Consider the following 288,358-nt stretch of genomic DNA (forward strand, 5'->3'; position numbering starts at 1 on the left):
CACATTGAAATGTAATCTGCTTTGGATATGCATCTCCAATAAACAGCAGAGCCAAAGTGAGTTCATCAGTGCAGGGATAAAGTAGATCTGACCCCATACTGAAAGTGTAGCTACATCACAACGTGCTCCCTTCCTGCTGAGCCTGAACACAGCTGTTGCCAGGGCTGTACTGAGGCCATGGGTCTGCAAAAGAGTCAAAGCAAGAACTCCAGCCATGTAGAAGATCTCTGTGGCATTGCTCATGTAGGATTTTTAATGAAATGAGCTTTCTGTGTGAGACGAGTATGATTCCATAAAGGCATTACCGTATCAGGAGCTTTGTGTGAACTTGCACAAATCGATGGCAAGATGCTGTAATTCCCTTTTGCAAAACGTTTGAGATAGCTTGAAAAGCCCCACATACAGGGAAAGAGGCACAGAATTCAGCTGCAGCATCCCACCTGCCCAAGGCAGAGCGTCAGAGGATGCCTTGCTGTCCATCAAACAGATAGAACAGCAGAAGCTGACTTCTGGGCTGGCCACCCTGAAGCGCAGAGCATGGTCATGATGAATTTTTGAAACACATTTTTCATCATATCTATTATTCATGAGACACTACAAAATGGGGACTTGTAGCTCCCTGTGAAGCCAAGATTGGCCAACACCATCTCCAAACACATTACACAAGCACCATCCCTGCCAGGCACACCACTGTCTGCCTGCTCCCCAGCATTAGAAGCGGAAAGAAGCATTATGGCTACAAAAAGATGACATGCTGGGAGGTTTCATTATGCCACATTTGACCTTCCCAGCTTTCCTAACAGATTATTCTTGTAATCAGGACCCAACAAAATGCATTTCCTTGCTGGCATTTGCTGCTCAGCAGCAAGCACACATCTTAGCTCCACTAGTTTCATTTGGAGGTCCAGCATTCTAATGTTGAAAGTGATTTCAGAGGCTAAAAAGCTTGATTTTTTTTTTCCCCTCCAAAAATATTACATTTTAAATGTCTTTGTAAGAAGACATTTGCAGCTGAGCAGTCCTTTTTAAACTACATTTCTTTCTTGATAGGAAAGGAATTGAAACACATTAGAAAATGTTCAACCAAATCAGTGTTCTTAAATACCAGTGTGCAGGAAAGGGGAAAAGTGCCTTTTCTACTCTCTGTAGTCCAAGAATGGCCCTCCAAGGACTTCTGAAACCTTTGTTCGGCACCTATTGTGCACTTGAGCATTCCAAATGTCCTCTTCATTGTTCCTTGAAGACTCTCAGTTTTATGTTGTAATTTTCAATTCCATACCTTGAGTACTGTGTCCAGTTCTGGGCCCCTCAGTTTAAAAAGGACATTGAGACACTTGAACGTGTCCAGAGAAGGGCAACAAGGCTGGGGAGAGGCCTTGAGCACAAGCCCTGTGAGGAGAGGCTGAGGGAGCTGGGGTTGTTTAGCCTGGAGAAGAGGAGGCTCAGGGGTGACCTCATTGCTCTCTACAACTACCTGGAAGGTGGCTGTAGCCAGGAAGGGGTTGGTCTCTTCTCCCAGGCAAGCAGCACCAGAACAAGGGGACACAGTCTCAAGCTGCACCAGGGGAAGTTTAGGCTTGAGGTGAGGAGAAAGTTCTTCACTGAGAGAGTCATTCATCATTGGAACATGCTGCCCAGGGAGGTGGTGGGTCACTGTCCCTGGAGGTGTTCAAGAGGAGATTGGACGTGGCACTTGGTGCCATGGTCTAGTCATGAGGTCTGTGATGACAGGTTGGACTCAATGATCTTTGAGGTCTCTTCCAACCTTAGTGATACTGTGGTACTGTGATACCATAGGTAGCTCCTAGCTGGTGTTTGTGCCCTGCCTCTCCAAAGTTCAGCACTCAGCAAGAGAGGCAAATTTTCCAATGATGTGCTTTAAGTATTATATCACTTTTCGATGTCCCTTTTGATCACAGTTTAATTGCACTGAAGATAGCTGTGAATAAGGTTACTAATCTTGAACTAATTCTGTTCCTGAAGGTCACACAACCCCTGTCCTTATCTCAGCTTCTCCTAGACTCTCTTAGACATATGACCTAAGACCATTCTCATTGTATCAGTCTGTGGTGGTTACATGTCAGAAAAGAGAGTATGAATCATAGAATAATGGAATTGCTTCAGCTGGAAAGACCTCCAAGATCACTGAGTCCAGTCATCAACTTAAAACCATCATGACAATGAAAACATGACCCAAAGTGGCATGGCCATGTCCATGCGTGGCGCCACTACCACTGACGCTGCTGCAAACTTATCTTCAGCCCAATAATACAGCCATTTAATCCACTGGCTTCACCACATGTAAGCATTGCCCCAGCAATGCCTCTAAAGGCTTTGCAAATCTTCACCTTCCTCTCCTTCATAGGTAAATATATGCACACACTTCCACTCTCAGCTCCTCTTTCAAAACCTGGCATGAAACTGCATACAAGTGCTGCATTTCCTTTACTGGGAAAATCATGTGGAAGAAATATTTTATCAACTGGAGTTCACTAATGAGCAGCCAAAAGGTGTCATTAAGTGATACATCATGCATTAAAGATAAAGTTATGGGCTCTAAAACAGATTTGGTAAAGGAAAATTTAACTTACACTAAATTACCTATGAAAATAACTCACCTAAACACTGACTTAACTCATTATGATTGGTGTCATTATAATAAATATCAGATATGTTCATAACTGCATGGCATTTATCTTCAGTTAATGACCTGTAGGAAGGTTATTATATAGGTTTCATCCTTTGGTTACTGTAAATGGAAGTATTCACTGAGCTGGCTTGCAATCCACGCCTCATCCTGAAGAACAGGTATTGCTGAGCCCTCCTGCAGCGTGACTAAGGTGTGGTCCAGCTGGTAGCTTGGCATTCACCCAGTGCTGACATACCCTGCCAGAGGGAAGAAGCAGCTCGGTTTTGGTTGCTTTATCCAGGAGCTACAAGTAGAGGCTACGACTCTGCTACGCCCACCTGGTATCGCTGATGTTGATCCCTTCAGCATGGTTAACTTGTGAAGAGCAGACCAGCAACAAGCTTTATCTCAGATTCATTTGTACACCCCAAAACTTCAGTGCTAGCTGTGGAAAATGCAGGACAAACATGTCCCACCACATGCAGGGTCAGAGCAGAGAACAGTCAGCTCTTCCCCCTGTTCCCAGGCTGGGCAAAATAATAATCAACAGAGGATCACAGCAGCCTACCCATTTCCTTTGTGAGTGCTAAGTTTGACACACAAGACAACAATCTGGTGCTCCATACCCTTGTTGCTTGTAGTGGAAGCAGCTGCATTGCCAAATCCTAAAAGGGAAACAAGAGCTTATCTCATGGCCAGCTTTTGGGAAACATAGTCCAAGAAGGTACTTGGCTGAGGGCTGTGCAAAAGAGCTCAATCTTCTGTGGCTGTGTCTTTACTCTTAATTGTAAGTGTTTTTGGTTTTCCTAAGACTCATCAAAGCAATAGGTGGCTCAGCAGGCTGAAAGACCTTTGGCTGCTATTAATGTACCTGCAGGTCTTCTGGTTCTCATGGGATCTGAGTTCAAGGATGGTGGTTCACACCATCTCTGGTACCCTTAATCCAGCTCTTCCTGCCTCTAACCACAGTTAATGCTTGCAGTGCAGAGAAAGCAGCTGCCTGTCCTGGTAATTAATGGCTTTTCCTTGGCTGGTGTTTTATCTCTCAGTCTTTCCTCTCTGGACTAATTTTGGAAGCTGGACTCAGTGCCAGCTTCACAGATGATCATTTCATTTTGTAAAGGTGTTTGGCTTTGCTCACCAATAGCTTAATTAGAGGTGCTCTCCAAGTTCCCTCTCTGCTTTCACAGCCCTTGCACTTTTTCTTTTCCTTGTCATCTTTTTCCATGGGGTAGGTACATCAGAGCTGAGAGCAGCTGGGGTAATGAAATGTGGGAATACTGACAAGTTTGTGGAGGAACAAGGGCTGAAGCACCTGTGAAATGGTTTGCTGAAAACCTCTTCCAATTGCAGTCACATTAAGAATGTCCTCCCCTTGATGAAAAATGTGGGTGCTTGGCATGATGGGAGCTTAAGGGGAGAGGTGAGACAAACATTACACAGGCAGTACAAAACTAGAAGGAGTATACCAGATTGTTGCCCTTCAGCGGGACCCTTCAGAGGCTGGAAAAATGGGCCAACAAATGCAAAGTCCCATGTCTGAGGAGGAATAACTGCATGCACTGGGAAAGGCTGGGTGCTAACCAGCTGGAAAGCAGCTCTGCAGAGAGGGCCCTGATGGACACCAAGTTGATCATGGTATTCCCCTCAGGGAAAATAAGGGCACTGATCTTCTAGTGTGATTTAGGCAAAGCATTTCCAGTAGGTTCAGGAAGGTGTTCATAGCCCTCTCACATTAGTGAGACACATATGGAGGGCTGGGTCCAGCAATGGGCTCCCCAGTACAAGAAGGATATGGACAAGTAAGTACAGTGAAGGGCCACAAAGATGATAAAGGGACTGGAGCATCTGATATATGGAGAGAGACTGAAAGAGCTGGGACCACTCTGAAGAGAAGGCTCAGGGGGATCCTATCAATGTGTCTATAGACCTGATGGAGGAAGCAAAAAAGAGACAACCAGACTCTCCTCAGTGGTGCCCAGTGAAAGAACAAGAGGCAAAGGGCAAAACTGAAATTTCACTTAAACATAAGAGGCAACTTTCTTACTGTCAGGGTGGCTGAATACTGAAACACTTTGCCCACAGATATTCTGGTGTCTCTATACTTGCAGTTGTTCAAAGCCCAATAGCACACAGTCCTTAGCAACCTGCCCTAGGTGACCATGTTTTGAGCAAGGACTAGGTGATCTCCAGAGCTGCCTCCCACTCTCAGATTTGGTGATTTTGGCCACCTCCAAGGCAAACCTACTATTATTTTCATCAGAGTAAATTTTGTCCACAGATGTCTCTGACATTGTCTGAATTTCTCCCAGAACCTGATGCTCCTTCTTTCTTTTTAAGAGCAATAACCATCTGGCCCAATTCCCTGAACGACAGCTTTTACCTCCTATCATCAGGCATGGTAGGAAAGAAACAGCAAAGGCTGAAAGCAGCTTATTGTTTATTAATGTTTGACTGAGTTTATATCCTTTCTGGAAGCCTGCAGTCCTGTGTATGCTGACTATTCTCCTGGATATCCTTCCTTGGGGTATAAATGCCTCTTTTTTAAAACTCCTTAATAAATTCTTGGCCTCAACAAGAATTCCTGGGGGTGGGGGGCGGTAAGAAGCCCCTGAAAATGCGTTCTAGTAATGCAAAATATATTCCTTACCAAAAAAAGTCTGAGTCCAGGTGTGATGGATTGTGCAAAGATTTGCTTGGATTTTCCCCAAAATGTGACCTGAGGCTTTGGGATGGAGGAGGGCTGTGATTTGACCAGCATGGTTACCTGACCCTTGACTGAAGAGTGTGATCCAGGGAGACTGACAGAAGCAGCCTTTCGTTCCAGCATGGCTGTTGTTTTTTGGGTTTATTTAAATTGGAAAGGCAAGAGGGCTTGAGAAGCTGCCAATGTTAATGCTACAGTCACTGACAAGGTAAAATGTGCCTAGAAAAGATATACAGCTCTCCTCTCACAGCCACATTTTCTTTCAAGTTGGAGCTAAACCTCTGCAGAGCAGATATGAGGAGCATGGATCACACTGATTGGCCCTACAAGGTTGGGAAGAGATTCAGCATATAACAGCAGAGCTAACCCTGCTGAGGAGGAGGTGGTGAAGGGATAGGCAAGGAGGTGGTGAAGGGATAGGCAAGGAGGTGGTGAAGGGATAGGCTGCTTTGCATGGCTTAATTGCCCTCAGCACCGCAGTCTGCAGCACTTTGCTAAATGATGGCTAATGTTCAGCTTTATTTCTTTGTGAGAAATGGCAGCCAGTAACGAAGCAGAGCATTTAGTCAATGGCAATAAATAATTTCTTTCTTAACTGGAAAAAATAGGAAATAAAATAAAAATGTGGAAAAAAAAAAAAGAGAAAAAAAAAAAAAAAGGATCTGTAGCTGGGTGATCAGCCTCTTCTTTTCTTCATAGATAACATCACCAACAAAAAAACCTGGAGCTTGAAGGAGAAAAATATCCTCCCAGTTTACTGGTGTGCCAGAGCAGGTTCTTCCCTGACTTGGCTCTGTGGTCTGATGTTTACACCTTCAGCCTATTCTCTATCAGGCATGCATTGTAAAAGAGATTTTAGTTCTCTGCCCACATAACACTTTCTTCCCTCTTGCTTGAGCCTCCTGCTCTTGGCAAGAGCAGAGTCTCCTACAGAAACAGATGTTTCCCTCTTGCCTACCAAGGACACACTGCTCTTGGGCTGAGGCTTTCTGCTTGCTGGTGCTTTCAAGCCCCACAAGCCCTGCTCCTGTTGTTCCCTTGGGAAACACTTGCCCCTCCAGAGCAGTCCTGGGAGAAGGGACTGAAATGAGCAGAAGTTTCCCAGAGTATTTCAAGGCTTTTGCTGTATGTCTGCTCTCAAAAGCAAGTGAGCTCTCCTCAGATATGTTAATCCCCTGGTATCAGTAACTGAATTACCTCCCTATAAATGCTCTGGCCATTTGCACTGTCCTTAATATTTCCAGAAACAAAGAGACATGCTGGCATCCCTTGGCAGAGACAAGGGAAGATTGGGAAGAAGAAGAAGGAGGTTGACAGTAGAAATCTGCTCATGGCCCCACCAGCAGCTGTCTCTGGGATTGAGGACCCTCAAGGTTACAGGTTCAGAAAACCTTATTTTTTATGCACAAATTAAACCAGGTGACTGGGATACAAGCTCTCTATAACAGCAATTTGTAGAGTCCTGGGCTGTTAAGAATAGATCAAATGCCTAGGGATGCTGCTGGCTCTGCCTGGTTCCTGTGTATTTACTCATTAGTTCTTTGTGTGTTCTTCCCTGCAAGATACTGCTATCAGTGTTTGGAAAGATGGTACATAGCAGTTACTACACTTGGCTTCCTCTGTTCTGTGCCTCATTAGTTGTAGCTCTTGGCACATTGATAAAACAATATCTCCCAGATAAGCTGAGCTCACTGTGCAGGTGTCTTGACTTGCGCTGTAACACTTGGCCTCTGTTTCTGTGGGAAATAATGGAGTGGAGAGGGTACCTTCCAAGACACGATTAAATTATCTCCTTGGAGGCAGTGCCTGTGTATTACCACCACAAGTGATGGTGTCTGAGAGGGGATCTGAAGATGAACATCTGCTGGTGTCCCCTTTCCCTGCCTGACACCGTTGGCACGCGGCCAGCCAAGGCAGAAGCACACATGCCACGTCCTGGACCGACAGCTGAGCAATGGCAGGGACAGCATGGGACCTGATTTAATTACCAGATGTGCAAGGCAAGGACCAGCTAGGGAGGGTGATGCTGCAATGGGTTGTAACAGACTGGCATGAAACAAAGCCTCTTCTCATGCCAGAAATACACTTTTATATTCTTGTGTCTGGGGGGAATTTGCCTCTCCCTGGGGCCACTCAACAATTCTGCCTTTCTGCAACACTTAGATGCTGCTCATTTGGCATTTGAGAGGACACCCAGGGCTGTATTTCAGCTTGCCCAGTACCTGAGCAGTGTGAGCATCTAGTATTTTGGTGAGCTCCAGAGCACATCATGGGGTAAGCTGAGGCTCACCATTGAGCTTTGAAACTGTGTTCTTGGTATCTGTATGTAGATGTGTGCCAGTGAAACAGCACAGACCACTGCCTACAAGCCCTTTGTGTGTTTTCTCTGCTGTTCTTGCACTGGTTCCCCAGTGCAAACACCCAAGATGTGCAAGCCTCTCAGTGATACATGACTGTCAGTATTAATGTAGCAAGAGAAGCAACATAACCATCTGCAGCACTGACAGGAACCAGGCATGAGCCATGAGAGCACTGTGTATTTTCAGCAAGAATCAGAAAAACACCGTTCCAAGGAGTAAAATGAAAAGGCTCATAACCTATTCATAGAATTATAGAATGGTAGGATTTGGAAGGGACCTCTGGAGATAATCTAGTCAAATATCCTTGAAAACAGGGTGCACAGGTACATGTCCAGGTGGGTTTTGAAAGTCTCTAGGCTCTACAGCCTCTCTGGGAAGCCTGTTGCTGTGCTCTGGCACCCTCAAAGTACAGAAATTTCTCCTTAAATTTAAGTGAAATCTCCTGTATTCTAGTTTTTACTCATTACAGTATCACAGTACCACAGTATAACTAAGGTTGGAAGAGACCTCGAGGATCATCAAGTCCAACCTGTCACCACAGACCTCATGACTAGACCATGGCACCAAGTGCCACGTCCAATCTCCTCTTGAACACCTCCAGGGACGGTGACTCCATCACCTCCCTGGGCAGCACATTCCAATGATGAACGACTCGCTCGGTGAAGAGCTTTCTCCTCACCTCGAGTCTAAACCTCCCCTGGTGCAGCTTGAGACTGTGTCCCCTTGTTCTGGTGCATTGTCCTTATCCTATCACTAGCCTCCACTGAGAAGAGCCCAGCTCCATTCTCATGACTTCTACCCTTCAGATATTAATGAGCATTTATAAGACCCCCTCTGAGTCTTCTGTTTTCCAGGCTAAAAAGCCCCAGGCTTCTGAGCCCCTCCTCATAAGAGAGATGCCCTAATCATCCTTGTGGCCTTTCACTGGACTCTCTCCAGTAGTTCCATGTGCCTCTTGAACTGGGGAGCCCAGAACTGAACACAGTGTGGCCTCACCAGGGCAGAACACAGTGGGAGGAGAAACTCCATAGGTCTGCTGGCTGCACTCTTCTGAATGCACCCTAGTCTTAGGGTGCATTAATACTCTTGTAGTTACACCTCCTCCCCAGGATCAGAATCTGGACCTTGTGATATTCTAGCTTTTGTTTTATTCATCTCTCTAGAGGATGAAATGACTGAGATCCCTGCTGCAATGAGATAAACATGGCTAGTACACAGGGAGTGCCACCACCAGCAAAGGGTCTAACCTGCTCTAAGACCTCCAAGCAATCGGTGTTCAGTGATCCCTGCAGACGGTTGAAATGGCTCATCTCTTCTCTAGCAGAAGTGGTTTATGTTCCCCACAGGGGGAAAAAAGGGAGAATAACTGCATAAATTACCAGTGGAAGCAATCTCTTCCTTGACAGTCTTCCTTGTCTGCTCTGCTCCTAAAGGACCAGTATATACTGACTCTAATCAGGCTTGTCTGCTCGTGTCGGGAATTTCAACAAGAGGAGGGAGAGGAGATGTTCTGTTTTCCAGCCAGCAGAAAATCTCCTGCAGCAGAGATTACTCCCCAGGGGCTCAGGCCCTTTACCCTCATTGATCAGAGGAAAAAGTTGCTTCTAGGCATTACCTGATTGCCTTGGCCTCTGTTTGCAGGAGTTACAAGACCACAACTGCCTCCTGCAGAGCGTCCAGCTTACATTTTAACATGGCTGATTTTCAGCTGGGAGGTGCTGGGAGCTGCCTGGGTATTGTCCTGCCTTTCCCACTGCAGGGCTGTGCACAACCGTCTTCGTATTACATGAGCCAGTGCAACCACAGCAAACTTCACTCTCTGTTTTCAGTGCAAACAGGATCATGAAAGTGCCCTTTACAGGTTTCCTGTCCTAATCCAGAGAGAAATTGCTGTCATTGTTCACTGAAGTTAAAGACTTGCAGGGGTTTGTACATTCCTTTAAAGAGCTCACAAACCCTGCAGAGGCAGTGCCTGTGCTCTGTGCTTTAGCACCTGCAAAAACTACTCAGATCAGCAACTTGCCAGAGCTACAGAATACATAAACCTGGGATTTTTGCATCTGCTTAGTATGTGCCGTTAGTGGGAACCAGCTGAGCAGGTTCATGTGTTATTTTGCAGGAGAAAGTGGATGACACAAATCCTTCTCCTTCTGTTTTTTTAAAAGGAGGCTAAGAGAAGCCACTTTTCTCTCCTGCATGAAACATTCATCAAGGCCCAAGCTCCTTATTTGCCTGATTTTTGGTATAAATCCCTAGAAGTGATGATCGCAGCTGGAAAAAACCGCAGCCTGCCAACCATGAGGCACTCATTTGGACTGATCTGTCCCCTCCTGCCGTTTCAACTGAGGTGGGACCAATCAACACCTTTGCACTGGATGCGCATGTGAAACAGTTCTCCTTGGTATCCACGGGTATTTTGCATCCCTCTCACAAGCGGTGAGGATTTGAGGGCTACCTGGGGAGGTGGGATGAAGCAGGAAAGAAGACAAGGCCAACAGTTAAATGTTGTCTGAAGGGCTGGAGCTTGGGAACGAAGCACCATGCACAACGGCACACCGAGTGAGGAGCTCGGATCGAATCGGTTCCTTTTTTCTCCTTGAGCACCACCTGCTGGCACATAATTAAATTACCATCAGCAGCCCGATTTTCAGCTCTGCAGACCCTAAGAGCATGGCAGTTGTTTCCCCCCTCCAGATTATTACAGAATCACAGAACCATTCAGGTTGGAAAAGACCCTCGGGATCATCAAGTCCAACCGATAACCCTACTCTACACATTTCACCCCTAAACCATATTCCCAAGCACCACATCTAAAATGACCTTTAAACACATTCATTCACACTCACTCACCTCCCTGGGCAGCCCATTCCAACACTAGACCACTCTTTCAGTGAAAAACAGCCTAATGTCCAGTCTAAACCTACCCTGCTGCAGCTTGTTCTATCAACTAGACCAGCACCAGCCTCTCCACAATGTCCTTCCAGGTAGTTGTAACAGCAGTGATGTCTCCCCTCAGCCTCCTCTTTTTCAAACTAAGCAGCCCCAGCTCCTTCAGTTGTTCTTCATATTCCCCAGGCCCTTCCCCAGCTTCATTGGCCTCCTCTGCACTGGCTCCAGCACCTCCACATCTCTCTTGTATTGAGGTGCCCCAAACTGAACACAATACTCACGGCGTGGCCTCACCAAGTACAAGGCAAAGTAGAGAGGGGAATTTTTAAAGATCACCTAGTGCACTCCCTGTGCCAGTGCTTAGTCACCCTAAATACATCTCCTTGTGCACCCCTCGTGTTTTTAAGGTTACAGTGCAGAACCAGAGAGAGAAGAGAAAGAGGAGAACATCTCTCTGGGCATCCCTTGCTTCTGGTGGCTGGCAAAGCCAGGTGTGTGTGTGGCCCAAGCATCCAACTGTGGTGCTCAGTCCAGCTGCTCAGAGCTTCTCGTCCTGCCTGCTGAGTGACTCTGAACCTGACAAAACAAAGCCAGGACAAACATAGGACTGCAAGGACAATGCTGGGAGCCAAGGCTTGCTCTACCCACCAAATACAAAATTGTGTGGCTGATAAATACTGACTCAACTCACTCATGCATCTCAGAAGGAGCTGCAGCATGAGTACAGCCTCAGTGTCAGTGAGCTGATCCCAGCAGAATTGATCTTCAAGAGGGGTGCCAGGAGAGGACTGTCATCACATCCTAAGAGCTGCTAGTAATTTGTGGTGGGTTTGGAAGGATAAGGCTGAGAAGCCTCCTCCCTTCCCCCTTTGTAAAGTAAAAGGGAAAAAAAAAATTGAAGGGAAAGGAAAAAAAAACTCGCAAGCTGAATTAGCAAAGCAGTGGAGCTATATTTACAAAGCGATGTAGGGTTTGCAGGGGATTATTTACAAATTTACAATATCTACAATATATACAAAGATATACAACAGAGTAACACAGAAATGAGAGTGCCCCCCTCGGCAGAGAGGGGTCCCCCACCTCCGCTCTCCCCTCTCTTCCCCCCCTTTCCCCAGAATGGGATAGAAAGAGAAAGAGAAGAGAGGAAAAAAAAGTTAGAAGCAGTTCGTGTTAATTGGAAGGGAGTTAGTATACAGGCCTGTTATCTGGTTTTCAAGGCCGAGGCCTTGGCAGAAAGCCCAGCACAGAAAGCTGCTGCACGAAGAAGAGGCGGAAGCAAGACTGACTGAGAAGTGCTGGAAATGTCCAGTATAGTCCCAGCTCAGAAGTGCTTCCTCCCACTCGTCCAATGAAATTAGTTTAGACTATTCCTTCCATTTACCAACTTCCGTCCACCATATTCCCTTTCTTAAGGGGGCAACGTCAACCGGCCACAGTCCACCCCTTCTAAACAATTTCATTGGCTGTTCATACTGTCCATCTAATCCAAAACGATATTTACAGTTCGTGAGCAAAGTTCATAGTCCATTCCGGCTATGCTCAGATGTAGATGATTCAAAAGTTCAAGAAAATCAGAAAATGAAAAAAAAAATGGAAAACAGTTCATTTCTTCGCCGACGAAGCGAAGAAAAGGGAAACAGGGATTCTCAGGGTCTCTTAGTTGACTCAGGGCTCTCAGGGATCTCAGGGTTCGTGCACCGTAGATTCCTCATTGATTCTTCCTTTGGACGCGATGTAGCTGTACAGCAGTTCAAAATTAACCTCTTTCAGCTAAAGTTAAATTTCTTTGTGGAATACATTGAATTTCACCATTCTCTTGCATTACCCAATAAGTGTGACCGGGACCTTCAGCTGAAACCACCCCTCGGACAGGTTTAGCCTCTCCTGAGGGTGAAAATACCCAAACAGTTTTACCTAACAGGTTCTTTTCTCTAACAACAGGAACTCTATCACCTTCTACTTTCCGTAGCAAATCTGAATGTGCAGGTCCAGCTCGGTTCACTGAACCTCTACTATTTACCAGCCAGGTTGCTTGTGCTAAATGTTTTTCCCAGTTTTTCAAAGATCCACCTCCCATGGCTTTGAGAGTGGTCTTCAACAAACCATTGTAGCGTTCAATCTTCCCTGAAGCTGGTGCATAGTAGGGAATGTGGAATATCCACTCAATACCGTGCTCTTTTGCCCAACTCTTTACAAGGTTGTTCTTGAAATGAGTTCCGTTGTCTGACTCGATCCTCTCTGGAGTTCCGTGTCTCCACAGGATCTGTCTCTCCAGACCGAGAATGGTGTTGCGTGCAGTTGCATGTGGAACTGGATAAGTTTCCAACCATCCAGTGTTTGCCTCTACCATAGTAAGCACGTATTGCTTACCAGAACGAGAACGTGGTAGAGTGATGTAGTCAATCTGCCAAGCTTCACCATACTTGTACTTGGACCATCTGTCACCATACCACAAGGGCTTAAGTCGTTTTGCCTGCTTAATAGCAGCACAAATGTCACAGTCATGGATGACTTGCGTGATAGCATCCATGGAAATGTCTATGGATCTGTCACGAGCCCATTGGTATGTTGCATCTCTGCCTTGATGTCCTGACGAATCGTGAGCCCACCGAGCTAAGAATATCTCACCTCGGTGTTTCCAGTCGAGATCAAGATTAGAGTCCATGTCTACTTGAGAAACTCTTGCAGCTAGATCTGCCTGATGGTTGTGTTGCTGTTCCTCAGTAGCTTTGCTCTTAGGAATGTGAGCATCGATGTGTCTCACTTTCACTGGAATTCTCTCGATTCGATCAGCAATGTCCTGCCACAGGTTGGCTGCCCAAATGGGTTTTCCTTTTCTCTGCCAACCACTCTTCTTCCAGTTCTTTAACCAACCCCATAGAGCATTGGCTACCATCCATGAGTCGGTGTAGAGATAAAGCTTTGGCCATCTCTCACGTTCAGCTACGTCGAGAGCTAGCTGGACAGCTTTTACCTCTGCGAATTGACTGGATTCTCCTTCTCCATCTTTCGCCTCTGCAACTCGGCGTGTTGGACTCCACACAGCAGACTTCCACCTTCGCTTGTTCCCAACAAGACGACAAGAACCGTCTGTGAACAAAGCATATTTCTTTTCATCATCAGAAAGGTCATTGTAAGGAGGAGCTTCCTCAGCACGAGTTACTTTCTCCTCTGGAGGTTTAGCACAGTTGATGCCTTCAGGCCAACTTGAGATCACCTCCACTAGACCAGGTCTTTCAAGATTTCCCATTCGAGCTCTCTGTGTTATCAGAGCCATCCACTTAGACCATGTTGAGTCTGTGGCATGATGTGGTGTGGATCCTTTGCCTTTGAACATCCAATTCAAAACTGGTAATCTGGGAGCTAAGAGAAGTTGTGATTCAGTTCCAATCACTTCAGAAGATGCTTTCACTCCTTCATAGGCAGCTAAAATTTCTTTCTCTGTTGGAGTGTAATTAGCCTCTGAACCTCTGTAACCTCGACTCCAGAAACCAAGAGGTCGTCCACGTGTCTCACCTGGAGCTTTTTGCCACAAGCACCAGGTTGGACCATTGTCACTTGCAGCCGTGTACAAAATGTTCTTAATGTCTGGACCATCTCGGACTGGTCCCAGACCCATTGCTTGAATCACTTCTTGCTTTATCTGGTCAAAGGCTGCTTGTTGTTCAGGTCCCCAGTGGAAATGGTTTCTCTTTCGAGTCACATCATACAGAGGTTTCACAATCTGACTGTATCCAGGAATGTGCAGTCTCCAAAATCCCACTATCCCCAAGAAACGTAGGGTCTCTTGCTTGTTTGTGGGACTTGCCATGGTAGAGACTCTATTTACCACATCCACTGGAATGTGTCGACGTCCATCCTGCCACTTCACTCCCAGAAACTGAATCTCTGTGGTAGGTCCTTTCACCTTGTCTCGCTTGATGGCAAAACCTGCATTCAGAAGAATGTCAATGATTTTGTTACCTTTCTTGAAGACTTCCTCAGCAGTTTTACCCCAGACGATGATATCATCGATGAACTGGATGTGTTCTGGAGCACCTCCTTTCTCCAGAGCATCGTGGATCACTGCATGACAGATGCTTGAGCTGTGGATCCAGCCCATTGGCAATCTGTTGAAAGTGTACTGGATTCCTCTCCAGGTGAAAGCAAACTGAGGCCTGCATTCCTCTGCTATGGGAATAGAGAAAAATGCATTAGCAATGTCTATGGTAGCATACCATTTGGCCTCTTTGGATTCCAGCTCATACTGTAGCTCCATCATGTCTGGTACTGCTGCACTCATAGGTGGTGTCACTTCATTCAGGGCTCGGTAGTCTACCGTCAGACGCCAGTCTCCATTCTGCTTCCGCACAGGCCACACTGGACTGTTGAAAGGTGAATGAGTTTTGCTGACGACTTTCTGACTTTCCAACTGACGAATCAGATTCTGAATGGGCAACAAAGAGTCACGGTTGGTTCTGTATTGTCTGTGATGCACAGTCTGAGAAGCAACCGGCAATTTAATGTCCTGTATCTTATGTTGTCCCACAACTGCAGATTCATCAGAAAGTTCAGGTCTGGCAGACAGCTTCAATTTTTGTCCATCAATTTCTATAGAAGCTACTCCAAAAGCCCATTTGTAACCTCTAGGGTCTTTGAAACGCCCTTCTCTCAGAAAATCAATTCCCAAAATACAAGGTGCATCAGGTCCGGTCACAACTGTATGCTTCCTCCATTGTTTACCAGTTAAACTTATATTAACCTCTACCTTACTTAACTCTTGAGATCCACCAGTGACTCCCAAAATAGTTATAGACTCTGATCCCTGATAATTTGATGGTATTATGGTGCACTGAGCTCCTGTGTCAACCAAGGCCCTGTACTTCTGAAATTGTGAAGTGCCAGGCCACTGGATGTACACATCCCAATAGATTCTGTTATCTCTGTTATCCCTCTCCTCCCCCTGGCGGGAGGCAGGGCACCCCTAGTTATGGGGAACATGCGCACATGTGCATTGCACATATTGTGCAGGGTTATAACTTTGCATGTTATAACTGGAGCCACTGTTGGAGCCATAAGAGTCGTTCTGGGGAACTGTGGAAGTAACAGCTACCCTTCTGGTATTGCTACCTCGGGTTCTGCCACTTTGTAATTCCCTCAGTCTCCTGAAAAGATTAGAAGTTGGTTGGCCGTCCCAGCGGTTCATGTTCTCACCAAACTGATCACGCAGAGTTATCCAAATAGTTCTACGTGATTGTCTTGGTGGTCTGTTTTGGAATGACCTATTTTGGAATGTCCTGTTTTGGAATGACCTCCTTGGAGGACGTGTATTCCTCACAGATGAGACTTGTACCCACCTGGAGGAAGAATTGAAATTATCCCTTTGTGCCAATTGGGATATGGAGTTTCTAAATTCATCTTTTAACTCTCTCATGCAATTCTCAATTTTTCCAGACAGAGTTTCAATGGCTGAAACCAAAGAACCACGTGTCATGCTATCCTCCAATTGTCTCATTTGATCACTGAATTGGCCAACCGTAGGAGAAGCTCCACCATAACTTCTTGACACAATTCTGCTTGCCAGAATGTTTGCATAATTAGAAGGAGCAAGTTTGATGATCTTCTTAGCTAGACCAATACCCACAGGAATGTCATCAGGATTCAGAGTTTCATGTTCACCATAGAGTAGCTCTCTAACAGCAAATTCTCTCAAGCGCTTAATTCCCTCATCTATGGTAGTCCAGGGTTTAGGATTCCAGGGAAGATCATCTCGGGAAGGGTATCTCAGGGCAACTGCTATTAAAAGGCGTATCCACAGATTAACCTTACCGAGAGCTTCGCCTAGATGCCTATCTATTCCATTATCCCTTGAGAGAGTTCCTAACTGAGCTGCTGACTTGTCTCCAACTGTTAGAGCTGAAGCACCTGTATCATAACACCTACTAAGCCAAGCTAGAACTGGCTCCTTATCTGCCCTGGTGAAATCTTTACGGACATTTCGCAATTCCTCCCGTGGTGACGAACAGTCCGTAATATCATCTTCATCTTCATCTCCCTGAATTCTTTGCCCGTAAAATCCTGCTGTCATTCTCCTAAGGATCTCTTTAAGCTGAGAACCACCTTTGCCAGCTGCTTTCCTAACTTCATCTCTATCCTGCTTTGATCTGACTAGGTTAGCTAGATCTTTAAAACAAACCTTCTCTTCCTCCTGAGCAGGATCTTTTAGAGTAGAGGGCCCCTCACCAGGATCAGTCTCCTCCTCTTCTTCTCCATCTTTGCCCTTTCCAGCTCTAGTCTTTAAAGGAGCCACCTTAACTGGAGCTGTGTTTGAATTTACAGCCACCTTAATAGAAGCTGATAAATCCTGAGATAAATCAGCTGCTGGGGCAGTGACTTCCGGTCCCACCGAGGGATTGGGTGGAAGTGACGTTGCTCCATTACTGGCCGACGGAGAAGAAGAAGAAGGAGAAGGAGTGGGAGAAGGAGTAGGTGCCATGTTGATACCAGCCGATGCCCTTGGCTGCTTGCTAGAATCAGCAAAGTCATTTAGAGCTGCCTTACCAATTAACTTTTTAGCCTTCTTTTTGACTGACACAGGTTCTCCACAGTCCTCGTCACTAGATGACTCTGGGACTGATCGAGAGCCACGGCGTTTTCTTTTTGATCTAGTTTTAATAACAAAACACGCCCTGGACACCTTTTTCTCTCGCCGCAAAGAGACCAGCAGATACACATTAATTATCACTAAAAGCAGGATTATACACATCAAATAAATCACTTTTGGATCCCAGGCATCACCTAAAGTTACTGTCTCCTCAGGCGGAATCTTAAAACCCTTTATCTCAATTGGGAGAGTGGTGGAGGTAACATTCCTGTATCTCACTGGCCATAATAAATTAATACATTTTCCATACCATAATTTAACTCTATACATAACCCACATATAAATTGTCCGCACCAAATATTTACCCAGGTAATCCAAAATCAAACCCAAACAATACCTGTAAATCAGAGCCCCAAAAATTGAAAAGAACAATCGCTCCACAAACCACAATACCTTCATGTTTGCTAATTCAGCTGGAAAACACTAAATCAATCAAATAATAAATTAAACTAATTATCTGCCCCACGTTGGGCGCCAATAAAAAAAATGTGGTGGGTTTGGAAGGATAAGGCTGAGAAGCCTCCTCCCTTCCCCCTTTGTAAAGTAAAAGGGAAAAAAAAAATTGAAGGGAAAGGAAAAAAAAACTCGCAAGCTGAATTAGCAAAGCAGTGGAGCTATATTTACAAAGCGATGTAGGGTTTGCAGGGGATTATTTACAAATTTACAATATCTACAATATATACAAAGATATACAACAGAGTAACACAGAAATGAGAGTGCCCCCCTCGGCAGAGAGGGGTCCCCCACCTCCGCTCTCCCCTCTCTTCCCCCCCTTTCCCCAGAATGGGATAGAAAGAGAAAGAGAAGAGAGGAAAAAAAAGTTAGAAGCAGTTCGTGTTAATTGGAAGGGAGTTAGTATACAGGCCTGTTATCTGGTTTTCAAGGCCGAGGCCTTGGCAGAAAGCCCAGCACAGAAAGCTGCTGCACGAAGAAGAGGCGGAAGCAAGACTGACTGAGAAGTGCTGGAAATGTCCAGTATAGTCCCAGCTCAGAAGTGCTTCCTCCCACTCGTCCAATGAAATTAGTTTAGACTATTCCTTCCATTTACCAACTTCCGTCCACCATATTCCCTTTCTTAAGGGGGCAACGTCAACCGGCCACATAATTCTGACTTCATCTTTGACACATATTCAGCTTTCTTTGCCATGTTTCATGCAGCAATCCCCATACCTAGCAGTGTAAGCTATTCAAGCTAAATTGGCTCTGCAAAACTCATCTGCAGTCTTCATTGATGGTTTGCCTCAGGTTCTTCTTTGCCTTTAGCAAAAAAAAAAAACCCCAAACCCTGCAGCCAGGGCTGGTTTTGCACGAGTATAAGTGGCTGCCTACCAGTTTCTTCCCACTGCAAAATATGTCGTGTGCAGGCAACTCACAGGAGGGAGACAGGGTGGAACAAAGGGTGAGGGAGAAGTCACTTGGGCAGAGAAGCACTAAATGGCCATGCCATAGTTTCAGACCAGCCAGGTACAAAGCAGAATAATCCACTGTGCTGAAGGAACAGTGCTAGCCCACAGATGAAGACAGAGACATATCCACAACGTGGGGATCAGCAAGTCTTCCTCTTCAGGAACTCATGTATACTGCTCCCTCTCCCTTGCAGAAGGGGAGGGACAAGTTTGCTGGCAGGTGGCTCTGCCCAAGAGTGCTGCAAACAGGGAAAGAGCAGCTAATACAGTTGACATTTTTTCCCCAGGCCCCCAAATTCATCTGCTGGTGTACACACAGACAAGGGGGTAAGAAACAGCACATAGTACCCAGTGTTCATCCCAGGATATTTCTTACTCAACTTTTGGCTGAGAGCTGCACAGCTGGTCGCAAACATGCTGTGCTGTTTCTCCACACTTGGGGAAAAAGGATAACCAGGACTTGGATCAGGAAGGCTGAGGGGAAATTAGAAGTGACATCCAAATTCCTCATTGCTTGCAAGATGTGTGTAAAGCACAGGAGGAAACAAGCCAAGAAGAAATAAAATTAAGACCCATGCTTGTGAGAAATTGTGCTGAGAGTCAAACCCCTCCAAACTATCATTTTTTTGCTGCTATCTGCTGCTCAAGGACTGTGGTCTCTCTGGATCCCTGGTGCTGTGGGGGATCTGTGTCTGGTGACTCTGTGAAGGGGTAGAGAAAGTCCTGTGAGACATATGGGAGCATTTACACAATAGCTGCCTTTAGCTGGCTGCAGAAATGTGTGACTTTTATAAACAAGAGTGCTTTGGGGAGCCTGAGACTTGCTGCAGGGCAGATCTATGTCCATTACTTTTTGGCTACGAGCTCAGGGAGATAAAGAATGTCTCCCAGAACACTGCATGCCTGTGAAGCACCCCAGCACCTAAGGAACAGGCTCCCATGGGTCAAGTGAAACTCAAGGTAAAAGCCTGACCAGCCAGCTCCCATGTCTTCTGCATGGGATGCCCATACAGAGAACAACCCCCACGATGCTGAGCACAGTAGGGTGCATGACCAAGCACAACACTGCCATGTACCAGCCCTAAGGTGTGCACACCATCTGAAGGACCCCTGGGCCAAATGCAGTCCCTTCCCCAGGGAACAAGAACCGCCTGGGAGAGCCAGAGTACATAGAAAAGCAGCTTGTGGGACCTGGTTTGCTAGTGACACATGCTGCTGAGGTGATCATGAAGAGAAAGGCCATTGTGGACCTGAAGTTTTCAACCCCAGTGCTCTGGCTGGCTTATTAGTGAGGCTGGGCTTTCAGCAGGGCTTACAGTGCTTTCCTCTCTAGCTCATTTACTCATTAACTCATTGATGAAGAGCTTGAACAAAAGCTCTGCTTTCAGATACCAGTCTCATTGCTTACCAGCCTCTCCAGAGGGGAGAAGAAAATGGCAGTCAGCTTCTCAAAAGGAGAAGTGTCACTGTGGGGGCTAGGCTTTCAAGCATGTGTTTCAAGAGGAACATGGCCTGAGCCAAGTAGCTTTTTTCCTTGTCTTACACTGCATACCAGAGCACTGGCTGTCCATTAAGACCCAGCTGCACAGGACCTGCCCAGGGTTGTGATGTGCTCCTCAGGAAAGGCTTCTCCTGGGATCAGAGATGGGAGATTTAAGTGTAGTGAGAAATGAAATGATGGGCAGGAGAGAGTAATTTTAAAAGCCACTTTTGCTTCCCTCTGCTGACATGTCAGTTGGGTAAAACATGTCAGTCTGGGTAAAAAATAGTCATGTTAACATTGTCCCTGGTTTGGGATGGCAAGCAGAGGCACAGTGGTGGCATCCACCATGCCAGGTACTAGTCCAGTTTCACACCTCATCCATGTTACCCATTTCAGCAGCAGCCCTCCCAGCAGCCTTCAGAGAAAGCAGACAGCAGGAGCCAAAGCTTCTAGAAAAGGCTGATAGAATTCAGTTATTAAAGAATAAAATTCAGTCTAAATGTAACTTTGAAACAAACAAATGCCAAAATGAACAAGAAACCATTTCCCAGAGAGTCTTCACAAGAAGTGGAATCTGAAGGCAATCACACTAGAAATGTTTCCACTTCCTGAGACATGGGAAGATAAAACTAGGCATTTAAAAGCAACTGCTGAAAAGGCCCCTGCAATGGGCAGGATGGGTGGAACTGGAGGTGGGATTTGTGTAAAAGGGACAGAGGAGAGAGAAGAAGTTGATGAAAGGATTTCCTGATGGTTATGCAGAGTGGTGGGCAGCCCTAGGCCCACCCTCTGTCAATAAAAGCTGTTTCAGATCCCTAGCCCCTAATCCTAAAACCTAACCCCTAACCCTAAGCCTAACTTTAGCACAACCCCTAACCCTAACCTGAACCCTAACACTAACCTTAACTGCAACCCTAACCCTAAACCCCTAATCATAACCCCAAGCAGTAGTAGAAAATGTCTCAAAATGCTAGGAAAAAGGGACCTTTTCAAACACAAACCCCAAAGATTTCCTACATTTCTTCAACATGCAGAGAAATCCATGTTTTCCTGTCCTCCCTGCAGTGACAACAGCCCTTCAATTCTTGTACCAGCAATTGTATTTAGGATAAAAACTACACCCAGAAGAACACGGACTTCCCCCAGTCACTGCAATTTCCTGTGGGTCTAGAGGAGACGGTTGAAGAAGTGTAGATGAGAGCACTAAGACGCTGTACCTGCTGGAGCTGCAAAGTCTCTGCTGGATTCAGCCAGGGGAAATAAGGCAGCTCCGGCAGGCAGCAGGCAGAGCTCAGCACCGCCGCCCCGTGGCCAGCAGAGGAGAGCAAGCCCTCTGCTAGCTGCCAGCGCTCCGTGCTTTGCCCCTACCCGACTAGAGCAGGCAGGATCTGAAGATGCCTCCAAGGCGGCACAGGATAAAAAAAAATAGAGTAAAAAGGATTTTAAATGCGGTTTGTGAGCACTAAAGCTGAGCCGTGTTGGCTCAGCCCGCCAAGCTCTCCTCAATCAAATTTCAAATAGAACTTTGCCCTGGTGAAACTAGAGTGAAAGGCTCTCTTTTGTAAGTTTTTTAACAGCCTATGCAATCAAAAAGCTCTTTGAAGCTCCAGGAGCCCTAGACATTGTCTAAAAACATCTCCTTCTATTTTCTGCTGTATGTTGCCTCAATGGGAAATGAAACCAATTCAACTCTTGTGAGGGAGGATAGGCAGGATGGCCCTGCGCTGGCAGTCTGCATGCCAGGCTAGGACTCACCTCTGCCAGGAGGCACCAGTAGCACCTGCACAAACCAGCACCACTGCATTTCCTACAGCCAGGCTCCACTTCATCTACTGCAGTGGATGGAGTTTGATCTAGTGTACTTAGGGTGACCAATATGGCTGCTTCCCAGCTCCTCAGAATTCAGCAGCATTTGCTGCTCACCCTCCTTTCCTGCAGGTCTGGATGGGGAAGTCTGTCTGGACAGCTAATGCTGGAGGACACATTTGTCCACATATTTCCAAAACTCAGTCTCAGGAAGCTTTTCCTTTGTTTCAATCCCCTTGGTGATAGCAAGGAGAGCCCAGTGGACAGCGACACTGTCCAGAGAGAGGGCCCAAGGAGCTGCCTGAATCACTCCCACACCTCTGTCAAGGAAGGAGGATGCTACCCAACCCACGGCTATCACATAGATCACTTTGAGTTTACTGTGTTCAAGCAAGCTGGAGAGAACATCTGTGGATTTGTCATTTAAAAGGATTTTAATGGGAGGAAGCCCATTTTTCAGTGCAAAAGCAGAAGCTCAAAGAAATATTGCAAACCGTGAGCATTACTTTCTGCTTCTTTCACAGCAGGTCTGAGCCAGCTCATCTGGTGTATTATGAAGAAATTATTCTAGATCTCCTAAAAAAGAAAGAAAAAACAACCCAGGAGCAATAGCACAGCTACCTTGCTGCTTCTCCCAGGGGCTAATTGCTTAATGGGAACATCTCACTGCTCTCAAAGAAAAATAAAATCACCAGGCCTGTAGGTCTTCCTCCCCAACTGTTCTCTGCAAGTGCCCAGAGCTGCTGCCAGTACTTTCTAGCACCCTGGCTGCTCATATGTCACAGCTACAAAAACATCATTACTGCAAACAAACTCATCATGTAAGACAAAAATATTTACTAAGCTGGAAATGATCCCACAGTGACAGCCAGGGTAGCATGCTCTGCATCCCAGGACACTCAGAGCTGATCCAGCCTCAACAGTTGCCAGGGCTGGCACCCATCTGTCACCTGGGGTGATGGGATTCCTTCTGTGCAGGTTAAAACCCAGCAGGTTAAAAACCCAGCAGGCAAAATGAGCTGGGCTCAAACACACAAAGGGAAACAGCACAGCATGCCTTGGGCTGTTGTTTGTCCTCCTTCACCTTTGGGCTCAATGGAAGGCAATATGGAAGCAATGAGAACCAAGACCGAGAGGACACCAGTAAAAGCAAAGACTATCCTCACAAAGTAAAACACATTGAAGCAGAGGATAATAGTCCTCAGGAGCAGACCTCAAGAGCAGAAGAGGGGAGAAGAGCAGGGTGAGAAGAAGTCTGAGCAGGAGCCTGCCTTCTCCAAACTTCACAGCGTCACAGTATCACCAAGGTTGGAAAAGACCTCAAAGATCATCAAGTCCAACCTGTCACCACAGACCTCATGACTAGACCATGGCACCAAGTGCCACATCCAATCCCCTCTGGAACACCTCCAGGGACAGTGACCCACCACCTCCCTGGGCAGCACATTCCAGTGACGAATGACTCTCTCAGTGAAGAACTTTCTCCTCACCTCGAGCCTAAAGTACCCCTGGTGCAGCTTGAGACTGTGTCCCCTTGTTCTGGGGCTGGTTGCCTGGGAGAAGAGACCAACCCCTTCCTGGCTACAACCACCTTTCAGGGAATATTTTATGCAATTCTGGAAAATCTACTCAGAGGAAGTGCCAGTGCAGGTGAGAAAGGAATGATCCTTCTCCCTCACCACAGCCCCCATGTTCCCACAGAAACTGGTCAAGGCAAAGCTGACATTTTACAGCCTCAGCCAACCTTTCACCAGCACTGCTACCCCTGCAACATGTGTGAATCCTGGGCTTAGAAGCAATTGGGAGGGACCAGACCACCACATCTTTGCTCCTTCAGTTCCTCAGTCCTTTGTCCTGCCTGACATTCAACTGACACCAGCTTTCAGTGATTCTGCTTTTTTGCAATGGCAGCCTGGTTTCTGCTCTCCTCCAGCTTTTCTAAGACAGCTTTGTACAGCTTTTAATTATGCCTCTGACTGCTGCAGCTGCTAGCTGCAGACTCCCTGCTTCCACAAGGATACTCACCCTTATCCTGCTGTGTGAGGCATGGTGCAGCCTGTCACAGTTCATTCAACAGCTGCAATAAGGCAGAGCTGCCTCAACAGTCCCCAAAGCATTATTTTTCTAGTTGAAAATGCTGTTTCAGCACATTGAAGAGGTAAGTGGGGGAATGGGACCATTTTAAGGCAACTTCTCTTAGAAAGGCACAAAATTTCATAGGTCAAAGGGGAACCAGTCACTGTGGGGTTTGGTTTGGAAATTGTTGTGGAAAGCATAATAGGAAGCGAACAGTAATTCAATAGAAGTCAAAAGCTTGAAAAGGCATTTGGTTCTTTGGTTTTGTTGTTTGTTGGGGGGGGTGGGGTTGTTTATTTTGTTCTATTTGTTGCTTTTTGTTGCTTTGTTTGTTTGCTTACTTGCTTGTGTTTTGTTTTGTTTTTCAAATAAGCATTCAGTACTTCAGTGGCTTTCACTGTATTTCCAGTTTTCCCCACAGCATCCTGGCCAGAGCAGTCCTCTTCCTCTTCAGCTAGCCTTAAAGGGCATGTGGATCACTTGATATGTCTCTGCACTTGATTTTGCAGGGTGGGCACAGCAGGCAAAGACTGTGAATGAGGTTAATATTGCTGTAGTCAATTGCTCCTCACTGAAGCAGCCAGAGCCATGGAGTTGGGACTCCAAGGGAGACATTTTGGAGGAAAGCTAACTCTTCCAGCATCCTGGAGAGGTTTTAAATATGGTCATCACTCCAACTCCAGGAGTTGTGAAGTGTCTTGAAGCAAGGCAGGTCCAGCAGAGCTGTGTTCTGGACTTCTTCAAGGAGAACTGAAGATGCTCCCCAGGCAACAAGACATGCCCTGTGAGGCACTGAGGTTTCATGCTTGATCTGTGCCAGTTCTGTTGAATATCCCACGTGTGCTAACAAAAGCATTATTGTGCTATCAATTTGACTGGACCTTTGGAGGGAAAATGTATAAACTGAACATATCACTTAGGCTTCCTGCAAGAACCATTATTAAACCAGCTCAGTTTTTGTTTGTTCCCCCCCCACAAGATCATAAGCCTACTTGACTTTTCTAATTCTAATTCAAGTGGGAAAGAAAGATGGCATTGTGTGGCCTTCAGTCCTTCTTCTATTTGTAAGTGTGTCTCAGGAGGTGAATTATTTATGATCGTGTAATTATAGAAGTGAACAAACAAGTGCATTGTATAGTCACTTTGCTTTTCCCTCCCGAAGAAGCAGCAGTCTGTCAGCAGGACACTAGGTGGTAGTCTTAGTTCAGAAACATTGCAAGGGATGTTTGACATTCCAGTGACAGCTAATTGTGGCTGTTTCAGTGGGGTTTGCTCCTTGGAGCACAAAACTGGAGGGGAATCGGTTGGGATGTAGAAATGCTACTCAAAGCTGCACTCTTCACAGTTAGGTTGGGTAGCTGACAACTAATTCCAGAAAAGAAGATCTTGAGTCTGGTACTTTTGCAGTGAACCATTCCTGAACTACCTGAAAACCCGCAAAATCTCTGTTTCTGATGGATGGTGTAAGCACAAATTTCAATCAAGAGAGGAACTCAGTCCCTAAGAGTCAATGGGATGTGGAAAATTAATTAGCTTCTTATTTTTTGTCTCCTTAATTTGGAGCAGATGTATGAGCAGGTGTTACCTGAGGCAACAAAGCTGGTGAAGGGTCTAGACAGCAAGTCTTATGATGAGTGGGTAAGGTAACTGTGGTGGTTTAGTTTGGAGAAGAGGAGGCTGAGGGCTGGTATTGGTCTCTTCTCCCAAGTGACCAGCAATAGGATAAGAGGAAATGGGCTCAAGTTGCACCAGGAGAGATTTAGATTTGATATAGGGAAAATGCCTTTCCTGAAAGAGTGGTCAGGCATCAAAACAGACTGCTCAGGGAAGTGGTGGAGACACCATCCCTGGAGGTGTTCAAAAACCATTTAGACATGACATTTTGAGACGTGGTTTAATGGACATGGTGGTGTTAGGGTGATAGTTGGACTTGATGATCTTAGAAGTCTTTCCCAACCTTTATGATTCTATGATTCTATACTAAGTGCCCTGGCTTCTAGGCTGTTATATGAAGTTATCCTATTCCGCATTTGGAATGGACAGACTGTGACCCATGAAGCCCTGGTAGTTTTATCACATGTGATTAGGTTGGTATCTTCTACTTTGCACAGACCATGAAGTCCTCAGTGACTTGCATTTTTTCCTTTGGGCTTCAACATGCTTTCAGTTCAAGCCTCTTCTTTGAAGGGTGGCAGCAGAAACTTTAATTTCTATCTTCCACAGCCAAGCTCCACCACCCTGTAAAACTTTCTTTCTCAGCTGCTTCCCTTCCCCTGAATAGTCAGAAATTTTAAGGCTTGTTTTATGGCTACTGCAGGTGTATTTATAAAAAATAAAATCCCCATATGATATTAAACTTTCAAGAACATAAGAACATGGATGAATTCAATAGCAGCACTGAAGCAGAAGAGATTTAGTTGCCCTCATTCCGCATTGACCAATATTCAATCTATTTTGGATGCGTTGGCCTGGAATAGGGCTTCTTCCATCCCTCCCTGAATCAAAGAAAGGATTCCCTTTGACACCAGTGATGTTAAGGAAGACTCACAGCCATCTTCCTGCTTGCTTTATTCAGTTATGTTTCAGTATGAGGTTAATAAAAAGTGAGTGTGAGATGTGGAAATAACTGGTTTTAATTATTAGCTATCACGGCCTGACTAAGAAATGAATCCAATTCTTACTCGGCTGAGGGACTGGGAATAGAATACGAGGAGAAAATCAGGCATATGTTACTCCTAATGTGACCATTTCAGTTTCAACAAATTGCAAACTAGTATTGATTTCTATACATAAGCTATGAACAAAAAAAAACCCAAGAATTGCAAAACTTCTCAGCAGCCTGAAAAGCCAGTATCGACCCAACTAGAATGGCATTTAGGAGAGCGATGCTTAGATGATGAAAATAAATAGCAGTAAAATAGCTTCTCACTTGTAATTTTTATCTAATATAGTATCAGGCCTGTAATCCTTTGCCAGTGTCATCTAATGCATCACTGGTGACTGCAGAAATGTGCAGAATTAATAAAGAGGGTGCCTGGATGTGGAACAGCTACCCACCTCCAATCTCCCTTAAAGGCCTCAGTTTGATGTATGATATTCCTCTGATGAGAGTATAAAATCTATTAGTTCACAAAGTGAGTCTTATTCTTTAGTTCCAGCAGAGGAAGCCCTTTGCTGGAGGCCCCAGTTTCATACCATCGATTTGTCTTTATCCCAACATGCATCTTCAAGCGTGAAACCCTGTGGTCATGCTACAGCACTTCTAAAAGGAGTGGCTATGGGGTTGCAAACATGTGAATTAGAATAAAACCTGGTTTAATATTTTGCTACCCTTGAATACCTGAAGCAGAGGAAGGTAGTAATTAATAGTAGATGGGTGTGAATCGGCAGGCTGCACATGCAGGGAACTCTAGCAGGAAGGGCTATGGGCAACAGGGATTCTGTGAAACAAACAGGCATGTCAAATAGCTAACATATGACAAACGTTCCTCAGAAGATGTAGGACTGGTTACTCTGGAGATCTCTTCCCATTCTGTTGCCTGTCCCAGCACACAAGAAACATCAACAGATTTTAAGGGAAATGGAAGGAGACAGTCTTTCTCACTAACACAGGTCAATCATCATTTTGCATTTAACAATATTCCTTCCCTGTGCTTTGGATTCTCCTGTTTTAGAGCAGAGGATGGGGTGAGTGGATGGGTGAACCCAGAGGGACAGACATGAGTGGAGCATGTGGGAATCAGTCCATTCAAACATGATACTACAAATGCAACTTCCCATTAACACCCCAGTGCCAGGAGAAAAAAGTCTGTGAGGCAGGTATTAAGCTTCTGAATGCATCTGCTCAACTTTTAACACCTTCAGTGTTCTGGTTAAACTGGAGCTCCTGGTCCCTCCTCCCTTTGACAGGTCCCAGGTCTCCCTCAAGTACAGGGAGACCTATCAGGATGTGTCTTACCTCCCTTCAAGATGCTCGACTCTTTTATTCCAAGGAAATTTAGAGCCATCTTTAGTTCCCTCAGTAGCCTGCTCTGCTGAGATGAGACATCCCTACTAGGCAAGTGCCACTGTAAGTTTTAGGCTCAACAGGTATAAACCAATCTGCTGTACTGGCTTTGCAAGGACGTAAGCTCTTGCTAAGTGAGGGAGGTCATTGTTTGCAGCAGGATATGGGTGTTTCAAGTTCAACACACACTTTGCCAGTCTGGAACTTGAGACTTTCTCTACCTGTAGCCAACTGCAAGCAAGAGCAGCTCCATCCCTCAGGTTAGAAATGTTACTGCTTAACCGGTGTCACAGTTCAAAAAGAAATTAAACTGAGAAGCAGATGCTGTGTATGACCAGACAATGAAAAAGTTCAGGAAGCCCTTCTCTGTATCTTCAGATCAAGATAAACTTTGATAAACTTGGTAATTGGAAAAAAAATAAAATAAAATAAAAGGCAAGCCACATTTTTCTTCCTCTTTTGACTTGCAAATTAAGCTAAACTCACATAATCAAATCTGATCAGAGTTCATTTTCAGCTGAAGAGCTCACCACAGACCTTAAAGACTAAAGCCAAGATCGTAATTGCATATTGTGGACTGCCCCTGCTGCAGAAGTTTTCCTGACTTCCATGTAAAAAAAGTATTAGTGAAAGGGTTGGTTTGTTGGGTTTGTTTGTTTGTTTGGGGGTTTTATTTTCGTACTAAATGAACTTTTAGAAGTGCAGAAATTGATGATTCTCATTCAAATGCAGAAAGGATTTTGATTTGGATCCCTCCTCCCTTTCCAATGCTATTTACCCACATCAGAGTTTAATAAGGTTAATGTGCTAGATGTTCCCCCAGTGTAAATTGTATCAGAAGGAAGAATACTGCCTGAATAGAGTCCTCCAGCTCTATTCATTTGCTTTCAATGTGTCAAATTAATTTTGCCACATGGGTAATAAAAGCTGTGCTTCTGTGTATTTCTGTAAACATTGTACGATTTAGAGAGTGTTTATGATTTCTTTCAACAATGAAACTTAAACTGTGCACAGTCCAATATCAGGGAGTAATTTCAGAAGTGACTGAGGCATGTAATTGAGTTTGTCAGTGTAATTGTATTTTGGAATAGATAGCGGTGTGGTTTTTTCAGTCGTTAGTGAATCTCGTCTTTAGTGCGCTGATTAATTCTATTAGAGGAGTTAATTAGACTGAGAAGGTGGGGGTGAGAATGGGGGGTGAGAATGGATACAAATCACTTTAAAGCACTGCATTTAACTCAGAGCTGATTATTCTGTGCACAGAAAAATGCTGTCTCTCCCCATTTTGGACCCACACGTGTGATTAGAGCTCATCAGTGCAGCCCCGCGCCTGTCGACAAGGACAGACGATGAGTTTGGATGCAATTCTCTCTCCTTTCAAGTGTGAACTTCCCAATTGAGGTACTGGAGGGTACAGAGTTGACTTGACTTAAAAATAATAAGCTCCTGTGTATAGTCTGTAATAATAAAAATAATAATTACAGGATCTGTATTCCTGGCACAGCCTTCCCATATTGTTTTCTGTAAGGAATAAAAGGCAGTAAGGAATAAAGAAGCACCACTTAAAGGCACTCTCTGGCTTTGAAGATTTCAGAAGAGCTTGTGCTCAGGTCTTGCCATGGGAGATTCAGATTTTGCTCTGCAAAAAGAAAAGAATCTTGGATGCTGGAGGTGTGGCAGCTGCAATATCTGCCTTGGAGGTGCTTGAGCCGGGAGCTGAATGCAGAGCTCTGTTGGTGTCTCCAAGGTGGAGCTGGCACATCCTGTCCACAGGCAGCTACATAGGGCCTGCCTGCACTGTAAGTGAGGATGCTCTGCAGAGGAGTTGGCTTATCCAGAAGAGGGAGATGAACTGCAGCTGCATAACAAAAGACTCATAGATCTGTCCCACAGCCTGGGTCGATGGTAGACATGAACCATTTCTGGAGATCACCATGAGCCATGGGGTGGCAAATAGAGGAGGATGTATATATACATGTATATATGTATACATGTATGTATGCATGCATGCATATATGTATGTTAATTCTCCATACATGATGACTGGGTGCTGTGCACAAAGATGTGCAGCCTTGGGAGTGGCCATGGAGGAGCTGACATGGATCTTAGCCTTCTGCATCTGACCTAGCACAGACCAAGCCAAGTCATCTCAAAATGTGGGCAGGCTGAGCTTAAGCCCCTCTACAGTTTGTCCCCACAGTGTGCCCCAAAGCAGTTCCAGGTGTGAGATGAGGAGGGATTGAGGAAGACAATGGAGAATTGAAACAACCTCCTCTAAAGCCAAAACATGTGAAATAAATATATACAGAATAGATTTTTAAGCAGCACTGTGCAATTCCTGAATCACAGGAACATTTCCAGGTAGACAAACACAAGACACTGTCAGAAGAGCATTAAAACCTGCTTTCAAACATCATCTGAACTGGACAAAAGTCAGGTCTCTTTGTAACTCAAAGGTACATATTGGAAGCTGTTGTAATTTTCTGGAGAACAGCTCCAGTCCGAATAGACATGAAGGAAGGATACAGTCAGATGAAGCAGTGGTCAGGACTACACAAAAACCAGGTCAACAGCCTGCACATTTTCAAGAAATTGGGACAGTGTGTCAGGGAGTTGCTCCCAGGCTTGCCTGGTCAGGCCATCGGAGCACCGTCAGGAAAAACGCCGCTTATCTTCTAACTCCTTCCATGTACAGATAAACCAGCTGTGGTCACTACAGGGCATATTTTAATAAGATTCAGAGTGGTAACATCTGGCAAATTCACATGTCATATGCTTCTCCTTCCCTGTGCACAAACAGCCTGTGTTCCCATGCCTTGGTGTTTCCCTTAGATAATGGCTTTTCTGCAGCAGAACACCAGCGATAGGTTATCAGCTGGGAATGGCAGCGCCTCTCACCATGGCACCACACGAAGAAATCAGCTGAAGCTTTCACTGTTGGGAAACTTCACTTCGGAAGCCAGCTCTGATAATCCTATTGAGAGGAGAAGAGCTGGCAAGTCTCTCTTGCTGCAAAACAGAAGGAAAAGGAAAAGGGTCCTGGAAAGTCACAGGAGGGTGAACAAGAATTTTTGTCATCGGCCTCCTTCCGCTGTTCCTGGGAAGGACCTCTTGGCTGCCTCTCACCAAAGGGTTGTGCTACACAATGTCAAAGAAAACATGGAAAGGCATCTTGCAGCCAGAACTGAGAACAAGACTTACCTCAGTGCATGGAGAGAAGGCTGTGGGAGCCTCATGCAGAAGAGCAGCAGCATGGCTGTGGGGGTGCTCATGTGCTATTGGGTTAAACCATGTTTTTGTAATCACTCCCTGACTCTTGGGCTTGGCTGCTGGATCCAGCAGCTGCCAAAGGGTCAGGGATTTGGGTGTCTGCATGCAGATGCCTCTAGGGATAGTTAGTATGCCCAAGAAGGTTAGGTCTGTGCAGTCAACAGGATTTATGAACCTGAAAATGTTTAGGCACTACTAAGACTTCCAGGGTGCTATTTAATTTCCAGAACGACTCAAGCAATTCAACAGCTGAAGGAATTGGGTGCCCCAGTTCCAAATGCCCTATGGGAATGACAAGGATCCTTCTCTGGGACCATTTGGAAATGCAAAACTGTCTGGGCAGCTTAGAGCCATCATGTCACAAACTTATTATTAACTCTGCTTCCTGAGTCAACCAAGTCATTGCATCAGCCCACAAAATGAGCTGAGAACAGATGTGACTCCAGTGGCAGCAGTTTGGACCACAACCACAAATGCAGGGGTAATTAAGATTTTCCTTCATTTCTCTTATGTGCTAAATGGAAATATTAAATTAACTGGGCTGTGCTGTAAGGCTAAGTGCAGAGAGCCTCTGGAAGATGTGTTCACATGGAAAAGGTCATTTCACTGCCACTGGATTGTTATTTCACTTACTTTATCCAGGAGTTAAAATGCATGATTCCTGTCTTTCCCAGGCCATCCATCTTCAGTCACCTGGAAGGCAGTGAGTAAATGAGGATCATCAGAAAGTTGTACAGTTTGAGGCTTTCTATCAGTATGCAAAATCTGTATCACTTTCATTAATCACTTTTTTTCTGTTGTTGTTGTTTGTTTTAAATTCATAATGAATTTGGGGACTAGTGTTTCTGCTGTTAAGTACTCAAAGGAGTCATTAAATTTTTGGCTGTCTGGTTGCCCCATCTGTTTTCATACAAATTTACTGCAATTAGTATCTGAGTAAAATTTCTAAAAACTGCCAGATTTCTTAAGAACAGGAAAAACTACTGTAAGTGTGAAGGGGAGCTAATGGTGTCTGAATGGCAAAAAGTGATCGAAAATCCACATTAAACCAGCCTTCCCTGGAGCTTGCAGGGGGGGTAAGGCAGCAAAAGGTAGACTTGCAAAATGAGGAGAGGCTGGAAAAATGTCTGCCTCTCCTGGTCCAGCTGTCCATTGCTGGCTGGATATTAGGATAATTTTAATTCATTTACATTTTTCTGAAGGAGGCAGCTCTATAGGCTCTTAGGCTTAAGGTGAGGAGAAAGTTCTTCACCGAGAGAGTCACTCGTCATTGGGATGTGCTGCCCAGGGAGGTGGTGGAGTCACCGTCCCTGGAGGTGTTCAAGAGGGGAATGGACGTGGCACTCGGTGCCATGGTCTAGTCATGAGGTCTGTGGTGACAGGTTGGACTTGATGATCTTTGAGGTCTCTTCCAACCTTAGTGATACTGTGATATAAACACATGAAACAGCCAAGGAAGTGGGTAGAGGTGTGCAGCATAGCTACAGAGCATGCAAGGGGATATAGGGCTCCAGGCATTGAGGTGGTTTCTGGAGGTCAGTACCAGTTCCAGCATTGTACACTTCTAAGATTCAGATGGACAGGGTGCTGGGGCATCTTGTCTAGGTTGTGCTTTTGCCAAGAAAGGTTGGACCAGATGATCATTGACGTCACTTCCAACCTGTGATTCTGTGATTCAGTCCTGGGGGTAAGTACTTTCCTTGTGTGAAAGCCTCTGGCCACTTGGTGTCAAGGGGGCCTCTTAGATTTTACCATGTTGAAGCTGTGGCCAAATGCATTGTTGCCCTATACCCAGCAGAAAGATGTGAGCCTGTGGTTCTACAAGGGAGTGGCAGGAGCCCTCACCTTACCCTATGCCCATGAGGTGCTTAAGGAGGCTGGTGACAGCACTGTCTCCTGGAGAAGGACCAGTGTCATACCTTTCCAGTGCATGGAGCCACACCACTCTCCTATGCACTGAGGTGATCTTGGTGAAGGCCCTTTGCTCTGCACTAATTTCACAGTTCTGCATCTCTTTATAATAAAATGGGACAAACAAGACTTTAATGGCCGCAGGGTTAAGTTCTCTTCCTAGTTCTTCAATTAACAGACTCCCTTTGCCATGGTGTGCTCCTGTGGTACACCACAACCTCTTCAGTGCTGTATGTGGCCACACCACTGAAATTCCCCCCTCCAGATGGCCTCCCTGGCCTCAATATGTACCTGCTTACTATCAAATTCAAAGGATCTCTAAGTCATTATTTTCACTATATTTATGCCAGGACAAATGTTTGCAGCTGATAAATTTCCATCTGCTTTTAAGAACAGTGGGACAGGCATGGTTTCTTAGGAAGGAAGAGAGTTCCAGGGTGTTGTCCAAACTGAAGTAAAATAGACAATCCAAGAGGGGCTGACTGGAAGGGCTTGGCTCTGATGTTCCTGAATTGCCCAGGAGAAAGATAATAAACAGAATGAGGAAAGCAATTGCTTTAATAAATAAGCTGGAACATGTGTGTGACTGATACCACTAGGGGCTGATATATGCCAAGAAGTCTGTTTTTAACATCTGCTCTTCAGCAGCCTTAATAGGTTATGACCAGATCAATATATCTTCTGCTGCTGTTGTCAGACATCCTACAGCAGCTAGAGCCTGAGGGAGGAAATGCAAGCAAACAAGCATATAGACATCCATACATGGATACACAGATACTGGCATTTTTTGTTACATGTGCATTGTAGTACCAGTGGAAGAATTAATCATGTGAAATTGATTCAAAATGTTGCTGAAGTAGCCACGACAAAGAGGACCCACCAGTGACCAATGTTAGTCCCCTATGATATCTTCTTGTTTTTGGTTTTCCTCAGAGTACAGCTAGAGGATTGTTGGCAGTTCATGTCTCACTCAGTGCATCCATAGAAGCAATATGTTCTTTATCACACTGTAATTAAAAGGCTTTTAATCTCTTGCCAAGGATTTGATGTGCTACAAAAGCTGAAGACAGCAGGTGAGGCGGTGTGGGCACAATGGTCATTTTTAAAAGCACTCTTACCAGCCTGCAGCCATGGGGAGGGGAGAGAGGTGCAGGGAATGGAAAAGGAGATGAAAGGAAGGGCTGAGCAAAAAAAAAAAGTGGGCACTTAGCTGCTCTGGTGCTGGCAGACAGCACTGGCAGCAGCATGGTCACAAATGTCTGTTCTCTCCTCTGTGACACAATATTGCACTCACAGTGTCTGGGAAAAACACCATGTGGCTGTTCCTCAGCTTCAGTGGCTCACTCTTCAGCCCCTGAGCTTCAGCCACAGCTGAAAGCAGGCTTGGGAGAAGGTACAAGACCATGAATAAGATGAAAATAGAGTTGGGTGAAGGTAAAGGACCATGGACACCCATTGTTCAGGTGCAGTCAGACACCTGCTTTACCTATGCTCAATTTTTCTGCTCAGCCCATCTTCTTTCCTTGCAGTGGAGATGCTGGGGAGCACCTGCAGTGTTTTCTCACAAGGAAGAAAGGACATATGAAGATAGATACCTTTCTTCACTCAGCTTACTCTGCAAGCTCTAGGGGAGTCCATTGAAGGACTTAGCATAAAGATTAATGTCTGGCCTGAAGCATTAAGGAGAACTTGTTCATTTAACAGGACAGTGGCTTGAAAGAATAGGAGGTTATGACCTCTCTGATGCAGCAGCAGTTCTTCTGACAGAAGGTGATAAATAAAAGTGTCACTGCCACAGAGTGTATCTGAAATCTTTGCATTGAACAACATGAAAAAAGCTTGCTATGACCCCAAGAACCTTTACATCAGGGCACCTCCTGGGCACATGTAGGGAATACAGTCTCATTTTAAGTGCTGCCATGAGTGGTTTGTGTAGGGACAGCAGTAACTCTAAAAGCATGATTCATTTACTGCAGATACCTAATTTTTCCTTTAATATTGCCTCAAAGTACCTAATTTAATGACAGACAGGGAGTTGGAAATGGAGGAGCTTTCAGCTTCCATGGTTTTTTAGCCACTTACCAGAGTGCCAGCTGGAAATGGTAGATTTTAGATCAATTTTTTATTTCTGCCTTAGTAGCACAGTTCTGTTGGTGAGGGGTTTGGAACACAAGCCCTATGAGGAGAGACTGAGGGAGCTGAGGTTGCTTAGCCTGGAGAGGAGGAGGCTCAGAGGTGCCTTCATTGCTCTCTACAACTACCTGAAGGGAGGTTGTAGCCAGGCAGAGGTTGGTCTCTTCTCCCAGGCAGCCAGTACCAGATCAAGAGGACACAGTCTCAGGCTGCACCAGGGGAGGTTTAGGTTGGATGTTAGGAAGAAGTTCTATACAGAGAGAGTGATTGCCCATTGGAATGGGCTGCCTGGGGAGGTGGTGGAGTCACCATCATTGGAGGTGTTCAGGAGGAGACTTGATGGGGTGCTTGGTGCCATGGGTTAGTTGTTTAGGTGGGTTGGATTGGTTGACAGGTTGGAGACAATGATCTTCAAGGTCTCTTCCAACCTGGTCTGGTCTATTCTATTCTATTCTATTCTATTCTATTCTATTCTATTCTATTCTATTCTATTCTTTCAGAAAGCCAGGTACTCTGTTGAGTGTTTCTAGAATAACTGCTCATAGCCCAGTCTTCTCTGTGTTACAGCTGAACAACGTAACTGTGGCTCCTGCTTCTTCCAGAAATCAGAATCAAAAATTTCAATAATTAATTGCTAGGACAGAAAACTGGCCTGCCTTAGGCTTCACAGACAAAACAGGCTTTGGAGAAAAGGCTGCCACACTGGGGACAGGTGTACTAGCAATGTCTACTTGTTTGTTCACGTTCTGATAGGAAACCAAAAAGTGATCCTCAATAAACACAATAAAATCTAAACTAAAACAAAGTACTGATTACCTACCAGAGTATTGTAAAAACTCTAAGTTAAGACTAGAAAATGCAGGAGCTGCCTTAAAAATCAAAGGAGGCTGAAAAATTTAATGCATTCAGGTTCTTTCTGGTTTTGCCTGCAGAGCTTTCAGCTTTTCACTCAAATGAAAATGAGGATTAAATTAAATGAAGACTACTTTAGCATTGCCTGTCTCTGGAGACTGAAGCAGTCCAGAAAAAATCAGAGTACTGCAGAAGATCTGTAATAAATTTGCTGGAGCTGGCAACTTTGCTGTCAGTCACTATGCTGCTGCAGGCAGATATTACAGGACAGGACACTATGTGTGCTTCCCACCTGCAAACACCTTTAGCAGCTTGATGAAGAGGAGCTGAGCTGACGACTGAAGGCGGCTAGTGATGCTGAGAATGTGAGGCACTGTCAAATCCTCAGCTTCTATGATCAAAAGTCATCCAAAGTCATGTGCTCACAGCCAGGAAAATCTTGAATTGAAGCCGGCTGATTTTTCTGTTTCTGCCTGCACTAAAATGTTCTCCAACAATTACCTCTTCTCCCTCCCTTAGAACAGTATTTCCTGTAATTTCAAGTGTGATTTCCTGATGGGTGAGGATTACGTGAAGGCTGTGCCAAAACCCTCCGTGCAGCATTTGAAACCACTGCTGATTTGACACCACTGCAATTTTGAGGTAATAAGGCCTCAGTAAAAAAAAATAATACAAAATACTAAAATGTTTCAAATGGGATGGGAATGAAAGATGGCATTTTCCCCTCCAGGGAGAGCCAACACATCTCCTAGGAACAGGGAAGAAAGATGACCCTGGCTAGGAGACTTCATTCATTTCCCTATGCATTGTCCCTGCTGTTTGCAGAAACAGCCTGTGGAAAGTGCACAGGATGGTGCCAGCAGAACATGCACTGGGGGCTGGGCTGCAGGCATAGAGTCATAGAGTTGTTAGGGTTGGAAGGGACCGCAAGGATCATCTAGTTCCAACCCCTGCCATGGGCAGGGACACCCCACACTAGATCAGGCTGGACAGAGCCTCATCCAGCCTGGTCTTAAACACCCCCAGGGACGGGGCCTCGACCACCTCCCTGGACAACACATTCCAGGGCTTCACCACTCTCATGGGGAAGAACCTCCTCCTCACATCTAGCCTGAATCTCCCCACCTCCAGCTTCATTCCATTCCCCCTAGTCCTATCACTACCTGAGATCCTGAGAAGTCCTTCCCCAGCCTTCCTGTAGGCCCCCTTCAGATACTGGAAGGCCACAATTAGGTCACCTGGGAGCCTTCTCTTCTCCAGACTGAACAGCCCCAACTCCCTCAGTCTGTCCTCATAGGAGAGGTGCTCCAGCCCTCTGATCATCCTTGTGGCCCTTCTGTGGACACGCTCCAGCACACAGAATCATACAATTGTTAGGGTTGGAAGGGACTTCAAGGATCATCTAAATGAGTTGAGGGAAACCTCCAAGTTACTTCAGAAATGTTTTCCTCTCACAATGCCTTTTTATTTTCTTCCTTCCCCCGCAATGGATTTAGATTGTGCTCTGAACAGATCCCAGCCACAGGTGGAGTGCTACCTTATGAGGAGAGGCTGAGGGAAGGATCCCATTAATGCTTATAAATGTCAGGAGGAGGGAGTCAGACTCTCCTCAGTGGTGTCAGTGAGAGGACAAGGGGTAATGACCATGAACTGGAACACAGGAGATCCATCACTTTGAGGGTGGCAGAGCACTGGAGCAGGCTGCCCAGGGAAGTTGTGGAGTCTCCTTCTCTGGAGAGCTTCCACAACCACCTGGCGGGGTTTCTGTGTGATGTGCTCTAGGGGAACCTGCACTAGCAGGGAGGTTGGACTAGCTGATTTTCAGAAGTCCCTTCTAGCCCTTTCCAGTGAACCACAACGACCCTCCAAGCACCCACCAGAACCTCAGGGGCAGCAAGAAACGTCCCCTCCTCCCATTTTCTGGAGCAGCGTTGCTGCTACTACTGCACAGCAAATCACCACTGAGCAATGATTAATTAACGCTCAGTTTTAATTATTGGGTGCCCTCGTTCTAACAGTAACTTTAGCGCAAGGATCGGCCCCCTCCCTTAGCAACGAAGCGGGAAAGCAGGGCAAAACCCTCGGCGTGGCTGCCCGCAGCGCGCATGCGCAGTGCCCTGGCAGTGGCGCAGCTCTGACGCGCTCCCGCCTGACCGCGTGTCAGGGACACCAACATGGCTGCGCCCATGTGCACGCGCTGGGCACTGCTGCAGCGGGGTGTCTAGTCCCGTCCCGTGGTGGGGGGAGTCGCTCTCTGCCGTGCCGTGTCGCCACCCCGTATCGGCACCTCTGCATGGATTCTCGGGAGTCCTGGGCGGCCTTGGCGGTGAGTGCGCGGGCCCAAGCCTGCTCGTTGCCAAGGCGACGCGGCGACCCCCGTCTGCCGACCCCGCAGGTCCCAGGCCGATGCTGCGCTGAGGGGCGGCGGGAGCATGCCTTGGTTCGTCTCCTCATGGATTCAACAGCCAGGCCGGGCAGCAGGTGTCAGGGCAGTGGAGAGGCCGCGACCTTGAGGGCAGCCCGGTGGCGCTGCTGCGTTAGTGCGCTGTGGATCGTGTGCTGGGCGCTGTATTTTATGTATGATACTATTTCTCTCCTTAAAAGCTCCTTTCCCACGTACACTCTCAGCACTGTGGCATGCAGGGGATTAAAGCCACCCGTTTGTGTATCTAGGGACCTCCTTGAAAATACCCAGCGCTCTTTTTCAGTTCTGTTTGGAAAACCGTGGACATAGAGCCCTGGGCTAGCGTGAGGAGAGCTGCGGGCCAGCGGCTGCTGGGAGGGCCCCGCTCCCTGCCCTGAGTACCCCGGGGACAGTCGGCTGCTAGCTGCAAGGTCACGGTTCAGTACATTCGAATTAGGTCTTGGGTTTCTTAATCATTTCGATGCAGTTAGGTTTAGCAGGTATGTCCAACCTCTGGTAAAGGTTTTTCAGCTGTCTGAATAGTGATAATGCTGCTGTCACTGAAAGGAGAGGGAGAAGGTGCATTTTAGTTGTTATCTAAAGATCATTACGGTTTTCTGCCTATGGCATAAGCACACAGGTATTTTGGCCTTCTGGCAGGTGCTTTAATAGAAGCTTCATGAATTTAAATGACATTTAAGATACAGAACTTTGAAAGCTAGAGAAGCAATCAGTAACTTTTGATTCATGTTGTAACAGATGGGTAGATTAAATCTGATCAATGCTATGCTCAGCAGATAAGGATTTTGATGAAAAAGACTGAAGAAAAATCAATGCACGCAAAATAGCTAACTAGATTAAAAGAGTAATTAACTTATTGATTAAAACTTTAGTAGTAGGTAGTGAACATCTCTCTGAATCCTCTCTTGGCCCTTGAAAAATAAATCAGGGTAACACACGTGTGATTTGTTTTCAGGCAGTTAAAAATCAGTGCAGCTGGTTTTTGTGTCCTGTTCTATGTGAGTTAGACTGCAAACTGTTTTCTGTTGTGAATAACAGTACATTTAATGTGTCATAAAGAATTAATGCTAACTATTATTTTTACCCTGTTTTTGAAGTGAATGATTTATTTATTTCAGTCCCCTCCTCCTGTTTTTGACAACTAATTCTTTCCTACAGATCAACCTTGTCCTGGGGAAAATTAGAAAGATAAAAAAGATCATCTGGAAACATAGACAATGGGAAAAGATTGGGCTGTTGCTGAAACTGTATGTTTAGGATTGGGTTTAGAATTTCTTTGGATAATAACCTTCCCTTTTTCCTTATGACTCTGATGTTTTGTTTTTTTTCCCTAGAGACTTTTGTCAGTAAAAGGAAAGAAAGCAGTTTTACTTTAGTCTTTGTTCAACACTTTAAATGAATAAATTTGCTACAAACATGTGAGTCTGCTTTCTAAAGGTGCCTCCAGGGGAAACAGAATTGCTTCTGCCTTTTCCTGATCTTATCACACTACTTCCTACAGGTGTTGGTCATTCTGTGCCATTTCATCTTGATGAGTGGCATTTGCTTTCTTTCCTTTATGTGTAGTGTGTCAGTGTTGCATTGTTTTGCTCCTGCTATCCAAAACACTAAGATTGTTTTCAAAATACCTTAAAAATGGTTAGGAGTTGTAATGTCTTTTACTTTCTTTTGTTGAAAAATCGTTGTTAGAGCTGTAGAAGCTACTGAGGTCTGTGTAAGTCTATCAGTTTATCATTTGACCACAGAGAGGACACATGCCTTGGTTTAGGCATGCCTCAGTTACTCATGTGAGCACCAGAGCTTCACCCCTATGAATATTAATGCTCTTTATGGTTTTGTCTCAAAGGCTGGTGGAGTTGCTGGTGTCTGTGTTGACTTGATCCTTTTCCCCCTGGATACTGTGAAAACAAGACTGCAGAGTCCTCAAGGATTTAGGAAGGCTGGCGGTTTTCGTGGCATCTATGCTGGTGTTCCTTCCACTGCTATAGGATCCTTTCCAAATGGTAAAGGTTCTTTGGATTGTGCTTTGTCTTAGCTAAGTGGGAACTTCTGTAGTATAAGATGTTCATGTCCATGGCTTTCTCTGCTGCAGGTAATTCTTTGGGTTCTGTGAGTCCACGTCCAGCTGTAAAGAGCAGTATCTAAAATTGTGCAGTACTGTACAGACTCTTTGAGCAGCCTGGAATGAAGGCTGCTGCATGCTTACTCTGATAAGCTACCCTTATTCACAGAATCACCAAGGTTGGAAGAGACCTCAAAGATCATCAAGTCCAACCTGTCACCTTGGAAGATTCCTGGATATTTCTTAAAAGCCTATATTTGCTTCTAAGGGACACCTTGAGGCATTTCCAGGTGCCAAAGAGGGCTTGATTCTTGCTTTCCCTGAACACTTCTGTCATCACCCTCTCTTTCATGGCACTGGAAGTGAATCAAAACTCGAAGTACTTGAGCCCTGGATGTCTTTGAGCTAATTGCCCTGAGGACACGATTTCTGTGTTTTTCTCCCTGGAAACAACTACAGCACTCAAAATGAGAAGACAACAGAACAGGAATACTTCTGAAACTAAAGCTTTAAAAAAGTAAATGCTTGTGGTCCCTGCAGAAAAAAAAAAAAGGCATCTAAAATTCCTAATGCCTTTGTCCATTTTGTCTTTGTAGGAGGGCATAAAAAAGCAGCCAGCTACATTGTCAGTAGAAAACGTTAGGTGCGTTGTGCTGACAAATCCTCTGACACCTTCAGATGTTTGATGTCCTTCATAAAATTATATAACAAAATTCAGTTCTTTATCTTGTCTGCTCTGTTATCTCCTCTTGAGGTGATAAGCATCTTTTGATTAGCAGAAGGCAATTCACATAACCCTTCTTTACAATTAAAATCTGTTCCCCCGCAAGACATGTCAGTTTTTTTCAGGATTTACATCTCCAAAATCTGAACTGTGGTTTTTATCTTTCCAACATATGACTGAGAACTGAAATTATCTTTAGCAGAGTAACCCTTAAGGTGCAAGTGCCTTTGTAGATGGCTGTTGCAGCGAGTAGACGTAGCTCATGTTGCTACGCTCAGCTTAGTTTCGTATGTTTCCTCTTCACTGGAGAGGACTTCTACAACTCCTTTGGAAGCTTGGAAGAACTTTTTTCTGGAGCTGAAGTGCCATAATATTAAAATGATGATAGCTAGGAAGTTGTTAGTAACAGTTTTGCACATTGTGGGGTAGCAGACTTGTATCAGCTACTTGGATGATTGGTGGGTTGTGGGTTTTGTTTTGTTTTGTTTTTCAGCTAATCAACTGATTTAGGGGTTGAGTGGGTTTTATTTGCCCAAAAATAAAGACCCTCCCTGCAATTCAACCAAAGTACCCTCTCTCTACTCTTGCTGTCTTTAAATATGGAATAGACCATTTCTTCCTGACTTTCTGGGCATTCATGGCTAGTTGATGTGTCAACTAGTTCTTACCTCAGTACTAAATATTGGCCCCAAGTCCTGACATCTTTAATATGAATGGGAAGTTTGCCAGTGATAGCCAGGAGCATGAACTTTGAAAGGAATTATACTACAGACTGTGTTGATACTAGTGTACTGTTTGGGGAAAAAAATAACCTGTTTTCAGCTACAGCTGCAGAATAATAGGGGGGCAAAGTGCACCTCTAAATGTTGTTGTGCTAGTTCTGTGATGGAGGGACAGTTAAATGCCTGCATGTATTCTTGAATTTCAGCTGCTGCATTTTTTATCACCTATGAGAATGTGAAAACCATGATGCATCATGGCTCTACATCTTACTTGACTCCAGCAACACACATGGTGGCTGCCTCCATTGGGGAAGTGGTAAGAAAGAATTTCATACACAGTGTGTCTGTGAAAGGAGGGGAACTGCGTAGTTATGAAAGCTTAAGTGTGCTGTCTTATCTCACTCTGAGTGTTGACCATCTTTGTTCATATGACAGGTCATACAAAAGTATTACCTTTGAATGAAGTGGTGGCACTTGTAAGGATTGTTTCAATGTGAGTAAACAGTGAATCTGTTAGTAAGCTTGTTCTTGCTAAGTTAGTAGATAGTGGAAGTGTGGTTTGTTCCAGTAGGTCAGTGCAGCTTCACATTGTAGTGGTTGTGTGTCAGAGTTAACATCCAAGGAAGGTTTTCACAGCCTTTCAGCTTCATGTGGGGTAATCATGGAAAGAGCTTTGTTTTAAAAATAGCCATAAGAGAATGATGTTTTATGTAAAGTAGGTAGGTGCCATTATCTGAAACCTTAACATGTAGGAACCAGTATTAACTAATTAATAATTATCTCACTCTCCTTCCTTCTGTGCATGCACATTCAGCCAACATAATTTACCAAAGTATTTTGTTGGATTTGTTTATAAATGGCTGCACAAAGTGGTGTGACAGAATAGGGCAACTAGCAGCTATGTAACTTACCAAAGGATGAGTAATGCTTCCCTGATGAAGCCTGCCTCAGTGGAAAGTGCCCTGGGTAATGTGATGAAGCTTTTCCCTGTGAGATGGACATCTGTAGATTTTAGTGGCAGCTTTTCACATGATCTCCCTGATAGCTGTAGTTCTTAGTTTAGCCTGTTGGTTGGGTTATTGCACAATAAAGCAACATATGAATAATGAAAAGAATTTCTAAATACAACCTTTATGAAAACTCTCCCTCTCCTCCAGCCTCCCTGTTGAAAAAGTTGCTGTTTTTCTTGTCCATTAAATCCATTAATTTGTTTGTAACACATTTTGGAGCTGCAAGGAATATTCTGGCTTTGCTGAAACTTACACAATACCCAGGATAATTGGGACCAGATTCTCTTGAAAACTTTAGATGATCACTGAGGAAGATCACAAGAGAATTTGGTGCCTAGGTTGTCCTTGCCTTGTTGACTGTGTGGCTTTGCAGGCATTAATTGTGCATGGGGGTGTGTTTTTGTTTGCTTGCTTTAGAAGTGCCACATGCAGCACTGCCTGGCTGCTTCCTATAGGCTCTGTCTGGGTTCAGTTTTGGTTCCCAAGTAATTTTTAACCTGTGGAAATGATACTGATTAGGCTGAATGGGACTTAGCCAGGGAACTTAAATTAACATACCAAGCGCATTAAGATAGGTGAACGCAGCACCCACTAACTGTTCTGGTAGTGGTTATAGGCAGGAGGAGATACAAGGTGATAGATTTAGGGCTGGGTGGGATATGTCTGTGTTGCTGCCTCAGGTAAATTCTTTTTGATTTTGATTAGAGCCTGTGCTGTCAAATTATAACTTCTAACTTAAGGCAACACAGAGAACTTTCATGGAAATTCTATAAAAGCTGTTAAAAATCAGCAAGAGGTTCTTCACTGCTATGGCAATGCACAGGCCTTAAATTCCTTGCTTGCCCAACGAACAGCAGATCCAAAAGGCATTTTAAGCTTCTCATGTGCTTTCAAAATCAAGCAAAATGACAGTTTGGCTCATGGAGACAAAAAAAAAGTATCTTTTTTGTGAGTGGGTTATTTCTGGTTACTTCCCCTGCTTGTGAGAGTCCTGTGAGAAAAGTGTAACTGGGTAATCTAAGCAGCAGCCAAAGAACAGTTGGTCAAGGATGACTCCTTGTGTCATTACAGAATGTGTTGCCTGTTTTTTCTAAGGTGGTCTGTAATCCTGTGACCCTTACAACTCAGACACTTACTGCTTTCATTTTCAGGCTGACAGATGTAGATGCAGCATGGTTAAATGAGTTGCTTAGGGCTGTCTGATGTGCTTGGTTCTTGCTACCCTAAGGCCAGGAAAAAATATATTGATAGCTGTTGAAATGGCAATCTGACTTTATGTGATGTTGTGTCAGCCATTTTCCAGCTAATAAGATTCTCTGTTTTGCTAGCTTTTGTTCTCCTCTTGGTGTGATGGGAGAGCTAAGCTGTAAAATAATTGAGGTGGGGATTTAGAGATTTGCTGCAACCAACTTGTAATAAAAACAGCACAAAGCGAGATCGTCTCACATTTGTTATCTATAAAGCCTTAGCCAATCAATAGAAACATATACACTATTCCAAATAGCATCAGGGTGAAAGTTATAATTATAGTTTTATTGATTAGTCATGAAGTTTTAATCAGAGCATAACCACTGGGACTATTATTTTGTCAGTAGGTTTTGGTGGTTTTTTTTTAATACATACTTTTCCTCCTTTGTACACTTTAATAATTACTGTGGTGTAAATTGCTTTTAAATGTGAAATAATAAGCCAAGCACTCTGCCATCTTAGGATTCCCAAGGCATCTCTTTGCCCTTCCAAACTGTCTTCTTGCAAAACAGAGAAATTAAGATTTAGAGCAGGAAACCGACATTGGATTTCTAGGTTTGCTGCTCCTTCGCTGGTGAGCGTAAATGAGTCAGCTGCCTTCTTGTGGATCAATAAAATGTGAGCATGGCTTAAGCTTTGAGGTATGCTAATGCTGGCTAATCTGTGTTTTGAATGGGACCCAGTGAAAACAATAAAATAGGGAAAAGGATAAAAATGCAGAAGTTGCATCAAGGTATGTTTAACTATAGGGGAGAAATCAGTCAAATGTGAGCTCTTAGTTCTTATGCCGCTCACTCTTCTCTATTGTTTTAAACCTGTGTAAATCCATGGGAAACGCAGTCCCCTGGAACTGATGTGGTCTAGTTTCCCAGTCCCAGGCTAGGAGGCACAAAACTGAGCAGTAAAAAGACTGTGGCTGCAGTGTGTTTGGGTGGGTCTTTTTTTTCCCCTTCTTAGGCAGGATGAATATTGAAGGCTAATCTCATCTCCAGGAGTGGGATAAAGAAAATTACATTCAAAATGTGACCCTCTTACACAATTCATTTTTTCCTATAACTGAATCTTGCTATACAGGGCCTCTGAATAGCCCATAGTACATGAAAAATTACTTACCAAGGCAGAGCCAAAACTCTAGGGGGCAGATACATGGTGTATCATCTCCTCTCATCAAGGAAGAAGAAGGTTGAAGAGTACATAAGTTACCTGGTGGGGAAAACCCTTATTATGCCACTTGTGTAACTGAAATTTAGAGATAGGAAACACACTTACTGCATCCAAAGCTTTGGAATTTTTCATCTTGACTCTATGTTGCCCTGTATGTTTAGTCTGCCTGTATCTTTACAGGCAGCTGCCAAGTGTGCTTGGAAAACATGATATCATAGGGAGTGGAAAGGAGAACCAGATGTTCCAAAATTTTACTTTTAATATTCTAAGGCGGTGTGAGTAACTCGGAGAAGAAGCAGGATTTTTAACCTTCTAGTGCCCATTTTAAATAGTAACCAGGTGCATCTTGCAGATCCAGAGTTCACTGTGCAGCTCCGGATTGACTGTACAGAATATTTTATAGGAGTGGAACGTGGCAGTGTGTACTATAAATGGCAAGAAACTGATAAAGTGAAGGGCCCCTCTGGGCTTCCCCAGCCGGCCTCCTGCAAACTTGGTTTTATGGGGCAAGTTTAAGATTGCCCCAGTTTGAGTTTTTCATTGAGAGTGACAAAGTGGTTGGATTCAGCAGGGTTAACTTTACATCCTGCTGGCTTTTCCATGGAGGTGAGGATAAAGTCGTTTGGGTTACATTCTAGAGAAGTGAGCTGGCAACAGCCTTTTCCATCTACTCTGTATGTTATGGTCAGGATCTGGGCTTTACGAGATATTTAGTGAAACTTCTGAGCTGTTGCTTGTAAATATCAGGTTCACTCTTATCTTTCTGACCTTTTGATTGGCTGCTTTTGGTGACTTTGGGTTGTTTTTTTCCCTATTTTGTTACCTTGGCTTGCAGCTCACTTGTGAGAGAAAGCATGTGGGAGGACTGAGGACCGGAATGGGAGTTAGATGTTCTGTTCTTTTGGCAGCTAGTGGTAATGACCATGCTCTGGAAGTAGATTATCAGCTGCAGTTATTAAGATGCTTATGTCCTTGTGTTAGTTTCCAGAGTACTTGAGGATTACAGTGCTGGAGGTGTGTTGATACTGTGCAGCGTTTCCCCAAGGCTCCCAGGTTATGTGCACTGTGGTGTGTCTACAGAGTACACTGTGGCGTTAGACCAAGTAACTTGGATCCTGAAAGCTACCAAGTCATATTTTGTGATGCTGTGCCTGCATTTTTTTGTCATGCTACATTTTTAAGCTGATGTAGCCATGATACTTTAGGTTCCTTATTTGGCTCATTTTCATTCCACTTTAGTGTCTCTGCACTGTGGTCCCTTTTGGTTGTATAAATGCTGGACAAGTTTGTAGGTCTAGAAAGATGTTGCTTGCCTGTCTGGAAGTGGTAAAACTTGGGCTACCTACACAGCTTTGGTGGAACCTCAAAGGAAAAAGTGGAAGCCTTGGCTATTCTCTGAGACAGTTCTGAATGGTTAAGTAAGGATGGCTCCCTTCAGAGACAATGAGAGCTGTTGAATCAATTTGAATTGCAATGTCCAAAAGTTTGTTGTATCCCTGTGTGGTTTCACAGGGCAAGGTGAGGATAGGTATTTCAGGGTGAAATTCCAAGCTTACTGGTGTATTCCAGAGTCTTGCCACTTAAGAAACTTCTGTGATAAAAGCAAAGTGTGTGGTTCATCAGTGATTAGCATCTGACCCTCAGTATTAATAACTTGGGAATTTATTATCTGTTGTTGGGATGCATCAAATAGGAAAGCTTCTTAATGTAGGAATTATCTTTCTGGGGAATTCAGCAAGCTTTATTTGCTAGCCCTGACTTGTTCCTTAAAAGAAGCAAGACCAAATGCAAGCAAGTTTACAGTTTACAAATCAGGATTCTGTAGAATGACATTCTGAGCATGCTTATAATTCAACTAAAGAAGTGCACATTTTATATTATTTCAGGCATGGGTTGGGTTTTGATGGGTTTTGGTTGGTTTTTTTTAGTAATCTTTTTTGATGTGATAGCCAAGATTGTGTCTTCTCTCTCTGTGTCCATGAATGAGCCTCTTCTTCCCTCTGCCCTGGCCATATCTTTTGAAACCATTAACTAGTTTCAGTTTAGTAGAAAAGGAATTGCCCAAAGCATACAGGTAAGAATTCCATGAGAGAGACTGGCTAGGTCCAAGAAGAAAGGTGCTATTAATGCCATTTCTGAGGCAAAGGCTGAGGCATGAGTCAGACAAGTCCACAGAGTAGTGTCATGACAAACTCTCCAGCAGAATAATGGGTTGGGATTTTAGAGTGTAAGCCCAAGGAGTTCTGCTTGCAGAAGCCCAGTCTAACAACCATGAAGCATCTGTTCAGACATGGAGTTAAGCTATTTAAAAGTCCAAAACTTGTGTGTTGCAAAATGTGGCTTTGCAGTTCAACAGGCAAGTTGGACACGCTAAAGAGAGTTGCACCTCAGCACTGGTTAGGCCACGCCTTGAGTACTGTGTCCAGTTCTGGCTCCTCAGTTTAAGAAGGACATTGAGACTCTTGAACGTGTCCAGAGAAGGGCAACACGGCTGGGGAGAGGCCTTGAGCACAAACCCTATGAGGAGAAGCTGAGGGAGCTGGGGTTGTTTAGCCTGGAGGAGGCTCAGGGGAGACCTCATTGCTGTCTACAACTACCTGAAAGGGGGTTGTAGCCAGGAGGGGGTTGGTCTCTTCTCCCAGGCAACCAGCACCAAAACAAGAGGACACAGTCTCAAGGGGAAGTTTAGGCTCGAGGTGAGGAGAAAGTTCTTCACAGAGAGTAATTCACCATTGGAATGGGCTGCCCAGAGAGGTGGTAGAGTCACCAGCCCTGGAGGTGTTCAAGATTGAATTGGATGTGGCACTTGAAGCCATGGTGTAGTTAGTCACGAGGTGTTGGGTATTTGGTAATAGGTTGGACTTGATGACCCTGAGATCTTTTCCAACCTTGTTGATTCTATGATAAACAATTTTCTGATACAACAAGGTTGTGATTTAGTATTTACTGTGTGTAGGCTTTGGGCTGATGGCTTCAATTTTTTAACTATCCCTTTTCTAAGAACTGAACTCATAAATGGACAGAACTCTTTAAAAACAAAAGCCAGGTTTTCTGCTTTGCACTCTTGTCTCCTCTCAACCAGTGCAGTATGGGCTGGCAGACTTTTGTATTCAAAGTAGTATCAAAAGTCTGACAGCAGTCAAAGTTTGGGGCCTTTTTTCATGGTACTTAGCTTTTTGGCTATTTTCACTGATTAATGCCTGTCATTTTGGGTCTTTTGTGCTGTGCATATCTGGATGCATGTATATGTTGAGAAGGGGAACATGCTGACCCTGGCAAGATGAGTAGGGGTGGAGAGTGCAGCACCATAGGTGGTCTGCTGAAATAATCATGGGGATATTTGGAAATATTAATAAATTAATCTAGGTGAGGTCAGGACTGCAGTACAGATGCTGCAGGATTTTTGCCAAATCCTTATGCAGAAGCATGGCTGAGCAGTTGTTGGAAGATGGTAGTGAGGGTGAGATTGCTGCCATTAAGAGCTAGTGTAGAAGGAACACGGAACAGATAGAGACTCAAATTAGAGCTGCAGCTCTAATTGGTTGCAAACAAAGATGAATGAAGGCATGAATCCACAAATGCTGCCAACAAATGCATCATACAATTAAAGGCTGAAAGAGCTAATTAAGAACTGTCAAACACCTAACCAGCCACCCATGCTGATCTTCTCTTGCATGCTTCATGTTAACTGCATGTGTTGCCTCTTCATCATCTGCCCCTCCTAGATCGCTTTGTGAGACCTGCTCAATCCAGGGTTTAGGGGACATGCTACTCTGCAGTGAAAAGTAGAAACATGGTGATTGTCATCTCTTTTCTTTCAATCCTAGGGCTGATTGATGCTCAGCCCATTTAAAAATATTTGTAGCTCAAAGTGTCTATAGAGGAGAGATACATTGGGTTAAAAGAGTGTAAGTGAGAAATAATTTAAAAGTCTTTCCTGATGGATTTCCTGGCTTGCAAGATATGCTGCCAGAGTCACTTTTGGAAATGTCTGAGATAGTTCAAGGTAAGTTTATTCCAAAGTAAGGTTCTGTACAGGGTTTGTCAGGAATAACCATTTCTGAATAGCTCCATATGTGGAGGAGCCCATAATTCTTTAAGTGAAAAGGCTGTAGAAAAGAGTAAGGGATCAATTAAAGGGGAGGTCTTGATAAAATACAATGTAGTTGAAATTTCCATGTTCTGGGCCAATGCAACCCCCAGAGACTGAGCAAATAGTAAAATACTAGTCATCTTTCAACAGGAGACTTAATGTGTTTTCAGAAAATACTGCCTGTGTTCTCTTGCCTGGAATCTCATTAACATTTGTCCTCCTGTAACACAGCCCGACCCCACTTGGCTCCTTGGAAACAGCTTTATGCTGGATGGGACTCACCATGCTACTTTTGCTGTAAGAACAGTTTGGCTGGTGGCTGTGATTCATTTCTTAAGCCTTCTAAAATAAGTTTAACAGACTCTCAGTGGTGGAAGAGTGGCTGGGATGGGTTGGATCACGCAGATTATTCTGAAAGTCGAAATAAAAATCTACTCTTTTTCAGCTTTAAGGCTTTTTTTTTGTGTTTAAATGTTGTAGTAAGTTATAATTCAAGCATCAACCAGGTTAAGGAAGGTGCTTTTTAATAAAGCTATTCACCTGTTTGATTTTTGCCACTTAAATTTAACCCAACTGCTTGTGATTGTACTGAGCAACTTCACAATCTGAGAGACCCTTGTTGTTTTGCTGGAGTGTAAAAGATGTGCATAATAGCAGGCTGCTTTTGGTTAAGCTTTAGATTTACTTTTAAAAAGGAAGCAAAACTCTGATTAAACTTTGACAAATCAGTTTAATTATGCAAAGCACACACACAACTTTCAAAACATCTGCAGGGAGAAGTATTTCCCTTACATAGTGTTTAGTGGCAGCCTTGTCTGTTTGACAGGCTTTCCCAGTTCTTTGCCCATTAGCTGGTATAATTGGGGTTACAGTTTCTCCTCATGGTGAAGAAAACAAATTTCCACTGCTTGAAGGCAAGAGTTTTCCAATGTGTATCTGACATGGCAGAGGGAGAGGCAGGCAGGGACCCCAAATCAGGAGTTGTAAGGTATACAGCTGGGCAACTGAACAGCCATAGGTGGGGAAGGAAATGTGAGAGACGTGCAGAAGTCCAGGTTGAGAGGGCTACTGAAGTGATGGGCAAGGAGCCAGCTGAGGACTTGAGGCAGCTGGGGTGAAAAGGCTTAGCCAGCATGCCCACTGCAAAGGAAGAAGTGTGTGATGGTGCAGGTGGTGCACTAGAACAGGAATAAGGCAGCTCTGGAAACCAGTAAGAGCTGACTTAGGTTTGACAACGACTGGATGAAAAAACACCTGCAAAACAGCTCTCCAGGCTCCAGGTGAAGTTGTCAGAGGTGGAAACATGGAGGAAGTTGAAAATGTGCATGTAGAAGCTGTGGTTTTCCAAATGTTTGTGACATTTGGTTGCTGTGAATGTTCTCATCTCGACAACAGTATGTTTTTAAGCTCCGGGAAGTGCTGAGATCTGAGGGATCTTGCTGGGTGAGATTACTCTTTGAAGAAATGTTTCCTGCCAGCATACAGGGGAGCTGCAGTTAAATTAATGAAGGCCCTATTGTGTCAGTCAGAGGAAAAGAAGGGACAAAGTGCTTGGCATTGTCTAAACTTTCCCATCCAAAGCCCATTAGTCAAAACTTGTTCTCTCCATGGGGCTTAAATTAGGCGTGGAGTCACCTGTGCATGACCCCAGCAGCTTTGCGCAGAACTGGATTTAGCTATGCTGGAAGGGCACATCCATGCTGTGCTTGAGTGTGAGAGGGGAAAAGAGGACTAGCATGTCCTCAGGTTTTATTTTGAAGATGAACACTTTCTCTTTGGGGCTGGCACTTAAAGCAGAAACTAATAGTGGACAGTGCATACGCTGGACCGTTTCTGTCATCTCTGGAGACAATTTCATCATTAAAATAGGTGTTAATGCTTCAGTTCTCCATTTCAGTGGTGCTATAGCAGGTAGCACAGCCTGCTGACAAGGACATGTGGAAGGACTTGTTCACAACTTGAGTTGTGACCCACAGCAAATTACAGACTGTGGAAACTTAATTTTGCTCTATCTTGGTCAAAAGGGCAGCAGTTATTTAGATGAAGGTTTATTGGTGCTTGAATTGTTATGGGTCAATAATTGCAGCAGTTCAGTCTTCTTTGCTGAAAAAAGATGTGAAACCAAATGACAAGTGTGTATGCCATGTTTCTGTTAATTTTCCTGATTGTGGAAAGAGTGAGGCAGTTCATCTTCCACCTACAAATAAAACTTATGCTCACCACCTCCCCTGCTAGCTAATATTCCCAACTCAAGACTTTTGATCAGAGATTAGAAAATCATTTGGAGGATGAAATACTTTTCTAATCTCATACCATCACATCAAAAAAAGCTCATTTTTTTTCCTCTCTCCTGTTGGAAGGGAGAATCCCAGTGAGATCTGGAAAACCCGAGAAACTTAGTTTGAAGAGGCATAGAAAGCTGCAGTGCTGAAGGTCAAGGTTTGTCGAGCGCCTCTGACCTGAACTGGGGGGAAATTTCCCTTTCTTCTTCAGAATCCAAAGGATATCAGTGCCATTTAAGGGCTCTTATTTTTAGACTTGCCTATTATTTTACTAATTCAGTTATCTAAGGAATGAAAAAAGGACATTTTTAATGTTTCAGATTGAAAATAACAACTTTCTGCTTAGAAGGGCACATCTGACATCTAAATGGAGGTGCTCAGATTGTCATGGGGTTTAACCTGTTTTGGGAATCAATATTTCAAAAAATAAAATCCCACAGACAACAACCAACCAGACTAAAATCAAACAAATGAAAAATGCAAACAAAACCCGGCCAACAAACAGCCCAACCCAACCAACCAACCAAAAACCAACAAAACAAAAAACCCCACAAAAACCAAAACCCAAACCCACAAAACCAACTCCCAACAACCAAGCCAAAATACAACAACACACCAAACCTGAGCTATAAGCCAGCTTTTGTCTCCAGGAGTGTGGCCACAGCTAATGCAGAGTCCACTTGAAAAAAAAACTCAACACCCAAGCACCCCAAAACTTCAAAGCTGCCTTTCTTGTTTCTTCTCTTTGAACAGAGCTTGCTCCATTTTTCTTGCTCTTTATACATTACATTGGAGTAGGACCTTCTGACCTTCAAGAATGGGGTAAGAGGTTAGGATTTTGGTGCCAGATTGACTGCAACCTAAACATATGTCCTTTGATAAATCATAGCCTCTTTATGGTCATCTTTGTGCAGCAGCTTTTCCTCCCAAATGGGTCAGTGATGATCTTGCCCAGGTACTGTGAGGTTTAGTTTAAAGTCTCTCTGCATACAAAGTTGTGTAATGTAATAAATTAGATTCTTAGTTAAGAATAACCTTATGCAAATAGCATTTAAGAGTAACTCTCCCCAGGTATGTTCCTTTAGTTCTGTGTGAAGTATTCAATTATATTTATATGGTGAACGCCAATTAAAGCATCCCAGCCTACACAGACAATTAAAGTCGTTAAGATGAACCTCCTACTTGAGAAATTTACAATTAAAATCCTTTAGAAAGGGTTTAAAGCTGCAACACAGATAGTATTTTTCTGTTAATGTTTCTGTACCCAGTTTTCAAAGTAGGCTTAGCTGTGCAAACCAGAGCTTTGCTTGGAGTCAGTGAGTGCAGTTTCTTAAATTAACCAGCCACTAACATACTCCAGAACAGTTCTCTCTAACTCTTCTCCTGCTTTGTAGCAGAGTGATTGGCTAATTACTAAGTGGAAGAAAAAAATGATCTTGATGCTCACTGAAGCCCAGGTTAGTGCAGAGAATAGGTCTACGTATTAGCCAGGAGCACATCAGGTGCCAGCATCTTAACAAGAATGGCTTCTTTGTCTTTGCTCTTCAGTGGCCTGGTTTAAGAGCATGGGTACTACCCACATCTACCTCAAGGGAGGTTGTAGCCAGGTGGGGGCTGGTCTCTTCTCCCAGGCAACCAGCACCAGAACAAGAGGACACAGTCTCAAGCTGCACCATGGGAGGATTAGGCTGGATGTTAGGAAGAAGTTCTTCATAGAAAGAGTTGTTAGCCATTGGAATGTGCTGCCCAGGGAGGTGGTGGAGTCACCATCACTGGAGGTGTTTAGGATGAGACTGGATGGGGTGCTTGGTGCCATGGTTTAGTTGATTAGATAGTGTTGGATGGTAGGTTGGACTTGATGATCTCAAAGGTTTCTTCCAACCTGGTTAATTCTAGTCTAGTCTGTTGTTAAAGAGAAGCGCTCAAACTCTGTGGCTGTGGAAGCTCTTAAGAGTGTGGGTCACCTCTGCAAGGTGCATGCTGGGCTTCATGAGGAAATGCTTTCTCAGGCTGTAAAATAGAGGTACAAAGCTGCTAATAGTGTTGTTCCAGCTGTGTCCCTGGGTCTGAGAAAAGACTGCCATCTATCAACCCAGTTTAAATACCCAGCACTTAATAGCAGCTGTGACACCTGTTCTGTCCTCTTTCACATGTTTCTGGATACATCACCCACACAGATCATCTCTGCAAGCTGCAGGATAGGTGCCTAAAACAAATGCACATGCTATCTTTGATTCTGTACTAAATCCTGCTAAATCAGTCATGTAGAAAATGGTTAGCCTGGAGCACAAAGTATGGAAGCAAAAAGCTGTTAATCTAAATGGGCTATGTTAATATTTGGATAATAATGTAGCTCTGAAGATCAGGACTTTGGCTCTCTTCTGAAGATGTTGTCATTGTCTTATGCTTGGCTTTGCTTAAAGAAAAGAACATAGTGGGTAGAGGAGGAAGGACCTGCTGGTGAACTGGAACTGGTGTCATGGTGGTTTGAACACAGCCACCAGAAATTGTGGCTTACTCCAGAAATTGTAATGGGTTCCTTGTAGTCCAACCAGCTACTTCAGATTATGTGTCACATTAACCACAAAATCATTAAAAAACTAAAAATATGCTTTTGGTTTTCCTTGGCCAATTTCTTCAGCCATTTTTATGGTAGGCTGTTTGCTTCCCTGAGCAAGCAGTGAGCTGTGCATGTCTTGCAGCTTTCAAGGTTCCCTGGCTGTTGACTCAGGAAGGCCTGGATGACCTACTTGCACCAACCCCCCTGATATGCAGGTCTGTGTCCCTTCTTTGTTCTTTTTATGTCTTGGATTGTATGTGGAGAAAAATGCTCAGCAGCCTTGTGCTGATAGATTAGATGAGTACTGCCTAATTCTAAGCACTTGCTCCATCTTCAAGCAGGACTGGCCCCTGTGCATAAGTTAGTGCTTCAAAGTAAGGTGTCTCCAATTAACTTGGATGAGCCCATGCTAAAGGAACAGGTTTCAGATATATTGAAGCAAACTGTTTACATTGGTATCACCTGGGTTTGCTGCAGCCCATTAGCAATTTGGAATCATCCAGAGCAGCTGTCCTGAGTTGGCCACAGGTGTACCCCAGACCATGAATGTGATGCCCAGTATAAAGGGGGAAGTTTGCTGAGGCTGGGGGTCTCCCGCTCAGCTTCTTGATGACCCTGCTCCTCTTCCATCTCCTGAGGACTGCTTTCCTGTGTAGTGTGACCACTGTACGTGCACTGGGCTTTGTATACTTTATGTTGGCGTTGGTGTTACTCTTGCTGTTCCGTTTAAAGCATTTGAACCTGTGGCTCTCTCCTTTTCCTGATTGCCTTTCTCTGCTGGGGAGGGGTCATTGGGTGATAGAGCAGCTGCTCTGTTTTACTCCCAGATATGGGCTAAACATGGACAAGTGTATATAAAGGGGCTTTGTGCTGACTTAAGTCACTTTTGAGACTTTAGTTGCTCTGGTCATTCTTCACGGTCAGTTGGGAGACGTCGGTCAGACCAACTGGGAACGTCTGGTTCTGACATGAATCCGACCAGGAGATGGCAGCATTGATGCATGCAAGGAGCATCCAAAAGTGAAAATACTTTGAGCTGACAGAGGAAAAAAAATTGCCTTCGTTTAATTGGAAGACATACTCTCTTAGCAATACATGAATAAATGTGAAGAAAATAGCCCTCTTTTTAGCTTATTTTTTCCCCCCTAACTGGCTAACGCAAGTCACTAAATTAAAAATGCACTTAGGTTTGCATCTAAATATTGGACTCATCCTTTGATCTGGTAATGATTTAAGACAAGGAGTTAGAAACTCAGTACTCTTTTGTTCAGAAGTGCTTATAATATTAAAAGGCCAGAAGGGCAGTAGATGCTAGAATTGTCATTTCTGCACACCTGCTCTGGAAACTAACAACAGCTTTGCTTGTGGCTGTGAAATTTGGTTTGTTAAAGTTTAAATCTGAAAATTCTTGAGCCTTTTGTCTCAGTGCTGTAGTCTTTTTGCTCTTCTAGTATGTATACATGTGTACTGACATGGGGGAGGGAGTCTGAAAGCTGGAGAGTTGTATTACCTGGCATGGTAAATAAGGAAGGAGCTTATAGGGCAGCATCCATTTTCCCCTTGAACTTGATTTGTAGGATCTTGATTGTATCTTTCTGCTTCCAGCAAAGATGGGGATAACTCTTGTCTCCAGAGCTTGCTTGGAAAAATTAGCATGGCCCCTGTCAACAGGGTGTTATTGTCTGATGCCCTAATGTCATCTGAGGTAGCTGAGGGCCCAGTTCTCTACCCTCTCCATGGCTGGCTGTGCAGATGTTCAGCAAAGAGCTCATTTGTCACAGGGTCATCCCCAGAATTGGTAGGGTGCACCAGAATGGCCTCAGTCTAGCAGGCTGCATTGTGCTCTTATGTGGCAAGCAACTGGCCATGTCTTATGTGAATAGCCAAGAGATTAAAAAGCAATTTCTTTCTGGAATCTTGGTGGTTAGGGAGGTGAACAGACCCCCACTGAGCAAGGTCAAGTTATTGACTGTCTTCCTTGTCTATTTATCTAGTAGTGAATGCAGGTAAAAAAGCTTCTCGGTGGCCAGTTACTGTGCAGCAGATGTGCAATTATCTTTCACCTTTGCTTGTGCAATTTGCTTAGAGCAAATTTTCAGCTGTCTGAAAATTTAACTCTGAATTCTCTTGGGGCAGCATTTACTGTGCTGCTGCTTGAACATATTTAGTTAAACTAAACTGTGGAGATGGGAGCTGTGTTCTTTTAACTTTGGAAGACGCTGCAGTGATTGAGATCTGAGCGTAACAGATTGGAGGTTTTTCTGCACCCATCTGTCCCAAGTTAGTGTTTGTTTGGTTTTGTGTTTGGTTTTGTTGTTTTTTAAACTCTGGGCTGATAAGGTATGTGTGAAAGTATTCTTCTGTGATTCCCTTCAGAGACCAGTGTCTGACATCAAAAGGCTGCTTGGATTGTTATTGCTAGTAAGGTACACATGTAGGAACGAATAAGGCAACGTGCTGTAAGTTCAGGAGCACAGAGAAAATGTCACTGTTCAGTCTGATGTTGGCAGTTGCAGCCTGTGGCTTTTTGAGTCCCAGAAGTGCCCTATGAAGCCAATCTGACGGCGCAGCCCGGGTGACACGAGCCGTTATTTCCTTTCATAACAGCACAATGTAATCACTGTTTTTGTTCTTGTGCAGCCACAGACTCCCTTGTAAGCACAAATTCAAATGGGAGAAACATCAAAGTTAATTTGAAATGAAATGCACCCCAAGTAGTCTGGGGGAAATGGAGACATTACTTTGTAGGCACCCTTCTCCTGCCAAAACTGCAGCCCCCCAGATGTCAGGAAGCCACGCTGCGCTCTTTGTCTGGTCTTGATTGACTAGATTGTTTTCATCCCAGCCTCTTTAAAGCTTTCCTCCTGCCTCCATATTTTTAAGGAATAAAAAAGCTAATATAAGGACATGGAGTGTTATGAAGCATGAAGTTCTATAAATATTTATGCTGAACTATCAAAAAACTTGACAGTTCTTATTTTCTTGACAGATTGGGGTCACTTGTTATTTTTGACCCTGAGAATTGAAGAGCACATGGAGTTAGATCTGTTTGTAATGACTTTTGGATATTGTTGTCTGGTAAACTTGTAGGAATGTAACAGGATAACAGACTTTCTCTGGGTGTCTTTGTGAAAATAGAACTTAAACCTCGTACTGTGTTACCCACAAATGACCACTCAAGCTACTGTCTCTGTACAATCTGGCAGAGAACTCATGGTCTTTCTTTGGCATGTGTAGGTTTCTGAGTTAGCAGCTTGGTTTAGCACTTCAGATAGACAGTTTTCACCTAGGTTGCTCTAGCTTGAAGTACTCAGTGCTCACCTTTACATGTAGGAACCAGTTTGGTTCTGAGGCCAGTATTAGATTGGGTCAAGGAAGGCTAAAAACCTAGCAAAGGCTCACAGTGTCTCCAGTGTTTTTCCACAAGTCCCAGCACCACTTTAAATAGCCCTGGGGCCAGCTGAAGCAAATTATTCTTAAAAGTTGGGAGTGTTGATATACAGGCATTTAGTTTGGTTTTTTTTTGTAGAGATATGAGAGGTTTGTAACTCTCAGGCTTTCAGAATCTTTGTTCCTCAAAATGATGTGCATACAAGCTTGACTCCTACCTGAAGCTGAAGTGGACAGATCTGGCATTTTCAGAACAGCTGAAGGCGTGTGGCAGCAGCCACACTAGTGTGTTCAGCTGCAAGGGCTTTACTTGCCTAGTAAATTCATTGTGTAGGAAGGGCTCAATCTGATGGCTCACTTTAAATGAAATCCAGCATTCGCTAAACCTTAAATACATTGTGTGCAGCTAAAGCTAGCCAGTATCTCTTGCTGTCAGTCACTAGAGGGCACAAAGGACCTACCTAGGAAAGAAGTTTGTTGTTCTGCAAGTCCTGAATCTCCAGGACTGTGAAAGTGGGGGGAAAGAATTGCTGTGGCTGCCAAAAGATGGGATGGCTTCAGTGTTTTTATTTAATTAGTGATTTTTCATTACCTGAAGCTACTTCTAGTTTGGAAGTTAAAAATGTCAAGGGTACTTGCATTTTTCTTTCAGTCTAATTTTGTGTGCAGAAAGCATGCGGCTCTTGGAGCAAACACATAAGCTGCTCTTAAACAGCTTTTGAGTTCAGCTCACGTAATTACAAACAGTATTTCCTTGTTTCTCAGACTTTTGTACTAGGAACTATCTCCAAGGGTTTTGCTGTTTGACAGGTGAGGTAGCAAGAGGGGTTGCTCTTTGAACATGTGGTTGTCTTGCAGGTTGCATGCCTCATACGGGTTCCATCTGAGGTTGTCAAGCAAAGGGCCCAGGTGTCTCCTTCATCGAGCACGCTCCGGATTCTCTCTCACACCTTGTATCATGAGGTGAGTTCAGAACAAAATTTCAAAGCAGTTGCTTCATTCTTCCCACTCACTGCCATGTGTGTCCAGAAGCATTCCTACAACTTTATGCCAGTTGTGTGCTCTCCCAGCACTTTCTCATCTATTCTTTTGTTAAAAGCAGTTGGCATGTTCTGTCTGGGGGAGCCACACACACACCTCCCTCCCCCATGTGCATGCACTTACATGCACACTCTGGAAAACGTTTTCCTTCTCTCTTTACATCATGTACCTACGATAGTAAACAAAACAAAACCAACAATAACAAAACCCACAAAACCACAACCCCCCTCAACTAAAAAAAACAAAAAAGCCCAAACCAAAACTACCACCACCAAAAAACTCCAAGCCAAACCAATAAAAAAGCCAGCACCACAAAAAACCACCAACAAAAAGGGATTTAGCACTCCTGTGTCCAAAGTTCTGTTTGCATTTGTGCAAGTAGTCCTTGTGTGGAACAAGAGAACATCAAGTTTCTGTAATCTAGGGTTTGCTGAATGGTTTCCAGGTTTTGAAGCAGGCTCTGGAGAGGATATCTCAAAGGTGCCGTTTCAGAGAGGCTCTGTAGGAGCTCTGGAAATTAGTGCTCATCCAGTTTTTGTAACCTTTGATAAACAAGAGCTTTTTTGTCATCTGTTCAGTAGTTCTGCTCTTTATTCCTGCAGAAACCTGGTCACCAGTATTTTTACTGAGTCTCACAAGGTTTTTCAGGTTGCATTCCGTAAGTGGCTCCTAAAAACACTGTGAGGAAAAAATATTATACACATTGCTCTGTCTAGAAGCCAGGAAAAGGAAGACATAAATATGATCTTTAAATGATCCACTTGAGTTTTATTTGCTTGTAAATGAAAACTGTTGTGGTAACCCTGCAGAAGCTTGCTGAAACTTCCTTCTGTGACTTGGACATTCACTTCTAAAAGCTGATGCTCTCAAATGTGTCTGGTTTTCCCTTTCTTTATAGCTGGCCAGAGAGCTGTGAGACTTGCCATATACTGAATAAATTGTCCTATAAGATATTAAACATGGTTTCATAAACACTTTCAAAACAATTCAATTGTTGAATGTTATCAGCTGGTTAAAAATACAAAAGATGTCTTGATAAAAGCTCTGAATCAAGGCTAAGAAGGTGAACATAGGAAGCTGTTATCCTATGAGTTCATTTTGCAGGTTCCAAATATTTATGGCTTAGTGGACACTTGCAGGAAAAAAGTAGAATTTGATGTAATGTGTTTCTGTGCCTTCATACCCTTTTAATTAAAACTGTAAAGTATTCCCTCCCCCCCCCCCCCCTTTTTTTTTTACTGGTTATTCTGAACAATAGTTAAATGATCTTTGAAATGAGCATAAATCCCTCTGGCACTGTAAATCATGGAAATCAGTAGACAACTTTATAATCGATATAGGCAATTTGCAAGAAGTTCAGGTCTGACACTCAGTAAGGCTGTAATGCTTGCCTCCTAATCACCCATAAATTGTGGTCTTGGGCAAACTAATTCCCTACAGCTGATGCTTTCTTTTGTTTGGTTTACAGGGTATTCAAGGACTTTATCGGGGTTATAAAAGCACAGTATTAAGAGAGGTAAAACATTTGTCTCTTCTGTTCTTTATTAAAAAATTGATTCCTTCATTTTGTTTTCAGACAAGAGCTAGTAGTACAACTGAGATCAATTGTTCTAACCATGAGCTCTAAATCCTAGTGTGTTTTGTTCTAGGTAAATTGCTAGCCTGAGGTCTAAGCAGAATACTGGTAAAGTGCACTGAGAAAATCTGTGATACATTCAGAGTCATCTACCATCCTGTTTCTTAATTGTTTTGCTGCTAAATCATAAAAGGATGGAAATGTGTATGTTCAGTAACAATAAAATAAGACTTGAGGAAGTTTCCAGTACTTTGATTGCATCATGTGAAGCATACATGCCAACAGTGGTGAACTGGCTTCAGGCCAAATTTGGCACAGACAGATTTAGACCTCCTTTAAATACATTTGTCATCAGATACCAGGGGATTATCTGTCATCTGTATGCAGGGAGGATTGTGCTCTCTATTTTTTTTTGTATGTGTGCATTTAGTTGTCCAGTCTGTGATGTGGCATTACTTAACTGTAAATCAGAAGTACTTCACTGTTGGGAAGAAAAAAAAAAGGGAGGTTAAAATATTTTGGCCTAAACTAAACTCTTCATAAATGTGCCGTGAATTACAGGATTAGTGTCATGGAAGTGTTTGATGTGCTGTGTGAACTGAAGGCAAATTACACAATGTAGAAAAACACACTGATCAACTCCCAGGCTAAAACTGTTTTGGAATCAGATCCCAGGAGGTCGTCTTTTGACAAAGCAGAAGTTGCACCCTGAGTACCTGTGGTGGGTTAATGCCTATTCTGGAAAACAGAGTGGAGGGCTTCTGAGTACTCAGCCCTCCGTGCAGGGCATTTTCCCCATGGGAAACTGAGTCTGTTCCACTCCCCCCTCCCTGCTCAGCTAGGGTATAAAAGCATTAACCCACCACAGTACCTGATAGAGATGAGGCTTGATTCCTATGAAAATGTAACCGCTATTGTCCAGGAAGGGCTCTTTAGCTGCTCTGTTCAGTGCGATGTGAGTGAATTTGTCCCCTCCTTATTAAACTCAACTGCGTAAATCAGGTTTGGATCTCTGCCTCTTTTGTTTTTCAAACACGAGATCTGTTGGCTGTGTTACCATTGATAATAAAGCCAGTTGCAGAGGCTTTTTTTAAGCCTTTGTTCTGTAGTTCTGCTTTTAAAAGCCTTTCTTCGTTCTGAAACCTGTTTTTAGAACGGTTATGTTAACCGGCTCTTGTTACACTTACTGAGTAAAGATGGGTATTGCCTAAAATAAGAAATGCCAAATTTAGTGTTCCTTAAAGTGCTGACAAGTGATAACACACTGCAGTCTATTTTAGCAGTTCTGAGTGCTGAAAAAAAAAGCAGTTATTTGTGCAGAGCTGCCACCTGCTTTTCTGCAGCGTAACCCCCGCCGCAGCTCCGTCCTGTGCTTATTTTCTGGCTCACTAAATGCACGTTCGTCGCTGGGGTTTCATTTGGAGACGGGCACAAAAAAAAAGGCCAACGAATCATTTTGATTTCTCTGAGGGGTTCTGAATAAATGAATAAATTTAGATGCCGTTGCACACAGATTTTGCATACTAACAGGTAGATAAAACACGCAGTTCCTACCGGCTGCTATTCTCCTTAAAATTTGTTTTGACGTCTGTCAGGGTGGTAATTAATTTGCAGGCCATATTCATGGCAGAGCGTGTGACCCTGCTGAGATAACTTTGTTTACTCAAAATGGCAGTGCTTTGTTGGAAATTTAATGGGGGTTCTCTCCATTATGTATATTCATAAAAGATCCTTCAGAACCGATTTCATTTGAAGCATTGCTTTTTGGGGGGAACTGTCCAATGGAATGAGAAAGAGATGATTTCCAAACGAAACGGGCTTTCTCTTCAAAATGAAACAAATCATAGGTGATGTTTAAGAAAAAAATAAATACAAGAAAATCCTTGAATTTAATATTGTTAAGGCTGTTGCATTTTTCTGACACTAAATATTGTAAAGTGATGTTCAAGAGGGGATCGGATGTGGCGCTCGGTGCCATGGTTTAGTCATGAGGTCTGTGGTGATGGGTTGGACTCAATGATCTTTGAGGTCTCTTCCAACATGGGTGATACTGTGATGTCCACTTGAGTAAGAGCAGCATACTGAACCTTCAGCTGGAACTGTTGTGAGCCTGACATTTCATCTTGCTATTTCCCCTTCCCTTTAAGTCTCTTTCTTCCTTTAGGGAAAGTCTTTATTTTCAGGTAAAAATCTGGCTTAATTCATTATGGGGCACATCCAGGTAGCTGCATAGTTTACACAGGCTGATATTTAATTCCATCTGACTTTTTCATACTTATGGAGTTTGTTTATATGCTTTGGTTCTTCACTTGCACAACCCCCTTTGTTTAGTCACAGTGGAGTGAGAGTTTTGGAAAGAGGGGCCTCAGCACGTGATGATTTCACCAGAAAAAAAACCTGGAAGAGGCTGTCAATATTGATACTTTTCAGATGATGATATTCTTGCACTAGAAACATTGTTCAGCCAGAATTTAGGAAAGTTTAATTGTTGCAATGGGATAAAATTTTGCCTATAATTTTGATATAATTTTGGGGGTTTTTTATCTTTCTTTTAAATTTGCATGTTCTGTGCTATTACATAAAGCATATTTCAGTGCCTGGACAGAGATCTGCTTGCTTGGACTTGAGCGAAACTGATTGTTTTTAAAGGGAGTGCAATGTTAGAACCTCATCTTTTTTAACTGTAGTGTAGTAAATATCTTCAAGACTGCCTTATTCTCCACCATGTGATTTTCATTAACTGCTATGCTGCTGCTTTTTGGTGCAAGTATTTGTTTTGTCCATCACTTTTGATTCTTGCTCTTTCACTGTCCTCTTTATCTTCTCATCAGAACACTTTCTGTACGGATGAATATTAGAAGACAAAGGAGATGGCTAAATATGTAATGCTTTCTAAATAACTTTGAGCGAGCCTCAAGGCTTGCAAGGTTTGTCTGGGACTCACTCACCTCCTTTTTGGTGCCTTTTCTCTCACATCTCCATTACATTTCGGTCTTCACATACTCCTTTGATGTAGTTACGCTGAACTAATCCTAAGATTGGAAAGGAAGTGAGGTACAGTGCATCATTCTGCTGGCAGTAGTAGCCCAAAAGAGTTGCCCATGCTCCAAGAGGAAAGCTTTTGTGATAATGCACAAAGTGGGAGCATGGTTATTAGGTTGCTGAATGAGACTTTGAATGGCAGAAACTGGAGTCTGTGAAACGATGTGGAATTCCCATGATGTCATTTCCAAAGCAAATCTGAGTGAGAATTGTCCTTTCCTATGGTTGTAGTGTACCGGGGTGCATCAATGTGGAAACTGAATAATGCTACCAAGAGCAGTCAATGAACAGGTAAATTTATTCATGTTTTCCACAACAGAGACAGACTAGTTTGTAAAATCTCCAATCATCTTATTACCAAGGCAGGAGCAGACTGTAAAATCTCTAGATTTTCTTAATGGGAATGTGGTTCTGCTGCTGAGATCTTATATAAGCAAATGGAGCCAGGTTTTTAATTCCTGCATAATTCATTTTATTAACTATGACCAAGTAGAACATCTGTTAAAATTCCATAATGTTCAGTTCATGGGAAAAAGAGAGAAACCCCTGAGTTCCCCTTGGAGCTTTTCCATTTCCATTACTGCTACAGGACTCTAGCAGATGTCTTGAAGGACGTTATGAATGAGAGGACAACACAAAAGAAAAGGAAGTGCCTTGTCTAGTGTCTCTGTGTACAACAGCTCACTGTACGGTGAGTTACTTCACCCTCTGCACGTCTGTGCACAGGTTGCAGCTTTGCACAAGCTGTGCCACGGTTAACTGTAGCGTCCCTTCTGTTGTGAGTTAAACCACAGTTTGGAAGAACTGAGCCCTGAGTGGGTGTTCTGTGTGTTTTTAATCTGTCACTTGAAAATTCTACAGATGCACTGGGTCCTGGCCCAGAAGTAGATTCAAAAGGAGCTAAAATTAATAGTAAACTTGTCCTTAAAAACAAAGGGGATGGAGCATGACTGGCTCTTTGTGATTCATAGATGTCTTGACAGGAGACTGAGAATTACTTTCAAATGGCAATCTTTACTGTCCAAGTAGCACTGAGGAAACTTGTCTGTGTTGCCTGGTAGAGGTTTCTGAGGCAATTCAGGCTCTCTGCTGGTGGCCTTCATTCAGGTAGAGATGGCAATGGCGCTTCACAATGCTGTTTCAGAACTCTGAATTTGAAAGAAAACTACTGATGAATCTGAGCCTTGTACAGCTTGCTGTTGATCTTACTCTCAGTGAGAGCCTAGTCATCACTTTTGAGAGTCCTAGTTTAATTTAGTAGTTATGGGTTGTTTGGGGTGGGTGGTGTTTCTTTTTGCTTTTGTTTAGGTTTTCTTTCCCCCTTCAGTGTGTGCAAGTCAGAGCCCTAAGTAGATAAAGGCAGCTACTGCTGCCATGGGAGGGAGAGAGCATTCCATGCTCTATTAATTTTGGGGAGGAGGAGGACAGGTAGTTCAAAGTATGCATTTGCATTAATGAGTGGCAGCAGTTTGACAAACAGGCAACAAATTCAGGCTCCTCCTGATCTCAGAGACAAGAAGTATTACTGTTTTCCGAGGTGGGATACTGTATGCTGCCCAGTTATAATGCATGTATCAAAACAGATACGGAGGATGTGCAGTGCCCGCTCTGCAGACAAGGAATGATCCAGCAAAAACCCCCACAAACAACAACAAAAAGTCCCTCTTAACTGACTGACTAGCTGGGAGAAGGAAACTGAAGCAAGGAACAGCAAAATGGGCCATAAAGGCACACCTGCTGCATTTTCCTTAATTTAAAGGGTCAGTGAACAAGGGATGCTGAGAAGGATTTGTATTAAAATGTGAAACCTAGCTGAGATATGTTGACCCTGTTGACTGAGGGAGGAACAGGGATCACTGAGGGCTGAGCTCAATAGGGAGCAGTCTGCAAACAGGGAGCCCAGTTTGTTTATCCACTAGAGGTAGTTTTGCATGCTTTTCTTTTGTTAGGACATCTTTATATAAATATCCTGTTCTAGCTGTTAGGGTGGTGTGTTTGTTTTGTTTTGGTTTTTTTAAAGTTTATCTCTGTTGCTGTAGGACAGAAAGAATGTTATTAATAAATTCTTTTACTTGCACAATTAAAACTTTTTGATCTTCTATCATCCTCTGTGTAGTACAGAGCAGATGTTGATAGAAACAGGCAAACAGGCTTTATTTTATCTTGCAGTTCTAGGTAGGCTGGGTTTAACCAGGAATATGGCATGCAGGATCTGTAACACTGGGGTTTCAACCTCTACTGAGCAACCAGTGTTTCTTTGGTATGGGTGTTTCCATATAGAACTTCACAGTAGTTTCATTAAAGGGATAGGAACTGTAAAATGGATTAGCTAGCTTGACCCTACCCTTGGAAAATGGTGCATAACTTAAGTGACATGGTTAATGAGAGGAAAGTTGAAAAATAAGTCTACTTCTTATCCTCCCCCCCCCCCCAAACATTACTCTGTCTTGGAGTAATGTCTCACTGGACTTGTGTCCATGTTAGTATCACTTGTATCCTTCCAGATACCCACATTCAAGGGATACTTTCCTTTTAAAAGATGTGTAAGAGTTAAAGGTAATTCCTGTGAAATAAGAGCAGGAGACAAGTTTACATGCTGGGATAAGGGCTCAGGCACATCCTAGCTCGTGAACTGGAACGCTGATAAATAGACAAAAGGAATAACTGTTCTTTGCTGTTGTAGGTTGTGCTCATTACCTTCTCCCTGCAAACACTGGAATAGTACTTGGAAATGAAAATGGAGATCCCAGTAAGCACTTAAAAATGACTTTTACAGACCACAAAATAACACTGCTTTTTCTAATTTACCACTTGTGGGAAATGGGTTTTGTGACATGCCTGAATAGCAAATAAACTGGCCAGGGTGGACAGGGACCTGACGCAAATTCCATTTTGATGTCTGGGGAGGATGTGTGTCTCTCTTTTTTTTTCTTTTTTTTTTTTTTTCTTCCTTCCTTTTTTTTCTTTTTTCTTTTTTTTATTTTTTTTTCATGTGTCAAGCATGTGCAATGATCTCAGATTTTCCAGTTGAATGCACTCTTGCAGGCGAGGTGCTGTATCCATATATACTGGTTAGAAGCAGAGCGCAGCCATCCTAGCTGCGTTGATTCGCAGTTACCAATGGAGCACACAGCTATTGCATCTGTCTGACATCAGTGGGTATCTTCAGATGAGAAGAATTTCATATGTGCAGAGTTTCTGCATTTTGAAAACTACAGACTTGCATCTGGGTTCTTTGAACAGGGGAAAAAACCAAAACCCACTTTGAAATCTATATGTACTGAAAGCGGCGTATGTGATCTGATAGTGCAGATTCCTTCCAAATGCATCTGCATGCAAGCAGAGTCTTGCAAGAAGAGTATTCTACTGTCTGCTTGAAGTAGAGATACTATTTCCATACATTCTCTAAGCAGCTTTTTAAAGCATTTCTACAAGTGGTGTTTTCTGCAGCATTTGTGGTGTAGGATCGATAGTGACACTTGGGCAAGAGCAAATTAGGAAGAAAGAAATACTTGACTTTGTTCTGGTTTTCTTCATGCTGTGATACTTTTGTTCTCTGTTGCTGGTGTGTTTTTTAGCGTGGGTTTGTTTGTTTTGTAATTTTTTTATTTATTTTTATTTTAAATAACCTAAGAACCCTATTCTTTGCATTAGTTGTTTTCACAGAATATTAAGAATTAGAAGGGACTTTGAAAGATCTTTGAGTCCAACCTTGCTGCCAGAGCAGGATCATTTAGAGTAGGTCACAGAGGAACACATCCAGGCAGATTTTGGGTGTCTCCAGAGAAGGAGATTCCACAACCTCTCTGGGCAGCCTTTTCCAGTGCTCTGTCACTCTCACAGTGAAAAAGTTTCTCCTTATGTATATCTGGAACCTCCTGTGCTCCAGCTTGCACCCTTTGCCCCTTGTCCTATCATTGGACATCACTGAGAAGAGCCTGGGTCTGAATTCTCAACACTTGCCCTTCACCTATTTATAAACATTAATGAGGTCACCCCTCAGTCTTCTACATGTTTCACAGTGGTTTGAAGAGCACACTCTACATGCTATCTCTAGTGGAGAACATGGGTTTCCTCACCTAGATAAAATTATCTGTGACAAAGTATTAGGAAGTGGTTGAAAATCTCTTATAAAGGAGGACGCACAAAAGACCAGCCCAGTCCCTTCTGAGAAGGTAGGACTGTAACAAGAGGGAGGACAGGTCCCAAGAGATATTCCCCACTATAAAAGTAGGAGAAAAGGCTTAAAAAAAGCCCACCAAAAGTAGTAAATAGCAAATAGAAATTACAAAATGTATTTTTAAAAGAATAAAATAAAGACAAAATCTCTCTGATAGTGTTACAGGAATAATGTTGACTCTTCAGTCATTGTAGCCTGCTGTCATGACACTGAAGTCAGGGATTAGGCGGTTGTGCCTATTGTGTAGAATTTGATTGGCTTTAACACTTGTGACTGGTCAAAAGAAAAATAAAGGGGGGGAAAAAACCCACAAAAAAAAACCAAAACAAATTAAAATCTCTGGAATTTTTGGCTCAGAGGTGATTTTTAGTTTTAATTTCATAGCTACGTTCCACTATGGACAACTGTATTTTTGTCTATCTGTAATAGAAATAGAATAACCAGGTTGGAAGAGACCTTCAAGATCATCGTGTCCAACCTGTCATCCAACACCACCTAATCAACTAACCCATGCAACCAAGCACCCTATCAAGTCTCCTCCTGAACACCTCCAGTGATGGTGACTCCACCACCTCCTCAGGCAGCTCATTCTTCTTCTCCCAGGCAGCCAGCACCAGAACAAGAGGACACAGTCTCAGGCTGTGCCAGGGGAGGTTCAGGCTGGAGGTCAGGAGGAAGTTTTACACAGAGAGAGTGATTGCCCACTGGAATGGGCTGCCCGGGGAGGTGGTGGAATCGCCATCACTGGAGGTGTTCAGGAGGAGACTTGACAGGGTGCTTGGTTGCATGGGTTAGTTGATTAGGTGGTGTTGGATGATGGGTTGGATGTGATGATCTTGAAGATCTCTTCCAACCTGGCCTATTCTATTCTATTCTGCAATCACTCTCTCTGTGTAGAACTTCCTCCTAACCTCCAGCCTAAACCGCCCCTGGCACAGCCTGAGACTGTGTGCTCTTGTTCTGATGCTGGGTGCCTGGGAGAAGAGACCAACCTCTGCCTGTCTACAACCTCCCTTAAGGTAGTTGTAGAGAGTAGGAGACAAGATTTCCTGTCTTACTGAGTTGTGGAGTAATCCTGCTGATAGCTGAAGGGTTGCTGGGTTTTAGCTGGTAGAGACTGCATCTCATTCGTGGGCGAAGCAATTTCTCTCTGTGCTGAAGCAGGTAGTTATCTAACCCCAAAAAGTTATCTGCAGGTAATGTATCTGATTATATAAAATGTGCACAAGAGACCTGTGGTTGTACACACATCTGCATGGTATTGTTCTTAACACCTTGTCAAGGATCTTAGGCTCTGTGAGGCAGCTTGTCCTGTAAATGTGTGTGATTGCTAAATTGCTTGTTGTTCCAGACCAATATTCTGAAAGTACAGAAGTGTCTGAAGGATGAAATTCTTGCCTCAAGTAGACCAAAACGTGATTTTTACAGTGGAAGTCTTCCACCAGCAGAATCATGCTGCTGTCAGTATTAATAGCAATTATCTGGTTTTCATGCTTGGGCTGCTATTGCCTAGTTTCTTTACATCTGCTAAAAACCAGAAGCACAGTTAAAAGAATCAGCAATCCAAGATCAAAAGCTTTTCCCTGAAATCCTTTGTATGATCTTATTCTGACCAGCAGTTCTCCTTTCACACAAAGACCTGAGTGTCTGCTCTAGTCAAGAGAAGATGCACTTCAGGACCTGAGGGCATGGTTGGGAGCAGGGCTGGCTTGGGATCAGGAGCCTGAGCGGTCTGCTTTCTGCTTGCCCTTGAGCTTGGCAGTGAGAACCTTTAGCAGTTGTGTGTCTCCAGCTACTAATTGAGTGGTGGCTGTCATCTTGCTTTCTCTTTTATCAGAAAGATGATGTTTTTAGAAAAGTGATGTTTTCATATTCTGTAGTTTGTTGAAACAGCTCAGGGCATTGACACACGAGCACTGGTGATGTGAGAGTCCTTTCCATTGTGAGTTTAGTGCTGCTCTAACTTAAAGTAGCAGGAAGCAGTGAGCTTTGAGCTGGGGATCAAAGGAGGGCCAGACATACACTAGTTTGTTCTGGTACAGGATAAGGAACCTCTGGCATTGGGGTGAGGCAGGCAGCTGGGGGAAACTGCCTCTTAAATCACTGTAAAAATCTGTCATCCATACCCTCAATGTGAAAATTCAGGTCTCATTGTATCTATAATAACACTCCTGTCAGTGGTGCTGGTTTTGGTGGGAGCACTTGATTACCATTTGGGCAGGTTTTTGGAGACAGTGGAGATCATGACCTTTAGCTGCAGGTACAAAAGCAGAGTTGGAGGCATCTAGCTAAAGAGTGTACGAAAGAGGAGACTGTTTTTGACTGCTGCTGCTGAAACCATGCCTCATTTGACCATAAATAATTCCACCTGACCCTGACATGTCACTAGATTTATCTGTATATGTATGTAACAGTTTCTGTTACCTGTTTACATTGCACATAATGTTTGTGTTTAACTGTTAAGCATCTCCTGAGAAATATGAAACTGCAAAGTTGAATCTGAAAACCAAAGGACATGATGAAGGGGTGGAAAACAAAGACAGCTCTGTGGCAGAGAGCACATTTAATTTATGCTAATGTTTGGAAGCATGGCTGGAGAGGCACTTGCGAGAATCTGCTATAAGTACAGTTCTTCCAAGTGCAGAGCTACAGGCTGGGGGCGGAGTGGCTGGAGAGCTCCCAAACAGAGAGAAACCTGGGGGTGCTGATCGACAGCTGCCTAAACATGAGCCAGCAGTGTGCCCAGGTGGCCAAGAAGGCCAATGGCATCCTGGCCTGCATTAGGAATAGTGTGCCCAGCAGGAGCAGGGAAGTCATTGTGCCCCTGTACTCTGCATTGGTCAGGCCACACCTTGAGTACTGTGTCAAGTTCTGGGCCCCTCAGTTTAAGAAGGACATTGAGACACTTGAACGTGTCCAGAGAAGGGCAACAAGGCTGGGGAGAGGCCTTGAGCACAAACCCTATGAGGAGAGACTGAGGGAGCTGGGATTGTTTAGCCTGGAGAAGAGGAGGCTCAGAGGAGACCTCATTGCACTCTACAACTACCTGAAGGGTGGTTGTATCCAGGAAGGGGTTGGTCTCTTCTCCCAGGCAAGCAGCACCAGTACAAGGAGACACAGTCTCAAGCTGCGCCAGGGGAGGTTTAGACTCGAGGTGAGGAGAAAGTTCTTCACTGAGAGAGTTGTTAGCCATTGGAATGTGCTGCCCAGGGAGGTGGTGGAGTCACCTTCCCCAGAGGTGTTCAAGAGGGGATTGGACGTGGCACTTGGTGCCATGGTCTAGTCATGAGGTCTGTGGTAACTCGATGATCTTTGAGGTCTCTTCCAACCTTAGTGATACTGTGAAGTGCTCAATACAGGTCATACTTCAATTTATTTATTTTTTGAAAGACTGTCTCATTATTGTATTATAAGAAACAAGAACTGGTGCCACTGTTTGGATTGTAGGAGAAGTGTCTCCCTTAACAAACACACCACTGGAAGTCATACTTAAGTCCAGCCTGATGTTGGCTAGTTTCAGCAGGCAGAACAGATGAAACAAATTTCTTAGCTTGTTTAAAGGGGAATCTTGGGAGTGTGCTAGCAATCTATCCTTACAGTAAATGGTTTGGCTGGTTAAGGGAAAATAAGTTAATTTGGGGTATGGGAACTCTTGCTTCTATTAAAAAAAGAAAATAAAATAACCATTTGGAACATAGTGACCTTTCCTTCTGTTTCTTCCTTGCTGTGGGCATGTGGACTTCAGTGCCACAAGCTGCCATACACTAGAGGGCAGACGATGCCTGTGCTTGCTGCGGTGCCAGCCCAGGGAAGTGCCTATCACGGGGAATCTAATCTTAGGATGACCTGTGGGGATCTTGGAATTGATTTTTGTTTTAATCCTGCCTCTCAGCCCAGCTGCAAAGGAAACATAATATTTGATTTTTAAAAAATTTATGTATTATTTTTCAATTTGACTCCCAGGGCTGGGCCCATTGAATTGCCTGGGACTGACCTGTGTGAGGAAATGCAGTGAGATTTGATTTGGGAGTGATTTCATGGCTTCCTGGTTTTTTAACTTTGATTAGGTTTTCATTTGATGTCAATTGATGATATAAGGTCTATAATGTTTCCCTGTGTATTCTTGCCCAGCAGAGTTACACCTATGTGATGAGAGAGGGAAGAGGTTGTATGACTGTGACACATTACAGTGTCCATGCTGACACTTCACGGTATCACAAAGGTTGGAAGAGACCTCAAAGATCGAGTCCAACCTGTCACCAGACCTCATGACTAGACCATGGCACCATGTGCCATGTCCAATCCCCTCTTGAACACCTCCAGGGATGGTGACTCCACCACCTCCCTGGGCAGTACATTCTAATGCGAACAACTCTCTCAGTGAAGAACTTTCTCCTCACCTCAAGCCTAAACTTCCCCTGGCGCAGCTTGAGACTGTGTCCTCTTGTTCTGGTGCTGATTGCTAGAGAGAAGAGACCAACCCCTTCCTGGCTACAACCACCTTTCAGGTAGCTGTAGAGAGCAATAAGGTCACTCCTGAGCCTCCTCTTCTCCAGGCTAAACAATCCCAGCTCCCTCAGCCTCTCCTCACAGGGCTGTGCTCAAGGCCTCTCCCCAGCCTTGTTGCCCTTCTCTGGACACGTTCAAGTGTCTCAATGTCCTTTTTAAACTGAGGGGCCCAGAACTGGACACAGTACTCAGGGTGACTTCATAGGTTACATAGTAGGCTCTTTTTCAGTTTTACTTTGACATCAGGTTTTGCTAAGATTCTGCATTTCTTTAGCTCATTTATTGTAAAGAGAAAGACAATAAGCATGGTAATCTTTAGGATAGTAGCCATGTGGCATGCACCTTGATTTGAGAGTCCCTTGTCACTTTGTGTGTGGTTAGAAATGCCTGTGGGGAATGGAGCAGGGAAGGCTGGTGATTTTGATTATTTTGGTTAGAAGTGTAGGCAAAGCAAGCCTGGTGTGCATACTGCAGATGGAAATAGCATTATTGAACCAAGCTCCTATCTCTCTTCTATTTTTCAGTTAATTTTATGGAAGCTGTTCAAGTGTAAGCTTTGCAAATTTTCTTTTTATGCTGGTTGAATATGTGAAAATTGTGCTCTTGCTTTTCAAAGCCAGCAGGCCTAGCTGCAATAAAGCAGAGGCTGGCCTGAACACTTTGGCATTGTGCTGCAGAGACAGCAGTGCCTGTGTCAGGTCAGGCTATCCCAGGCTTGAGTCTTTCCCAGTTAAAGGCTGCCCATAATGCCCAATATGTGACATGGATGACTTTCTGTCACAAATAAACTGAGGCATCTCAATGCTCATTCAAACAGAACACACTCCCCAGAAAGAGAGAAATGTAAGCCAGGATACTGTCCTTGCTTTCCCATGGGAGAACAGTCAGTACATTGTATTCTGGGCTTGCCTTTGACGTTGTACAGTCTCTTAATTTAAAAGAGAAGAGTATCTGTGCATATCAGAATAAGTAATATGCTCGTAGCTCAGCGGGATGTTATCTGCTTTCTTCTTGCTTCTGCTGATATGAAATCCTGCAGTGCAATAAAACATTTTGGGAGTCTCATGAAATACAAGACCATAAGGCACTTAGCTGAATCTTTTCTTGCTGACTTTAATATACTGAATGCCAATTAAAGCAAAATTTGGCCTAGTATTAATTTTGCCACTGGCTACATACCTCACAAGTTTTGGGTGGATGTTCTTTCCCCTTTTTCTCCAACCCTCCCAGCATTTTGCCTGCTGGCCTGTACAGCTGTGCTGCTGGTATACTTTCTATTTCTGGAAATGACCCATGGTATTAGGTCAGTTTGTTTTAGCCTTGCTCCTTGTTGCTGAAGTAGAGCAGCACAATTCCCTTAACTGCATGAAAGCCAGGGTAGACAGTCTTGATAAATATGATTAATGGGCCTCCCTGCTTTGCTCTGCAGCTGAAGGCTTCCTGAGATTCTGTGTCAGTTGGGCTACAGCTCCCCAAACCTTTACATAGAAAGTATGCCTTAAGTTCAGTTATGTTGCTGAAGATACTTTATTCACAGCATGTTATAAGAAAGTCTTAGCAATTTGAAACATGGCAATAAGAGTCCAAAGAGGTAGTGTTGACAGGAAAACCAATTCATAAATATGGGTGAGTTTGGATTTTTTTCCCTTGTCTTGTTAGCAAGAAGTTTGTAGGCTGTGTTTCCCATGACTGAAGTTAAGTCTAGGGTTAGTGAAGTGTTTAGTTCCCTGCCCTGATCAGCAGGATGGTAACTATGATAGGAGATGGTAGCAGGTGATGATAGCTTTGAGTAGATTATGACTTGTCAGTACATGAGGTATATTTGTAGGTTACTGTTGCGTTTATCTCCAGTAATATGACTTGAATATATTCATAGATCTTGACAGAAAATATCTCCTGTGTTGTCATTTCTGTGAGAAGGTGAAAAAAAACCTCGAGTATCATATTGTCTTGATGAAAAATGTTATCTACAGACTTCAGCAGCTGTGTCTGTTCCTTCAGAAATGGGATTTAGTATAGGGGGGAGAAAAAATCCCCACATTGATGTAAGTGATGATAAAACAAAATGTGTGATTGGCATCAAGGAACATTAAGTTTGAGAGTTTCTAGGTGCAAGCTTGTGAGGGTTCTCTGTGAGTTGTCCTCAAAATTTAGAGGCCGAACTACTGGACCGTGTGTGGCAATTGCTGCCTGTGGCACAGACTGAATCCAACCAGTTTTCCTGGTGACTGCTGCTGTGCAGTTGTAATTGCAGGAACACATCAGCATTCTCAGTAATTGGATGCAAGTCTTAATAGCAAATAATCCCCTTGAAGTTGTTCCCCCCTCCACTGCAATCAAAGGAGAGCTTTGTTAAGGCATTAGCTAACAAATTAGCTGCTAAATACTAGTAATAACCTATTTCCCTAGATTTGTTTTAAATGGTGGCCTAAGATGTGTGATTCCTGAAATCACTTCTTTGGCAAACCAGTGTTTGTGGTCATTTCCAACCACTGTAAATAAATGGCAAAGGAGAAATGTTTGAAGTCTTTACACATATCAGCATGCACTTTGCTTAGGTATTCCTGTCTGCAGAAATAATCAGTGTTTCTTTTCGCTGTTATGTGTATTTTAATTTAAATGTGCTAGCCTGTGCTGTGAAATTGTTGTTTTAGTTTGACTTCCATGTACAGTGTGTCCTCATTTGATTTTTAGATAGCGTGGGGATTTTTCCACTTAACTGTTACAGGGAACTGTTCCTATGAGGGAGGAGGAATTAAGCACTCTATTTTTATAAGTATTGGTTAATGCAAACTATTTACCTTGCTAATCTGTGTCCCAGCAAGGATGTAGGAAACTAAATTATGTTTGGGTTTTGGAGGGAGGGACTATTTTTTGTACATTCATTGCTTTTGCTCCCCAGATTTCAATAAAGGCTGCCTGTCCTCCAATATATCATTCTACTTCCCTTCAAACCTGACTTTTTTATAAGGGAGCACAGCCATCAAAATTGGCAAGCGTTAAGCTTGATAATTAGTTCAATATAGTGACCAATTCTGTGAATTAGGAGTTCAAAGCAACATATGGACATGGATGAAATCAGATTTTGGCATTTCTCACTTAGATTGTTTCAGGACACTGCTAGAGTGTCTTTGATCTGTAAATAACAACTGCAGGTCAATGCCTTACTTAAAATACATCAAACGCATTCACAACTTCTGCTTTTACATGTAGACCTCGCTTCTAGTTACAGGTTTGAATCACATTCATAAAGCTCTGCGTGTTTTGAGATTTGATGGAGAAAGCTACCAAAGATCTCTCTCTTCATCCTTCATATTTTAAGAGTAGCACCAAACATTTGTCTGTCTTAATGTGCACCCCAGACTGCAGGAAGTCAAAAGTGACCGTCTCCTGTGTTGCAGATCCTCTACAACCTGATGACAATGGATGTCGTCTTTACTCTTTCAGCAGTGTAATATAATTTAACCAGAGGTTTAATTTCACCACACTGTGCAGTGACTTCAGTATCTCATGCTCTATCTTGCACATAGCAGATTTTTTTCCTAGGTCTGAACTTTGTGGTCTTTGTGCCATCCACCAGACAGTAACCGGAGATAACCAGACAAGTTCTTTTTGTTACTCCCTAAAGATACACACAGGTGCTGACCTAGTTCAGTAGGCATCATTGCTTCTCAATAGTTCATTAAATGTGTTACCTCTAGGCTTATCAGTTGGTTATGAAAGGGCTGTATGATTTCTTGGTAACAAAGGAATGTGGGGAATTATGGCTTCTCAATGTTCCACCATCAGCTTTCTGGTTGGGCGGCTCCATTGCTTTTGATTTAACTCCAGTGTTTTGCTTAGAAAGGCTCAGTGTTAGCAGCAGTGCAATGTGTTTGTCGTCGGTGGCTTTTTTGCTGCCCTAACATACAATTTTGTTCACTGGAACCCCCCACCCCCCAAAAAAACCCCTGTAAGACCAAAACTTAACTGTGAAAAACAAGCTGCTTTTCTAAGCAACTCTGTCCCTTTTCTGATTACAGTCACTCAATAAGATGCCAGAAGCCTCACACTTGGAGCCTTTATTGGTGTGGGTGACAGATCTGGAAGCCCAAGCGGGCACATTAGACTTTGTGTGATAGGATCAGCTCCATGTTCTGTCCAGTCTGGTATCCTTTCACTCCTTGGGGCCAGATGTGGAATCCTCAGGGAATTCAGGAGGTAGGGAAGGTGCCCTGCTGTGTTTTTGGGCTCACAGCTGGCAACTGTTAAAAGGCAAGCATTCAACCTCCCTCAGTGAACCCTTGTTCCTAGTGGCACCCCCAACAAAAAGGGCTGTGGTAGTAGGTACTACAGCTCCTAAACTTCTACATTAACCTTTCTAAATGGATACAGCTGGGTCAGATTTCTTACACCAATGACTGATATTTTGAGAGGAGCAGCTTGTATTTGTTATCTGGGAAAACAAATTATCCTTTCTACTTATTTCCTCATTTATCTTTCCCTTCAAGACTCTCCTCCAAAACCCCCTTATTTATTTCTCTATCCCTCCTTGCAAAACAGTATCTTAAATAAACTTTTAATCTTCATGGACCAAATCATGTTCTCATCTGTAGTCTCCTGCAGACTGCCCTCTTGGCAGAACTGTGGGCTGACAAGTTGGGGTACAACCCAAAACCTTGTGTCTCTTGACCTGTGTGGTACAGGCTTCTCCAGAATGACTACATGCAGGGTGACCTGCATTTTCTAGGAGAAATGATTCAGTGAAACTTTATTCTTCAGCATTGCCGAGCTGATTGGTTGAAATGAGGGTTCTAGTTTGACCAGTTGGAAGAGATGGTTTGGAATTGGCTAAGAGAGTATAGAATAGAATAAACCAGGTTGGAAGAGACCTTCAAGATCATTGCATCCAACCCACCAACCAATCCAACCCACCTAAACAGCTAACCCATGGCACCAAGAACCCCATCAAGTCTCCTTCTGAACACCTCCAGTGATGGTGACTCCACCACCTCCCCAGGCAGCCCATTCCAATGGGCAATCTCTCTCTCTAAATAGAACTTCTTCCTAACATCCAGCCTAAACCTCCCCTGGCACAGCCTGAGACTGTGTCCTCTTGTTCTGGTACTGGCTGCCTGGGAGAAGAGACTAACATCCACCTGTCTACAACCTCCCTTCAGGTAGTTGTAGAGAGAAATAAGGTCTCCCCTGAGCCTCCTCCTCTCCAGGATAAGCAACCCCAGCTCCCTCAGTCTTTCCTCATAGGGCTTGTGTTCCAAACCCCTCACTAACTTCATTGCACTTCTCTGGACTTGTTCCAGCAAGTCAACCTCCTTCCTAAACTGAGTGGCCCAGAACTGGACACAGTACTCAAGGTGTGGCCTAACCAGTGCAGTATGATGAGGAACAAGACAATGAGGTCTAATTTAGAAGGTAAAAGCCCTCTGTGATGGTTTTAGGATTGAATCTCAGCAGGATTTGTTCTGTAAATCAGGATCTGAAGCTTCTGGGATTTGGTAAAATTAGATTCTGAGGAAAGTTATTCCTCTTTTGTTTGTCTCTAGTATTTGTATCCAAGCTGTATCCCACAAGATTGTAGTTTATGCCTTTTTTTCCTTCCCCCCCCCCCATTTATTTACCTTTTTTGGTGCTCTGAAATCTGTGTTTTCTGTGAGTGCTAACACTTCATTTTAAAGTAATGAGTAGGAATTGGATTTTGAATTCAAATCTGTCACCAATGCTCCCTACTGTTTTTTTCACTTTGATTATAGGTCTAGCTGTGTGGTTATAAGTCTAGCTGTGTGTTTAATCTGATAATTGTGAATATTAGATAGCTGGGAGATGCTTATTCTGAGCATGCACTGGTACTAACTGTTATTTTCAGAACAAGTAGTTTCTGAAAGAATGCAATTAGAAACTAAGCCCAGGAATTTCCGTGGCAGGTCAGGCACTTCTGGCCTCAACTGTCATTGACTGGAAGGAGAATAAAGCTCACTGTGCCTCTACAAATCACTGAAGCATTCCCTTCCCTGATGTTATGATACATGTCATACGCTCTGTTGAGAGACAATATGAATGTGCCTGGTGGATAAATGTTCTCTGGATAAACTTGGATGTCACTGTGTCCTCTGTCTTTTGTGATCTGCATCTCTCAGACTGATGTGATATATGTGAGCTGCTTTAAATAAAAAAGAAAAAAAAAGCAGTGTGTAAACATCTAACAACCATGGAAAAAAGGTCTGAGAGGTGATCTAGATGCTGTGGTGAAGTTTCAAACACTAGCTAACAAAAGAGGCCTGGTGTTTGTTTTCATTCCTGTACCTTGTGGAGTTTATTTCATGACTGCTGATGTTTGATTCAGAGGTTCAGGAGGGTGCTTGAAGAAGACAGTGTAATGGTGTGATTTAATAGGCTGATGAACCACCATGGCCTCCATGCATGGTGACTGAGAGTAAACACATCCTGCCTACATATTTCAAATGCCTAAGAGGAGATAAATGAGCGGAAACATTGGATGAGGAAGGAAAGCTTAAATATTTGAGGTTGGCAGACCATGGGGAGAGAATTCTGTGCAAGATCTTACAAGGGCATGACTTCCTCAGCATGGTGAAAGGCAAGATGCAAAAGATCTTTAAGTCCTTTGTTTTACTCTAATATCTGAGTCAATATGTTGCACAGATCCATGGGTCAGGTGAACATAAATTGTGCTATTGGAATTTATCCAGCCGGTAACTTAACCTCTGACTCACCCCCGCAATGGTACAGCGTTACAAATGTAGTCTTCAAGGAAGGATGAACAGATTTCTTAAGCCATTGGGCACAAACAAAACCTTCAAAATCAGTCAAGAATACCTCCTTGTTCTACTGCTCTGTCACCCCTCGTGCCCTGGGATGTATTTATTGCAGCTAATGCTAGGAAAATTCAACCTATCCATTTGTGTCATATACTCAGAGTGACTAAAGTAGCTTCCCTTGTTTTGTCCAGCTCATGGTTCATTTTGTGTCCTTTTAAAAATTTCCAGACCACTAGGTGTGGTGACTCACAGCTAAGCATGTGAGTATCCATGGTCTAATAAACTAACCTCTTTTGTGGATTTACTTCAACAGAAGGAAACATCAGGGAATGCAAAGGCATGATTTTCTTTACAGTCCTAGCAGTTTAGGAATGAACTAATTCAGGCCACAGGAATCCTGTATATTACTAAGGGACCTTAAAATAATGTCTCTTCTCACCTGTGGTTTCATTTCACCTCCATGCTCTCCCAAAACCCACCAGTCATGCAGAGGTCCCACTAACACTGGAGAAGGAGCTTAGGACTTCCAGAAACTAATAAGGCTGCTTAAGTGCTTAAATCTGCTTTAGCTCTTTAGCTGTTAAGTATATGAGTGGAAAATGTCTCTTGTGTGTATAAGGGAACTGTTCCCATTGCTAGATTTCCTTTCTATGGAATTTCCCTCCATTTTTAACTAGAATAGGGAACAGAGCTGGGTAATACTGGTAGGAAGAAGCCAACTCAAGGATCCAATGTGATTTTTGTGCTGAGTAGGTACCTGGGAGATCCTACCTGAGTTATGGGGCAAAAACTAAAACAGAGGACCATTTGCTGAGGTTACTGTTTAATTGCTGTCCTCTTGGAAATTATGATCTTGAATTGAGATGGCCTAGAACAACTTAAACTATTTATTTTCCCAAAGCCCGTGAACTGCCAACACAGGGACTGTAACAAAATACTGTATATTTAAAGAGAATTCCTTCTTTCTGAGGAGAAATGTGACCTTGATTAAATTATTTCTATTTTTAATCAACTTTAAGGTCCCTGGAACTTCTAAGTTCTCAGCAGCTGTTCCTCAGATGTCTGCTGGCCTGTTGGCCTTGCAGATTTCCCCATCTCTTCATGAGGACTAAGGGTTCTGACTACATCCTAAACAGCCAGAGATAACATTCTGTAGCCAAGAAAGACTAAGTGCTGCCCTGAGTTTGGGAAAGGGCTCTCTAAATGGTCTTTGGGGGTCCCCACAGAGGCTGTGTGTTGGAGAACCCTGTTAAAGAGCATTTCAGACTTTTCTGTATCTTCTTTCTGCTGCCAATCTTTCTTTCGTGAATTTTGTTTTGTGTGAGAGCAGAATACAGGCATTCATCTCTTGGGCTCTTGCTCTACTCTAAAGCACCACAAACCAGAAATCTTTAGGATTTAAGCAGCTTTACCATTTATTTACACAGGTCTGCAGTGACCTTTTGTTTTCTTTGTTGTTTCATCAGTGATTTTCCTCTCGCGGTGTTTTGGATGGTTCTGTTTTCTGTAGGAAATTATGAAAGGCTTTTTAGGTGCATGTATAATGCCTTCTCTGTACACTCACTCACCTAGTCGTGTCTGCACATGGTGTAATACATGACTAGCATCTTGGTCTCAAGGCCATTAGTACCAGTTCTTCTCTGTGTAGTTCTATAGACAACAGAAATGCATTTCCTCTGCTTCATGGCCTCAAAACTCCCTACTACAACCTTGAACTGTTGGTTGAGCAGATGACAACAGATTCTGGGGCTCTTCCCTGAGCATCTATGTGCTGAGTTCCTGTTTGTACCTATCCACCATTTGCCTGGCCAGCAACCATACCAGTAACTCTTGAGCTGCTTTTGTAGCCTTTCCTGCAAAGTGGGGCTCTCAAAATGAGTCTCTCAGCTGAATTAAGGTGCTTACCAATGTAGCTGAGATATGGTTTTTTATGTTCACAGAATTTTTAGGAGCTTTGTCCCTGCCTCTTATTTGCCTAAATTCTGATGATGAGTTCAAAAGGTAAGAAGGGAAAAAGAGCAATTTCTGCCATGCTTCAACAGCAAGTCAGTTTACAAATGCACCTCTGTGCCATCAGAGGCAAGGTGTCAGTAAATATCCTCTTTAATGGCTTGTCTTCTCTTACTGGTAGAGCAGTGACATTTTTTGGAGCCAGATTATGAGCATGTGGTGGAAATGGAAACGTTAATACAGATTGAGTATTATTGTCTAAGTGTTTAACTAAAATTTTACCATCCTGTTGTGTAGTTGGAGCTGATGGAAGGCGAAACCCAACAATGCCAGTGAAATTTGGATCAGGACCATGCTATGGTGTTAGTAATTGACAAAGGCACTGAGTTTTCCTGTAATAACCAAATGCTGTCATTTATCACATCTCAGGTACCCACTCAAAATACATGGGCTACAGTCCAAATACCTGTGGAGATTAACAAGTTAAAGGTTTCATTTGGGGCACTCCTCAAACCACTCAGGTTTTAAAAATGAGGAATAATCCTTGGTAGAAAATGTCCTCAAGCTTGATCAGTGCAGATGTCCTTTCTGTAGTTGTTGTGGTTACTCTGTGAGTAACCAAATCATGATGCAGCTCTGAGGTACCACTTTCCCTTTCCTGGTAGATATGAGACTGCTTAATTGAAGATTTAGTTATGGAATTTTCTATATGAGCAGAATTCCATCGTTTATTATAGTGGAATTCCTGAAATAGCAAAAAACCAAGAAGCCTATAAAGGAGGATCAGGGAGTTTAGAGCCAAGATATTAGTATTGCACGGCGCTGTATGTGCGCTGGGTTGTAATGGTCTTCGCTGATCGTGAATCAGCCTGGCAAACTCTCCGTGTTTGCAACGGTGGAGTTTTTCTCTTAGTTGATTTTCAATTAATTGTGACCATACCAGATAACCTGAATGAGTTTAGAAGTCTTAGTTTTCCCCTTTAAGGTGTCTGGTACTTTGCTGCTTTTAAGATGTAGCACTTGTAGTCAGGCTTTATGTAAATCTGCCGATGTTATTTTTACCATTGGTGATTTTATTTCTGACTACAAGCACTACTATTTAATTCTGTCAAAGGTGTTTCTGTGATTATAGTGCAGCTTAATAACAATTTAGAGAGCATAAAGCTCCCAGTGTGTTTTAATTCTGTTTGAAAATGGATACCCAGGCTACAGTTTGGCTAAGAGACAGTAAAATTGGATGACGTTTTGTGACCCTAGAGCTTTTGTGTTCAATCACATCTTAATATTCCCCATTACAGGGATGGAAAAGGTTTTTGTACAAGTGTGTTTTGAAGTATTTTAGTATAGTAAAGAGAAATCTCAATAAAAGAGAACTGTTGGCATTTCTGCATATTAAGAGCTGTTCTGCTCTCCAAGCTCCAGCTAACTTAAGTGTAAACTGCTCAAATGAGATGTTTGCAGGCAGCTTCCAGGCATCTAGATGGAAGATATCCTGGTTTCTTTACTTGATGAAGCATGTTGAATTAACAGGAAATTACTAGTACCTTGCCTCTCTCCCTCTTGTATTTTTCCATGAGAATAGTCAGGAGATGAAAGAAGTTTGTTGCCTAACAGAGAAATGATCAAATGGTCCTTTGACAGTGAAAGAAATGACAACATTAGAAAATCCTATTGACCATAAGTATTTGAAAATGGAATTGGTTTTGAATGTGGGCACAGTGCAGATGCCACAGCCTGAATAAACTTTCTGGTTAAGGATACAGGTGTACCCTTGGATGAAAGAATGCAAAGTTGAACATCGCTTCCTTTTGAGCACGAGGCATACCCCAATATATCCTTTAATGCCTCTGCTTACCCTTACAGAAACCCTTTTGATTACCAGTGCCTATAAAGAGCAGATGGTATCTTCTGAATGTGGTTTAATATGGGAAGGTATTGAGTATAGATTGAGACCGTGCATACTTTAAATCAACTGTGTCTGTAAACTCCATTTCAGTGTTACCTGTGCTTTGAAGAACGAACGATATTTAATATGTCTGCAGACATCCCATAAATTCTTATTCACCCCACCTGCCTCCCTGTGCTAAGTTCCTGCTGTTACAAGTAGAGCTTTGATGAATATTTAGATTGCACTATAAAGTTCTTTTCTTCAAAGATATGGATTTTCCTCATGGAAAAAAAGCTCTGTGTCTGTTCAGAAACACATTAGGAAAAAAGGACTGTCTCAGATCCACAGCTCACCAGTGTTGCAGGTGGGGTGAGAATGAACAGTTCTTCCCAGACCAAAACAGAGGAGCAGATATAGTTTCTATTACCCCAAAAACTTTGTCAAAGCCCCCAAGTTTAGTATACACTTAGGATTTATTTTTTTATGTATATACTTAAGGAATGTCTTTCCCTAGTTATGAAATATTTGCAGTAATCATCTTGATGGATTTTGTTATGTGCTTGTTGATCTTGTGACCTTTCCTCTTTCTGTTCTTCTACCTTTCCAGCTGTTTGTCAGAAGTCTCAGTCATAGGAACCTGGCTGGGCTTTCTTTGTTTCCCTCTTCAGGAGTCAGCTATTTACTATGAGATAAGAGTTTTACACCTGCAGCTCCCTTTTCTGAGTGGGGATGTTTACTGCCTCATTAATACTGGTCAGAAGTTCTTTATAGCAGTACACTAATAGGAGAAAGGTGGAAGCATTAGTGGAAGGCTGATGTCTGAGACATTCTTCAGTGCTTTTGAGTGTTATTACTGTCCTTGTAAAGCTACAGGTAAGCCAGTGTTCTTGTGCCCTTTATCTGGGCAGATGGTTTATACAGCTTTAGATTTATCATTTATGATCCTGCTTGACTTTGTTCACAGGTGATCTCTCTGTGAAGCCTTCTAATAGGCAGCTTTTTGAGAGGTCACCCCTAGAACTTCCCAGAAGACCTCATCATTTAGCGATTTAATTTTATCTTGAAGCATTTGGGTTCCATGAAAAATCTGTTGTATGTGTGTACAAACACCCCTGTAAGAGGAAAGTTCAGATCTTTCAGCTACTAAATATGTTTGTGTTACAGTGCCAGGATCTGACCTTGCACAATCCTGAGGGCTCAACAAGGAACCTGTATATACTGCTTTAGGCTTCAAAGCAAAATTGGACATCTGTGGATATAATATGAGTATCCCTTGTGTTGTTGGGGAATAAGATCCATAGATGAGATGTATTCTTACAGCAAATACTTATCCAGAAGGTTTTTCCTTCAGGGAATTTATGCTTCTGTATTCAACAGTAATTATTCATGAAAGAGGTTGTGTTCTTGGGTGGACTTTGTGTGTGTTACCATTGCACGTCTGAACTGGCACACATTGTGTTTGGGTCCTCAAGCTACTCCTATAACAATCCATACAAACCCCATCGAATGCAAAGCCTTACTGTTTTACTTACTGTCCTCTCAGCAAAAGGTCATCTTTGAGCTGATGACCTTCTAGTCCAAAGGACAAGATGAAGGGCTTCCATTTTTTCCAGATGTCAGATCCAGAAAGATTGAGTGCTTTGCCTAAGGTTATGCTTCTAACTTCTTATGCAGTTGGGGAATTCTCCTCGTTGCCAGACCAGTTTCAGAAACGAAAGCTTATCTTCCTGCTGGCTTTTGTTGTGAACTAACAGTTGAGCACACGTGAGGCGTTTTGCAAGGCACTGAGGGTTGGAGCTGTCACACCGGCTGCCTCGGCTAATGATCTCCTCCAAGTCTCTGTACATATATGGTGACTTCTCTCCGCTTTTGAGCCCCACAGTAACATCATCCCATAGCTCAAGCTTCTGTACCGCAGCACGCCTCAGACTTACATGGGCTTGCACAAACTCTTAGGGTTATACTTGTTTCCCACAATTTTCTGCGTGTTTGTCTCTAAACGAACCGTGAAATGATTCAGTGCCCGCATGTGGTTTTAATAACAAGCGTATGTGGGCAAGGGGAACATACAGAACGTTCGACCGCCAGCTCCCCGCGCACGAGACGGCTCACAGTCCGAGTAGGTCTGTAGTGCAGTGTTTGGCAGAGCTACTTAATTGCTTTGGGCTTGTATGATGTTTTAGATGAGGCTTCTCTCCGTAACCTTGTAACAGCTGTTGAGTGGTGGAAGGCTCCATCCTTAATCAAGGGCAGATTTGGAATAATAAGCTCTGGTTTGATCTTCGCTGAGATCTGATTTGTTTTTCTGGGAAGTTTGTGTGGTGGTTTCTTTTGTGTTTTTGTTTTGCTGCTGTCCTTGTTGGTTGCTGGGGTTTTTTGGTTATCTTGTTGGTTTGGGGGTTTGGTTTTGTTTAGAGAGAGAAAGTGCAGCAAGTAGCTCTCTGATCTTGTTTCAGGGCTTATCCTCCTTCAACAGAAAATCACCCTTGGCATCCACATCTTGAAAACTACAACTGTCATAGATGCATTCTGGCTTCAGGTGGTCTTTTCAAAGTCCAGAGCAATCCTTCCCTTCACCATGCGTCCTCAACTTTACAAAATGTTTCTGAAAAGACTTTGTATCTTTCATTGGGTTGGACTAGATGATCTCCAGAGATCCATTCCAACCCCCATCGTTTTGTGTGTATGTAATTATTATTTTGTTAGAGATCAATAAGCTGCCAGGTTTTCACAATCTGTTTTTCTGTTCTCTCCTCCCACCTCAGACATGTTCAGTTCTGATGTTCCATCTTCTTTTTGTACTGAGGGGAGATTGTGACATCCCACTACCCCAAAATCAGAAGAGGAAGTGTATTGCTGTTAGAGGAGAGAATCTCTCCTAGACTGTTTTCTGAGTCTGTATTTTCCTTTCCTCCCAATCTTGAAGGGTTAATGTTGGTTTAGACAGAACCAGTTTTTGCTAACAATTTGGCTGAAACTTGCTGATGATATCCACAGAGTTGCCTTTAGCAGTCTTTGAGACTGATGTCCTTGTGTGTAAAAGGGAGGGCAAGAATTGAGAAAATGATAAATAAAGACAAGTACTTGAAAATTTTCTGCAAAGGAGAAAAGAAAAATCTGTTCCTATGCTTGTGATGAGAAGTTGAAGAAGCAATGACATAAATTGCTCTGGGGAACTATCCAACAAAGCAGCACCTGAGCTGATCATCTCTGCAGTCCATCCATCAGGGGAGGCCATTAAAATTGGTTAGACAAACATGTTGGGGACAGGCCCTGCCCTTAGTCAACAGCCTTTGGATCTTGTTTTCTCCATAATACTGTAATTCCTAGGAAAGACAGATGTAAGAGAAAGCAAACAAGAAATGCAGGGGAGCAGAGCTTTCTTGTGACAGCAGTGCTTTGAGTAATGTGTAAAAGAGAACACTTGAGTAAAACTGGTGGATAAAACCTAGAGTTTAGTTAAAGTGTGTATTTCCCCACTTGTGTTACTGAAAGAGTTGTTTTCTGTGGCGATTATTTCCAGTGTCTAAATAATGTGTCAAAGTGACTGTAGTGCATAGAGGTACTTGGTGCATAGGTGTGAATGTGCGCTGGGCTGGGCTGTGGTGGTGTCTTCTCACTGTGATCTTTGGGCACCAAACTTCATTGAAAAGGGGAGTTGCATAACACAAGATCTTTTGGCTGTGCTGTGAAGAGCGTAGATCTGGTGAGTGCTGTGGTCAATGTAGAGGTCTGAAACAAGAGCAAGGAAACTGCTGTAAAAGTTGCTATAAATCCTAGCACCTCCTGACTTATATAACACTTACAAAAAAGTATTTTCAGTCCATAGACTTGAAGCTACTTGTATGTCATCCAGGCATACAAGCTGGAGAAGACCAAGCAGTGTGTGTTTTGGGAGTGCAGAATATTTCAGGAGTATGCTGAGGATGAAGGAAGAGTAGATCCCCATGCCTGTTCTTGCCTTCTGCTTTGCTGTGGAAGTGGACCCAACCCCATTCAGTCTATGTGGCTTCTCCAGAGCCCAGGCTATAGCATTGAGGCAAATATTTGCATGTTCTAGATGAGAAATGCACTTTTGAAGCACAAACATCCCAAGGTGCTGTAGAAGATAACACCTGTATGCAGTTATTTTATCTCTGGGCTCATCAAGCTTTAAGAGCAGAGCCATATCTTAAAGGAGCTGTCACAGCAATCCTTGTTTGCCTCCAAGGTATCTCCTGGAGTGCTCCTGCAGGTAATTAATCACCCAATAAAATACACTCTTTGACAGTAGGTGGAATTTGGAAATTAATTTGCACCCTTTAAATGAGGCTTCTAAAACTATAATTATCATGAAAGGAAGATAGGTGCTGTGTCAGGTGTAGAAATGATTTATCAAGAACAAACTGTCACCAAAGTGGCACTTAAGCCTGCTGCCCCTGTGCTGCATTTCTATTAAGTGAGTTAAGCAGTGACACTTGCCTGCATTCCCATATCTGCAAGTTCTGGGGAAAACCACTTTTTGTGGGGTACTTGGTGCAAAAATGACCTGAAACAAAATTATAGCTACCTTTTTCACATTCTTTATCTCTGTAGTGTGTGACCATTTCATGCCTCCCCATCATTCCCTGCTCAATGCCTTATCCTCAGAGGGTACCACAGACTTTGTGCAGCCCAGCTGGCCATTCAGGTTTCTCATTGTCTCTTCAAGAGATGGATTTTGTGAACTGGGTGTTCGTAGCATCAGAAAGTAGGGGAGGAAGTTTTAACTAGTTAGCTGGCCTGCACATGCTACAAGTTACCTGCAGTAAGAGAGACTGGGTTGTTTTTTCTTTCTTTAATTTTAGGGGTTTAAAGATTCTATTTGTGAAGTATGTAAGAGCAGCATCACTTAAATAATCATTAACAAAAACAGTTACCTTCAAAGTTGAGCAAAAACCTTGCAACAATATGTTACCAATGGTCTGGCCTGTGCATCACAGCGTCAAGACTTATTTCAGCTGTGTGGGCAAAGGGGGTATAGGTTCTCTTCAGCCTTCCCTGCAGAATTGCCACTAACAACTGTTCTAGTGGCTACATCTGAAATGTATTTGTTGCTGACAGTGTAATTTTCTCCTGTCAAAAGTGTGCTGATACAGTATATGTAGTTTGCAACATGGAAGCAAATGGTCTCATTATTACACATCAATCTTAACATTATTGGGGCATTAATTTCTGAGAAAGCCCAAGAGGTTTTCTATTAATTTGTGTCAGGCTGACTTCGCTCATGCACAGCTTCTGGCAAGGGCCATGCCTGCTTATTTTCTCCCATACTTGTTTGCAGGAAATTAAGTTGACTTGAAAAAGGAATGAAGGTACTTCAGCGCTTCCTGGCTTGGTTCAAAAGGCTTTTGCACACACTGAGAAGATTTCTTGAGTTATAAAGTCCCTTGAGAACCATCAGAGTGAAATAATTTACAGTGGCTTTTGCTTGAAAGCATCACAAACAAACAAAAGAGGCTGCCATTCAAAAACCCCTGTGTGATGCCATTAGATAGGAAGCACCATAGTTTTAGTTATGGGAACTGGCAGCTTGCAAGCAACTTGTGGGAGCAAAAAGATACTTGTGCTTGTTACTTTTCACTTAGGAGTATCAACTGGGATAATGCTATGTGAAATCCTTTCAATAGAAACTCACATTTTCTTTCTCCAGAGCCTTACCACAAAGTACTTTCACTGGTTTTCAGAAGTTTTTGGAAGTGTGCTGTGAATGTTTTTCGTGAAAGGCAAGTGGCAAAAATGAAAGGCTGTGGAATGCAGCTGAAGGGGCAGTCCACAACTACCCTGAGCGTGTCCTGCTTTGCTTGAAATATGGTTGCCCTCTACAGGCACTCCATTCATCTTGAGGCCAATTTTAACAGCACACAGTGCAGAAATGACTAACTGTTATGACATGCCCTGAACCGGCTCCAGTTCAGCTTGTGTAAATTCTACATGTGGGGTGCTTTTGGAGCTGACAGGTGGAATTTTGTGATCCTATTTAACCATTCCACCACAGTAAAGGCTTGTGTCATTTATCTTCCTGAGTTGCTACGTGTTGCAAAGCAAAGGTATGAGTTCTTTACTGTTGTGATTTGTTGGGGTTTGGTTTTGTTTTGTTTTGTTTTTTTCTCCAATCAATACATCTTGTAGATTGTTGTTCAGGATAGGATCTTCCCAGTTTTCAGATATACTTTCTAAATGTGTACTTACCAGCTGCTCTGTGGGCACAGGCCATCACTTCAGGGTCTCTGCTGAGATGACCACTTCTGGGTGCCACATGGTGGTGGAAATACCTTCTCTTTGGTTTGAGCCTAAGAGTGAAGTTAGCCAGTGTTGTCTGTTCTTTAAGCCATACTTGGAGATCCTTTTCTGGTTCACAGACAGCCGAAGAGGTTACATCCCCCTGTTGCTGGTTGCCATCTTTAACTTGGCCATTTGACATAGAGTAGGGATGGAGCATTTATGTGAAGAGCCAGACCAGCACTTGGGAAGGATGGAGATGGTAGTGTGTGGCAGGGCTTGTAATCAGCGCTTTGGGGGCAGGATGAAAGTGGCAAAGAAACCCTCTATTCCCATGGCTGCAGCTGGAAAGGGAAGTACAGTCTGGGGAGGTAGAGCTCATTCTCTCTCAGATTGTCTTTCTTCTGGAAATTTCCCTCCATTATAGCAGGCTCTTTTCACCACATCTATCATCATTTCAGCATGAATTTGAGAATCCCCTTTCCACCCCACATTAGTCCTATGTCTAAAACACTGATAATATTCGGTGTAGGATGTCCAAATGAAGTCAGGTCACTTACTGGCATCATGTCAGCTGAGCTTTTAAAACTGTATGTGTGAATGCAGAATCAGCAGACTGTTCTGAAGGCTTCTTGGCTCATGTCATGATCCAGAAGACTGCTACCAGCATTTGGTGATACTATGTGAAAAAAGGTGTTAATGGTATTATATCTTTTGAATGAAAGCCATAGATAACTTTTGCTCTTGTATGAGTTCTGCAGATTGTGGTTGTTTTGTCTGAAGTGGTCTATTAGTACTTGTGCTGAGATAAAAATTGTGTTGTTAGTGAAGAAAGTGTTCTGGCTCAAATTAGAAAAACCCAGGGAAGGTAAATGAAACATGTAATTAAAATGCCTTGAGGGTAAATCATTATGGAAATTGTAATGGATATCTTGTTACTCTCATTAGAAAAAATCTTGGCTTAAGTCACCTGGATATACTATACATCCAAAAGGTTATGAACATTGCACTAGAAAAGGCATTGGCTTTGAGATGAGCTCAATCCTTGCACTAGGCAATAGCCTTGCTTTCTTTCCTTTTCTCTTTGGTCCTTAACTTGCTTGCTAATTTTACTTCACTGCACTGCCTACTCTCCAGCTCTCTGAGTCCAGCTATGTGCTGTGCAATGTCAGGGACACAATGTCTTTGATCAGGCTCACTGTTTTCTTTCTTCAGATGCTGCCTCTCAATTTTATTATGCTGATTTGGGCAGATACATCCCAGTCAGTCTTGAGGTGAAATGAGCATCATGCACACATTACAAGGTCTGTGACTGGCACTCAAGGCATCCAAATGCTGCAGGAACCGAAACAGTCCCAAGACCTATTTAAAGGCAGGTTTCTGAAGCACATACTAAAATACTTTCCAGAAACTAAAATACTTAAAAGGTAACATTTCTGGAAGTTTCTCATAATTAGGGAATGTTTGTGTATTTTCCCACCAAAATGTTTGTGTTTGGTTTCCTTTCCATTCAAGGTAATGCTTGTTAGCATGAAAATTAATTCATTGATGACTTTCTGTTTCCCAGATGGAAAACAATTGAGCAGACTGGTTCAAATCATATATATGTAAATCCCATCTGCTGCTGTGTATCACAGACCAAAGTCCATACCAGGTGACACAACTTAAGAACTTAAGCCATTGCACAGTGAGTTTTATGAACCTACCTATGACAGCAGGGAATTGGCAAACCTGCCACTTGGCTGTGATGGGCATTTGACATGGCTGCAAAGCCAATGAGGAAAAGAAATCATCTCAGTGGAACCTTCTGGACGCCTTTAAATAAATTAAAGCTGTGAGAGCAGCATTTCCCATCCCTTTCTCTCCAGAGACCATGCTGCAGTGGGCGTGAGATTTGGCTTTCTCCTTTTGGTGTCAATGTTTTCCACAGAAGTACGTTTCTTAAAGGGGCCATCAGTGCAACAGATGCTCTGCTCAGACCTGCTCCTGAGAGAGAAGTGTGCTGGAAATGGTGGGATCTGATCCCGTCGTGGGGCCTCGGCAGCTACATTGGCTGCTTGGATTTTTCTACTGCTAGCCGTGATGCTAAAATCTTGTGGTGGAGCTGCAGTTGTGGTGTTACCTTGACTTATTCTCTATTGGGTGTTTGAGGGCACTCTTGAGTTCTTTATTGTGTATCTAATGTAACCCACAGAAAAGTTTTGACTATTTTCTTTGGCTTTTCTCTTCAGTCACCACATTGGTTGCAGCCCCAAATTAGCAGAAAGCTTTGTTTAGGCATCAGTTCAGCAAAACACTTTGGCCCAACTCCAGCTCTGGAAGAGCTTTTAGATTAATGAGAAGTTGAGAGTGTAAGGAAGAGTATGAAGTCTAAGAACTTGTTTGGATCTGGTCTTTTGTGTTCTTAGAGCATGATCTTGCTGCTATTCAGCAATAGTGAAAGTTAAGCACATGCTTAAGTGCTTTGCCAAGCATGGAGGAGGATGATTTATGCTAGTAAAGAGGCAACTTAATAGTGTCTATTTTGCTGATCACAGCTATAGCCAGGATCTCGTAGAACAAGAGGTAGCTGCTGCTGTGTCCTGTAGCTCAGTTCCCATGAGGCTCTGAAGGTAGCCCAAACCTAGAGCTGGGATATGGGGCAGCCTTGTGGGGTGAGCAAATGATGCAAATGTTTGTGTGTCTGGGACATTCCAGTTGTTTAGTTCTTGCCCACCAAAGCGCTCTTGTTCCTCCGGGTCCTGTTCTCATGCTCTTGTAGTTTGGCACACTTTCCTTAGGTCCAAGCTGGGTAACTGAGTGAGAGAAATTGTTTGGGTTTAGATTTATGGTTGAATGGTGTGGTTACAATAGCTCCTCAAGGCAAACAGAAAGGAGGTGGCTGTATAAAGACATGTAAGGCAATTCAAAAGCTTGTGATGAAAGCATCTTCTCCATACATGAATTGAAACAAATCATTAAGAGTCACACCTCTTATTTCCATAGGTCTTATAATGGTGGTGCAATTCTGCAAGCAGAGTTGGACTCCTTTGATAAAGCCTGCAAGAGAAGCAAACCCTCCCTAATCTCTCCACGCTGCGTTTGCCTATTCAGCCAGTCTCCTCTAAAGCTCTTTCCCAGCTTGCTGACAGGCAGGAAGTTGGGGGATGCAGACAGCGAGATGGCTTTCCCAGGGGCTCAATTGCTGTGGGCAAGCCTGCAAGTCCACACCTGGGAGGGCAGCAAGTCCCAGGTGGCCCCACATTGTCCAGCCCGACATCATACAGCTGCTACCTTTGGGTGGGGGTGGAAGAAATGCTCCATTAGGAGCAGAATAGCTCTCCAGCTGCATAGGCAGGGAGGTCTGCAGGGTCCGGGGGGCTTCCTGTTTAAATAGTTACAGAGTCTGCAGAACTGGTTAAACTGTCAAAAAAAATTACAGAGGGGAAAAAAAAACCAAACCTCAAGCAACCATCTTTCCCATATCTGTACATGCATTGTCTGACTGTTCATTTAGGTTGGATCAAATGCTGCTTGTGATTCTTTTTCAGTTCACTTCAATGAATTTTAGATTAGGTCCCTTAATGTAGAATGGGACTGCAGTTTGTAGAACTGTAGCTGCAGTACAGGAAAGCTCCTGCTTTAATACATAAAAACTAGGAGAGATCCTTGGCATAAGCTCATAGGTCCCCTGATGTAACATAGGGAAGTCTTTTCACTTTGTGACTTCTGTGAAGCCGTGTCTTGTGGTTGGGCTGAAGTACTGCAGCTGCTCATTAAGAAATAAAACAGGTAGATGAGGGAGAGAAAACAGTCTTACTTGAGCACACAGGATAGTCAGACTATTCAGTACAGGACTTAAGGACATATTTAACTGCTTCTCTGTAAAGAGGGAGGAAATTAGACATGTGTTTTAGTGCTTTGTAGAAACAATTCCTATTCAGCTAACACCAGTGGAGATCACACATGGTAAACTCTTTCAAGGAGTCCGTGAAGATCAGGCCCTTAACGCCAGCTGCACAGACTTGCTATTTAAGCTGTTTTAATGGTTGGACTCAGTGATCTTAGAGGTCTTTCCTAACCTAAATGATGGCTCACCTTGACCTGCTGAAGCTTCCCCTGTGTGAGTATGGTTTCTTTGGCACCCATTGGGGCAGTGCCTGTGAGAGTGTGAGTACTTTGCAGGACAAGATGATTTCTTCTTTCACCTGCGGTGTGCGGTGCAGATATGGCTCATCCTAAATAGTTGAACGGAGAAGTCACGGAGGGAGCTTAGCAGTGCCCTGTTTTGTGAGACACCAAATTTTGAGTGTGTGTACATATAAGTGCCTATACGTGTGTGAAGGAAACCAAACATCTTTACATGATGAGCATTTCCTGAATTTGACATTAATCTGCATTTTTTCTCTCTGCCACATGATGGAGATAATGGTGTAAGATCTATAAACAGTGCTGCATGGGTCCTGCACTTCAAAGAATGAAGTTTCACCCTGGTGGTTTATAGTAGTTGATCCATTAATGTTGGCTTTGCACTAGCCTTGATGGACTAATTTTGTCAGTGTCTGGGGGATTTTGCCTGTTTGTTTGCCTTTTTTGTTGTGGTTTTGTTTTTTCCACAACAGGCAAATGTGCAGGAACAGTCTTGCTAAATACTTGGGGCTATCACTACTGGAAAACACCGAAGTTCCTATGTGGTAAAACATTCAAAAGGATTTGCTCAGCTTGCATTACCTTTACTGGGACTTGACTTTAAATGTACATGGTTTGGGTTCAGATACAGCTATCAGTGGGGCTGCTGTGTACACCTCTGTACAAGAAGGCAATCTGCAGCAGTTCCTGCTTAGGAAATTGAGAGCAGCACATCCTAGATCCTGCTCCCAAAAGGAGCCTGAATGTGTGCATCCTGGAAAGGACATGATAGGATCCAAACTAGTTGATCCTCATATTGCATGATAGAACCCTTTCATCTGCTCTGTCCTCTGCTCTCTGTCTTGAGCATGGGTCCTTATCCAGAAGCTATTGAAGCCACATGTACAAATTTCCCAGCAAATTCAATGAACTTTGGATCAGGCCCATATGCAAAGGCAGAGACGGGTTTTTTTTTCCCATGAAATTTTGTTTTAGTGATACTCAGAAATCTCCTGGTGAGAGATGTATGTATTTTTTATGGCCAGAGCTGCTGTATTGTATTTGTAATCATAATGTTGTAACAACTGCTACAGGTTGAGATACATCCAGGAAGGGAGAAGCACGTTTCTTCCCAGTCTCTTTCTTGTGCGGCTGTTACTCAGAGGATGAGAGCTCCTCTGCTGCTGTCAGTGCAGTTACAGCTGCACTGCTGTTGAGTTTCTTTGATTGAATATTTGCTGGATGAAGCAATATTCTCACTCTTTCCCATGCATCCACCTGCCGTGTGAGTCAAACTTGCTGCTTGTTTAGTTCTTTGTGCTTAGGTCCTCTTACCCCCTGCAAAATTCTCATTTGAGGAACTGTTTGTGATACTGCAGCTCTGTCAGTCTGACAGCTTGGCTCTTTGATCAGAGTTTAGAAGTTTGTATTTAGAGACTTTCCCTCCATAGGTGCCTTTCATAAGTAATTTTTGCCATTGTGTTTAAAATGTTACATGTCTGTAAAACATACATTAAGATGCCTTCAAAGTCAGTGACCTGACAGGCTGCCCGGGCAGCAGCACATAACGGTGTGTTGTGCACCCACGTTCTGATGTAACAGCTTCTCCAAATGTTGGAGTTTTTCCTCAGAAGATGTTTTCCAGAAACGCTGAGCTCCACGCTCTAGGCTTCTGCTCCTGTGTTTTTGTTGGTGGTTTGGTTTTTGTTGTTTTGGGTTTTTTTTTTTCCCTTTTTCATGAGAACAAAGATTAGTCCTTCATGGTCCTAAACTCGATGCATGTGCATGACTTAAAGGCATTACCTACCAATAAATAGGAGATTAGCTGCGGCTTGTGTACTTCCTGATCAGTTCAGGTTTTTTCAGATGGCTCGTTGTTATCCCGTTTCCTTTAACGATGGGACACTTTAATGAGTTTGCCATCTGACATACATCTGCTTCCTGTTAAACAATACCTTCATTCTTTTAGAGCTGCTAAACTCATCTTTTTGCCCTACAAGATTTTTATCTGCACCTTGAAAACAGCATGTACAAGTCAGTCAGCATATTCATTTTCTCGTTGAGGGTTTTTATTGTGTGTGTGTGTGTTGGTTTTGAGAAGGAATGGCAAAACAGGCATCTCCTTTAGTGCTTGTTGGGAGAATGTGGATATTATTTGTCTGACTGGGGGCTGGTCAGTCCAGCTGCTGTTTAAAGTACAGTAGGATTGAGTTCTCTAGCTACAATGTACAGTTTCTAGTAGTTATTCTGTCCTCCCAGCAAAGTAAGGGGCTGCTGTAAGAGAGGGAGATTTTTAGAGGCTGTCAGTTAATATCCTTTGTGGAAGGAGCCTTCAGTAGCTGAATGATGGTCTATCTTGTGTGAGCAGAGTTAGGGCTATGTGATCATCAGGCTCTCTTAAATCAATCCAGCCTGCATTGAGTTTGTGCATCTGCGTCAGTGCTGCTTTTTCCTATGTTTTGGGGACACAGAGTCATGCCGGATCTCTGACTGTGTCTTTCCTCTTCACTGGTCAGCACTGCCCCTCCAGAAACTCTTTTTTAAAAATATCCATAAACTGGATGGAATTTTCCTTGCATTTATCCATCTCTGCATGATGTCCCTTATACATCTCTTTTCTAAGAAGTACGTGGTGCCATTTAAAAGAATATCCTGCTGTATGTGAAGTTCTGCCACAGAGGTCCCAAAGCCATCTGTTGGAAAGGCTTATAACCAAATGAAGCAATGCTGTGTTGCACGTAGTGTTTTGTCTCAGAGAGGGATTTACTTCCAAACATTCACATGGGCCAGGTGACAAGTGGAAATACTTTGAGCTTAGGGCTGGAAAAATAGAGGAAGCGAGGTACAAATATCTGCGCTTTAGTGAATGCTGGAATCAGAATAATGAGTATTAATCAGGAATTTTGTATCTCTTCCCACTTGCAATTGTCTCCCAGCTCATACAGTGTTAATGTTATTTGCTTGAAAATCAGAGAACTGCTGATTACCTTATGTAGCTGCTGGTGCATCATCTGAAACTTTTGTTTGAGTGATAATCTTGGCACTGTTGAGACCGGTGTTTCTACCGCCCTAAATGCTGTTCCTTTGCCTCTGGCAGTGCTGTAAAGCCATGCATTCGACTCTACAGAACTGTTTAAAGTTGTTTGTTGTAAATGCAACTTGATAGCTCTACCTGTGATGGTCCAGCTGCCGCTGGGGTTCCAACTCTCAGGCTTTGTGCAGTCTTACAGGATGCTGCTGAATGTGAATTTAGTCTTTCACTGTCTGTTAAGGAATGGAGTTAAGGGATCTTTGGTCATTGCTATACCAATGTTGTTGTACTTCCTTGAAGAGCTTTGTTTTTAATTGCATCAGTATTTATTAACAAAGCTATCCATCATTTATGTAACATATAAATTTGTCCATTCCTTACCCCTGCTCATACCTTTCATCTTGGAGCTGCAGGAGCTTGGCTGATGACTTTGACAGTCTTTCGTTGATGTTAGGATTACAAATTACCTTTGTTAGGTTGCTTGTGGAGTCTGCAGTGTATCAAGGAGGATCTGGGAGGTGGTATTAATTGAACCTTTTCAAGGAAAGAAGCCAACAATGTCAGCTTTGGGATACTGATGATGCTGGCTGTACTGAGGCCCTCTACACCTTCACCTTGTCAGTACTGTGGGAGAACTATGGGTCTATTTAATGATGTCTATTGCTATGACCCCTGACATGATCATGGAGAGGCTTACCTCATTTCATGCTGTCTTTTCAAATCCCATCATGGAGAAAGTATATTTATAGTTGGAACATCAATTTATCATAATCCAGATGTATTGGGCAAGTGTGTGAAGAATTTTAGGAGGACAAGACACCAAACCAGATTTGCTGTGACTATTATTGGAACGTTCTGATGTTAAACCTGGTGGGCAGACAAGCTTGTTTTATTCTGCTACTTGAAAAGAGCAATCTTTTATAAAGAAGCTGATTAAAACAGAAAAAAGGAATGTAACAGAGACTTAAGTAAAGGGGAAATTGTTCTCCTGAAATTTATGCATTATGTATCCTTGAAAAGCAGTGTGGTATTTGATGCTCAGAAATGGGTTATTAGACTTGTCTTTGCAGTTACAATGGAGAAGGCACCATTTGGCACCTGCTGTGGAGACACTGTGGTAGAGTATTCCTTGTAAATACAGACTTAACTGTGATAGCATCTCCATGAGCCCTGTCAAAGTGTGCCAAAGTGACGGGTTAGGTGTGAGTTTGAGAACTACTCTGTGGTGACTGCAGTACGTTCTCCCTGAAGGCAACAGATGCTCTTGCTGTTGGTCTTTGTGATATTTGTACTGTCAAAATCCTCTTCCTAACTATTGCCTTTTCTCCCACTACTCTGTGAGAGTGTCTAGCAATAGGACAAGGGGGAATAGTTTGAAGCTGAGGAAGAGTAGGTTTAGACTGGATCTTAGGAAGAAGTTCTTCAGTGCAAGGTTGGTGAGACTCTGGAATAGGTTGCCTAGGGAGGCTGTGGATGCCTTCTCCCTGGGGATGTTCAATGCCAGGTTGGATGAGGCCTTGAGCAGCTGAGCCTAGTTGAGAGGCATCCCTGCCCATGATGGGGAGGTGGGAGTAGATGATCTCTGAGGTCCCTTCCAACCTGAGCCATTTAATGATTCTGTGATAGTGTTAATGTAGAGAGCAGTGGAGGTATGAGTGAGAGGAGTTTCTGGAACAGAGGTACAGTATCAGGGACATTGAGAGAGGTGAGCCTGTTTTCCTCCTCTGACTGTTTGTGCCAATCTCTCCTTCAGTATTTACTCTAACATTTGTAAAAACAGATCTTCTGGAGAGCAAACCACGCTGAACTGGAGACAGAGAAAACCTGAATAAACAAACATGTGCCACAGATTAGTAAGAACATCTGTAGCTTTTATATTGTTTTGAGAACACATACCACATAGTTTTTCCTTTCTTATGCTTTTCTAATTTCTTTCTTTCTTTCTCTCTCTCTCTCTGTTTTCTTCTTCTTTTAAAATATATTGCTAATAAAGGTTGGAGGTAGAAAGCACAGCTGGACTCTGCATGACATGCCACTGTTTAATTTCTAGCTCGGAGGATGAGAAGAAGAGTAGTTTTATTGTATCCTAGAAGAGAATAAAGCCACATGCAAATTCCAGCCATGGACATCTGTTTCCTCTTTGTGTGAAAGAATTCTCATATTTGGAAGGGAATCCCAGTTCTGAAGGGGCTGATGAGGGTGGTTTTTTTCTTTTAGTGTCCACCCCCTCCCCTCCATCTCTACCAGCATACTCTCAGCATACTCTCCTTGCTCTCTGTCTGCTGTGTTTCTTCCAAGACAATGTCAGCTTGCAATTTAGCAGCAGATATTAAATGAGTGGATTTTGAGTTGCTTTAAAATGTTCTGTTGTAGTTGCAAAGAGTATCATTAAAAGTTCCTCCTTACATTTGTTTTAATCAACCAGTATTTGTTGGGAGGACCTTTGCTCTTGTCATCAAAGGGTTGGTATTTGTTTCAGAAGAAGAGATGTGTGTATTTATTGCTCTGGATGTGACCTGCAACTATTTCTCGAAGTACCTGAATAGAAACAATCCTTTTAAATCCTTCTGTATCAAAGGACTTAAGTTGAGCTGTAGAAATATGATTCTACAACATTCATTACACTGAGTTAGGCATCAGGTGCTAAGGACTCCAGGGAGCAGAGTAAATGATAATTTCACTAACGTCTGAAACATTTCTGAATAATGATTTACAGCTGTTTGGGGTCTTTAAGTTTTTGAGCTTTTTTTGGTATTAGAGTTGACTGAACAAGCAGCAGAGTTATATAACAGTAGGGCAGACATAAGAGCTGGTACTGTCTATTTTATATTAACATTGAATGAGAGGTTGGTGGAGCTTGCCAGGGTTTCATATTTGCTGGCAGAAAGTTACCCACATGTGTGGACCACATTTTTATTGTTGCCTTAGCCTATTTCAGGCATAAATATACTGCTGCCTGGCAGGGTGTGATTCTGTTCATTGCTGAAGAGCTTTTCTTTTTAAAATCAAAATATGAAAAGGAATGAAAAGCTGTGACTGCTCAAATTAAGAATTGACCCCAGTCTGCAAGGTTTTTGTCACGTCTGTGGTGGTAGAGGATTAAAGGGCAGTAAGCCATCTCAAAGCTTTCTCATTGCTGGATGAGTTACCCTTGTAGAACTCTTTCTCTTTGCATGTATCAATCCTATTTAGTCTGTTCTCAGCAAAACAAGGCTTTTGAAAAGAGGGTGTAAACACACATCAATGCTCAGCAGCCTGCATAGCCTTTGGACCTGCTGGATGTGGAAATGTGGAAAGGCAGCAGCTGCAAAGAGAAATAGAAGTTCCTGTGAATTTCTCACAAATGTGTGTGAGAGGGGAGAATAAAGGTGATTAAGGGGTATGAAGGAAGGCTTGCAATAGGAACTGAACTTCAACAGCGGCTGTGGAATAGATGTTGAGAGGAAATGTGATTGAGGTCCCTGTAATGGGAAGCTCACCAAACCTGGCTTGGAAATTGTCTTGAGTGAATCTGATGACAAAAACCAAATCCACAGTAAGCCAGATTCCCTTTCATTCCAATACCCATGAAATTGCTTGTGTGGGGTTTGTTTTTAAGGCTCCTGACTTAAACAGGTGCCAATGGATGACTGTGAGAAATGGAGACTATCTCATTAGGACCTTCTTAGTGCAGGGAAATGAGCTGCTCTCTTTGGTTTTATTGGGTTTACTTCCTAGTTTTTGTTTTGTTTTGGCTTTTACAAGTTTTCAAACTATTGAAGTGTGAGGGGAGGTTTAGGCTGGCTATTAGAAGAAGCTTCTTCACTGAAAGGGTTCTCAGACACTGAAAGAAACTACCCATGTTGAATCCCCATCTCTGCAGGTGTTTAAAAGATGCAGAGATATGGTGCTGAGAGCCCTGGTTTAGTACCAGATGTTGTGGAATTAGATAATGGTTGGACTTGATGATCTTAAAGGCCTTTTCCAACCAAAATGAGTCTGTGATTCTGTTTAGTGCAGGCATCTTAGAGAGGAGGGAGCCCAGTGGCTGTGCAGATCCCACAGCATATATCTGAAACCTTCCCAGGCGTTTTGGCATCCTGCGCTTCACGGCATCTCGTGGGGTACGCAGGAAAAGGGGAAACCAGAAATCCCCACCACTAATGCTGAAAAATCAAACAGCAGTCATGAACAGATTTCCTCTTTGAAATGCTTCTAGCTAGGAGATAAATTGGGGGTTATGTCAAAAGCTTCCCTTGTTGTCTTATTAGCAGCTGCATAATTTTACCACTCATTTGCGAACGTTAAAAAAAAGCCAAACTTGGAGCCTGTGTTTGAGACCTTGTTTTGTTTGGTGTACAGCTGGCTACAGAGTGTTTCCTTTTTTTCTTTCTTAAACAAATTTGAAGCAAATGTAGCTGGTATTGTTTCTTTTTCTGCTTCTTGGCCTAGATATTAGAAGATTATGTTGCTTTTCATTTTACACTGGAAAGAACTCATGCCATTTAACTCCAGTTCAACAGTGATGCAGCAGCACGTGTATATATATATATCTTCTCCTAAATATATTACCAGGCATTACTGTCAAATAGCTGGACTTTTTCACCCAGTATTAAAAATGAAATTTAATTGCTACACTAGAGTTTCAGGGCCCTGATAAATAAGAAGCATGTCTGACCTTTCTTGTGGGGCTCTGAGATGCCACCAGGGATATTGCTCATTGTTCAAGATGACAAACTTCCTCTGAGATTTCAGTTTGTCAGCTCAGTGTACAGCAGTGACATTGATTTCTTCTCACTGCCATTTCCTGCCTGAATAGATAACAAATTTTCTGTGGCAGGTGTCTGTCAAGCTTAGTTTTGCCTGGCAGATTAACCTAATAGGCTCATTTATTAATCATTAGTTGTAACATAGTGAAGCAGACAATACTCTTTAACTCTTGTGATGTTGAATGGATGCAGCATTTCAGGTTCCTTTGTGTACCTTGAACTTGGATTTAATAAGCCATCTGCATTTGTGTTGTGAATGTTTTTCACCTGACATTGCTCACATTACAAAGAGCAAAGATTTATGTATTGGTTAAGTGTCACCCATTTTGAATGTCTACTACTTTCTGTGACAAAAATTGCATAAGGGCTTTCTGAGACTGAGAAAATGCTGTGCCAACTGCAAAATCAGCCTTTTTAGGGGAAAGCTAACCCAAAATGCCTGCTGCCTGGGGAGGGAAGATAAGAGCAGAAGAGGAAAATAAGATACTTGGAAGAAGATTTGAATCTGGGGCTGACCAGATGTTAAAGTGGAGGAGATAACTCTAGAAGCGTTTAGGAAGGGGCAAAGCAGACCTGCAGGTACAGCTGTAGGGCAGTTCTAGCACAGGGTAGTATTTTTGTAGAGACCCCTTCTCCAAGATGACTTGAGTCACATACTGGGACTGGAGCTAACAAAGGCAAGGTCAGTTCCAGAGATCGATGTTGGACAGGGTTTGTCAGAGTGGTGAAGGAGGAGGAAGAGACAGAAGAACTTAGTGAAGAGATTGGAGGAGGAAGAAGCTGTAAGGGAAGGAATTGCCTTGGAAAATTGTCTGTTGTTGCAAAGAAACACACTGTGCATGATGAAAACTGACTTACTGCATGTGTTAGCCCTGCCCAGCTTACAGAGCTAACAGAAGTCTATGTTTGCTTTTTCCCTCGTGTTAAGAGAGTTGATCACAAGGCATTTATCAGGGCAAAATTATGTGAAGGATTTGGAAATGCACATGCACTGCTAGGGGCTCATGACAGCAGTGATGAGCCTAAGTGGAGATACAGGCTGGACAGAAAACTCTCCTTACAGGTGCTGAGAAGAAAACCACCAAGCTTCTCCTTTGGGTTTCAGTTGGGTTGTGGTAGCTCTTCCTAACCTTCTTTTAATTCTCAGTGGAAGTTGTTAATGTGAGATCACTGTGAGGAAAGTTAAGGGAAGTTTCTGCAGCTGATGCCCAACTGCAAAGCCCTGGTTGGACACAACTGTGTTCAGCTCAGCATATGTAAGGCTGTCTATTGCTGAAGATGTGGGGTTTTTTTTTGCCAGGCTGTGTTCCTGGGCCTCAGGAATGCATTTCTTGAACCATCCTTATGGCTTTCTTGGCTGAGTGTCAAACCAAGTATGTCCCTGCACTAGATCATACTGCTTATTGCTCTTCTAGGCCACCCTGGTAACAATACATTAACCTCTCAGCGGGGAATGTGATAAACAAAGTAAAACTGCTTTAGTGAAACCAGTCATTTAATGGCAGCTTATATAAAGTGTCCGTAAAGATTTGTAAATGTAATAAGTTGCAGTTCACTGGGTGAACAATAACTGTTCCTAATTTAGTCACTTGAGGAACATGCCAACCTAATTTGCTTGTGTAACATTATGTTGTGTTGTGTTTTTTTTTTTTCCCTCTTTCCCCACCTCTCCAGATTCCTTTCTCTCTGGTACAGTTTCCCCTCTGGGAGTCCTTAAAGGTAAGTCTTCATTAGTGATAGAAAGGTAAGCTAAAAGATTTTGCAAAGGCTTTCCATGGTAACTTATCTAACTCGAGCATTACCCTTGTGGGCATGTCCAAGAACCAGTATGGATGTAGCAACCTACCTGTGCATGTGGAGATAGTTTGCCTGAATATCTGAAAAATAACAGGGAATATCTAACCACTGAGAAGTGGCATGCAGTCTAAATTTTACTCCTTTGCATGCCAGAAATCTTATCTTCTGCTCTAGCTTTTTCTGCTGTTTTAGGAAGAATGGGAACTGTCCTATGTTGTGTGATATATTTCTATTTTATTGTTTTAGCATTTTACTCTTTGCAGAAATTGTGAATGATAGAGGAAAAAACCTGATTGAGTCTGGTTTGGTGCGCAGCAGGGAGAGATTCTCAGTGCATCACTGACAAGCTGGTTTGGTTGGCTGAGTGTACTTTATTTAAAGGTGTCAATGGATGATGCTTTACTAGAGCAGTCTTTCAGAAGGATGTGGTGGTCTCCCACCAGCTGGACAGATTTTTGAGCATAGGGTTGGATTCAAAGATTCACTGTCCCTCTGTTTTTCCTTTAACTCGACGCAAAAGGTGAAGGAAAGGGTTTTTCAGATGCTTAGAGATCCTTTGTTGGAAACACAGAAAATTATTGCTGGTCCTTAAAAGTATTGTAGGAAATACAATATTTATAAGAGAGGAGGTGGAGAGAGAGTGACTTTTTACTTGTTAAGGGTGTTGGACTTAGGAACGCTGAGACATAAACTGAGCAGAGGTACTGGAAAGGCAGGAACTAGTGATCTTCCTTACCCCTTGCTGATTGTATTTAAGGAGCAAGACTTATGTTCTTCATGGTCCTTGAATGCTGAGTTGGGACAATAGCTTGTCTGCTTGCTGCGTCTGCAGTTTGGATTGTTCTGGAGGGCACAAACCCACAGTGTGAATATTTTCATCTAGAGGCTTCAGGGAGTCAAATATAAAGGGCGTTCCACAGGCAGGAGCAGCATCGGGAGCTTTCACAGAGCAGAGCTGTGCTTTGTAGAAGTTTCTGTAGGTGGTTCATGAACTCAGCCTAGTGCAGTGTCTGGGTATCATCCCATGGCTCAGGGTAGCTTTGGCTGCCTTATTAGGAGTCTGTTTCCCTGCCAGTGTCCAGGAATGGCTTTCTGTAAACTCTTCAGCAGCGATACTGGCCTGCCTGCTCATTGCTAGTGCAGCAGCCGTGTTTGAGAGCAAGAGGTGGCAATGCTTAAAGAGAGAAGCCTGCAGTGTTCTTGCCAAAACCATGGAAACCAGCAACCTTGTGTAGATGTTTTCAGAGTGCAAAGTTTTAACTGATGTCCATGTAGCTGTGACAATAAAATGTAGTGTTTTGATTGCAAGCTTTAAAGAAGACAGTTAGGCAGGAGTGAGTCGTCACATTTAATCTAAAAAGGTCAGTGCAGATCTGAGAAGAAACAAAACTGGGTCAATTTGTTGCATGAACCTGTTGTAATACATTCTTCTGACCGTGGAACCAGGAGTAGAAAACTGCAAAACTCAGTCTGGCATTTTCCACTCACTTTAGCTTAGCACATGGAGAGAGCTCAAGATTTGTCACATCAAAAGCCAGGCAGTGAAAGCAAAATATGTTTTGTTTATCTGAATTAAGCTCTTTAAAAAATTGCCCTGACAGTACAACAAAGGACTAAAGACACCATGATCCCATCAGCAGGCTGGATGTAGCCAGTAGCATCAACAGGAGTATGCTTCAGGCTGGGGCTTCTCACGGGCGCATAAAGGGAGCATGAAGAGACAGTAATTAAGAAGAGGTAGGAGTGCAGAGGACAAGAGACAAATGGCACAAAGCCTGAACAGAGAAGAATCGCTGAGATAACGTCTGAGGGACTACTCTGTGCTGTGTTAATGAGATTACTGGAGAAGGTAAACACAGGAGCAGTTGCATCTGATGTGTATGGTTCCTCTCTCAGGGAACAGAACAAGTGCTGTGGCTGTGTCACTTTTAAAACCATTAGTACAAAGTTACATAAACTGATGGAAGATAGTCTTACAATTCTCTGAAGAAGCTATCACCATAAAAATGAGGAAAAATACCTTTCCACTTGAAAGAGCAGTTAGCAAGGCAAATGGAAGAAGAGGAGAATATCCTATTCCTTCGCATATGTGCTGGCTGCAGCCAGCAGCAGGATGTTAAGCTTAAAGAAGCCTAATAAAGGTTCGTCATAGGTAGAGTCAGGTGGTTTTATATCCCACTTTCTCTGTCTGCTTTCCTCCAAACTGCTCTGGTTATTCTTTATGCTTCCAGTGGGCTTTAGCCACATGGGTTACATGCAGAGTTTTCCTTTGTCTGTGAATGTAGAGCAGGTGTCCTATGTGTGGTAAACTAAGTTAGAAGAAGAGAGTGCATTGTATAGCTTACCAAACTATAACATTGTCTCCACCATGGGTGCTGGCAAAGGTGATATTGCAGTAATTAGCAAGAAACTGATGCTGTTTCATTTTATTCAATTGATGATCAATTAATGATTCAACTAAAAAATGGTCAAAAGACTCCTTTCTTAGTTGCCAGTGACTCAAGAAACAACAGTAAAGAAATTACAGTGTTCTTAGTGGGGAAAAAAAACTGTTCCTCTTCTTTTTTGGATGTAGGTAGCATCCCCTGTTATAATTCATGCTTAATGTCTTTTCCCAGTTCTTCCATACTTTGTTGTAGGCACAGATTATTGATTAAAAAAAAAAAGGGGGAGAAGGAAACTGTGTTGTGGTGTATCAGGTTCCAGGCAGACACTGTAATTCACTCACTAGGGTGAGTTAGCGTAGTGCTTCTCTGTCTTTTTAGGCCAAGCTTTACAGCTAAAACAATTTTGAATTCTTTTCAGAATTCAGGGAAAGAAGAGGCATTGCAAATCTCATTCCCTCTCTGCTACAGCAACCCTCAGAAGGGGCACCATGGCTGATTACCACTGTAGCAGCTTGATCAGGTTTAGGTTCTTTTAGGTGTAGCTAATGCTTCTGATCCCTTCTCAAAGCTAGCTAGCCATGAAGAAAGGCTGCCTAACATAGATGTAGTGTGCTTCCCAAATGCCAGCCAAGCACTCTGCTTTCTGTATCAGTTCAAGTTTTGGAACAATATTGTAAGATGCAGTACCCTAGTATACTGCCCTGGAATTTCCAGGGTGCCTCTGTAGCTTAGATTGCTTTGGATATGCTATATGTATGTTCTTAATTGGGGGAATTTCAAATTACAGGGCTGTGTGTTTGGCATGAAATTGTTGTGGGTTACAGGGAGTCTAGTGCAAGTTTCTTGCTTTCACCCTGCTGCCAGGGGTATGTAGTCTACACTCAGATAACTGTAGCAGTATACAGCTCATCCCTTCAGTATTATCTTTTTATCCTGCTCTGCTAAGGAGTTTTATTCAGCCCATCTAATCATATCCGAGTACCTACCAACAGCACACGGATGAGGTATCATTTGTTTCTTGTGGCATTTTAGTCCATATATTTTAATTTTTAGACCTAATTGAGAAAAAATACCTGTTTAACTTGTGCTGTGGGGATATTGCAGAAATTCAGGGCATCAGGGTTTGGTTTTTTGGTTTGGTTTTTTTCAACAAACTAGAGTGTAAAGGGTAAAAACCACCATCACAAAATCAAGAGTCTTTGGTTAGGTTTTGAGTCCTGCAACATCTTGTCAATAATGCCTGCTTTTTATGTCTGAGTGGAAATGGCCAGGTCCCCTGGAGAACAGTGCTGTGTGTAAGATAAACCTCTCTCAGGTGAAACAAGACTCAGTCCTCTTGGGTTTTATATTTCTGCGTGTTGGCTGCACTTCAGAGCCCCTGAGAGTTGCTCCAGTGCAGCTGTATGTGGAGAATGCTCTCTTTATAGACCAAATGTAAATGTATTGTGTGTCTGGAGAAAAGGCTCTGGTAGCAAGTGAGGAGGGAAAGAATAAGAGAGCATAGGTCTCAAATGAGTAGACTTGAAAAATAAGGGGAGTTTGTGTGGTTGATTGTATTTTTTTAAGGAGGGAAAACAAGCCTACTGTCCTGGGAACCTTTTGTCTTTTTCATTAGACATGTCTGATTCTGAGATGAGGCACTTGGATACTGCTTAAGACTCTTGTAACATCAGGGTCAGGCTGACTTCCCCCTTCAGACTGTGTGTGCCAGCAAGCCCTGCTTTTGCACACACAGCCTCTTTGGAAGAACTAGGGCAGACTATGCTGCTCCACTGGCCCAGGACCTGCAAGGAAAGATAAGAATCTCGGACTGACCACGCTCGGGGTGATGTGCTGTCTCTTCTAGCACACTCAGCAGGGCCAGGACTTCTCTCTGTCTTGTGGCTTGACAAAACCTAGAGTTCTTTGACTTTCTGCAGTTATAGTAAGCTCACATGTTTTGTTACTGGTATTAGCAATTAATTATCTGTTAATTATCTCAAGTCTGTAAGTCTTAACAGGTGCTTAACAAAGAGAGATACCTGGCTGAACATTTAGAGGTAATAGCTGGAGACAGGGAACTGAGATACATGGGCAGGTTTGTATTGTGGGATTTTATAATGACTATGGTGGGCATTGTGATAGTGGTGGAAGAACATAAATAGCAGAGGAGTGGTTTGATGACTTCAGGAGAAGAGAAAGGTTTGAAAAGTATACGCAGACACGTTTACACCCTATTAAATTACCAAAGCACTGTAGTAAAGAGGATGGAGAGAGTTCAGTTGTTCCCCTGTGAAGCTAAATGGTATCTTAAGGTTGGTTGCATTGTAACAGAGGTTCCCCATGTTGTTCCTAAACTGGTTTGTTGTGCACAATGGAGAGCAGGTTTAAGATTTGGTTTATTTGGTTTCCTTAGTCCCCTTGTTTTCTGTCTAGGTTCAGCTGTAAGCCTCGGCACACTGCACTTGTCTTTAGAGGAACAGTACGTGGGAATCTGATGGTGAACTTAACTATAGATCTGCATGAAGGCCTTGGCACATGTACTTGTTTACTCAGCTCTGCTGGTTCCCCTCTTCAGAGAACTCAGCATCTAGGGCCTGGTATAGGCACTATGGGGTATGAACAATCCTGGTTTGAGGGTGGGCTCAGCCTTGCTCGTAGCTGTTAGTGCAGATAGACCTTTGGGATGTACCTTGAAGCACGCTGCGCAAAGATTGCTTGGTGGGTTTCCATGGAGAGTGAGGACTCTAATCTTGGTTTGAGCTCATTGCACCTGATTTTTAAAGTTAATAAGAATGAAAGGTTTACAGAATGCTTCTGCCCAGGCAGCTGGGGTTCTCAGTAGTAATATGTGTTTATAACCCCACCATTGAAACAATAAACCACATGCTATTTCCCTCCTAAAATTTACAGTCAAATCTGTTGCCATTTAATGGGGTAAGGAGAAAATAGAAGAATGTAGCCAAACTGAGCCTAAAATGGCTTTTTCCCCACTCTACAGGTAGGTGACAGCTTTCTTTTTTTCCTGGAGAAGCAGTCTAGTATTTCTTTTCTGCTGCGCTCAGCTGCATTTAAGTCAAGAGTAAATGGAATCCAGGCCTAGCTTTAAACCCATTTCCTCACAGGCAGTGCAGTAAGTGTTCTACCATGCCTCGCTCCCTCTCTGAGTAACGCTGGGGCTGATTTAGGGATTAGGTCCTGATCGTTAAACAGCACTAATGTGTCTGCCATTTGCTTAGGTGCTGTATCAGGAAAAGAGATTTCCACGGCAGCGTTCCGAGGCGTGATGTAACGCGCAGCCGATGCGGCGTGTGCATGCCATTAGCATAATGGCTGCATTTTTCTCACAAAAGAATAATGTACCCAACAGCTGTTCAGCAAACAGCCCTCGCTTTATTAGTGTCACAATAAGTGTCATTCACACAGTCTTGAAGCGCAGTTGAAGGAATGTTACACACCATCTGCACCAAAGAGAGAAACAAATGCAATCTTTACTCGCAGCCCTGCAGACGCGTTTTGAGAAAGTCAGATGGTTTGGGATCATCAATGCAGCATTTAAGAGGGCAGAAGTAAAACAGGACTCATGCAGTCTGTAGATACAGAGCCAGATTGTGATGCTCTTGGCCATGCCTCGACCACAAGCAGTTCTCTAGAAGCCTCTGCGCTTGCCAGTGACATCTGGTAGAATATAGAAGTAATCAATGTGAAGGGTTCACCATTGCAGTCTGACACTGGCTTCTTGATGGAAAACCATAGAAGATTCATGTCGTTCTTCCATGTAACTTATTCACACAAGCCTGTGTGAAGCTTGGAGTTACTAGCAGGTAGCATCAGTGCTGATGCTGAAGGAAAGCCGTTCTGACTTCAAAGTGATTTTTCAGAAGTGCGTTTTCCTCCCCAGACACATACATGGCCCTTCATGTGATGGAAACCGAGCAGAGCCAGCGTATTATGTTCTGCCTTGCCATGGGAACGCTGTTCTGAAGACATTTTCTTTAACCAGGCTTTTAGCACATCCATTTTGATTTACATCCAAACGGGTCACAGGCATCAATGCAGTATTATATGGGGAGGAAAAGAGAATGAAATGCTTTTAACATGAAAAATATGCTGTAGCGTGTAGGCCAACTTTTGTTCTCTTTCAATTTATCTAGGACTTGGGTGGGTTTCATTCTAAGGGCCAAATTCAGTACTGGCATAAGCAAGCACAACTCCATTAGTGTCAATGGACTCTCAGGGTTTATGTCAATGGTAAACTTAGACCATAGAATTTCCCCCATGTTTAGGCTTGCATGTTTCCTGCAAGATAATATATACATGTGCTTGCACATATGCTGCACATATGTACATAAAAATTCACTGGGGAGGACGTTTGGCTCCTTGCTCTGTGTTTGGCTTCGCATATAGAAACTGCAATCACTTCATGATTTTTTTTTTGGTTTCTCCTGTAACTAATGTGCCATGCATCTGTAAGGCTCAGCCATGCAGAATGCCACGTTGCATATAAAATACCTAGTAGCAAAGGCAAATGTGAGAATTGCTTTTCTTTCCTCAGTCTGCAGGGCTGCACAAACACACAAATCCACGTGATTCATTCAGAGAGATTTTTCTCCCCGCTGTTTTCTTGAAGGTGAACACTGCCTTGAACAGAGGGGTATGCAGAAATGCTGCAGATGCTTATCAGTGAATTGTGGTATTTACTCAGCTGCAGACCTCAAGTTTGGTGTATGCCATGTGGTCTGCTTGCCTTTTACTGCCCGAGTAGCAAGGCCAAGGCAGAGATGCGTCATTCCTTGGGATACTTCCTGCAGCATTTAGGGTGTTGGTCATCAGGTTTGAGAGATGCAAATGTTGCCCTCTCCCAGGATCACCATAGCTTAGTTTTCCTGAGCATAGTCAGGGCTCAACTGCATAGGAAGCACAAAGCTGGCAGATGATTTCTGCCCCAAACTTTTACCACAAATGTATGGCAGAAGTGACAGGCATGCACAGGTAAGGAGTTGGGGGAGATAGGCAAAGGTTATTTGCCGTCTGGATGCCAGGTGTCCGTGACATGTGAGGAGCCTTTATTTGTAGGCACGATGTGCTTCCCCCTTGCATTTAAAGACTGTGGTAATCTTTTCCTTTTTTGTTTCTTTATAAGGTTGAAAGGCTTTTGGGAGATCCTAAGAGTGACTTTCTTAGTACACCTTCTGCTCAGCAAAATGGGGTGTCCTTGTGTTCTCAGTATCAAAAGAGCTGAATAACATTTGTGGTGAGAAGTAGAGGACACTGGCCTATAGGGCAGTATGAAATGGGATCGCTAGGAAGAAAAGCAAGGCTCTGCTCCCATCTAAAACTTGACCCTTCTCTGTGAACATTATCCCTGTGAATAATTGGAAATCTGCATTCAGGCTTCCCACTGTGTCCCTTCCCTTGAGGACATGCCTGCTGTATTGCTTTACATGGTGCAGCAATGCACAGCGAGATTTACATATATATCACAGAAAAGTGTTTACAAAAAAAATTAGCATGTGATTGAGCTGGGAAGCTGCAGAGGGCCCCAACTGTACGAGTTTCCATGAGCTTCAGCCAGAAGATTTATTTCCAATTTGTTATTCATAAGGGAAGAGCAAGAGATTGGGATGGGGTCCTTTGAAGTGGAAAACAAAGTCTTCTATTCAGCCTTCAGCTTAATAGAATACACATGACACAGGCTTGGCATGGCGGCCTGCTTTCATGTAATGTGCTCCTTGTCATTTTGCTTTCCTAGGCTGTGAATGCTAGTGGGAATGGGTATTGCCCTGGAAAGGTCCCGTTATCTCCTGCAGCCTTCTGCAGGAGGAGCACAGTGTCAGCAGGTAGGAGCCATTTGATGGCGGCGCTGGAAAAACCAGCCTGATCCAATTATTGCAGTTGTGTTGCTTACAATTCTCAGTTTGTTTCACGTTGCAAGAGCACGTGTGGAAAAGCAGCATGGTTGCATAGCTTCTACAGGTGTTGCACAGGCACTTCTGCCCTCTTTGGAGGCCCTGAGAAGGGAGCCCATGAGCTCTGAGCCTGCCTCTGACACCCATCTTCTGTGTGACCTAAGCTCTTGCTGTTATCCCCATGAGTGGAAGGCTCCTCTGAATTTCTGCAGCATCTAGGATGGCAGAGCATGATGTAGGCACTGTATCACTGCAAAAAACTGGCAGTTGTTCCCAAGAACAGTGTTTTGGGGAGATATGTATGAGTCCTGTATTTCTTTCCAGGACCAGTGCCCTGGTTTAACAGGGGTCTACAAGCCTCTGCTACCTCCTATGTTTTGCCCTGAGTTAGTAGCATTAAAACCATGCTCAGTGCAGCACACAGGCGAATGTTTCTGAAGAACCTAGAGGCCCAACTTACCACAAAGCCCTGTCAATTAGTGGGTCAGTGGGCTATGAGAGAAAACATGTGTGACCTTCAGCTTGGCCTGCAGTGTGAGTGTGGTTAGAAGGAATTTGGACCAGAGTCCTGCCAGTCCTCTGGGCCCCGTGGCACTTGTTCGTCTTGGCTTTCTCTGGGATGGCGTCCTCATGCTCCGCTTCTCTCTTACTCTTCTGAGTGTTCAGGTTTGGAGCTCTGGGTGAATCACCAGCATCAGAGATGGAAAAAAATGCATGAAGTCATCTCATCTTGCCCTTGCCAGCCCAGGATTATTCCCCACAGTGCAGTCTTGAGTGCCTTCTCCAGTTTATTTTTAAATGACTCAAAGGAGAGGGCTTTCCTCTCATCCCTGGGGAGGCTGGCTCTGCTGTTCAGTAGACCTCACTGCTGGGGAATTTTCTTCCTGTTCTCCAGCCTCAATTCTCCTTTTCCCTAATTTAATTGAACTGTTCCTGGCTCCACCCTTCTAAACAATTTTCCATGCTGCCTGAGTGTTGCAAATACCTGTTGTCAATTTGCAGCCGTAATGGATGGGAATTCATCACCACTGGCCTTGCTTGGCAAAGGTTCTTCATCCAGAACTGCAGGGAAGCCAGGCTCTATCAGAAACTAGATTTCAGAGCCACATGCCGAGAATGACCTTTTCCTGCTTCTTCAGGCAGTGGTATTAGCATAAAACCCCACATGTCTGAGAATAGGCTGCACTTCTGGCAAAGCCATGAATGTCTGTATTAACGTGCTGGTTTTCCTCATAGTCCTTCAGCTTCTGTAGTTCTTTTCTGCGTGACAGAAGTAACTGTTCAGAGTTCTTGAGTGTAGTGGTAGAGGTATAGACATTTGGAGAATGTTTCCTAAAAAACCAAGTAAATACAGTAATTCTGGTTTTATCCTGTGGCTCCAGCAGTTACATTTCTAAATCCGAATTTTCAGTTTGAGGTTCCTTAAGCACCTGAGGTGTTTTGAAGGTAAGATTTATGCTTTGCCAATACATCTATGCTTTGGAAAAGTATTGCCTTTTGTCTTGGAGGATGTGTCTCCTTCATCCAACAGGCTTGAGTTGCAAGAAAATGTTTTGTCCAAAGAGTGTAAATTATTCCAGAAAAGCATCTTATGAGTCTGAAGAATTATGAATCCTTAATTACTTACTTATAAGATGAAAATCAGTTGCTGCTCTGGGTGACAGCAGAATAGAAGCCCATACTGAAAACACCAGGAAAGGAATGGCTAGCATTAAAAAGACTGAAATCCCTTTAGTGCTTTCATACAGCAGAGCTGCAGCTATTTAGCTATGGCAGGATACCAAACAACATTGTGGCTGGCCATTGTTGCTTGAACAGTTTGATTCTTAAAACATTCAACTGAAATATAACCACCAGCCAAGTTGGAAGAGGCAAGTCACAAGGACAGCATGTTAAATGAAGTCAGCGAAGGAGGGAAATGAGTTCTCTTCCCCCGGTGGAAAGTGGTTGTATTACAGAGCAGAAGCGTGAGAGCCGTACCTCAGCCTAGCACAGATATCAGGTTTCTTCTAAGAAAAATTTATAGTTTAGAAGTAATATGTCTTGAAAAAGAATGAGATAGTGCCACAGCTATAAAATTAAATTGCTGATTTCTCTGCGGTAGGCCTCAGAAATGCCAGGGATCCCTTCTCCTTTTGCTTAGCACTGATCCTCACATCATAAACCAGAAACCTCTCCTCCAGAGTACTTCCAGTGTTAAGCATTTCAGGAGATGGGAAATGGGTGATGGAGCTGAGTGGAGGAGCAGAGAACAAAGTGACCGTAGCTGGTATGATAAAAATCATTCCAGCACGCATTCCAGTTGGCCTTTGTTGCTGTTACTGATCAGACTCATCAAACTGTTTGACGTCGTTCTGGGTAGGTGGTTTTTAGAAGGTGCTGCTCTCGTTGGTGTTCTTCAGTGTGCATGTTTAAATGATACTGTGAATTAAAGGATTGGAGCATGGTGTGTGGGAGCAGTGGAGAGGAGAAGGGTGTGTGGTCCCTAATGACGCCAAGTGAAAAACAGAGACACACCTGCTTTGGGCTATAATGGGAGTGATAAGAGTAATTTTGTAATGACAGGGGATTTTGGGGAGTGTGAGGGCAAGGACTGCTTTAAGAAATGTTGGGGGCAAACAGGACTTGTCTCTTGTCGTGCTAGGGACTGTTCATTTTAAATGGGAGTCTTTGCTACATCTGGGCTGAGCTGATACTGGTTCTTGCATGCTCAGTGTTTTGCTTTGCGCCGTTTCATCTGCCAAAAAGAAAATAAATTCACAAAATATTTGCGAAGTTGCATGTCCACAGGCTTAAATACATACATATGAAATCCCTGAAAGCAATTTGCTTCAAGCCCTCCTTACTTCCAGACATCTTTCTCACTCCATCTGCTCGTTCATGTACACAAGTTCCTTGGGAAAAATCACTTATTACATCACTGAAAAATGCCACAAAAATAGCTTTTCACTTAAGTTCCCATCCTCGGAGTTAACTCACATGGGGATCAGCTAGATTCAAACATTTAATAACTTTTTATTTTCCTTTCTCTTTAAACACAGGATCTCTGGTCATGGAAGCAGGGTCACGTGGTGGATTCTTGGCAGTCAGCAGTCTGTGGAGCTTTTGCAGGTGCAAAGGATTATATGTTACACTGGGAAAGACTAAAGAAGAAAGAGAAAAATGTGCAAATCTATTAAGTATAGCAGAACAACATTCCTTTGTAATTCAAGTTTGTTTAGAAGAAAATGGATCCAGTTGTTGTTTGGAAATAGGAAAGTCAGCAAAGGAAAGAAGGGGGAAAGAAAAAAAAAACAGAAAAGACTCAACCAGGGTGTCTGTTTGAAAGACAACCAATTTGTTTTTGACAAATTTCTGTTATTTAAAATCCAGGGGCCTGTCAGTCAGGCTTTGCCATTATTTCAAAGTTGATTTGTAAAATCCTCATCCAGGAGAAACTTTGCTTGGGTGGGGGGGGGTTGTGCAGCTGTCTGCTCTGAGCGCTTCCCCAGGGGTTGAAGTGATTGCAGCGAGAGGCCATGATTCACCATTCATGTGACAGCTCTGACAGCCATGTAGATTAACTAGAGTCAGGAGAGCAGAGGCTAGCGCTGCACAGCCTGCAGGCAAAAGCCTTCCGCCAGAAAAAAGAAGGCAACCATGGAGGACGAAACATCTGGGCAATCTCCAGACACTAGAACAAGAATAAAGAGTGGCAGAATACAATGCTGCACTATTTATTACCAAACAAGCCAAAAGTTGATTGAATTCTTCAGTAGGCTTCTTGCTTGATTTTTAGCCTACTGTAGTTGTTTAAGAAAAAAAAGGAAGAAGAAAGAGGGGGAAAAAAAACTAATGACTCATCAGTATAGCTGACAAGTTTGAGGGAGGAGAGGCTCCACTGTCTTAATAGAAAAAACAGATTAGTAGTTGAGATGGGCAGCCAGAGCCTTTCCCCCAAGGAACTAAAGTACATCTTGAGATTCCAAACCAGTAACAGAGTGTGTGGAAAAAAAAATAACTCCTGTTTAAAGAGAAATTATAGCGGTTCTTGAAATAGAGATTATCAAAAGCAAAGCTTGTTCTTTGATGACTTACGACGCAATGGCTCTGACTTCGTATGTAATTCTTACAGAATAAGCTCTGTTAGGGGAATTGAAGTATTAATAGCAGCAGAATTCCAGCAGAGACTGCAGCTTGGGTTTGATGGGCGCTGGTAACTGTGTGACTGGGAGAAGGGAGCGTGGCTCCAGCTGCACACAGCTTAGCAGGCCAGGCGTGTGAGCAGTCAGGGAATGGTTTAGGTAGAACTGATTCCATCTGGGGGCAGAGGGGATATTTGAGATGATCTCTTGTGGTCTTGCCCAGCTGTATTTTCTGTGATTGTGTGATAAGAAGGGAGTTTTACTCTGCTTAAAATGTGGTCTGCTGTTGGGTTTTACACTGACTGTCGACGCGCAAATGAGATCAGAGCGAGTGAAGCAGATTGTTCAATTTCAGTTTAAAACAAGCAAGTTATCATACTGAAAAAGCTTTAAAATGCAATCTGTATGTCTGCAGGTGTGATAGAGGATCATTAATTTAGCCTTGCTGATTTCTTTGCAGTCAGATTAATACCAAAACTGTGTTCAGGCATGTTCAGAGAACTGGAAAGGTTATCTGATTTACCCAAGGCCTTGCAGGGTAATTTCCTCAAGTCCAATTTGATGCCTCAATTGGAAATCTAGCTCAGTGCCTCGGCTTCCTTCTATGTATGTCTTGACTGTGACCACTTGTGCTTGCACTTGCTATTTGGTGGTTGTTCAGTGATGTCTGCTCATGTTCTAGAAGAAATATTGGAGAAGGAACTTCCAGAGGTATGACTGTGCATGGCTGCTTCACTGCCCTGCCCTTTGCAGACACTGGGGAGACCTAATAATGCCCTAGAGGAGACACCGTGTCTCCTGTGGAGCAACACAGAGACTTCCATGGTCCATGGTGCTGGTAGATGAGACAGTTCAGCCTAGCTTTCTTTGTAGGCTCTGTTCCCCAAGCACAAACCTTTACAGACCTGCAGTCCTATTTTGTACATTGTATTGTGATTGATGATAAATATTTTCTGGGTTGTCCTTCCAGCTCCACTTCCTCAACCATGGTTTTCCTTCTTTGTTTCCCTGTGCTTTCTTTTCTGCTAATTTAAACTTCCTTTCTTTTGTGTCCTTTGAGGACCTGCTTCAAAGTTTAGGAGGTTCATCTCTTTTTGGATGAGAATCTTCCCCTTCCATCTCCATTGCCTTCCTCTGCAGACATGGAACAGGCAGGCCTTGTTTGATCTAATCTGGTACCGCATCCATTCTGTTGCACTGAAAATATTTAGCCTCTTCCTGAACAGGGGCAGTGGAAAAATAATTTCCTGCTCTCTGAAGAACAGATTCTACAGTTAAAAATTATTAACTAGCTACATATAGCTTCAAACAAGGGCAGGAAAAAGCTCTTTATCCCTTTCTTCCCACCCCAAAACAAATAAATAAAATCCTTGCCAGCACCCTGTGACTAAAATAAGATGGATGTGTGCATTCAAGTGGTTTAAAATCATCATGTTATAAACCTTATAAGGAGAAGATCATCCAAAGAACAACCTTCAAACACAGAGATGCTGTCAAATGCCACCATGGTAGCAGTGCAATGGCGAAATCACTTTCTCCTGTGTTCTTTGCTTGAATTCAGTGCTTTCTAAAAATATGTTAGAGGTCCTGAGGGGCAGGGTAATGAGCTGAAACAAACTGAAAGAAAGTCCTGTCTGACTTGCCTTTATGGCACACACACATGTAAGTGTGTATCTGTGTGCATCGGTTAGTTCCTAGCTAAATCATAACTGATTATTTGGCGAGGACAGAACAAAGAGCAACAATGTATTGGATTCCATCCCCAGTGCCTGTGAGATGGCAGTGATTCCAGCCAAAGCTCTGAGAGAGGCCCAGCGCTTCCTTGTTGAGCACACATGTGTAAGATGTGTGTGTGTGATCCATGGGCTTTTTATAGAAACATAACAGGCATGAGCGTAAATATCAGAGGTTTGGAATCTTCTCTGTCTCATCTGCTTATAATTTAATCCCTGGAGGCCTTGTCCAGCTTTATCAACATCTCTGATGTCTTAACCAGAGGAGATGTTTGGAGCAGTCTGGGAGTCAGAGAAGGTGATATCTGAGCAGCCAGTGGGGAGGAACCCAAAGGTAGATCCTGTATGATATTTTGAGCCTGAGGTTGCATTTGAACCAAACCTTACCTCATGTCTGAGCTGTTTGGACACCAGCCCAGATTTGGGCATAGGCTTTGGCAGGCTGGAGGTAGAGGAGGGGAAGCATGTCCCTGCCATGCAGTGGGCAGGCCAGGAATGATTGTGGTTGTGCTCCATGCTCAGTTTTTCTCAGGACTTAGGCTGCTTGACTGGAGCATTGAGCCCCAGCCCTGCACATACTAGGGCAAGCTGTCCCAGAAGAGCTTCTGGGTGGGTTTCATAGCTTCTATGGAAGTGGGCCAGTCATAGGGAAATCCAGCCTTTGGGTATTAGCTGTTGGGAAAGGAAAGCACTGCCCTGGAGCAGCTGGGCCATCAAAGCACCTGAGTGTCTATTTAATGTGATTGAAAACTGCCTCTGTTAACGATGCCTTCTTTCTCCCTATGGTAAAAAAAAAAAGTGTGGCTTAACATTAATAATTAATGCTCTGTGGTGACAAAGTCACTGAGAACAGAGGTGCAAGTGTAGTGCATAATAAAGCACTAACGAGAGCTTTTTGCACATTAACAGAGAGGACTTCCCATCACTTTTGTTTTGGTCTAATCAGCTCTGACAAGATTACACACTGTGTCTAAAAGCCTCTTTAACTCTATAGCTCTGAATGAATTTTTGAGTAGTTCTCAAGATTTCCCTGTGGTGTCTGCTTGGACCATGCTTCTAACCCTGAACTGGTTAAATTGCTGGGGGAGCAGTGCTTTGCCTCTTGGTATTTCTGCTTGGGCTCTTGGGTCACTTTGCTCTACCATTGGCAGGTGTTCCCACAGTGATAAAGGACCACAATAATCTTCCTTTTAGAGAAATGTAACATAACAGCAACAAAATAAAAGTTCAAATAAGAACTGGTTAGTTGAAGAGTTATGAAAAAGACCTTTTGTGATCAGTCAGTGTAAGACGATGCTGTAAAGTTTTGTGTTGGACCTGTGCAACTCAGTTTTTCAGCCTGGATTTGGGATCCAGTCCTCAATGTGTCCTGAGTAACCTTCAGATGTCAGTACAGAAAAGAGTAGCAAAGACAAGGAAAAATGCAGCTCTGCTTGGGTTGGTTTGGGTTTTTAATTCATTTCCTGAAGTGGGCTAATTCAAACAAGATCATTAGTCAAGCACAAGTTCCTGTGTCTCGAGATGAGCTTCACCATCTGAACTGAGCTGGTGTTGCAGAGGAGAATGCCAGGGGTCTGGCCAGATGAATGAAATACAGAATCAGAAGGATCTCCTGTGGTGGCCAAAAGGGTTGTCTGGACCTTTTAGAAAGGGTAAAGAGAAGTTAAAATGGTGAAGGGGGGGGGGTGGAAAACCATACGGAAACTGAAGAGCAGCTTCCTTCATAGGATAGTTGAGGACTGCGACAAAGAACCCATGAAACGTTATGCTATAGCAGCACCAAATTCTGCTGACAGCCACCTTACTGCAAGGACCTAGGCTTATGTTTTGTTCTCAGGTGAAGTAATTCACTCTGTTTGAGGCTTCTCAATTTTTATTTGCATGTGACAGCTTTAAAGGGTAGGAAATGCCAGCACAAACCTAAGGGAATATCCCAAGTCTTCATGGCTTTTTATTCTTACTGTGAAATAAGAGTAAATCATCCTGTGCAGATGTCTGTCACTAGCACTTCCATGAACAACTGGTCTCTGGGAAAGTGTGAGCAGCAGAGGGATTTTCTGTTTAACAGCCTGGGCTTGGTAAAGTTTAGCAGCAGAGCTGATGTGAATATACAGTGCCCATTGTAATACTTGGGAGACAGGTGATGAATTTTCCACTACTGCATGAAGCTTTGTTTTTCCAATAGAGGAGTTTGTCACTCTGCTAAAAGTATTAAACCAAGAACCTTTTCCCATGTAAAAAACAATCTTTATGCCTAGTTGCTGAGCCCTAGTCATCACCAGATCCTTCTAGGGCAAGGGAGAAAGGAGCTTTCTTTTGGAGTAAGGTGGTGAGTGTGAGTGCAGATGATCAGCAAAGGTTCCTTTTCCTCTGTCAGCTCTGTAGAAAAGCCAGAGTGGTCAGCAGTGTAAGGCTGGATGTGTCTGGACCTTTCTTGCCCACTGATACTTTGATACCTGCTTTTCCTGGTTGCTGAGTAGTTGAGCAGAGTCCAGTGGCACTTTGTGAAGAATTCAGTGACAGCAGGAATAGCCTGAAGGAGTGATTTAGCCTGGAGAAGAGGAGGCTCAGGGGAGACCTTATTGCTCTCTACCTGAAGGGAAGTTGTAGCCAGGAGGGGGTTGGTCTCTTCTCCTAGGCAGTCAGCACCAGAACAAGAGGACACAGTCTCAAGCTGCAGCAGGGGAAGTTTAGGCGCGAGGTGAGGAGAAAGTTCTCCACAGAGAGAGTTGTTAGCCATTGGAATGTGCTGCCCAGGGAGGTGGTGGAGTCACCATCCCTGGAGGTGTTTAAGAGGGGATTGGACATGGCACTCGAAGCCATGGTTTAGTAGTCATGAGGTGTTGGGTGACAGGTTGGACTTGATCTTTGAGGTCTTTTCCAACCTTATTGATTCTATGATTCAAAGATCTGTTGGGCCTTATTGAGTTTTAGTGCAGTGCACAAGCCTCTGATTTGAATGTGCGTACTCTGGCTGTACCAGTTTGTATCCGTTGTATTGATCTGATCGTCAGAATCAGTCATACTGTAGTAGGTGGGACTGAGTAGTGCCTTGCTGGCACTGTAGCCCCATTCTTGGATACCTGTGTACTGACATTGAAGAGGTCACTCTAAAATTCCATTGGACATTTAGGGTTAAGGCTGGAGTAAATGCATTTTGTCAGACTCCCTGCCTTCAATAAACTGTGGTTCCCCAAAAATGCTAGCTTTAATCTTCTGGTTTTGTCAAGCATATATAAACTTGCACTTAATTTAGCTGCCATCCTGCTGCTTGTTGTGCTTATTGAAGCTTTTTTTTTTTTTTCATTGCTGTTGTCATTTTAAGTTGATTGGTAAATCTGTATCAAATACTTCCCAGGGAGGGAGAAAAAGAAACAGAAATCTTAATAACAGAAAGAATCTGAAAGATCCAGAGGTTAGCTGGGGAAAAAGAATGAAAACCAGTGAGCCTTGATAAACAGCCTTTCTGGGAATAGAATGGAATGGAATAGGAATAGAATGGAATAGGAATAGAATGGAATAGGAATAGAATGGAATAGGAATAGAATGGAATAGGAATAGAATGGAATAGGAATAGAATGGAATAGGAATAGAATGGAATAGGAATAGAATGGAATAGGAATAGAATGGGAATGGCATAGAATAGGAATGGAATAGAATAGGAATAGAATAGACCAGACCAGACCAGGTTGGAAGAGACCTTCAAGATGATCGTGTCCAACCCATCATCCAACACCACCCAACCAATTAAACCATGCAACCAAGCACCCCATCCAGTCTCCTCCTAAACACCTCCAATGATGGTGACTCCACCACATCGTATCAGAAGAGGTTGTGTTTGTTGTAATCACTTTTATCAGCCAAGATTGAAGCTTTTGCCATTGTGAAACTGGGGGAACTGAATGCATTTTAAAAATCACTGGGATCTGAGAAGGGAAATAAGTCTGCTGAAGTGTTACCAACAACTCTGTAGCTTAGTGATGCATTTAGATTTTTGTTTTGCTCAATACAGGCCTGACAGCCATGTGGCTCACTGTTTAACTTTATCTTGGTCTCTGGGCAAAGGAAAGGCTTCTACAGCCAGACTTGTAAAGCCACTATTTTCCGTGGAGATTTTTTTTTTCCTTACTGTTCTAAAAATACATTGCTGACATGAGTACCAAAGATTCTATCCAGACCACTCTCTCAAAGCCTTTGGGTCACTTACTCAAGAACTGACTCACAATACAACGATTTTTTACATTAAAGAAGGTCCAAGAATGGGCTGGACTTCAGTTTAACTTGCTCATAGTTTCTGCTTTGGCTTCTTGAATGCAGACCCTTGTTATGCTTTTTAGTGGAGTATCGCTGCTAGAAAGCTTCCGGCAGTGTGAAGCCAATGGGCCCAACCTTAGGTGAGCAGAAGCTGCTCCTAAACCAGGTGGTTTGAGCTGTTGGCTAACTCAGCTCAGTTACACTAACTGCTGTTCTTGTTTGAGATCCAGGGGACAGCATGTGCGTGTTCTGAATGTCATGGGATGTTCCCTAATGAACTGTAAGAAGTCAATGTAATGTGCCAGCTGGCCCAGCCTCCTTTCTGACATAAAGCAAGGTTTAGTGTGTTCAAGATGAGGTGGTTGAGAGAGAGAGATGCAGGTGAAAAGATGAGTCAGTGGGGAAGATGGATTGTCTCACTACTTACCGTTTTTATAGATGCTTTTCCTCTCTCCCATCCCAAGAAAAGAGAAAATTTTCTACATTCCTTAAAACTTGGAACAGAAAATAGATTATTTTTAGCTTATTCCCTGGGTACTGTGGAGGCTTCAGCCTTTGGAGTCACTTTTTTCTCTGGTGTAGAAGATACAGGATTTACACAAGCTACAGAGAGAAAAAAAAAAATAGGAGGAAGAAGAAAGATCTCAGAACAACTCTTCCTTTCTTTCTTCTCCCTTTCTTTCCCTTTCTTCACTTACTGCTGGGCTGCATCTGCATTTTAACAGTTTCCTTCAATTTGGCTCTTCCTCAACCATGAATTATTTGCTTGAAATATTGAGAACAGAGGAGGGAGAGAGAGATTAGAGTTAATTTTAGGATGGGGAAATAAGGCAAAGGGAATAAGATCCTGGGAGAATAAGCAGCAAAGCTGGTCCCTAGGTAGCACCAGAGGCCAAGCTGTAGTCACAGGGTTAAAATATAGAGACAGACACACACACATTTGTGGCTGAGACATTCAGATGGATAAGCTGAGGATTTCTGGTTTTCAGGAGGAAAGCCACAGGCTGAGCTGGCTGCTCCAAGTGAAAGTAATCAGCTCCAAGGGTTAAGTTTGGGAATGATTAGAGAGAATAAAAGTGCCTGTGAGGGGAAGATGGTACTTGTGGCAGCAGACTTCTGGCAATTTCCAAAGGCCTTTGGGCAGCGTCATGTTGTCATTATCCAAAATGAAGCTGAGTTAATTAGTTGGAGATGAGCTCCATCCTGAACACCAGCTGAGAGTCCCAGGTCTAACAGTTGCAGTCCAGATCCAGTCTGTATGTTTTAGATAGCTTTGCCCCTGAAGCATGTGTGTTTTGGACATGGAATGCCTTTCCTCTTATCCTGTCTTTCTAGCATTTGAATGGTCAGACTTTAAGGGCAGCAGGCAGTGTGATGGGCTTATTTTCCTGTCTCTGCAAATGAGTAAGCAGGATCTTCCTTTCAAATTTCCTGGTAGATGTTGGAAATAGAGCTCTTCTCCTTATGTGTATGGAATCCAAACCGTAGGGATATAGTGATCTCACTGGAGGTATTGGGATTTACAGTTAACTAGTGCAGAGCTGGCTTAAGTCAGCGCGCAGGAATAAAATGTACCTGGGCCCTGACATGAGGGAATGTGCTGTAGGCATTAATAATAGAGCAGTGTTGACCACAGCACTGGGAATTCTAGGCAGTGTGGCATTCCTATTCACCCAACAATGTCTCACTTGTGTTTGGTATTTCATTTTGCTCAGGTGGATTTGCAGCTGCAGTCACCACACCTCTCGACGTAGCGAAGACGAGAATTATGTTGGCAAAGGTAAGAGGGAAGGAGGCAGCAGACAGGCAGGTGAATGGCTCTGTGTGGTCACTACAGAATGCAATCCAGCAGCTGTTAATAACGGTCTGTGCTCTTGTCCTTGAAGGCAGGATTAGATGCAAACAGGTACAGCATGCAGAACTGATGAAATTGTTGTGTTCCTTTCCTTGAATTGCTATTCTGCTGTGTTCCCAAAGGAGCTGCCTGAGAAGGGTTCATGCTTGTGCTAAGACTTCCAGAGCCTTATGCAGTGCCTTCAGGAGAAAATTCTTGCAGAGTCAGACACCCAAAATCAAACTGCCCATCAGGGATTTATTACCCTCTTGTTTTGATAGTTGTCAGGCTGAAGTGTGTGTGTGTTTTCTAGAGAAGGACTTGGATTTAAAGTCCTAAAACTTTAAGCCACAGATTGTGATGGCTTACATCTGCCAACCAGGGCAGAAGGAATATTGCTTATAAGATCACCAAGTTTAATAAGCAGTTAAATTGCTGGTGTGCCTGGTGTTCCCATCAGCATCTTGCTGACCCGCAGCAGAGCAGACACATAGCTAAGAGCCCTCAGCAGATGGATATTCCTAAAGCCTTTTCTTGTCCTGAAAAGAGCTGTTGTGTTGGCAAAGGTCAGGCATCCTGGAATTTCTCTGGGTGGTTTTTACCCTGTTGCTGATGCCCCTCAGTAGGGGGGTGTTTCCTGGTGATGATGTGCACCTCCTCAGCCCAGTCATGCTAGCCTGTGCTCACCATGTTGCTATGTCGTGGATCTCATTGCTGGGTGTTGTACCTGCTGTGGCTCCTTTGCCTTTGGAGTAACCAACTGAGATGGATAAAAAAATCCACACTAATGTGGTTTGGTTGGGGAAGGAATCCACTCCTGTGTTCCTGGTAATTTGATCCTGTTCCATGAATCCTTGTAATTCAACTTCCCTATCCTGTCCACATTGTGATTCAAATCCAATGATCCACCTCCAAGGATTTGGGATCCAGTGAGCCCTCCAATCCAAACCTTTATAACCCTAATAGCTGTGCCTTCTTTTCTGCCCTTTGCCTCATTCCTGGGGACAAGGACAAGGAGACTTGAGGTAGGGAAGCCATTAGGATGTCTGTTATTCCTGTACTGTAGCACTAACCTGGGACAGGAAGGGCAGTAAATACCTAAACCTCTCTGCAGCAGTTTCAGGTCTCTCTCTCTGTGGTGCAGGCTGGTTCCAGCAACGCCAGTGGGAATGTTCTTTCTGCACTGGGTGGCATCTGGAGGACACAAGGCCTGTCGGGGTAAGGACATGCTACATGCTAGCTGGTGTATCTCTGTAAGTGTCAGGGGGTGGGAGAGGATTGGGTGGTCTGCTTGTATTTAAGTAACATCATACAGCAAAGACTTCTAGCTGTCTTATACATGGCCAGGGAACAGCCGTCAGGTAACTAAGAACAAGTCCCTTCAAGGAGATCCAGTGTCCTTGCTTTAGCACAGGCTGGGAGCAATGTCCAGGAGAAAACACAGACATGGGCCATTATTGAGTCTATCTGTGGCACAATCTCTAAGCTGAGCTCCGGGCTGTGGAGGTGAGGGTGGCTTGGTGTTGAATTAGTCCACAGGGGATTTTAATCCATGAGCATCTGCATTTGTGTGTTGTATCCATCTAAACTTCAGGCATGCACATCAGCTGGCAGCAAGTGCCACAGTTCCATCTTGAGGTGTGAGAATCACCCCTCCTGAGATTTCAGGGAAGGCTAGCACAGGAGCTACATGTTGCCTATGGACAGTCCTTTCTTCCTCCTGCCAATTTCCTACTGAGTTATAATACCAGCAAGGTCTCCTCTGTTCCTTTATATTCACTGTACTCATGAAGTGTGGTGAGAGTGGACAGTGTCATTGTGGTGCCAGCAGTAGGGACAAGCTGAAGCAGAAGGAAGGGAGCCAAGTGCTCCCTGACTTGTCCTTTGAGCCTCCTGTCAGGTCCAGGCTTGAGCACTTGCCAGCTTGGATTTCTTCAGTGAGGCAGTTGTTGCAAAAATACGTTTTTGGAGACAGGCTTGAGTGCAAAGAATCTAAGTCTGAGCAGCCACAGAGCTGCTCTTGGCGGCTTTCCTGCTGTGGCTAGAGTGTAGAAATCTCCTGGACTTTCTTCTGACCAGCTGTGGAAGTCTGGGGTGATGTTGATCCAATCTCTTGACTGTCTCAGTTTACCCAGTCCTGAGATGAAGAATTGTTCTCCTGACCTTGGAGGGGTGGTTTGAAGAGAAAGTCCCTTGCTGTCGTTTGTGGAAGGTTTTGAGGTGTTGTGAGCTTCCAGATTAAGATGCATTTTTACTGACAGCTGCTGCTTTTTACCATACCTTGCCCTCTTTGATTGTGTGACTCAAGCCAATTACTGGCCACTTGCAGTGTGTACATGTCTTAAACAACTCCTCCAGTCTATGAGGTTCAGCCTGCCCTTCCTTTGGTAGGGCTTTTGTGTCACCTGCCCTTGTCCTGGAAGAGAAATGGAGGTGGTTTTGGAAGCTTTACTTGGGGCTCTTTGCTGCAATTTATCCTGGGCCTTTGATCCTCTCAACGTGGCCGACGCTTTCAGGGTGCCGGTTTACCTTTTGTAAACTGTTGCTCAAAGCAGCATGCACATCACAGCTTTGGGGGGGACAGTTTTGCCTTAACATCTGATCTCTGCTCACCCAGCTAAGAAAAGTTCAGTCCTCTTTCTGCACATGTGGGAAATAATTCAAAACAAATTGCAGGAAGTTCCTGAACACCGATTGCAGGAAGATGTCCAGCTGTGCCCCCGGGCAGTGCTCAGATTGGGTTGTCTTAGGTTTGTTCTTGGAGGTAACCAAGCGATACAGCAGTGGATGAGTTTTGGGTCCTGCATGGCTTGATGGACTCTAGGGCATGTTTTGAAAGGAACAGGGAGATGAGACCTCATGTGTTGCTGATGGCAGTTGAACTGTGATGGATGTGAAGGGGGCATAGATTTGTCTGTGGCAGCCTCCCCCCCCCCGTCCCCAGCCACCAGCAGAAAAGGGAAATGTATGTTTGTGTTGTTGTCAGGCTGTTTCAGCAGTGCCCTTTCCTAAAGAACCCCACATTAAACCCTGCCTAAAGATAGTACCCGTGGCCTAGGACCAAAGGGAATGCAACTCAAATCAAAACAATAAGTGATCTGGAGGAAAAGTAACATGTGAAGGAGGCCAAGCTGCGTCAGCTGCGAGGAAAAGGAGGAAAGTCTTGGGAAAAATAAACGCAGAGGCTGCCATGCCTGCTGCCAATTATAAATCTATTAATCAAAAACAATAAAAATGTCGGGCTCTTTTGGGCCAGTTGCAACATGAAATGATTTATGGCTCCCCTAATAAATCTCATACTTGAAGAGGAGGAATTCTGAGGGCAAAAAGACGCGTTGCTTATTGCCACCTTATTAAAACCAGAGCGCAGGGCTCAGCTTCCTGAGCCCCACCTAGTAAATCCCTCCGCTTCACCCCACGACACTTCACATCCCTTTCTGGCTGGGGAGAGCCAGGCCTGTGGTGGGAGGTAGGACAGGGATGGGATGAGCCAATCATCATGCCTCTTCTCTCTTACCAGCAGGGTAGATGAGCCATTGACATAAAAGCAGGTTTACATCTTGTCCAATTGCTTTTCTCACAAGGGGGTGGTGGTGGTTGAAAGTCGTGGATGGAGCTTCATAACTTGCTGGTGAGAAAGATGAGGGTTATTTGACTGGAAAAGAGAAGGCTCTGGGGAGACCTAATAGTGGCCTTCCAGTACCTGAAGGGGGCTTACAAGAAGGATGGAGAGAGACTGTTTACAAAGGCCTGAAGTGATAGGACAAGGGGGAATGGCTTCAAACTAGAGAAGGGTAGATATAGATTGGATATTAGGAACAAGTTCTTTACCATGAGGGTAGTGGAACACTGGAACAAGTTGCCCAGGGATGTGGTTGAGGCTCCTGGAGATATTCATGGTGAGGCTCAACAGGGTTCTGGGCAGCCTGTCACAGTATCACTAAGGTTGGAAGAGACCTCAAAGATCACTGAGTCCAACCTGATCTAGTTGAGGATGTCCCTGCTTACTGCAGAGGAGGTTGGACTAGATGAGCTTTGGAGGTCCCTTCCAACCCAGACCATCCTATGATAAATCTGGTGAGCTGGCTTTTCACAGCTTGTATAGCTGGGGATAGAGCTGGTGGTTTGCACCAGGTGTCCTGTTCTTTGGCTGAACTTCCTGGTCAGGGTGGACATGGCACAGCAGGCACTAACCACACTTCAGTGATCTCAGTGATGTGAGTGGCAGAATCAGTCCCTGAGCTCAGGGCTTGCTGCTTGGTCAAACACAAGCTGCCTGCAGGAGCAAGCTCAGTGCAATGCTGCAGTCAGTGATGTTTTTTCCTAGCATGGCCACCTCTTTGGTGGGAGATTGTATGACCAAGCACATGGTGCCTTTTCAGCTCTGGCCCCTCTATGCTTTGTCCAGACCCTGCAGTGCCTTTTCCAAAGCATAACTTCAGGGGTTCTGGTTAGTCCCTAGTGAGAAAGAATTTGCTTTGAGTTGCTGAATTGTCACCTACCTTTGCTGCTGGCAGCTTGGGACTAGGTGTATTGCTGGGCTGGGAACACTGAAATGAAGAGCTGCCCCTCAGAGGGCATGCATGTGGTTAGCAAGGGCACATGGTGGGTTTAACACCTGCAGCCAGACTTCTCCCTGGGATTCAGACATGCTTCCTGGACTGTGAGTCCTAACAAGCCATTCCCCACATGGCTGGGAGAGCACAGGGTCTGTACCTGAAAGCCTGTGCTTGGTCTCTTCCAGTCACTGACACACTCTGCATTCATTGCAGCTCAGTGGTGTGAAGGTGGGGGTGAAGACCTCCTGTTCTTGGTGCTGGACCTGACCAGCATCGGGGAGAATGGCTTATGCAAAAGGGAAAACTTGGACAAGGAGAGTGCAGTGCCAGGTGAAATCTGTGCAAACAGGTAACAAACAACAGCCAGCCAGCAGACCTCTGCCCACCAGAGCAGTTTCTGATGGGGCCTGTAGAGAAAAACCAACAATTTCTCATCTGCTGATGAGCGCAAGTGTGGCTTAGCAGGGGTCAGTTTGGATCAGGCCTGCAACAGAGCTCAGCTCTACAGATTCAGGGCAGCCCCAGAGCTGGTTGGCTCTGCCCTCCTGCAGAAAGGAGCCCATGGGGGAAGTGTGGGCTGGGGAGGCCGAAAGGACAGGTGGGAAAGGGAAACTGGGGAGAGCAGGGCCAGGATTCTTGGAAGCAGTGGTTAGCAATAGAGGTTGCCAGGGATGCAGCTCCTGGGTAAGTGAGTTATCTGCCCCTGTTTGTGTAATAGCTGTGTCTCAAGCGGGCTGTTCCCTAAATGAATGTCTGCCCCTGCTCCATAATGAGGGCTGCCTGATTTGGGAGAAGGATGGTGTGTGTCTTCCAAGAGCCATGCTGCACCGTAGGATTTACCCCATCAGCGCTCTGTCCGTACATGCCTTGTACAAATTACTCTGTTTTAAAGCTGTCATTATGGTAATGACCCAATTGCTGTCTAGTAAAGCCATAAAATGTTTCCATTTGCCCGTGAGCTGCAGGCTCCTTAGCAAAGCTCATTACAACCAAACCCAGTTATTGGAGCCAGAGGTTTCCCCAGCGCAGTGTGAGTGGCCAGGCACAGGCAGGGAGCTCCTGAGCAGCCCTGGAGTGTGTGAATCTTCTGCACAGCCTTGTCTCACCAGGAATCACATCCTGTCCCACCGTGGCCATGCTCCCAGCTAGGACCATGCAGTGTTCAGAAAGAGCTGAGGATGGCAGCGTCCCTGCGGAGCTCAGCCAGACTGCACTGCTAAGGGCTCCCATCAGGCAGACAATAGATCAGCAGTGGGATGCCAAACAGATTCAAGCTTAATGTTTAATCCTTGCTCGCAGTGAAGGAAGCCTGTAATCCTTTGGGAGGATACACTGGCCTATCCTGAAGCTGTTAAACCAACTGTGAGCTTAGATGTGTCGAGCAATTGGCTTTACATGAGTTTCCTGTTAACTTCCAAGAACTATTGGGATCAGGCACCTAAAAATCGTGGCGGCTGAACACTCAGCCACTCTTGCTCCCTCCCTGCTGGTTACTATTGGATGTTACTGGGAATAAGCCACTGTGGTAAGATGGGCTGTGTCTGTAGTGGAGGAGCTCCTGGCCGAGGGGAGGTCCCTCTGCCAAGGATGGATTGGCAGCTGAGGATGGGACACTTCCCATCTGTCTGCAGCCTTTTGTGGGGGTGTGTCTGAGCTCCCCTTTCTCTCATGTGGCCCAGAGCCTCCTGCACCTTTGCTGCTGCACCTGAAGAGTGTGGAGTGGGGTTAAAAATCACAAGGCTTGGGAGTGCTCTTAGGGAAGTCCAGATGGGTTCATTCAGTGAGCAGTGGGGTGAGACTTAAGGAAATGGCAAGAGAGAATTTTTCTTGGCTTTGTGTTCTGAGGCCCCTGCAGCCAGCTGGGCAGCATCCACCCTTCCTCTGAAACCGCCTTTGCTTTGTCTTCAGCTTGTTTGCTGGTGTCGTCCCAAGGATGGCAGCCATCGGCCTGGGAGGCTTCATCTTCCTGGGGACATACGAGAAGACTCGCCAGCTGCTGCTGTGACCCAGGCCCGCCAGTGGTCACCGGAGAGCTGGAGAAGCCACCGAGTATGGGAGGAGCCCGCCCGCGAATGCAGCCTTCCTCCGGCCACCCCTCGGCCGTGCCGCAGCAGCTGTTCCGCAGCCTGAGAGCTGCTTTCGCCCTTAAAGAAAAGTAAATCCTCCAATAATCCAATTTCCCAAACATGAAATTTTCCTGCATGGAAAATGAGTGAGGTCATTGTGAGAATGGTGCCAAAAAAGGAACGTTTTGGGGGTAAACAGCTAATTACAGGGGCTGAGGAAGGCGTTGTTAGAACTCCTGCAGAGGAAATGTTTTGCAAACCTCCAGCTCGTGGGCTGGGCCGAGAGGCTGAAATAAAGCAAGTTTTCATCGTGCCCTGGCACCTGCCTCCTACCCGGGGAGGGCTTCTCTGGTCAGGGAGGAGGCTGATTGACTTACAGCCCCCTGCCCTCCAACAGCACTGAAAGCTCTCCAGGTTGGGAGAGCTCTTTGTGGAAGACAACAATCCACTTGTTTCTGGTTTGAGCTGTGTTGGGGGAAGTTTATATTCCTGCCTATACCTACAGGTGCTCAGCAAGCATTCCTGTGTGGGAGCCAGTGCAGCTTTATTAATTAGACTCACATTTCTCCAGAAAAAGCAGGGGCTTGTATTATTTTACAGCTGTGCTTCTGCAGAGACAGGCAGCTCTGCCTTCTTTTGGTCTTCCTCCCTCTGCAGCTGAAGGAGCAGGAAGGAGGTTGGAAATGCTGAAGCTTGGCAGGCAGGCCAGGAAGGCAGTGCAGGAGAACTCTGCATGTTCTCCTGCTGATGCTCAGATGGATCCTGAGGGCTCTCAGGGGGCTGCTGGCAGGCAGAGCAAACCTCTGCTGTTGTTCTCATGGTAGGAAATGGAAGCCATAGCGGCCAAAATGGTGCAGAGATAAACTCAGGGGGAAGGTGTTACTGAACTCACTCAAAATGATCACCAGACTGTGGGGTCAGGGGCCCCAAGTTTATACCAGTAGTGTAAGTGGTGCTTGGAGATGTTTAGATGTGGAGTGTTTGCATGGGGATGTCTGGGCAGCAAAGCCAGGCTGCTGCAGTGGCACCTTTGGCACACACCAAGATGACCCTCCTGGGGCTGTGCCATCAGGATGGGGAAAGTGGGGCTGGGTCAGGCAGCAGCTGTTCAGATGTTTGCCCTGGTTAAGGAGCTCCTCACCCATGGGAGTGGGGAGGTGGGTGCTGGCTGCCACAGGGGCTGTGTGGGGTGAGCAGGGACTCAGTGCACTGTGAGAGGAGTGGCAGAGCCCAGCTGGTGCAGCCACAGCAGGACCCAGGCCACCAGCTTCAACCTGGTGGTACCACACAGGTGTGCCTGCTGGGCTGTCAATGTACCTTCCAGGCCATTGCAGTGCTTCTGTTATCTGATGTCATGCCTATGATGATGTGCTCTTCTGGAACGCTGTGAATTCACTTGGAGGTTGTGCTCCTCCCTGGGAAGGTGTATAGGTGTAGGCAGAACTGCCAGAGCAGGCTAGTGCATGAACCATAGGCCAGGCTTACTTAGGCTGGATGTTGTATTACTCTGTCATGCCGTGATACAGTAATGAGGCTTTTGTGAGGCCAAGACTTGGAAAATAATTGGCAGGCAAGTAAAACATACAGAACAGAGGACATCATGCTTAAAAATAATCCTCAATTAAGATTGAGAGTTTCAGCCAAGTCCTCTATTGGCTGCTTGGTTCTCCCCATTTCCATGGCACAGTGCAGCGCTTCTGCCACTCTTAAGGTTGTCTCTTTTACGAAGTTCTGTGTGTAAAGTGGAACCAATTTTAGGGGCTTTTGGGGAAGGAGATTTATTACTCTGTCTTAAAAGCTAATTTCTATTTTCTGTTAAAGCTCTTTAAGCATGATGAGAGTGTTAGTACTGCAGTTGGTGCATTTAATTACTTGAGCTGAAAATAATCCTGCCATCAGCCATTTGGCATCATTTTGCCTTTATTTACTCCCATGGAATCATTTGACCCTTAGCACCACTGCACCCCCATTCCCTGCTGACCAGGGTTGGTACAGGAGAACTGTTTTAGCCAAGCTAGTGTTGGGGGGGAAGGTGGACCCCAAGTGCTAATGGACCAGCTCTGCATCCCAGACCTCCATGGAAAGGACAGGGTCACCTGGGAACAGCACCAGGCACGTGGGAGCCCTGGCCAGGGCTTTTCTGCACACACAGATTTGTCTAATGAAAATGAGTTTGGGGACTATGGGATGGGGGAAAAATGTGGTTGGTTTTCCCCTTACTGCCTGTTTGCCTTCAGTTTTAATCAGGTTTCAAGTTTACAAAAAAGAGAAATTAATTGTAGGCCATTACTGGGATAAGATGGGATAACAAAATCTGAACCTCAGCCCTGGCACCAGCCTCTTGAAGGCTCTTTTCCATTCTGAAAAGCATTAACTCCTACGTACGCTGAGGCACTTACCAGAGTAGTCGAAGAAAATCTGCTTTATGTACCCAAAGTTATGAAACTGGAGGAGGAAATACTACTTTTTTTTTTACATGCAAAAACATTTCATAGTTTAACTTAAAAAAGGCAAAACAAAGCAAGAATTCCAGCTTATCTCCAAAGCTGCCTCTGGACTCTCCATCCAGGGTGGGGTTTGGGTTTGAGAAAGCCAGGGGTGTTCAGAACTGCAGCACAGGCTGGTGCCATCCTGGCTCTGTTTTTCTTACCTGCACACCCCTCTCTGTTCTGTTTTCCCTTGCCAGAGAGTTAATGTATTTCTTATGAGTTCTTTATTCCATCTTTCAATACAGCCCCTAGATTCCAGCCCATCCACAAGCCAAGCTGCCAGAGTCTCACGCTGACCGCCACCATGTCCTGGTAGAGCCGTAGGCCTCACTTCCCCAGCAGGTATTGAGGCAGGCAGTTAGTTTGCATTTTAGTTGGAGAAAGACAGAAAAAGAGCAGAGCAATGGATTAGAATTTTATTGACTTTTCAACTGAAACTCCCAAAAGCTCACTCTCACCAAACCAGCTGTAATATTATAAATGAACCTTTATTAAAGACACTTCAATGCCGTTTGTTAGACACTTCAATATCTTACACGTTTGTCAATGTACAACATTGTACCAAATTTTCTAATAAATAAATAACTTTGTACACAAAAGTAATACTTCCTCTTTCACATTGCCTCTTAGAAGCAGCAAATTCACATATTTAGTGGAAGTCATAACATTAGGCAGTTAACTTGATTCAGAAACATTATTAACCAATGTTAACGTGGCAAATGTGCTTTGTGTCCGCAGTGGTGATGACATTTCCGCTAGCAAGTGAGTCCAATCGTTCCCATCCTCCCCCTGTCCCCAGTTCCACTGTGCTCCCCTTGGCCAGTCAGGCTGCAGCATGCCCTTCCCCTCAGTAAAGGGGAAAAAACTCTGCTCAGTTTATAACTTTCTAACCTCCATTTCCTTTGCTTTGCATAAACTTGGCACTCAACATAATTGGCCACCTGTCTCAAAGTGCAAACGTGTCAATAGTCAGGAGCTGATGCAGACAGGTACCTGGCTCAACTATGCCTCGCTTCGGCTGCCCAGTCTGCAGTGATGCTCGCCAGCAGACAGGGGTCTTTCCCTGATGGGATGTGGTGGCTCCTCAAGGTAAGGCTGGACAGGACCAGCTTGTAAGAAAACCAAGTGGGCACCTCACATTAGGGTAGCACCTCTCTGCTGGCTGACACCCCACAGGCAGGGCAGTGCTCCAGCAGAGCCCCAAGTGGTGGGGCTGAATAGATGTCATTTTCTATCTGATCTGCTCTCTGATGCTTGTTTTGAGCCCCTAGCAAAGGTGGATTCCCACCAGCCTCAGCTTCAGTGGAACTGGCATTTGAGTTGCTCCTAAGAGAAAAAAAAACAAAAACCCAAACAAACCCCCCTAATAAACCTTCCCCCAAAGTAGTCATCACCAGAGTTAGCAACCTTACGTTAGCAGAACTCAAATTACAAGTAACTGGAAGGGAGTCCTCCATCCACAGGTACCAACACCAACAGAAAGCAGCCTGTCTATAAATAAAGAGCGTTGTAGTGAAGTTAGACGTGACAAAGATCTGACCAGTGTGGGTATGTATTTTGCTGGGTAAGTGTTTTCCCCTCCATTCATGGATAAACTTAAAAGACCACATAAAAATACTTGGGACACTTCCCCTTAACAGAGAACCTTCAGCCATAACTGAACATTTTCCCTTCTCAGTGAGTATTTCCAAATGTCCTAGGACTGCTCCACAGAGCAGCAGCAGCCAGTGGAGGCAGTTATTTTCTGGCTGCAGATGGGGGCAATGGTGTTCAACAAGATTGCAGTGGAAAAAAGAGTATCAGATGAATTGAGGGTACAGCTGTCAGGAGTGTGATTTTAGTTTTGTTGTCAAAACAGCTCTATGGTTTCTAACCCCCCTCCAGAACAGATGGATTTGTTGGGTGTGAAAGCACATTATATTGGCATGGGTGATGACTCCTCGCCACGGGAGGCTGTGTATCCTTATCTGCGCCTCATCCAGATAAAGCCACATCCACCTGGGAGGGGAGATGTCTGCACTGAGCTCTTTAGGTGATCAGTGCTGTAACAGCAGACACCAGCAGGTAACACCTTCTGCTGCCATGCTCTGGAACGGTGCAATCTGAGCCCACCCCGCAGCTCCCTGCACGCATCAGTTATTTTGGTGACGACCGCTCCCCAGTCACCGCAGCCCTCCTGTCTGGGAGGAGCAGAGCTCCTGTCTGGGGGCTCTGGGGCTCTGCACTGTTGCTGCATTATTCAGTGCCTCTTGGGTGGTCCACTCCAACGTATCACACGGTCACAGCTCAAACACTAACTTTTATGCAATTTTGAAATGGAATTAATTTGAAATAATGGAATTCAGTTCTTCCACCAACAGGAGAAAAACACAATCAGGTTGCTCTGTCCTTTCTCACTGCATGGTGGTTGGTTTTTTTCCCCTACAAACTCCATCTGAAACAGCTGAAAATCTCTGTTGAAATGTTTTAAGTGCAATAAATTTCAAAAGGGGAAGGCAATTTGTGCTAAGTAACCCAATTGGTACTCGATATCCAGGAACTTCCCTTGCAAACAGGACAATCCCTTTGGATCTATCTGGCTTTTTTAACGTTCTGCTTATGCATTTTAAGGCACCAGAATTGTTTCTCTCACCGAGTTTTAACAGCAACCTGATACTGAAAACAATATTGCCAAACCTGTAAAATGTCACTCAGTTTTCCATGCACTAAAGATTAAAATAGCCTCTGTAAAAGATAGAGATATATATATATTTTTTTTTATATATATATATATTTATATATGAAAACTCTTATGTACAGTTGTATCAAATACTTTTCTCTTTACAGGATAATCCCTTGCATTTATGTGCTTCATATGCAAGTCAACTTTTGAACGCTTCAATACTTCTCAGGGAAGTTTTAAACTATGTACAAACAGATGACGCTCGAACAGGAGTTTGTTCCCCATACAAGCTTGTTTCTCATACCTCAGCTGCTTGCCTTTGACAGGTCATCAGTTCAAGATTTGAGGTAGAAGTAAGTAGCCTATATACTGTGTGCAAAAAAAAAAAACCAACCCACCAGACTAAAATCAATCCCACAGAACAGCCTTGCCGGGTGCTGTGCACGCCGCAGCCTGTCCTCAGTCCAGAGCCCTGTGCGGCACCTTCAGCTCCGGAGCGGAGTCGCACGGCGTGGCTGTGTAGCCGTTGGACAGGAGAGCCTGCTTCACTTCTGCTTCGCTCTGCAAATCCAGTAGTGTTGGGGACATTTCAGGAAGCACGTTCAGTTGCTTTAGTGACCCTCCTGCCTGTGACACTCTCACCGAATTAAGGTTGTTAAGCTCTGACAGCTTTGCTGCTGCTGCTGCTGCTGCTTGTGAAAAGCCTGCAAAAACCCAAAGAACCAGCGTGGTTAGTTGATAGCCTGCCAGCAGGTCATTCTGCCCCGTACACTGCACTGGTTAGGCCACACCTCGAGTACTGTGTCCAGTTCTGGGCCCCTCAGTTTAGGAAGGAGGTTGACTTGCTGGAACGTGTCCAGAGAAGGGCAAGAAAGTTGGTGAGGGGCTTGGAAAACAAGCCCTATGAGGAGACACTGAGGGAGCTGGGGTTGCTTAGCCTGGAGAAGAGGAGACCTTATTGCTCTCTACAACTACCTTAAGGGAGGTTGTAGCCAGGCAGAGGTTGGTCTCTTCTCCCAGGCAACCAGCACCAGAACAAGAGGACACAGTCTCAGGCTGCACCAGGGGAGGTTTAGGCTGGAGGTTAGGAGGAAGTTCTACACAGAGAGAGTGACTGCCCATTGTAACGGGCTGCCCGAGGAGGTGGTGGAGTCACCATCACTGGGGTTGTTCAGGAGGAGACTTGATGGGGTGCTTGGTTGCATGGTTTAGTTGATTAGGTGGTGTTGGATGATAGGTTGGACACAATGATCTTGAAGGTCTCTTCCAGCCTGGTCTATTCTATTCTAATTCTATTCTAGTCTAGTCTAGTCTATTCTATTCTATCAAACCAACCCTGCCACTGTCCTTCATGCCCTTAGGCTAATTTGCTAAAGAATCCTAGTGGGAGAAAAGGGGGCTCTGATACAACCCGGATGGTATCAGAGAGAGCCACCCACCCACCCACCAGGAAAGGCGTACCGTGTTCGTCTGCGAGCAGCGGGCTGGTGGTGCTCACAGGTCTTATTCTGTCATGGTTGCTGGGGTAGAGGGTCCCATCTGTTTCCATCCTCTTGCCACTGGCAATCCCGTTGCATGGCTGAGGATGCAGAGGGCCGGTGCCTGCACCCCTCTTGTTGCGTTCCTTGCTGCTGGGTGTGTTTGGGTAGGGATTCTCCACAGTCTTACGGCTCTCAGAGCAGTACTCAGGCTCCTTGGGGTAAATGTGGACGTTCATGCTGTCTGTGCTGCCACTGCAGTCTGTGCACACAACTGGCAGGCCGTAGCCTGGAAGGGAGGAAGGGAAGATGGCAACAGAGGAAAATTACCCATTGATGCACACAACTTGTAGAAGGAAAAGGCAGCTCTGTTTAGTTCCTCTGTCCCTCGGCTGTGTGAGAATCTCTCACCCATGCCGCAGACATTTCTTGGGGTTATACAGGGCTGGCAAACACCTGCATCTTTCACAGCTGTCACTGAAGGTAGTTGTGAGTGCTAGGCAGAGTTGCTTGGGCTTTTTTTAATTCCAAAGAAGCTGTGACTGATTTTTTAATTTACTTTTTTAAAGCAACTGTGCATTTATTGCCTTTTCTAGACTTTGGAGTCTGGGTAGAAATAAGAAATGGAACATCTCCCTACCTGCTTTAAAACACCAGGTCAGTTACCCTCCTTATTTTTGTGCTGAGTTACAGGGATGACTGTCAGCTCTAGACCCCTTATTAGTTAGTGGCAATAACAGAGGAGCAGAACTGAAAGTAATGAGCAGAAAGGAGTTTCTAAGTGCTGGAACTTAGTTTTCTTCCTGCACTCCCCAGCTTTCTGTTATTAACCTTTACAGTTTCTGCTGGAGAGAAGATTTGTTTCACAGGTTGTTTTTCTGTGGTTGTTACTATACATCATGAGAACAGAAAAAACACCCTAAGAACAGAAAATCCTGAGTGGAACACCCAGGACACTGGCAAAGAGAGGCAGGTGTGGTGCCCAGAACAGCCTTTCCATTTTGAAAATCAGAAAATAACAACTGAGCTTTGAAGGGGAGAGCTCCTCTAAAGAGCACGAAAAATGTTAACACCTTCGGTCTGAAAGTGCTCTCACGTTTTAGGAACAGCTCAAACAAAACAGTGACCAGGCAGCTGCAAGGAATGGCCCTCATCAGCTTTAGCTGCCTCTTCCTGATGGTTCCTCAAATTCAAACTGGCCTAATAGAGGATTAAAGCAAGCAGGAGAAAGTGAAGTTACTGTGCCCACACCTGAAAATACTCTGGTCTGTTTTTTCAGAAGGTTACCATTTCCTGTCTTAATGCTGTCTGACTGGAGAGCTTTCCAATCTGTACAGACACAAAATACCTTCCCAGATTGATGAGGTTTGTACCTGTCTTATCTGGAACAAGCATTCCATCAGCTGTCTCTTCAGTTTTCCAAGTGTCTTTATTATAGCCGATACACAGCTTTGGCTGCCTACAGCCTACACTGGGAGCTTCAACATCTGGACACCTTCCAGGATCAGTTTGACACATACCTGTAACAAATGAACCATCTGGCTAAAGATTACAACCATCTGCACTCAGTTAAATGACTTATTAGTCTTATTTCTATTGTAAAAGCTGTGAAAGGGAGAAAGAATAGCAATGAGGATAATAGACAATTTTAAGCTGCTGTGTAACAATAAATGCTGTAGGACTGTAGGAGACTTGGAGTTCAGAACCTATACCTATTCCTCCCTAATGGGCTGTGTTTGAATACTGTAAGAGCTCAGCACTTAATTTCCAAGCCTGAAGGCAGGGACAGGCACTGCTAATGTATTTTCTAGCAGAGTTTAACTATGGGTAACTGTGGTGCCAAAACACTAATCCAAAGTTAGCAAAAAAATACTCCTTGGGGCCTGACTGAGCAGTTTCTGAAGCAGGCTGCTTGTACAAACACCTCTGTTGTTGGGAGAGGACGGCTTTGCAAAGTCAAAGACAGATCCTTGTTCTGCATAAACGCAGTAGCTAGAGAATTACATTGTGAAGATCTCCCAGATAACTCCTAACAAGCACAGAAGTACTTTGTCCTGTGATTTCTACCTCCTCCTATCAAGCTCGGATACAGCATGACAGAAAGACGAACCGAAGCTGTTCTCACCGTTGCTGTCTATGTGGCCGTTGGGCTGGTGGTTCTCCACTCTGACCACCGCTTCCTGCCGGTCAGAAAGAGTCCCTTGTGAAGACAAGTAACTTGGCACATCAGGAGGCACAATAGTCTCATCTAGAGCAATGGGAGCAGAGCAATGTCAGTTCCCAATGAGATAAAGGCTTCTGTTTTCACAGGCATGTAAAATCGTATTTTCAAGAGGGACTGGGGACCGGATCTGTAACTGGTATTTTCTCTGGGTGCAGTGGAAGCTGGACTGCCTAAACATTGCCTTCCCCTTGGCTGCCCCACTCCTCATTTTTCAAAGCTTCAATCTGTGGCATGTGGATCTGGTAAAGCTGTTCAAAGTGCTTGCATTTGGCATAGGCAGTATAAGGTAGAGGGAGGTGGAAGTGTCTCTTCAGAACAGGTAAATCCTTCCTTTTCCCCTGAAACTCAGAGTACCTCACTTGACTCAAGTCCTCTGTCTCCCAACATCATGGGTAAGACTTCTGGACAACAGGGTCTGCATTTCACGTAAGCAGGCAAATCAGTCCCTGCCCCTGAGCTACTACCCTTGGCTTTTTCCATTTCACATTAGGCTATTCAGTTTCCCATGTCACACAAAACCAAGTGAAACCTGACTGTTAGGCACAAAGCTCTAGATTTGCAGGGCTGAAAAAAGGGTCAAAACAGACCCTGCTGACGTGACACTGGCTGCAACTGCCAGCAGGGTGGGGGAGTCCTAGACTTCTGTTAGTCTGCTTAACACTTAAGAGTGGGAAAGTTTCTTCTCACTGCAATACTTACTTCAGCACCAAATTATCCCCTGTGCATATTGGGAGGAAGCGATAAACTACTTCTTCCCTAAAAGATGAGGGATATTCCTAATCAGCAGGGCTGTAACAACTCTTACAGGCAACATGGAAAAAGGGATTTGAGCTTCCAACTCCAGTTTTCCAAGTTTTGAATACAAAGCCTTTGAAAATACAGATTCCCAAGAAGTAAGACAGGTCCCCAGCATCATAGGCATTATCCAGACTGTCTCAAGAGTTATCATTTATGGTGATGGAGGATCAAAGTAGCAAAGAAATGGCTGAAACTACTGCCATGTGGAAAAGCACAAGCCAAGGGGAAATGCACCTCTGAATGTGATTCAACATAAGTGAAAGCTGGTTCCGGCTTTCCGAGCCAAGAGAACCACTGAGATAATCCAACTCTGCTTTCCCACTGCAGTAGTGTAGCTACCTGAGGTGGGAAGCCAGGAAGCACAAAAGGTCAGAGGAGCCTGAGCAGAAGACGAGAGCTACCTGTGTTGGTGACGCTGTATTCTTCACTCTTCTTCCTGGTTTGGTAGATGATGCAGACCCAGACCAGAGACGTCAGCACGATGCTGCACACCACGGCGATGGTGATGATCCCCACGGTGGTACGGTCCTTCCTGCAGCCCAGAGACTGCAGGATGCTCACGTGGCTGTGTGCACGCTCTGTCCCCAGGGTGTTAGACATTTCACAGGTGTATTTCCCAGCATCCTCCAAGACAACGTTCCTAACAATCAGCAGCTGGTTGCCAGAGGTGAAGTGATGCCTTTCTGTCACAACCAGGGGCTGGTCACCCTTCAGCCAGGTGATGCGGGGAGGTGGGCTCCCTGTGGCTTTGCACTGAAGAGCCACAGTCTCACCTACAGACACAACATGGTCTTCCAGTGGATGAATCAAAGATGGTGTCTCTGCAGGAGAACAAACACAGAAATGAGTTCTTAGGGACAGTACTGAAGGCAACAGATGTTCCTGCAGACAAATACACAGCCATGCACTCAGGAGCATGGCAGCTGCAAACAACAGATTTATCAACCACAACTGAAGCCCCACCATAACCATTAAGCATTGCCATTAAATACTTCCAAACAAAGCAAGCCCTGAGGACAAGGGCCAGTGGCTGACAAACATGAATTGTTTTGCAGGGCAAGAGAGAGGGAGTGCAATTTCCTTTTGAAGCCACTTTCCCAGCCAGCAAATAGGGTGCTTGGAGGGGCTTCCTTGGCACAAGAGCAAAGATGAGTCACAGCCTCTTCTCCAATTAGCAGGGTATTTATCATTAATTAACTACAGTGACACAACTTGAACCAGACTAATGCAGAGCACTGCCTCTCTGTCCCTCTTCTGTATCTACAACTGCTGAAGAGCTTCAGCAGCAGCCTCTTCCAGCTCCCAGTGCCAGACCGCTCAGTCTCTGGGGGCATTTGCTGCCTCTTACCCAGTACGGTGAGGGTGGCGTTGGCAAGCACAGAGCCAGCAGAGTTCTGTGCCGTGCAGCTGTAGACTCCCATGTCTTCTATCTTCACATCTGTGATGAAGAAGACGTCGTCGTCGGGCATGACGTGCATGCGGCGCTCCCGGGCGGCAGGGAAGTCGGTGCCGCCGTCCTTCTGCCAGGCGATCTGCGGCGTGGGGTGGCCCTCGGCTGCACACTCCAGCCGCGCCGTCGTCCCTGTCCGGCTGGTGATGTCGTGGGGAGTTTTGAGAAATGAGGGCAACACTGACAAAGCAAAACCAAGGAAAAGGGATGAGCGATTCCGGGGGGCAAACATCATCTGGGCCGTTCTGACCAGCTTCCTTCCTAAGCAGGAGGTGAAGATGGTGATTGCCCACAGGCCAGAGGACAGCAAACTGCTTCTGCAGGGGGTCTCTAACTGCTGGGAACTAACCCTGTGTTTCTGCAGCACACGCCTGGCTGCAGCACCCAAGAGCCATCCCTACTTGGGATAGTTGGAGCTGGGATCAAACCTGATTTTCTTCTGCAATTAATCTCCTGCAGAGAACTTTCAAGCTCTGCAGTCCCTTTTCTTTGCATCCTTCTGTATTTTCATTTTCCTTTGCCCATTTCATGGGCCAAAGACTGTGTCAGAACAGCCAAAGAGAGGCAGCTAAAGCTGTTAAGAACATGCTGAAATGCCTGGCTGGATGGCAGCCATCCCAAGCCCGGCACATGCTCTCCATGTGGCATTTCTCAGCATCCACTGAGATGCAAGCAGCTGGCATGAAGGGGTAAAGAGTTCCTCACCACCAGGAATGACCCCTTGGGAGTAACTGCTTGCCAAATGTGGGTCCCAGAGAATTGTACCAGTTCAGGCTGAGAAAAGGAGCAAGAAAGCAGCTTCCTGCTCACCGTTGACGGTGAGTCGGGCCTTGTTGGAGTAGGTAGAGCCAAAGTGGTTGGTGATGATGCACTGGTAACGCCCTTCGTGGGCAAAGGTGACGTGCCGGAGGTGCAGGATCGTGGTGTACTCCATCACCTCGCCGTCCTTGGCCCGCACGTGGGCAAAGTTCTCGATCTCAGCGTTGTGCAGCATCTCGTTGTCCTTCTTCCAGGCAAACATCATGGGGGAGCTGCTGCTGCTGGCAGCTGAGCAGGTGAAACGGATGTCCTTCCCCAGGACAGCCACCGTGGTCTCAGGCTGGATGATGATCTGCGGCTTGGGGAAATCATCTAAGAGAAAAGAGCAGGCAGAGTTAGTTCTGTGCTACGAGGAAAGACTGGAGCAGGCAGAGATGCAATGAAAAAGGAATGTTAGTGAAAGACATTGCCCTGCTGCTTTTACATCCACTGTTGCCTGCCCAGGAGAGCAGCTTGCTCTTGCAAAGCACTCTGCCATCCAGACTGGCTCTCCAGTGCAGATGCGTCATGCACGACCCCACTGAATGGCTGCTCTAAGCTACGCCTCTCCTTCTTCTGTCATCAGTGGACTGAGATGGTCACTTAGTCTCCTCAAACACCCACAAGATGCCTAGCTTTCTTCACAGACATAGCTGAATCTCAAAAAGGTACTGTGGACTAAATAAAATACCCTTCTTTGTACAACTTGTGCATGAAGAGCAATAATGAACTTCAAACCTCACCTCAGGCCTACATTAGCGTAAAGCAGGAGGGGAGAGCAGAACATTTAAAGAGCTGCAAATGCCACCTCTAGGGATACATGCTCATGAGCCAGGCAACTGCAGCAGGCACTGTCAAAGCAGAAGCAGCTGTATTTGCCTGTCACCCATCTAGGGTGGAAAGCTTTGCATACACTCTCTCTGCCCTGAAGACTGTTGGTTTTAGCAAGGTTCCAGGCAGATTCATTTATTAGATTTCTACAAATGGTGTAATTTAATATTTGACTAAGGTTTAATTAAACAGCCAGGCCTCTGGAACCAGGAGTACTAGTGCCTGGAGGACTTGGCAGGCGCCAGAGAAGCAAAGCTGTCTTCGCTTTGTGATGTTGCTGTGGGGATGGAGCCTTCACTCTCTTCTTCCAGAAGAACACAGCAAGCCTCCCAGACTTGCTCAGAGAGAGGCCACCTAGGTAGAGCCCTACCACTGTAGGATCAAGAGGGACATGGGACAGCAGCTGGAACAAAGCTTTTGCTCCATGTTCAATGCAAATCATGCATTCAGCTTAGTTAACTAAGTGTTTTCAAAAGCTTGTTTCCCTTCAGCAAACAGCCATGTGCAGCTCCACCCCGGACCCACACTAGTTGGCTCCACAGCATGAGGTTTGGCTCACCAAACCAGTCTTTATTTTGCTGAATGTTTGTGCAGCATCCCTTTGGCCTCCCCACTGATCATTTACATTTCTTTGCTTTAGCAGAGAGGTTGTAAATGTTTGTGAGTGCTGGGTATCAAGTAAAGCTGCCCTGCAACCACAGCTCAGGTGCAGAGTCAAGTGTTGGAAACACAGCAGTAGGTGCTGTTCAGAAGGAAAAACAACTGCAGGAGAAAAGGAAGATTGTACTTCAACTGTTAGCCATGGGTTAGTTCCTGGGTAATGCCTTACTGGCCCCCAGAATGGAGCTGTGATGGAGAGCTTCTCCACTGCTTTTGGGTTTTTATACCCCTTTGTTATGTCCAAGAGGGAGAAAAGATGAGTGAGGAACACAAAGCTACACCAAGAGCTCTGAACACTGCAGTGAAAAGAAAAAGAAGTAATTATAGCTGTAGCCTTGGTCCTATCAAACCACGACGAGTGGGGAAGTCTCTGTGCAGCCCCATCTGGCTCTGGAGCCCCTGAGGAACACACCAGACGCCGTGTGGTTTTAGTGGGAAATAAATTGTAGCCAATGACAAATTTTTAAAATGCAGGCTTGGGCTTCCTTTGATCCCAGTGAATGACAAAACAAAACAGAAACCCTCTCATAATAACACGCCAGTAGGCAAAGAAAATCTTTCCCAAGTGAGTCCTACCCTTTGCACAACCTCAAAAGGCACAGGCAAGACTTACCACACACGAAACTTTCTGGCAGGATGGCAAAAATGCTTTTGCTTTTTAGTGACTCAGGATGGGCGCAGGTGGCCACCACAGAGGACTGCAGCTCCTTCTCGACTAACCACTGGGGCAACCATTTCAGCTGGCAATCGCAGAGGAAGCTGTCACTGTTGATGTGGCTGCAGGGAAACAAAACCAACACGAGCCTGCTGTGAGTCCTGCACGGAGAGAAGGCTGGAAAGTTCACAGCACTTTCATGTTGGACACATTCCACCCTCCTCCCCAGCATGGGTGCAAGGCGAAAAAGGGACTGCAGGGGTGTGCTCGAGGTACTAAGGATGTTAAACATGTAACACGTTTAAACAGCATTTCATGTCCACAGAGCAACCCACTCCTGTACTCCAGTGACACTTCCTAGAGCCTTATCTTTATTAACCAACTTCCAGAGTGAGCCCCAGGATCAGAGAAGCAATGCCATCCCTGGCTTAAGTGAGAGAAACCGTGGCAGATCGTCCACAAAGGAGACATGCAGCAGGAACTCAAGTCCACAATACAGCCCACCCTCCTCCCATTTCTCACCACTAAACCATGCTTGCTCCGTGCTCTGAGTATCTTTGGTGGGGACTCAGTTCAGGACTTTATTACTGAGCAGTGATAGGATGCCAAGTTCCTACTGTAAGACCTTGAGTTCCCTCAGTGGCCAGCACCAGAGGAGTAAATGGAGAGGGCCCTGCCTGCCTTCTGTAAGGTAGGGTGTTTGCACAGCAGCATCTCCAGGGAGAAGAGGTGAGGCTGACTTTGTGTTTACTGATTAACAGGAGCAGTGGAAGAGAAATGACCAAAGACATTTGTGTAAGCCCAATACAAACAGTGACTAGTTTGGAAAGCAGGAGAGAAACACTCCTCAGCATCCTAACAGTAACTTAGCACCTCTGTTAGAAAAGGGCTGTGAAAAAGAGGCAAATCAAGGGGGAGCCTCAGGTATCTTCTAAAAAATACCCTGGTCCCACTGTAGCTCAGCATAGCCAGTGACAAACTGCAAGTTGATACCAACAGGGAATTTAGACTTTGGCCTGGTTTGGTCCAAGATCCTAGGAATGCCATCAAATGGTTTGATCCCTCAAATGGAATGTGAGGATGCCTCAGACACTGGGAAAATGGCCTCTGTCCTGCACTACTGAACTTGTGCAAGAGCAGGGTACCAGGAGCACACAGCAGAACCCCAGCTCCAAAGCTCTGTTGCAAGATGATGTGACTCCCATTTCTCTACCTGATAATCCTGGCAAATCCTGAAGTATGAAACTAGCCAGAAAAGGGGGAAAGAAAGCAATGGACTCAGTAGGGAGGGACAGTGGGAATACAGGGATCTGAGTCTCCAAAGTTGTGCACTTTGCTGTCCTAGACAGCTGTGCAGCCCCTAATACATGTGATGGCACAAAAGCTGCTGGCTAGTTGGGATAGGTCAGAGACCCCTTAGTATCTAGGGCATCAGTATGATGCATTCTGCACATGCATGTTCTCTATCTGAATGCCACATTCTCCATGGTGTAAAGGTTCCTTTCACCATATCTGGAATCCCATGAGCTCTTCTCTAGTATGATCAATCTTTCACCTCAATTTTGCTTCTAAAGCCAATGCAGAAGATAAGGTGGTTAAACAAACAATGGACACCTAACATTGATCTTATTCATCCCCCAGCCACTGGTGTAAAATGTCACTGCCAACCCCCATCACCCAATTCCCATTTCCAACATCAGGAAGAAGAATCTGAACTTGCCCAAAGACCAAATAACTGATTTCTTCTTCCACAGACACTGCACTACTCCAGAGTGCAGCAATGCACTGACAGTGGATTAAAAATTTATGGTGGAGAAAAGGAAACCAGGCAAGACTGGAAACAGTGTCTGATAACAGTGCAGAGACCAGCCTGGAGCACAAGCAGCAGCTCTGATAACACAGCCATATTTTTACACCAGAAGGCTGGATGACAAGTGGATGCAGTTCAAATGGTGCTTATCACCCTGTGTGGACCCTAAACATAGGTACAGCAAAGGAGCAGATGGGCCACTGGGAATTAAGTTAGTGGTGTGAAGGAGAGATGGCGAAGAGGACCAGGGCTGGACTTCCTGAGCAGAGAGGAATAATTGCACAGATGTGAACCTGCTGGAAGAACGTGTCCCAGTGATCTAATTTCACTCACTATTAAATGCAAGATGTTCCCCTGACATCTACATCTACTCATGTGTAAAAATACCCTGCAGAGGAGGACAGAGGGGAGGAGGAAATAAATGAGTGGTAAAATGGATAGCACCCCATTGGCAGCAACGTGCTGCTCCTCACATCCAGGGCAAGAAGGATCCCTGCCTCCCTTCCCGGGCTGCACGCGCCTTTCACTTACAGCTGCCGCAGGCTCTTCATCTTGGCGAAAGCGTCCGCTTGGATCGAGCGGATGGCGTTATCCCCCAGGTTCCTGCAAACACAACCAAAGGCAATCTCAGCGAAGGCTGTGACAAAGCCCTTTACCCCCTTACTGGTTGATAGGAAGCTGAACATGAGCCAGCAGTGTGCCCAGGTGGCCAAGAAGGCCAATGGCATCCTGGCCTGCATCAGGAATAGTGTGGCCAGCAGGAGCAGGGAAGTCATTGTGCCCCTGTACTCAGCACTGGTTAGGCTGCACCTTGTGTCCAGTTCTGGGCCCCTCAGTTTAGGAAAGATGTTGAGTTGCTGGAAGGTGTCCAGAGAAGGGCAACAAAGCTGGGGAGGGGTTTGGAGCACAAGCCCTATGAGAAGGGGCTGAGGGAGCTGGGGTTGCTTAGCCTGGAGAAGAGGAGGCTCAGAGGAGACCTTATTGCTGTCTACAACTACCTGAAGGGAGGTTGTAGCCAGGTGGGGGTTGGTCTCTTCTCCCAGGCAAGCAGCACCAGAACAAGAGGACACAGCCTCAAGCTGCACCAGGGGAGGTTTAGGCTGGATGTCAGGAAGAAATTCTTCACAGATAGAGTGATTTGCCATTGAAATGTGCTGCCCAGGGAGGTGGTGGAGTCTCCATCACTGCAGTTGTTTAAGAAGAGACTGAATGGGGCACTTGGTGCCATGGTTTAGTTGATTAGATAGTGTTGGATGACAGGTTGGACTCGATCTCAAAGGCCTTTTCCAACCTGGTTAATTCTATTCTATCCTCTCCCTATTTAAGCAGTGACTCCAGCAGCAGGTGATTTGGTAGCTCCTTGCTAAGGCCACATGCACTTGCACCTCATGGAATTGATTTTTTTTTCCACCAAACACTTTAGCACTGAGTAAGCAGTGCCAAACAACAGTCAACCAACAAAGATCATGGGAATGAACCCCCAAGTCATTCTTCTCTCTACACTTTCTCAGTCTCAGCTACCTCCATCATCCATAGCTTAGAAATTCTTCCACCCCCTCAATAACCAAAGATAGTCAGGAATGTTGTATCCCAGGCTAGACCTTCAGCAAACACAAAGAAAGCAAATACTTGCACTAAAGGACATCTGAGCAGTTATTTGAAAGTGACTTTGAGAGGATATTGTGTTCCAAAACCACTGCCATGTTTCCACAGGAAGGTATTCTTAAAAGCTTCCCTCACAACTGCTGCTAATTACAAAATTTGCTTCTCCTCTGAGAGAGGATAATGTCAGATGTAGGGCTTAAGCTTACTAAGTGTAGGACAGACAAGCACTGCTTGCAGAGGAAGATCTCAGTAGAGCATCATTAAGGGAATCTTTATCTGGGAGCACATCCACAGTCAGGCAGCCCCTAGCCCCTCAGTGTGCTCTCGATGGTCATAACACTTCATACCATCAACAGCCAGTAAAACATCTAGAGCAAAATCACAAATACTTTAACTTAATTCAGAAAGGAAGTTACTCATGAATCACTGCTGGAGTCATCAGCCCTGGGATACACACACACACACAAAATTAGACAGCAGCAGCCAAAATTTCCTCCTTGCAAATCGCTCCAAGGCAGTTGTGCTGAATGGGGACGTTCAGCGGCTGCACCGTAGGCTGTCACTTGCAGCATGTGTCACTGCCAGAGCCCAGATGGAGGAGGAAGTAGGGGCAAGGGAAAAGGAGAGAGGGCTACATCTGAAAGAGCCTCTTTCCATCGTTAGCAGCCTGCAGAGGAGCAATGTGGAAGTCAAGGCAACACTTATCCAAGGACAAATCACAGAACTAAGCGCAGGCAGATTTGCCATATGCTCTACAACTTTGTTCCTGGCACAAAAAAAGGCCAAAGTTGAGGCGGACTTATAATGAGAAGGAAGCAGGTGGCCCCCACAAATGGACTGGCTTCTCAGTTTACAAAGACACTATTAAATTGCTAGCAGATCTCTCAAGCAGCTACTTTTGGCAGACCCCCCCTTCCCGAACTCTGAGGCACGGTGGGTTACTCACAGGTGCTCCAGGGCCTCCAACCCTGAGAACGCTTTCTTGGCCACCGACTTGATCTTGTTTCCAAACAGAGTTCTGCAGTTTCCAAACATCCAGTGCCAGATAAACAGAAAGAAAAATGGGGAAAGAGGGGGCAGAAAAAGAAGGAACACAATTAGTGTGGCTTTATCTGATATATGCACTCAGTGCAAGCCCTGGGAAACCTGAACTGCATGGAGATTAAGAGGGCTGAAGCACACTCGCTTTCCCACTCCTGAAATTAAATCCTGTTATCTGTATTTGAATTTAATAGTGATGACAGCACAAAAGGGAATGTGTGATATCATGTAAAAAGGCAGCTTTGCTCCAGTGCTTGGAAACCAGCTTGCTGAGTAACAGAAGGTCCCCTCTATTCTTTGCAGGCTGGCTGTGGGCAGAATTAAGTTCAATGACAGTTTAACAAGATTTTGGTCTCTCCCTGCAACACTTTCCATTTCTGACTTCTTCCCAGATACTAGGAGTGGTAGTTTATTCACTGCAGCTTGGCCTGAACAGACATCCACACACAAGGAGGGCTGTCCCCTGGCTGCACAGCACATTTATACAGCAGCTAGCTGACTTCCTTCTTAGCCTATCATTAATACAACAGCAAAGCACCATACTGCAATAAATAGCAGCTGAGTGGTAAATTCCAAGTGGCAAAAGGAATAAAAGACAAGGTAATGTACAGAGCTGAGGAGCGTGCTGGCATCCGTGAGCAGCGTCAGCAGACAGTGCTATGCAGTAGCAAGAGGGGAGCTATCAGCAGGAAGCAGCCAGCTGGAGCACTCACAGCCCAGCTCCTCTATGCAGGGGAACAGTTTACTATAAATACTGACCAGTGGGGATCGATCAGGGGCAGGGTTCACACAAAATGGATGGTCTCCTCACCTGTTTTCATACAACATCAACCACTGTCATCCATCAGAAAATGCTTTCCTTCCCCAAGATCTGCCTATGGTTTATCTTCCAGGTGCACCTTTTATCACCACCTGTTTCATGTGGTGTCCAATGCAAGCCATCACTTAGCACCTCAAGTGAAAAACTGACACATCTGGTGCTGTGGCTGAGTTTTCCTTCAGGATTTCTTCCTTCAATATAGGATGCAACCTGTATCTGCACCCCAAAAGTCTCTAAGACTCCCACTGCTTGCACCAGCTAGGGAAAAGAGGCTGAGGTACAAGATGAAGCCATGTGCAGCCATTATGTGAGCAAGTACATTTTGTAGGGGCCTCTCAGGGCTTCCCACAAAGTACCTCCCAATGTCTCACCACTGGCATCTAGAAAACTCAGTGGATGGAGCAGTGGATGCCACAATGGGTTCAAAAGAGAATTTGGGCTCATCATATGCTGTCAGGACAGTGAGGACACACTGGATCACAGTCTGTCCTTGCAGCCTGTTGTCTTCAGAAAGAATCTGGGTGCCTGGTACTGGACAGCTGAGGGAGCTGGGATTGTTTAGCCTGGAGAAGAGGAGGCTCAGGGGTGCCTTCATTGCTCTCTACAACTACCTGAAAGGTGGTTGTAGCCAGGAAGGGGTTGGTCTCTTCTCCCAGGCAACCAGCACCAGAACAAGAGGACACAGTCTCAAGCTGCTCCAGGGGAACTTTAGGCTCGAGGTGAGGAGAAAGTTCTTCACCGAGTGAGTCGTTCGTCATTGGAATGTGCTGCCCAGGGAGGTGGTGGAATCACCATCCCTGGAGGTGTTCATGAGGAGATTGGACATGGTACTTGGTGCCATAGTTTAGTCATGAGGTCTGTGGTGACAGGTTGGACTCGATGATCTTTGAGGTCTCTTCCAACCTTAGTGATACTGTGAACACTATGATGCTGACTAGGTCCTCACCAGATTAATCACCTTGAGGGCAGTACTACTGGATCATCACCCTAATTCTTGAGCAGACAGGAAAGGTCCATCACTCCTAGGTCCAAACAAAAGGTCTGTGGCCCCAGAATCACAAATCATACCATTCCTGAGCAAAACACAACCACTTTGATTTCAGGCAAAGCCACCTCCCAGCCTCCACAGTGAGACACATGCTTGAAGCCCTTCCTTAGGGACAGAGTTAAACTTGGTACAAAACCACAGCTGAGTGTTCAGAGCTGTGTCCCTCCATTCATTATCTGGTTTGAGGAAAGAATGAAGACAGCTATCGAAGGCATGCTGGAAGCTGATTAAAGGCTCCACACAGCTGCAACCTGCTCTATCGCCATTTCCCTTTTAAATAGCTACAGTGAGCATTGCTGGGCTCCTTGCTCCAAACCTAGGGCATCAGAGGTCCTATTTATTGCATGAGAGTGCACGAGGCTTTTTGCTCTGCGTTAAGCACCCCAAGCACCAAAGGATGTGAGCAATCGTGTGTGCCACCATTTGGTAAAAGGGATGTTGGATTAATGAAGGCTTTGAAAACTCCATTAGAGTGATGAATATGGTAAATGATTCACTGCATGCAAACTCCGGTCATAGGGCTGCATCCATTCACACCGGGTTCTGCAGGCATATTCCTAAATGAGAGTGTTGTGCCAAGCTTGGCTTTGGTAACAGGAGATTTCTGTTTGTTGTTTACAGTGGATCTTGGACTTTGAACATTGGACATACAGATTATAGAATCATAGAATCATTTTGGTTGGAAAAGACCTTTAAGATCATCAAGTCCAACCTTCTGGAGCCCCTGTTACAGAAGGATCTGGACGTGCTGGAATGAGTCCAGAGAAGGGCCACAAGGATGATTAGGGAGCTGGAGCTCCTCTCCTATGAGGACAGACAGAAGTTGGAGCTGTTCAGACTGGAGAAGGCTCCAAGGAGACCTTCCTGTGGCCTTCCAGTATCTGAAGTGAGCTACACGAAAGCTGGGGAGGGACTTTTTAGGGTGTCAGGGAGTGACAGGACTAGGGGGAATGGAACAAAACTAGAAGTGGGTAGATTCAGACTGTATGTTAGGAAGAAGTTCTTCCCCATGAGGATGGTGAGACACGAACAGGTTGCCCAGGGAGGTGTGGAAGCCTCATCCCTGGAGGTTTTTGCAGCCAGGCTGGATGTGGCTGTGAGCAACCTGCTCTAGTGTGAGGTGTCCCTGCCTATGGCAAGGGGGTTGGAATTAGATGATCCTTGAGGTCCCTTCCAACCCTGACAATTCTATGATTCTATAATTACCTATTGTATCTATTTACTTATCTGTGCATAAATCAGCACAGATGGAGATGTGAATGTACAGACCAGTTGCAGAGGTGCATACAATTTTATGGCCCTACACACAAGAAATATGTAAGGCACAAGTAACAAAGCCATGCCCCAGCGAACTCATTCAAACCATTAAGCCTTTCGAATTTCACCTAACCACATCTCCAGTTCTGCGATAGTTTGAACCCAGCGGCCCCCTTCAAAGGGCTGTGGCACACTGGAATGCAAAGGCAGAGGAATGCAGCTCCAAAGGAGCCTGCTGCAGCCCAGGGACGCTCCTCCGCTGTCGGTGGGGCCGGGCCGGGCCGGGCCGAGCGAGCTCCCCGGTGATTGCACAAGTGTAATTACACACCAGGCACGCAATTCATTAGAAAGCAGCATTTTCTCCTCCAGCCAGTTTTGCACCTGCAGGAGGATCTCAGCCGCTGAGTGAGCCATCAAAAAAACCCAGTTACGTTTAGCAGCTTGAATAATTAGGAAACTCCTTGTTCCCCAGTGATTCCACTGATGCTTTTTATGCTTCGCTGCTCCTCCACTCCCTCCTTCTTGAAGCAACATTTTAATTTAGGCCTGTGCTTTCCATCCTGGAGAGCTTCATATATAATTCAGAGAAGGCTAAAGTGGCTGGGCTCCCCACCTCTCAGTTTAACACCTTCATTTCACTGAACAACCCTCTCTGTGCTAAATCCTTTCAGAGGCTAATCTGTGCCAGATCAAAGGGAAACGGCTTTTAAGGCAATCTCCACAGAGCCGAGGTGATTATTAATTCATTGGAAGGTCTCCTCTGAAGTGCCCATTTGTTTTTTGTATGCTAATGCATTTAAAGCCGGTTGACAGTTTAAACACAGACCCTAAATCATGGGGTGAAATGTTTGCTGTAAAGGCTGATATTTACCAAAAAAACCCCACCAAAAACCCAACACAGAGCCTGCCACTCACTTCAGCCTCAGATGAAATTTGGGATTCACACACTGCTGAGCTAAACCAGACCTGAACAGATCTCTTTGACAGTGACTGCTCCCCATGTCCCCCAAACACGTATTCTGAGGTGTTTTGTAGCCTTAAACTCTGGCTGACAATGAACAATCCCGGCCACCTGTCTGTCCCACAGCAGGTTCACTCTGTTAGGTAATCAAATCACTCCTGTCTGCACAAGACAACCTGATCCAGATGCTCTTCTAGGCTATGAAAATTGCAGCAATCTCCCCTCCACACCCCTGTGATCAACTAGACTCAGAACTGGCCCGAGTCCACATCCAACAAAACACCTGAAAAAACCCAATGCAATACTGGCTTCTTTGGGCTTTCACAAGGCTTGCTGCCTCCTTCGCTACTGGTGGCCAAGGCTGGCCATCTAAGCTGTTCCTTGTGCTGGATGATAAACATCACACCGGGCCAAGGCTATTTCACAGGGGAGCAAAAGCTGCTCTGCCCACAGCTCCAAACATACAACCCGCACAACCCCGCAGGCTGCCTCTGCTCCCTTCCTTCCTCCTGCTCTTTGCTGTGCCTCCTGGCCTCTGCCTGACCCCCACAACTCATCAGCGCTCATTTCTCCTGGCTGTGAGTCAATCCTTTTGCTGAACTCTTTCCTTCAACGCTGTCTCCTCTGCCTTTTTCACCCCTCTGGTGTTGTTTGCACCCAGCATTTGTAACATCCCAGTCACTTGAGACCACCACTTTTGCTGCCGAGGCAGAGGCCACATTGGAAGAATGACTTACGGTGAACGTCCCACCCGGGCAGCTTGCTCTCTCTGCTTCTTTCCTCCACTTTCCCTCCCTTGTCAAAGCAGCACTACAGACTCAGTCCTACAGCCTGCAAAACCCTCTGGGCAAAGCCTCTGCTCCCACTATGCTTTCTGGCTGCTCACGTGGTTTCATTAGTTTCTTCACACAACCCAAAAGCTTCAGCAACTGCAGCCAAAGATTCTCCCACCCACCACATCTGCTCCTCTGCCTTTTTTCCTAGCAACTCGTGGGAAGATTTCCCAATTTCATGTGCACAGTGATTCTTACTGGCCTCTCCCACACTTCTTCTACCTCCCTGCCTAACTCTCCAAGTCTTGAAGTCCCCCTTTGCTTTCTGACTCACCTCACTTTACTCCCAGCTACAACTTGGTTCCTCTCTCCTTGGATCCAGCAACTCCCCTCAATCAAATGCCATCCATGTCTGTGACTTCAAATTCTCCATCCTAGCACTACATCTCCACGAATCCTGCCACGGCTCTTCCCACTCCCCATAGGAGCCTCTGATGAGAGCATGACAATATACCGCCTGCCAGGAGTCATTCCAGCCATCTGCTATCCATCGAGGTACTTTTACTGCACCTCTGGCTGTGCCATCTCAGCATCAGAGACAGCGTGATGGGGGGTGCTGAGAACTCAAACAAAGGCAAGAGGTAATGATTAGAAGGACGCTTGGTTTGTCACAAGCCATCAGAGGCTTCAGTGACAGGGCTGATTTATATCGCTGATTTCAGATAGAATAGGAGCAGGCACAGAGCAATGTGAAAACACTTGCAAAGGCCAAGCCAGCTATAAACATTTGCAAGGCGCATGCTTGCCTTAGGTTTCTTTTCATCTCCTTAAGAGCCTGTGCCCCATGGTGCCTTTTATTGTCACTGCACATGGAAGCAAGCCCAAAAGATCGCTCTCAGACGGAGTATCCCACAGAAAGGAATCCTGTTTCAATCCTCTGTTGCAACAGGAAATGGGGGGATTCTGCTCCTCTGTTTACTGTGACTTGCTGCGTCAATCAGTGCTTTGCTGAAGACTGCGAGGGGGCTTTGGTATTGCTGTTTGCTTATAGAAACGAGAAACAGTTATGCTGAATCCCATACAGCAAAACAACTGAAGCTTCTCTCTCTCCTGTGCCTGTACTACAGTATGTTGCACCGTGTGTTATGGCTTTAGAAGGACCATGAGCAGGGCTATCATCACCTCCTGGCTGCTTAGAAGTGTTTGACAGCCACATCTGCACACTTGCAGCGAGCCTGCAAAGCAACTACCTCTCAGATTTGCTGTTGATAATTTTATCTTGTTCCAAAGGGAGGAAGGCTGTGTTGGATGGAAGAGACCCACCCCACACAACACAACTGCTCTGAGGAACTTCAAACCCAGGGATACTCACAGCTTGCTCAGGTTTTCTAGGCCTGTAAAAGCTCCGTTGGTATCTTCTATTGTGCCCGAGATGTCATTGTGGTCCAGTTCCCTGTGGAGAGGACAGGAGAGAGCTCATGATCAGTGTCTTAGTCCTGCACTCATCGTTAAAAACAAATGCAAGGAAGTTTTGAGCATGCCACATGAAGAGCTTTCCATTTTCTCTTGACACTGATCACAAAAGGAGAGTCCTGCAGCAAGGCAGCACTAAACACTTTCCTGCACTAACCCATGATGAGATGGTGCATTCCAAGAAGAGCCCTGGCTTCTTCCTAGCTGAAACCCTCTGAGACAGCAGCAATAGCAGAGAGCTACTTGAAAAAGCAGGCTTCGGTCCTCCTCTAACTCTGTGCAACCAAACAAAAGGAGGGAACAGAAAACAAAGACCCAAAACTAAACTGCAAGAAACAGTTCTCCTTAAATGCCACTGTTGTGAATTAAGAGAACTTTGGCTCTTCCAATGTGTGCATGTATTTGGCTACAGCTGTATCTTAGGAAGATGACCTGGTGCATTTTCTGTGAAGCTGCATTTTACTCTATCAATGAACTTGAAAGCTCAAAGGAAAGCACCACCATCCCCACACAAACCTAACCTGCTCTGCATAACCAATTTTTATTTCTCCTTTTCAAGAGCAAGAATTCCTTTTTCAGAGTCAGCTTCTTTTGGCTGTCAAACTGACCATCAATTACAAGACTCAAAGAAGTCAGAATAAAAACAAGCACGCAGAACAAACACAGGGATCCACAAAAGCTGTTTAAACAGTCTGTTTAGAAATCCTGCCCTCCTAGCTTTAATTCCAGCTAGCCATGAATACCCAGCAACAGAGACAGAAATTTATCATTTCTAATGTTAAGTAAAAAGAAAGACAGAATAAATAGGCTGTGTTGGTTTTGTGACATCACTCTGATTTAAAACCAACAACAAAGCAAACCTAACCACCCTGATAACCCCCCGAACCCCTCAGGTGCTCCTTTTGCACCTTTTGAAGATGACTATCAGAACATTTCCACTTTAAAAATACTAGGACAAATCAAGGAAAAAAAAACCCCAAAGCCCTCTGCATTTTACAGCATTCCAGACGTGGGCATCATAGTGCAGCACAAACACACAACAGCACCAATTTCAAATCCCCAGTTTCAACAGCTGCCACGGTTTCCCTCAGCCATGATGGAGCTGAGACTTTCACTCTTGGTACCGAAGCTGCTCCAGTCTTTGCTGGCTTCTCAGCTTTGCTGTGTGAACTAAAGATGTGAAGGGAGATGGCCAAAAGCCACAAGTTCTGTTTCTCAGCTGGCTTCAGCGTGAGACCTGAATCTCCCATCCGTGGGGAACCCTGGCCTTAGCCAGCATCATTGTGGATGTCAGGGTGATTGTGGGTTGATGGATAAAAACTTGACATCCCCGTGGGGTGTGGGCACACATAATGCTGTGGTGGCATTAGACACAAGTCCAGGAGAGACACTTTGATGTGCTGACATTGTCAGGACTATCTGAGTGGGCCAGGAACAAATACATGCTCCTGGAACTAAGTTTCTGCATCTCCCCTATGGTTGCCAAGCCAATGCCTGTTGTTCTGTTTGGTTTTTAAGAGCAAATCCCTTCTCAGACATTTCTCCTCTTCGGTTCCACCACAGGCTACTGGTCTTTGGACCAGCAACGTTTTCCCATGGCAGAGACAGACAAGTGGGATCAGCCTGCAGGAGCTCTCTGACACACACTTTTATTAATTGACTGCCACACATTGTGTTTTCTTGAGAAAAGGAAAAGAAAATGGTATTGCTTGTTCATCCAGAGGCAACTCAAAGGTTTAGTGTTAGAAAGGAGGAATAAAAACCTTTTTAACAAATGAGTGAAAATAGAGAGAGGGGGGAAAAAAGAGTGGGGTATTTTGGCAAAGCTCTCTTTGTATTCAAACTCCTCTCCCAGCCCCTGTTGCCAATTTCCTATTCTTTCTGGCTGGCTGAGCTTGAATGCTAGCAGCCTTGTTAATCATTGTGCTCGGAGGTCTCTGAGCCTGACCTCTATTTGAATAGCTCCACATTTCAGCAGTTTCACACCCACCAAAGGCTCCCCAACAATAGCCCATAATTAAAGCACGCTCGGGTCTTTTTCACCAGGTGCAGGACCCAATAGGCCTTTCTCTTTATTAAATTAGAGCTTGCTCACACAGTCCCTCTCTCAGCCTCCCCCCTCTACCCTAGACATAAAAGAGGCTCCACATTCACTGCAGAGCAAAGAGAACTACCAGCTCCCCTTCCCCTCCATTTTCCTTTGGAAACCTTTAGTTCCGGTCTTGACAGCTGCCTCAGAGAGGTCCTTTTCTGAATGCCCAGTGGCTGAAAGGCTTTGGCTTAACTTGAAAAAAAAAAGGAGGGGGGAAAAAGCAAACAAAACCCAAACTCGGTTTCCAGTCACTTCCTTCACTGTGAACTTCAATAAAGGAAAGAGTAAAATGCAAAAAGTACTGTTAAGAAGGGGGATCTCCCTGTTCCCATTTCCTTTTAATTACTCAGGCCACAATGGGCTTCTGAAGAGGAATAAAAGTATCAAAGCATGAGTTTTGCTTTTGAAGGAAGAATTGAATCAGGTTGAACTCAACCAGCCTGGGAGCGTGGTAGCTGCTAGAACATAGGTTGTGAGAACTTTGTGGTGTGCCCCATGAAGATGCTGAGCCTGCAGGCTCTGAAGATGAGAGGAGAATAGCCAGCAGCTCGGCAGGTACAGATAAGGAAGACAGAGGCAACAAAGGTGTAGGAGTGGACAGTTTGCTGAACTGGATTCCTCACCTTCTGGTAGTTCTAAGATGAGCCCAGACGTACTTCAATGTTGAAGTCTGACAGTGCATAACAGTGCAACTCTACAACTAGCACCCCAAAGGAGGGCAGATTGATCTAATGGTCTCTAGTAGCCCTAAAATCTTAGAAGCTGGTCTCTGGACTAGCAAACTCATCTTCAGTGCCACGCTTCTGGGTATTATGTTGAAAGTTCTCTGGTAAAGAGCCACTGCCACCACTGGATGGATCACTTTGCAATTCACTATTAGAGCAAATGAAACTTCAACCTTGATAGTATGGCATCTTTGTTGCTGTTCAGAGGTTACTATGAAAATCAGAGTAACAGAACAAGTTATGACCCAAGTGAGTCCAATTCTGCATTAAGGAGAAAGACTTCTGGACACTTTTAAGGTACTTGCGGCATCTTCTTGCTCCTGTGGTTGGACCCAAGACTGGGTGAAGTTTTATGTGTTGTTGAACTTAGAATCACAGAATGGTTTGGGTTGGAAGGGACCTTCAAATGTCATCTAGTCCAACCCCCTGCAGTGAGCAGGGACATCCTTCACTAGATCAGGTTGCCCAGACAGAGCCCTGTCAAGCCTGACCTTGAGTATCTCCAGGAATGGCACCTCAACTACCTCCCTGGAAAAATTGTTCAAGTGTTCCACTACCCTCACTCACTCCTAATGTCCAACCTAAATCCACTCTTCTCTAATTCCAAACCATTGCCCCTCATCCTATCGCTGCAGGGCTTTGTAAAAAGCCCTCCTCCAGCCTTCTTGCAGGCCCACACTTCTGGTATGATCATATCCCAAGCTCAGCCTTCTTAACATCATCTTAGCCCAGAATTTTCCATTTATTATTCAATTAAAAGAAAAACATAAGAGAAGGAACAAGATGTAAAACTGCTTGATAGCACATTTAGGAGGATACTCAAATTTCCCAGATTTACAGTGCACAGAATTATTCCCTCCTCCTCCTCCTGAGTGCAGAATGACCCAACAGAAATGATCCTTTTCCAAGAATTTAAATCAAAGTCAATAGGACAGCAAGAGAAATTCTGCTGTCAGCTGAAGGACTGAAGTCTCAGGGATATTTGCTCAGCTGGGCTAGATTCAGAATCTTATCCTGTGTTCCTGTAATTTTGTTCTGGAGCCCTCTGCTCTGACAGCACCCTACCACACTGAACAGTCCAACTGCCATTCTCCTAACCGCTCTTGATTAATACAAGTTGATTGAATGATGAGGTAAACACAACAGAGCAGCATGTAGGTGAGTTTGATGCTGAGGACCCAAAGCAACTGCAGGGCAGAAGAGTTTGGCAGAACACACACTGGAGGGAAGATGGGTGTTAGCTGGCATGAGCTGGGAGCAACTTACAGGACACGCAGGTTTTTGAGTCCCTTGAAAGCGCCTTCTGCAATGTGATTGATGGAGTTGTGGCTCAGTCGCAGTACGTGCAGTCCCCCGAGGTCTGCTAAGCTTCCCTCATCCAGCCTGCTTAGGTTGTTGTAAGAGAGTATTCTGAGGGAAAAAAAAGCCACAAAACAACAGCCCTTGTCAATCCAAATTACTGCTTTCCAAATTCCTCTGCAACCAACCAGTGCCCACCTCCCACAACCGACTTACAGGAGGCAAGGTGTACTGGGTGGATACATAACAGATTGATTAGGAAGTAAGATTGCAGTCTGCAGACATTCCCATGAGTTGCCCACGGGGCAGAAGGTGTTTGGAACCCAGCTACAGGGAAGTCTTCTGTACAGGTAACAGAGAAAGGCTCCTCCAGAAGTGAGTGTGAACAGTAACTCAGCATATATGTGGGCAGTTGTGGGGACAAGCTCCTTTTTCCCTGTACAGCTAAGTTAGGATCATCACCCCTCCTCAGTCCCCAGTTGTAGAGGTGTCAGGTATCAGTTCTGGTTGTGTTCATTGCTCACTCCCATTTTGGACTCCCTCAGAGGCTTACAAGAAAAAGTAGTTCCCTCCTTCCCCCCACCCTGCGAGGTGGAGAGTGACATCAGATGGGTTCTGAAGTTCACATGGGCTCTTGGCAGGGCCCAGACTCCTGCGTTCGGGAGGTGTCTTATCACTCTGCAGTAGTGCAGAGCGAGCCCCAGGCGTCTGGGTGTGGGTGTCTCCACAGCCTGCTCCACCCCACTTGAGAGCCAAAAGCATTTCACCACAAGGCAATTGAATGCTTCCTTTCATGCACAGGAAGGAGGTATCTGTTGCAAACCAGCCGCCTTCCCTCCCGCTCCCCTTTGTCAAGGAGTGTAGAGTCTCCTTGAGATCATCTGCACTTAAAAGTGACTAATATTGGAGGGATGTTCTTTTTTTTTTCCACAGTTTTTCATTCAGCTCTGTATTATCAGATTTTTATTGTTTTAAGCACTACTCCCATTGTAGTTTGGAAACTGGTAGCAAGAAAGCTGGTTTTCTCTTTCCCAGCCAAGGTGCAGATGAGGCTTCTGAGATCTGACACCAAGGGGAGGCCATGGGATGCTACAAACCACTGCAGACACCTCACACACTGTGCAACCACCTTCTATGCAAGTAGTGGAGTTGCAGTGTAGCTGACATTGAAGGACAACTTGGGCTTGTCAAATGAGGGACCTCCTGGGGTAGCAGCAGGCAATCACTGGTCAGTGATCTTCAGCCTGAAACTTTCATCCACAGCTCCCTCTGATCTCTGGCTATTGCAGCAGCTGGGCAAGCCCTGCAGAGCTGTTGGCAGGTAAGTGTGACCAGTAACAGCCTCAGGTCTAAGCTGCCTGCACACTGACATGTGTGGTATAAAAAAGTGGACATTGTGGGGTATAAAAAGTGACACTCAGCCACATGCCACTACCTCTATTTTCTCAAGCTTATCTCTTTACAAAGGGAAACTGCATAGGATTTTCAAAAACACTTTGGTGACCAGGGAGCACAAATCACTTCAAAAGATGTGAGGGTCTGGGCTACTAAACATTTCAAGAAGTGGAGTTATGCAGCTTTAAACAAGCACTGGAATCCCTTTTTTTGTGCAGACAGGGAGAAAAAAAATAATCTCCCTGAGTTCCAAACCTCCAAATTCCTCTTCTAGTACTGCCTGTTAATGAGTCTGCTTAAAAATGTGTCTAGGGCTTGCATGAAAGTCACTGCAAAGCCAAAACCTAAGTCAAAACAGACCCACACTCTGAAGCAGCGAGACTGGCCTTCACTTGGCAAATGAGCTCTCTATCTTTTAGCTGTGTGAGTGGGCAGAGAGCAAGCTTTGGAAAAAATTCAGCCAAGATTAATGAGTGTGCAGAAGGTATGGGACAACATACTTTCATTCCTAAAGAAGTTGTAGTGTTAGCTACGAAGAACTGGCAGCCCGTCAAAATTGTGTCCTCACCTGCGATTCAAGAATTTGGCTTTTAAAGAAAAAACAACAACAAAAAAAACCCCACCCACCCCAAAATCCTGTTCAAAGGTAATCCTAAACCTAGCTGAGGGAAAAAAAAAATCAGCACAAACAAAAAATGTTCCTTTTGATTCTACACAGAAGAGTTCCTTGCCACAACCGGTGAAGGCATGTTCCCCTCTGTTCCTGCTGACGTCACCTCATGGAGGACGGACAGCAGCAGTCAATGGAATGGAATGGAATGGAACGGAACGGAACAGAACAGAACAGAACAGAATAGAATAGACCAGACCAGGTTGGAAAAGACCTTTGAGATCATCAAGTCCAACCTATCACCCAACACCATCTAATCTACTAAACCATGGGACCAAGCACCCCATCCAGTCTCTTCCTAAAGGGCTCTTCCAATGCTTGCAACCAGATGGAAGGTTTCAGGAGCTAAAGCACCTGGCAGCGGCTTCCTTCAACATGTAAGGGCTCTGCTTCCTGCCAGTGGGACAGGCCAGCTTGCACAACAGCGTGTTTAGAGGATACAGTCTCAAGCTGCACCAGAGGAGGTTTAGGCTGGATGTTAGGAAGGAGCTCTTCACAGAAAGAGTGATTTGCCATTGGAATAGGCTGCCCAGGGAGGTGTTGGAGTCACCATCACTGGAGGTGTTGAGGAAGAGACTGGATGGGGCACTTGGTGTCAAGGTTTAGTCGATTAGATAGTGTGGGATGATAGGTTGGACTCGACCTCAAAGGTCTTTTCCAACCTGGTCTGCTCTATCCTATCCTATTCATCTCCTCAGCAGCTTGGATTATTTGGGTTGATAGAAGGCAGGAGGTCTCTGCTGCTCCCCCCAGGCCTGTCATCCCTCTAGCAGTGAGCAATTACTGGAACTCAGAAGCAGCAATGTTTACCTACATAGTCCTCTTGGCCTGGCCAGGCAGTGGGAGCACAGCACACAGAGACACATGCCAAAAGTGATAGACAAATGTGTTAACCACAAACCTGCTGAGGAGCTGAGGCTCCTGCTGCCAGCCAATTCTGGATCAGCTACATCCAGCACTTTTAATTCCCATCCACCAAACCATAGGTACAAAGTGAAAAGAAAGCCCCAGCAGCCAAGTCCTCATTTACCTCTGGTGAAATCCTATGCTCCCACTGTGGATTTTTCCATGATGGTGACGCCCTAGCACCTGACTAGTGAATACAATCAGCCCTTTCTCGTGTCCCTAACAAGGCAAGAGCTCTCATTCCTTGGTAGCTTTTACATCTGATGAGAGCCCTGGGGGTCATGTTTTCTCCCAACAACTGAAAGAGAGGCAACTCATCCTTCAGACGCCTGCATCCTTCCTTAGTACAGATAAGCAAGGGTCTGACCACCTATCTCTCTTGGACCACAGACTTGAAATTCATTTCCTGTACAACCACAGACTGTTTTCTGATGACTGAAACTCAGCAGATTCAGCAGTCCTGGGGGTGAGCAAAGAATGAAACTCAAACATTCAAAGAAGTGCACAGAGGCAGGTGTATCTAGTGCTTCCTTTCCTCACCCTTCAATTTCAGAGCAGACCTCTCCTACAGGTACTCTCTGGCTGTGGGAGTTTCAGTCAGGAGTATCTGATGGCTCCCTGCAGCAGCTTTACCCTGAAGGCAACACCTGCCTGTGCTGTGTTGCAGAGATGTGTGCTAACACCCACACAATCGCCTTGCGAATCTCAGGTGATGTCGTCTCTGGCCTCACACTCCAGCACAATCCTGTTTGTCAGGCTCAGCACACCCCAGTGGCTCCCACCACCTCACAACACCAAGCACTTTCCAAATCTACCCTATTCTGCACCAAGACAAGTGAGTCCTGCACCAGGCTTGTGCAGCTGCTGCAGAAGATGGTGACTAAGCTAGGACAGCTCACTCTTAGTGCTACCTGCTGGCACAGGAACCCAATCCACAGCTGACAAATCAAGGGCTCAGCGTGATGTGCAACCTCCATCTAAACCTCCAAAGCTTGCAAAGATTCTGTCAGGTAGAAAAGATAAGCACAGTTCTCCCCAAAAGACTGGTGACATTCACTCTGCAGGATGTAGATGGGGCTTACCCACCTCACCTGAACCCAGGCTGAAATAAAGCTGCAGCAATGGCACCAGGTAATGGGTCGCTGAGAACAGGAATCTCCCAGAGCTGTGCTACTAACACAGTGCAGTGATCTGAACATGTCCGTTCTAGGGATCCACATGCAAGTGGCTTGGGTCTGATGTTTCAGACCTAAGCAGACCACAGGAGGAACATGGTGCTGACTCTGATCTGTTGCCTTGGAAGATTTCTCCTTTGACACTACCTTTATCCTACTAAAATATCACTTGATCTGCACAAGAAGGAACTGTAGCTTTCTACAGCACTGTGCCAAGCAAAGAAGCCCTTTAGGCATGGGCAGCTTCAGAGCAATTTGAAAAGTTAAGTAATTAAAGAGTAACACATGTATTTAACTAAAACAAAACAGAAAACGTTTCCTTGAGCCCTCCAACTCCACAGCTGAATGAGCAATTTAGGGTCATGGCTGGTCACTGGGCTAACAGAGTCATTCTGCAGCTTCTAAATGAATGACATGTGTCATGTCTACCTGTCTCTTAATCCATGTCCCAAAAGAGCAGGTACTGACAGCTGGGTAGACAGATACTGCCTTTACTCCGAGTCCTGAGTGAGGCATCTGAAAACAGGAGGCTGCTTCACCCTTCTACCTTTTGGTGGATAGGAGAATCCCTAACGATGTTTAACAAGAGATTTCCAAGCACCAAGCAGGACAAATTCCAGTTCCACTGACCACATGTGTCAAGTTCCCCAAAGGAAAAAGCTCATCTTTCCACAGTCCCACCAAGAGGATGACAGCTACTTCTGTACATACTGCAGGTATCCATGTGTGTCTCCTCAAACAGGCATCAGGCAGTGCCACAGACCCAAAAGACACTCTTGTGGGGCTGTGCCAACCAGCAAGGCTTTCCTTCTTTTATCAGAGAGATTGTATTCACAGCTGGAAATCTCAGGAGAGCAAAGGCAATGTATTTACTTTTAACAACTGAGCTCTACAGGAAGGGTGAAGTGTAAACAGGGGAAACAAGGAGAACTGCCTTTACATGGCCAAATCTCTGCTCTTTGTAAATACAGAGAATAAAGCAAAGCTTCCTTCAGGCTGTACAGTCAGCACATGGGCAAGCCATGCATGTCTTGTACCTAGCTAGCTAAAGTGTTGGCAAGCCACAGATCACAAACTCCCCAAGTCTTTTGGCACTCCATACTTCTAATGGGTTCCAGTCTTTGTTTCTGATGTAAAATATTTTAATCAGGTGCTCTGAAGGTTGTAACATCATAAATAAAAAGGGCATTGCCCAGGAGGCTGCAGTTCCTGCTTTTCTAAAGGTTGATCCAGCAGAAGCTGTAAACCATGTGATGGGGAAAAATCCTTACCCCCCTTTCCTGCCATTGTCACACTACCATCAAACCTTTTCAGGTTCCTTCCAACCCCTAACATTCTGTGAAACCTGCCCCATCAACCAACAAAAGAAACCAACTTACAGCTCATGCAACTTCTGACAGAAGCTCCAGCCATCAGGGTTGATGCGGGATATGGAGTTGTTACTGAGGTGAAGCTGGTGCAGAGATGAAAGGCCATAGAGAGAGCCACTGTTCACTTCTGTCAGGCTGTTATACTCCAGGTGGCTGTGGAGAAAAATCAGAATGAATTGACAGATAAGCAGCACTGGGCAAATGCTGAAGAATTTCCAGCAGTGACAGATTTTAGCCATTCCTCCACACCTTGCTACATACTCATGTGCATGTGTGGGCATTTTTTGTGGAAGTGAAGGACACAAATTCAAGAATGACACAAAGGAAATGCCCAGAATAAGCTGTGACTGCAGAGGCACATTCAGCTGTGAGTAAACTAGGCTTAAACCATCCCACTCGAGTCTGTGTTTGCAGAGACTCAGCTGTGTGACAGCAGCGTCCAGAAACACGCTGTTCTGAGCCCTTCGGACCTTGCAACAACACCTGAAAGCAAACTGTCATAGAAGTTTCAAGCACTGCTCTGCAGTGACTATCTAATTTGTTCTCTCCTATGGAAAGAACACATCACTGAGGTAGGCCAGCTTTGTTTCCAGGTATCCCAAAGGGCAGAATAATCAGGTCTGCGACACAGAGATTCCACGTATCAGTCAACATGAATTTTCAGAGGCCAGATTAGCTTTTACTTAAAGACCAACTGAGATCTTATTGAATGTTCAAACTGTCAAACTTTCAAAGGAATACTGCCACAGCTTGGAAAACAGTAGAGCCTGGAAGCTTGTAAAACCCGCTAAAGCAACAAACTTCAGTAAACTGTCGGTTCTTCACCATTAAGGGTGGTGAGCCACTGGAACAGGTTGCCCAAAGAGGTGGTGGAAGCCCCATCCCTGGAAGTTTTTAAGGACAACCTCATCTAGTGGAAAGTGGCCCTGCCCATGGCAGAGGGGTCAGAACTAGATGATCCTAGAGGTCACTTCCAACCCTGACAATTCTATGATTCTGTGAACTCAGCAGACACTGCTGTAGCATAGTAGAGTTCTGTGCATGTAGGACTGGCAGAGGTGCCCACAGGTCTCTGATGGGAGTCCTTGCTCAAATGCAGAGCAGGAAATGACAGCAGGTGAAGCCTAGGCTGTTGAAGGGCAAAGAGCCTATTGCTCCAACTTACAGCACTTGCATCTTGGCCAGACCCCAGAAAGCGCCATCGGTCAGCTTGCTTATGTTGTTGCGCTGCAGCTTCAGCACTTCCAGGCTGTCCAGCCCCTGGAACGTCAGCCCTTCGATCAGGCGCAGGCGATTCCGGTTCAGCTCCCTAAAAATCACCAAGGCCAGGCAAGTTTATTAAACCCCCATCCTTTCTCACCAAATCATCTGTGCAGCACACAATGGGGACAGCAATGCCAACAACTCCTCCGTCAATGGTTCCCAGGAGACGGCAGAAGCGCACCGGAAACTTTCAATCCCAGAGCCAGACAGGGAAGTCAGCTGGGTGTGATTGCTTAAATAAACTCACCCCAGGACAGACTTTCACTAGAGAAACAACAGGCAGTGTGGCAGTCCCTCCTCATCCCTCCTCTCTCTGCATTTCTTTTATGCCATCAATTCAGCAATTTCATCAATTTCCTCTTCTCTCAAACGGAGACACCAATACAGCTGAACACCAGCACTGCTTCCCTTACAGCTCATTGTTTTCACAGGATTTGTAACTGCCCTGGAAGAATGTGCTCTGAAAAGAGCAGGTACCCTGAGAACTGTGAGCCCAAGAGGAAATTTTATGGCTAAGTTTGAAAGGAAAGCTTTTCACATTTGCTCCTGTTCCTATTCTAAGAAGCCAAGAGAGTGAAACATGTTGTCTCACTCTTTAGCAAGGCAGCCTCAGGATTCTGTGTAAACAAAGATCTCCAACTTGATTCTCTTAATTTCTTTCTTCCCCCCTGGGTGGGGACTGACGCCTAAGCTTTGGGAATGCCTTTTATTCTGAGTAGCAATTTGAACATCACCAGAGCATGCTTTGCTAGAGAGTTTTATGGATTCCTACACCCAGACATAACAGGTGGAACACAGATCCATAAAGTTAGTGTGAAACTTCATTGACACAACACTCCAAAGCTGAAGACTAAGTTCTTCAAATGAATACCTTTCTGCACATGCAAGACTAATCTAAGGGGAGCTCCCTATTGAAGAAAATGGTGGAAGTTGCATCATCAGAACAGGTTTTGGAAAAGATGAGGAAGCTGTAGACACTTCAAGCTTACTTCTTAACTGCCTGAAAAAAACAACGCTGAACTCGCACTCTGGTTGAGTGTAATTAAAGTCAAGTAAGCAATTAAAAAGTTTGCAGGCTTAAAGACTCTTGCCTTACTGCACTTCCTAGGCTGTCAGTGAACTACACTTTGCACTTTGCCAGAAAAGAACTGTACACAAATCCTGTAACACATCAAGCCTGTGTAACTTGCAGTTTATTCCTGTTTATCTATAGGGTTAAACAGCCAGCTGTGAGACTGTCTTAAAGCGCACCCATTACTCCAACTCTCAGTGAAAACTGTGCTCCTAAACAGAATTGACTCTCATTTTCATTCCAGTTTTGCACATGACTCAGACAACCACTTCCAACTGAGAGGCAACAGACTTCTAAGATGCTATGCTATTGTGTCACACTATTCAATCCCAAACTGGCTGTAAATCCTACACGTATGCGAGCACAAATGCACAACTAATCCTTAGACACATCTTGGCTTAAGTATTTTGTCTCTCAGTCAAGAGGCTCCCATTCAGAGGTGTGAGTTCCAACAGCTTTGGTGGAATTCATCTGAACAGAGAGGGGTTGACCTTTTGCCTATCAAATTTGATGGGACAACTGCAACAGGCCCCAGGCTGGGCCCATTTCTCCAACAGCAGCAGAAAGGAAAAGCTAAACCATTAGTGCTACTACTTTACACAAAAAGCATATTTATAGCTGCAGATGTCTGTGCGTCCCCACGCAGCTCCTGCCGTAGGGACCACAGGCAGGACAGCAATGCTGTATGTGTTAACTCATCTTGAGTGTTATTTTCTCTGCCCAAGTATCACCATGCACTTTAACAACCTTCCATCATTACCTTTTTATTGCCACATAAAGATACCTGTGTGGTCTTGAAAAATTAACGTGGTAGCTGAGCTCTGTCACTTGCAACAGAAGCATCTTTCAAACTGCTCTTGCACCACAGACACCAGCGGCATTCAAGGGAGTGCTGAGTGCACAGGATGCTGATGTCTGCTGCAGCATCTCACCCTTCCCACCTCATCAGTAGATGGCCTGGAAAGCCCACAGTTACAAGACCAAAAATGGATCCTCGCCCAGAGTGTTTCACCAGGTGCTGGCAGAGGACTACAGCACAATGTCTTCTAAGTTTTATGGGCAGCAGGTGAGGAAGGGTGACATTTGCTGTGTATATCCTGAGGGGCATTTTATCTCCATACAGTGTGGCTGAGCTTAACTAAAAGGGCACATTTCTACTCACAGTTGTATTAGCCTGGGTAGCCTGAACGCCTTGACAGGAAGCTGAGTGATCCTGTTTTTGCTCAGACGCAGCGTTAGCAGAGACCGTGACAGACTATCGAAAGCACCAGGCTCCAGGGTGCTGATTCTGTTGCTCCCCAGGTAGCTGCAATAAATCAGAGCACAAAAATTAACAGTTCACTCAGAAATCTCCTTTTATCAGCATTCAGTTGGTCTCTAGACAGGCTGGTGAAATTACAGAGATGGCTTCAAATCAGTTGGATTTCTGGCTGTGCACAGAACACAGTGCCTTTCCCAGAGCCATGTCACAAACATGGAGAACAGATGCACACCTCCCAGGGGCTCCTTGATATCCTCCTACTCCAGCAAGGCAAACCATTACAGAGTGAAAACCCAAAACCCTGCATATTCCAATGCAGGATGATTCTACTCATTCCCCATTTTTCCCTCAGTATCTGTCCCAGGGTTTTTTCTTACTTGGACTCAGCCACCGAAGCTGAATTTACAGGACAGCAGGGGCAGAATTTACAGGGGCAGAAATTTAGGTACAAATTGTAATGCAAGCAGATCATCTGCACCTCTTCAAAGGTACCTAAAACACAGATTACTTTATGTTTCCCTGAACAGGCAAACATCTCTGTTGGGAGGGTGTTACTCTTGCTTAGACTCTGCTTTTCTTCAAATAAACACTGAGAGCTTTCAGTGGGCACTTTAATGATGAAATTAGGCATTCTCACTCTCCTCTTCCAGATGCAGCACATACACTTCCTACTGGGGAACAGACACAGATCAGCTGCAGACAGTTCCTCTGGTTTCTAGCTGTTAAAGACATCCACACCTGAAGGATACAGGATACCTTTTCTCTTTTGCAGCATTCCTAAACACCACAATAATAGCCTGCATTCTTTACAGATACATCAGAAAGCAAAAAGACAGAGCTCAAAAAACAACCTGACAGAAGGAACAAAGTGCTGCCTCCCCATTCGCACTTGCACTTAGAACCATGAGGAATAACCCCATATTTTGCATGTTCATTCCCTCTCCTTTTTTTTTTTTTAAAGGAGGTTTGAGGCCCTTTTCTCTGCTGTGGCAACTCAACAAAAGCTGTTCCCAACCAGAGAAACTCACAGCTCCTTTATGTGAAGTCCCTGCGGAAAGCAGCCGTTTCGGATTTCCGTGATGTCATTGAAACTCAGGTCCAACGTTTCCAGGGCAACGTAGGGCTTCAGTTGACTTGCTTCAATGCTGCGGATCCTGTTGTGATGCCTGAAACAGTCAGGAGGAGAAATGGAGACAACTTCTCTTAGAAAAACAGAAAGAGTATCCAAGGCCGCAGCAGACCCGCAGGCTGGCCCCTGAGCTCGTACGCTCAGTATTAGAGTGCTCCTTCAACGGCTGTCTGAGGAGAAACCCACACCAGAGACCTTCCCTAATCCCCACGCTGCTCCTAAGGCTAGAGACAAGCTCACAGATATTTGCAAGCTTCCAGATGCTTTTTCTGGTATAGCACAAGACTTTTCACTTCCACAGAACTGTTGACTCAATTTGTTTTTCTTCAGCAATTTGGGCTCAGTTCCCTACCAGCCTGCACATCCAGGATGGATTTGTTACATGCAAGGACTGTAGAGCTGGATTCTAATCCCACGAGTAGGAAGGCTGATTGATGGTTTAAGCAACCTGCCACTGTTTTACACAAACTATGGAATTTTCAGAGCAGGAAACAGTAAATAAGATCTCAGCAGAAGTTACAAAACATTGTTTCCTTAATTCCTACAGATTTTTATGAAAGCTTCCAGCTTTGGACTCTGTTACAATGATTTGTAATCCACAGAAGTACTGTGAGAGGGCTTGGAAACGTTTCCTCATCTTTTGCTACCTTTGTCCTACTGTGCAACTGGGACAGCTCTGCAGTGTCAGTGCTCTTCCCAAGCACCAACTGCAGGCTCAGACCCTGTAATAGTCACCTGCATCTGCTGTCTCACCAGCACCAGCCTGAAAGGTCCACTTGAATGCTTTTCTTTAAAGAAGGTGCTACAAGCTGTCCTCAGGTTTTCCACAGCCATCAAACAGTTAAATACCTCTAGACTGAATCTGTACTCAACAAGGTTTAACTAAAAATCCCCTGAGTCCTTTCCTCTGACTCTTTTCTGGCCTGAATCAGTAGAGAACAGTAATCAATTAAAAAAATACATAGTGTATTAGTCACAAGAAGTAGAGCACATGCCTGATGTGCATTTAGACCAGTCACTGGTATTGCTGGCAGGACTGAGGCACTACAGAGACGCTCACCAGACACTTGAGAAGTTGCTGAACAATAAGAGATAGGAGAAGCAGTTCACACAAGTACTTAATCCAGCAGCTACCCACTGAGTAACCAAAAGAGGAGGGAGCAGCCAGTGAAAGCAGTCTTGCATGCAAACCAGCACAGCCCAGCTCTCCGAAACAAAAAGCCTGACTGATGAGCCGACCACAGCCTTCTAAGGCGCTGCGCTTGATGGGTGTCTAGAAGCTCATGTTCTCCAGCTTCAGACTCACTTCAGGCTCTGCCAGGAGTTCAGACAAGCCCTTTTCAAAGAGAAACTCTCTCCTCAAAAGCAAACACCGGTAACACATGACAAGAGACCTGCCTCACATACTGAGATCCACTCCCTTACCTTCCCTGTTCCTAGAAGCAGATTGTTCCACTATCACATTTGCTGGTAGGAAGAGGGTAAAAACTGTAGCCCCAGAACAATTTAGTTGCTGGAGACTCACCCTTTAACAAACCCCTATGTGACTCTCACACTGGGGAAACATTTGCAGAAATGTTGCTCCGACTGAAGAGTTCAAATGCTCCTTAATTATTCTCTGCAGGCTCACAAAACATTTAGAACAAATCCTGCACCACTATAGCAGTGTGCCACTAAGCTGATGCAAAAGCATCAAGAAATTCAAAGGACAGTCATAACTGATGTCCCTGAGCTGATTATTCCACAGGTTACAGGCACACAGCTCTCTACAACCAAACTCTAAAAGGCAATGATATGGCTCCTAACAAATAATCACCATCCAGTTACAGCTAGGAATACGGACTGAATTTCCCTATCTATGTACATAGTGGAACAGAGGTCCAGTGAATTTACACTCTAGTGAGAATAAGAGACAGGAAAAATCACTATACCTAGAATTTTGTGGTCACCACAAATTGAACACATGGAAGATGAAGATTTCTTTTCCCCAAGGGCTAGCTTCTTTTGCAATGAGCTCCTTCAATTGAATGAGCAAACTCAAAAGCTTTTATCATTTTTTCTTTCCCTCAGAAAAGAGTCTACTAAATGTGTGTGACCCTGATTCAGAAAAGGACCTCAACATAGCCATAAGCAAAAGCAAACCCCAAGCATGTTTTCTGGAGCTCTCCTGAAGCAGAGACTGTGAGTTCAACTCTCATCTCATTTAGGCCGTGATGGCTGAGATGAATCTGGCCTTAAATTAACAGGAAATGAAGGCTTGTACAAATGAACACAGCCAATCTATAAATTACCTGACAATCCCTGTGCAGGGCAGCTAAATCTGCAAGGGACTGAAAGCACAGAGATATTTTGGACATGAAGTGTTCTTCAGAAGCCAATGTTTTTTTTGGTTTTTTTTTAGTATTAATATTTTTATGCTTTAGTTGCTCAATATATATCCAGCCTGCTTGCCTGCCAGATCTCCCAGCCTGTCCCAGAAGGCAGACTTTGAGAAGGGGAAGAAAAGGACAGGAGAGAACTATTTTGTTTGAGCCATGTTAGTAGTTTCCAGGTGACTTCTGTCCGTTTGCCTCCTGCTTTTCATGTGCTACAGCTGGCAGATTAGATGGATGCATTATTTCACACAGGAAGAAGAAAAAAACACCAGGCTCCTTTCTCTCCCTCTCTCTGTCTCCTTCAAACATGGGTTGACTCCAAATGGAACTCTCAGCTCCAAACTCTATCCACAGCCAGTCCCAGCTGGGGAATGTCAGACAGTTTGCTGCAAAGCACTGCAGCCTCTCAAAGGCCTGCACTTCAAACAGAACCAGCCCGGCTGACTTTTCCTACCCACAGCATGTGATAGGAACGTAACATGGGCCAAACCTTTTACTAGCCTGGTTACATTTGATTTTTCATTCCTGCAGGAAGACCTGGGATATGATTTAACCCCTCCTGTTATTACTTGGATCCCTTTGGCTTGCCTGCCTTTGTTCCTGATCCTATCACCACCAGAGTGTTTTACAGCAAAAAAGCCCAGTGACGTTATGGCTTTACCACTCCCCTCAGCAGTGACTGGAAAAGGCCTGGATTGTTCCCAGCTAGCTCCTTAGTTTACACTTGGTTGGCTTCAAAGGCGACAGATCAGATTTTAGTACCAATTGCCGAAACCAGGCTTTAAAGCCCAAATTATCAGAGCTTCCACGACTGATTTGCCTCCAGGTGTCTTTTCCTCTCCCCACTACTTAGGTATCACAGCCTGGAAACAGCTTTCCCTGTCTCACTTCAGCCAGTGTTACCTCAAGAGTATACAATGACAGGGCTTCAGTGTGAGATTGTGCAATTAGAGCCCAGAGTGGAAGCCAAGTCTCTTAGTTTCTATTCCAAGCTCTGGCAAATACTCATCTGCCTTGGGCAAGTTTCTTAACCCTTCTCTACCTCCAGTTTACCAATCTGTGTGTGAATGTAATACCAGATTAGGATGATGCAGGACTGGCTTCACTGGAATGAAAGCAGCTCAAGTGAAAAAGAAATCACAGAACTAAGGGGCCTATCCAAGTCCATTTGGGCTTGAATACGAGAGGATCAGCTAAAAAAGTTGAACTTCCCCGTTCATATCCAACCTCATTTCCAGAGACACCCCATTTGCAGCTAACGCAGATCTTGAACTGTAACTTCTTAGTGCCAAACTAAGGTGACTGCAAGTCAGCAATGGGTTACGTTCACACTCTTAGCTGCACACATATGGCACTTGTTCAGGAACTCCTTCACCCTCAGGTCAGCACCAGCTACAGCTGTGAACGAAGAGTGGAGAGCTGAGAGAAGCCACCCCCCAGCCACTGCTGCTTAACCTACCCATACCACAGCTCAACACCCTGAGGGAGCATAGCCTCTTAGCCCTTGCACTTTGCAGTGCTCATGAAGAGATCCCTTAGGATTCCAAGAGATTTGGATTAACCTCAGCCAGCTCTTTACTGAACTAAGCCTGGGAGGACCACGTCAGGAAGCGAATGCACAACTTCAGGCTGCTGCGAGACAGAAAAACAAGCAAAATGTTCCAGGGAAGCCAAAGCATGTTTGGGTTTGCTCTAAGTCAGGAGAGAGCCGAAGGGGGTGGCAGGAAAACAACAGGTGGCACAAAGTCAAAAGCTTGCAGCATTTCCAGCAATCTCAGCTTGTATTTTAGAGGTAAAGTTATGCTTTAATCCCGGTGGGTTTCCTCATCCAAAGTGTCTCGGTGAACGCTTATTTGATAAACAGTCTGTGAAACATTTTCCACTAGACCTAAGAGGAGAAAAATTCACCTTCCCTTCTGCAGCAAGCCTGTCCTTTGGAGAACACTAATCAGTTTAATGTAGACCATGGCTTCAAACTACTTGTGTGAAATCGATGCAGAGAGCAAAGCAAACACCCTCCTTTGTTGTTTGAGCCACATTCACTTCCCCTCAGCAGCTGCCCATTAGAAAGCTGACAGCGGAAAATCAAAGCAAGCAGACCCTCAGACGGGAATGTACGAGGGGCTTTGGCTGGACTGATTTAAATACAATCAGCACAAACCCTCCTGCTTCACACAAAGCTTGAATTAAGGCTGCCTTGGCTGCTCAGAGTCTGCAGCACAAATGTTTAGTGTGAAGTGAGGCTAAAGGCAGAGAAGTCACATGCTCGGCCTTCATGTAGTGTCAGCTTACAGTTGGCTGGGATCGTGAAGAGAAAAAAACCAGGCAAGCTGTAATGCAGCAAACCTATTAAACCAACACCTGTTATAGGCATCAAAATTAAAACTAAGCTGCAAAAGAGAGGCTCCACACCTTGGGTAGGGTTCTATTAATATGCCAGCACGTTTCAAAAATTAGCATATGAGGAAGATCACAAGACAAGAGAGGTTTCAAAGTTCGGCATTTGGTTAATATTTCCATACAGGGAAAGCACTGAAGAAACCAAATGCTGGAGCCAGGAAGAGTTATGGGGTTTCCTACTGAAGGCAAGGTTTGGTGTCCAAGACAGACCATGCAAAGACAGCAAGATCAAAGGCACTGTAACAGGAGACCGACCACATACACCATGACTAACCAATGCCTGGACCTACCTGGCCTTCTCTTCCTCTACCTTCTCAATTCAGTGAAGGCCAAGATCTAATACTGATCCTCCTAGAAACACTGCAGAAGGTTCAAGAAAGGAGTGCCTACATTTTCACCTCAGATGATCTGCCATCTGGGTTTTTTTCAGCCCAACATCCACTACACCTCCAAAAAACCCATAATTAAAAAATCATCATCATTTCAGACAAGAATGAGCAATCAGATGGTTGCCTGAGCAATCAGATGAAGGGGAACTGCTATCGTGCAGGATGAGTTTGTGTTTACAACAGCAGCAATAGAAATGTTTGCTCTGGTCAGCGTATTACAATCAGCAAATGAAGATCTGTCACAAGTGATTCTTACGAATGTTATGGAAAGAAGGAAAGATGAGAATGCTATTGGGACCTGGACATCACCTTCCACTCAAAGTTCATGCAGTTTATCAATGCAGACTTTCTGACATCATTTTAACATTCTACTCATAAGGGTGGTTTTTTGGGTTTGACTTCCAAAGATTTTTAGTACAAAAAAATTCCTTCTTGAGCTGCTTGGAGCAGTGAAGCAATCTGTGCAGCAGCAGATGAAGCAAACGTGCAGGTGACATGCTGGAAATCTGTGGCACACCATCCCCTAGCGCTTTACACAAGACCTTTCCTGAAAGACTTGGAACTGCCCAAAGTGCATAAGCCCTCATGCTTCCCAACTGCTCTGGGAAAGCCCCATGAGCTGACACACTTTGCTCCATCACATCAGCCTTGCCAGGACAATCCGTGAGGCTGAAGACTTTGCACTGTTACGCAAATGTACCCTTTCATGAGTGAAAGGCACACCGCAGGCTGTGCTGGCTTAAGTGAACAGCCCTGCTGTCCTTTCTGAGAGAGGCTGCATGGGTTATTGTCCAGGCAGGAAGCAAGGATGCATGGAAGCAGCCCCCACTTTTCTCAGATGCTCTGAATCACTCCTTCCCTGAGGAATCCTGGCAAATTCCCAGGCTGCTACAGATAGGGCTCTGTTTGTTCAGGTGCTGGTGGCATGCACAAGAGCGGAGCAGTGGCAGGCCAGGCAGCCACTGCATTTTAGGGTCAGCCACAAAAAAACAAAGCACAATCTTGCATAATTTTCACAGGCCTCCTAAACTTCCTTTAAGGATCTACATGCTCTGTCTGAGGGTCAATCTTAGGATCTTCCCATTCCCTAGCACTTCCTCAAAAAAGGTTTATCTGAGACACAGTTGTTAAAATCTGGGACCATCTAATCCCATTTTTTACTTAAAACCAGCATAAACATGCATGAAGAGAAACAGGCTGACAAAGCTATTCCAACTGTATCAGACTGGCAAAAAGTCTAATGCTATTGCTGACTGCTGTATGGCAGCTTCAAAGCAGATCTATTTCAGGGGGCTTTCATTCATCAGGTTATGTTTTCCTCTTGTGTTGGTTTAAGATGGGCAAGCACGAAGCAAACCATCCACAGTGATATGCAGGCTGGGACAGACATGAGGGGTTAAAAAAACCAATGGTTTTCTTGTTAAGGAGGAGGGGAGTGGGAAAAATGCAACCTTTCACGGTGAAATGACTGCATCCCTGTTCCAGGTGATGGATGTTTACAGTCAGAAAGCAGTCTGGGAGATGAGATTTGCTAATTGATCCCCTTGGACCTGGAAGCTTTAGCCACCTGCAAGACAAGTCAGTGACACTGCAAACAGCTGTGTCAGAAACTCCTTATTTCCACAAGCAAACTATTACTCACACAAATAGTTCCACTGCAGTCAGCAGGACTATTCATGTGAGACCAGCGTGACTCAAGGGCTATGTTTTTGCTGTCTGTTAAAGGGCTGCTCTGTGGCCACCCACAGGACCAAACATCTGCCTCTCACACCAATGGTCTACAACCATTGACCCTGGTGCAGTCCGAGTGTGGCCTCAGAGCATCTTTGGGCCCTGAGTACCTGACCATGGGCAGATGTTACCCTCCTGTGGGGCATGCTCTCACAGCTTTCATAAAGCAGCCACATGGGTGAGAGTTCATCAGCCAAGCACAGGCAAGGGCCTGGATTTGATGTATGTTCACTAAAGGCTTTTACTGGTTTCAGGATGACCTGCATGAAGAAAACCCTTTCTTCTAAGGTAACCAAAACCACCAGATCCAGTGAGATGTGTATTCTCTTAGGTTATTTCTGCACTAGCAATGTTGATGCAAACTTTTTGACTTTAGATGACCTTATGGCTGGAGTATTGCAATGCATGACTATAAGCTCTCTCACTTTGGTCTGCATTTACTCTCACCTCTTCTGATTTGCCACCATATGATTTTGGATGTTTTTTTGCAGTATGCAACTTCCAAAGCCTTTGGTTATTCAAGTCCAATGACAGCAAAATGCGTGGGACAGGCAGCAGGACCAGGAGTTAGCCATCTTTCAAACAGAGGCTGTCTTATCTCTTGAGCAGATTACACAACCTGTTATGACATCAAAGCAAATTAAGATTCCTGAAGCTGAGACATTCTGGTGTGGGTACAGTCCCTCATCAGGGTGGTTCCAAGAGTACCAGAGTTTCTGCTCTCCTGGTTACACTGGATGTTTTGTGAATGAAGTCTGCACGCTGCAGAGGCTTTTTAACTGATGTATTCACAAAGGGCACAGATCCATTAAAAAGATTGTGCAAAGCATTTTTCATTGCCTGCTACAGCTTCCCCACAAGGAGTCTTCCTGAATTTGATACCAGAGCACAACCTCATCTTCCTGTGTGCAGCTCCACCTCAAGATATCTCATTTATCGTCAGAGTCACTGTGTGTATCACTTAGTGGTCAGTGGATGCACGGGATGATGCACCTGATAGCCAAGGGGCCAAGGATCTTAAACAGGAGCTGCCCAACTTGTAATGCTTCAGAATACTCATGGCTGTGCTAGTTTTGTCACTGTTCTTGTCACTGGTCCATCTTCTTGCATTCCCTGACCTCAGCCTGGAGATAGCACTGAAAAAGGCTGCAAAGGAGAGGAGCAGCTCTGCTGAGGGCTGAACTCTAGTAGGAAGAAGAGTTATCATTTAGGAATAAAAGGGAGAGAGTCACAAAGTTGTCATGGGGTGAGTTGAATCTGCTGCCGATATTCAATAGCATGCATGCCAGCTTCAAAGTTGAAGTGTTGGTGTGAGCAAAGTATCATGGGGCTTGAAGTTCAGACTGTACCATGGGAGGCTTCCTGCTCCAGCTGCTGCTTCCATTTTCTGGGGTTTGGGTGTTGGTCTTTTCCCCTGGGCTAGGTTATGTGCTTGAGGGAAGGGAACTATTCTATCACTGGCTTCTGTTGCTGCTGCATTTTGCTGTGCTTTTCTGCAAATAGGCTCAGACCACTGTGTACTGTAGCCTCTCCAGTGAAACTATCTCAACCTAGAGCTTTGTGTTACTTTCCCTCCTGCCCGTGAGGAGAACAGGCTGTGTTAACACAGGACAAAGGCAAATGGCAGTTTTAATGCAAGACAGGAAACCACATGGCTCGGCACCAGCTGTCCAAATGGGGTTGTGGAGTTCAGCAGAGCCTCTCTGAAGGAAGGGCTGCATCACTATTCAAAAGGGATACATAGGTTCTTCTAGGTCTTTGGTCTGCTACTCCCTTGCTCTGTCATTGGCCCTTCCTCTTGCGCTTTTACCTTAGAGGCTTTCTTCTGCTGCTGCTATGTGCCAGCCAAACTCCATTTTCTATCATAAATTAAATGCATAAGGCAGTCCTTGAAGCCAAGAAAGAGCCTTGTTTCACTCCCACCAGTTTGCTGCTGAGTTTCTGCTCTCTGTAGCCCCACACTTGCAGAGCACCCAGCATAAGCACAACAGGGCTACTGCCTAGCTCCCTCCACATCCTTATCACTGGCCTCAAAGGTGAGTTAGGTTTGTGACAACTGAGAATCAGATGCAGCCTAGAGCAGAGGCTGGGACAGCACCCCTGTCCCACTCCCAGAGACAGCAGCCAATCTTTTCAGCACAATTTTCAGCACAAGAAATTTTTGTGCTTCTACTCAACAAGGGCAGCATTTTAATTGGAAAGCCAGTAGGGTCCAGGCTCACAGGGCATGAGAGTGAGAAGGGGAAAATACACAAGTGGAGAAGAAATTTAAGTGTAACCCAAATGTAATGACTCTGCCCACGATGCTGTGACATTAATCCAAACAGTAATTGTGAGCAGATTTCTTGCTAGTATGTGTAGTCTGGGCCTGAAAGCCATGATGTGACACAGAAGTTCTGCCCACCTTTGACAGGAGCACAATGAAAACAGTGGATTTAACTACATGAGAGCTCTGTGACTCTTATGTTAAGGCAGGTAAATAAAGGACAATGCACTTGAACTGTCTGCTCTCCATCAAACTCTCAAAGCCTCCTGAGATTTGCAGCTGAAGTTGCTAAAAGATTTGCCCCTTGAAGAAAGCAGCAGTTGGGAGGAACATGTTTTTGACTGGCTAGTCAAGCTCCTGTTAACACTGCAGAGATGTAGATAGGCTGGCTGGTTAGTCTGTTCCAACATGACACACACTTGTGCTCTTGTTGACAGGGCTTATCTGTCTTGTCAGCAAGGTCACCAGAACAGGGATAGCCTCTGGGCAGAGTTCACTGTGAGCTCTGCTAGGCTGAGATTCAGCCTGCAAGAAGGAATAGCTCCCATGTGGAAGAGCAATGGTCAAGCTAACAAATAGAAGAGTTCTTTTTCAGAAGTCTAGGTACCCTGCTGTTAAAGCATGGCAAAGAAGAGGGATGGCTTTGGGAAACTGCAGAATAAGATGCCAAAAGATCCAGGGAACAAAATTTGAGCTCTGAAATAGACCTGCTGTTGTACTAAGCCAAGCTGGTATAAAATATACTATCCCCTCAAGCTCCTCTAGAGCTGATCCTGTAAAGTCAGTGGCCAACATTTACCACCATTCAGCCAGTAAGTTCTTCAAGCTTCTTTAATAAAGCCATTTACTTCCTCAGCTGCTCCTGTTTTGAAAAATGAGGACATCTGTCTCAAGAACATAATCTGGAGGGGAAAAAAAACAACCCAAAACCATCTTCAATATGGTCACCAAAGGGTGTTTCTCTTCCAGGTATCTGAAAAACTACAAGAAGTCCAATCCCTTTCCCTGTTTATTATAACCAACTTTCTGTTCAGCAACTGCTTTGGCAGTGTATGGCTTGGACAAAAGAAAATATATTAAGTCTAAAATCAGTGAGCTGTGTATAGATTCTTTCTTTTGCCATCAATTGTTTATTCCTCCCCTCTCCCCAGCTTACTTTGCTCTGCTCAGAGCTGACCACTAAACCAGTTGTCTTTTCACTCATACCACCCTGCACTCCTATTTAATTTTTCAGCCACCTTTGCTATTTTCCCTGACGTACACCTGAACATCAAATGGTTTGACAGACAGCACAAGCACTCACCCAATCAATATTCATGTGGCCTTCCTGTTAACAAGCAAGAGTTATGCACACACATGGAAGGGAAGGTGGCCTCTTAAGTGATCATTTCATCTAGAAGTATAACTGATCATTGGTTAGGCCACACCTTGAGTACTGTGTCCAGCTCTGGGCCCCTCAATTTAAGAAGGACATTAAGACTCTTGAACATGTCCAGAAAAGGGCAAGGAGGCTGGGGAGAGGCCTCAAGCACAAGCCCTACAATGAGAGGCTGAGGGAGCTGGGGTTGTTTAGCCTGGAGAAGAGGAGGCTCAGGGCAGACCTTACTGCTCTCTACAACTACCTGAAGGGAAGCTGTAGCCAGGAGGGGGTTGGTCTCTTCTCTCAGGCAACCAGCATAAGAGGACACAGTCTCAAGCTGCACCAGGGGAAATTGAGGCTTGAAGTGAGGATAAAGTTCTTCACAGAGAGAGTTGTTAGCCATTGGAATGTGCTGCCCAGGGAGGTAGTGGAGTCACTGTCCCTGGATGTGTTCAAGAGGGGATTGGACAGGGCACTTGGTGCCATGGTTTAGCAGTCATGAGGTCTGTGGTGACAGGTTGGACTTGATGCTCTTTGAGGTCTCTTCCAACCTTCTCATCTACCTTAACCAGCAATCAGATTTTTCACCCCATACACTTCCATCAGGGCTGGTTTCACAAGAATAAAGATCATAAACTTTTGATGTAAATTCTTTTGTTCATCTCTGCATTTAATTAGAGGACTTAATATGGGGTAACAATAAATCAGCACACAACCAGCTTGTATTAAGTTAAAAATGAATTTTATTGAGATTTTTTTGGCTAATCCTTTCTACCCTAGACACAGCAGGATCTCGTTTTAGTGAGCACTGGTTACACTAGAAGCATCTCCCCAATGAAGAGAGACAGAGATGTGGGGCTGCTTAGTCTTGAGAAGACTGAGAGGAGATCTGATCAATGTCTATAAATATCTGAGGGGTGGGTGTCAAGTGGAGGGGGCCAAGCTCTTGTCAGTGGTGTACAGTAGTAAGACAAGGACCAATGGATACAAACTTGAACATAGAAGGCTTCACCTCAATATGAGGAGAAACTTCTTTACAGTGAGGCTGACAGAGCACTGCAACAGGCTGTCCAGGGGGGTTGTGGAGTTTCCTTCTCTGGAGGCCTTCCTGCCTGGATGCATTCCTGTGCAGACTGCCCTAGGTGATCCTGCTTTTGGCAGGGGAGTTGGACACAATCTCTGGAGGTCCCTTCCAACCTCTAAGGTTCTGTGATTGTTTACCCTGAATTAGACAATGTTTCTAATGATGGAAGCAATGGTGGAAGTGCTAAGTGTGGTACAGAGCAGAAGGTAAATGGCAATACTGACGTTCCAGTCACTGGGCTTTAAACCACATGGGCAGGATTCTTTAACACCTCTGCTGAAACACTTTCAGCCTTGTTATAATGCAGAGAACCTAAAACACTGCCTGTTCTCAAGCCTTCCAGGGCACTTGCAAGTAAAGCAAATGGAAGTATTTTGAAAGTGCTATGTGGCAACACACTTGAAAATAAGCTGAAATGTATCAATTCTACCCCCAGCACTGTCCTTACTCTTCACTAGGCAACTATTTGATGCTCTGAGCAAGCACTAGTCCAGCAATCAAGACAAACTGAGGACTGATGAGGAATAAGAAACCTCAGTAAGTAGAACAACACAGAAACAGCAAAACTTTCAGATAGTCTCCTGATCCAGTGCAGATTTTGTTTAAAAACCTCAATCAGCCAATCTTTCAGTGAGAAAAACGAGTAGAGAATTCTACCAGAAATAACTTCACTTGCCTTTATTGCAGCTGCAACTCTGCTTTTACTCATCCCTGAGCAAAACTAAATTGCCCATCACTCACAGTTTTTAGGCAGGAAACTCAAATATGCTAAAAAAGCCTTCACCTCAGCAAGTTATTTATGGCTGAAATCTGCTCAGCCTGTGAAGGCTAACAAAGGAATTGCTTTTGTAGACAGGCTTTATTTGCCACATGCCATTAAATGAGACAGACAATCTACTACAGATATTAATAGTAGCAAGTTTGGGCTATTCTAAGGCTCAAATATGAGGCTGTTTTTCATATTGACCTCAACAAAAGATCACGGTCTCAAGTGACCCTAACAACTCATCTGGGCTTGAGCTGCTGAGGGACAGAACTTGGAAATCATCTTGTGCCTTGCACATGAGGAACACCTGCCCTCAGACAACACATCAGAAGATGCTTTACATTCATGAGTTACACCTGCCCTGGGGCAATACCTGCTCTTCAGTTTGGAGGAAGCAGGCCTACCCAAACAGGAATTTACTTGGGCTTGAGGCATAATACATGTGGAAGACAAAAGTGAGACCAAAAAAGTGATACTGTTCCCATATTCCAGCTCCTAATCTTGTGTTCCATCCTACAAGATCACTTGTGTCCCCTCCTTCCTCCAGAACAAATGCTAACCCAGCATGGCCTGCTAAGCAGCACACAGATGTCAGAGCAGCCTTAGCCCAGGTCAAAGCAATTCTTTACTTGCAGAAGCAGCTGCCACAGCCTCACAAAATGGTCATGCTAACTAGTACATGTATAATAAAGTAGCCTCAAAGAGCAATGGGTATTCCACGAGCTGCCACCAACTTGCACTACTTTTTCCCCCCTCTGGCTGATTTTTACAGTGCTCTGTATGTGCCCAGATTGCTTTCTGGTGCTCTTTCGTTGAGTCTGAGGACTATGTGCTTTACTGCTGTTGCTTTTCTAGAAGAAATGATTACTCATTTCCCTGGAATAGCCTCAGATCCTTTGCCATTTCCATGCACTCACATTATATCTGAAAGCTCAAAGACGACATACAAATGATTAGAACAGTTCCAACAGCTCAACAGAGAAGTCAAAACAGCGTCTCTCCTGATGCTTGGGAGCGCATGATTAATGAGAATTTCCTCCACTGGGAAAGGCTCTTGCAGTCTTTGGCCTCAAAAACTAGCAGACTTCACACACCAGGGCCTTACTATGAACTTAGAGACAAATAGAGAGATGGGGTTTATGCCTATATGCTGTTTGCATAGTGAACAGTGCAACTGGCAGCATTCTTCTCATTTACCTTTCCACATCAATATGTTGCATTCAAAAGTAGAAGATGAGCAGTGCAGCCTGCAGTGTGGCCCAAATCCTCAGAACTCTCACTCCAGCCTCTGAGGGGAATTTCCTGAGTAAACACTGCACATTTGGTCCCTGTGGACACCCCACCAAGCAAGGACTGATGCAAGCAGAGGATGGGGGTGAACTCTCTCCCACTGATGGATCTCCACCTGCGTATACCACTACTGCCTTACTTAACCAGAAAACATTTTCTTTGTCCAAGTAATTAATAGTGTGGTTTTCTGAGCTGCCCAAGACACATCCTGCACACAGGCAGAGCCTGCTGACTTCAACCAGACCCTGCACATGGCTGCATCTGAGTCATCTGGATTTTGTGCTTAGGAGTACAAAACTGCTTGCTGTGACCCAGACAGAATTAACAGAGGATTCGCCTTATTTCTAGTTGTTAGATCATCCTCTTTTAACTCCAGCCACGATGACTTGAGACTAAGTCTCTTGGGGGTCAAGGCAGTCGTTTTGTTTGCACAGCCATTAGCACAGCAGGATCCCAGGCCACAAATGCCCTCCAAGGCTACGGTGATGCTATCACATTACCTCAAACCTCAACTCTTCACTTAAGCCCAAACTTCCCAACCATCAACACCGCCTACACAGAGGTTTATACTCTGGCCTAGTCAGGAACAAGAAGTGAGCTTGCACCTCACCTACAGACCAGTTCAGGCTTGAGCTGTGCTCTACAAACAATTTTGAGCTCTTTCCTCTAACCAGGGTCATCCAGAGCCACTGCCACAGGCAGGAACTGAAGCTGCAAGTCTCCTGATACTTGGCCAAATTGTCACACCTTTAACTTGAAAAGCAAAGATAAACTGGAGTCACATCTCAACATCACCACCTCAGCTCCCAGGAAGAGCCTGTAGAAGCAAAGGAGGATTTGCTAAAATCACACTTGGATCAACAGAGTACAGAGACCACTGGCATTGCTTCTGCTAACACAGAAACACACATCTTGGGTGAAAGCAAGCCAGCAGTTCAGAGAATCTAATGGACCACTAGGGGCTTTAGAAAGGCCCTGCAAACCCCATTTGACAATGCTAGTGCAAACAGCACTAAAATAAGCTTGTTTTCCCAAGAAAGCAGCATGAGGCAACAGCTCCAGGAGAAGACTCAATAGTACAATCCAGTCTCTGCCGCATTAGGGATCTCCAAGACCAGTCAACTTTAATCCAGTGCAAAGGTCTAATGAGGTACAACAAAAATGAAAGCCAGAGTCAGACAAGAAACAAGGGTCATGTTACAAACAATCTCACTAACTTAGAATTCTAATGAAATCTCCAACACTTACAGGAAAAGCCTTCCAAGAAGCCATGCAATTCAAATGGAAACATTACTCCTCATGCAGAAATAACTGGCTGCAGATTTTGACCTGTCTTACCCCAAATACCCAGATGGAATACTGTATCACAGTATCACTTAGGTTGGAAAGGACCTCGAGGATCATCGAGTCCAACCTATCAACACAGACCCCATGACTAGACCATGGCACCAAGTGCCACATCCAATCTCCCCTTGAATGCCTCCAGGGTCGATGACTCAACCACCTCCCTGGGCAACCGGTTCCAATGACGAATGACTCGCTCGGTGAAGAACTTCCTCCTCACCTCGAGTCTGAACCTCCCCTGGCGCAGCTTGAGACTGTGTCCTCTTGTTCTGGTGCTGGTTGCCTGGGAGAAGAGGCCAACCCCCTCCTGGCTACAACCGCCCTTCAGGTAGTTGTAGAGGGCAATGAGGTCACCCCTGAGCCTCCTCTTCTCCAGGCTAAACAATCCCAGCTCCCTCAGCCTCTCCTCATAGGGCTTGTGTTCAAGGCCAAAAAAATATGGAACGCTTCACGAATTTGCGTGTCATCCTTGCGCAGGGGTACTCTCTTCTTCATGAGGGCCATGCTGCTCCAACTGGCATCTGAGCTCACCAGTCTTTTCAAGAAGGCCTAGCATGCTTCATTAATGGAATGAAGCTGGAGGTGGGGAGATTCAGGCTGGATGTGAGGAGGAAGTTCTTCACCATGAGAGTGGTGAAGCCCTGGAATGAGTTGTCCAGGGAGGTGGTTGAGGCCCCATCCCTGGAGGTGTTTAAGACCAGGCTGGATGAGGCTCTGGCCAGCCTGATCTAGTGTGGGGTGTCCCTGCCCATGGCAGGGGGGTTGGAACTGGATGATCTTTGTGGTCCCTTCCAACCCTGACTGATTCAAGAGGGGATTGGATGTGGCACTCCGTGCCATGGTCTAGTCATGAGGTCTGTGGTGACGGGTTGGACTTGATCTTTGCGGTCTCTTCCAACCTTGGTGATAACTGTGATTCCATGATTCTGTGCTCCCTGCCACTCCCAGTTCCTGATTTTCCATGTATTTAGCGTTCAAATTTTACATGATATATTTTGCCTGTGGCACAGCAGATCACTTACCCTTCTCCTATTAGCCCTCTCTGTTTAATTACAGTTTAATGTGAATTGATCTTTACATTAATGAGCCTGTAAAGAAGATTGATTTTCTTCAAGAGCCTTTCATGCTCAGTTTGGCAGCAGAGCAGTCCTATTGATTTCGCTTTCCCCAGTAAATACATTGCAGTGTCACTGCATCCTCTGTGAATCAGCTAATCCTATTTCACACTCTTGTGCTCCAAAAAATCCCTCTTCTGACTTCCTTGTTATCTGTGCTTACTCAGAGCAAGATCAGGGAGTCAAACTATCTTAAACAGCTTTGACTGTAGCTAACATACAGCTGACTGTCATGGCTCATTATCCCCTTTGTTCCTAAATGGTTGAGGGCTTAAAAGACTTACAGTGAAAGAAATCCAAAAGTTATTTTTAAGTGTTTAATCTGCTAACTTCCTTAATTCCTAGCCAGCTAAGGCTGTGGCACAGTGGGCTCTGTTTACCATGTTTGCTTCAGAGGTCTGGTTAGCAGGCTCTCCACTGAGCTCTACACCTGTCTAACAGCCTGTGTGAGCACACTTGCATCAGCAAATGCTGACTGAATCAGGTTGGCCACATTGGAGCCAGGGCAGAGGAAAAGGATTCACCTCCATCATACCATACAAGCATCCCAAAAGCCCTCCAAGATGCATTTACCCACATACAGATGAGGCAGTGGCAGACAGATGCCAGAGTAAGGGCTGAGCTTGAGCCCGCACAGGGGATTTGCAGGAAACCTGTACTAACAGACCAGTGCAGAGCAGAATGCAGCTCAGGGTCCTCCTCTTACCTGGCATGCTAGCAAGGCTAAGAGACGCTCCATGCAAGTTACTGAGGAAGATGGCAATAAACAGCCTCAGTTCTGCTGCAAACGATTGTTTTGTACCATCCTTCCCTTCCCCACCAGATCAGGTAACAGTCTTCGAGAGCCTACAGAGTTAACACACTTTGAGTTGCAGCAGAACATTGGGAAGGGAAATCCTCAGCCAAGAGCTTGTCAGTGAAAACATCCTGCCATCAACTCCCAAATGTCCAACTCTAGGAACTGTAGCTAAATTACAAATGCTGTGGGAATTTCAGGCAAGATTCTCCTCTCAGCTCCTCCGAGGTAATGTCGGAATGAATCCAGATTTAGTCTCTCCCCCTCCCAGCTGAATTTCCTGGCTTTTGTTTGCACTAACAGATGTTTGCATTTAATGTCTTGCTTTATTTGGTAACCCCTACATAGATTATTTTTCCCTTCTGTTCTATTAAAAGCCTTATCAAGTCCCTTATGTTTGCTCTTGTTGAGATGAACGACTCTGGCAGTATTTTCAACGCACAAGGCAAACACGCCGACTCTTCAAGGAGTAATTAAACCGAACTGAACTTCATGGCAGTATATTAGGGCATAGCACATTTGATAGTTATGTTGTGCCTGCATCCATCTGCAGCCTGAAGGATCCAAGGATTTGCAGAAAGCCTTGAGAATTCTCCCTCCAACAGATTCCCACATGTTTATATATAAACACATACACACACCACGGGCTCACGGTCCACACATGTGGGGTCAAGCAGGTTTTGGGTGATGGAAACAGGTATGGGAAACCCAGAAGCAGGGAATGCAAAGCCATCATTAAAAAAAAACCAAACCAAAACCCAAACACACCACCAAAAAGCCAACACTTTCTGGAAAGTCTCAGTTTGGCAGTAGAGCAGATTTCTACCATGCCCAAAAGGACAAAAAAAAGTCTCCTCCCCAGTTTAAGAGTAGGAAATGAAGTAACTCATTCTAAAGTGCAAGTGCGCAAGTGCAGGGTCCTGCATCTGGGTCAAGGCAATCCCAGGCACAAATACAGGCTGGGCAGTGACTGGCTGGAGGGTAGCCCTGAGGAGAGAGACTTGGGGGTGCTGGTGGACAAAAAGCTCAACATGAGCTCTCAGTGTGCACTTGCAGCCCAGGATCTGATTGGCTTTGCGGGCTGCATCAGGAGAAGTGTGGCTAGCAGGTCGAGGGAGGTGATCCTCCCCCTCTACTCAGCCCTGGTGAGACCCCACCTGGAGTACTGTGTCCAGTTCTGGAGCCCCTATTACAAGAGGGATGTGGAGGTGCTGGAACGTGTCCAGAGAAGGGCCACGAGGATGATCAGAGGGCTGGAGCACCTCTCCTATGAGGACAGACTGAAGGAGTTGGGGCTATACAGTCTGCAGAAGAGAAGGCTCCGAGGTGACCTCATTGTGGCCTTCCAGTATCTGAAAGGGGCCTACAGGAGGGCTGGGGAAGGACTTCTCAGGATATCAGGTAGTGATAGGACTAGGGGGAATGGAATGAAGCTGGAGGTGGGGAGATTCAGGCTGGATGTGAGGAGGAGGTTCTTCACCATGAGAGTGGTGAAACCCTGGAATGGGTTGTCCAGGGAGGTGGTCGAGGCCCCATCCTTGGGGGTGTTTAAGAGCAGGCTGGATGAGGCTCTGTCCAGCCTGATCTAGTGTGGGGTGTCCCTGCCCATGGCAGGGGGGTTGGAACTAGATGATCCTTGTGGTCCCTTCCAACCCTGAATGAAACTATGAAACTATAAAGGGCTGCTCTGAGCAGCAAACACACAGCCCTTGCTTTCAGAATACATTCACAGGCCTTTGGAAATACTTAACCACATGCAATATACAAAACCTACTTCAGAGGTTTGTGAGGTAAACACACTTCACACATTTCTAAACACTAGGGGGGGAAGGAAGTGGATTTATTTTTCTTTAGCAGCAAGAATACACTGTAACACTACACACTTAAACATAAACCAGTTTGTCAGTACACAGTCTTCATTATGCCTAGATTTGGTCTGGCAGCCTCCCCAGATTATTACTTTGCAGATTTGGTGGCCAGAAGAGACCAGTATGACCATGCGAATCTGATTCCTTACATCACACAATGCCAAAGAACTTTATTCAATTTGCATATCAAGTCCATTAACCAGGAGCTGAACTAAAGGACCACCTTTCAGAGAGCCATCCAACTGATTTAAAGGCTCCCAAGGATAGAATAGAATAAACCAGGTTGGAAGAGACCTTCAAGATCATCGTGTCCAACCTATCATCCAACACCACCCAACCAACTAAACCATGCAACCAAGCACCCTATCAAGTCTCCTCCTGAACACCTCCAGCGATGGGGACTCCATCACCTCCTCAGGCAGCCCATTCCAATGTAAAACTTCCTCCTAACCTCCAGCCTAAACCTCCCCTGGCACAGCCTGGGACTGTGTCCTCTTGTTCTGGTAATGGTTGCCTGGGAGAAGAGACCAACCACTGCCTGTCTACAACCCCCCTTCAGGTAGTTGTAGACAGCAATAAGGTCACCCCTGAGTCTCCTCTTCTCCAGGCTAAGCAACCCCAGCTCCCTCAGCCTCTCCTCATAGGGCTAGTGATGGAGAAAGCTTCACTTCCTCAGAAAAATCATTCCAGTGTGAGTTAGCCAGCAACAATGATTAAAGCAGGTATATTTTAACACATCTTTCAGATTATTTTTACCTCTGATAAAAGGAAATGCAAAGAGGAGAGGGAAGCAGCATTCTCTGGAACAAGCCACATGAAGAGATCCTTCTTGCAGAGATATGACAGCAGCATTAGGAATCCCACTATCAGTTATTTACATGCAGCAGCTGAGGAAAGCTGTGCAGATTTCTGGAAGGTGATACTGAGTAGGTCTGTTTAGAATACTGTCCTTTTATCATTTGGCTTTGTACCTTCCCCTTCCTTCTGCACTGCTCTGAAATGTCAGAGCAGCTGTAAATCTACTGCCCTTCTAACAGTCCATGTACCTCCTTTCCAAACTGCTTCTTCCGTTTCACAAGTGGAAAAAAAACCCCAAACAAACCAGCAAACCCAACTACACTAAAGCTCCAGCAATTTGGTTCTCTGCCAGAGGCTAAATTAACAGCAAAACAACAACAGGGGCTTGTGAAACTCACATCACTTATAGTCTTGGTGTAAAATAAAAGTCAATCTGGGGGGCCAAAACCTATATCCTGCATGGTAAATTGTATTCAAGTTTTCCACCCATAAATCAGGTATATCTGGAGGGTTTCTGAATCCCAGTGCATAACGTGCTGTCTGATGTGGCAGCCTGATGGTCTCCCATGTCAAGAGGATCGTGCCTTAAACATGGGACCCTGCTTAGAGGGAGTGACTACCCTGCTCTACAGACAGCTGGCCCCAGATCATGCATCCAGACTTCACATGCAGTGATCAAGCAGGGAGAGGCTGCAGCATGAGGCAAAACCCAAGTAAGCCAGTTTCACACCAACTACATGTGACATCTGACATGTCTGATGACTGCCAAGATACAAGCCATCCTCAGTCTCCTCAACCCAGGAGGTGAAGTGGTTACTTACACTTCACAGAGACACTTGCTAGATCCAGCACTGGTAATAGTAGAGGAGCACTTGGGCTCTTCATAAGCCCTACAGGAACACAGCATACCCAAGAACCAGATGAAAAGCACTGTACCTTAAAACAAAGCTAAACCTCACTTCAAGCCAGGAGTGAGATACAGACACCAATTTGAAGCTAAGACTCCTAAACTGAATTAAGACAGTGAAGGAGGAGTTCTGCTTTGCATATTTTAACGCTGCCTAATGGAAGAGCAGGCACAGAGCCAGCTCATTTCACCCAATTCTGTCACTGATTCTAACAGGAATGTACTTTCAGTCAACAGATCAAGGTTGTCTTGGAGTAAACTGGAACCTTTTGAACATGACAGGCCAGCCACCTGGTGACATGGACCTAGGTATTTTACACTAGAAGCAGCAGCAAATCCACGGCAAATATGGGCACTTGTCTCAAGTGTACGCTGCAAGTCATGCTGGAAGTCATCACTTCAACTCTTCAAGCACTTTGCTGGAGTCCGTATGAACCATAACCACTTCCCCTTCCCAGGAACCTGGGAGGTATCATGCATACCTCAGCAAAATTCCTTCTCAGTGTGCATTACAAGCAGACACATGCAAAAATAATTTCTTAAGATACTAAGAAGCTTGATATTCTGAAGTCTTTAATCCCTTCAGCAGCATCTTGAACCTGAGATCCTTGGTGGCAGATACACAAGGGCTCTGAGGCATCTAACAATTCTGCAGGCACACTGACTACCAAAGGTAGGAACTTCAAAGCTTCTGCAGGTCTAATCTTACAATCACCAATCACACTCTCAAAAGGAGGAGGGGGGAGGGGGAAACAAAAAAAAGCCCACAGAGAAGTTGAAAGATCATTAAAACAGGTCTGGAATGAGTTCCCTGAAACATTAAGAGGAAAGAAGACATAATCAGCAAAGGGCCAGGGGAGATAAAATATACACTCCTTTAATGTCACAAGTATGGCAATGTTTGAAATGCAAAGGCAGATAAAAAAAGCTTTACTCTATATGTAATTAACCTCTGGAGTTTACTGACCTCGGTTACCACTGACCATAAGCACAACATTAACTGAGCCCAACCTCACCCAAATCTGCACAACTGCAGAAGATGTTGGCACCTTAATTAAGAAACAAGCCCAAGAATGAAATGTGGAAAGTCAGCAGAAGCAGGAGTGACACGTGAAACTTAGTTGGCAGTAACTAAACCTACCCCAGCAACAGCCCAAAGAGCCCAAGCAGGCAGCTGTGACTTACAGGTAGAGGAAGCGGACGTTGGCAGCAGCAGGTCCCAGGGAGGGAATGGTGGTCAGTTCGTTGTTGTTCAGTCGCCTGCAACAAACAAATTCATTGTTGAAGCAAAGCCTCAGACAAAAGCATGTGGGAGCAGAGGGTGGCTGAGGCCCTTCTTATCCAACCTCCTGACTCTGCAGGAATGCTGACATTTTGGCATCCTCCATCTCAAGTGGTTCGTCTGGGGGTCTTTCTGATGGTCCTGCCGTATCACTCCAAGCCTTTATTAAATGGGAGCCACTAGAACAAGAGCCATGGTATCTTCTTTATAAAAGCAAGGCCTTTTGCCCCTGTCCACCCACTCCCTTCAGTGAAGTCAAGTAGCACAGAATAGATTTGGTTGGAAAAGACCTCTAAGGTCATGGAGTCCAACCACTGAGCTAACACTACCGTGGTCATTAAACCATGCACCGAAGTCTACTTGTCTTTAAATGCCTTTAATTTAATTTTAAATGTCTTGTTTAAAAACAAAAGTACCACCAAGGCAGGCAGTGTACCACAGCCCTCCATCAGCCTGAGTTTCCACAGCTCTTACAGAGTCAACCCTGAGACAGGAGACTGCACCCATGGCCATAACACAGCCAGGTCCTGCTGCCTCAGGACAATGAATTGAACTCCTTCCCCGAGAGGCAGCCCCCACCCATCCCTCCATGTCAGGCCATGGGGGCCCAGAACAGTGTCATGGCAGTGAGGAACAGCAGCCTCAGGCCTCCACTCCACACCAAGCCACGCTCTGGAAATCCCACAAGGGCAGCCCCACAAAGCCTCAACACAAAAAACCTGGTGCTGGGCACAGTAATGCCACCAAAACCAAGTGACCTGCTCCGCCCAGGCAGCTGGAGAGCACCATGCAGCCACCCTGGGGCTAGTAGCAACTGCAAGTGGGGCCCTATACTCCTGGAAACCTGGGTACAAAAAGGTCCCCTTCAATGGCCTAATGTTTGAAGTGTTTTTCTGACTGAAAACAGATCCTTGCCATATGACCAGCTCTTCCTTGGTTTAAAGAGCCCTTGTTTGTATGGTGAATTAGTCAATTAATTACTGTAACAGTCGCTTGTCTGGCTGCTTGAAAATTACCTAATTTCTTAGCCATCTTGCCTGCTCCCCCCGCCCCTTCTCCACATGCTGAAGCAATTAGAGCCGAGCCCCTGCCAGGCTGAGCCTGGCAGCACATGGAGGCTCCCCAAGACCCCAAGCCACCTTCCATCAGCTATTGCTTGAGGCAGAGCCTCGCTGGATCTCTCTCCACTGCCAGCCTTTAAACTGATCCTCTTCTGCAGGGGGTCTGCAAGGGGATCTCAAAGAGAACATGATTGGAGTGCAAGAAGCAGACCATCCCACAGCAGTCAGAGGAGCAGTGCACTGATGAGATGTGTTAAATCATGGGCATGAGCTGGGCAATCCTAAAGAATCATGGGGTTTAGGAATTTTTTTTCCCTTTAAACTTTTTTTTTGGCAGGTGGGAGAGAACACTGATACATCCATCACAGAACTTCCTTCTGACTCCTCTGAGAGCAGGCAAGGTATTTGATTTCACAAGTTGTTCCAGGCACTGCTGGGATAAAAGCTTTCCTCAGCCTCAGCTCTGCCTCTGACATTATACCCGTACCTCAAAAATGTAAGGGAAAAGAAGCCAGACGCATTGCAATTCAGCAATGAGCTCCACTCTGCAGCTAATAGCTCCTTGCTGCTCATATTATAGCAAGGTCTAGAGCTTTCAGGAGTACAAAAGCCAAGATGGAAAGAGCATTAAAATGCTTATGTTTGTGCCATGTTTTTTATTTAACATCCAACTGAGCATCTTTTTGAAAGGCACAAGGAACAGGAGAATTAGGCCCAACCTCCACTAGCCTGGGTCAGCTCTGGTTATGTAGCTCTAACACCAACCACTGTCTAACAACTGGTCAAACCCTCTTCTGACATAAGTGTGATTTTCAAACATCAGCCTCCTGTCAGGTCAGCAGTCAGCCAGAAGTGGTTCTCCCACCTCATTTGCTCTCTTGGCTCACAAGCACCAGTTGCTGATGCAGAGGAGACAGCCAAGTTTGGTATTTGTCTGGGATTTCCCTCTCGTTCTCTCATGTAAAGGCACACACATACACACACAAAAAACCCCCAAAACAGAACAGCTAGGCTCAACAAATTTAAACTTTCCATCTCCTTTCTCCTCCCCAGCCCTCCCCCTTGATGACATGAACCTGCTGCTTCTGGATGCTAAGGCAAAGGAGGAGGGGGACCACACATATAAAATATTTACAGTCCAGTTGCCAGGCTGGTGTCAAGCTGAAATGGAGCCTGCTCAAAAATAGCACAGCTCTCCAGAGCTTTCAGTGAAAGGCACTTTAGAAAATAAAAGGTGAGTTGTTTGGAGAGAAATTTTAGCAGTTACTACCTCTTTGTTACAAACGAACTTGGAAAACTTGAGAGCCATGCAACCACCACTTTCATGGATCTCAGGATCCATATGACCTGGGGAAAGCCAAGAAAGGACATCAGGGCCTGCCCCACGACAGCACCTTCCATCCCACCCTTCCAAGGTGTAAGAAAGGATGGAATCCAGGGGATTGTCATTAGAAGCAGCCACTAAAGGGGATGAGAGAAAGTAGTTTCCTTCAGGACATGTAACAATGTCCCACTTCAATCCCTACTACCTCAGCACAAAGCTATTTCAGAACATATGGGATCATGAGATAACCAGCACCAGAACAAGAGGACAGTCTCAAGCTGCACAAGGGGAAGTTTAGGCTCAGGGTGAGGAGAAAGTTCTTCACAGAGAGAGTTGTTAGCCGTTGGAATGGGCTGCCCAGGGAGGTGGTGGAGTCACCATCCCTGGAGATGTTTAAAAAGAGACTGCACATGGCACTTGAAGCCATGGTTTAGTCATGAGGTCTGTGGTGACAGGTTGGACTTGATGATCTTTGAGGTCTCTTCCAACCTTAGTGATTCTGTGAGGTTCATGTCACTTTGAGCCACTACATTTCGTCTCATACAGACTTAAGGAAAAAAGCAACCTACAAAACTGCCTAAACCTAGGGGAAGGAAAAAGTGTAGGGTGAGTACACCTCTTATTTCATTAGTCTAAGCAAAGCAAAACAGAGCACCCAAGCTAAGCTATAAAGTTTGTGTCTTTTGGTTTGCTGACACTTTCTTAGAATCAAGGGAAAAACAAAAGGTTTTCAAAATATATCACACTAATTACCCACATACAGAGACACACAGAGATTTGAGCCTCATCTATAGTGCCCAGGAACCACAGGCACTGTATTTGAAGCATCATGGGAGGTTTCAGGTCTTATCAATGCATCTATTATTTGGGGCAATCTCTTTCCCCGAGGGTGACTTGGTTTGCCCAGCACAGTGCACAGGGCAAAACACTGACTTGCTCTCACGGCATGCCACAGCATGATGCTTGTTTCATGAGTGTTTGTAAAGTGCTTAAAAAAAACAAAGCAGAAAGGAGATGCTCTGGCAGTACACAGATGTGGTTCTCTTTGTGAAATGCAGTTTATTTCAGTGGTCTGTGGTTTAGCTGCTATTCAAAAGCAACTGAGATTGGTAGATAGGGCTTTTAATAGAGCTTCTCCCTCACACTTTCCAGAGCCTGTCTTCCAGGCTCCACTCCAGTCCTCTGCCTCCCATTTCTGACTGCTCCCTTTCCCTCCTACTCACTCCTCTGCTCTCTCCCTTTTTCCTAACCCTGCCTTTCTGACACAGCAAGCAGCACTTATCTGCAGCATTACTCTGCAGACTAGACTACTTACCTCCCCTGAACCCTGACATCTTTTTTTAGTGGCTGACTGTTCAGTGCATGGCTTGTCCTGATCTGGAAGCACGCTGCACTTTGCACAGGGAGCTCCCTACCCAAGGAATCAGAATTTCCCAGTCCCACACTGCTCCCTGAAGTCGCATGCCTTCAGGCAGTTCCACAAATAAAAGCTATTGCTAAGCCAGAATCATGTTAGGATAATTCTAAAGTCTCATGGGATCAGGGCTGCAATTCTCCTCTTTAAGCTCAGAGTAATTTAAGGCTTTCCACAGTTTAACGAAAAGTTGAGAAAATAGATCATACAGGCAGCATTTCGCTGCCCTGCATCACTTTCTCTCCCCTTCCTAGGGCAATCGTGATGAACTAACATCAGAGCACTATAGTCACTCCTGTGATGCGTAGCCCTCACTTAATCATGACCCCCAGCAAATTCCTGTAATTAGTGTAAGCAGTGGAGCTAGAAGCAATCAGGCCAGGGGAGAGATGCTACTTTAATCCCCATGGTCCAATCCTGCAGCCATCATTCCCGCTGGACTCCCACTGCAGCAAAAGCTTTTGCCTATTTAACAATCTGGATCTGGCCCCCTCCACAAGCCCCAGAGCCAACACATAATGAAAACAGAGGACAAGAGAAAAATGCATGATATACAGAGTGCAGTATTGTTTCTGAAAGGAAATGTTGGGTTTTTTTTTCCCCTAGTCTCCCATGAGGCATCAGTAGCTCTTCAAACAGAGCCCAAACCTCAAGTATGCCAGCAATTCAACATCCAAGAGCAAGCTCATTACCTCAACCCACCCCTTGCAATTTCAGTCACTTTCATTTTTCAAAGTCCCAAACTGGAGCTCCTGGAATCACTGGGAATAGCTGACAAGGCAGCTCCTCTACACATTTACACAGATCAGGAACTAGGAAATCCTGCAATTCCCTACCAAAAAAGAGTTGTTGGTTTTTTAACCAGCAAAGGGGAGTGTTACACAGCCACTTGGACCTTCACCAGCTCCCCCTCTCTGCCCACCGTAGCAGAAGGCAGCTCTGCTCTTTTAGCCTCTCCTAGCAGACTTCAAACAAAAGTTGTTCTGGTTCCAAAAGGAGCAGAAATGTCTGAGAGAGGAGGAGACACAGTTAAGTGCTTTGTTATCCACTACACTACAGCTTTGTTTCCTGGGAGATTTGGGTTAGGTTGGCATCAGGTATCACAATCCAGGCTGTTCTGCCTTGCTTCAGGGTTATCCTTTCAGCAAGGAGCTTTGTGTGTATGTTCAGGTGTGTTAGCTGAACTGCTCCCTCAGAGCATTGCACAACACCGAGGGAGGCAAACTCCAATGATTTCCAATAACAGCTCTGCTGTTTTAATTGGGATGTTGTGTTCTGCTAATTGATTGGTTTAAAAAAAAGAAAAAAGCCAAACAACAACAAAGAAAACCAACACAGGTGCAACAGGGAGGAAAAAGAAACCTCCACACTGAGCTGCTCATTCAAGTTAGCTGAATGATCCTCGAGGTCTCTTCCAACCTTAGTGATACTGTGATACCGAAGAAAGGTAGTGTCTTAAGAAACTATATACCACTTCCTTCTGGCCCACGAGCCACCCTGGCAAAACACAATTAAAGCCATTGAAAGAGTACTTACACTTCCTGCAGGTTCGACAGCTCTGCAAAGGCAGAAGGATCAATGTCCGTCAACTTGTTGTAGCTCAGGTTTCTGTTAAAGGAAGAGACAGGGGGATCAGCACAGCGCAGTTACTGTGGCTCAGCAACACAGTCTTAATTATTCTGGATTGCACTGGATGGGAGAGCTATTTGGGTTTTCTTCCTTTGATATGTTTAGGTGCTTTTGCTTAGAGTGGCATGCTTCTGCTGAACACAAATGAATGAGCTTAGTTCCACAAGCTAAATGTTATCTAGCTCTAAGATGATTTCTTTTCCTCCTGCATTAGTGTGGTTTTAATTTGTCTCCATATTGCACAATCACATTTATTATTCTTCTATTGGTTATTCACAACCACAAAACTAATCACAGATGAATAGGATGTTTCCTGACAAATTAGAAGTCTGAACTGAAACTATCAACAAACCTCCTGCTAAATATTTTATAGCTGCCTTCACATGGAGTGGTCTTTTATATCACATTGCATACAAAATACATGCATGGATATTTATATTTATGACATGTAAACAATATGTATTTTAAGTTTCCTAACAAGATAACACTTTTTTTTTAATCAGCAACTAGAGCTGTCAGACAGGCATGCAGTAGCATACCCTTTGGTCCCCAACACCACCAGCCACCACCTTCTGACTACCCAGCAAACCAAATCTAGATCATATTATAGCACTTCACTGGCAGATGGCAAAGAAGTTGTGCTGCAAACATTCTGGTGGGAGAGCAGAGCTGCCTCACAAGACATGCCTGTTTGGAAATACTGCCAGAGCTCAACATGCTTCTGGAAGCAACACTGTGATGGTTACCAAAGACAGCCACCAGACAAGATAATGCAAATTAAGTACCAGCCCTGAAAACCACAAACAAGAGTCTTGCCATGCTCTGCTGCAGCACAACAGCAAAGTCTCCTCTCCAGGATAGGCACTACAAGCCCACTGCATGCAACAGGTCAAACCTGCAGCTAGAGACTTATGATGAGGAAATTAACAAATGGCCTAATTAACATGATGCATGCAATAGTGGCATGTTCCTGTGAGTGTGTAATCTAAAGGAGGGGGAGGAGGCAAATTGATGGGTGGCAGCAGAAAAGCAACCACAATAAGTTGTAAAGAAATCATGAGGGGTACCTACTTTAATTTCACCCTGCTCCACACCCCGCTCTAGGATATTATTCTGAGGAAAATTCAACCCTCCTGTCTCTTTTGCAGGGAGGTTACACCCTCTTACTGCACCTCTGAACATGACCCAAAAGATTCATGGTCTGATTTCAGATAAGTCTTCAAACATTCAGCTGCTTATTCAAACCACCAAGCCAGTCTGACAAGAAAAGTGGCCAACCTTCCCTGTTTGGTGTGTTTTCTTTGTTTCAAACCCATGCCCACAGAACCCAAGCAGGTCTGGAGCCTAAACCAGTATACAGTACCTAAGTCACCAAGGCACCTACTGAACTTTTACCCATCCTACATGGCCCAACAGCTGAGGGACACAAAAAGAGGGCAGCTGCTAGAAGAGCAGAGACAGACCTCCTATTTCAGTGGCTTGTGCTAACCCACTGTCCTTTCTGGCAATGGAAAGAGAAATCGAAGCAACACTGACAATCACCAAGACTTGAAAAGCCTACAAAGCTTACAAATTTTGCATGGTTAGCAGGAAGCACTAAACACCTCTTTTGAGCTAAAAAGCAGTTATTGATCACCTGCCCTCCAAGAGTGCATTTATGGTAAGTCCTCAAAGCGTTCCTCTGGATGCAGGAATCATCCAGAAGTTCTCACACTTACCCTGTCCCCACCATTTCAGAGCAGCCAGCTCTGAAGACAGCTCTTGCCTGAAATGTTCGATATTTTGCCAATATCTGCCACGAAAGAAGGCTCCACAAATCAAAAACACAGGCTGGCTCTTCACAGAATCTAGACCTGAAGCCACACAAAGCACCCAGGTTTAAAATATGCTGTCCTGTAAGCCCCTACTGTATTTTAAAACACTCAAGAGACCTTTAAATCAATACCAGCCTACAGCAGATATCCATTTCACTATGAACTCAAAGGCATTTATCTAAATAAAAGTCAAACTGCAGTTTAAACTCAGAGTGCATTTGAAAGCCAAGTCCATATTCATAGCACAATTACGAATTAAAGTGCAATTTGCCCACAGATTACATTACTACTTTTTTTTTAAGCCACACAGCAGGATCAAGTTGGAGCTTGTCACTGCCTGATGTACACACAACAAGAGAAAATACAAGAGGTAATGTCCTACAGGCTCAATACAATAAAGCTGACACAGAAATAGTAGTGACAAGCTACAAAGGAGAACTACACCCACAGTCATGAGCATGCAAGAATCCCTCTGTTTTCATACATTTCTGTGCATTGGGTTGCTGCAAGTCTTTGAATTTCTTAATATATTTACCCTCACAACATTCCTCTGCAATAGGCCAAGAGGCTACTTTTCATAGTAAGCACTGAGAATCACAGGAACCAAAGTGATCATCCCTCCCCTTGCCAAAGGGAGCAGATCCCTGTTTCAGCCAGTGCTCAAGCACTAAGTGATGCTGCCATGGCTCTCAGTTCACAAGTGAAAAAACAAGGCCTTCATAAATGAAAGGATTTCAGGGCCGTAGTGATGTTCTGATTACTGTTAGTGCCATTCAAGGAGTGTCAACATCAAAGCCATTATACAAGTAGTTGGCCCCTCTGATATCACAGTCATTTGCCTACTCTAGCAGCAGATTTTCTCGAATGGTTTGTGGTGGCTTGAAAACTGCCACATGGCTGCTGCAGAAATAATGTGAACTCCACCTTCCTGTATGCCAAAGTCTTCAGTTCTCCCCACTCTACCTACTGCAACTGCCAATTATCCTCACCAAACACTGTTCAAAGAAAGTGGGGAAATGAAATAGAGTCAGTGCAAAAGAAAAAGGAAACTTGCAATTAAATAGATACATCAAGTGAAATAGTTTGCTCTGTATCTGAGACTGGCTGTATTTTAACATACATTAACATGATCAAAACCTTCCAGCTTAAAGCATCGGCGATTAAGAGAAGTGATTCCCAGAATTCAGATCCCCTCCCTAGACAGTATTTGGCATGCCAGTCACAGCATTCAAATGAGAGAATGAATTAATGTGCTCCAGTAGATAGATCATTGGGACTGGGAGTTAGGAAGCCTTCAGCTATTCCTGACTCTTTTAATCTCCTGCTGGGTGACCCGGTCATGTCACATCACCTCTCCAGAGCTTTTGTTTCCACAGCCACTCTTTGTCTGTCTTGTCTGTTTAGACTGTAAATAAAATTGAGGTAGGCATTGTCTTGGTTTGCCCAATCCTGACAAAATGAGACCTCAGTCTTGATTGGGCTCCAGCAATACAAATAAAGAACTCAAAACTTCAGGTCATGGATGCGTATGACACTCCCCCACCAATAAGCAGAGGTCCCAAATGTGTATCAGCGTAAGAAGTGTTGCAGTGGGTGCAATATCCCTATCAGCTTGGCATCTCCAAGCTGAGCAGGCCAGCAATTCAGGCTGGTTGGAGATGCCAAACTTGGAGGCACAGCTGTCCCATTTCTGCTTTGTCATAGCTGAGGACATATTTCCTCAAGGAGCTCTTTGGTCTGGTGCCACAACAGCTCACTGAGCAAGGTTTCTTTATTGGTATTCTAAAATGTCTTCAACGAAAAATAGCCCTCCAAACCCAAAAGACTCTCCTCTCCCAGATCAGCACTCCCTTAAAAGTTATTTCAGGTGCTGGGCATTTCTTCCAAGGGGCAGTTTATAAAGCACTATTGACAGTGGTTTATGCTAGTCCCTGGAGACATCTTTGGTGCATGATCAGCCCTGTGCTTGGCACCTGCATCCACCTATGGAATTATCCAGATCCAAGTGTAGCCATACCCACACAGAAGGCAGCCTGCCCAATGCCCTGGCTGCTTTCCTGCATGGGTAGATGTTTCTGCTGAATTATTCATGGTAGGATATTTTGACCCCTCCAAGACACCTACAGAAGGAAAGCAGAATTCAGACATTAACCTAAATTCTAAATGAGAGCCTGGGTTGTAAGTTCAAGTAAGCATCCTACAAAGGTCAGAAGTTTCTAGAGATGGCAGAGAGGACAAAGCAGAATCCTCAGCATGAGTGGCCCCTCAAGTTCATATTGTTTCTTCCTTGTTGAAGCTAATCTGAAGTTTGTGGGGGTTCAACTTTGTTTTGGCTTAATGGCATGAAAAGTGCTCTGCACATTATTTATCCATTACATACTTCCAATCTTCCTGGTACTGGCTAATCCAACAATGCAGGGTTTTTCCCCTCCTGTCACTAAGATGCTCATGATCAGGAACTGAGAGCCTGTTGAACTAATATGGGAAGGGCCCTGTTCTGTCTATTCATCCATTCCAGTTTCTAAATAAGAAAGCAGTGTTTGCTCTAAGTTAGCATTGGGAGAGTGGCACTGTGGATCACTGCACACTGCAGAGACTGAATAGAAAGCCTTGTTAAATAACCAGGTATGCAGCCTGCCTTGAAACCACCTCCTGAAAGTAATAATGCTGTGACATAAAGAGTCCTGCTTGCCAGCAAGAGGGATCAGTCAGCTCTTTGAACCATGAGATGCCAACCCTGCCTCCTTGGGCAAGGTGCAGGGTAGACTGGGAGTTCATGCAGAAGCTTTGGCTCTGCTTTGGGAACTTGACCAGCACAGAGAAAAGACATCTCACTTTTGAAAAGAGAGACCTGGCTGGCTTGTCAGACAAAGGAACAGAGATATACGTGGCTCCCGGTCTCCACTCACCATGATGATAGCTGAATTCTGTTCAGTGAGGTGAAGGTTTCCGACCCTTACATCAAAACCATTTATCTGTCAGCAGAGAAGATTATGTCAAAAGCGTTTCTGCACCTTTTGATGACAGGCAGTGGAGAAAAGGAGGATGGCTCAAAGTTCTGCCACTGCCAACTGTGGCTTTCATTAAACATTTTGTCAACCATTGTCATAACATAACTTTTCATTGCTCCTGCACAAAAGGGAACTGAGGGCCCAGAACAATTGAGCCCTGCAATAGAAATTCCTCTGGCTAATCTGCTGAAAGATAGCTGCCTAGTCTGCAGCTTACTGAATAGGCACCATCCTCTTCCCACATGTTTGTAGATGGCTTTACAGCGCTGGAATGGAGGCCCCATGCACACTTGATTGGGTATGAAAAGCATGGCTGCAGCTGAATTAGCTTGGGGATGGGGGCTGGGGGAACAAGAGAAGGAACATACTGCCCATGCTAAAAGTACACAGCTGTGCAGGGATGAAAGCACACCAAAATTTCTCTTTTAAAGAAGCTTGTGAGCTCCCAAAGAGATGGCAGAGTTCTTGTAAGCAGTAACACACGAGGCTTAACACTGGGACACAAAGTGATCAAAGAGACTGCAAAGATTCAGGTGGTTGTATGGACTGTAAGGGCAGAAAGAGCCAGCTTCAGGCCATTTTTTAATTTGTGTGCAGAGGACAAGTCCAAGATCTACCCTCATGAGGCAGGAACAGCCAAACAGCTACTGGAGCTAGTGCCAGCTGTACTGCAGGACAAAACCTTCCCCTCAAGTGGGATTTTTTCCAGTTCCCTCCAAAACAAATGGCCACTAAATGCAGTTAAGCCACCACAGTGATAAGAAGGAGCTTTGCCATACTAGACAGGCAATCCTTAATTACATCTGGAGGATTTCTTGCAGATTCTTTTGAAGTGGCTGGTGGCCTGCCAGAAGCTGAGACTTGGGAAAGTCACTCACCCAACCCACCACAACCATGCCTGGGTTTCCCTCGAATCTGCCTGCTAAACCGATAGAAAACCACAGGTTCTTACACCCCTCTGCTCCCTCATCACCCTCACCTCTATTCCACTGCTCAGCATAACAGCTCTACTGTCAACAGGGACAAAGAACAAATACTTTGATGAAGGATGACCTGAAGCACTCTGCACCCACACTGTGGCTTACAGTTCATCTAGCCTCAAGCATGTGCTCCCACACTGCTGAGCAATACTTGGACTGCCAATGCTGTGAAGCCTCTGGGACACTCACATTTAAGTGGGAGGGCTACAAGAGGGGCTAAGAGAAGGAACACTGCTGAGGCACTGAAACGTCCCACACCAAGCAGCAGCAAAAGTTACCCCGTTAAAGGAGGTAAGAGTAACAAAACACAGCACACTAGAAAGGTCAAGGTCCCACCTTGCTGCTGCAAGTGCTTTGAAGAGGACAAGACTGTAGGACATGGAAAGGACAAGCAGCACCCACATGGGTGAAGCTGTGCCCCACCACTGAGAGGTCCTGTTAGCAGCTAAGCGAATGTGCTCACTCAGGCTTTACTTATGCCCTAGCTCAAATTAGCAGCAGAAGCAGCATCATATTAGCTTGGGTTAACAGCCTGCTCATATAAGGGGCTTTATATGCAGAAGGGAGTCAACTTAAAGGCAACCTCAAGCCATAATGTAAATTAATTTGACAGTGAAGACAAACTTTGAGAGGTCATCCAGACACCACGAAAACTGCACCATGAATCACTCTCAGTCACGACCAACAACACTGTCTAAGGGAAATTCCTGTCCCATGACCACCAAAGAATCAATACCACAGATTCCAGCAGATGCATGCAGTCATTAATGCAAAGAATACTAATCAAAACCACATCACTCAGAAGCATTGTGCTAGAGTGTAATTTCATTTAGCATGTAGCTGATACAGTTCAAGGAATTCAGGAACTATCTTCTCATCTCCAAGTAAATTTCAGGGACACATTCTCAGCCCTAGCCCCTCCTCCTGCTCTGCCACTCTCTGCTCATAAGCATGCAGAGACCACACATCTGGCACACAAAGACATCTGGGTGTACAATGTTGGTAGGCGACCACCAGAGCTGATCTGCTCGCAGAAGGCTGCAACAGAAGTATCTCCATCACTCCTGGCTCCCTGGTTCCAACAGGCAACCACGCTCTTGGTGAGTGAGGAAGGGCAGCAGTCCTTTGCAGGAACACTTGCTGTGGGGGCTTCCCCATCTCCTGCAAGAAGGAACTTTTAACTGGCTTATTTGTCTCTTTAAAAAGGGCAGGGCCAGGTTTTTTTAGGCCTTGTTCAGTTTACACAAATGTGTTTTGACAAAACCTTGGATTCCATTTCTTCCTATTTTAATAACCTGAGCAAAACTAAAGTGGAGTTCTTTTCTGCCCCTTTTTATTTTACTTGGAAGATCATTTCCTCCAAACACCCCAAATGTTTTAATTGTATTTGTTTAAAGACAGACAGACTAGTTTCAGCTTAATCTACATAACCACACACACATGCAAGCACACCACAACAGATGTGTGAAGTACTTGGGTCACCCAGGCCCTTACAGGCCTCTTGCTATGGCTTTGCAGCACCAGGAGACACATGAAGACACTCATTGCACCATGGCTTCTTCGTAGGCCCCTGGATTTTCTCATTTGAACTGCCTCATGCTCCAAATAAAAAAGTAAGTGAGATTTCGAGAAGTGAAGTGATTTGAAAGTCATCCAACAGCCCCAATGACAGAGGGAGGACCATGAGCCCTTATCTCTGCAGACAATCCCACTGGCTCTGGCAGCACTTGTGGCTGGGGATTCACAGAGCACTCCCATTTGCTGGGGACCTGCCTGGCATTCCCCTCTTGGGAAGAGGCAGCAGTCAGTAGGGACCCAAACCAACAGAAGATGGCAGGACAAAGCCAGCATGAATGACAAGGTATTCAACAACACTCTGGGCTTCTGAAGACAAATTCTAGCGCAGCCACGTCGCCTGCAGTTACTGAGGCTACAAACCCTGCCATTAGGATTGCATGTTCCTCTGCTCCTAATCAGACAGCCCAGTCAAAGGCAGCATTGTACACAGCAAACAGGGAACACTGCAAGAGTTACAGCAGGCAGAACTTAATTGCAGCAATTTTTCACTTTATTTGCTGCTTCTATTAAGCTGCACTGCCCGAAGGAGACTGATCCTCTCCAAAACACATTGAGCCACCAGCTGCAAGGATTGTCTGAAGGAAAAACACATTTCCAAAGGACATATAAGTAACTATTTAACTTAAAGCAATTCTGGTTTGGCACCTGTGACAGGTAAGAAGTTAGAAGGAGCAGCAGGATGTGGAAGTCTTTTAAGCCACGAATAAAATTCCACCCTTCATCCACCCAGACACCCACAGGATTTGTTTTACCTAAAAAAGCTCTACCTACTGTCCTGAGAAAAAACAAACCCTAAACCCAAACCCCTGCAACTTCTTTGCTCCACTCTGTAAGAGCAAACTTACCTTTATCTAATTGGACGGAAAGTTGCCTTCTTTATGATTTCATCTCCACACAGCAGAGCAGACTGTCTTAAACCACTGAAGCGGGGACTGGAGGCCTAGCTCCAGCAAAATACTCACAAAACAAATTGCTCCTGCTTCCATCACCACCAGGTTTCTCCAGCAAATCAATAGAGGCCATGACTTCTTTACTAACATTTTCAATTAAGGTTCCCCACTGTGTATTCAACATACTAAACCAATTTATTGAGGATTAACAACTATATAATTCACTATACATGTCTGCCTCAGGACAACTGCTAAGCCTCCATTACCTGATTACAAAAGCTACATTGATAGAGCAGCATTAAGAGCTGGTTACAGTTTCAAAAACTGCTACTTCTGCAAAGTAAATATTTTCATCTGAAAGTTGTGCAATTTTTCACAAGTACTCACAGCAGATAAACCATGTTAAACCTTTGGCTTTTTCAGATGCTTGGAAAGACCCACAGCAATATGTTTAACTGCTGGCAGCCTAACCCTACTGCCGCATGACTTTGCAAAATCCAGCTGGGGGGTTACAGGCCAAGTGCAGATGAAAAAATAGAGAAACTCCTCAAACATTGCTCAGAGAAGCTTCCATGATTTAAGAAAGCATCCAATCATTCAATAACATTCCAATAACCCATATTGTAAACATCTGTTTTCTCCTACAACACTTGTAAGGTGCTCTGGTCTCGTGAACAACGCGAGTGGTTTCAGGAACATCCACAAGCATTTTTGGTGAGCTCAGAGCACTTAACTAGCCAAGAAAATATTTGTCCACTTTTCCAACACCACAGTTTACCAGAAACATTAATACAATAATTATACCAGTGGGCACAGCATTCATGATGGCACCTGATCAGCAGTACTGTGTTTGCACGTAGTACACACCTGGAAGTGAGAGCACCAAACCCTGATGCTGAAGCTCCAGAACACAACTGAGATCATCCCTTTGAGGAACCCACAAACAAGCCATGCCTGGTCCAGTGGCAGCATGAGGCACAGGACCACACAGCCACACCAGAGCATAGCCTAGTCAATTATTAATGGTGGGGAGAGGGCAGGCAGTGCTTGCTCAGCACTTCATTCTCTTGTGGTGGTTCTTATTAACAGCTAATAGTGAAGGATTGATCTCCCCCAAAAACACACTCACTTGGAAGTGGCACAAAAAGTATGTGTGTGCCAGTTAAAACTAGTCAAGAAAATAAAGTCTTAGAGAAATAGCATGCAGATTTTTCCTGCTACTCAGGCACAGGGGCTCACCAGCTTGCTCTTGCCTCTCCTGCACTTGACACTGGTTTTTACCGTCACAGAGAGCAGCTGCATCACCTCCCACCCTTGTGGGAAAGCAAAGAGATTTCTCAGAGACAACCACTGCTCTCCAGCTCTCCATCAGCCCAGGCTGGCCACACTGCACCACTCTTTCACTGGTGGCTGCTCCTCATCAGCCACCCAGTGTATCTGCTCCGCCATCATCTAAGAAAAATGTCAGCAGGTATGTTGACCTGAAGCTCTGTCATTAGATATGCTGCCAAGTTTAAAAAGCTAAGTGACCAAAGCAACCAGCTCAGCTGCCAGGACAGAAGCAGCGGTCATCCCTCCCAGCTCTGCTTCTTTCTTCCCACTTGGTGACAATAGCTCCAGTTTGACAGAATGCCCAGTAAACTCTTCAGCTTTGTACCATGGAAAAAAATCCTCTCCTGATCCTAGCAGCTGAGTAGAGTTACAACAGTGGTCTCCTTACTATACCCACTCAACTATGCTCAGTTTTAAATCCAAGGACACACTGTGCACTTAGTGCCATAGGTTGAAACTGAGTGGCTGCCCAAAACTAAACACCTTGTGTGTGAAAAGGAATGATGTACAGAACCCCAAATCATCAGCTAAAGCTCTAGTTACCTACAAGGCACTCAATGGCTGGCAGCACTGCACGGTGCAGGGCCAGCTCTAATCCCCTGGAGGTGTGAAAAACACAGGGCAGACAGCTCTCCATTTTCAGTTTTAAAATAGTTGGTCTTTGTAATAAAGAACAGCATTTTAAGGGCAAAACATGCACATTTTAAGACAAACCTAAGCTGGCCATCCTGGTTGGAGGTGTGTGGTTTACACAGGCATCCACCCTCTCTCCTTTCAAGTAATCAATGTCTGATCATAATGCACTTTCATTCCAAGCACTTTTGTATTGCCAATAAAGCACCGAGCAATTTAATGGATTTCTAACCCCAAATTGGAAGCTGTGCTGCATTCAACTGATTCAATTTGTTCAGTCTTAGAGGAAGCTCAGGAACAAAATACTAGAAACAAAACCACATGCACTGATAACGTTACCGAAATAGACACACTGAGAAGAAAATGTTCTGTCCCTTTTATTTTATCTGACCTCCAACCTGTTTTAATTGACCTCCAAGTTGGAAAGGCTGCATTTAAAATTAGTCATTTCCACTTAGATGAAGAGAAACAAAAGCCAAGCTATATATAAGGTGTTCACTGCAAAACAAGGCAAATAAATCTGCCCTGAAACTACCTTTCAGTTGGCAATGAAAAGCCAGAAGATACTTTCAAGTTAGTCTGCTCCCTATTTTAGGTCCTGCACAAAGCTATTTTCCTCAATAAAACCTTCTCTGCACACAGCCTGAAAACAGCAGAGATGGCTTCCTCTACATTCACCTTACCAACCTGCAGCACCTGATGGCAGACAGCTGCGTTATAGACAAGCAGAGGTTGGTCTCTTCTCCCAGGCAGCCAGCACCAGAACAAGAGGACACAGTCTCAGGCTGCACCAGAGGAGGTTTAAGCTGGAGGTTAAGAGGAATGGGCTGCCTGGGGAGGTGGTGGAGTCACCATCAGTGGAGGTGTTCAGGAGGAGACTTGATAGGGTGCTTGGTTGCATGGTTTAGTTGATTAGGTTGGATGATAGGTTGGACACTATGACCTTGGTCTCTTCCAACCTGGTTTATTCTATTATCACAGAGGCAAAGGTGTGATGTAGGAGTTTCCAAATGGTGGTCCACAGTGTACCTCCTGCCAGCAGGAGAAAACCAGCAAGTCAGCTACTATTTGACATAGTAAACACTTTCCTCACATTGAGTCTGCACAGAAGCAATCACTGTAATTATGAAGAAGTATTACTTAGAATATGATACCCCTTCAAAAGATGCTCTTCATGATGTAAGCTGCAGTCCCACCCTGATGTTAAGAGCAGAGCTACCTATCAGAGCAAGCATTCATACTGTTATGGCATAACTAACTCCTGTATTGGTGTTCACCACTGGGACACCAAGCTCCAGCAGCAGGACAGCAGCAAGCAGATGACGCTGTTGCTCAAGCCTCTGTGCAAAGAATGCCACAAAGAAGTCAATCTATTGCTGCTTCCCATTATATACCAGTCTTCATGTTCCTTGTTACAGCAGAGTCAGACTCCTCTTCTTAAATAACTTGCAGGTGTACATGACTGTCCCACCATGTGACTTTAGACACATTCTGCTACAAACAAGCATGCTTACACACACACAAGAGCCACCACATCTACAGTGATGCATACGTGAAGAAAGGCTTTATCAGGAGAGTTTGGGACAGCCATACAGCTTGTGACTAAGCTGTGAAGAGTGTCAGTGAAAATCTTATGCCCTGCTGCAGCATGTAATGCCACACCTTTCACAGAGACACTTGTTTTAAAAATCACGTTTGAGAGCTCTACAGTTTTTATTGGTCCTATTTTTCAACTCCTCCCACTTACAGGCTTATTACTGCAACTCAAACCATAAAAAGACTCAGAGGAGAAGTCAGAGACAGCTCTTCAAGTGGGCTTGCTCTTCCCAAGCCTTTATCTCAGGACTAGATGAGTAGGCTACATAAGAAGCATGGCCAGGAGATTGGTAGAATCACCCTTCTCACTTCACTCTGCTGTGGCAAGACCTCACCTGGAGTACTGCATCCAGCTCTGGAGCCCCAAACACAGGATGGACATGGACCTGATGGAGGGCCATGAAAATGAACAAGGGGCTAGAATACCTCTCCTACAAGGACGGGCTGAAAAAGCTGGGCTTGTTCAGCCTGGAGAAGAGAAGGCTCCAGGGAGACCTAATAGCAGCCTTCCAGTACTTGAAGAGGGCCTTCAAGACAGCTGGAGAAGGACTGTTTACAAAGGCCTGTAGTGATAGGACAAGGGACAATGGCTTGAAATTAGGGAAGAGTAGATTTAGATTGGATGTTAGGAACAAGTTCTTTACCATGAGGGTAGTGGAACACTGGAACAGGTTGCCCAGGAAGGTAGCTAAGGCCCCATTCCTGGAGATATTCAAGGCCAGGCTCAACAGGGCTCTGAGCAACCTGACCTAGTGGAGAATGTCCCTGCTCACTGCAGGACTAGACCTTTGGAGATCCCTTACAACCTAAACTGTTCTCTGATTCTGTGACTTCCCAGGGTTAAAACAGCCCGTACTTTCAGTGGCTGTAGCTTTTTGCTCTTCAGGTATCTCAGCCTTACAGGACCCCTGAGCAAGGGGACTCTGGGCAGAGCACAGGTGAAGCAGACAGTTAATGAACCCACACTTTTTCCTCCCCACACTCCTTGCTGGGGCACTTGAGCTAAGCTCAAACCCTGCATTAGCATCAGTCGGGCGCCAGAGCTGAGCACACGTTTCACCTTCAGATCAGGAAGGTATTTTTTCCATCTACTTCAAAGGGCTATACTGGATGGATGCCCTGATTTATTATTCAATGAACTCCCTTGGCTTTGTGCAATTTCTCAGCTAAAAGCATCACAACTAATTCAAAGGAAGGGTCAATGTTATTAAGGTTGAATTGAAGAACAAGCTTTCTCTTCTATAGAACTTCATCCTTTCCCCGTTGTAGAGGGATGAGAAGGGGAACACTTCCCTATTCTTTTGCTACAGGGAGTAATTAAAGAGCCCATCTCTTGCAAAACTGCTGGATTCAGAAGGTATTTGGATAAGCTCATCTCATCCTCTAACTATTTTTACTGGAATCCCACTGCTCAACTTGGCATTTCAGATCACATTTTTTGTTACAGCTACCTTAATTTCTGCCCACCAGAAGGTACAGATATGCCTGTGGAGGCTCCAGGCCCAGCTTCAAGCACAGGGAACCCCTCCATCTGAACAAAGGCTGCAGAGACATTAAAAGGCAGACAGATCCTTCCCCTTTTGCTTTGAACCATCTCAGACACAACCAAAGTAGATGCCATCTTAAAACTGCCTGATGGGCCTCTGAAAAACAAAAATTCCCACAAGGAAACTCCACGTGGGTGGCCGCCTGGCTGCACTGGAAAGAGAAAAGCTAACACTACAATTAGGCCAAGAACAGAAATACCCTTTCCTTCTTCCAAGTGGTCCTTGCAAGCCCAGGCATCATGCCAAGGAGCTCACCATTCACTGCTCGCCATGCACCTCTCATGGGGCAAGAGGTACCTTGGCTCCGCACCAACGCCTCGTGCTCCAAAAAGCAATTATTTGAAAGCCATGAATGCAGAAGGCACTCCCAGGGTTGGTTATGGCATGGGGAGGGCCACAGGTGTACTCACCACTTGGAAACAGGACAACTGTCCTTTTGAGAGTAGGTAAGTTAATCTGCATGAAGAGAAGAAGGATTAGAAATGTCACCATTTCACAGTAATCAGGAAAAGAGCCCTCTGAGGGCTGGTGGAAAGCATCGCTGCATGAGCACAGGCAGCAACGGCAAAGCGGTGCAGCACTTCATGTGTCAAGATGAAGGGATGGAGAACCCAAGGCACTCCACAAACAGGGTCACAAGAGAGATGAAAGAGGACAAGTCTGAGAAGACCAGAGGGTAATAGCTCAGCACATAGCTGAAAAGCCACAGAAATGAAACACTCATGCAGCTCACTACCACATTTGTGAAGCCACAAACAGGAGATACTTTTTTTCCTCCTTGGGGCAGGTCAGTACTTGGCTGCTAGCTGCACAGTTTTCCCAGTCCTGCCTAGAAGTGGGCATTGTCAGAACCAGGGCTCTGGGCTAGACAGGCTGTCATCTCGCATGGGAGCATGTGCTTAACACAGACTCTATATTCCAAGCCTGGCTCAGCTGCAGCAACGCCACACTAACAAACACATTTTCCTCAATTTGTCACAGCAAGCGAGGTATGAAATAAAAAAACCTTCCAAATCTTCCAAACACACAGGCTCCCTCCTCCACAGCCCTCTGCAAACCAATGAAAATTCTGTAAAAATAAATTGTAGTGCATTTTATAGGGGGAAAAATAACCTGCCTGCAACTGGAAACACATAATCTAGCTTTTCTCTAACAAAACCTACAGGAAATGGCTCTGCAAAAGTTAACTAAGTGATACTGAACTTTCTCCAGAGTGTTGTATAGGAAATAACACTGCAGAAATGACTGCCTGGTTTAACCTTTTGTCCAGGCTGCACTACAAAGCCCTACAACAGGGGTATCTGGCTGATGTTAACAATCCTCTGGTGCATTCTCTAGAGCTGCAGTGGAAAGCAGGTTATCTCACACATGCCCAGCAAAACACCCTCGCCACGGTGCAAAGCCCAGGCAGCCAACAGCTGACAGAAACCAGGATTTTACAATTTTCTCTTTCTGTGGCTGGCAGTTGGGTTTTATTTTGGTTTTTTTAATTATGTGGAGAACTGGCTGTCCTGTGGTGCAAAAACCAGAGCTGAGGCGTCCATCCCCTGCATTCTGACCTGCAGCAAGTTGGCAGCGCAGACATACCAAGGTGTCCCATGTCTCTCTGCCATCTATCAGACTATCCATCCATTTGTTAGAGACCTCATAATGCAATGCCATAGGACTGCTGGGTGAAAAACCCCTTTAGCACCACGTTTCTCAGCTGCACTCATAGAGCTTCTCCCCCTTTATGTAGCACCTCCACCATCCCAGGAGGGGCTGCTTCAAGAGAGTGCCAGTGAAGGACCATTTATTCCCAAGGCATCTCAGGAAGGGCATGTCTGCCAAGAAATCTGGTGTCAGTATTTGCCTGGAGCCCTGCAATCACCATTACACAAACTGAGCAAGGCTGCTCTCCATCCTTTCTCCCCTACTATCCACATGTTTCAGTGTAAAGGTGTTTCTACAAAAACCTGAACCAAGTGTGGTTTTCAGCTTCCATTTCTTTTAGTCAGAAAGGAGGAGCTACAGCTGACACATGCACTCCATCTACCGAACCCTCAACATCTCAGTCACTCTTCACTTTCCATGAAATACACTGCATGGAAAAGAACAAGCAAAGAAGAAGAAACCAAGGCATTTCCACAGTCCCACAAAGCTTAGGCTCCTATGCAACTGCTTTAACCAGGACAGAGCTTCAAGAGCTATGGGACATGTTTACTGCTTGATCAGGTTAGCCAGCAGGAAACCATTTTATGAGGTTTTTTTCCCCAGCAAAATTTGACACCACCACCAGAGTTGCTCCAAGACACTAAAAACCCTAACACATGGAGCCAGAAAAATAACCCGTCCAGAGCAAGGACATAACCCTCCATTCGGGAAGCTCCCAATAATATGCCCCCCATGGAATGACACCAATTTCAACACACCAAACCACACTGGCAGGGAAGCCAGTACACAGCAGCACTGCAACTGGCCTCAGGAATTAGCACTAGCAGCTTTTTTTCTTTCCCCTCCTGCAGCCTCACGCTTACGTCAAGTCACGTGAATGCAATTACATAAACTCTACCTTTTCCATGAACACCTTCTCTGGGATAAAGGTTCTCATTTTTCTCCACATAAAACCACTCTCCACAGGTTTATAAGCTTTAAATGCTACGTGAGCACATAAAAAGTGTCCAAATAAGTCTATTTAATGGTTACACATTAACTATCATACACCTCCAGGCTTGTGCTGTCCATCTATTTGCTAAGTTGATAAACTGCTTGCAAGCAAACTTTCAAGACACATTGGTGCTGCTGAAAATGCTCCACTCCTGTTTACTAATAACTTTATGGAGTTAATTGGAAAATCCTACCTATGTGTGAAGTTCTAAGCTTAGCCCTGCTAGGGAAAAAGCAAGCTAGTTTGCAGCAAAAACAAATCAAAACCATCTCTCTCCTACGCTCAAAATTGGATGCTGGCCCACAAGATAGTAATACAAGAGCTGTGCAGTATTGGGCTGGGAAGGACTTGGGTGAAGGAAAATGTGTGCTTGTGTGTGCCTGCAGAGATAGAGCTCCTCTAAACCCAGAGGGAAGCTGTCTAAGAAGTGCTGTGTGCGTGGACAGCCAGGAACAGGGAAATTATTTGCATGAGAACAAAGAGGAAGCATTAGCAAGAGGTTTTCAGGAGGAACACAGCCAAAATAGTTTTACTGCCAATTAAAATTCAGGGCATTTTCTTCAGCAAATCCACACCTCTGCCACTGTCCTAGATAGGCTCCATGGGGCTCTGACAGGCAGATTAAGTGTTGATTAAATCCAACTATTTCATGAAGTTTCTGTTATGCCTGACCAGCTTCAATGGTCTCTATACCTTGCTGTGAAACCCCTGTGATATTTGTAAGTCTGTGAACAGCTCCTTTCTCTCCTTATTTTCTCCTCCTTAATAAGCAAAATACAAACTCAAACTCCAGACATGCACTGTGAGATCCCAGTGTGCTTCTCCAAGCATCCATCCCTTGGCGTGGGCAAGGGCACCAGAGCCCCACACCTTCATGACCTGCAATCCTCCCAGGGATAGATAACACCAGTGCTTTCTTCCTAACCAGCTCCCCTCTCCCAGTGCTGCAGAAAAGTTCTTCCCAACCACGTTGCCATTCTTCCCACTCACTTCCCAGCCCATCTAGGGGCCCACTTCCACAGGGGGTGGGCAGACAGCAGGTACTTCACACCTCCCAGTCGTAAACCTGCCCAGAACAATTACCTGGCCCTGCTCCAAGAACACACTGCTGCCTCATTTAAGCACAAGCAGGAAGCTGGCCCCAGGGCTAGGGTATGCTCAGAGCGAAAGCTGAAGGCGGCAGAGGAAACCATGGGGGGCTTGGGCTGCCTGCTCACCCTCCTGCCCACCCCCTGCCTGTGCCCATTAAAAAAACTTAATCCCCATCGTAAAAGCTGGAGCACAGCCTGTATTTCAGGCAGATAATAAGGGGAGGCATTTAGCAATAAGGAATCACTTACTATTCAGGGAGGGGGATAATAAAGGTTATTTAAATTAGAAACAAACTGCCCAAACAAATAAACTCTGTTGCCTTCTCTCTCAGCTGCTGCAGCCCCAGCCTGGCTCTGCCTGCCTGCTCTGCACATGTTATCTGCAGGCAGAGCGATTCCCTGCTCCGTGCTGTTTCACAATCTGCTCGCTCTGGACCTTACACTACTACGTCAGGAATTAAACAAACATTTCCTCCTTCTTCGGGGTTTCCCCCCACCTGGTTCACAGCTCAGCTCCAAAGTCCAGCCAGGCAGTGGGCATGGGGTTGAGGTGTAACTGCCAGCTCGGAGAGCTCAGCTTGCTCTCCACCACCTCAAGCAGCCACACAAAGCATCCATGGGGCAGGGGGCAACGGGACGCATCGGCCCCATCACACCAGGTGACAGTACAGTTGTGGAGGGTAGGTGGCCACTGAAGCCTTCCACAAAAAACAGCCTGGAAAACAGGAGAGAGGCTGTGTGAAATCCTAGGCATCTCTGTGCAACCCTGAGCTTCTCTCACACTGCCCTAGTAAGAGCCAACACACCAAGGACACCAAATCTCTGTTTATTCCTGCAAAGAAAATGAGGAATGGTAAGAAGTTTGTTTGCAGCCTTGCTCTCAAGGAAGACATGGCTGCATACATGCATCCTCATCCCCAATAGTCTAAAACTGGGATGACACCAGAAGGGAGGGAAAGGCAACTGAGCTCCTGCCAGGCTGCAGAACAGGGGCAGGAGCATGGTCCAGGACTGACATAGCTTTGGCCCTTGGCTTGGGATCACCTGGACACATTGCTACAGTAAACAGGCAGCCTCACACACTCCCAAAACACAGCAGACAGACAAGGCAAGCAATGTTAAAACACAATATAGAGATAACAGGAACACTTTGCAGAACTTAACTGAACCATCAGCCAGCCCAGAAATGCCCAAGAACCCAAACTTCACATGCCTGCTTCCATGGGGATTACTAATGATGCTGAGTAGCTGCAGCAGAAAGAGTTGCTCTCAAGGTTGTGGGGGTTTTTAATCCATCCTTATTTCCAAATAGGTTTAAAGGTAGGGTTTACCTGCCTTGGGAAACACTGCAAAAGCCATAGCAAGGAACCAGCAAAGGAAGTATGAGATAGACTGAGAGGGCTGAACATTGGAGACCCAAGTGGAGTTGAATTTGTGTGGATCTCACTATTTCATTGCAATGCCTGGTTAAAACTTTGAATAAAGGAAGCTTTTGTTAAAGACCTGCTCTATCCCTCCCCTCCTGTACCTTCCCTCGGGGTTTTAAGATCACAAACACATCCCTGAGCCCCTCAAGGGATTTCAGTCTTTCCCCAGCAAAGCCAAGGCTGACAAGACTTGACATTCCTGAAATGTTTAAATGGGGGGAGAGAGAGAGAGACAACATTTTTTCAAACCCACTTTCTGCATCAGACAAGCAAAACCTGGCCCAGGACCAAGGGGGAAAAACCCAAAGAACATTAAAAATTAAAAATATTTGCGAGCTCATCTTAAACACTCCCAACATTCCTGCTGGAAAAGCCCCCTGCTGCACAGCAGAGGCAAGCCCCCACACTGAATACTGAGCATTCCCGCAGGCAGCTGGTGGAGCAGAAAGACATAACCCAGGCGACTGACAAACCACAGCACGCGACGGCTGGTCCGTCCCCAAGCGCCCCGTGGGGACGTGCCACCACTGGTAGTCACCCACAGCAGGACTTGGGATCTGGGGTGAAGCCCCTGCAGGAAGCTTGTGGGGACCAGTCTCCCCTTCCAAGCAGGTGGGGAACCCTTAAACAAACCAAAACAACACAACCTAAGAAAATCCCAACCAAAACCCACCAGCACAACAGAAAACAAACAACTCCCTTCCGACCTGGCACTCCACGATTGTATGAACTCACATGCCAGGGACTTGTAATAACTTCAGGATTAAGAAACCCAGCTAATGAACAGGCAAGAGCCAAAACACTCCACTTTCTGCCAAATCCCAGGAAAAGCACACTGCTATCAGTAGCCATTATATTAATTGATTCATACACTGGCCCATTTTGTAGCTTTTTCCAGGCTGAGATTTCACTTGTCCAATGCTGCGGGACAGAACTGGGCAAGGAGAAAGGTGCAGATGGAGCACTACAGCTTGCAATAAAACCCGTTGAAGGTGATACAATCCAGATGTGGACAGTAACTTCATGCACTCCAAGAGGCATTACAGCTTCATATGCCAACCACAGCGTGCCAAACACTCAGAAGTGAGCATCCATACAGCCAACACACACTTAGGAGTGGGGTGCATTTCAAAGGGTGAAGAACAGGTTAACAGGAACCCACCAAGCTCTACCAACCAGTTATTCTTCCTCGGTTTACTAGCACAGAAATTTGGGCAAAGAGGACTGCAGTGTTCCACTTGTGCAATAAACTCCTTTCACCAACATCACTTCACACTTTCCAGAGTGCAAAGTTCACACTGATATTGTTGGCTTTCTCACTCACTGCTTTTTGGCACTGTCCTGGCTGCTTGGCTATTCATTAATAGGCAATCAGTACATTTAAAGCTCCATTCCATAGTCCCAGCTAGGTTGTAACAGACTTTTCCAGCAAGTGCCGTCTTATGAGGGACAGAAGTGCAAATGTGTTTAGGTTCTCCTGAATACTCAAAACTAAAACACCCCAAACCCTCTCTTCCTACTAATTGGGTTTTAGAGAACAAGGCATTATCACCATCAATGCAAGTAATGTCCAGAGAGAACTTGGCAACTCCACTGAACGTACTCTGGTTACGTTTTACTCCTTTATATGCATCAGTTACCCTACAAACTGTTTGCTCAATTTACAGACTGAATAAATCACAGCTCCATGGCAAAGGCTGCCTGGCGATGAGAAAGTTTCCACCATTTTCATCTGAATGCTGGCTTGCTGGGATGCTGTGAACAGCCTCCAAAAAATCCCACCTGTTTTTTCAGCTATGCTCTCATCTTCCCGATTTGAGCAGGAAGCAGGACAGCCCTGCCTCATTTACTCTCACCACAGTTGCATGGAAAACCATGTCACCAGAGATCAAAATAATTTCTGCTCTTTCAGAAGGGCTTTCTGAACAGCTCTGCTCCTCAACATCCCTCACTCTTACTGCCTCCATCACTCCTAGGCCTGTATGGAATACTCATCCCAACCAGGAAATTAACTCTGCTTTAAGTCACTTGCTCTCTACAAAAACAAGCCATCAGATGTTGGCTTGCAAGCTCCTCAGTTAAACTTTTTTACTTCACAGCCTCCCCTTCTCCTGCCTTTGGGCTTCACTGTTCCAGCCTCTGGTCCAGCCTGTCCACTCCTAGCCCACCCAGCATCATCTTCTGCCCTGCTTTCCAAGCAGGCACAGAAAACTTATCCCAGCCTCCCTTAGTATATTATTAAATCCAGTCTTATTTTTCTTCCCTGGGAGACTAAACATAGGCTGTTACTTCAATATAAAATTCAGCACATGCTCAAAGGACAGAACAAACACAGCTTAATTGTAAGGAGTACTAAAAAAAGCACTCAGGTTGTTTCAGGTCATTTTAAGCCACATTATTAAGATTCTGTCCCAATTTTTCAAGAGTTGCTTATGATGGAGATGAGCCCAACTGGAAAAATAAAAAAAAAAAAATCAAGAATTTCTGAACTCCAAAAGAAGGTTTATCAGAAATTGGGCCCAAATCCACGCTGAATGCAGCACAGCCAAGTAACATTGTTCCATTTCTTTTTATCACTATTACTTTGTGTTTTCCCCCCATGAACACAAGGTCACATCAAAATTTCTCCAGGCAGCTCCCAGCCCCACAAATTGTTAGAGGTCTGGATTTACATCAGTGGGATTACAAGAGATCAGCCAAGTGTGCACATGCTGGAGGGAGGAGGGGGACAACACAGCACTTCAGAACTGCAGACTATTTCTCATTTATAAATAGTTTACATTTTTTGGATCCAGCAGCGGACAACCCGCTCAGCCTCTACTGAAACCAAAGAAATAGCATGTGTGAGCACTAACCACAGTGTAACAAAGATAATAAACAACAGACAGGCAGCCATATGCCATGAGGCTGGTGACTTTTGGTATGGGAGGCAAATTAAAAGGAAAAGAAACACCACATTCAGCAACCCTCATGCAGCAGAAGGACCAATTCAATTTCAGAGGAACCCACTTCTCCAAGTTAGGCTATAGGAGCAGCCTCCACAAGGAAGCCAGCTCCCTGCACCCTCATGTGCATTCTTCAGACTATCTCCCCAGCACTCAGGAGAGGTCAATCCATATACCTTCAGCCAGAACAGACAAAGTGATGTCCACCCAGCCACCAGAATGTGCATAATAACAGAGTGTGGAGTAGCACTTGAGCCCCAGGGCAACATCCTGAAGGAGCAATTCAAATTCTGATCCCAGACAGACCTGGTGCACTCTTCTAAATTATATATTGGAAAACAGCTACAAGAAACAGGAACCTAAAATACACTACATATGTTGCAACCACGTGCCATGTTCTCACACCTCACGTTTGCAAACAGCTCATACTGAACTTCAGCTGAGTGAGGGCTGCTGAAGTCTGCTGGGCTCCTTCAGATGCCTTCCACCTCACTGGCTTCACCATGAGAACTAACCAAGATAGATTACAGGCCTCCTACACCAAGCTCTTGCTCTCACACCAAACAAAACTTAATGAAAGCTGCCATCTCTCTTATCCACATGTTTACAAATGATTTTGATATTATGCTAAGTACTCTGTATCCCTATAGTAAAAACAAGTCTTAAAAGGAAGCAGGAAAACTCTGCTTGCCAAGGAGAGGAACCTGGACTCAGAGCACCACCGCTGGAATCAGCCTGCCAAGACCAATCCGATGTGTTTTATTACTGAAGGAATTCCACAAATATGCTGGTAACGTTTGAGCGTCAGTGTGGGTTCCTAGGTAGGAAAAAAGCCTCCTTCAAATACGCACTTTCTGGGTTTCACAAACACTTCCCAGATGTAAGAGAATTCAGGGACAATTCATCTGCCGTGACAAGTGCACAGACACCAAACCCAGCAGCAAAGGCTGAGCACCCATCCCTGTCAGGAGTTGAAGCCCACAGCCAGATATGCCTGGCTGAGCAAAGGTTTGTTTTCAATTATAATTGAGATTCCTCTAACAATAACTGCATGGCGTCTGGCACCAACACATCTGAGCCTTTGAAGTGGTTCTTGACTTCAACGGGAAGGGGGAGGGCAAAAAAGGGAATCAATCAGCAATTTCAGTCCAAGTCAAACCTCCTCTCTCAAGAGAAAATGTCAATACCACAATTCCTCAGCACACCAGAAATGTGCCAGCAAAACCCAAACAACCCCCAGACTTACATCAACATAGCAATGGATCTGCACTAGGGTTGCTGCTTTCACCTTCAGAAAGAAGGTTGAGATATATGGGTCAGTAGTGCCAGACACAGGAGCCTTCCTATCATAGTATCAGTCAGGGTTGGAAGGGACCACAAGGATCATCTAGTTCCAACCCCCCTGCCATGGGCAGGGACACCTCACGCTAGATCAGGCTGGCCAGAGCCTCATCCAGCCTGGTCTTAAACACCTCCAGGGACAGCACCCCAACCACCTCCCGGGACAACCCATTCCAGGGCTTCACCACTCTCATGGTGAAGAACTCCCTCCTCATGTTCAGCCTGAATCTCCCCACCTCCAGCTTCCTTCCATTCCCCCTAGTCCTATCACTACCTGAGATCCTGAGAAGTCCCTTCCCAGCCTTCCTGTAGGCCCCCTTCAGATACTGAAAGGCCACAATTAGGTCACCTCAGAGCCTTCTCTTCTCCTTCCTGCTTCCCAACATCTCCCCACAGCTGCCTCAGGTAGCATGATGCTTTGCATCCCCTTCCCTGTCACTCATGCCTGCAATAAAATGCTTGTGGGAAGAAGCATCTAATGCTTAGAGCCCAACGACGTACAGTTAAATCAGAACAGGCAAGGGGAACACGTTCCCTGTTTAAAATGTCATTGCTGGCCACCCAGCCCCACAGAACAGGCTCATTTCTGAGCAACAGCAGCAGCTCCCACTGAGCTCTTCCACTAACACTCATCGTGGATGAATATTTGGAGCATTCATGATAGATTGGAAGAGCAACAAACAGGTGCTGCACCATGCCATCTATGGGGTGCTGGTGACCACAAAACTCAACCACCTCTGGACACACTCAGGAGAATATCCAAAGGAGGCTTCAGCTAGTTTGCAGTGCCTGCAGGTAGCCCACAGAGCTGCCATACACCTCTGATTCCCTTTCAACTATGTCTGTCTCTAGGAATCTAACCTCCTTTTCAGGTCTGGCCTTAAGTGACATTGGTAGGATCGCCAGGGAAGTCAGTGCATGAGCAGGGCAACAAACCTTCATTTTAAAATGCATCTTCTTTATCTGGTTTGTTCAACTAAGCACAGCTGTGATTTACCAGCAACAAGGTGGCAGAGCACAACAGCTCCCAGAACAGAGGATAGTGGGTTTGACTGGAATGATGTTCATTTTAAGAGGGATAAAAACGCCTCATTCATTTTCCCCAAGTCACACCCAAGTCCTACCTACTCTTTTTGTAAGGTCAGGCAGATTCTGGAAAACATCTTCTGGCTCAAAACATTTGCAAAATTACAAGAATCTGCTCCACAAATCTTGAGGCTGCTTTGTTCAGGAATGCTGACATGTGGGCAAAGGGAAATCAAAATGTTCCCCTGAAAGCTGCAGAACACTTTTAAAATCTGCCCAAGATAAAAAATGCAAGAGTCAAAATTCTGAAGGAAGTGGGAGTTTGCTGCTGCATTTCAAATACCACCTCGAACATGCTCTTCCAGCACAGGAACATGGCTGTGCCAGGACAGTCTGCGTGCCTAGCAAAGCCAATGGCCTCTGTGCTCCCCTTAAAGCAGGGCTGGTGTTTGGAATGAACAAACAAAACAACTTCAGATCAAGTTGTCTTGCTTTTATGGAAATCATCATGTTGTGAAAAAGCTCTGGGCACAAAGTCTCTTCTCCTCAGACAGGACACACCCACTTCCCAATGCCTCCTTATCCACAAGCAAAGGGCAAGCATCCCCCTGCGTGCATGGCTCCTGGGACAATGCTTGAGCTGCTCTCTGGAAGCATCCATTGCATTCCATGAAACTGAGAAAACTAGACCTCTAGCTTGCTTATAAATCCCAGTATTTATAGGCTTACATTAGGTGAGACAGCTCTTCAATGCTTTAATTACAGGTCTGTCTTCAGGCCAAGGAGTCATATCCCAAGCCAAGTCTGCTGGTGGCCACCAAAACAAGGCCCAGCTCCTGCTGTAACAATGCCGCTGCTGTAACAGCTTGCCACTTATTTCTGCCCTGCTCCCCAGTGAGTCCCAACAGACACCAGATGAGGGCTGGGGAGATGTTTGACTTGTGATGGCCAGGCTTCAGGACCTGTGTCACAGCACTGGGCCATACAAATGCAGACCAAGGGTGGAAAGCATCTACTGCAGAAGGCTGAGCAAGGGTCAATCAGCCATATAGTGCTCCCAAAATTCCACCAGATATCCAGGGGGAACATGGCTGGTTCTTCTTGGCTTGAAAGCCACAGAGAACAGCAAAGGAGCCAGCAACTGAAGGCCTGACAGGAGAAGCAATACTGGAGGGCTCTTTCCTGGCTCATCCCCTGTCTTTGCCTCTCTGTAGACCTGGACCTAAACAGGTCATCTGCAACTCTCTCCCAGGAAAGACAGCTGTGTGCCCAGAGAACCAGCTCCAGTCCTCCAGGCATGGCTGGGTGGCTTCAAAGCCACTCAAACCAACCAAGAGGGCCTCTGCATTTCAAACCCAAAAAGTAGGAAAACCATACAAAGGCATTTCAGCTGTGACAGACCACCACCCCCCTAAAACCATTAAGGCACATTTTCCATCCAATCCCATCTCAGTCCTACAAGGGCTGTTGCTGTTATTTGTCACACAGCAGTGTCAGGAAACTGACTTCCAAAGGCTCAGAAATTTTCCTACCACCAGCTGCAAGCAGCACAGGGAACCTGAAGGGAAGGGGAGCCAGCAGCCTGGGGAGATGGTGGGCCAGCAAGAGATTGAAGGGATGATGCATCCTGCAACAGCCAGACAGACTGTTTTATAACCAGGGTCAGAATCACTCAGGAAACCATAGAGGAAGCAATTGGAAATTGTTGGACTGGGGAACTTCCCCATTTTGTTTCCAAACGTGCAGGCCCTTAAGCCTGTGCTGGATTCCTCCTCTTTTAAGCCATGCCTCTCACAAACAAAGCAACATTAATTAGCACACAGTCCCAAAAGCATACCTCCTCCTCCCCCCAAAAAGATAGGTATGTGTTGTTTTGGCTTAAGTCTGCAGCTTAATCACGCACGGCCTGTTCCCCAGCAAGCCCCACGCTGGCATTAGGACTCAGCACACAGGGTGCCTGCAAGCCTCGCCTCGGAGCTGGCTCGAGTGCTCGCAGCTGGAGAGCGAAGCGAGCGGAGTAAACAGCAGCGAGCGGAGCCCGGCCGCCAGCCCGCACACCGCACCGGCTCCTGCGCAGCGCCGGGGCTGCCAGCAGGGACTGTCACCTGCGCACGGATGGGCTGAGCGGGGCAGCATGCAGGGAAGGTGGTGGGGTACAGAAAAAAGTACTGTGCAGTCTGAATAAAAGGAAGGGCTGGGAGAGAGAGAGGGATGCAGCACAGCCCCAGTGCCCCTGTCACCTGAAAGGGCAGCTCATCAGGTTCTTGCTAGGCAGACCACAAAGTGATAGCACTTGAGACAAGTGCTAGGAGCCATGAGAGAAAAAACGGTCACAAACAGCTTGGGTCGCTATCTGGCATCACCCAGAGATGCTGCCTGGCTGCACAGCTCTGCCTTCTCCCCACCCTTGCTATAAAGCCCAGACCTTGTGAGGAGACAGGGGTCAGTCCTGCCCTGCTACAGGGCTGCCAGTGAGCAGGGAAATGTAGACATCCACGGCCACTGCTTCCCACCCATAGCCTATTGCTCCACACCCATCGGGCCATGAAGGCATCCTCTTCCTGGAAACTGTGCTCCAAGAGAGGAGCAGCAAGTCACCAGAAATGATTCCCAGCTGTGGCCATAGCAGTCACAAGGGCTGGCTGCTCTGGCAAAGACTCCCCCATCGCATGGGTGGCACCGCTTTATACAATACAGGAGCAACCAACCATGCTGCTCCCCAAAGGGGTCAGGATTCAAGTGCTACCTCCCCTTCTCACAAGAAGGTCCAGGGCAACCCTGCACCAAACCCTCCAACTCCTATGCATAGGTAATAGCTAATGCCAGCACCATCCTAACAAGATTCTGAATCTCTCCTTAAGCAGTCTAACAGAGGTAAGCAGAGTACATAGCAGCATTGTCTCACTGCTGGGTCTCTGTTATCAGCTTCCCTGCTGGGATGGTTTAATGGCACTACTCTTCCCCACAGAGATTCTTTTATGTCTCATACGGGATAATTTCACACTGCTTCCCTTCCCTTGGTGGGGATACAGCCACCCTTCCCAGCTGCTGCCTATGAGACAGATAAATTTGAAACACCTAACTCCTCAAATGAAAGTAGGCCAACAGCATCAAAAGCTCTGGAGGTGAGACTATTACACAGCCTCCTTTCTTCAGGAAACTGGGTAAAAAGCAGTATCTGCCTCAGAGATTAAACCAGGGAGAAGCAAAGCCAACTGCTGTTTCAAGCAGACAGTGCAAGCCAATATATGCTGTCAGATCTGTACAACTGTCTGTCCAAGATTATCTCAAAGACAAGTACACGTCTCTGCTGGTCAGGTAAGTTAAGAACTGAACAGGAGCTCCTGAAAGGGGTTAAGTTCACCAGTAAGTCAAAAGCCAAGCAACTTCACTGGGGAGTGGGACTCAGACCCAGAGTTAGAAATGCATTTATAAAAACTGCAGGAGCCAGCCCCTTGCTCAACAGGCAAACCAAGTGACACCACTGAAGATCAAAGTGGTCTGAAACCAGAAGGTAAAGCCTTAGCCCTGCAGACTTTCTGAACCAGAAAAGTTCTCACCCACTGAAAGAAGTGGAATCTGCCTTGGCACCATTTCACCATCAACAATTTTCTAATCTAACAGTAAGAGTTCATTCTTCTGCTGTTATGAACAGTCTTCCAAACCTCTTAACTTCATCAATCTCAACAGCTTTTGGGTGGTCACCATCTCAATAAAGATTAGGAAGTGAGAAGGAGGATATACAAGAGGTTTACAACCATGTGAAATAAAGATAACAACTCTCACAAATGCATCCAAATCAGAGAAGCCTGAAAATACACACTATCTTATTTACTGATTTCATGCAGAATGTGTACTCTGCTCCAGAAATAATCTAAAGAAAGCCAAGAACTGACTTAGAAAACTTACTTAAGGAGAAAAGAAGAGAAACAGAATTGTTTATAGACCAACGCTGATAGGAACAGCACAAAAATATGCTTAGAAATGTAGAAAATATTATGACACCTTTCAAAACAAAACATCATATGGTTTGAATCTCCTAAACTGGGAGAAACCTCCTTTTGCCAAAACAAGTGAAATACGAGTGTGGACATGACTCTGCCACCTGGTTCAGAAGGAAACAAAGGTTTACAGTGAGTTAAGCTGACAAAGAGCAAGGGATGCTCTCAGCAAGGGCAGACCACAGACAAAAGAGAAGCAGCAGCCAACTGCCCCATGTCAGCAGCACTTGCCATCTCTGCACTGCCCATGCCACCCCCAGGTGTAGGAGTGATGAAGTAACTAGGCATGAGAAAAGAGGGTGGGGAATATCCCAGTGACTCCCAGGTCATGAAGAGATACCTCCTCACTCTTGGCAAGTCTCAGAGTGGTCACTACTGACATAGGTCATGCACATATCCCTGCCATACTCCACATTCCCTTGGGGCTGCAAAGCCCAAGGTGAAAGGAAGAAATCCCATGGCTCTGTGCAGCTTTGATTCAAGGTAACCAATTTGTGCTGGGAAAGAGCCAAACTTGGGCTGCCTGCTTATGGACCAGCCGATGCTGTCCAGACGGCTAGAGAACATGTTTTAGGTCTGTGCTAAAGGAAGGCTTCTGGTGCTTTTACACAGCTCTGAAACCTGGGTGGACGGCAGGTGACCTAGACATCAAGAAACAAGCAAAGGCTGCTTGGGGCTGCTGTCCAGGCAGTGGCAGTGGAGAGCTACCTCCAGCCTCCCCCCTGTGCACAGAGTGGAGGAAGGAGAGGCACCAGTGTTTGGACAACTGGAACACATTTAGGGGGTGATTTTTCACAGGGCCTTCAGCCAGATCATTTCCTACAACAGCTGTTTTATTACCCATGATAAAACCCACAGACCAGACTCCTCCGTCCACGAGGTCTCCCACCACCCCACTCCTACAGGGGCATCACCCACATCAAATCCCACCAATGCAGCACCTTTGCTCCCAGGATGCCTCCAGTATCACATCTGTAAATGCAACCAGAAAACAACAGGCAGTAAATCCACCATCTCCATCTGATTATCTTCCACCAAGCCTTGGGCATATCCAGTTCACCACCTTTAAGCCCAATATTCAGCAATGCTGGTGATCCAACAGCACCCGCCAAGCACTGGCCCACTGGGCAGCCATCACTTTGTAGAAACATTTTTTAGAAGATAGATAACATAGGAAACCTGTGTTTATACTGGCACACAGCAGGCTAAGCCAGACATTAAGTGCACTTATAAGCCAGCTCTGTCTACAACAGCTAGTCAAAATGTGTTTGGAACCAGCAGTGTTTGGAGAGGCTCATTAGTAGCTGCTGTTGATGGTAAATTCTCCAGCGCAGAAGAGTATTCACAACATCAAAACACAACAGGGTCCCACCTTGGTAGATGTCCATCCCAAAAGCACAGCCTTTGGGCAACCAGAGAGACACACACTGGTGATGAAGACAGACCCATGCCCCTACGTGTGGGGAAGCAGCACAGCCCTGACTTTGCATTTTACATCTCTCATTTCCTTCTTGCACCTCTCCAGGCATCTGCAGCCTTTCTACAGGGAGCAAAAAAACCCTGCCAGCTGGAGGTGGTGGTCCAGGGGAAAAAAAAGCATCTTGTTTCAAAAACTTTGCAGCCAAATTTCCACTGAACTCAAGGGGTACTTTTTCTAATCTGAAAGGATTTGTCTGAAGACAGGTGCCTTGAAGAGAAGGGAAACATTCGCAATATGCAGCCTGTATAGCTAAGCGGGGTTTACAAGACATTAAGTTTACTACTGCACCTCTGCAGATTTCCATAATTAATGAGATTGCCCCAGGGGTCCAAAAAAAGACAAAGGAAAATTCGCAACAGTTAATGCCTCATTATGGGCAGGCAACATCAAGACTGCCTGACCTCCTCCTAGAGAAAGAGGGGAAAAACAAAAACACAAATTCTCTCTCACAAAACTAGGGCTCCCAAACAAAGCTTTAGGCAGCTAATGCGTTGTTAAATGCCATTTGTGCATGACACTCGAGCATACATTTTAATGAATCGGCAGCTCTGTGCAAAGATTTTTCACTTGTAAAGGGCCTCTGACACTTTTCCTGCTGAAATCCATGCAAAGCCACTGCAGCAAACTACAAAACTGCCACTAATGCAAGTAAGTACCCAACCATTCTGCCTGCACATCCAGCACGATCAACAAACCACAGCTATCTTCCTAGTTTTTGTTACAGACTTCTCCTTCAATTCCTTCTCAGTCTGAAAACATAACCACGCAGAAGCAAACCAGGCTGCTGGAACGGGACGTGACACGTCATCCCATCTTGAGGTGCCCCCAAAATAGTAGGGTCTGCTCCTAGACTTCTCCAAAATTATATGGTTGTGGCTTGAGAGACAACGTGCTGAAAGTATAATGAGGGAGCATAACATATTACATATGTTGTGGTCCTGCTCTGAAGCTGGAAGAGGCTGGGGCTGAGGGACTTGGGCTGCAGTGCCGGACTTGGTTAACTATTAATGGATGACTCAGCTATAACAGTAATCGGTATTTCATGTTGTGTGCCGGCACAATGTTGCCATCCCCGTCCTTGACTTGGGCCCCTATGCACCACAGATGAAAGTGAAAAAACCCACCCACCTTGTAGCACATCATTTCATAGCTGGACATCGACATACCAGGAAACAGGAGAGGGGGGGTTATTAACTCTTTGCTCCTTCCTGCAGCTTCACGTTTTGCTACTTCCTTCACATATCACTTAATTAAAAGAAAAATAATAATCAAAGGCCCTCAGGAGGGTGCCCAGCCTCCCCAGCTTACATGAAACCACAAGCAGACCAAGAGGCCGTTTATTCACCAAACTCCATGTTAAATCACTCCCCTTGCCCCGAACAAGGCGTTAATTCCTGCCCACCCCCGGTCCTACAGTGCTGATGAACCTGGAGCCCGGATTTTCTGCAGATGGCTCTTTCCAGCACCATTAACCTAAATTATCTCTACTCCATTTACCCACATGACCCCATCCAGCTCCACATTGCAAAACAAGGGAGTCACACTGGGCAATTAGGTTAGGAGCACAGAATGATTATGTTAAAAGCTGATGAGCTGAGCTAACTCAATCCAAGGTGTCTGGTGGGGCAGTCAACAAGATCAATTAAAAGCCCTGCAGCCCTAATTGAGAGTTTCTGGGTGCGGCTGATATACAAGTCAGGGACAATACCCAAGTTCTCATCAGAACTGGCTACCGGGGAATGAAAGCCATCATCCCATTTTACAGCCACTCAAACTTCAAGACACGACTTTAACTCCTCTTCCAGAGATCAAAGCAACTAGAATCAGAAATCAGGCATTGCCTGGACACAGCCAGGGCCCTCGGGCACTCAGCAATTCCTAGCTGTCCCACAGAGACAGTAGGACTGCACTCAGGAGCCCAGGTGCATGCACAGTCAGGAAGGTGTTTCTCCATCCCCTGGGGAAGCACTTCAACACGAAGCCACCTTGAACCCTTTCCGCATGCTTTGCTAAAGCTGCACAAGAAGCAGCATCCTTCCAGGGCTCTACGACTTCCCTGTACCATCAAGCCCCATCTCAAAGTGCTTCTGCATCTGCCTAAATCCTCACCAGAGACAAGACTCCAGCACCAGCTTAACTTCAAGCAGGGAAGTGAAATCTCACTCATGTTCAAGGAAGCATTTAAGTACCTGAAGTGCTTTGCTGAAGTGCCTGAGCTCCCAAACATATCAGTTTACCACCTAGTCTCTTGCTGCCAGCAATTGAAGGGAAAAGGCAATCAACCTCACATTTGCTCTTTCTTCCCTTAAACTCCAAGCAGAAACGCTGCAAGGCTCAGCCACCCCCAAAGCTTACATCCAGAGAGCTGTAGAGCAGTTTGCACAAGCACAGGAAAAAAATATTAAGCTGTATCTAGCACATCATAATGGTTTATTTTTCTAGAGAACAATTGATGGTGTGTTCATTTTTTCGGCTGCCTACTGAGATGCTCGTTCTCCCTGCCCTGGGAATTTTCCCTCTGCAGCATCTCCTCCCCCAGCTCCCAGACCATCCATTCTCCCCTTTTCAAACTGCACCCATTGTAAATGGCACTGAATATTAACATAGCCCATTGAGCACTTGCTCCTTTTGTATGGGACCCCTGCGTTTCAAATTGCAGTCGCAGTAGAGAGGAAAAGCCTCGAAGTGATTAAATGCCATGAAGTTGCTCAAAAGGAGACAGGAATATGCAGAAGAGGCTGAGGGGTGCTAGGGCCTTTCACTTGACACCTGGGGCTTCTGAAAGAGCTGGAAAGGCTTCTTGGTGGGGATATACTAGCCTATTTAGGATTCATCATGAATCTCACAAGTACTTCTAATCCTACTCTGAGATAATTTCTGCCCCAGCTATGGCTCGATTAAGATGAGATCAGACAGCAGTTGCAAAAGGCTTGCTCCCAACTGCTGTTCTCCAGTAAGTATCATGGCATGCTGAGGGTGGTCAGCAAATCCTGACACATGTTCACACAGGAAGGGTGATTTTATTTGCAAGTGTATTCATGCATAAGTAGTAGACCTAGAGAGGCATCGACTTGCAAAGAGAGGCTTTGCTGTTAACCCACCAGGGCCATGCCACAGCCCCAGGACTGAAGACTTTCCCCTCCAGACTACTGAAGACAATGTTCCAAGTAGCACTAAACTCAAATGTGGTATTGCAAGTTGAACAGGATTTCTTTTAAAAGCACCAGCAGCTCCCAACACTGTTCCACTTCATCAGGAAACCTTCCTTGGACCACCACCCAGGAGGCAGCTGCTAGCTTTGCAGAATTTCTTGGAATTTCCACTCTCTTTCGCCAAGAGGAGGGAGGGGGACCCAGCCACCTGCACCAATCCACATCCCTCTCTTCTAAACCATCCTTCCAAGCCTAGCAGCCCCCCGGGCAGCCAGCAAACAGTGAGGGCTCCACAGCTGCACAGGGCCAGGCACCTCAAGCCCAGGGTGACGATTACTTAATCTTAGTTCCATTATTTCAGCAGGGCTGAAAGTAGGACAGGCAAGGGAGAAGCTGCCAGCAGCACACTCTGCTCCCAGCACTGTCAGCAGGAGAGTCCTCCACTACCTTCTCTTCCAGCATCTGCAGAGGATTACAAGTTACCCTGGAGCCCAAGAGCACCATGCACGCAGGCAGCCACACGGCAAATTTTCTGCACAGCTCCCCTCTGCTCTACCAAGCAGGCAAAGAAGCTACCCCAAGATGTGCAAGCAGAGCAACGATCTGACACAATAAAACCCCCAATTTAGCAAGAAATTTAAGATAGAAGATAATTTTGAACGCAAACATTCCATTTAGTTCCCTTCAACAAAATCTTTGCGTGCATACACTTGAGCACACTGTAAGTTTGCTCCAGACTCCTAGTTCAAATGCAGTTCTAGGCCCCAAAACCATTGACAGGCACATAAATAATTATCAAAAGCATCCAGATGCTTTGCCCAGCTCTCTCCAGAGAGCAGCAGCACCGTGCAAGCAGCCAACATCCACCCAGCTGGTGCCTCAGGGAAACTTATCCATACAGCCAAACTCCAGAGCCTCCCTGGGAAACCAAGAAGGGCTTTCAGTCCAGCTCTCTGGGACACTTGAGGATTGATTCTGCCTTGTTCCCAACCACACCAGGCACACACTGACCCAGAGGCAGAACAGGCTGTACACAGATACCCACTATCCCCCAAAAATCTTCCCTTAGTCATTTTGGTCAAACACATACAACACATCTGTTTAAAATAAAACCCTCCATTCATCCAGACCACGGCAGCAATGAATTAGCTATCCAACTGGACAGCCCCAAAGCCTTCTCACCATTAAATCTGTAGCCAAAATACTATTGCTCTATTACTAATAAGGAAGGGGAAAAAACGTCCCTCATATATGATGCCTAAAAGAAGTGTCCCCTTGACCACTCCTCAAAATTAAGAGGAGAGATGGAAACAATGTATGCAGATAATGTGCCATGCCTCAGAGCCCTGCACCAGGCTTTTCTGGGCACAAAGTATTCCGTGCTTCACCTTCACCCCAAAGTTTATGCCCTGTATTATACTAATGTAAAAACAAACTTCAGACAAACATTGAAATGCATGAAGCATCTCCAGCAGCTTTGAAGTGAGACAGTGGCACAGAGTGGGATGCTCCCGGCATCCCCCATGGAGCAGAGAGTTTTCAGAGCTGACAAACCCACAGCGGTTGGGTGCTGCAGCTCCTGCAAGGACAGCACAGGTCACGCCAGAGCATTGCAACATGCCCTCCAAAGCGCTGCTCAGCCAGCAAGTCCTGCACTTACATAACTGGCAAGCAGTACTGAGCTGCCTGTTGCTTCTAAGAAAAATAACAAATAAATCTGTACCACACTGCACTGAGTGCCTAGAGTGCACCAGCTTTCTGCCTATCAGTTATGACTTCTGAAAGCTGGGGAGAAAAATGACAACTCAAGGCGCTCTCTCTCTCTCTCCAACAGAGAAGTAGTTTCAAAAGGTCCCAATGCTTTTCTTCGGTACTGATAATCATGTTGACAAAATATGCAGCATGATTAAGACTGTTCCAGAATCCTCCCCAGTGTGCCGAACCACATTTCCAAGCCTACAAACAAAAGCTTTATCTCCAACACACTGAAAACCAACTCCCAGGCACAGCTTCAGATTGTGGCACTTATTAGGGGAAAAGAGATAAACTCCTAAGGAGGGATTTTTTAATAGCATTTTAATGAAGTCAAAGCACAGCCACCACGAGTCACTGAAAACAGGATTTATCTCCTGTCAGTAATCCAACATGCCCAAGCTTATCACCCCAGGGAAGGTGACACCTTCAGTGGGAGACACAGCCTGCCCAGAAGCAATGGAGATGAGGGATTCACAGCTCACTCATCTCACCTCAGTTTATAGTCAGTGGACCTGCACCGCAGGCTGCACACTTCTACATCAGCCCAGGGCCATGGCAAACCTTTACATTTGTTATTTGCTTTCTGCTTAAAACACCAAAAAGCCTCACAAAGGAGAAGTGACATGGTAGCAGCAGAGGTGTAACTTTTCTCCAGCACAGGGTGCTTTTATAGAGGACAATGAACTACTAAGGAAAGGGGGGGGAAAAGACAACTCAGCAACTCTCAACACCAGAAACAAGCATTTATGATCCTACCAATCATAAAAATCATGCTTCAGCTTTGTGTCCCTAAACCAAAGTAAGGAACTGCAGCGATGTTTAGTGATTAGGAACAGTATCACTTTAAAACCAGAAGTATGCTTATGTCTGGTTTTCCTATTAGCTATGGAGAAGGAAAACACCCTTAATTTTGTGTTGCCAGGTATGAGAGCTATCACAAATTCCCACTTCAGCTAATTCTTTGGTTAGTTTCAGATTTACAAAAAGTTACAGAACTTACACTGTTCAAGAGGTTAAAAGATCAACAGTTCACAGGTCCCTGGCAGCAGATTTATGCGTGCCACTAGTTCACCAATATATGTAAACCAAACTCGAGACACTCAGAAATCTGTTCCATAACAAAAAGACACTCCTGGGTATTAGCACTGCCCCAAAAACAAGCACAACAATAAATTTGTTCAGACTGGGCTATTAGGGCATTTCTCTGAAAGAACAAAGACACATTATTTTAACGGGTGTATGGAGACGTGAAATTAGGCTGAGAAGACTAAAAACTTGCCCCAAAAGGTGCCCAAGGCTGCAGGAAGGTTCCTTCAGAGCACATAGCAACAGGTGAAGGGGATGAGTCAGGGTTTTAATGAAGAGGCCACACGTTCCTCTCTGCATAGTGCCTGATAATTTCATGCAAAACAAGGCATTTCTGCATCCAGAAGTGAATTACACCAGGGGAACCTGACAAACCTCTAATAATTCTTCTTAATAAGGAGCTGGATCATCTCCAGCGACACTTCAGTGACTGTTCTCTCTCCTGGCAGAGCGGAGGAGTATCTATTACAACTCGAAGGTTTATAGATTCAATAATCTATAAATCTGTTCAAACAGCAGAAAGACCCAGCCACAGAAACACCGAGACACTTTTCCCTCTCCCGTTCTGGATCCGTATTTCCCCAAGGTTAGCTAAGAGCTGAGGACACTTATTTTTACAAGTTTACGAGCGCGCACAGTCTCAGTGCTCTTGCACTGTCACTGCCAATGAATCGAGCTGTCAAAGCCGAGCACACTTTCCCTTTCGAACCTCCTGTGCTTCGTGTCTGATGTTGCATTTCAGCTCTTATCAGGTCAGAGCAGCAGTTACACAACGCAAGCAGACCCACTACACTTTATGGGAAATTGCAATCATGTCGTCCTGCACTTAGGCATGGACCTGACACTTTAAAACACCCTTCTGGGGGTCTTCAACTTTGCGTTTCCCACACTGAAAAACTAAAAACCTAGTTTTTTATTGGCTGTATTTTTGTATCAGACAACTTCTGTAACACATCTATCCTTCCTGCCCCACGTTCCTCCCACAGGGACAGAAGGGGGTCTACTAGCCACCAGGTGCTGGGCTCCAAGCTCAGCTGCCATCCAGGACATGCCATACACCGCAGGTTAGTAACTTTGATAGGGAAGTGCCAAGAGACTCGCAGCCCACCACGCAGCTTCGACTGGAAAGCAAAACCTGTTTTGTTGTGGGTTTTTTTTTTCTTGAAACACCCCAAAAGTGCCACAAGAGCCCACGACACTGTGGCGGCCCACGCTCGCTGTCCCATCGGCTTTCACACCTTCCCAGTAAGCAGCTCCAAACGTCAAAAGGGAGAGCGTGGTCCCAGAGCTGGGGCCCATATTTGGGCACCTGGGTGCGGGGCGCGATGCTGGCCCCAGCGCAGGGCTGGGACGCGCCCCGGGTTGGAGCCCCAAGCCGGGCGGGGGATGGAGGGATGTCCTAATAAGGATTCGGGAGCCTAAGTCGGCCGTTATTTCCAGTAGCTCACATCCTTAAGAAACCAAACCCGCTCCCGGCCCTTCTTCCACCGAGACACCCCAATAGAAGCGAAGGAGAGCCGGTCCAGAGAAGGACCGGGCGGGCACAGAGCCCCAAGCTCCTCTCACCCGGGCCCGGCACGGCACCCGCCGCCTCCCCATCGCCTCCATCCTTGCTTGGGCTAAGGACCAGAGAAGACCACGGACAGCGGGGGAAATTTCACACCGCGCAGCTCAGCGACTGCAAGGCGGCGCAGATCACTGTACTTAAAATAAATAACAAACCTAAGTTTTGTGGAGTTTTGCTCAAAGGTGAGTCTTTTATTTTCCAAGTCCCCAAGTGTGTCTAGCTCCCGGCGCACAGCCCCCGGCAGAACGGGACTACCCAAAACCCTGCTTCACCCCCAGCCCCTTACTCCCCGGGATCCTTTCCCGGTACTCACACGTGCCGCGGCCAGCGGGGCAGGTCCTGGGGCACGGCGGGCAGCGCCAGCCCACCGCAGCTCAGCAGCTCCTCGCCACAGGCACAGCCGGAGGGGCAGTCGGCGGCGGCTGAGCCCAGCAGCCCCAGCAGCAGCAGCGCCGCCGCCGCTCCGCCGCCCGCCCGTGACGGCACCGCCATTTTGTATCCGGCACCGGAGAAGGTCCGAGGCGGGAGAAGGCGGCAGGAGCGGCCCCGGCGCGGAAAGCAGCTGTAACGCCGCAGGGCCCCAGAAGCGTTCAGCGCCGCTCCGCCGCCCACAGCATCGCCTCGGCCGCCGGCGGCGCGGCCCCACGGGGTGGTCACGGCACCGGCATCCACCCGCCAGCAGGCGGGCAGGCAAGCACCGCCGGGTGGGTCAGGTCCGCGTCTCCGCCGCGGGGAGCGCCTCCTCCTTCACGCTGCACAGCTCCGGCCCAGCAGCCTCTGGAGCTCCCCTTCCTCGGTGCGCTCCCACGGGGCTGAGAACCGCAGCGACCGCCGCCCGCTGCTCGACCGCTGCTGGCCCAGCCCGACCCCACCGCTCCCCACCCGGCCCGAGCGCCGCTCGCCGCGGACCCACGTTGGCGACACCGCAACATGTAGCCGCGCCGCCCCCCGCGCGCCCGCCCATTGGCTGGCGGCTGTCCTCCGGCGTGCCCGCGCGCCTCACCATTGGCCGGAAGGCCCCCCCGGCGCGGCGCCGCGGCGTCCCATTGATGCCGGCTTCTTGTCAATCAGGGGCGCCAGGGCCCGCCTCCCTTTCCCACTCCAGGTGTGAACGCGGGCGGCCGCCCCCCACCCCGCGCGGCGCTTCTTAAAGGGGCCGCGCTCCTCGCTCTACCACGGGGAAAGTGAGTCAGAAAGCCGCCTGCCGTGGGCATGGACGAGCAAAAGCAGGGCCTGGCCGCACACAGCCCCCGCACCCCGATGTGCCCACAACCGTGGGGGCCTCTTCTGGTGGATTAATCACTCGAGGCACGTTGCATATCAAACCTAAATGGTAGGGTCCACTTCCCAAATTCAGTTCTATTTTTGAAAGCCGGGCACACACCAGGTGTACAGGAGCACACAGTACAAATCAGGGTGAAGCACGACTTATTGGATGCCTGCAGCAAGATCTTCATGGGCAAAATTAATTGCAAAGCATCACGATTAATATCCAGAGTCTTCATTTTGAGGCTACTCTGGAACAGAGCAGAGAGCATCCAACTATCTTTGGTGAAGTTTGGATATGCCCCACGTTGCATGCACAGGGGGAAACTCTGGAAATCCTGAGGGAGGAAAAGTCAGCTTTCAGGAAGGACGTGATATGAGGTGTAGACGCTGGGTTTGTCGATAGGTTAAGATCTTGCCCCAGAATGAGGGGTTTGTCATTTCAGCATTCCCACCTGAAAGCTCAAGCAGGCGCTATGAGGAGCAGTGCTAGCTGTTAATGGTGTGGCAGTTCACTGCTCTCTATTTACTCCACCTGCGCAACTGTTTGGCCTTTGGGACAGCTTCAGTTGTATCAGATTGCAGCGATTAATGATAAATGGAAAAGCCAACCTCTGCTTCTCCCTGCTCAGCACTGAGGTGACCAGGACTTCCAGGCATCCTGTCCCACCTTCCTGGGGACAAAACACTCAGCGTGCCAAGCCTAGGTGATGCTCACTGGTGCAGAGGCTCTCAGCAGTGTGGCCAGAACCACTCAGCATCCCTTGCAGTATTCAGCCTGGCACCGGGACCCTCGTGACAACGATCCTTTACAGCACAGACTTTCCAGGAGGCATCAACAGGCTTTCACTAGTTAAAACCTGGTGTTTAGGCTCCTGTTATGCGATTGGGAAGGGCGGGGGGGGGGGGGGGAGGGGGAAGTGGGAGAGTGGCTTGGGGTCTTACCTCAGCTTTCAAGAGCAGGACAAAACAGGAGAATGGCTTACATTTAATCCCCTAATTTATTTGAAATCTGTTTGCAAATTAAAAGCAAGAGCTCCTGTCCCTGTGGGAGGAACCTGGGACAGGAAGGATAGATGTGTTATAGAAGCTACAGCTGTCTGCTAAGAAAACACAGCCAATCAAAAAGTAGGTTTTTAGTTCTTCAGTGTGGGGAAACTCAGTTGAAGACATTTTTATGGAGCAGATTTCTCTTGCCCTATTAGGGAAGGCATCATGCAAATTAAAAAGCAAACAACAAAAACACCCCCAACAAACTACTTTTTGCCTTTTTACAGTGCTTTTTTTGGATTAATTTTAACAATTAATTTTAATACTTTAAAACGATTCTTGCAACCTCTGACCTCAACCCTCTCTGATTTAAACTCACACCTACTACACAGGACTCTCACATCACACCACGCAGCTGCCATTGCAGCCCCCACCCCCGAAGCCTCTCTGCTGTTCCTCGCTGTGCACCAAAAATAATTCAGCAAGGGTGCTCGGTTCTCAGTTGTGCTCTCCCTCCTGCCCAAGTCCATGCCTTTGCTAGAGACGAGTCTGCGTACAGCATGGTGTAGGTTTCTTCCTTGAACCTCATTAAATCTAATTAAATAGCTTACAAAAGTATTTATGAAAACAAATTTTTAAATGGCAAAGGCATGCCAACAAGGAAGATCTTTCTAACTCTGCCCGAGCCTTTTTGTGGATTTGGAGTCAGTTCAGAAGTGCACACTTGGAAGGTAATTGCTGACAGCATGCAGAATCCATCAAGCTATAATTAACACTCTACTATTATTCTAATTGCCTCACTCAAGCTTCTGTGTTTTTTAATTGTAGAGCAATTTGCCAGTAAAGAATTTAATTGCAATACATATTTTATACATTTTGGGACAAAGTACCATTATTTCCACTTCAGCATAAAAGATCCTCAGTTTTTACTAGCTTGCTTTATTCTTCTCTGGGATTTTGGTTTTGCCTGATAAAGGAATTTGATTGCAGCCTCTTGTGAAATTAGTAATGATATAATATATAGGAATGCCTGGGGGCTCCAGTTTGGATCATGACTCTGTTAAGCTAGGAACTGTACATACATGTAGCAAGACACAGCCCTGAGGAGCTTGAAATCTAAACAGAGAAGACAAACTGAGGTGAGAACAGAAGTATTATCCCTCTTTTACAGCTGGAGAACTGGAACTCCAGATGACTCACCTGAGGTGACCCTGCACACCTGGGGTGCAGCCAGGCTCTCACACCAGCCCTAAATACAGGTCACCCTTCTTTTTAACAGGAACTTATTTTGTGTCTCCTAGCTTCTGCAAAGGTACAGCTCACACCATTTGCAAGCCAGACCTTCCAAATTACTTCTAACCACCTAGGATCTACAGTCACTTCTCATAAATGCCTCTGCTTTCAGAACAAGATCCAGTGTTGAACAGGAGCCCTGGTGAGGCTGCAGAGTACCCCAGTAAATGTGATATGGTGGATGGAAGATGACAGCAGCTCTGTCAGGCTTTGTGAAAGGTGTGTTTGACTTTGCCTGGGGCACCCTGAGAGTTGGAAACAGTGAAATAGAAAAAGGATGGACCTCAGCTCATTATCACTATCCTCACATTTGAGAATTTTCCTTCCTCCAGCTTGGTGCTTCTGTCAACAAGGACAGAGATATCTCCATGACAATGTTTATCTACTTCCAATTATGCTCATAATGGCTTTCTACCCAATCTTTATGGTGCTGAAATTTGCATGATGTCTGACACCTATGACTACAATCCATTGTATTGTCATCCTGGTGCACTGCCCCATCAATCAATATTATTATGGTGACAAATGCTTAAAAAGGTTACAGGAGGTTTGCTTTAGGGACAGTGTACAAGATTTCAGTGATTATTGTGCACAGTCACATTTATACATAGCTAACAGCGGTCTTTGGTATTAGCTGCATGTGTTGTCTCTTGACATCTAGGTTGCAAGAGATAATTACTCTGGTATGACCAGATCAACCAAAGCATCAGCATTCCAAGGGTTTATTAGTTCATCTGGTTACACCAGATCTGCAAGGACAATTTTATGGAATCTTGCCACCCAAACCTGGTCTCTGTCTTCTTTGGATCCCAGCCCTACTCCTCAGAGCTCGTTTTGTTGGAACCACCTGCAAGATGTATGATGTGATCCAAAAGTGCCTATCAGCAATGACTAATGATAACATCACCTCTTACTGCTATAATAGGTGAAGCCTATTCATCTTAGCAGGAGGCAGTGTATGACAGTGAGAATTAAAGGAAGCGATGACCAAGTCAAGCTTCAGTATAGGGTCACTAGCAGTGCTGACATGAAACTCCAAAGAGTTTGCCTTGCAATGACACATAAGCCTTTTCTTTATTAAAATTAGAGACTAGTGCTTGAACTCTGGTCCTCCAGGACCATGAACTCTTTGATCAAGACCAAATCATGCTTCATTAATGTGAAAGTTCACTCAAGTAGCTGCTGTCATTTCATTTTTCACAGGCAATGAGTTAAATCACTTTCTCAGCCTGGGACTGGCACAGGCAGTTAGCAAGAGATGATGCAGACAGGTAGATCCAATTAACAAAATCCATGTTCTGTCACAACAGTGCCACATCCAGTCCCATTTTTAAACCCTCTCCTTGGAAAGAACTTGCTTTAAAACTTTGGAATAAAGGTATGTGTATTGAATCCCATCTTTTTAAAAGCAGACTGTCAAAAAAGCAGGGCAGCAATTTACTGTCGAGAGAGAAAGGGGAGAGTAAGCATTCTGGGAGTGCTAGAATATTGGCTGCCATTTGGATGGGCAAAACACATGACAAGAGTGAGGGTGTGAATGTAAACCTGTGGTACTTGAACCTGGAGCTTGCACTGAGTTGCTTCAAAGCATGTTTTCATAGACAAATCCATGGACTAACTCCAAGAACGAGGGGGAAAAAAGTGGCAGACCATAAGCCTGAACACTGTCTGCTTGGATCACACATTTCAGCACAACATTATTCTCTCCTAATCACTCTCAAGATCCAAAATCCAGAAGCTTCCCTAAGCCCAGGGAGAGATTTGGCCCCATGCATGAGCTGGCATGTATCAGGGTCTGCTCTTCAGATCTGGACTTGGACTCATATTTGTGCTGAGCCTCCAAAGAGAGAGCAGAAGCTGAAGACACAGCTGCTCCTGACAGTGACTAGTGCTAATAGTGTTTATGCTATGAAGAGCTCTATTAACTGGCATAATAACTATAATTACATGGTGTAACTTCTCATTGTTTTCACCTCTAGGCTGAGGTGGAAGCGTAAAGTTCTTGCAGTCCCAGAGGAATGTGTTAGATGAAATCATGCAAGTGGAGCAAAGAAGTTGGAATCCAGCTACAGCTAAAATAGAAGCCACCTGCCTCTGCTCAGAGAATAATAGAAAATATTTAGAAATAGTGGAGGGGAAGGAGTTTAACTTCTCTCTCAGACAAGATGCTCTATATCAAGACTATTTCTTCACTCTGGACAAGCCTCCTCTAGAAAGATCATGAGACTTCTGGTGCATCTGAAATACTAAGTACTTTATTTTACTGCAAACCCTTGCCTCAATATAAGGGCAAAAGTGTCCCACCAGCTTGTTTAATAAAATTAACAAGTATTTCCAGAGTCAAGCTTGTATTTCCTTGCTGATGGTTGTTAACTTACAGTGTCTTTCACAGTAAATGAAGGTAACTCACCCCCAAAACAACCAACCACCCCATACCTCTCTGTGAGCAGAGATGGTTGATAAGAAAAAACCCAGATGGACAGGGTGCCCTCTCACAAAGCAGTCAAGCCCAGTATTTAATAGCTCACTGTCAAGACTTTATACTACAGATGAAGGGCACCATCAGCCAGGGTGGTCTCTGCCTGGCAGTATTTTCAAGGCAAGCTTAGCTAAAAGTTTCACAAGTTATGGCTGTTCTCAAAGGTCCAAATCTCACATAACAATTAAAAGAGGGTGATTGCAGAAGGCCCACAGTGGCCTTCCTTCAGAAGGATCTGGCAAGCAAGCATTGCCTTGCAGGTTAGAGCTGGTTTTCTCAAATTATTGTACTTGATCTTTATCCACACTGGAAGTAGGACAAGATACCTTGTGACAACTTTTATTGGTACTCAGTTACTGCCCCTGTGGTTACTATGGGCTATTGCTACCAAACTGCCTGTTGTTGCTTCATCTGGCTGGAAGATATTAGGATTTGTCCACTGCTCCATCATACTTTGATCCCTTGTTTAGAAAAGAAATCTGTTTCCTTACTTGAGTGCCTCGTTCTTGGCTAAGGACTGAAGTGCAGGGTGATATTTCTGTTTGGCCCTTGAAGCCAACTATTAACCACATTTCTTATCCTGCTGGTACCACCCAGGAGTGCATCAATAGTGCAACACAAATGGCACAAAGTCATTTTATGAAGAAGAAAGTATGTGGCAGGGCCCTGCTGTGGCTTAGAGGCTCTGAGAAGAATCTCTCAAAATATCTTAGACATCTGCCATGTGTAAAATCTCATGATTGTTCTTCAAATTCTTCTGTGGATACATCAGCCTCTGCTCTGCTTGTCTCCTCATCTCCCCATGCTAACGCATGTGCTTCATACCAGCAGTGTGTGACACAAGAGTTGCTTTCCTCCACAGTTACTCCACTTATTCAATACCTGAAGTCATTATCCTCTGTCTTGAGACATCCTAAATCACTTCCATAGAGCACGGTTGGGATGACATGAAGGATTATGACTTCATGTGTGAATAAGGAGGAGCAGATGAAGACTTGGACACAGATCCTATTTTCTGCCAAAGCCATAACTCATTAGAAACAGGGGGAAAACAAGTAGATGAGAACTGTCTCAAACTTCTCTCAGAGTTTTCCATGGCACATGGATGAGCTTCTAGCATCATCACAGCAGCATTGCAGTGGTTGGACAAGTTTGTCCACAGATGCAGGAGTGGATGTTTGGGATTGTATAAGCTGTGTGTCTCTCCAGTGACACCCATTTCTTACAGGCCTTCTCCATCCCCCACAAGATGTGGCCACAGGAAGTTGCAGGGATGCATATTGATGGTTTCTGTTATACTCAAGGAGGGCTACATTCCTTTTGCATTAGAGATGAGTTTTTCTTCAGCTTGGCAAAAAGACACACTGTAAGACAAGGGCTTGTGCAGAAGTCATGAGACTGAATCCATTACCAACTGTGATCTGGAGGCAGCAGGTCTGTTTGAAGAGGCAAAAGATGCCTCACACTCCCTGCCACCCAGCTTTAAAAAAGGGAAAAAGTAACCCAGAATGATGTAATTTGTCTTTTGGATTAGAGAAAACTGCACAGGGCTTTGAGCCTCACAATTGTGTTGTTCCAGAGAGGAGCTAAATCAAACCAGGATTTCTCTTTGCTTTTTGGCCTCTATGCTTTTTGCCAGAGAGCTACATTGCTCCCCTTCCATCCCTCTTAGCCAGAGCCTCTTTCTTCTAGTTACCCTGGGCAAGACCATCACCTAATCTCTACTGGAGGATCCATAACTAGGCACCTTGAAGATAATGTCATATCAATCAGCTACCCCTGCCTCCTCACCTAACTAGGAGTAACATTATCTGCTCCCAGGGCACTGAAAGTGAATTCCTGTTGAGGAGAGAAAATAGGCAATGTCCAACAGAATGTTCCCAAGTGAGAAGGCGGAAGGAGAAAATAAAAGGAAAAAAAATCCCTAAACAAACCCCACTCTGGACCCTTGCTTGCCCCACTCTCTTGAAGAGGTTTTTGCAGTCATGGAATCTATCTGGCAGGCACGCAGTAAACAACCACATCTCCTGTGCATGGGCTCACTGCTCGCTGAGAAGAGGAGGTGAGCAACTTTGCTTCTGCTTCATGAGCACCACCTGATGATGGACAAGATTTTCAGCTGTGCAACCCTTCCCTCAGAACCAAGAGTGCTTGCAGGAGAAGTCAAGTCCACTCTCCCCAGCATTTATGGCATTTACAGGTGTGTGCATGATGTGGGTTCTTGGCTGGGCATGTCCCCATGGGCTACACCTGTTGTGAGAAAGTAGCTGTTAGTCATCAACTGCCAATCTCATACCCCACACACCATGTTAGATGACTGCTCCAAGATTTTATACTTCAAGGGATCCTTGAGGGTGAAATAGCAGGCAATATGATGATCTTGCAGGAGATTTTGCCAGAGCTGTACTTCAGATGACTCTTTCGTCCTAGCCCTAGGGCTTATCTTTGTTTCAGGGAGAAGGGAATGCCTCTGAGGTGTGCTAGATGGTTTTGACAGCATGGTGAATCCTCATGACACTTGGAATATCTGTGGTGGTCCCAAGCTACAAGATGGTAAGTGAATAAGAAATCCTTTTCTGGTTAAAGGATATTTTATCAAATTCTATCTTGTTTTGCTCTTTTCACCTCCTTTCATGATTAGTAATGGCTGGGTGACTCGATCCGAGCTATTGTGTTGTTTGAACTGGTGCCTATGTGAAAGGGGTTTCCTTGGGTCTTCAGATACCTTCTCTGCTTTTGTTCAGAAATTAGTTCTAATGTCTTCAGGGGAGATTGCTGGTTCCAACACCCAGGGTATTTTCAGATGTTTTCCGTAAGGACTGATGGTTTCCCTTAGCTGATGCCTTTAAAACTGAAGCAGTAGTTCTAAATGTCTTTCCTTGGCAGCTGGGCAGAAGGCAAACAAGCAGAATGCCATATAGGGAAGAGGTCTATATGTACCACGATGCATATAGGTAACACAAGGCTTGGACTGACTTGCCCCTGAGATACATGGATTGCATAGGTTTCAACAGCTTCCTTACATATGGCTGCCTGCAGGTGATTGGAATCCTCTAATAGATCATCCATAATTTAATAAAAGTGAGCTCGCTGTATGAATGTAAGGCAACACGCTGGAAAAAGTCATTAATCATAGCAAGTTTTGATGGCTGCTGAGTCCACACCTGCAAAGCTGGAGCCTTGGGAAATAGTATTTTGAGCAATCTGCATGGCTTTGACAGAATGCCTGTAAGTTTTTCCCATTACATCACTACTGGGGCCAACACAAAGGCTATCTGGGTTGCTCAAGGAAGTGTATTGTGGAAAACAATCCTACTTTGATGACTGATCCAGGCATTTATTTAGGCAAAGCAGAAGCAGAAGCAGTTGCATTGGCTCATTTGATCTGTGCTGTTAATAGGAGACAGCTCAGTGCATGCTCTTGTTATACTTGCTCTTGCTTGCATAAGTTCTTCTATCCCTTCACATGGCCATCGTGCCAATGTCACAGTCTTCATTATCACTCAAATTTTCCAGGTGGGACTTTTCCCCCAAAAATCTGGCTCAGAAAAACTTGCCCAGGTTTAAGAAAGTCACTCAGTATTATACTGAACATTGAGTATATATACAAAGGAAAATAAAACAAAAAGATGGGATGCAATGTGTGTAGACATGGGGTCAGAGTAAAGCAACTACTTAATTTCCAGTTGTGTGTGCTTTTCTACCAGGAACACATCAGTAGCCCTCTGTATCCTTTTGCAGCAAGGATGCAAAAGTTGCTGGTTGCCTGAAAGGGAAGGAAATCTGTTCCATGAATCACACTGATCCCTGGGGTTGTAGTTGGAGCACCTTGCAAACCATTTCACTCTTTTTTTTTTTTTTTTTTAAACATTCATTCTCTGTTAACATTTCTCATATGTTCCTGCCTGTTATTAAAGGTTTGATAAATGGTTTGAATGAAAGACTTGCAGAAACGGCCAATTCACCTCTTTGGATTCAGACTTCAGAACTTGGTGCGCTCTTTATTAATTGATAACAATATCATTATTATCATATCATTATCAATATCATGAATATCATTATGAGCAATATAAAATAAAGATAAAGCCACCTTCTGAAAAAGTGATGGGGGCTGCCAGCAGTGTAAAACCAGGAGGGCAGACCCTCAGCATGCCTTCCAAAGGCACAGCTCCAGCCACAGCAGCTGAAGGACTGTTTTGCATGTCCTTTCTCCTAAGGCATTGAAAACCTTTAAGGGAAGGACCATAAAACTGGTGTCTGGACAGCTGGAACTCACCTTGTGAGATAGTGGAGCATGCAGATTTGCACGACTGTGGATTTGATCCAACCTGACTGGCTAGCTTACAAGGATACTGAAAGAACTCATGAGGGGAGTGTCCTGCCCCCCGCCCCCAGCATCCTTCAGCAGAAAAAAGTCTTTCCTATCCACAGTACTTAGCTGCTGGATCATTTGTCTGCTTCATGGTGTCTGGTTTTGGCTAGGAGTGGCACATCCCCATCTCTTCCTAGTTCTTGGAGTTAATTTTCTGCAAACATTATGGGGTGTACCTTTTTTTGGTTGGTTGGTTGTTAGTATTTTGTTCGGTTTGGGTTTTTTTGTTGTTTGTTTATTTGTTTGGTTTATGCTCGTTTGTTTTATTTTGTGGTTTTTGACTAGCTTTAAAGTGACCTCAAAAGCCTGCTTTGATATGAAGCTGGAGGAAAGCAGAGCTGTGTGCATGCCTGCGTATCTCCTGCATGCACCGAACCCTGCAGCTGCTCATTCCTCTTTGTGCAGGCAGCTGAGAGCATGACAATAGCATTTGGATATCATCCCATTTCCTCCCCCTTTTAAACCGGTGAGCGTTGTCTTCCAGGTGCTACAGACGTTTTTGAAGTCAAAGCACTTGCCAACTCCAATTAAACTTGTGGTTTGCAGACAAATTGGGAGCCGTCCGGAGAGGAAGCTGTCGGGAGAAAGAGTTTTGTACTTGTACCAGGCTCCAAGACAGCTACAGTTCTATAGGTTTTGCTCAAATAGCCTGCAGTATAGAGACAAGACCATCAGTGCTCTGCCTCTGGTACAGAAGGCAGCAATGCACAGCTGCATTGTGTCTGCAGTGAAGGACTCCACAAGAGCTTTGGTTTAGGGTGAACTCGGTTAGAGATTGCAAAATTAGAGAACTTGGATTTCCTTTGTCCAGCTTGTGGTCCAAAACCACAGTCTAAATGTCACCTTTCTGGGTGTCCTGCCTGCAGAGGCACCAGCAGTGTGATGCAGCAGGCTGGAATTAGGCTTTGCATGAGCATGATCTGCTCATCTTCTGGGGTAGCTCTACATTCTCCCTTCCTTCTCTGTTTCACCTGCATCAGTCACTGATCCTTCCTACTCCCTGGTGCAGTCCTGTACTCATGCCTTATTCTCTGCATGACCTGGTCAGAAGTGAGCTCATTTACCTCTTTGCAAATGATTTCTGGACATTTGAGGTCTCCTTTCATGCAAAGCATTTCGTCAAGCTAAGAGGTAGCTTGAGGCCGTTTGTAATGAGTTTCTCTAAAATGGAGTGGAACATAGTTTCCCCAAGTGGGGAATATTTTAGAGACCTTTGAACAACATAATTCTTAGCTTGCATCGTGGCCAAGTTCAGACACTTGGGGTTTGTTTCAGGGGAAGGGGGAAGGTTAGATTAATCCTTCTTCTGCCATGGTTAAGTTGATTAGATGGTGTTGGATGATGGGTTGGACACGATGATCTTGAAGGTCTCTTCCAACTTGCTCTGGCCTATTCTATTCTATTCTACTTGCAACTTTGGGAATGGAAGCATTTTGAACCACATAAAAAACAATAACCATCAATCCTGGCACTTGCCTGAAATGGGAGACTTCACCTGCTAAGTGTGATTTTAAAACAAATATCAAAATGCTCTCAAAGCAAAACATTTTCTGCAAAATAAACTATTTTGATGATTTCTAATTATTTTTGTTTTTTTTTTTTTTTTTTCCTGTGGGAAAATACTCCATAGTGAGGAAACTGCTCATCATTTCCAGCATTTGATCCTAGCAGCAAGGTCTTTTACAGCTTAAACACAATCCTTTTTAAAGCTTTTTTTGTTTGGTGTCATCTCTGCCAGCAAAGTGGAATCTGAGAGCAAACTCAGACACAAAACTAAGAGGAAATGGAGCTTATTAGATTGGGGGTGACTTGCAGTGCACCTCACTGTCCTGTTTCAGTTCTCTTTCCAACCTGGCTGTCTGCATTGCAAACCCAGTAACGTGTCCCTGGTGTTGCAATGATGTTTCTTCCCAGCATCCTGGTGGTTGAGCTGTGGGGGATTTCCAGCCCTCTTGCTGAAGTTACTTGCTGTTATCTGCCTGAAGGCACTACAACCATCTCCCAAAATGTCTTGCCATGGCCTTGTGCCATATCCTTTTAGATGTTGCTTGTTGCACCCTGTCTGCCAGGCATCACTTTTGTTTACTGCCCCTGCTACACCCATAAAAGTTCCACACCAATGTCACTGAAAGCCCTAGGATAAGCTGTGCGCTGGGAGAAGAGAAATGCTTGATTGTTGTTGTGAATGTGAGGATAAAGAGGACTGGGAAATAGTGCCAAGTGACCTTTGAAAAATCCTACACTTGCAGTAGAAAGTACCTTGTGTACTTTCTAAAACATCTTTAGGCCAGGCATTACTGGGGCATTTTGGAGGGGAGAGCTGGGGGAGCTAAGAGATCCCCAGGGAGGATTGTCACTCTTTGATGGCTTTTAACAAGCCCATGTCCCCCATACTTCCAAATGTGAGACTTTTGCTTAGCTGTTCCCAGTGCTGATGACCACATGGTGTCCCAAATAGCCAGGCAGCATCTGAGTTTCCAAAATCAGTCACTTTGAGTGGCCCCCATCCCCTCATCCTGTAAGCAAGAGCTGTGCTCTGCTGTTTGCCCTAAGAAGGACGTGCAGGTCTTGGAGGGGTGATGCTTTTGCCTCCTGGAAGCATCTCTCTTCTCCTGCAGCCCTCTTTCTGACCGTGTTTCTGTTTTTGCTCTTGACTGTTTCTTCATTCTCCACCTCCCTCCCCCCCTCCCCACCTCCATCTGGTTTCTATCTGGACGAAACAGATGTTTTTCCACTTCTTAAATGTCCTGTACGCTCACCTCGCCGATGTCTAACAGTGATTGTTCATTCTTCTTTCCCCAGGTGTAAAACTTAAAAAAACTGGAGAGGCTGGGGTAGAACCAGCTTCTCATAATACCTTGGTGTGCGTTCAGTGCTGGATGGAGGGACTGAAGCAAATCTCTCCAGTTATTCACCTTGCAGCCTAGAACCCTCTTATACACCTTCCAGGTCCCCTTTCCACTGCCAGTGTATACAGAGCATCAGACCTGTGATTTATGCCAGGGCAGTGTGTATAATATTCTCACTTTCATGTTATAAATGTTTAACAAATCCATAAGGTATCAAAAGAACTTGGGGGTGGTGGTGGGGGGAGATTTGCTAAGAAGAGCTTGTGCATAAACCTTCTGGACTTGGCTGGAAAGCAGACATACACAGTTTATTGCTTCCTCCCGCTGCAGAGCGACAATAGGTTAATTGTAGATTTTTCCTTAAAATAAAAGTTCCTCACTTGGCAATTCAATCAAGTGGTATCTGTCATGCAGAGGTCTCATGAAGGATTTATTCCCATTTTAAGTAATGTTTTGGAGGTGCACGCTCCATATGGAATACATTAGACAGCGAGCGGCAAGGTTTGCTGGCGTGTTCGCAGGGCTGGGGAAGGTACGTGTGCTGTGGGCACTAGGGTTCAGCACTGGGTATCTTCTGCAGTTCAGCAGAAATGTTGTTTCTTTCACCCTTCTCTCTTTTCTTTTCCCCTTACATGGCTCTGAAGGTCTTTGAGGGAGGGTTTTCCCAGCCTCTGGCACAATGAGACCAGGAACATCACAGCAGAGGGGCCTCATCCTGTTACTGGGTGCCTGACGTCCTTGTCCACTGGAGCAGGAAGCCATGGGCTCCCCTGGTGACCACGGGGTGGAAATTCCAATGCTCAGGTTCTTGGGGCAGTGTTGGCACAGCAGTCCCCAGTCCTTGCAGGTCTTGCTGGGGTAGCAGAAGTGCTGTGAGTGGTTTTGGGTGTCAAAGCTGGAGGCAGCTACTACTGGTGACTCCTTCTGGCTGTTGTAGTGCCCAGCTCCTGAGAAGGGGGTACTGAGGATGGGGTTTGGGGAACAACTTCTTCCCTGCAAAAAATAGTTTCCTTCTGTAATGAGAACTAAATGACTGAGTAAAATATTGTCATTTGGAAACTGCTCTCTGTTTGGCTTTTCTATTTACTTTTTTATTAGTTGGCTGGAATCTTTCTCCTGTGAAAACAACCCCAGATGGGTTAAGTGACCAAAATGCTTGCAGGGCAAATGCCTGTCAGGTTTGTACCTGGGTGTCACAGCCCTTTAGTGCCAGGAGCTGCTGGCTGACTGGGAGGAGGGTACTGGCCCTCAGACACCTCAGCCTCTGGGGCAGCTCCTCCTGCATTGCTTTAGGAGATGAAACTCTGTCCTTAGAGACTCTATCTGTGAGCACTGGCATTTTCCATGCTGCCTGCCAAGGGGGGCTATGCAGAGCAGATTAGCTATTGAGTATGTTTTCTTGCACCAGGCCATGGTGCTCATTGGAGCACAGCCTGCTCTCCTGAGGGACTTGGCTTTTCTCACACACTGGTCACTGGGACCAGAGCACTCACGTTACTGCTACGCAGGTGCCTGGCTGCAAAGGCTGCTTTTCTTTGCTGAAAACACTTTGGGAGAAGTCCCTGTGGTGTGTTTGGATGGTGGTGGGGAGCAGCAGGGAGCAGGAAGAGCTTTTACTGTGCATTTGGTCTCATAGGTGCCCTGTAAAACATCCATGGTCAGATGAAGACACACACTCCAAGCAGGTATGAACACAGTGCTGCACTGTTAGAGGGGCTCAGAAACATGAAATGGTGAACTGCATGGACTAAAAACTCAAACAACCAAAAAGCAACAACTTGAACAACTTGAGACGATTTTAGTCTAGATCTACCTGTTATACTATAGCTGTAGTTTTGCAGCATTGTGCATCTTGGTGCTGCCTCACTATACCTTGTCTGGTCATGAAGTCTGCAGGTTCCCTACTCCCTGGGACTGTGGGCACTGGGTAGTGTTGACTGCAACTGCTGTCAGTCCCAGAAAGAGCAAAAATATCTCTGTGCACCCTAGAGGAAGCCCCATACTGTGGTGGCAGGGGGAAGAGAGCCAAAAGTCTCAAGCTGTGCCAGAGGAAGTTTAGGCTCGAGGTGAGGAGAAAGTTCTTCACAGAGAGAGTTGTTAGCCATTGGAATGTGCTGCCCAGGGAGGTGGTGGAGTCACTGTCCCTGAAGGTGTTCAAGAGGGGATTGGATGTGGCACTTGGTGCCATGGTTTAGTAGTGATGAGGTTTTGGGTGACAGATTGGACTTTGAGGTCTTCTCCAACCTTATTGATTCTATGAAAAGTAGGGTTTCTGTTGTTTCTATGAAGGTACATTGTAATGACAGAAACAACCCAGCCCTCTTGGCCAGGGAGAGGTGTTAGGATACCTCAGCATTGCACTCACATAAGGTCTTTTTGGAGACAAGACCTTTCTCTGCATGAAGGGGCTCAGCTTCTACAGCGATGTGCTGTGTGGCACCAGCATCACTGACAGAAAAGAAGTACTTTTTTATTTTTTTTTTTTTTTTCACAGAACATATTTTCCTAAAATCTCTGACCTTGAAGTTTTTGGCTGGAGCTTTGGTATTTCATGTTCTCCAACCCAGTGAAAGATGAAACTTGATGTGGAGCGGACAGGGTGCAGCAGGCGCGTTACTAATGGGATGTGGAAGTGCCATATGGTCCTGAAAAATCACTGTCAGCGAGACAATGTTGAGGGGAGGGGGAAGGGGAGGGAAAGGCAATTAATCATCTTCACCTCCTAATAAGTATGTGAGCTCTCATACCAACCAGCACTCCTGTTGGAGGAGCAAAACTTCAAAGCGTGTGGCTGCCTGTAGCCCAGCAGATGCATGGGGCATTGCTGAGCAGAGGCTGCATCCTGCTGGGTCACAGTATGTGCATCTGAAAGTGCTGAGAACCAGTGACAAACATGACAGGGGTGGCTGTAAATGCTCCTGTAGGATGGGGATGTTGTGTTTTACAGGGCTTCACCTGGGGCGTGCAGCTTGCAGCATCCCCAGCTTGTCCTGACACTGGTCTCTGTGCCTGTGGAGCTATGGAGGGAAGCATGCTCCTGGGGATTTCCAGAGGAGGAGCTTTGATTTCTCTTGAAATGTTAGAGAAGCCTGCAAAGCAAGAAAGATTTAATCCCCATGAACACTTGTCTGTGTTGGCCTTGCAGGGCCTGAGTGCCCATCGGATCAGTTGTGTGAGTGCAAAGCTCGATGAGCACGTCCCTGGAGCCACCATCTGCCTTTCCACCACTGGAAATCCAGCAGCTCCTTGTTCCTTTTTCTTTAAGCTGTGGCAGGATGAAGTTGAAAGTGGTATTGGGGAAAAAAAACAAACAGTTTCTTCAGGCTTTTCTCACTTGAACAGGCTTCCTGTTGTCCTAAACACCTCAATTTCACACATTTCCCTTCCCATGGAGTCTGGAGCACAGTCCTCCGGCATGGACAGGCTCCTACAGCCCTTTCCACTCTCTTCATTGTAAACTTCGCATAGGCTGGAAAACAGTCTCGAGCAGAGTGTGTTTCAGCTTGTCACTGCTTCCATTGTCTATGGATAAAATAATACTTCAAACCTCACAGCACTTCAGAAATATCACTGCCTATGCAGAGAGAAGTAGGCACTTTCCAGAGTCCCATTTGCCAGGCCATGGAGGTTTTGAGTATTTATTAGGAAGTTGGGGCTTGATCTGATCTGATCCTTCTTGCACCATCGGTAGTTGCTCTTTGCTGGGGAGAAGAGGTCAGAGTAGCAGCTTGCTTGGGGCAAGCCTGAGAATTCCAGAAGAGTTTATGCATCCACATCTTTTGTCTCTGGAGCAGAAGGATTTGTCTGTTGCTGGTACCACTGGTGAGGAGGCAGACTGTGGAGTGCCCAGTGATGCTGGTGCTGTAGATGAGTGGGCAGCTTCTATGCAAATGCAACTGAGTGAGGAGTGGTGGCACTAGGAATATGTGGCTGAAGGAATAAGCTCTTTGTGTGCCTCAGGGAAGTCTTTGCTTTCTGCTGAGTCTGCACCTCCAAGGGTCTTGGGAGCAGCTTCCAGTTTATCTTTCTCTCACCTGTGCCAGCCACAAGTCTTTCCGGTGGAGCCATCCTAGCATGAACAATCCAGCACTGACACTGCTGCCCCAGCCCCTCCGTGCAATTGCAGAAGCTGCAGCACTTCATGTGGGGTATCCAGAATGAGAGCAGTCAAACTAAGCTGTCCTCAGCTCACGTTTTCCTCCAGTTAGGTGAACAGGCTTTGCAAATTCTGTGCTCTGAACAAGCTCCCACTTGTATTTCCACATGCAGCTTCATCCTGAGCTGTAACATAAAGCATATCCCATGGAGGCTTATGTGTGGGAAGATGTCTGCCCAGGCAGAGATCAGCCACCACTGTCCTCCTCATGGTAGTGTTATCTGGGCACAATATGCCTTTACAGAATAGCATGGTGATGAATGTATGTGGCATGTTGGTTAACCATAAAACCCAATACCCAGCCTGAAGTATGGATTTGCTGGGATTTGTTCAGGTGTCTGAGCCTGAAAGTGTGTGTGTTTGCATCTTCTCCATCATGTCTACTGTCAGGCAACTTCCTTTTCCTCCAGATTTTGACTCCTCTGTGCCCAGGAAAGCAGCACCACTCTTCCAAGAGCACCACAAAATTGGTGCCTTTGATTCCTTATATCCACCCTGGTGTAACTGTGGGGAACAAAACATCCGCCTGATGAACACAGTCATGTTGTTAGCCACAGGGTGGGCCCAAGAGCAGCCACGATGGAAAGGAGTGGTGCTCTGAATGGGTATTGGAGACCTCCCTCTTGCTGCGGATGGGGACACGTTGGACTTGGCTCAGTGAGCAGGATTTTGGTTGGGAATAAGCAGCAGCAGTTACATATCCAGTAATCTCTGGCAATTCACTGCATCCTAAAATGTTGTTTTATTAATGCTGCTTTCTGAAGCTGCTCTCAGGACCCAGTGAGGGGAGACAGGCCACCAAACCAGCTGCGGGTTTTTTTTGCTAGTTTGCTGTACTGGAGTTTTAAACTCTGCTGCTAAGTTTGCCAACTGCTGTTCTTTCTGATGCTACCCAGTTGTTTTGCATGGCCTTGAAGTGGTTTCTCAGCTATTTGAACTCCCTAAATGACAATGCTTCATTATTGTCTGATGGAGAAGTGGAATCTTCTGTTTATATGTAAAGGTTCCCCTCCTTCCCCCCTACCTCCCTCAACATATGCAAAGGCACTGCAGAAACTGGAACCAGATAAAAAGAAGAAAACAGGCTTTTAAAGCAAGTTCTGAAGTGTAAAGATGTGAAGGCCACTTAGAAATCATTGCCTTGCGCTTTCTCCCACACTGTGATTCATTTGGTCCAATCCATCATTGATTCAGCATGCTCATCCGCCAGAGCCTTCAAAGACAGCTGTGCATCTGCTTTTGCCATTCATCAAGGAGGAGCACAAAAGAGAAGGGCAAAGGAAAATGTATTGCCAGCTCCCTTTGGTGCTGTTTAATGGGTGTGAAAAAAGGACAGTGGAGAAGCTTGGTTAATGAAAGCCAGGATGGCTGAGGAAGTGCCCCCGGGACATATATTTTTTCGGCCCAGGTATGGACATTGCTAAATTTGATTTTGCAGGGGAACTTCAAACACTGAGCAGGAGAGCCAAAATGAGGTCAACATGCTAAAGAGTAATCCAATGCAGGTGGATGCTCTTCCCCAGATGTAGCCCCCAGCCTCGCGTGGACACTGAGCAGGCAGGAGCCGTGGACCACGCAGCCCTGTTGTGTCTTTCGCTTCCCTGATGAGCAGCAAAGTATTTTCAGGGAGATGATGCTCTGCAGCTCCCAAGAGCTCCCTTAGCCTGGTGCCTGTAGAGGTAGCCTCACTTGCATTTTCCTTCAGTTGAATATATCAAACAGCAAAACACAACAATAGGCTGTGGGGGCTGCACATCACTTCTCTTGCACATCTGCCAAAAGGTGAGTCCCTGCAGCACAGTCCTCTGCTGCCTAGGCATCACTGGACCAAGCCCAGCTGCATTGACTCAGATGTCAAGCTGTGTGCATGAAGCTCCAGTGCATGGACCTGCTATGAGTACTTTAGATACCTGAGCTTGCTGGCTCCCTGCTAGCACAGATACCTGCCCTGTGGTCCACTGTGCAGGGAGCATATATGTCTGATTACCCCCCCGAGAAGCACCACCTCTAGCCAACCCACATTTGTGAGGAACTCCAGGAGGGAAAGTCTATTGTCTTAACACAAGCTGGATGGTTCTTTGTTGATGTTGCTTGTCTTGTTTCTCATGTCATCTGTGACCCTGCTGAGCTGCCTAGTGATTAAGTGAGTGATGTACTACCTCATGGTTTTCTGTTTATTTTCTTGCCTTCTCACACTGTCGATTTTGCTGGCCCTTCTTTGCTCCCCATGGTCCTCCCTTATTCTGTCTGCACCACCATCTCGTGCACCCTTCCCCATGTGGAAATGGAAGACAGAGAAAGAGATGGCTAGTTTTCAGGAAGAGTTTTGATTCTCGTTGGTTCACCTTAGAAGATTGAGAAAGTTGGAGGGAGAATACTGTGTTTGCAATTCTCCAAGTCTGTAGGGAAAAAACGCAAGGCAAAAATAAGATAATAACCTGTGAGAATGCTGTGTTGTCTCACTGCACAGCCTCATGACTCTCCAAACACTCGTTTTCAGATTATGCCAGTGGACAACAATGAGTGGGACAGTAGGAGAAGAGACTTGTCTCCATCTCTCCTTTTGCCCAGGAAGAGTCATACCTGTGTGAGTGGGAGGTGGTCGACACTCAGGAGAGCTTCAGAGTTTCTGATGCTGAAGCCAGAGTGGACCAGCTGCATTAGGAGGGTGAATTGTAGATGACTTGAGAAAGGGAGTTTAGGTACTTGAGATGTGACTGCACTCTCCTTGGCAAGGACAGGAGTTAATATTGACAGGATTTATTATTTTTCTGGGCATCCTTGAAGCTCACCCCAAATTCCTGGGCCAGTCAACGCTCTGTTAACAGAGAGAAGTTATTTGTCCTTCTTTAGTGTGTTTATCTTGGTGAAGGAAGGTTGTTATGCGTTGCACAGAGGAAGGAGGACACTCTGCACGAGACCATGGGAAAGGCTCTTGGGCAACTCACTGGCTGGTATAAAGCAGCAATTGATGGAACATGTCTTGCAGTTAATTATCTCACTTTTGGGGGAGGTTGAGGCCTCCTCCTGTGTTCTTGTATGATGTTATTTATCGCTGATACGTTCTTTTCGATCAAAGATGCTTAGCTTGAAATTTTGTGAAGACTGCTTCCAAGTAGTTGAGCAACAATTTGTTCTCAGAATAAACCAATTTGCAGCTGGGGCCTGAAATGCTTTGAAGAAGATGAGTTTATACTTGCAGGCATTCTCCTTTGCGTTTATCTTGATTTGGCCTTGCAGATCTTAGTCCAGATTTATAGTTGACTGCAGTCTTCACCTTTGGGATGGGAAAGGAAAGCACCATGAATGGGTGAGCTCTTGCCCCAAATCCTTTCCCTTTGAATCAAACAGAGCTTTTGGACCTGTGTAGTGAGCAGGCACTGGCCAGCACATTTCTGTTCTTCCCACACTACAGGATATAGATGGAAGCTGGTATGAATTATTAACCTTTGTACTTCAGCTCTGTAAAAGGAGAGAGCTGGAGGCTATAACCTCCCTTGAAAAAGGTTGGAAATTCTGGACAAGAAGTATGGTAAGTTTTTAGTACATCTATCACAGAAGCCCTGCTATATCTGTATTTATAGGGCTCATCTTTTAGGCCAGCTGTATATACTTTCTTTTTTTGATCTATATGCTGCAGGTTGGGATTTGCTTTTCCTGGCTGTCTCCCCTGCAGCCTCCAGCTTTCTTATTTTATTTTTTTTGCTCCTGAATCCCCTTGATTTCAGTCAGTTCTGGAACATTTAAACTTAGGTTCTGGGAGAACCCTGCTCATTTGTTTGCAGCTCAAATCAAATACAGCAACCCCTCTCCACAAGCTCATCATTGTTACGGAAACACTATAAATCTTTCTTGTGAGGCTGGAGTTTGCTAATGAAGAAAGCAGGACAATGTATGCAGCTAAATGTTAAAAAGCTCTTGATGGGAATCTAGAGCAGTGAAGTCACATAGCCCTAGCCTGGGTGCGGTCAAAATTGTGAACAGACATCGGTTTTAGATAAAAAAAGTGTTTTAGCATTACTGTGCTTTTATAAAAAGTTAGTAGCATGGATGTTGACCTTATGTTTGGCAAAAGGAGCCTGCTCAAACCATGCATGCAAGGCAGATGGGGAATGCAATTTAATTAAAAAAGAAAATATTATGATATTCTGAGAACAAAGTGGTAAAATCTTCTGGCTGTGCAGGAATTTCTTTTGAGAAATGGAAGGCACTGAAAGGCTGGACTGGAAAAGGATAAGGCCTGAAGCATCCTTCACCAGTGGGGAGGAAGAAGGATGATCCCAGGGTATCTGGCTTGCAGCAGGGCTATCAGTGACTCTCAGGAGCAGTGATGGCTGGAGAGCTTCCAAAGACATTTTTCCATCTGAGGGTGCCAGCTCGCTGGAGCCAATGTGTTTTGCAGAAGAGGGTTTGATTCCAGTGCGATAGCAGCGATGGCTCCCTGCCTGCTGGAGCTGATGCTGGCACCCCCTAGCCCCACCTGCACTGCCCACCTGTGCCTGAATTTGCCCTGGGGCTCCCCTCGATTCCCCCGGATCCTGTGCCAGAGGAGCTGCACTGACTAAACCTTAAGGCACCAGGTGATGCGATGGGGAGGTGGGAGCTGAGCTCAGTAAACAGGAAAGTCCTTCACCTATCAGAGTTCCCATGCATCTGGCTTTCCCTCCACCCCTCAGGGGCATTTAAGAAAGACCTGGAGCCTGGGATGGCTGGCTCCCAGCACCTCTGCTCTTTGCCAGGCAGGCTCTGAGGAGTGAAGCCCTTTGAAGCGTTGCTGCAGCAAGGCAGGTTTTTGGGCCCAGGGAAGCCCCGCGGGAGGACAGCTGTGGAGTCCTTTCCTGGTGGGAACAATGTGACCCTGAATTCCTGAGGGCAACAGAAACTTCTGTTTGTTCCCTCAATGTCTCGCAACCATGCTCTGCTTGCTGCCATATGTCCAAGCCTGCCTGCCTTCACTCCATCCAAAGATGAGCGTGCAGCTGGTCCCCAGCCCCACATGAGCCAAGGGGCCATCAAATGGGTCTACATGGTGCAGCTGCAGACCACACTGGGCAAACAAACAGGCTTTCCTGAAGGCAGGGATTGCAGCTGTGGGGGCTTCTTTCACTGTGGATGCTTGCTACCCACTGTTGATGCCTCTAGGGGAACTTGAGCAGATTGCTGAGTGGGCAAGGGTTCTGGAAATTGGCCCATTTAAGGAGCTTTTGTGTGGATTTAAGAGCCTCTGGATAGACATCTGCTTCTGAAAAATATATGCCAAGGGCACCAGCGAGGAAAGGACGTGGGAAAGTATCTGCAAAGTTGAGTAGGTCTGGGGCTGCTGTTGCAGAGTGGGGTGCTGAGTCAGAGGGAGTCAGAGGGGACAGTTTTGGTTGTAGTATAAGGGTGGCCTTTTTGCATGGGAGAGAGGATCTCTGATAGATGATGGAGAGATGTCTTATTGCAGAGAGAACCTCTCTGAGAGGGACTGCTTATGTAAAGACATCACCCCCACCCACAGCACTGGCCTCTGGGCAACTTGGTGGCTTCTGCCACAGGCTCAGCTCTCCAGGGAAAGATTCCCTAACGTTTGGTGGCCTTCTAATCATCACCCACCTCTTGAACAATCCCAGAGAGCTCTGGGGAAGGCAGTACAGCCTACAACGCTGATCCTCCAATCCATCATCCAGCCCTGTCCACAAGCAAAGTATGCAAGTCTCTGCCCCAGCTCTGTGGGGTCTGGGACAAGCAGGTCTGGCTGCAGTCTCCAGGTTTTCAATTGTAAATAAGCACCTAGCTGCTATGGTGATGCTTAAATTAAATAAGTTAAGTATTCCTGCAGCTGTTCTGGGGGAATCATGCTGCTTTATGCTAGATGTTAATTCCTGGCTGCTCACAGCTGCGGACATGTGTTGGTCAGGCACAGTCCTAAGGATGGGTTCTGCTGCATGCTAAGGAATGGCTGTGCAGGCTGTCCCTGCTTTGAGTTTCACAGAAAATGCCAGTTGCTGTCTGAGGCCACTCAAATTCAGCTCACACAAGTTCCAGGCATTATTGAACTCTACTGAGTCTGATGCTAAACCATGTCCCTTAGCACCAGAGCTCTGAAAGACCAGGGTGGGTCAAGGCTTAGAAACCAAGGTGGGGACAAACACCAAGCATGTGGCACAGGAAACTAACATCCCACGAGGTGTCTGCTGTTAGAGGAAGGAAATGGGTGGCAGTGAACTGCTGGGAATGGTCCTTGCTTTGGAGCAGCCACTGGAGTAGATATACTTCAGAGCTGATTTGCCTTGTGCTCCATCACTGCCCAATTCCTCTTCCTTACAGGTGTGGGGACACACTGACCTTCCACAAGGGCCCCACAGATCCCACTGCCCCAGTCTGCAGCACACCTGAGTTATATTAGTCCCTTCATGTTGAAATGTCTTCCAGCCATGGGATCAATAGACTCCAAGGCTGAAATACTGCCAAGACATCCTGCTTTAGCAGGTGGGCCCTGCTGGAGGGGAGAATCTGCAGTGAGACTCAGGGCTCCCAGCCCTGGCTCCTCTGGTGCTGTGAACAGCTGGGAAGCTGCTGCTGTTGGCCAAGTATGATAAAAGTCTCCCTGCATGCTCCCCTGAGCTCGGGTGGGTTGGAAAGTCCATCTTGGCTTTCACTGGGACTGAACACACTTTCTGCAAAAAGCAGACTTTGGGGCATGCTGGTCTGCAGTCAACTTTCTGTTGAGGATGGTGTTTCTGGGCAGGCTTTGGGGAGGAGCAGAGTGCTCTGCAGCTGGTAGCCTAGCCATGGTCCCTACCGTGCCTTAGATCCAGCACTGTCTCAGGCAGTGAAAAGCTTGCACCACAAGCATGCTACAGACCTGAAACAATGGTGATGCAACTGTGCTGTAGACCCATTGGCTTTGCAAGACATGCACCACCTGAGAAGACACCGGTTTCAAGCACGCCATGGACCTGAGATGATGTTGGTCCAGGTGCCAAGCTGGGCTACAGTTCCAGGTGTGCCACAGGCTTAGCATCGTTTCAGATGATGCAAAGCTTTATAGAGCTGTGAGCTTCATGCTGTGGTTGGCCTCCTCATCACCATCCTCTCAGCTCCATGGCACACTGGGACCCAAGCTCACCGAGATGACGGTGGGTCCATGGCATGCTAAAATAAGCCCTGCTCTGACAGGAGCCTTTGCGTGAGCCGTCACGCAATCTGTTTATAGCTCAGGATTGTCTCTGACTTTTAAACACTGCAGCAAGGAGTAAACTCAGCGAGCCCAACGCGGGCTTTGTTATGACATTTTGTTGCAGGCAGGAGGCGAGCTCCGGCTCCAATAACAAACACCCAGTGTTATGACACTTTTACCTTTCCAACTATTTATGTAAGCACAAATATTTTATTTTAAGGTTTGAGACACGCTGTTAACATAAAGCAGCCTCATTCCTTTCAGTATGGCCTTGGTTTTCACGTGGGGAGCTGTTGTTTAATGAAAAGGTTAATTGTGTTTTATGGGGCTGTATCGCCTGCCTACCAGGTTCTGGCTTGGGAGGAGGTGAGGTGCAGCTCCTGGTGTTCGTGCCAAATTACAGGCTGTGAATACAGGCAGTTCCTAGGGGAAAAAAAAAAAAAGCAGCAAAGTGCATGACAAAAAGTAGCTCAGACATCAAGGAGTTTGGTGGTGCAAATCCATTTAAAGGCTGCAAAATTAATTTCAAGTGAAATGGCTTCCAACAAGGCTACCCCATGTGTAGTGGGAGGTGAGAAGGGAGTTTCAAAGAGCAAGAGCTGCACTCCATGCAGTGGCAAACACTCTGCCTTTCCCTTCCATAGCTGCGCCATATTGAAGAAGTCCTGCTCATATTTTCCTCTCCTGAGATTGAATTAATTAACTTGAAATTTCAACTTAACAGCACTTAATGACTGGGGGGCGGAGGGGGAGCAGAAGGAACTGAAGGTTTAATCTTGACTTGTCAGCAAATTCCTCCTCCAGCAGCGGCAGGAGAAGCAGCCATGCACTTGCATAATGCCCTGGTGTGGCTGGCGGACTGTTTTGATTAAATAGATTCTGGGGGTTTAGGAAAGCTACAAATTTTATAGCTCTGGTGCTCTTTGCAAAAGTGATGTAAAACATCATAAAGCTGCCAAACCACCACTGTGGTACAGGGTTTCAAGCTCGCCCCCTCTGCAGCAGTGACTGTCAGCCCCAGCAGCTGCTGTTAAGAAAATAAGTGAGGTGGAGTTGGTGGAAGGACCTGGGGGGAGGTTTGAGCTTTGCAAACTGTTGTTCCCTCTTTCTGAACATTCAGTGTCTTTCCATCTATGCTACTTAGAAACCACATCCAAATTTGGCTGGGTGTTTGAATTAGGTACTCGTGAGCCAAGTGTTTCTCTGCAGCAGCATCACTGATGGCATCAGTAATGGCATCTTACCTGATCTAATTCAGAAGAGATGTAACACCAACCCTGTATCAGGCTACTGGCTGTTTCTGCCTTCATACTGCACTGAAGACAGATCCAGGGGAAAATTACCATCTAAGCAGCATGGGTTCAGAGCACCTCTTCTTGTTTGTTGCCCAAAACCTCATGTATGGAATTGTCCCATGCCCTATAATCCACCCCATGTTGCCTCCTGCCTGCCCTGAGCAGCTGCACCCAGCCCCAGATGCCCCTGAAGGGTGAGTCCACGACCCCTCATACCCTTCTAGGGGGTTTGTTCTCTTGTCTTGCAATAGTAAAAGGCTGGAGTATATAGTTACAGTGGTGCTTAGCTGTAGGCTTTTGTCAGCTCATCCTGTTGAAAAACCTCCCAGGCTTTTGGCTGGATGGAGGTGACAGGAACAATGCACCCTTTACCAGGAGGAATTGCCTGTCTCCAAGCTGTTAGGGAATGCTCCCTCTTTTGGCAAATTTTGATATCTGTTCCTGTGGATTATAGATGTGACATGCAGCTCAAGGTTTCTTAGGGATATTAAAAACTGAATTCCTGAAACCAAACTGATGACATTAAAAATCTCTTCTGAGTGGTGCCAGATGGGTGTGCTGTGTACTACTGAGGATTTTAGTGACTGAGACCTGAGCATTTCAACATCCCAGGCTCTGAAGATGAGTCAAATTCAGAGCAGAAGGGGAGCAAATTGAACCCTGTTTACTGGCAAAAGAGAGCAGGGAGGATGGGCCTATGCAGAAAAGGTGCCCTTGTCAGCACCATCAAATGATGCACCACCAAACAAACCATTCCTTTGCCTCTCTTCTCCTTGTTTTGTTTTATTTTCTTTTACTTATTACTCCCCCTCCATCAGAGCAAACTGTGCTGCCAACAACACTGGGGCAGAACATTTACTGGTTGGATGAGGCTTTCACTGCACAACAGAACTGAGGAGGTTTGTATGGTGGAGGAGATGCAGATCCATGGTAGGGCACGTGGCATGGGCCTGGGGTTATGTGCTCTGTAGCTGACAGCTCAGCCATGATCATAAGTGTGCCATTGGACCCAGCATCATCTCAGGTTCATACACATGGCAAACCCAGCATCATCTCAGGTCCATACACATGGCAAACCCAGCACCATCTCAGATGGGGACAGGATTTATGTGTGGGAAAATTGTGCTCTGAATAAGGCCTCTTCTTGAAGCTGGTGGAAAAATTTAGAATCAAAATACTGTTAAATGCCTCTAATGTATAAATGTAAGTTCTTTAACCTTGAAGGCTTAATAGGTATTTTTTCTTCAAATAATGGGCTAAAGCTGAGTAATTTAAGCCATTTTATGGAAAAGGTAATTGAATAATTGCTAATGGCTTTCAGCTGAATGTGTTTAAAGTCAGGTCACAAATCTGAGCTGATTTAAAGACCAAGGGACATTTCTTTCTCTTGAAAAAGAATTAGATAACACTGGTAATTATAAGAGGGGATTCAAAGGAAAATTGGAGTTTGAGTATAAGCCTTGGCAGAGCAAGAGCCAAGGGTGATGGAGCGCTAGAACAGGCTGCCCAGAGAGGTTGTGGAGTCCCCTTCTTTGGAGACTTTTAAAACCCACCTGGATGCATTCCTCTGCAGACTACCCTAAGTGATCCTGCTTTAGTAGGGGGGTTGGACCCGATGATCTCTTGAGGTCCCTTCCAACCTCTGATATACTGTGATACTGTGAACCAAAAGCAAAATGGTGACCAAATATCCTGTGGAGTGCCTGGGGGGAACAAACCAAGAAAAGAGAGACTTTTGTGTTAGAAAAAAGGGTTTTGAGCTTGGTGTCAGAATGGGGAGGTCAGGCCGGTGCAAGATTTCCAGGGCTGTGGCTGCACTTTGCACCATTTGCAGACTGGAAAATTCTCTGGATATGGGATGACTGACACCTTGGCTGGAAGATCCCATGGGGATAGGAGCAGATGTTAGTCAGTTAGAGGGTAGAAAGGCTCTGCAGAGGGACCTCGACAGTCTGGACAGATAGGCAGAATCCAATGGGATGGCATTCAACAAGTCCAAGTGCCGAGTGCTGCACTTTGGCTACAGCAATCCCATGCAGAGCTACAGGCTGGAGTCGGAGTGGCTGAGAGCTCCCAGACAGAGAGGGACCTGGGGGTGCTGATCGACAGCCGCCTGAATATGAGCCAGCAGTGTGCCCAGGTGGCCAAGAGGGCCAATGGCATCCTGGCCTGCATTAGGAATAGTGTGGCCAGCAGGAGCAGGGAGGTCATTGTGCTCCTGTGCTCTGCTTTGGTTAGGCTGCACCTTGAGTACTGTGTCAAGTTCTGGGCCCCTCAGTTCAAGAAGGACATCGAAACACCTGAACGTGTCCAGAGAAGGGCAACAAGGCTGGGGAGAGGCCTTGAGCACATGCCCTATGAGGAGAGGCTAAGGGATCTGGGATTGTTTAGCCTGGAGAAGAGAAGGCTCAGGGGAGACCTCATTGCCCTCTACAGCTACCTGAAAGGAACAAGGGGACACAGTCTCAAGATGTGCCAGGGGAGGTTTAGACTCTAGGGGAGGAGAAAGTTCTTCACCAAACGAGTCATTCGTCATTGGAATGTGCTGCCCAGGGAGGTGGTGGAGTCACTGTCCCTGGAGGCTTTCAGGAGGAGATTGGATGTGGCACTTGGTGCCATGGTCTAGTCATGGGGTCTGTGTTTATAGGTTGGATTCAATGATCCTGGAGGTCTCTTCCAACCTTAGTTATACTGTGATCCTGTGATACATTGTCGTGGGCAGACTGGCAGGGAAGCACTGCCGTGGGCTGCATGCCTAGGGATGGTGACAGGGTGAAGTATGAAAATAACTCCAAAGCTAAGAAGAAATACATGGCCCTGAATATTTGTGTGGGTGTTCTCAGAACAGATAAACCTCATGCTCTTCCGAAGAACAATTTATTGATACTCCAGACAAGCCAGGACTCCTATCCCAAGTTGCTGTTGGGGCAAGTCATTGTTGTATTTGTTTGTTTTCCTGCTGCTGGCTCAGGAATTTGTTGGCTTTGGGACTTGGCAGGTGTCTGTCCTCACATTGCTGCATGGCCGCATGTGTGTCACTGAGGCAGTGCTGGAGGGTAGAGGTGAGTGCTACCACATCTGCTGCCTGCCCTTGCCTCTGCCGTGGGGACTCATTCTGCTGCTGGGGTTACAGGAAGGAAAGTAGTGAGTTTTTCTCTGGTAGATTACCCTTTCTCCAAAGGGAAGCTAAATTAGAGGAAAGCACTAAAACTGTACAGGTTACAGATCCATGAGTAGCATCTCTAAAACTGCTCTATAGAATAATTCCAAGACGTTGCATGTGTGCCCTGCCTGGGGCCTGAGTGCTAATTCAGGCTATTCATGCACATCTCCATTGCAGTTGTCTCCTGCAGCTCCTTGGGGCTTCAGTCTTTGTGACTTCTTGTGGTAGTTTCAGTGATGAGGCAGTATGAATCTGTCCTCTTTTGCTGTCCCCTGGGCTGGTCTTGCTCTGATAGTTCTGGAACCATTGAAGAAGGAAAAGAAAAATTCCTCATCAGCTTTCTTCAAGGAACAGAAAGTGGATTCCTTTGTTTCCTCCTTTTTTTGTTTCCTTTTAAGGTAACTTGTGCCAGCTCCTCTGAGAATATTTTCTTACCTCAGTGTTTGCTCAGCTTCTCGTAACTCCTCCTTGCCTTGCATCCTCCTTGGATGGAGTGTCCGGTAGCAGAGTGGCACAGCCCTGCTTATCTCCATATCACTTTCTATGGTGGAGTTTCACTAAAGCATGTTGCTCACCATGCCTAGATGTTCATCTGTGGTCTTCTCTTTTGCTTTAATGCTATCAGTCCCTTTCTGCCCAGTGCAGCAATGTGGGCACCTTCCAGTGCACACAGCTTTGCCTCTGTCAGCTCTGAACTTTGTTTGTTGGTGCTTTGTTTGCATAAGGTGATAGTCCTGGCTCTGGAGTGCAGTGTTTGGGAGCATATATACATCACAGCTTGCCTTCTGCTGCAGTTTATCTCTTTCCTTCTGGCAGCCACCATGTGGCATGTGGAGGTATGATCTGTTTACACACAACATTGAACTTGAAGGCAGAATTACCCAGAATGTGCTGTGGGTAGCTTTGCTATGGCTGGCAAGCCTATGACCTCTTTTTGGCAGTTCAGTAGTGCTCATGAAGCATTCTTGCAGCCCTCCATCGCAATTCTCATGGGCTTTCTTCAGGCTTTATGGCTCCTGGCAGGAGATCCTTCCTCACTGGATCCCATCTGTTCAGCATCCTCCGCTGAGGCACCCTTCATTAAGGTCTTGTCCCTTGTGGATTCCCTTCTGGATGCTCCTGTTATCCATCAGACTTTGGCAGTATTCATTCTGATGTCATTGGAGCAGCTCCTCATCTGAAGTCATAGCTACTCTTCATTTTAATTCCCTTGCCCTGTTACTGCTCCCTGGGACTCTCAAGGCATGAGATGAGGAGAAATCAAGAGCAAACAAAGCTGTCACTGGACTTTTAACATCCCAGTGCCTTGGGAAAGGTGCTGGGTCTTACACTTCACTGTTTCATTTGCTATCACCCAACTTTCTGCTCCACTCTTAACATGGGAACTGTTAAGCAGCATAAATAACAAACAGGTTCACTTGCCTAAGCACTTCCAGATGCCTGAGCAGGTAATGCTTTGAAATGTCTTTTAAATGAGTGCTGAGTTTTGACCTGCAGGATAAATGCTGACTGGCATGACACAAATAATACCGATCTTGAAAATTATTCTCAATTATCCCCACCAGTCATAATGGTGGTAACAGCTCAGAGACCTGCACCTTAATGAAGCAATTTCCTGGCAGGACACTGCAGAGCCCTGCAGTTACTGTCACTGGCTTGTACCTCGAATTACAGTGTCTTTGCTAATTGTCCATGCTTCCTCATCTGTGGCCTAAGAACAGAATTCTTGGTTTTAATTTGTTATCTGTTCATACATCCATTCTCCAGCTCTGTCCAATCCCTGCATATTCTCACACTGGGCCTAAGGAGTCGAGTGCTGTGTGTTCAGCATTTCTTGTGCAAAGTCCTTCCCTTTGGTACACTTTCCTCATGCAGGGATTTTGCAGCTGGTCTCTGCAGGATAGAGGTGTCCAGTTCCCCCTTCTTTCTCTGATTACAAATCTCATTTGGAGGACAGCAGTGCTTGTCTTACTGCAAGAGCAGCCCTACCAAAGGGCTAACATATTTAGTTCTGTGGTGCTGAGAGATCTCCCTTACAACTGTAGGCTCCTGCTGTCCAAACAGCTTAGATGGACTCGGTACATTTAGAAAAATAGTTAGGACAGGGGTGTTTTATGTCCTTTCAGGAAGAAAATGCTTTGAAACTCTCTGGAGTTCTTTGGTTATAGTTTTTAACATAACCTGTAAATCAGAGCAGATCAGACTCCAGAACAAACTGGTACCAATGTGAATACATCAGTTTTGTCTATCAAATGGGGGAGAGGAGGTGGAGGTGAAAACCTGGCTCCCACTCTTAGACCCTTTGGGATATCTTCTCATGCTCTAGAAATCCTGGCATCAAACACTGCCTCCTTCCAAATCCAATGAGCTCATGAGAGATGATTTGTATAGAAATTTTCATCATCTACTTGCTCCAAAATTTCTTCTGTGTGTTTCCTTTTGCTCTTTTTTACTGCTGAGAATGAGTATTGTATCTTCCCCAGGAGAGAAATGATTAGGTGAAAAACTTGAGGTCTGTGTGTGGGATAAACCAATTGAGCTGGACCATACACTGTAGTGTTGCACAGCATGATCAGATTGTGTTTCTAGTAACTGTTTACAGATACTTGTTTATAGGAAAGTGTCTTCTACATGTGGTCAAGGAGTTAAATTACTAGTTAAAAAATATTATGAGAGAGATCACTTTATTTTATGCTGAGTGATAACAAACATCCAACATAATTTTAGAGCCCTTCCTTCCTCTGGCTGTTAACATTTAAAAGCTTAATACTAAAATAAAATGCTGCAGGAATTTATTCTCCCTTTACTGCATTCTGTCTGCTCCCACTTTCTCCTCTGATAGCTGTAGGAGACCTTCCCTAATCTTTCCAATTAACTCGGTATTTCCTGTCAGGCTAACACCAAAGAGGGTAAGGAAGGAGTGCAAAGCGAGGAAAGACATCTGTCAACTATTGGAAATACTTTCCGTGTTAGAAATTGAAGGGAGCCCACACTGAAGCCAGATGATCCAACAAGAACAATTGCAGCATTGGCTTGAAAAGAATGTGGGTGATTTGCTATAGCTGTCCTCACAGTAGGCACCCGGTTGTCATGTTCATATGAGAATACCTCGGAGATATGCTAAACACATATCCTGTTCCCATCAGGAGCGCTAAAGGGCCAGAACAGGCAAGGTTTAACTTGCATTTTTCTGAAAGACATAAATAATCATTTGTCCCTAAATCTCCATCTTTTCAAATCCTTCTCATTCCACTCTGCTGTCCCACAACTAAGTTAAAGCAAGCTGTGCAGAGTTTGTGTTGTGTAGGCAATTAGAAGTGTGCATTTTACCAGCTATTGGAGCTCCTGCTTGACCCTTTTTGGGGGTGAGGCTGCGAACAGAAACTCTGTCACAGTCTGAGTTTGACTATGAGCTTTATATAATAGATCAGTGGAGACCTGTTTTGGTAATGCCACAGTAAAAATATGAAACACTTTCTGGAGAGGAGAGGCCCACTATTTCAGCTGATCTGAAACATAAGTTCTTGGATTGTTGTTTGCTTGTTTCACTTTGAAAATGGCTCTAGTGTAGCCTGAAAATGAGCTGAAACAGCAGTTCAGGTTCACGAGCCAGGACGTGTTTTAACAGGAGAATGGATCTGCAGATTTCCAGTGCTGTTCCACTTCTCTGCTCTTCCTTGCCCAACTCAGAGTAAATTAGTTCTAGATGCAAAGAGAAGAACCAGCTTCATCCTCCTAAAAGGCAGAAATCGTGATTTCATTACGATAGTTTCTGCACCACTTGGTGTCCTCCTCCCTTTCCTTGTCTGATCAAAGACTTTTCAGCAGTCCCTCACCAGCCCCATCTGCAGAACAGGACCTAGGAATTAGTTGAGTCAAAGTGTGGCCTCACCAGTTTGATTTTATATTCTTGCATTCACTTGCACTTCATCTCTCTCATTGTGCCAGGCTCCAGGAAACCAGAAGAAACTTCTGTGAACAGCTGGATTAGTTTTAAGGGCAGAGAGTATCACAAGATCAACAACTGGAAGTTTACTTTTCATGAATCATTGGATTTACCCAGTCACCCTGGCAATGAGCCCAATAACTCTTATTCCAAAATGGCCTGCCAGTGAAGATGTCAAGGGATGGAGACTGTGTTAGTAGCTCCTCTGTTATCTTTGTGCTTAGTCATGATGCTTGAATTTGGCTATGTTCATTTCTAGCAATAATTCACACCAGTCCTTCCTCCCTGCACTTTGGCAGTGGATGTTACTGTGGGATGAGAAAATGAGAACTGTAATAGTCATTGCTGCATGTTTTGGTCCCTCAGAGCAGCATGTGCTCTGGATGTCATGGAAAAAGAACAGCCTTGCCCAACAGAGCCCAATAGTGCTCAATGGCATCTAGCTTGAGAGTTTGAACTGATCCAGGATTACCCATAAAAGCACCCCATCTCTGTCGCTGTGTCCTCCCCTGCTGGTTTCAGCACAGAGGGAGCTATTTTAAATGGAAACCTTTAATGAAAACTGTTCAACATGTTTTCTTTCAAAGGGTCAAACCTGTGTCATCCTTTGGGCTTTTTGCCTCTCGAGCTGTGTCTCTTGTTCTGGCATTCAACAGGGATTGACCCAGCAAAGACAGGAATAGGTGCAAGGCTTATGTCAACGCACTGTAGGCTTTCTTGCTCCAGTCTGTGCCTGGAGAAGGCAGTGTGTCCATCATATGCCTGTCCACCTGCATCATTTGTCCTAGGGAAGTCTCACATTTTCCTATGAAGATTGTGGGGTTTTTTTCAGCCCATTGACCGCTGTTGGTTAAACTGACCCATACTGCTTGGTGGGACATCCTGGCTGTGACCACCACTTCTAGCCCCTGTCTCCATCCTCAGGCTTGAAACTCCTCCCTGCCTCGCATGCCTCCCAAGTCCAGCCTCATGACATATGTGCTATTTGCAGAAAATGTTTGTCGAGACCAGGTGGTTGAAAGTAAAAATGCCAACAGATCTGCCTTTTGTAACCCTGCAAGCAGCTTGTTAAAATTAGTCACAGCTAAGCTGCAGTCCATCTGTGCTGTCAGCCATCCAGAGAGCCATCGATACCGCCCGCTCCCGCTGCGCCGGCCCCAGATGGGAGCTGTGCCGCTAACGCCGATCTTCAGGTCTGTGTTAGCACAGGCTGAAGTCATCCCACTGCCTTTTCCCCCCTCCTCCAGTTCACAAACCTTTGCCCAAATTTAGCCACAAGCCTCCTTCTGAATGCATAAACATTTGTGTGTCCTGAAGTTTCAGATGCCCGCAGACAGAGCATCCCGAACCAGAAACCTGGGAAATCTCGATGCTGGTGTTTGCTTCAGAAGAATTTCTACTTGGATGTTCTGAAAGCATTTTTCCCTTCATTGAGCAAGAACTGCTATTTCCAAGGCCCTCAAGGGAGTGAGGTACCTGGCTGTCCCTGAAGGTTTTGTTAAGGACAGGGGGCAATGGGTGGAAGTTGAGGCATAGGAAGTTTCACGTAAATATGAGGAAAAAATGTTTTCACAGTGAGGGTGACAGAGCAGTGGAACAGGCTGCCCAGGGAGGTTGTGGAGTCTCCCTCTCTAGAGATACTCAAAACTTGCCTGGATGCATTCCTGTGTAATCTGGTATGGGTGATTCTGCTCTGGCAGGGGAGTTGGCCTAGAGGATCTTCTGAGGTCCCCTCCAGCCCCTGAAATTCTGTGATTCTGTGAAATTGGGGCCCAGCTCCCATTTTATGTTTGAAAAAACTGCAAAGCAAACTTCTTCCCTGGCTCTCTGCTGTTGTATACCTGTCTGTTGGAAAGCATCAAATCACCTGGTAATTAATGGCCAGGTGATTGAGCAGAAGTCATTCCTGCTTCCTGTGTGGCACCCAGCACCAAGAGCCTATGGGGACAGTATCCCAGCAAGCATGTCATGTGGGGCTGAGACAGCTGAGGCACCCAGCACCAAGAGCCTTTGGGGACAGTACCCCAGCAAGAAGTGCATGTGGGATTGAGACAGCCGAGGCGTGCTGTTGAGGCAGCACCGTGCCTCAAGCCTTCTGCTTCCCCATTGGGAGCCGCCTTTGATGCACATCCAAAAATACAGCTTGAATTGGCTTCTTCAGATCCATCATGCTTAACTGCTCTATCAACATGCCCCACTGTACAAATACATAAACAGTTTGCCTGTCTGTCCTCGAGCCAAGGGTCTCGCATTTCTTCACGTCCTACCTCCGATGACTTCTCCCAACACGCTGTAACTGATGCCTGTGCTCACCCTAGCCCTCATCCCTGCTCCCATCTGTGGGCATGTGTCCTCAGCCTGTTCAGCTTGGAAACTGCCACTCCTCCTGAAGCACAGCATCAAGGTTTTATCCTCTCATCTTTAAAACTGGGATTCTCATGAGCTTAACTTAAGTATGCTTACGGTGCCACCAACAATGGACCTAAGAGTCCATGCCTGGATGGGGAAGGGGAGAAGGTTGCTCCAGCTTTGCCCGTTTCAAAGCACGTTTGCTGCTGACTTGCAGGCATTTTGCACATAATTCCCTGCCTGTGTGAAAGCCTGACATTGTGCCGGGAGGACACGAACACAGAACCTTTGTGCTCAGGGTATTCTGCTCTCCCCTCAGACATGCTCTCTGCTCACACATGCAGTCTGGCCAGCCCTTGTAGCTGGGTCTCTTGCATACCACTCTTTCCTATGGAATTTGGATTCAAATGTAAAAATTCTCCAGCACACAATAAAAGTGGCATTTCCATGCCCTTTAGCACATCAGTCTTTTCTTGTGAATAGAGCCCTGAGTCCTTTGGCTTTTGCCGTATGGAACAATTGATCCCTTCAGTTCACTTGCCAACAGTAATCAGTTTCTCCTAGCCATAAATTTTAGCCATTCTTCTTCTTTTTTTTCTTTCTTTTTTTCTCTCCCACCCCTTTTTTTTTGGGGGGGGGGGGGCATGGAGGGAAATAAAGTCATAAAAAAGACAGCCCTAAAGGAAGCAGCTGTTACCAGTCAGATCTTCCTCTGGGAAAGAGGCAAAGGTTTAAAATAACTTTTACCTGTTCCTGTCTGTTGACATCTATAAGGGCAGGTTGCTGGAGAAGTCAGGTGATAGAGTCCAAGTGGGCAAAGCAGTACTGAGGCAATAGCTTTGTTACAATGGGGTTTTTGGAGGCATACGTTTTCTCTTGGGTGCCTTTGCCTGTTCTTTGCCTTGCAGCGAGAGTCTGCTTGTGCATTCCCAAGGCTTTCCTTTCCTGTGCATTGCAGTATCTATTTTTAAAGGAGGATCTTGGTGCTCCTTGCTCTGGTTGATTGCAGTGAGCTGCTGGTTTCCTTCTGGGTGGTACTTGAGAGGTTCTCCAGAGCACTGTGGTGTCCAAATGCCAAACTCAGCCGTCTTGGGGACCATGTGTGTGTTTTGCTTTCCTCTTGTCTGGAGCTGAGGCAAAAAGGGTGGGAAATGCCAAGGACAACAAGTTTCCTTTCCCCTCCAAAGAGTTACTTTATAGGACTTGTTTTCTTCCAAACCTACAGTGGGTCTTGAAGATGGATTTACTTGAAATGTGTTTGTCATGGAGGAAGATTTTCAATCCATATGGCCCAGTACAGCAAGTTGTTTCACACTTCTCTTGTGATTTACAGTAAACTGTGTGCACCTGCCTCTTCTGGGCTTGGGAAGAGTAGAGCAGCTTTGAAACTGCTGATAAAATTGTTCTGCAAGGAAACTTGATCTTGCTCAATTTCCTTCTTCTGTCTGCTCACTTTTTCATGCTGATGGTATCAGAGAAGCAGGGTTGGGAGATCTGTGGTGAGCAGTTTATTAGAGGAAACATGGCACATTTAGGGGTCCAATCCCTTGGAATTACAAAAGAAAGACTCCTGTGGCTCTAGGAGGGAGGAACATCCTATTTGGGACTAACCTACTCCTCTACAGCTGCTCCTGCCACTCTGGTGACAGCCAGGAGACGTTAAATGGGTATCTAATGAGGCCTGGGCATGCTGGGTGACATGCAAGCAACCAGAAAACCCTCCTACAGAAAGTTTTCACTGCAGTTGTATATCTAGAGACATTTGCTTTCTCCCCAGCACAATTTGGATTCCTACAAAGTTCTTCCAAAACTGATGTCATCTGGGCAGAGACCAGCCAGATCTTCTGACCTTTTTGACATGCTCCCAATATCCACATCCCCTGGGGACTCTGTAAGATGATGTGTGCTGTGGCCAAAGGCCACAAGGCTGCTGGCCCTCAAGCAGGGTGCTCAGCTCAAAAGCTGCTTTGGGAAAGTCAGCCCCAAAATCCACACTCCAACTGCTCCCCAGCCTGGCTAAATCACTCCCACTGAACCGTTTCATTTTCCTAATAGCACTCTACAACTACATTTGATTTTGAAGAGGGTTTAGGTTCCTTTCCACCATCCCCACTGAGGACTGGAAAGAAATGTGTATTTTAAACCCCCCTAGATTTGGCAGAATTGACCTCCAGTGCTGTCCATGTCCATTGGATTTGTACATCATGTGCCAACATCCAGCTGCAGTACAGCTATCTTGTTTTCACCAGTTCAGTATGAGGCATTAAAACGTTTCTTAAAGCTTGTATAAAGCAGGACCACCAAAGAGGGCTGTAGACATGAGATGTGTCATCAGACACTTTCTGTGGAGGAAGTAATCATTTCAGTGCCCTGTGTAACCATGAATCTTATCTTCCACTTTAAATACTCTTTTGGTATTTGTAGCAATGCTGTGTGTTCCCCAAAGTCCCCCTTTGACAGCAATGTTCCTCACTAGCTACACTTAGCAGAGGTGGACAGTCCTTAAACCTAAGTGTGAAGCAGCTTAACCAGCCAGCAAAAGGGGTGAGCCTGAAGAGCTTTACCTAAGGCAGGACACAAGTGGAGTTGTCAGAAAAGGTTGGGGTTTTGTGTGGATATTCCATGCACAAAAGCAGAATTCTTCTTCCAGATCTTGAGAGGTCAGAGCCACCTTGATTGAGCAATGGCTTTTCACCTTCAGCTACACAAAGCTTGGAGGATGTTTTTGAAGAGAGATGGGTCCACAGCAGGAGGAGGCTTCCTTCTTGCAGATGTAATGCTCAGGGATATACTTCAGTGTTAGGTTAACAAGTGAACACAATAACCTTAAAGGTCTTTTCCAGTCCAGGCCATTCTGTGATGCTGACTGTGTTTGTACAGGGTCTGGTTTGAGAAGGGAGTCTCCAAAATGCTGCTGACACCCAGAGAAGTTTCACAAACTCAAGGGAAGGCCAGAAATAATATATACAGCCTCTGCTCACATTCTTGCCATGATCAGTTAAAGAAAATAAATACACACAACTATCAGCCTACCACAACTGAACACAGTTGTATTATCTGCTTCACTCTCTGGTTTATTTGTTGAAGTGGAGCAGAGCCCTCCTGCTCTACACAGCTCATAGTTGCTCTTTCACAAGTGGCAGAAATGCTTACACATTCCAGTAGTTAAATGATGCAATATCCAGGTGGATATTTAACGGCCCATGACAAATCTGGAATGACACAGCAGACACCATAAATATCTTCACTCAAACAGATAGAACAAAACCTTTCTTATGAGAGCTGTTCCTTCTCCCCTCCATCCCCCAATGTGCAGCCCATATTTTTAAAATATCCTTTAAAAAGAGCCTGGGGAATCATCCCTGTCCTCCCTGCAGCCTGGTCCTTTCAGACATCTTCAGGCTGTGGAGCTCGTCGTGCAGGCAGCAATGGAGCTCTTTCCTATCTGGCACCTCTTGGCATTTCTTTAACACGCATGGAAAAATTTGCAGAAATTCATTCATGTGAACATGCCCAATTTGTTCAGTGAAACTCCTCAGGCATGTCTATGTTCTTTGCCAAATCCTGGAGGGCTTTTCAAGCACGTGCTTCTCCTTCTAGGTAAGTGCTGTCCTGGTTAGGGCAAGGCAAACTGTGCAGGTCATCAAGACTGGCAGTCACTCTTAGCACTGCTGTAGAATAGAATAAACCAGGTTGGAAGAGGCCTTCAAGATCATCGTGTCCAATCTATCATCCAACCCCACCTAATCAACTAAACCATGCAACCAAGCACCCCATCAAGTCTCCTCCTAAACACCTCCAATGATGGCAACTCCACCACTTCCCCGGGCAGCCCATTCCAATGGCCAATCACTCTCTCTGTGTAGAATTTCTTCCTAACATCCAGTCTGAACCTTCTCTGGTGCAGCTTGAGACTGTGTCCTCTTGTTCTGGTGCTGGTTGCCTGGGAGAAGAGACCAGCTCCCACCTGTCTACAACCTCCCTTCAAGTAGTTGTAGGGAGCAATAAGGTCTCCCCTGAGCCTCCTCTTCTCCAGGCTAAGCTCCTGTGTCACCTGTGCCCTTCATCAAGAAGATGTCCTGCAGACACAAGACAGATCTGAACAGTGCCCACATTGATGTGTCTCAGCATCTTCTTTGAGGCTTGGTTTTGGTATCACAGAATCATAGAATGGTTTGAGTTGGAAGGGACCCCCAAAGGTCATCATCATGTTATTTGTAACAGGGGCTGGTGAATTGTTGAAGGGAAGGAAACATTTCTATTTTAAATAAGGTTTTGAAAGGTTTGGAACCCTCAGATTTGAGTGTGTTTTAGGCCAGAAAAGGGTTTGTTTTGAAAAGAGATCTGAATGACTCAAAAGCAAAGTTTGTTTTTAATCAAGCAAACCCCACATTATGTATTGAAGACTTTATCAGAAGGTTTTCAAAGGGTAGGGAGGACAGGTGAGTGTTTTCCTGAAACTTTCCTTTTGGTTTAAGGTTAATAGGTATTTTTAAGGTATTTTAGTTACTCACTGACTTAAAAGCAGCTCTTCCTCAGCTCAGTGACTAAAACAGTGGTGCAGCATCTTCAGTTTGAGACTTAGCTTATGGAAATGTTATCTCTGAGTGCGTGGTGGAAAAGACCTTTAATGATCATCCAGTCCAACCCCTCCTGCAGTGAGCAGGGACATCTTCAACTCAATCAGGTTGCTCAGTCCTGTCCAGCCTCACCTGGAATCTTTACAAGGGTGGAGCATCTACCAACTCTCAGGGCAACCTGGGCCAGTGTTTCACCACCCTCATTGTAAAAACATTCTTCCTTACATCTAGTTTAAAATCATGATGATTTTAAGGTTGCAACCTTGTCCTGTTGCAACAGGTCCTGTTGAAAAGTCTGTTCTCATCTTTTTTTAAGTACTGAAAGGCCACAATAAGGTCTCCCCAGAGCCTTCTCTTCTCCAGGCTGAACAAACCCAACTCCTTCAGCCTTTCTTCAAAGCAGAGGAGTTCTAGCCTTCTGACAATTTTTGTGACCTCCTCAGTAGCCACTCCAATGGGTCCATGCCATTCTTGTGCTGAGAACACCAGAGCTGGACACAGTACTCAAAGTGAGGTCTCAGCAGAGTGGAGTAGAGTGGCAGGAAAAAAAAAAACCTTTCAAAAAGATAAAATCTTGGTGAAGGGCAGAGCAGGATGGGAGGTTGAAGGTTACAGATCCTGCTGGCCACAGGCACCAGGGCAGGGCTGGCATGGTCCTAGGGACCCTGCTAAAGGGTCAGTCCCTTGAACACATCTTGAATGCTGGAATCCCAAGGAACAAATTAAGGTTTTGGACTTGCTTTACCTGGGACTTGATCCCTCAGGAGGTCCATGGCAGACCCCATATGTAACTGTTTCAAATCAGGCTATAAAGGTTCGGAAGAATTTGTTTGCTGCTGTCCTTGTTTATGGGCCTTTCTTGTGTACTTTTATCCAAAACCTTTAGAAAATAGTAGGATTTCATTACTGATATGTGTGTGCCTCACAGCAGCTACTGAGTCTGGTGGTAACATCATCATCTCTTAAAGTGTGTTTTGGACAAGAAGGTAATAACCAATGCCTTAGGTTTAACAACACATGCTGGCATGAGGTACCTCAGAGCCATTTTTCAAGATAGGGGAGTCTAAAATGCAGCATGCTTAGCTTAATGGACTATACATAGCTACTCCTGCCCACACTTCCCCTCTCTAAAAATGCTCTTTATTCTTTTAAATACATTCTTTATTCATAAACACTGAAGAATTTCTCAATTTCTCATGGACTCTATATCCCCTTCTCTTCCCTTCAGTTAAATCTTTATTATAGACTTACACAAGTGATTTCTATCTGTTCTTAACCACTTACCCTCTCTGGTAATTTGCAGTCACTTTTACTGATACTCTTGTGTTTATTTCTGTTTAATCTCTAGTGTCAAAGCACTAGAAATATCTCTTAGTCTTGAGGTATGGGATACTTGTTTCTACCACAAATTAATGAATAATGTAATCACAGCTGCATCTTGAACTAGCCTGCCTGAAAATACCTCTCCAGAGATGACCATGCTGCATTTGCTCTGCAGAAAAAACTCAAGCCTGGGCTGAGCATCATTGGGAGAACCTTGCAGATGCGCACGTGCAATTGCTCCATCCAGCAGGAGTCTAGGGACAGCTCCAAGGAGGACATGTCCTGCATTACTAGTGGGGTGCTGGGTTTGTCCCAGGAGCAGGTCTGTTTGACAGCAGATCTCTGTTTGGAGCGATGTGGAAAACATCCTGCCTGCCCCTCAGCCTCTGCAGCAGCCATGCTTTCCCTCTCATGGCTTTGAACTTGCAGACTCCTATCCAGCAAGCTTTGATGTTTCGCTCTGTTGCATGGAAATGTTCATATTGCTCTTTGGAACAGTGAAAATTCTTAAATCTAGACAAAACAACCCTGTTTTTCATGAGCTCATTCTACAAAACACAAGACATACCTCAAGTGATGTTTTGCCCCCAAAGTCTAGACCAAAGCAGATGCTCACTTGGAAAATCTAAGCCCCAGCAGCTGAATTTTGGCAACAGCAACTGAAAAAAACAGTCTTGTCATGGAAAGTGTCAGACAACTGTAACCAGTGAAAAGTGCTACATAAAATAAACCCAGGGAAATAATTTAGTGTACAGAGCCCACTGTTATCTGGAGAAGGGTTAGCAAAGATTCCAGTGACACAAAACCCTGGCCTTGGCTTGGCCATCAGCCTGTTTGCTCCATCTCTGCTGTGGTTAGCAGCCACTCGCTTCTCCTTGTATGCTTAAAACGTCATCTCCCATAAAACCATCCAGCAGTGCAGATGTGAAGTGTCTGTGCACAGGGTCTGCTGCAAGGGCAGGCTGAGTAGCAGCAGAGGCTGATGCCAGATGGGCCAACCCCTCTGGAGAACAATCTGATACTGACTTGTCTTATTTAAGCACATCTAGGAGAGGTGCTCAGACTTTGCAGGCACTTCTGATCCAGTGCAAAGACACCAATGAGAGTGGCCAGAGCTAATTCCAGACATTTGTTGTTGCTGTTCCCCCTCCCTAGCTTCACTGATGATGTCCTTTGCTTGTCTGTTTCCCTGCTCTCCTCTTTCCTCATTGGTAACAGCATAGCCCCATCCTGGGGCATGTCCCCCTGGCTGGAAAGACTTGAATTTCCATTACTAATGCCCATCACGTGTCTGTCAGGTCCCATACACAATTCTCCCTTTGTATTCCCAAGGTGTTAAACTGCATTTATTATACAGGACACCAAGAGAAAACTGGCTAAGCAGTTGATGGATAATTGTATTTCTTATTTTTCTCCTCTTGCCTCCTGTAGAAGAGATCTGTTTGGTGAAAAGGCCTCTGCATTTTTACCCAGTTTTCCTCCCACTGTGACAGAGCTGTGATCTCATTACTCATTCCATTTTTATCTTTTATGGCAATAAATTTGAGGGGATTTTGGCCATGAGCACATTTGTTCCACCTTTGATTAGCTCACATTTACTTTTCCTTTGCTTCCTGCAAGAATGTCTTTTCCCACAAAAACTTCATCCATTTATCTTTAAGATATTTATTTGTAAACCACCACTAGGCCTTTGTACTTAATCCAAAGGAAAAAACCCAAGTATCCCCAGGAGATGTTTGCAGTCCAACCTCAAAATGAAGCCCAATATGTAGCAGGTGTTTGCACATAGGTCAGGATCACTCCTCTGGGTTAGACCGGAGTTTAATCCTCCCTCATGTTTGGGACCATAGAGCAGGTGCTGAGGGAAAATGCCTAAGGACAGTGCAAGAGTGCTCCTTGGTATCATTTTGATTCACAGATATCAATGGCTTGGGGTCTTCCTACTCTGGAGGTTGTTGTTTCTTAGTATTTAATGTTCATGTCTCTAATCCCTGTTTAAACATTGTGCCACCACTATGTGGTGGCTCATAATGCCTTCTGTAAGTGGCTTTTTCAATTTTCATTAGCAAAATATTTGTGAGATCCATAAAACACTTTTCTTAAAGCCCTAAACAGAATAAATCTTAGTAATCTATAAAATCCAGTGCTGTAAAAATCACAGCAATTCCCAAGCCAGCCCCATTGTCTTGGGCTGGCGTCAAACTCTTTGTCAGCTTCCCTGAGTAATGGGATTCTCCTAGGGTGCAGGGATTTCCACAGAAAACCATGCATTTCCCAAGAGTATGACTCCTTTATGCAGGGGTTAGTCTGTGTGCAAACACTCCCCAGGATGGAGTCACTTCAACAAGGTCTTGCTGGAGTTTTCCCAAGAAAACTGACTTTTCTGGGTACTTTTAATACATCCTGAATTGAAGGTGCTATCGTTATTTGCAGTGGTCTGGGTGTTCCTTGGATGACTGTGCTGCTCATCACACTGTCTAGGAAGTGGTTTGCTCAAGAGCTTGTCCTTGTAGCCACATGGATTATTGCTGGCCCAAGGTGGATGGTGTCCGCTCCTCTGCCTCTACTGGTGTCTCCTGTACTGGGATGTGCTTAGGGGCAGACAGAAACCTTTCATGGATTATGCACACCCCAGGACGAGTTTTTACAGACACACTTCATCCTAAGGATTTTTTTCCCATGCTGAGTTTAATCTCCTTGATGAATCAGGTTGTATTTCTCTCCCAAGTAAAGTGTCCCCTTCTGGATTTGCCTCTTTCCCCTGCACCTTTTTTATTCCCTTAAAGGCAATTTTGTTTCCAGGGTGAATTTTTGCTAACAACATCTTCATAGAAAGAGTGATTGGCCATTGGAATGGGCTGCCCAGGGAGGTGGTGGAGTCACCATCACTGGAGGTGTTTAAGAAGAGACTGGATGGGGTGTTTGGTGCCATGGTTTAATTGATTAGATAGTGTTGGATGATAGGTTTGACTCGATGATCTCAAAGGTCTTTTCCAACCTGGTCTATTCTATTCTATTCTATTCTATTCTATTCTATTCTATTCTATTCTATTCTATTCTATTCTATTCTATTCTATTCTATTCTATTCTATTCTATTCTATTCTATTCTATTCAACATGGAATAAACCTGAACTTTGCCTCAGCCAAAATCTCTGTGAACCTCCTTTAATTTTTCCTATGACTGTGCATACTCAACACCGCATTCCCCATGGCTTTAGGCCTGTGATCTCCATCTGATCTGCCTGCTGGGCTTATCCAATAGCTAGACACCAGGCCCTAGCCTCAAAGGCTGCCCATGGAGGTGTACATGTCTTCCTGTGGCTAAGAATCAGGCCATGAGTGTGATGCACATCTGGCTGAGCCTGGTGGAATTTGAGGCTGCTCAAGCACCCTCTGTATCCATCTGTGTGTCCATCCGAGGCCGGGAGGTTGGCTCTGCCAGGGGCTCGGCTGCGGCGCAGGCAGGAAGAGCTTCTTAAAGTGCTTGGGAAAGAGCCTGTTCGAGAAAGCTGCCTGGGTGCCTTGGCAGCCACAGTTGTTTTCCAACCCAGAGCAAGCCATCAGGGCAACAGATGATGTTTACTTCATGTGACATAATACTCAACTCAGATATTATTTAATGGTGCTCTCTTTCATGTCCTGACAACTCTGGAAGTGCCTCCGTATGACAAAAAGCTGTCGAACAACTTTTTGCAGCTTTGTCTTGTTTGGTGAAAATTTGTCTTTTCTTTGGCCAAGTCAGACTGATCCCAGAAGAGCTACATCAGGTCAGGCTGAAGCCATTTGCATTCAGTTTCCTTAGCATAAGTTTGTGACGACCCACAAAAGAGACTGGAAAAGGACTCTGTTGGGTGTTGGACTGAATTTAAGGTCAGTTAGAGCACTCGGTGGAGTGGGAGTGAGTCATAAAAATGTCAGCAATGGGTGGCAGGAGAAAAAGCTCAGATTATAACCCTGAAAAGTGTCAGATCTTCATGGCTGTGTTCAGGTGTTTGGGCTCAGGCTCCTGCTCTCTCACCAGCATCCTTCGCTGGGCACTGCTGCCCTCATGCCAGATCAGGTCTATGTAAATGTCTGGTGCAGATGAGCACTGCTGACACCTTGTACCTGGGGAGGGTCACTAACTCCTTTGCTGTGCCTAGCTGCAAGCTAGCTCATGACCACTGAAGGTTTTGGGTGTTGCTCAAGCTTCTCCTCTCTTTTATTCATCCCAAAGCAAAGGAGAATCTGTCTGGTGGGTTGCTGGCAGCTTTTGTGTTTCTGTGAAATAATATGATAAAACTTTTGTGGGTCTGTGTGAGCTCAGCAAGCTCCAAGCCAAAGCTGTGATAATTAAAACTGAGATAATTAAAATGGCACTGTCTTTGTCACCAACCTCACATTCATGTTGGAGAACACTGAGGTGGTGGTGTCCAGAGACATCATCACTTTTTTGCAGTAGTGGCTGTTTTATTAACCTCTTGTAAGTTAACTTCTCACAAGGAAATTGCACTTGTTAGGGACACAACCTGGCTTCTTGCAGTATCACAAGCTGACTGAATATTAAGAACCTTTCCTGCTAAAGCTTTGTGGATCCAACAAGTCAGATGCCCTGTCAGTGTGGTAGCCATGCTGTAATGGACATGATGTTTATTCTTTATAGTGTGCTTAGACATATTTTATTGCACGTTCACTGCAGAAAGTGCTTGTCTTGGTGAAGGTGTTTATTTGGAGATCGTATTTCAGGTGACTGAAGCTGACAGAGGGAAATGTTTCTTCTCTGCCCCGCAAGATTCCCATAAATAAAGTAGAAGTATCCAAAGGTTTTGTTAAAATCTGATTCTGTTGAAATCTTTTGTTGATGAGAGGAAATATTAGTGGCAGCACCTTCTGGCAGCACCCAGAGGAGCTGGCTGAGGTCAGGCTCTGTCCTGCACTAGATGCAGTCCAAACCTGAGCGGGATTTGCAGAGGTGAAATCTCAGTGGGAAAGGCAGAGCACCACTCACCACTTGGTCTTTAGCAGAGGATTCAGTAGAGCAAAAATTGCTGGGATGTGTCGGTGTGATTCTGCAACTCTGTGTTTGCCCTGTGTTTTGAGACTGCAAGGGTAAAGCACATCAAGAATGACTGGAGGGTGTCTGGAGGTTGGAGGTTGTGTTTAGGATGCTGTGTGAAGTGTTACAAAACATTTGGAATAAATCAGTGTTGATCCTAATTTAGCAGTGAAGGGTTGATAACTCCTAAGTGAAGAGTGAAGCTTTTCCCTTTCCCTGCAGTTGATGATGATTGGACTTGATGATTTTGGAGGTCCCTTCCAACTTTAATGCTTGCATGAATAATGATCCTATGATTCTAACTGGCTGAAATACTGATGTGAGAAGTCCAATATGTGGGCAAGGGCTGAATGCCACAAAAATGTTATAAATATTCACTGAGATTTTCTTCAGGAATTTGCTTGAGTTGTGATTACCCCTCTTGTATTCACTTTTCATGGATACTCAGACCATCAGGTTTTAGTGGCAGCAGCATGCAAGCATTGAAGCCAGGATGTCATTGGCATGAGTATTGTGTAGAATTTGAGCTTTGCATTCCCATGCAGAGGGAAAGAAAAGGCAGAAGGGAAAAAAAAAAGTGATGGGAAATATTCAGGTCATAGAGGACAGAGTCTCATAGAGGACACAGTCTCAAGCTGCACCATGGGAAGTTTAGGCTCAAGATGAGGAGAAAGTTCTTCACTGAGAGAGTCGTTCGCCATTGGAATGGGCTGGCCAGGGATGTGGCGGAGTCACCATCCCTGGAGGTGTTCAAGAGGGGATTGGACATGGCATTTGGTGTCATGGTTTAATCATGATCTTTGAGGTCTCTTCCAACTTTGGTGATTCTGTGATTGTTTAATAACAGCTGGCAGAAAAATCAGGCTTTTGGAGTTAAGGTTGACTTTGTTATAAGCCTGGATGCTGGGGTGCCAAGCACAAAAAGGGTAATGGCACCAAGACTAAGTAATGGTAAGCTCAATCTTTGCAAAGCAGCATCACTGTGTTGGTTAGGGTGGGTTGTCTCTGTGTTTTAATTACCCACATAAAGCTTTCCTCTGGATGTCCTAAGTACAGCCCTCTGAGCAACTTCTCAGAATTGAAACCATCCAGAAGCGTTACATATGTGCAAACATTAAATCAGTTTTAAAGTCACAAAGAATTATCTGTGTGCTCTGGAGTCCCATCAAGTCGTCTCTGTTTTCTTCAGCCGTGACTGTGTGTGGTAGTCCAGGAAAATAAACTCCAGCCCATTAAAGGAGCCTCTGCTAAGAGTATTGGACTGATAGAGCCTACTTTATCATAATAAAGTCATGCTTATGGCCGATACAGATCTGAAGTCACTAACGCTGGTGTGTTTGGAAGCAAAATGTTTGGTCTGTTTTATGGGTTTTATTGTTTTAAGATGATTGATGTTGCAAAAGGCTTTATCATGCTGTCAGCAATAAACGGAGAAAGGACACAATGCATCCAGAGTCATGGAGCTGGTGGCTCAGCCTGGGTCTCCTGACTTGCAGCTGCATGCCTCCTCTGCTTGGCCACCCTGTCTTCTCCAGAGTGCTGGACTCTCGTCAGATGTTCTGCTGCATCCCAGCTCAGCAGCAAGCCAAAAGCCTGCAGGAAGGAGAGGGACGTCTATCAGCGACTCTGGTGGGCTCTGCTTTAAGAGCTTCAAACCTTGTGGGATTTTCAAATGGAGTATTTTCAAACCCAGACAGTATCCCAGGCACCACTTGGGGCTCCTGTAGACACGTTGTAGCCGATTCAACTTAACATTTAGACTGGAGACAGACGGTGCAGTTTAATACAGAAAAGATGGAGACAGAAGCTTTTTTCAAAAGGACTGTTTATTAAAGCTGCCTCTCCTCTCTAATGTCAGGAAGGACATTTGAAGAAGACAGGAGGTTGGGTATGTCTCATTGGTCTTCCCTTCCATCACTTACAACAGGGTGTAGATCCCCCTCTCAACTATGCAGACACAGAAGAACCTGGTTCTTCTTTGTGTGCCTGTTCCCCAGGAGCCTGGTTTAGCAGAACCAGCCCCCCTCTCCTGGCACACAAACCCTGGTGTCCAGCTGGCAGTGAGGGGCATCTCTTGCTTTACTTGTTCCCTGCCTGCTTTTATAGGGCAGCATTTTTCTGCCACTTTTGGCCCTGAGACAAGCTTTGTCTGAACAAGCAGGAGGGAGTCTTTTTTGGCAGCTCCCCATCTCCTCTCTTGTTTCTCCTGGTGTTTTGGCTCTTTCTCCCCTTTCTGTTTATTCCCTCAGGAGCACAGACACTAGCAGAACTGTTGAGACTCCAGCAAGGGTGCAGCAGTCACAAACATGCAACCACATTTCACTGCGCAGAGAGAGAAAAGGAGCAGATGCTGGGTGCAGAGAGCTGCCCTAGGGAAGCTAATATTGGCACAGATGCAGTTAGACCTGAGTTGACACCATTTGTCCCACAGATCAGGTTGCTTTAGATACCAACAGCAGTGAAGAGCATGGTGTCAACCACTCACAAAGTTCACCAGGACAGGTCCAATCGGTGGGATGAAGCTCAGCACCAAACCACAGTCATCTTCCCCTTTGGAAGACTGTAGGGAGCAAGTTTGCCCTGCAAGAGAGCATTTGTAATGTGCCTTTAATCCTTGCATTGTCTCCAAGTGCCTTTCCTCTTAGGAATTCAGGTTTTGGATGCTCAGAGGAGATGATTTGGTCTGGATGCTAACAGATTTAGCTAATTCAGGGAAGGGCTTTTAATCCTCACCCAGAATAATCAGAAACTGGAGGTGTAGAGATTTGTTACTGCCTCTTCACTGGCACAGCAGGAGATGAGGATGTTTACTTCTCCACTTTTCACCCTCTGCTCTTGAGACAGCTCTTTGGCTGACACAAGCCATCCCCAGGAGAAAGAGCTGTTTGTTGGCTTACCCCAGGCCAGGATCTGCCTGTCCCACCTTCTTTTGGAGCTTTTGAAATATTTACTTTTCTCCTTAGCTGTGATTACCTCTAAAACATTGCAGCGAAACTCTCAGATTTCCTGAAGAGTTTTCCCAGCAATGGAGATCACTATGACCCTGACCACATCTGTCTTTCCCTGCCCTCGGCAGGGCTGTCTAGGGCCTGCAGGGAAGAGGGTACTGGTGTGCTGAGCTCTACCTTCAGCAACCTTCCTGTCTTACAAGCCTTGCAGGAATAACTGGAGCTAAAGCCTTCTAGTTTTTGAAAAGGAGCTTTTTTTGGCTTCTGAGAGTTATCACAAGCTTCTTTGTGATAGTGTGGTAGTGGATTCAGAGGTCTTTTCCAGCTCTCTGTCCTTAAATCCAGAGCCTGTAACTTAAGCATTAATTTTATGCAGGAAGTGTGGTGTCCTGGGTTAAAAAGAAGCTGAAAATTGATAATGACGTTAGTCTTTTCTCACCTTAGCATAGCCTGTTGGGGCAATGGCATAGAGGTCACTGATTGATCCCCACCAAGAGCACCTGTGTTAGTACTGCTGTGATGAGGCCAGCAGCCTCCATAGAGTACCAGAGGGCTCTTGGTGACACCCCAGGAGGACAGATCTGAACCTAAAGCCTCCCTGCCAGAGACGCAGGAACCCACATCCAGCCCTGATGTCTCTGCCATTCATTGATACATTGCAGGAGTGGCTTTGAACCTTGGTTTTATCTGCCAGAGCTGTTGGCTTGGCTGGCACAGGGACCTCTGTGGTCCTCCATGGAATCATTTGTATGGGGCTGAGTCAACTTGGCTGGCTGACCCCTCATCTGGTAGGATGAATGATGATGGGGAAGGCCAGCTCTCCTTCCCTGGCCTTTTTCTGAGTGAGGCAGAAATCACACAGAGTGACTTTCAGCGTGGTCCAGCTCCTCATAGGATGGCCAATGGGGAGGTTTGTATTCTTGACACACCACCTAGGAGCCTTTCCTAAGTCTGGGCTTGAGTCTCTGTGCCTTGAAGAGCAGGACCACCCAGAAAGTCCAGCCATCCGACAAGGGGTGCCGCTAACTGTCTGTGTCTGCTCAGGTGTCTGGCTACTGCTTGGCAGGAGCCACCCCTGCACACTGAGCAAGGTGGACTGCAAAAGCAGCCCAGGCATCTGCAGGACATAGCAAAGGCAAGCAGGCTGTCTGCACCGACTCATGCTGTAAATTTCTCTATAAATAGCCAATAGCCCAGGAACTACCTTTCTATTTCTCTCAGGAAGATGTGCTCAACTAAACAGAGAGCAGCACCCAGGGGCTGCTTTGTTTGTTGATGCAGTTGGTCTCCATGCAGTATGGGGGCTCTGCCAGGTTGGAAACCCTATCAATATTTTGGTGACACTGAGTTACTAAGCTGCTGTCAAACCTTGCTGGGAAGGCAAGCAGATTCCCTCCCTGAAGCAAAGCACCCTTGCTGAACCCTCAGCTCATCAGTTTTGAGCCTGAATGTTACATTTTACAGCAGCATTGTGCAATGTCCTTACCTAGTCCTACTTAGCTTCAGAGACACTTGAAATCAGAATGCTCTTCTCTTCTTTCTGGAGATGCTGAGCTGATAATACACTTCCCTACAATGCCCATGGCAGGAGGTGGGACCAGGATGCTGGAAGAACCTTTTCTTTAGGAAACCAGTCCCTGCCCCAACCCAGCTCCCCATCCCAGCTGCGGTCATCCCACTGGGGTGGCTTTGCATGAGGCAGGCGAGTTGGGCTTGGCTGAGGGTTGTTTTGTTTGTTCTCCTCTCTCTGCTTTGACTTGGAGCCTTGGCAACCTCTGTGAAAATGCCTTAGGGTTAGAAAAGTCTGAAAATGTGTTTGTTTCAAATATTTGGCTGGGTTTTATTTAGGCAAAGTTCCCAGCACAGGTGTGAACTTTTTCGGGTGCCGGTTGTAATGCAAACAGTGAAGGAAGCGCTCCCATATTCTGCCTGGATTTCATAACGCTCCAACTCACTTTGGGCTTTTTTTTTTACTTGTGGCCCTTAGCAATGTTTGTTTTATTTCTTATTTATTCATTTACTACTTAAAACCCACCCTTACTTCCCTCCCATCCACTCCCAAGCCACACTTGGGCACAGGAGGTCCCTTGGTGGTTTTGTCCCTGTGTGGGGACACTGCATGGGGGTTCCTTTCCCTGGGGCTCTCTCACCTCAGAGATATTTGGCTGGGTCTGGCCCTTGTGGGACTCATAGAAAAGGGAAAGAGACTTTTTTTTTTCAGCTCTGCTAAAAAGCTGACAATTCACTGAACTCCCAAGTTGGCATTTTGCCTGAATCAACGCTGAATGCATGGAGTGGATTTCTCTTTTAAAGACAGGGCAAAAGTGTACCTTGTTTGCTTTACCTTTTTTGTCCTTTCCCCCCAGTTTGATGAAGCAGTTGAAGGGCTTGTTGAAATAGGGCTTTAACAGTCAGGCAAGCATTTTTGTGACATGCAAGGGGTCTGTGGCAGTCCTGTCTAAACATGGCTCGAGAGAAGGGATGTGGTGCTCAGAGTTAACTTTGTGTTTCTTTAGAAAATAATAATGTAGAAAAACAACCACAAAAAACTAACGAAAAAATCACAAGTCTTGACAGCAGAGCAAATGGACATAAACGAGCAGAAATGGAGAAGATTTGTAGTCCTTTAAGGACCAAGTCTGCTGGGATTGCTGCGGATGAGGAGACTAAGGGTCTTGGGGAAGATTGTGATGCTTTTGAGAGAGTGATAGAAGGACATCTAAGGTGCTCAGAGGGTCAGGGGCTCTTTCTTCTCATATCTACACAGTATCACAGTATTGCTTAGGTTGGAAAGGACCTCGAGGATCATCGAGTCCAACCTATCAACACAGACCCCATGCCTAGACCATGGCACCAAGTGCCACATCCAATCTCCCCTTGAACGCCTCCAGGGTCGATGACTCAACCACCTCCCTGGGCAACCTGTTCCAATGATGAATGACTCGCTCGGTGAAGAACTTCCTCCTCACCTCGAGTCTAAACCTCCCCTGGTGCAACTTGAGACTGTGTCCCCTTGTTCTGCTGCTGGTTGCCTGGGAGAAGAGGCCAACCCCTTCCTGGCTACAACCACCTTTCAGGTAGTTGTAGAGGGCAATGAGGTCACCCCTGAGCCTCCTCTTCTCCAGGCTAAACAACCCCAGCTCCCTCAGCCTCTCCTCATAGGGCTTGTGTTCAAGGCCTCTCCCCAGCCTTGTTGCCCTTCTCTGGACACATTCAAGTGTTTCGATGTCTTTCTTAAACTGAGGGGCCCAGAACTGGACACAGGACTCAAGGTGTGGCCTAACCAAAGCAGAGTACAGGGGCACTATGACCTCCCTGCTCCTGCTGGCCACACTATTCCTAATGCAGGCCAGGATGCTATTGGCCCTCCTGGCCACCTGGGCACACTGCTGGCTCATATTCAGGCGGCTGTCGATCAGCACCCCCAGGTCCCTCTCTGTTTGGGAGCTCTCCAGCCACTCCGACCCCAGCCTGTAGCTCTGCATGGGATTGCTGTAGCCAAAGTGCAGCACTCGGCACATGGACTTGTTGAACTCATTTATTAATAAGGATATTTTCATAATTAAACAGTCTGGTGAGAGCAGAAGTGAGTCCCAGTTTTTTCCCCAGCCATATTTACTATTGCAATACTGTTTGCTCCCTCAGCTCACAGTGGTAGAAGCACCCAAGAAAACACCTTGGCCCAGGGAAATCAGTAGCTTCCTTTCCCCTGTACTTCCAGTGACACAGGCACCATTTCAGCCAAGCACTTGGCCTTGAGAGCAGCTTCACTGCCTGGAGGAAGCTTTTGCTGGTGCAGAGGGAGCACTCTTCCACCCTAAGGTGGAAGAGAGAGAGGTTGTCATTTTTGCCACAGAAATGAATGAGGTTAAAGGAAACCAGCAAAGTCAAACAAAGTACCTCAGAGCTACAATTTTTAAGTGTGAGAGGATAAAACCCAAAAGCTTCCTATTAACTCCAAATGACAATATAGATCTCTTCCTATCTTTGCACTGATGAGGTCTAAGACAAGAGCCTGGTTCTGCTCCCATGGATAAAACTACCCCTTCAAAAGAATTGCATTTAAAGGGTAATTTCCTTGGCAGAATTTTAAGTCTTATTTTATCCTGATTCATTTAGTCTAATCAACAATAATGGGGAAAAAACCAAACCCTCAAAGCCTGCAAAGCATCCCTGTGTCCACTGAGCCTGACATCTCCAGCTGTTGGCTTTATTTGCTTCACTTGCTGTCCAAAGGAGACCTGGTTGTTTAAGGAACTGCCCGAAGACACTGGCAGATCTTTGGATTTGACAAGAAAAAATTCTCAATTTTGAATAAAATAGTTGTGAGTAGCATCTAGGGATGCTGCAGCCCTTGGTGTATTGTAAACTTTGGTGCAATGGGAAAAGATGATTAACTTAACAGCACCAGCCTTCACTCTGTAGCCCTGTGGCTCCAAAATTCCTCTTAGCTGCTCCAGGGCTTGTGGGCTCCAGAGGGTCTTGCTGCTGGCTCTATTGGGTGGGAGGATGGGGAGAGGGATAGGCTAATCTGCTAGAAGGAAGGTTTCCTGGAAGACCTCTAATGCAATCAAGATGCCATTACAATGCAAGGCTCAGGATGGGAACAACGCCCTTTGCTGAAGCAGACAAGGGAGAAATGCAATACAACAGTTGCTGTGGCATCCTCCTGCATCCTCACCCTGGCACAGAGAGTCTGGTGAGAAGAATGTACAGGGACAGGGTTAGTTTAGACAGGCTACAGGCTCCTCAAAATCCTCAAAGTTGGATCATACTTCACTTTCTGCAGTGCTATGCAGGGTCTGCCCATGCCTTTCAGAGTCTTGCCCCATCCAGTCTCAAAGCTGCTGGCAGTGTGGGCCCATTACATAGATTTAGGAAACTGAGGAAGCACCAGAAAAAGCAGCTCAGGTGTAGAAAGCCAGCCCCAGATGTGCACCCCTTCATCTTCCTGCCTTCTATGGTCTTGGAGAAGGGCTATAGGACTCTTTTCTTCTAAAAATAGTTTGAGATCTTATTGAAGTCTCCTTTGAAAGAGAACCAGTTATAGCTCTTAGCATCATTTCCTTGCTCAAGCGTGACCCAGAAGTTGTAAGTACTCACATTTGCTATCTGTACTTCATTTCAACTTCAATAATAATTCCTGCTTTTAATTTGAATGCTGATTGATTGTGAAGCTGCGTGCAAGCCATATGGCACGATGCTGAACGTTTTACACCAGTCCCATTTTCCACACAGTCACATCAAACGAATTTAGGTAGCTCCAGACACGCTTAAGGGCCAGCCAAAGAGTGGCATTTATTTTGATTATCTTATTAATGCTTTATTCAATCAAGAGAAATCACAGCAAATGCATAGGAGACTGAACTCATACAAACAAGACCGCCCCAACTCACATGAGGGCCAAGCAGACAGGCTGGGAGGAGGGGCCTTTGATAGGGTTTTGCACATCTGCTTTCCAAAAACCCAAATGTTCCTCTTGTCAACAAGGCCTGAGAAACTCTTACTGAAGGCAGAAGACTTGGTTTGCTTTGACTTGTTCTTTTCTGGGTTTTTCTGAACACAGTGGGTAGAGCTGGTGAGAGCAGTGAGCTGGTACAGGTTGGTGCCCCAGCAAGCTGGGGTCCTGCTTGGGGGCATGGGAGGAGCGTGAGCATGGAGGAATCCCCACTTTCTGCCTCAACACCCTTCAGCCAGCTGTAGCTCAGAGCTTTCTTGACCCAGAGGCTGTGGCATAATGTTACTGAGGTGCTGGGTGCCTCTTGGGCTGTGAACAGGGACGTGTGTAGCATCCCCCAAGAGTGTGGACACTGAGCAGGGTTGCCCTGGTTGCTCCTGTGTGTCCCAGGCTGCAAGTCCTGCTCGGCACAGAGCAGTGGGCCTGGCTGCCCATCACCCCAGCTTTCATTGCAACACTTGGTTTTGCAATGCTTTATCCAAACCAGGCTGTAATCGGGAAACTGGGAGGATGCGTTTTGGCCGGCCGCGCTCAGCGTCGGCAATTCCAAGTTCCCTCAAAATCTGACAAAGGAGAAAGTCATTTCCCGCTGAACAGATGGAAAAGACTGCTCCCAGAGCTGTGGGCTGGGTGTGCAACCAGGCACTCCTAAAGCAAAGCTTCTCCTTTTTCCCCCCGGTGTGCCTGTGAATGTACCAGCCCCGGGTGCTTAATATGCACGGCCTGGATTATTCAAGTTTGAAACACAAAATAAAACAGCCAGCAGGCAGACAAATCATGACAAATCCCAACATTCATTGTAATCTCATTCCTGGCAATGTCTGGAG

General features: G+C 45.3%; 2 protein-coding genes across 3 annotated transcripts; one reads left to right on the plus strand and one right to left on the minus strand.

The window, feature by feature from the left end:
- The first annotated feature begins 38,371 nt into the window (after positions 1-38,371).
- On the plus strand, positions 38,372-129,606 carry SLC25A26 (solute carrier family 25 member 26). 2 transcript variants are annotated; one of them, XM_068154313.1, is made up of 10 exons: positions 38,372-38,497; positions 40,443-40,599; positions 42,311-42,420; positions 58,710-58,814; positions 60,361-60,408; positions 102,611-102,655; positions 114,050-114,119; positions 122,835-122,899; positions 124,098-124,171; positions 129,421-129,606. In XM_068154313.1, exons 1-10 carry the CDS (start codon positions 38,465-38,467, stop codon positions 129,515-129,517), a joined length of 804 nt encoding a protein of 267 aa, XP_068010414.1. In that variant the 5' UTR covers positions 38,372-38,464; the 3' UTR covers positions 129,518-129,606. The 2 variants fall into 2 exon arrangements, with proteins under 2 accessions (XP_068010414.1, XP_068010416.1); XM_068154315.1 differs by lacking the exon at positions 102,611-102,655.
- Positions 129,607-132,536: 2,930 nt separating this feature from the next.
- Positions 132,537-233,830, minus strand: LRIG1 (leucine rich repeats and immunoglobulin like domains 1). The gene is given in 21 exon segments (XM_068154312.1): positions 132,537-135,433; positions 136,191-136,496; positions 137,581-137,745; positions 138,333-138,455; positions 139,631-140,050; positions 140,578-140,859; positions 141,490-141,810; positions 143,582-143,745; positions 145,965-146,036; positions 147,985-148,056; positions 154,311-154,391; positions 158,495-158,638; positions 164,053-164,196; positions 165,209-165,352; positions 167,541-167,684; positions 168,668-168,805; positions 190,443-190,517; positions 195,875-195,946; positions 233,180-233,553; positions 233,556-233,695; positions 233,698-233,830. Coding segments are annotated over 21 exon segments (3,759 nt in total). The 3' UTR covers positions 132,537-135,188.
- Between the last annotated feature and the right edge of the window lie 54,528 nt (positions 233,831-288,358).

This window comes from Melanerpes formicivorus, unplaced genomic scaffold (genome assembly GCF_026170545.1).
Source record: "Melanerpes formicivorus ecotype bairdi unplaced genomic scaffold, bMelFor1.0.p_v2 SCAF_28, whole genome shotgun sequence".
Taxonomy (NCBI): domain Eukaryota; kingdom Metazoa; phylum Chordata; class Aves; order Piciformes; family Picidae; genus Melanerpes; species Melanerpes formicivorus.

Bases quoted from the DNA above. Each gene is read 5' to 3' on its own strand.
- SLC25A26 (XM_068154313.1), top strand. From the start codon at position 38,465: ATGGATTCTCGGGAGTCCTGGGCGGCCTTGGCG. The intron at 40,600-42,310 runs GTAAAGGTTCTT...CTTGAATTTCAG, and splicing joins TATAGGATCCTTTCCAAATG to CTGCTGCATTTTTTATCACC. The intron at 58,815-60,360 runs GTGAGTTCAGAA...TTTGGTTTACAG, and splicing joins CTCACACCTTGTATCATGAG to GGTATTCAAGGACTTTATCG.